Genomic DNA, 224,274 nt, shown 5'->3' on the forward strand with positions numbered 1-224,274 from the left:
GAAACACAAAAACAAAAACCTTCTCCCACAGATTTGAAAGTATCTTCTCCCCTTATTGGTCCTTTTGGTCAGGTGCCAACCAGGTTATCTGAGCTTCTTAACCCTTTACAAATAAAGGAGGGATTTTATGATACCCTTAGCTGTATGTTTATGACAGCAGCTAAAACAGTTATATAACAAATAGAAGAAAGGGAAGTTGATAGTAATGTAAATCAGAAGCTAGGGATTGTAGAAAACTGATAAGGAAAGTCAAGGGGCACAAGGAGAAATCTATGGCTAGCAGAATTAAGAACAATAAGAAGGAGTTTTATTAAGTATGTTAGGAACAAAAATAATTCTATCAACAGTAATGGTCCACTACTAGATGGAAATGGTAGACGTGTCAATAATAATTAAGAAAAGGCAGAAGTGTTCAATAAATATTTCTGTTCTCTAATAGGGAAAAAACAGATGATGTATTCATCATATGATGATGATAACACTCTAACATCCTCAAGAGATACTAGTGGAATGGAAAAATAGCAGCTACTAACGTCAGACATTTTTAAATCACCAGGTCCAGACAACTTGCATCCAAGAGTTTTAAAAGAGCTGGCTGAAGAGCTCACAGGACCATTGATATTGATTTTCATTTAGTCTTGGAACACTGGGGAAGTTCCAGAAGACTGGGGAAAAAAAGCTAATGTTGTGCCCACATTTTAAAAGGGCCAGCGGGATGACCTGGGTAATTATATTCCTGTCAGTCTGACATCAATCCCAGGCAAGATAATGGAGCGGCTGATATGGGACTTGATTAGTAAAGAATTAAAGGAGGGTAATACACTTAATGCCAATCAACATGAGTTAATGGAAAATAGACCCTGTCAAACTAAATGATTCTTTTTTATTCTATTACAAGTTTGGTTGATAAAGGTAATAATGTTGATGTAATATACTAGGCTTCTGTAAGGCACTGGACTTGGTATTGCACAACATTGTGATTAAAACCTAAGAATGATACAAAATTAATATGACACATTAAATAGACAAAAAGCTGGCTCAAAACTTAACTGTAAATGGAGAAGCATCGAGTAGGTATGTTTATAGTGGAGTCCCACACAGATCTGTTCTTGGTCCTACGCCATTAAACATTTCATCAATGACCTTGAAGAAAACATAAAATCACCTCAGATAACGTTTGCAGATGACACAAAAAGAGTGAGCGGTAAATAATGAAGAGGACAGGTCAGTAATACAGAGCCATCTCAAACGGTTGGTAAACTGTCACATCTCTACTCAAGTAGCAATAGAGAGGTTCTTTTATCTCTGTATTTGGCACAGGTGCAACCACTGCTGGACTCCAACGTCCAGTTCTGGTGTCCCTTATTCAAGAAGGATGTTGATAAATTGGAGAGGGATCAGAAAAGAGCCACAAGAATGATGGAAGGATTAGAAAACCTGCCTTACAGTGAGAGACTCACGGAGCTCAATCTATTTAGCCTAAGACAGAGGTTAAGGGGGGACTTGATCACAGTCTATCAGTACCTACATGGGAAACAAATATTTAATAATGGGCTCTTCAGTCTAGCAGAGAAAGGTCTAACACAATCCAATGGCTGGGAGTTGAAGTTAGACAAATTTGGATTAGACATGAGGCATACATTTTTAACATTGAGGGTAATTAACCATTGGAACGATTTACCAAGGTTATGGTGGATTCTCCATCACTGGCCATTTTAAAATCCAGATTGGATCTTTTTTCTAAAAGATCTGCCCTAGGTATTATTTAGGGGAAGATCTCTGGCCTGTGTTATACAGGTCAGTCGAGGAGATCACAGCGGTCCCGTCTGGCCTTGGAATCTATGAAAAGCGTTATCTTCATTGCCGGTCAGGGATCTAGCTTCCCTGACTGTCTCTTTGCCTTTTGAACAGCCTGGCAAAGAACCCTAAACAAGAGAAATATCCAGCACCTGTGCTCCGTGCTGGATCATTGAGCTAAAAATACTAACATGGAGCTAGTAGTTCTAATAACAGGGCCTCCCCATTTCTACAGTCTCTTTCATCCTACAGAATCACAAAGGTTTTGCAAGCTGTGTGGACAGAGATCACTGAAATGCAGCCACCCTGGCCGTGGGTAACTGTTTATCCCGGATTCCTGCACCCACCACTAATATGCAGCACCTTCTGGGGTGGGGCACAGCAACTGTTTATACAGGGATCCTTCGCCCAATGCTGAGGTGTAGCTGTCTCTGGACTGGGGGAGGGGGCGCACACAGGGGCTGTTTATACAGGGATCCCTCGCCGAGCGCAAAGATGCAGGCACCTTGTGGGTGGGGCTGGCTATCTGTTTAACAGCTCAGAACAACACTGTTCAAAATGTCTGATAAAAAAACCAACCCAAACGGAAACAGTTCTGGGATGTTATCCATACCCAGCAAATACTGAGGCACGTGGCTGGCCAACCTGTGCCCAGGCTACCAGTGAGGAGGGGGCCTGTGCGCCAGGCCAGTTCAGGACCCCACAATTAGGTAATTCTGAGGTAGTTACTCTATTAAAACCTTCTCTCTCCCCAAATACATGCTCTGTCCATCCATCCCTTCACACACCCACTACCCATCCATCCCCATATACACCCTCCCATCCTCACACACCCCTCTATCCCCCTACACACCCCACTATCCAGCCATCCATTTATCCCATACACCCCCCTCCATCCAAACGCATACACACCCCACTATTTATCCATCCATCCCTCCATCAATCCCCATATGCACCCCTCTCTCCTTCCACCTATCTCCATACACATCTTCCAGCCCCATACTCACCCGCCCATCCACCCAAACCCATACACACCCCACTAGTCATCCCTCCATTCCCATATGCACACCTCCCCGATACTCATCGCTCCATCCACCCATCCTATACACATGCATCCCTCTATCCATCCCCATATGTACCCCTCCATGCACCCCCCATACACACTCATCTATCTGTGGATTTTTGCTAGTGCCTATCACCTTGGGCACCTATGAACACAGATGTCCTTGCTATCTTACCATCCTGTGGCTGGCATCATTTACAAAACAGACAGGCTATCCGACCTCACCCACCCTTGGAGTCTGTTGTGCCATAAGATGTCAATTACACAAGCTCCTGAGCCCATGAGGCGAGGTTGCCACACAAACGGATTTTATTTTGCAATCCAAACGGCTTCGCTGGCAACCAGGCCAGAGAAAGATGGCAGAGGGAAAAGGCAGGGCATCCCAGAGAGATAAGAAAGGGAGGAAAAGAAAGAGGGAAGTAGCTGGCGTATCTGGAAGGCTGGGCCAGCCAGGTGGTTGGACTCACTGAGTTTCTCATTATTACAAATCCCAAGCGCCTGGTCTCTCCCCTTACCCAGAGCACCTCGCAGGAGAGAATTCGAGATAAGCAGCAGCTGTCGTGTTCTGAGCTGGTGGGACCTTAACTTCCCCACGGGACTGCCCATGCCGACGCCGTGCCGCTGGTCTCAGTTCAGAGGCCGGGAGCTAGGCTGGGTGGGCAATCACTGAGCCAAATCCTAGGTCGCTTCTGCAAGGGGCTTTTGGCAACTCAGCAGTGTGCGTCTCTCGAGTCAGGGCTGAGCCCCCGGCTCCATCGGGTGCCGCATTACAGGAGGGGTCTTAGGTCTTGCCAGGTTGTGGCCATTAAAGACCCCCCAGCCTTTTTCACAGGACTGGAGGTGGCAATGCCAGAGTCCTGCCCGGGGCAGAGCCAGGCTTTGCACCAGGCAGGGCGATGGGTCATTGGCAGGAAAGCAAGTCCACCCAGCACCCACCTAGCAGCGGCGGCTTCTGTCCTGTGGGACTGGGCCCGGTTCCCCATTCCGGGTGTTGAGACCTGGCATTCTTCCTTTTCTCAATCAGATAATATGTTTGAAAAGGTGCCACATGTACACCAAAATGCTGCCGGGGGGTAGAGGTAGGGGAGGGGTTGTGACCCCTTGGTACAGCTAGCAGAGGGCACAGGCATGCATAGGATTACAGGGATCCCGTGGGTCTGATATCTACATTATAACGCGCCAGAGGGTGGCATGTGAGGTCTCTACCCACAGCCAGCAATGCACGGGGACGGCATGACGAAGGCAAAACGTACATACAGATTATATTTAAGGAGCTATGTCTCTATACTGAACATTATGGTCTTAGCCCTGGTCTACACTAGGACTTTAGGTCGCCGATGTAAACCTGCACCCGTCCACACGATGAAGCCTTTTATTTCGACTTAAAGGGCTCTTAAAATCGATTTCCTTACTCCATCTCTGACAAGTGGATTGGCGCTTAAATCGGCCTTGCCGGGTCGAATTTGGGGTACTGTGGACACAATTCAACGGTATTGGCCTCCGGGAGCTATCCCAGAGTGTTCCATTGTGACCGCTCTGGACAGCACTCTCAACTCAGATGCACTGGCCAGGTAGACAGGAAAAGAACCGCGAACTTTTGAATCTCATTTCCTGTTTGGCAAGCTGCAGGTGACCATGCAGAGCTCATCAGCAGAGGTGACCATGCAGAGCTCATCAGCAGAGGTGACCATGATGGAATCTCAGAATCACAAAAGAGCTCCAGCATGGACTGAACGGGAGGTACGGGATCTGATTGCTGTATGGGGAGAGGAATCCGTGCTATCAGAACTCCGTTCCAGTTTTCGAAATGCCAAAACCTTTGTCAAAATCTCCCAGGGCATGAAGGACAAAGGCCATAACAGGGACCCGAAGCAGTACCGCGTGAAACTTAAGGAGCTGAGGCAAGCCTACCAGAAAACCAGAGAGGCGAACGGCCACTCCGGGTCAGAGCCCCAAACATGCCGCTTCTGTGATGAGCTGCATGCCATTTTAGGGGGTTCAGCCACACCTACCCCAGCCATGTTGTTTGACTCCTTCAATGGAGAGGGAGGCAACACGGAAGCAGGTTTTGGGGACGAAGAAGATGATGATGATGAGGAGGAGGTTGTAGATAGCTCATAGCAAGCAAGCGGAGAAACTGGTTTTCCTGACAGCCAGGAATGGTTTCTCACCCTGGACCTGGAGCCACTACCCCCCGAACCCACCCAAGGCTGCCTCCTGGACCCGGCAGGTGGAGAAGGGACCTCCAGTGAGTGTACCTTTTAAAATACTATACATGGTTTAAAAGCAAGCATGTGAAAGGATTAATTTGCCCTGGCATTTGCGGCTCTCCTGGATGTACTCCCAAAGCCTTTGCAAAAGGTTTCTGGGGAGGGCAGCCTTATTGCGTCCTCCATGGTAGGACACTTTACCACTCCAGGCCAGTAACACGTACTCGGGAATCATTGTATAACAAAGCATTGCAGTGTATGTTTGCTGGCGTTCAAACAACATCCATTCTTTATCTCTCTGTGTTATCCTCAGGAGACTGAGATATCATTCATGGTCACCTGATTGAAATAGGGTGCTTTTCTTCAGGGGACACTCAGAGGTGCCCGTTCCTGCTGGGCTGTTTGCCTGTGGCTGAACAGAAATGTTCCCCGCTGTTAGCCACGGGGAGGGGGGAGGGTTGAGGGGGTAGCAACGCGGTGTGGGGTGGCAAAATGCGACCTTGGAACCAAAGCACATATGCTACGTATGTAATGTTAACAGCAAGGTTTACCCTGAAAGAGTGTAGCCACTGTTTTATAAAATGTGTCTTTTTAAATACCACTGTCCCTTTTTTTTTCTCCACCAGCTGCATGTGTTTCAATGATCACAGGATCTTCTCCTTCCCAGAGGCTAGTGAAGATTAGAAAGAAAAAAAAATGCACTCGTGATGAAATGTTCTCTGAGCTCATGCTGTCCTCCCACACTGACAGAGCACAGATGAATGCATGGAGGCAAATAATGTCAGAGTGCAGGAAAGCACAAAATGACCGGGAGGAGAGGTGGCGGGCTGAAGAGAGTAAGTGGCGGGCTGAAGACAGGGCTGAAGCTCAAATGTGGTGGCAGCGTGATGAGAGGAGCCAGGATTCAATGCTGAGGCTGCTGGAGGATCAAACCAGTATGCTCCAGTGTATGGCTGAGCTGCAGCAAAGGCAGCTGGAGCACAGACCCCCGCTACAGCCCCTGTGTAACCAACCACCCTCCTCCCCAAGTTCCATAGCCTCCACACCCAGATGCCCAAGAACGCGGTGGGGGGGCTCCAGCCAACCAGCCACTCCACCATAGAGGATTGCCCAAAAAACAGAAGGCTGGCATTCAATAAAATTTAAAGTTGTAAACTTTTAAAGTGCTGTGTGGCATTTTCCTTCCCTCCTCCACCACCCCTCCTGGGCTACCTTGGTAGTCATCCCCCTATTTGTGTGATGAATGAATAAAGAATGCATGAATGTGAAGCAACAATGACTTTATTGCCTCTGCAAGCGGTGATCGAAGGGAGGAGGGGAGAGTGGTTAGCTTACAGGGAAGTAGAGTGAACCAAGGGTTTCAAGGAGTTTCATCAAGGAGAAACAAACAGAACTTTCACACCGTAGCCTGGCCAGTCATGAAACTGGTTTTCAAAGCTTCTCTGATGCGCACCGAGCCCTCCTGTGCTCTTCTAACTGCCCTGGTGTCTGGATGCGCGTAACCAGCAGTCAGGTGATTTGCCTCAACCTCCCACCCCGCCATAAACGTCTCCCCCTTACTCTCACAGATATTGTGGAGCACACAGCAAGCAGTAATAACAATGGGAATATTGGTTTCGCTGAGGTCTAAGCGAGTCAGTAAACTGCGCCAGCGCGCCTTTAAACATCCAAATGCACATTCTTCCACCATTCTGCATTTGCTCAGCCTGTAGTTGAACAACTCCTGACTACTGTCCAGGCTGCCTGTGTATGGCTTCATGAGCCATGGCATTAAGGGGTAGGCTGGGTCCCCAAGGATAACTATAGGCATTTCAACATCCCCAACAGTTATTTTCTGGTCTGGGAATAAAGTCCCTTCCTGCAGCTTTTGAAACAGACCAGAGTTCCTGAAGATGCGAGCGTCATGTACCTTTCCCGGCCATCCCATGCTGACGTTGGTGAAATGTCCCTTGTTATCCACCAGAGCTTGCAGCACTATTGAAAAGTACCCCTTGCGATTTATGTACTCGCCGGCTTCGTGCTCCGGTGCCAAGATAGGGATATGGGTTCCGTCTATGGCCCCACCACAGTTAGGGAATCCCATTGCAGCAAAGCCATCCACTATGACCTGCACATTTCCTAGGATCACTACCCTTGATATCAGCAGATCTTTGATTGCGTGGGCTACTTGCATCGCAACTGACCGGTAGCTTTCTGGCGTTGCAAGCTTCCACAGGGCTGTCACCACTCGCTTCTCAACTGTGAGGGCTGCTCTCATCTTGGTATTCATGCGCTTCAGGGCAGGGGAAAGCGAGTCACAAAGTTCCATGAAAGTGCCCTTACGCATGCGAAAGTTTCGCAGCCACTGGGAATCGTCCCAGACCTGCAACACTATGCGGTCCCACCAGTCTGTGCTTGTTTCCCGAGCCCAGAATCGGCGTTCCAGAGCATGAACCTGCCCTATTAGCACCATGATGCATGCATTGGCAGGGTCCATGCTTTCAGAGAAATCTGTGTCCATGTCCTGATCACTCACGTGACCGCGCTGACGTCGCTTCCTCGCCCGGTATCGCTCTGCCAGGTTCTGGTGCTGCATATACTGCTGGATAATGTGTGTGGTGTTTAATGTGCTCCTAATTGCCAAAGTGAGCTGAGCGGCCTCCATGCTTGCCTTGGTATGGCGTCCACACAGAAAAAAGGTGCGGAACGCTTGTCTGCCGTTGCTCTGACGGAGGGAGGGGCGACTGACGACATGGCTTACAGGGTTGGCTTACAGGGAATTAAAATCAACAAAGGGGGTGGCTTTACATCAATGAGTATTTCAGGCAGAACTTCACGGAGGGTTCCAATAAGAAATGGTGCACCTAAGTAATTGTTCTTATTGGAACAAGCAGGTTGGTCTGGCCTCTGATTGATACATGGCTAGATTTACCTTGCTGCACCTTGTCTGTGAGTGACTGCAGTGTGACCTAGAGGAATGAGTCCCCTAGACGGGGGACGGGGGGAAGCAAATGAGTACAAAACAAATCTGGTCTATTTCTTGTTTTGATCCACTCCATCTATCTTTTACATCTTTGGCTGGCAGCAGACGGTGCAGAAGGACTGCAAGCCATCCACATCTCATGGCTGCTCGGCAGAAGACGGTGCAGTAGGACTGCTAGCCATCCTCATCTCTTGCCTGCCTGGCAGAAGATAGTACAGTAGGACTGCTAGCAATCTGTATCGCCTGCCTGCTCACCATAAGATGGTTCAATAGGACTGACTGCAGGACTAAAGAGAATGACCTGGTCAAGTCACTCCGAATTTAGTCCCTGCGCCCATGTCTGCCCAGGCGCTCCTGGCCTGACGATGACGGCTACCAGTCGTACTGTACCGTCTGCTGCCACAAGGCAATGGGTTGATGCTGCTTGTAGCAATGCAGTACCACGTCTGCCAGCACCCAGGAGATATACGGTGACAGTTACCTGAGCGGGCTCCATGCTTGCCATGGTATGGCGTCTGCACAGGTAACTCAGGAAAAAAGGCGCGAAACGATTGTCTGCCCTTGCTTTCATGGAGGGAGGGAGGGAAGGGGGGCCTGACGATATGTACCCAGAACCACTCACGACAATGTTTTAGCCCCATCAGGCATTGGGATCTCAACCCAGAATTCCAATGGGCAGTGGAGACTGCAGGAACTGTGGGATAGCTACCCACAGTGCAACACTCCAGAAGTCGACTCTAGCCTCGGTACTGTGGAAGCACTCCGCCGAGTTAATGCACTTAATGCACTTAGAGCATTTTCTGTGGGGACACACACACTCGAATATATAAAACCGATTTCTAAAAAAACGACTTCTATAAATTCAACCTAATTTCGTACTGTAGACATACCCTTAAGGTCTGTGAGGTAAAGCAGGTCCCCAGGCAGAAGGGAACAGACACTTATCCCTGTCTGTCTGGGCTGGGCACATGTATATTGCATGCCCCAGGGCTAACTCAGTCAGCATATAAAACAACGGACACCCACAAGACAAGCTACCTTTGCTGTCCGGGCCAGGGGCGGGCTGGAGGATTTGCAAAGACAGAAGACCCCACAATGAGTCTCTGAAGGGGGGGCCTCTTGGGGGAAGGGATCTTATTCCATAGCTACATAACAGAAGAGGAGAGGGGATGAGGTTTGATCTTTCATTTAGGAACTAGGCTGCCAGCTCAGGGGTACCTATCGCTAACCTGTGGAGGGACAGTGGTTGAGAGGGGCTCTCAGCCCCACCTATAGCTAGTGGAGTTGGGGAGCCAAGCCCTGGCAGCCACAGATGCAGGCTTCCTCAAGCTAAGGGCAGGTGGTAGCGAGGGGCCTTGCAACCCTGGGTACCCCCGGGAGGTTTACCCCCACGCTTCCCTATCAGCTCTGCCACTGGTCCCCACCAAATCCCAGTGGCCGTGATCTCCTTTTCACTCACTTGGTTTTTATACCGTTCCCATCTGATACCCTCTACTGGTACCAGAGTGCTTGGGGGATTCTTTGGAGGAGGAACGTTGCGGGACACTGACCAGCTGAGGTGTTCCACTCCAGAGGGGGCTTTGGCGTGTGACATGGTCCCTATATACGTGTACTAAGGCAAAGAAACCTAAATTAAGATGCAATTAAGATGAAGAGTCCAGATCAGTAACCGAAGGGTAAAAACAGGACAGGGATATTGTACACCAGGACTTTCATAGTGAAAGTGACACTTAAAAGACATCCAATCATGTTAAGGCTGGAAACCAACAGTTAAGGCACCCAAACAACCTTAACTCTGCCCATGCAATGACCAAAACTTTATCCATAGAGATTAAGGAGAGAAGGGACCACTATGAGTCTGACCTAATTGCGCAGGCCATCACGCTTCACCCAGTTACCCTGCACTGAGCCCAAGTGACTCGTGTTTGCCTAAAGCCGCTTCCAGAACAGGCCTCATGTGTGGACGGGAAGCCATCAAGTTCTGCGGATTCCATCCCTGCCCCTGGCCGTTTGTCCCATGGGCAAGCAGCCTGATTTAAACATTGGTGCCTCATTTCTCATTTGGGTTCAGCTTCCAGCCATTGTTGTTTGTTCTGCCTGTCTCTGCTAGAATGAAGAGCCAGGATTTTCTCCCTGAGATGCTGCTGAAACAGCCACCTCATCACCTCACTAGCTTTCGGCTAAGCTCAACAGCTCCAGCTCTTTCAGCCTCACAGTCAGGCGTTTCCTCCAGCCTGGGGGTCCTTTTTGTGGCTCTCTAGGTGGGCTCTGGTCCTGGCCCCAGACTCCCCAGTTGTGACTTAACAATTCTGACCAAGGCACCTCAGGCTGTGCTCTGCGCAGAGTTTTCATGCAGTATAATTATTGCTAGACCTGTGACTTTGTACAGAGACAGTTCTACCTGTACAACGCCTGGTGTGAATGCACTTATATCAGCATACAGGTGCCTTATGGGACACCTCTCCCCTCCCAGAGCTGAGACTAGAACCCAGGAATCCTGCCTCCCAGTCCCCTCTAAACCTGCTCTAACTACTGGACCCTGCTACCAGTAGCCAGACGGGTCAGTTTTACCTCCTGGGACGGGAGTTGCAGGGGCTGGATTTTAAAGAGGGTGTGCCTTTAGTTTGTCGCTTTTACTGTGCAAGAGAGTTATAACCCATGAAAACACATGCCCTGAACATCCTGTTCTACAGGCAGAGTAAGGTGTTTCTGTTGAGACTCCAACTCAGCCCATACTTGGTTTGGGCTCAGGACAGGAATGATGGTGCAGGGGAGGGGGACAGTATCCAGGGAGAGGAGTGGCTAGTGGTCTGAGCAGACGCTCATGCGATGAACTCCGGGCCTCTCGTCCTTGGGAAGGAGTGGGGGCTAGCAGTCAGAGCAGGGGAAGGGAAATGGGAGTCAGGATATGGTTTTATTCCCAGTTGTGGCGGTGAGAGCAGAGGGGCAAAGCTAGGAATCAGGACTCCTGGCTTCAATTCCCAGCTCTAGGAGGGGACTAGGAGTCAGGTTCTACTCCCAGCTCTGAAAAGAGCCTGGGGGATAAGCAGGAATGGAGGACTCCTGGCTCTAGTCCCAGCCCTGGGAGAGGTCTACCTGTTCTGCCACTGACCTGTATATTTTATGTAGCTCCAGGAGAACAGAACATCCTCTATCGGCTGGTCCTGCTTTGCCACTAAAGCTCAAAGCCTCTTTCCGGGTAGCCAGCAAGTGTTACTGTCCATCCCTCTCGCTGGGGTTGCACTAAGGAAGTTACAGTGAATCCAGACCACCTGCCCCAGCTCCACACCCTGGTAGCAACCCAAAAGCAAGCACCTCCCAGGCTGTAATTAGTCCATTATCCCCCTTTAACAGATGGGAACCTGAAGCCCAGATCCTCAAAGGTATTTAGGCTCCTAACTTCCACTGAAATCAATGGAATGAGGGGAAGGGAAGTGAATCAAGAGAATGAATTCAGTGAGTCCTGATACCCTGTTCCTATCACTAGACCCCACTCCCCTCCCAAACCTGGAAATAGAACTCAGGAGTCCTGGGTCCCAGTACCCCTGCTCTAACGCTATACACGATTCCCTTCCCAGAGTCGTGGATTGAACCCAGTAGTGCTGGCTCCCTGCTCCACCCTTCTCTAATCCATTAGGCTCCTCTCTCCCCACAGTGCTGGGCATAGAACCCAGGAGTCCGGATTTCCAGCCCCCTGCTCTAATCTGTAGCCTCCCCTCCTAGAAAAGAGCTTGCACGCCCCCTGTTTTAAATCTAGTTACCAGAGAATCTGGAAATACAGGAGGGCAACTCCTAGAGCCAAAGAAACTGCAAGTGTGTAGGATGGGGACTCCTTGGCAGGTGGGACCTAATTACCAGGGTGTCAATTAATGCCCTGACTTTTAGGACAATACCGCAGCATCCGTGCTGACCACCAGGAGGCAGGGCCTCACTTCTCAAATACTGTATACCTTTTGCCGTTTACAGTCTCTTCCATTCATTCAGAGCTTCAGGGGGCTGCTCTTGAGATTCTCCTTGAAACCTTTTATCAGCTGGAAGGTGCCCAGCTGAGCCAGGGGAACTGTCCACTCGCTCCTCCACAGCGACCCCTCTCCTGCCCCCAGGATCCTGGAGAACAAAACATCACAGACCAACTGTCAATCGCAGTTGACTTCCCAGGCCCACCTGGGGGCTGATGGCTGTGTCTGGGCTGAGTGATTAGGGATCAAGCAAGGGGAGCCCTCAGCATCTTGCACCCAACTCACAAATCCAGGGAGGAGGCAAAATAAGCAGCTGGCATCTCAAATGAGTTTGGATGCCGTGCAGATGAGCTCTTGAGATCCAGAGTCCTCTGCTGGGGTCAGCTGCTCCACTAACGAGGAACGGAAAGGCTCATTAGATCCTGCACCCAGATTCCTGTCCCCTTGCAGTCTATTCTTGCCTGTTCCTAGCTTTAAGTGTCCTCTGAGTGATGGGGCTCCTACCGTTCTTTGGGGAGACTCCCCCCACACCCATCACTGCAGGGTTTAGGGGCAGTCTCCGCAGTCAGCCACTGTCAGCCCCCACAGGATCTCGCAGAGGACACACTGTTTGGGTTCATCTCTGGCAGCGCTGTAGATATGTCTTCATTGAGATATCAAGCGCTCTGTGACATGACTGAAGGGTTTTTTTTAGGGGTCTGTAAGGTTTAGGGCAGGTATTCCCAACCTTTCTGGGACCATTTCCACACACCCCTCCTGCTCAATATGGGAAGGGCAAGGTGGTCACAGCATCTCCACAGCCCCTGTCATGACCCCCAGCTGGAGAACCCCAGACTTAGGGGAAAGGCATTCAGAGCCTTTCACGTCTACGCTGCCACTTCAGATCCAGCCCAGTAGCGATCAGAACCCATTCCCATCTGATGCCCCCACCATGTGATACGAGTTTGCTGGGGCTCAGCCAAATTGCTAGTGGGACAGGTGCCCACAACACCCAAAAAGGCAGTCTATTTAGCACAAACCTGCTCCCAGTTTAGCAGTGTTGGCAGAGGGCATGGCGACCAAGTGAGCTCTCTTCCCTCTGAGATAGGGCAGCGGCACCTTGGTAGGGGGCACTGAATCGTGCCCTGCCAATGGCTGGGCTGCACCTGGTTTGTGGCTAAGAGGATTCACTTTCTATTGCTGGAACTCATTAGCTAGCTTTGCCCATAAGCAAACAAGCTGTGTTTAGCCAGCAGGAGGAAGTTGTAATTACAACTACCAGGAGGCCCCAGGTGGATTAAAAGTCCATGGAGCCTACATTGCATTGCTGCATGCTGCCCAGCTGTGGTTTCCATCTGTCACGGTGCGGTGGGGGGTGTCTGGCACACCCCCTGCCTGGTATTTAACAAACAGATTTTCTTTCCATGATGATCCAACACCCACCATTGTCCTGACAATTTCTAGGGCTACCCATAGAGAGGAACTGCTGTTCATCTTTGTGTCTGGGTTGCCGTTTTAGGTGATTTTATCACAAGTCTCATGATCTTTGGGGTTTGTCTTAAAGCGCCAGCTCCCAGAGTCGTGGGTTTACAGGAGAACTGCAGCTTTCGTTGAAAGAGAGTTTCTTGACCTTGTAGTTGTGGAGAAAAGCTTGAAAATGTGACCTGTATGCGGCCGAAAGGCTCAGACATGAGAAGGCAAAGGAAAAGAACCCAAAATGTATTATTTTTTTAAAAAAAAAATATTTTTAAGCCAATCTCATGATTTTCGAGGCCTGACTCGTGATTTTTGGATGCTTGGAGTTGACAAAGCTGTGTTCCCCCTGCTGGCACACGTGAATAAGCAGCCCTCCGTTTTCAGGAGCACCTGATGTTTCGCACGCTTGGTGCACACACAGGGCCGCCGGAATGCAGCCACCTCTGGGCTGGAGAGCACCAGGCCGAGTTGCACAGCAGAAAGGGGAGGAGTCTCAGTCCAGATGCATGGTCACGTCCACCCATGGCAGCTGTGCTGTAATATCCTGAGGCAACAACCAGGGCGAATAGCCTGTGCCCATCGCCATGGTAACCAGGTGCCTTGGCATGGAACTTGGGCCCATCACCATGGCAATAGAGGGCGGCCTCACAGCATGGCCTCGTGGCGCCTCAGAAGGTGGGATACGCATGTTGTCATGGTAACCAAGCGCCTCATGCCATCCTCACAGGTGGGATGGGCCCATCGCCACGGTAACCAAATGCCGCCCCATGCCCCCACCTGATGTCACAGCCACCCAGGTGGGTGGGATGGGCCTGTTGCTGTGGTAGCCAAGCCCCTCATGACATCATCCTCAGGCCCTGTCATGTCTGGGGAGGCCCCAGTGACCCCCTGAATGCAGCCACCTGCACAAGCCTGCCCTGTCTTCCCCCTCCAGGCCCCACACCCACCCCACAGCTGGGGATGAGGCCTCATGGGAGAGGTGCTGCCACACTCAAGATGGCACCTCCTCCCACGTTCAGGGGTGGCGGCCGCGGGGCTTTAGCAGTCGCCCTTGTATGCCACACTCAAGATGGCAGACACTAGGCGGCCCTCCCGATGTTGCCCTTATTGCCACACTCAACATGGCGTCCGCCCGCTCGTCGATCGGTTCGTGCCACGCCCAAGATGACGCCCGCGTTGGGCCGCTCCTCGTGTGCCACACGAAAAATGGCGGCCACCGGGCGGTAATGAGAAAAATTCCATACCCCCGGAAGTGGGGGGTGGTTTTCGAGACCACTTCCGGGGCGAGAGGTCACCCGGTGTTTTGCTCGCCCCGCCCCCTCCGGCAGGCATGTCCCCCGCCATGGCGACGGACGGGCCCGCGCTGGCCGAGCTGCTGCTGCAGCGGCTGGAGCGGGCCGGGGGCAGCGGCCTGGGCAGTCTGGAGGCGGCCGCGGCGCTGGGCCTGGAGCACCAGCAGCTGGTGGGGGCGGTGAAGAGCCTGCAGGCGCTGGGGGAGGTAGGGCCGGGGGTGGGGCAGTGGGAGGTGGGGGCTCCCGGGGGAGGGGCAGTGGGGAGTGGGGGCCAGCAGGGGGAGGGGCAGTGGGGGATGGGGGTTCCCGGGGGATGGGCGTGGGGCAGTGGGGGCCAGCAGCGGCATGGGTGTGGGGCAGTGGGAGGTGCAGGCTCCCGGGGGAGGGGCAGTGGGGAGTGGGGGCCAGCAGGGGGATGGGCGTGGGGAGGTGGGGGCTCCCGGGGGAGGGGTGTGGGGGATGGGCGTGGGGCAGTGGGAGGTGGGGGTTCCCAGGGGAGGGGGCCTGCCGGGGGGGACGGGGGGACTGTTGAGCCTGAGGAGAGGTGAACAGATGGGCTGGAGGGAGCAGGGGGGAGGGGAGGCTCCTAGGGAAAAGGGAGTGGGGGTGTTGAGGGCCATGTTGAGGTGTCCTTCACGATAGCAGCTTCTCTCCCCCCCCCTTACAAAAGGACCCCTTCTGTATCTCTCTTTACCCCGATACCCCTTCCACGCACCCACTGCTTCTGAAATCCCTCCTTGATCCTGTCTCCCCAAACTATTCTCCTTGTCCCCTGTCCCACCCCTTTGTGCCCCCAGTCTTTCCCAGTATCTCTTTGATCCTTGCAGAAGCTCCCTGTGCTTCTCACCCTGCCCTTCTGGAGCAGCCATGGAATTGTGCCAGTCCCGGCCGGCCTGGAGTAGGCTGAGCTGTGGCAGTTGAAGTATCCATGGTATCCCTAAAATCACTCACTGTCTTTTTAATCTTGCTCTGTTGGTCTCAACGATGTCCGGTGGCAGCAAGTCCCACAGACTTTTCACTTGGTACATACATACATAACCTGTGGAACTCCCTGCTACAGGATGTTGAGATTGATGAGATTACTGGTTCTGTGGAAGAAGGTAAAGCAGTGGATGTATTGTATCTTGACTTTAGCAAAGCGTTTGACACGGTCTCCCACAGTATTCTTGTCAGCAAGTTAAAGAAGTATGGGCTGGATGAATGCACTATACGGTGGGTAGAAAGTTGGCTAGATTGTCGGGCTCAACGGGTAGTGATCAATGGCTCCATGTCTAGTTGGCAGCCGGTGTCAAGTGGAGTGCCCCAGGGGTCGGTCCTGGGGCCGGTTTTGTTCAATATCTTCATAAACGATCTGGAGGATGGTGTGGATTGCACTCTCAGCAAATTTGCGGATGATACTAAACTGGGAGGAGTGGTAGATACGCCGGAGGGCAGGGATAGGATACAGAGGGACCTAGACAAATTGGAGGATTGGGCCAAAAGAAATCTGATGAGGTTCAACAAGGATAAGTGCAGGGTCCTGCACTTAGGACGGAAGAACCCAATGCACCGCTACAGACTAGGGACCGAATGGCTAGGCAGCAGTTCTGCGGAAAAGGACCTAGGGGTGACAGTGGACGAGAAGCTGGATATGAGTCAGCAGTGTGCCTTTGTTGCCAAGAAGGCCAACGGCGTTTTGGGATGTATAAGTAGGGGCATAGCGAGCAGATCGAGGGACATGATCGTCCCCCTCTATTCGACATTGGTGAGGCCTCATCTGGAGTACTGTGTCCAGTTTTGGGCCCCACACTACAAGAAAGATGTGGATAAATTGGAAAGAGTCCAGCGAAGGGCAACAAAAATGATTAGGGGTCTGGAACACATGACTTATGAGGAGAGGTTGAGGGAACTGGGATTGTTTAGTCTGCGGAAGAGAAGAATGAGGGGGGATTTGATAGCTGCTTTCAACTACCTGAGAGGTGGTTTCAGAGAGGATGGTTCTCGACTATTCTCAGTGGTGGAAGAGGACAGGACAAGGAGTAATGGTCTCAAGTTGCAGTGGGGGAGGTTTAGGTTGGATATTAGGAAAAACTTTTTCACTAGGAGGGTGGTGAAACACTGGAATGCGTTGCCTAGAGAGGTGGTGGAATCTCCTTCCTTAGAAGTTTTTAAGATCAGGCTTGACAAAGCCCTGGCTGGGATGATTTAATTGGGGAAGGGTCCTGCTTTTGAGCAGGGGGTTGGACTAGATGACCTACTGAGGTCCCTTCCAACCCTGATATTCTATGATTCTATGTTGCTGTGTTCAAGAGCTCATCAAGATTCAAAGCGGAATAGCAGAAATATCCTGAATGGTGATTGCTGATGCTAAAATAAGAGTCCCAGAAGGGATAAAAACACTTCATTCTGCCCAATCAATCTATGAGGGAATAGGAGGAGACCTTCATGAGGGAAAATTATTCCTCCCTGCCTGCGGTGTGGCTTTCATGCCTTCCTCTGAAGCACTTGGTACTGATCACTGTCAGAGACAGGATACTGCACTTAAATGGGCCTTGGGTCTGATCCAGTGTGATGGTCCCTGTATTTCACAGCCCCCCTGTGTGTTCCCCTCAGGTCATCGAGGCTGAACAGCGATCCTCTAAACGCTGGGAGCTGACGTCCGAGGGGAAGGAGATCATCCAGGAGGGAAGCCATGAGGCGCGTGTCTTTGACAGCATCCCTGCTGAAGGGCTGCCCCAGAGCAAGCTGATGGTGAGGCTGGCTTCCCATCCCTCACATCTTCAGTGTCTCATCTCCTGCCAGAACTTCGCTGTTCTTCTACATTCTGCAGCCTGGGAGTCAGGACTCCTGGGTTCACTTCCTGACTCTGGGAGGGGAGTGGGGCTGGGAGTCAGGAAGCCAGGGTCCCGTTGTAAAATTGGGATAACTCTGGCCTTCCCCATGAGGGTGGTTGTGTTGCTTGACCAAGTGCCTGTAAACATTTCTGAGCCCTGGGAGGGAGGGCAGAATATCCTGCTTGTCCCCCTTTCCCCTGCGGGTGTTTCTTTTCTTTTTTGCTCCGCCTGGATCTGAAATCTCCCTTGTCTCTTGTTGCAGAATCTGCCGAGTGGGAAAGTGGGGTTCAGCAAGGCCATGTCCAACAAGTGGGTGCGGCTGGACAAGAACGCGGATGGGGGTCCGCGCATCTTCCGGGCTGTGAGTGTTTTGTGGCGGGGCTTTCGTCAGAAGGGAGATTTCCAAGCTGGGCCCTCCTGGCCCCCGAATCCCCCTTTGAATCTCGCTGGGCCGAGCAGAGACCCTTTAGCTCTCGCAGGTCAGTCGGTGAGCACCGAGCGGGTGGTTGGACCCCTGAGGTGAAAGGCACTACGGAAATGAACAAGCTTATTCCACCCTCCACCATTAGGAATGGCACAGTGCTGTCACAGGTCGAGCTTACTGAGTCCCTGGCTTACTCTGGGCGAAGCTGCCTGGGGCACCTCAGGGGTGGGGGAATGCTCCCACACCCAGGGGGGTGCTCACTGCTGGTCTCCTGTCCCCCAGGTGGAGAGCGTGCAGGACTCTGTGCGGGAGAAGCTGCAGCTGGTGCAGCAGGGAGAGGCTGAGAGCCTGGAGGAAAAAGACAGGAACGAACTGAAGAAACGGAAACTCCTGACGGAAGTGTGAGTTGAGTGCCCCCCATCCCCTCCACCGGCTTGAATCCCTCTGCTGCTGCAGCACGGTCAGGAGTTAGGGATTCTCCCCAGCAGTAATGTGGGGTGCTGGGGCTCCCCTGTGCTCAGGAAGCAGGCATGGGTCTGATTGTACCTTTGGGGTGCACATTTTCCTCTCCCCACTAGAGGGCAGCAGCTGGTGGGTCCATTTCCCTGCTGCATCTGTGCAGTGTCCCCTGCTTCTGATCTTTCCTTTGGTGGTGGGGAAGCTCCCATGTCTAACAGCCTGCGCGTGCGTGCACACCCACCCCCACACCCCTACCTCCCTGCCCCTCCAGGCTGTACTGCTTAGCCAGCCTGGCTGCCGGGCACCCAGCCGGGCCGTCCAGTCCCGCTGAGGGTCGTCGGTGTCCTGGCTCGTGGACTGGTGCAGCCGGCTCAGACTACAGCTCCCAGCATGCATGGCTTGGGTGAAGACAGACTGGGCCATGCTGGGATTTGTCGTCTAGATGAGCTGTGCCGCCACTGTAAAGGCCAGTAGAAGTCCCAAGGGCCCGATGTGGTTTGTTAGGCAAATGGGCTGCCTGGTTCTGCTGTGCCCTTCTCCCAGTCCCAAGCCATGATCTTTGGCACTAGGCTTCCCACTGGGGTCACCTCTCTGCCTCCCTTCTTGTGTACAGGGTCATCAAGACCTACTGGATCCGGAAAGGCAGCGCCTTCTCCACCACGGTCACCAAGCAGGAGACGGACCTCACGCCAGAGATGATCGCCAGGTGAGGCGCATGCTGCCTCCGGCAGAGTCTGCGTCCTTGCTCTCCGCCCTGCGCTAGGACCATGGGGGAGCCGCAGCCGCGCACATGTAAATGTGGCTCTTCGGAATCCCTCTGCAAACGGCCAAGGCCTGCCTGCCTGTGGACGCCCCTGCCCCCTGTCAGGGCTCTGTGGTTTCTGCGATGGCAGATGGGGGCACCCCCAGCGTGCGCGTATGCTATTTAAAAGGCCACGAACGAGGCTGTAAGAACATCGTGAGCTGTGGTTTTGTTGCAGAAACTTGGGCCGGTGGGGGGTTATGGCTTCCGCACATGTGAGTGGTGTGGCCCCGCGTGCCAGGTTTGGCCCAGCCTCCCCTTCAGGCCAGATTTGAGTGGCATTTTGTCCTGGCATGTGGGGTCACTACACCACTCAAAAAAATGCTTTTCTATGGTTTTGGGTGGGGGGGGTTAAACGTGGGGTTTTATGGTGCTGGAACCGACCTCACCAAAACTGCAACGTTAACAACCACGACCACAACTTTTGAACTAAAACCTCTCGGCTTCCTTACAGCCTTCGCTCTTACCCAATGTCTAGACCCTAGAGTCGCTCCTGGGTGGACAGGGGGCTGGAGGTGAGGGGATACTAGTGTCCTCTGAGCAGCTTGGAGTGCCGGTACTACAGGGCCCATGGGGCGGGTATCCCAATGAATAGGCAGCCATGGGTCAGCTGAGCAGGTGGGTGTGGGGGGTACAGAATGTGTGGGCATCTTCCCCAGTGCCTCAGGCAGAGCTTGTTTCCCCACTTGACGAGGTGGGTGGGGCTGGGGGCTGTTGGCTCAGGAAGCAGCTGGAGTTGCTCTGTGCTTGCTGACTGGTCATGAAGGGGTTGGGAGTGTGAAACGGATGACACCCGATTCTCCAGGCATCAGCTGGGACGGTAGGCCTCCTTCCTGCCTCGGCAGCTCCCACTTTACCTGCTTCCAGCTATGGCTGAAATGTCGACCCAGCCCCGATCTCTGGGCTCCAAGTGCCAGGTTTTCCTCCACGTTCACTGTGGGTTCATATCCCCCCTGGGGTCCCCTCCCCCCACCGGTAGATGTGTAAAGCCCATGTGGCTCAGCCTCGTGGGTCTTTCAGACGAGCCCTGCCCACTCTGCAGGGACAGTGACAGGCTTGTGGCCTGGGTCCTCTTGTCCCCACTGTTACGTACTGGCTGGCTGTTGCCCTCCACCCCAGAGGTGGCTGCATTTCAGTGGCACCATGGACTATAGGTGGGTGGAAGGTGCTGTACAAAGCCTGTTACTCGCTCAGTCAGTTCCACAGGGCTCGCCCCCTGTGACCTTTCCCCACCCTTCGTCCACAGCGGCTCGTGGCGTGACCTGAAGTTCAAGGCGTACAACTTCGAGGCGCTGGGGATCATGCCTGAGAGCGGGCACCTCCACCCGCTGCTCAAGGTCCGCACCCAGTTCAGACAGATCTTCCTCGAGATGGGGTGAGTAGCCACATGTGCCCCTGCAGTCTCTACCCTGGCGGTTGGCGGGGGCATCTGCCCGGGGGGCTGCGGTACAGAATGCAGACCATGTCCTGCAGTGGCGAGTACCGGCTGGGGTCTGCACAGCTGCTGCCAGCCCTCTTGTTTGGGAGGGGCAGGGAGACAGAGAGCACCCTAGGTTCCAGCCAGCCCGGCCCAAGGTTCTGGGATGGGACTGTTCCCTTCAGCATGATCTCCAGTGTTGGGAGCCAGGACTCCTGGGTTCTCTCCATGGTTCAGGGAGGGGAGGAGATGTAGGGGCTAGAGTGGGGGAGTTGGGAGTCCTGGCTCAGCTGTTCCTTTGCTGTGTAGCTTTGGGCAAGTCACTCCCCTCTCTGTGCCCAGTGGGGCTACCCGGTGCCGTCCCCCAGGGGGATGGGTGTGTGTGGAAGCTGCTCTGGGCTCCTCTTGTGACCTCTCCTCTCACCATCCAGAGGCCTTGTGCCCCTGCCCATGTGGATGGCAGTGCCCGCACAGTGCCAGGATTGCCCTGCGCTCTCTGGAACGGGGGTGCTCACTGGTCCCGTGTCTCGCTCAGTTTCACAGAAATGCCCACCAATAACTTCATCGAGAGCTCCTTCTGGAACTTCGATGCCCTCTTCCAGCCACAGCAGCACCCGGCCCGCGATCAGCACGACACCTTCTTCCTGCAGGGTCAGTCATCCGCCAGCCCCTGCTGCCAGCAGGCCTATCTGCTGCTGTGGGGAGCACAGCAAAGAGTGGGCCTTTCCCCTCTAGGGGGCGCCGCCTGCGCCCCAGGGCTGGCTCAGGGCGCGGGAATGGCTTCTGTGTGAGCTTGCAGGGTGTCCACCAGTCCCTACCTGGCCAGGTCTCCTTATCTCAATGGTGCTGGCAGAGGTGCTGTGGGGAGTGACCAGAGTCCCAACCCCCCGCTGGGCTGGGGCGCAGTGAGGGGTGGGTTGCTCACCCAGGCCTGTGGCTAAATGGGGGGCATCAGGCTGGGGGGGTGCAGCATCTTCTATGCACATTAGCCCCACTTGTCACCCCTGCTGCCCCTCTGGCTCCCCGCTGCTCCTTGGGCCCCCTCCCAGACCATTTAGCATCCCCGGGTTCCTGGTGGGTCAGGGGGAGTCACTCCAGCCCCCTTTGCACCCCCTGGATTCCCCCAGATCCTGCCAAAGCCACGGATTTCCCCATGGACTATCTGAAGAGAGTGAAGAAGATCCACTCGCAAGGAGGCTATGGTTCCCAGGGGTGAGTGTCCCCAGCTGTCGAGCTGGGCTTGGAGCCCAGAGGAACAGGCTGATCTCGGGGTGGGGGTGGGAAATAGGACATGGGGCCTTTCCCCACTTGGGGGCGCTAGCTCTGATCTGGACCGGGGGCTGGCTGGTTCAGGGTGGTGGGGAATGGGGACACGGGGCCTTTCCCCTGTAGAGGGCACTGGCTCCAAACCGGCCCCAGGGGTGTGGGGGACTGGCTGGCTCAGAGTGGCGGGGAAGGGGACACGAGGCCTTTCTTCCCTAGGGGACGCTGGCTCTGATCCAGCCCAGGCTGGGAGGGCTGCCTGGCTTGTGGGGGGGCAGGGAATGGGATTTGGGGCCCCTCCACTCTAGGCTGCTCCTTTGGTCTGGGGCAGCTCCCGTCCCCCATTGCTGCTTGGGGAACCTGCCTGTTCCGGGGGCACCGCTTAACCCTTTGGCGCCTGGACTGGGGGGGACTTTGGGGGGTGTGGGGGGGATGTTGCACGCTCCCCTTCCCCCAGCGATTTGCCCGCAGCAGCCTGGTGCCATGGGGAGCTCTCCCCGCCCATCCGGGGATTGCTCTGCTGCGCTCCTGCCCCACCCCCATGCCCAGCGTGTGTCGGATCTCACACCTCCGTACCCCCCCCCGCCCTCCCCGCCAGGTACAAATACGACTGGACGCTGGAGGAGGCGCGGAAGAACATCCTGCGGACGCACACCACGGCTGTCAGCGCCCGCATGCTCTACCGGCTGGCCCAGCAGGTAGGAGGTGCCACGCCCCCCCCCAAGCTGTGCTCCCCCCCCCCCCCCCCCCACAACTCTGAGCCCTGGCTGCAGCTGCCCCTCAGCCAGACCCAGGGCCCCACCCTGACTGTGTGTGTGTGGGGAAGGGGAATGGGAGATGCCGGGGCGCAGGAGGAGCTGGGGGGCAGGGCTCTGCTGCCCCCAGTGGCTGGGGCTCAAGGGGCTGGGGGTGAATCTGGCCTGGGGCTGGGATCCCATGCTGCAGTGGCCTGGTGGGTGGAGTCCAGGGGATGGGCTGGGGCTATGATTGACACCTCTCTTCCCTGCCCCCCCCCCAGGAGAAGTTCACCCCAGCCAAGTATTTCTCCATTGACCGGGTCTTCCGGAACGAGACACTGGACGCCACCCACCTGGCCGAGTTCCACCAGATCGAGGGGGTGGTGGCCGACTACGGGCTGACGCTGGGGGACCTCATGGGCACCCTCAGGGAGTTCTTCACCAAGCTGGGTACGTGCCAGCTGCCCGCCGACAGGGACAGACAGCGCCATGTGCGGAAGAGCGGGAAAGCCGACCTCTGCGAGGAGCTGGCAGGATGGGGGAAGCCGGGATGGAGGTCCCTGATAGGGGAGGATTTGGGGCGCTCAGCGGTATCTGCTGCCAGCGAACACCCTGGACAAAGCCCAATCCAGGGCTGAGCTTCTGCCACCAGCAGGCTCCAGAGGAGGGTCCTAGCAGGAAGGGGCGGGGGCCAGGCAGGGTGGGGGTGCAGGAGAGGACACAGGGTCTGGCAGGCTATGGGGTGGGTTCAGGATGGAGGGCCAGGCAGGGTGTGGGGTGCAGGAGGGGACATGGGTCTGGTAGGATGTGCAGGGAGGAGGGGGCCTGGCGGTCCATGGGGTGGCTGCAGGGGGCCTAGCAGGGCCGCATGCTCTCACTGGCCTGTGTCTCGGCAGGGATCAGCCAGCTGCGTTTCAAGCCGGCCTACAACCCCTACACGGAGCCCAGCATGGAGGTGTTCAGCTACCACCAAGGTGAGGGGGCGCCAGCCCCTCGCAGCCAGATCAGCCCCTTCTCCCCTGAGCAGCACACGCTGGGCCTGCCGGCTGCGGGGGGGCAGGGCAGGGCAGCTTCAGGGTCTCGGATGAGGGAGTTGCAGGTTGGGGTGGCATGTGCCCCCCAGCCAGGATTAGCTGTGGTGCCCGCTGCAGCGTCTCCCAGCCCCCCGGAAATCAAGGTGCTCCCTGATCCTGAGCCAGCACTGGGCGGCGAAAGACCTGAAGTCAGGCCCTGGGGTCAGTAGAGGGGGTCCCCTTCCCCCTGGCAGGCTGGCACTGCGGGGCTCCTGCTCTCCAGTCATGCCCTGCACATCCATGCCTGGCCGAGCAGCAGCAGCCAGGCCAGGGACCTGCTGGGTCCAGCCCAGGGATCCCCAAGCTCACAACGCCCCCATCCAATCCCACAGGGACAAAGGGGTCAGGGTTTGGGGTGGGGGCTGGCCCGGCAGTCCTGGCCCCATGGCAGGGCCTTGGATCCCACTCAGAACAGAACCGTCTGCTCCAGTCGCTTCTCTAGATGCCCGGAAGCGTCTCTCCCCCGGCTCCCTAGCCCTGCTTAGGGGTGCCCGACCGAGACTAACCGAGCTGCCATCTCCCTTCCCGTTGCAGGGCTCCAGAAGTGGGTGGAGGTGGGTAATTCGGGGATCTTCCGCCCAGAGATGCTGCTGCCGATGGGCCTGCCGGAGGGCGTGTCGGTCATCGCCTGGGGCCTCTCTCTGGAGCGGTGAGGAGGATGCTGTGGGAGGGGGTGGGCACACAGGCTCACAGGGGGTGGGCTCACAGGCGGCCTTGAGGGTGCCAGTGGAGGCAGTCAGGGCCCCTTACAGCTCCTGCTAATGTGGGGGGCCATAGGGCTGGCCATGCTGGGAAGGGGATGGAGACGCCCAGCGTGTGCCATGGCTGTAGGGCAGCTCCCAACTCCTCTTCCTGTGCCTGCCTGACACCCGGCACTGCCCGTAGATGGTAACGACTTGTGCTAATCCCCATGTAATCCTGCGCCTGTGGGAGGGGGTGTCTGCACAGCCCGGGCAGAGCTCTGGGGACCAGCACCCCTCTCAGCCGGGGTGACTCAGAGCCAGGGGGTTTCCAGCCAGCAACAGCCATGCTCTCTGGGTCTGGATTGAGGGGCACTGGCAGAGCTATGGGGCGGGAGCCCAGGGCTGGGCTAGCAGGGGGCTGCGGGTCGGGACTGAGGGGCACCGGCAGAGTTTGGGCAAGGGGTTGGCGACGTGGGGTTGGCGACGTGCTTGCCCTGTGCCCTCTGTTGCCCAGTGGAGGGTCCGTTACGGGTGGGTCAGCAGCAGGGCCGCACTCCCCTAACACCCGCCTTCTCCTCCAGCCCCACCATGATCAAATACGGCATCAACAACATCCGGGAGCTGGTTGGGCACAAGGTGAACCTGCAGATGGTGTACGACGGCCCGCTCTGCCGCCTCGACGCGTAGGGTCCTGCCGCTGGGCCAGCCCCGTATTTATTAGTGCCCTCTCCAGGGGGCTCCCCTCCCCCTCTGCAGCTGGGCTCGGGCTGCCCCGCTTCCTGGGCAGAGGGCTGGCAGGGCGCCCTTGGCCCCCTTCCGTCCAGCCCCCTGCTCTGCCCTCCCCGCTGGGGGACACGGCAGAGCTGCCCAGGCCAGTGCCGGCACCTGCAGCCTGTTGCGCCTCAATAAAGGGCTAGTGTCTGGGCTGGAGACTCTGCTCTGTTTGGAATGGGGAGGGGGTGGGGCGCACTCCTGGTGGGCTGTGGGCTTTGGGGGGGGGGGAGGACTCCTGGGTCCTGTTCCAGGCTTGGGGGCGTGGTGGGGGTGGGAGTCATGACTATAGGTTCTTCCCCCAGCTGTGGGTGGGCAGTGGGGTGTAAAGGCTAGTGCAGAGACCTGGGTTCTCTCCCTCCCAGCCCTGTTTGTATGTGGGGTGACTGCACCCCATATGATGGGGGCGGGGCCTGCACCACAGCTGCGAAGACAGGGGCAGCATGTTGGGGGGTGATTTCCTGACCCCCACCATCTGCTCGGGGTGTGTGCTGGGGGCTTTGTTCAAAGGGGGGTGGGGGCAGCACTGAGCCTGTGGCCCCAGGGCACAGAGCTGGGGGGAGCCTCATGGCCCCTTCCTCTGCAGGGCTGGATGGGGGGGAATGGGAGTGAAATCTCCACCTCAGCCCTGGGGCTGGGAGTGAGGGGGGCTGCGTGTTAGGAGTGAGGGGGGCTGATCTTGGGGCTCTTTCAAGAGCCCCCTCTGGCACGTGGGGCTCGGGGCTCTGTGAACCAACGACCGGAGCCAGGGGAATTTTCTGAGTCCATATTTTATTTAACAAACCGATCCCAGTCCCTTGTGCTGCCAGAGCCCTGGGGGGTCCCTCCTCCACAGGCACCTCGGGGCAGGGGCCGTGTCCAGAGCGAAGTGTTCCCTGTCCCTGTGGTGCAGCGGGGCTTCTGGCTGGGGCGGAGCACCCCTTCCAGCTGGGGGAAATGGCCCCCACTGTGACCCCCAGTCAGAGCAGCCCGTAGGCAGTAACTGCCCTTCCCTTCTCCAGGCCTCGGCTCGCTCAGCCCCCCAGCACAGACCCGCCCTCCTCGGTCCAGGCACTGTTGGCGCAGCCAGCCTCCTGGGGGGTTACAGCTGCAGGGCCAGGAGGAATCTCTGCTGGTGCGGGGGCTCGCTAGCCACTAGAGCTCCCCCCGTCACAGGGACCCCAGCCGGGATGCTGGCGTCGGGTGAAGGACGCGAAGTGACAGGGACGGGAGGGAACGGCAGTCCCCCCGATGTCTGCGGTGGGGGTCTTGCCTGCCCTCGGGCACCGTCCGTCCCGGCTGGGGCTCTGGGCTGTGCGGTGTGTTGGGCTGGTGGCCGGCACAGCCTGCTGGTGGTCTCTGGGTGCGCCCGCCGGCTCAGCCCCTCCTGTCCATGGCTGGGTGGGGCCTGCCCTACGTGGGCTGGGCCGCCCCCTGTAGCATGATGTGCACCTCGCCGGGGCTGTGGGGCTCGGCTATGGGGGGCTGCGCACGGTAGAACCCTGAGGGGGGTGCGGGTGCGGTGTCCGAGTCGTTCTCCTTGTTGGGCGCATCAGGCTGTGGCCCCAGCAGCCAATCTGGGGGGAGATGGGACAGCAGTGAGCGGGGGGACGTCGCCCTGACCCCCAGCTGCACCCCGTGTCATGACCCTCAACCATGCACTCTGAGCCTCTCAGGTGCTCTTGGTCTACATCTCTGTGGGGAAACTGAGGCACAGAAGCGACTGACCTGAGGTCACTCAAAGCTGGGAACAGAGGCGAGGAATTCTGACCCCACCCTGCTCCTATTTAGGACTCTTGGGTTCTAGCCTGGCTCTGGGAGGGGAGTGGGGTCTAGTGGTTAGAGCAGGGGCTTAGGTGCCCAGTTCTCCAAGTGTCTTCTCCTTCCCCTCTCTGGGGGCAGCTTGGATGGTTCTGAGCCTGTTGGGGGTTCCCCTGGGTCACAGCCAGGCAGGGTCCCCATCCCAGGGAGAAGGATTCTTCTCTCCCCAAGTGGGGGTAGAAATGGGGGGCTCCTAGCAGGAGGAGCGGGGGCTCATTCTCCATGGCCCAGTCATCCGCTGGCTTCGAGCTGCTGGCAATCAGCCCACCTGGCCACAGAAGGCTTTTTTTGGGGGGGGCCCACTGGAAACCTAAAAACCTTCAACCTTCCCTCCCCCCCCTCTTTTTTCAAGTTTCTAAAAACTCTTGAGTTTTAACGGCAGCTTTTGGAAACTCGGCTGGTGGTTTTTCCAGGTGTGAATAACGCCCCGCCCTGAGTGACGTCCGTGCCGTTGCCAGCGCTGTCCACGCCGGCACTTCTGTCCGTGTGAGAGCTCCAGTCGCTTGCGGCGGTGGGTTTATTAAGCCGACGGGAGAACTCTCTCCCATCGGCCAGCCTGCAGTGTGACCTTGGACAGGTCGCTGCCCTGCTCTGTGCCTCGGTTTGCCCTTCTGTGAAATGGGGCTAATGCTGCTGCTCTTGTAGTGCTTAGGGGCTGCCTGAGGAGAAGCACGGGATAAGAGCTGTTATGACCTACAGGAATCGCCCTGCTGCTGCGCAGCCACCTCTGGGGTGGAACGTGGCTGCTGTTTAACACCCCACAGCACCAGCATCGCAGGGAAGTCGCGGCTGCCCTAGTGCTCCAACCTGGCAGCAAGAGATGATGATTTACCGCTCGTGCCCCTCCGTCCATCTCTCCCACCCCGACTCACCTATGAGGTCATGGGCCAGGTCCTTGATGAGGTGCCCCACGATGGCGTAGGCCACGCCCACCACCACGAGGGCGGCCATGAGGAGGTAGAGCACGGCCTTGGGCAGGGGGATGAGGTCGCGGACGGGCGGCTTGTACTCGCTGTACAGGGGCTGCTCGTTGGCGGACGAGTGCGGGGACAGGAGCCCCACTGCTTCGGTGCGATTGAGGCTGGTCAAGTTCATGAGCTGCAGGGCGGACACGGCTTCCATGCCCTGGTGCGGGGGGCGGGGAGGCGCCCGGACGCCTGGGGCGGGAGCTTCAGGGTGGGTGGAGATGGCCTGCAGCATGGGGACAAAGGTCTCATCCCTGTTATGGATGGGGAAACTGAGGCAAGGGGCGGGGCTAGGCTCATGGGGTGAGTCAGTGATGGCTGGGAATTGAACCCTGGCATCCTACCTCCTACCCCCTCCTTTTGTCTGCTTCATTGCAAAACTTCCTGCTTCAGGGAGAAAAATCCAGTCTCTGCCCCACTTCTAACACTCCCTTCAAGGAATTAGGATGGGAACCCAGGAGTCCTGGCTCCCAGCCCTCTCCTGCCGCTCTAACCCACTAGCTCCCACTCCTCTCCCAGAGCTTGGGATGGAACCCAGGAGTCCTGGCTTCCTGTCCTCTGCTCTAACCACCTGACCCTACTCCCCTCCCCAAGCTGGCAACAGAGGGAAGGTGAGTCATGACTCCTGGGTCTAACTGCTTCATTCTACAACTTCCAGGCTAAGAACCCAGGAGTCCTGATGCTCCATGTCTAACTGCTAGACAACACTCCCTTCCCAGAGGTGGGGTAAGAACCTGACCCCCAGTCCATTTCCTGACCCCCAGTCCATTTCCCTCCTGCCCTGCTGGAGCTGGGGATAGGACCCAGGAGTCCTGGCTCCTACTTCCCTGCTCTGACAAGGTGGTCGAACCCATGTATCCCGCTTCCATATGCCTCGCTGTAACCAGGGGGCCTGCTCCCCTCACCCAGCCTGGGGGCAGACAGGCGGAGGGAGGGGGGCTGAAGCTTCGGCCCTCTGGGCTCTGGTGTGGAGCAGGCAGAGTTTAACCCTGCACTTGCTGGTCGGGCCCTTTGTCATTTTCCTTGCACTCTGGATCTTAGTCTCACTAGGCGGAGCTGGAAATCACTCCAGGTTCCTGAGCCCTCCGCCCTGGCAGGACCGTTCCCCACGGCACTCCCCATGCCTACTGCAGGCTTCCCCTGCTGCACCCTGCGGTGTGCCGGCCAGGTGTGCTCGGGTCCGGGCTCAGCAGCTGGGCTTAAGCCTGACCTGTCACCCCTTTGGCTGATTCCCCACTTGCTGCTGGTTAGCCACAGAGCGATGTGGGGCAGGGGCTGGGAGCTCCGGAGGGCGGGCGTGGCTCAGAGGGGAAGCTCACACTCCCGCAGTGTGGCGGGGTTTGCCCATTGGGAGCTGAAGGGGCTAATTTGGAGCAATACATATTTTGCATTCTAGTCGTGACTGGAGTCCTCAGCCAAGGTCAGACTCTGTTGTGCCAGGGGCTGCACAGACCCGATCCCAAGATTGGGGTCCCCATGATGCTGGGGGCCAGACAGACCCCCTGAGATCTGGGCCCCCACTGGGGGCCACAGAGAGCCCCCCCCCAAGATTGAGGGCCCCATTAGGCCAGGCGCTGCCCACATGCAGAGCGAGAGCTCATGAGCTAATCGGCCAAGGCAGAACCGTTATCCTCACTTTACTGACGGGGGAAACTGAGGCCCAGATTGACCAAATGGCTTGCCTGAGGTCAGCCAGGCTGCTTGTGGGACTCTCCTCCCTGAGGGCAGCACAATCCAGTCACCAAGGCAAAGCTGGGTTCTGCTGTCAGCTCTGCCCCCGTGGCCAAACCTTTCCTCCCCATCCCCTCGGCTGCAGGTTCCCCTCCCAGTGTCCCTGGAGACAGCGAGCTCTGGGGCAGGGGCTGGCTCTCGGTTGGTTAGAACAGAGGACAGGGAGCCAGAGCAAACGGGGCCCCTGATCAATCTGTGCCTCCAGTGTTTCTGGAACACAAGCAGCCCTAACTCAAACCAGTTGTGTCCTGGGGGGAGGGTGCCTGCTGGGGGGGGCCAGCCCAGGCCCGCTTTCTAGGAAAGTCCAGTGACGTCAAAGCAGCTAAACCCCCACCCAGGCAATTGATCACGCTGCTCTGCTGGGGTCAGCCCCCCCCATATCCCCCCTCTCCAGGAGCGTTACTGGGGTCTCAGGGCTTGTGTGGGGCCCTGGCCCTGTCCTGCTGGAAGAACCCAGCAGCTTTGTCCCTGGCACTAGGGTAATTTCACTTTTATTCCCTTTTGCTGCTCCAGGTCTCCCCTGGCTTCGGGGGGAGCCCCCACCCCAGTGGGTGGCCGCCAGGTCCCAGAACACCCCTCCCCTGTGCGGTTCTCCAGGCGATGCTTCTGCTAAAAGCAGCAGAACTACTCCCCCCTCACTAGCCATCCTGGGGGAACCAAGGGTTCAGCTCGGCCCCCTAGTGAGAGACCAGCCCTGCCCCTCAAAAACCTCCTTTACCAAACGTGGCTCCGATCCTGGCAGGACCCCTCCCCCATGAAGTGCACCCATCTGGCTCTGCCAGCCTCTGCCCTCTCTTGGGCTGTCTCAGGAGGGGTTTGCCTGCAGGTGCCAACCCCCAGGCTCAAAAATCATGAGCCCCCCAAATCTCGAGCCTGGGTCGCAAACCCTGAGCTCAGCCGACTACCGCACAGCGGGGGCTGGTTATCTGCCTCCGGGGGCATTTCGGGGTCGCAATGCCCAGCTTGTCTCCACAGCAGAGAGTTCACAGCTCCCTCTTTGTGCAGCACTCTTGCCCTACGGCAAATAGCCCAACCCGAACTCCAGCTATTGCCAGCATTACCACCCTGACAACGGCGGGCACCCACCCAGGGCTGACATGGGGCTGTAGGACCTCCTGCAGCCAGAGCTGTGTTAAGTCTCCGGGGGGGCTCAGGTCTCGGCCCACGCAGTCAGTAGCAGGAGCGGGCCCTGCATGGTTCAGTTCAGTGGTGGGCCTGGCTGCCATCACTCTCCTGCTCCAAGGGGTTTCATCGGGGTTCAGAACTGAGCCCTACATTTGCACACGCCCTGCAGGCGAGGCAGCCCCTGGTCTCTGTGCATCTGCAAAGCAGGGAGAACAGGCCCAGCTTCCTTTGGCCCAGCTGGCTTCAGGACTGTCTCTCACCACATAGAATCATAGAATATCAGGGGTGGAAGGGACCTCAGGAGGTCATCTAGTCCAACCCCCTGCTCAAAGCAGGACCAATCCCCCATTTTTGCCCCCGATCCCTAAATGGCCCCCTCAAGGATTGAACTCACAACCCTGGGTTGAACAGGCCAATGCTCAAACCACTGAGCTATCCCTCCCCTGCAGCACCTGGCACCATGGGCATCCCCTGACCTCAGCCAGGGGTCTGTGCAGCTCCTGGCATCATGGGGGGCCCTGATCTCAGCTGGGGGATCCATACAGCCCCTGGTACCATGAGGGTCCTCCCCACCCCCAGGATTTCAGCTGGAGCCTCGTTGTGCTGCCATAATACAAATAATAGAAGTGTCCTTACTCTGACTTTTTTGGTCAACTCCAGGGTCTTGGCTGGGGCGAGCAAGCCCTAAGCCCAGAAAACAAGCCATGGGTGTTCGAGCAGGTCTGGGCTATAAAGGCCGGATGGGAGCACTGTGCCCTCTAGCCTGTCCTGCTCAGCCCAGCCCAGGGCTCCCTCCCAGCCAGTCCTGCATCCAGGCCAGTAACTTCCCAGCTAGAAAGTCGCCGAGGCTCGATTTGGTGACTCCCCAGTGCCACAGACCCCACCCTGGAGAGTCAGTTCAAGGGTCAATTCCCTGCCCTGTTAATGGGCTCCTTCCTAGGAGGGGCCCCCAGAAGAGCCAGAGGCGTGGGGGTTCCCCACTGGGCAGCAGGCTAATTCCCTTTGCGCAACAGTCTGGGCTGGGAGCCAAGGGCTTTGCCGAACGCTGAGACTGGGCCCAAGCTTTCCAAGGAGTCACAGATTTATGAGGCTTAAAATAACTCCCCTGTCGCACAGGGCATGGAGCTAACACCAGGGGCAGCAGAGGGGAAGGGGCAACACAGCCGCTGGGCAAGGACGTCTGGAGAGCTCTCGATTCAACTGTTAACTGTCCATCTGCTGCGACCCCGCCTCCAGGAACAGGATGTAGGAGTCCTGACTCCCAGTCTCCCTTGAGCCCCTTGCAGCTCTGAGCCCACTCCTGGGACCAGAGAGAGAACCCAGGAATCCTGGCTCCCAGTGCTCTAACCAATAGACCCAGCTCCCCTCCCTGAGCCATGGTTAGAACCCAGGAGTCCTGGCTCCCAGTGATCTAACCATTAGACCCCACTCCCCTCCCAGAGCCAGGGATAGAACCCAGGAGTCCTGGCTCTCAGTGCTCTAACCACTCGACCCAACTCCCCTTTCTCACCTGGGCTGCGTGGATTCTGTCTGCTCTGTTGCTTGATGGTGCATCTGTTCCCACTTGGTGGCTTCACCCAGGCGGTGAATGGGACAGGCCCAGCCAGGAGCGCTGTCCGGGAGGTGGGGAGCTGGGCGTCCCTGGAGCGATGAGCCACAGTCGGACCCTCTGGAACGATCAGAGCAGACAGCTGGAGGTGAGCATTAAGGGAGAGGCTCCACCCACACAGTTATGTCATTACCAGGGCTGTGGGTGATTGGCTGTCTGGGACTGTTCAATAGGGGGCATTGCAAAGGGGAGACCTAGGCTGTGGGGTTTGTTGTGTGAAATTATGCTCTGGACACCTGGGTTCTATTTCTAGCTCTTGGAGGGGAGCGGAGACTAGTGGTTAAAGCAGGAGGGCTGGGAGTCAAGACTCCTGGGTTGTATTCTGGGCCTGGGGAGGGGAGTGAGGACTAGTGGTTAGAGTAGGAGGGGGGAGGAAGGCTGTGGGTCAGGACTTCTGGGTTCTATCACCAATTCACACAAGGTCCTAAGCTGGCAGTTCTTAACCAGGACACAGGACAGAGCACAGACAGACTCCAGTCTGGGAAATCGTTAAATCTTGCTTTCCTAAAGGCCCTTGGCAGCTTCTGTTCCATACCGCGTTCTTCCTCACGTCCAGTTCCAAACTGCAGGTCAGCCGCGATCACCTTCCACCCAAGGCACAGCTGTGTTAGATGAAGTGATGAAAATGAGGAGGGATCCCCCTCAAGGTGTGATGTAACTATAAGGTAAAATACATTACAGTGAAAGGGGATCCGTCCCTCAGGCCAAAGGATATCAGCATGCTTTGTGCTCTGAATCTGCTGTTCAAACGCTAACAAGTACAGGGATTATTTGCCCACCAGTGAAATGGAGCCACCTCTGGGGTGGACCGTGGCAGCTATTTATACGGGGGGATCGCTCACACAGCACTGAAATGCAGCCACTTCTGAGGTGTAGTGTGGCAGTTGTTTAACAGCACAGCAAGGCTGCAAAGCAGTTCAGGACAGGAGAATTTAGCTAGCTTGTGGTTTCTGGCTGTCTAGCCGCCATTCAAGGAAGCTAACCATGAGAGTCGTGGTCTGGGAGTTTTCTTTGCAACCCTAAGACCCTTCGTTATTTATTTTAATGAAAGCCTGACATCTGCAAAGCCCGCTAATGCAGCTCTTGTGTTGCTCGTTTGGGTGCAGCCCCGCACCTCCATTCCAGTGAAGGGGACAGGGGATAAGTAGGTCTAGAAAGAGGTAGCCTGGTTTATTGGCTAGGGCACTGCACAAGGACTCAGGACTCCTGGGTTCTATTTCCCATCCTGCTGTCTGACCTTGAGCAAATCCGTTCCTCAGTTTCCCCTCCCAGTCGGTGTCTACTGAGACGGTGTACACCCAGCACCGTGCGACCCTGGACTCGGAGTGGGGCCTGAGGAATACAGGAATACACATAAGATGTGACTACAGGTGCGTGGGGTAATTTTCAGACTTGTCTTCCTACGATGAGCTGAATCTGGGAGTCGCTGCATAGGCAGAACACAGTGTGGGCAGGTTTCTATCTCCCAGCCCTTCCCCGAAAGGGGTGAAGCCGGGATCACTAGCTCCAGCGCACAATTTCCAGCTGGGAGCAGTAAGGAGCCTCTGTCCTCTGCCCTGGGGACACAGACTGTGAAGGCAAGGATGGCAATCTCCCAGGGCAATCTGTGAGGCCAGGGCAGTTGTGGGCACAGGATGGGCCCCGCTGTTCTTCCTCACTTCACCATTCCTCCTGCTTCCCCCCTCCGGCTGCTCAGGAAGATGACGAGCTGGGAGTGCGAAGAGCAAAGGGGTGTTAACAAGATAGTGTCAACGCCGGGTGGAGTGCTGGTGTGAAGCACTGAGTGCAGTGTGTCGGGCCTCTCTCTGCAGGCCTGGTGGCATGGAGCTCTCCTGGCAGGAGACGTGGGAGCTGACGTGATCCAGCACAGAATGAAGCAGGGGCCTGATCCTGGAGCTCTAGCCGATGTAGGGATTCGACGGGGCAGGGCCCAGTGGGCTGTGGGAGGGTGTTTGCTGCCGATTCACTCGGGTGCATTCCAGCTACCAAGGTTCCACCCAACAGCGATTCCCACGGTGTCTAACTGTCCTGAGGAAAGTGGGAGGGAAGGAAACAGGGAAACCACAGGAGGTCTGATGATATGGAGGAGAAAGAGAGCCAGAGGGAACCACCGGGTTGGCTCTGTCCAGCAGCCTCTTTGAAGTGTAGACCAAGCTTTTGCCACCAGGGTGGCAGAATTCCCTGCAAATAAAGGAGTGGGGCATATGAGAGAGAGAGAGCCATCTCGGGTCAACCAGAAGGCAATGGACTAGCTGATCAGATGGATCTGATCTGATTGGAGTCCAGCAGCCTGAACTGCAAGGGAACCGACCCTCTTGTCAATGTGACCTGGTTCTGCAGTGCTGAGGGCGACCTGCTGCTAATGGTATTTAGGTGACAAGGTGAGAAGCTGAGACATCAGATGTTGGCACCTCCACTGCTATAAATATCACCCTGCTGCTCCCTGCACAGATGCCAGGCTCAGAAGAGAAGCTTCCGATCTGGATCCCCACACGTGGGACATTAGCCCTGGTACACTTGACATGAGGGAAATAAACACCTGCTGAACTTGACAAGTTCAAGAAAGGAGCTGATGGGAGGTGCCTCTAAACTTGAATCTTTCTCCTTCAGATTTGGGCCAAGAGCCTGTTGAGTGCCTGGACAAGCAAGGGGCTTGAGGTGCTGGAAAGCAGAGGGGGCAGAGAGAGCAAGACAGATCTTGATGTGGATACGGTCGTCCAGATGCAGAAGTGATGTGTAAAGTGGTGTGAGCCCCCCTTTCACTCAGACTCTAGCCATGTGTGAAAGGGTCTAATGCTGCTGCAATATACACACCTCGGGGCTGGAAGAAAGTTTACGTTAAACAAGGCCTTTTCCTACCTCAACTTACACCCTAGGGTTGGGCAGGACGGGGGCAGGAGAATTCCATGCAAAGCCAATGGCTCAAGAGGAGCTGATTACGACATTTCCCCTTCAATGCTGTGGGAAGTGACTAAGGCGGGTGCAGGGATCGGAATTGGCAGCAAGTTACTTCCCCATCCAGTCCTGCTGAGCAAGCCGATTGCACGGCCCTGTGAGACAAAGCAGGGCCTCAGTCTGGTCAGTCACTCATCATTCCTGCCTTGGTCGCTAAACCCATTTGCATGGAGCCCAGTTAGCCACAGCAGCATTGCTGTCAACTTTGAAACGGCATGTCTAAGAGAGAGGCTGATCCAAACACCCCACATCGTACACCGCGAAGCTCATCTCTGAACATGACTCCCCTCTCTGCCAACTCTTCGCTCAGATGCCCTGGCCTCCATCTCCAAGATTACCATGCTGCCATCCCACCCCGGTCTTTGTTGGGCCATTTGCTGCATTTCTCATGCTCTGCTCCTCCAGGGTCAATTTCAGCATATTCTTTCTGGCCCACGCATGCAGGCGGTGTGGATTTTTCATTCTTGAGTGGCACAGTTTCCAGATCTTAAATTCTCTCTGGGAAGGGGGAAAAAGCAACCAACCACCAAACCCTGTTTCATGAGGTGGAAGGTGCTGCTATTCCAGGCATCAATGGATTACAAGTGTAAAAATAACACGAGCTGGAAGAACTAGCCTGTGATGTCACCCAAATCCCAGATGGGAACCATTCACAAGTTCTCACAGAGCAGGGATCACACTGAACTTCTCAGTCCCAAACCTGTGAAATTCGATATTTGCCACAAAATGTTTGTTTACAAAATGTTCCTTTCTTGTCCAACAATCCCTGGAGTGAGATGAGCTGTCAGATAAGGTCGGGGGAAGTGTCTATTTTATGATCAGAAAGACAGTAAACGTTATTAGTCCTCTTGCTGCCATAGTTTCTTGTTGAGTCCCTAGAACTGTTAAAGCTGCCAGAATACCTGCTTCCTGTAAAACATCTGGACTTTTGTGGAGATTTTCGGAGGCTATTGACTACACTACAAGCACTACCGTGGCACTGGGATTTTTTTCTCATCAAAGTAGTTGGCTCACTATTCTGAGGTAGTAGCTAGATCAAGGGTGGTACATTGTGTCTACCCTGGAGGTTAGGTTGACCTAACTATGGCATCTTTGGGCGCAATTTTTTTCAGGGCCCTGAGCGACGTAACTAGGTCAATCTAATTTTTTTGTGTAGACCAGGCCTGAGTTGCCTTATTGGAAGAAGGCACTAGTCTCCTACTGAATTTCAGTGGGGTCTAAACACCTATTTGGAAATCCCAGCCTTCTTCAGTGGACTGTTTTTTAAATGGTTTCAGAGTAACAGCCGTGTTAGTCTGTATTCGCAAAAAGAAAAGGAGTACTTGTGGCACCTTAGAGACTAACCAATTTATTAGAGCATAAGCTTTCGTGAGCTACAGCTCACTTCCTCAGATGCATATCGTGGAAACTGCAGCAGGCTTTATATATACACAGAGAATATGAAACAATACCTACTCCCACCCCACTGTCCTGCTGGTAATAGCTTATCTAAAGTGATCATCAGGTGGGCCATTTCCAGCACAAATCCAGGTTTTCTCACCCTCCACCCCCCCACACAAATTCACTCTCCTGCTGGTGATAGCCCATCCAAAGTGACAACTCTTTACACAATGTGCATGACAATCAAGTTGGGCTATTTCCTGCACAAATCCAGGTTTTCTCACATCCCCCCCACCCCCATACACACACAAACTCACTCTCCTGCTGGTAATAGCTCATCCAAACTGACCACTCTTCAAGTTTAAATCCAAGTTAAACCAGAACATCTGGGGGGGGGGGGGTAGGAAAAAACAAGAGGAAACAGGCTACCTTGCATAATGACTTAGCCACTCCCAGTCTCTATTTAAGCCTAAATTAATAGTATCCAATTTGCAAATGAATTCCAATTCAGCAGTTTCTCGCTGGAGTCTGGATTTGAAGTTTTTTTGTTTTAAGATAGCGACCTTCATGTCTGTGATTGCGTGACCAGAGAGATTGAAGTGTTCTCCGACTGGTTTATGAATGTTATAATTCTTGACATCTGATTTGTGTCCATTTATTCTTTTACGTAGAGACTGTCCAGTTTGACCAATGTATATGGCAGAGGGGCATTGCTGGCACATGATGGCATATATCACATTGGTGGATGTGCAGGTGAACGAGCCTCTGATAGTGTGGCTGATGTTATTAGGCCCTGTGATGGTGTCCCCTGAATAGATATGTGGGCACAATTGGCAACGGGCTTTGTTGCAAGGATAAGTTCCTGGGTTAGTGGTTCTGTTGTGTGGTATGTGGTTGTTGGTGAGTATTTGCTTCAGGTTGCGGGGCTGTCTGTAGGCAAGGACTGGCCTGTCTCCCAAGATTTGTGAGAGTGTTGGGTCATCCTTTAGGATAGGTTGTAGATCCTTAATAATGCGTTGGAGGGGTTTTAGTTGGGGGCTGAAGGTGACGGCTAGCGGCGTTCTGTTATTTTCTTTGTTAGGCCTGTCCTGTAGTAGGTAACTTCTGGGAACTCTTCTGGCTCTATCAATCTGTTTCTTTACTTCTGCAGGTGGGTATTGTAGTTGTAAGAAAGCTTGACAGAGATCTTGTAGGTGTTTGTCTCTGTCTGAGGGGTTGGAGCAAATGCGGTTGTATCGCAGAGCTTGGCTGTAGACGATGGATCGTGTGGTGTGGTCAGGGTGAAAGCTGGAGGCATGCAGGTAGGAATAGCGGTCAGTAGGTTTCCGGTATAGGGTGGTGTTTATGTGACCATTGTTTATTAGCACTGTAGTGTCCAGGAAGTGGATCTCTTGTGTGGACTGGACCAGGCTGAGGTTGGTGGTGGGATGGAAATTCTTGAAATCATGGTGGAATTCCTCAAGGGCTTCTTTTCCATGGGTCCAGATGATGAAGATGTCATCAATATAGCGCAAGTAGAGTAGGGGCTTTAGGGGACGAGAGCTGAGGAAGCGTTGTTCTAAATCAGCCATAAAAATGTTGGCATACTGTGGGGCCATGCGGGTACCCATAGCAGTGCCGCTGATCTGAAGGTATACATTGTCCCCAAATGTGAAGTAGTTATGGGTAAGGACAAAGTCACAAAGTTCAGCTACCAGGTTAGCCGTGACAGTATCGGGGATAGTGTTCTTGACGGCTTGTAGTCCATCTTTGTGTGGAATGTTGGTGTAGAGGGCTTCTACATCCATAGTGGCCAGGATGGTGTTATCAGGAAGATCACCGATGGATTGAAGTTTCCTCAGGAAGTCAGTGGTGTCTCGAAGGTAGCTGGGAGTGCTGGTAGCGTAGGGCCTGAGGAGGGAGTCTACATAGCCAGACAATCCTGCTGTCAGGGTGCCAATGCCTGAGATGATGGGGCGCCCAGGATTTCCAGGTTTATGGATCTTGGGTAGTAGATAGAATATCCCAGGTCAAGTACTCCTTTTGTTTTTTAAATGATTCTTATTAGAAGTGAAGTCATCAGGCAAACAGAATGAAGGCAATGACACATACATGTGAGGCATCCCTTGTTCTTAAATACTGGATCTTTGATCAATCTGAAATGGTTATTCCTGGACAGGGACTTCCTGTGTGGAACTGAGGATGGACTACCCTTAACAAGAGAGGAGCCAGGAAGTGACACAAGCCTTTTGTTCAGATGTCCATTTGTGTGTAGATAGCATGACGCCCGCGTGGCCATTCAATGGGGTCGATTCTCAGTCACACTAATGGTAGCATAAAGGAGGCTTAAGGTGGGTCAAAATGGTTCCAGAATACAGGCCCAGTGGGGGCCACTGGCAGCAGAGTATAAACTAGAGCAACCTCAAAGACACTGTAATTTACAGGGACCTGCACAGCCTCAGAATATGGAAAAAGAAAAGGAGTACTTGTGGCACCTTAGAGACTAACAAATTTATTTGAGCTTAAGCTTTCGTGAGCTGTAGTCTCTAAGGTGCCACAAGTACTCCTTTTCTTTTTGCAAATACAGACGAACACGGCTGCTACTCTGAAACCTGTCAGAATATGGAGACAGTCAAATTGTCTTAAAGGACCCATCCTCACAAAGGAAATGAGAATTATATCCCAAGTTCTAACTTTGACTCTGCTGCACATCACTCCAATTCCTTGTGTGTTTCCCCAGCTCTAAAATGGGATAGCACTTTTAGATCCAAGGATTAAAAGAGAAATGCATGGATCCCTCTGAGCAGGAGGATTAATATAATTTTAACTAGCCTTTGAAATGCAAGCATTGAATAATGTGAATCGCCGTAAATAGGAGAAGTTACGTAGAACAAATCTACGAATTTTTATTAAGCAGTTCCAGACAGCGGTGGGGAGGGCTGGGAATGCAACTTTGCTTCCTTAATACAAGCAGGCATTCAAAACAAAGCCAAGATGGTTTAACCATCTCTTGCTGGTTTCCAGCTACTTCCCTTATACAAGATTGGATTGGGATAGGGGGAGAACCGGACTCTAAAAAGCAGCAGACAAATACATCTCTGAAGAAGTTGCATCCCCTGGTTGGACACAATCATGCAAATTTGTATTAAAGAGCCCTCTCGCCATGAAACCAAGAATGCCTCTGTCTGTAGTGTTTTCTTTAATAATTGTGTTTTCAACACCGCTGGCAACTACCAGTTTATTTTCATTTTTTACTGTTTGGAACCTGTTGCATTCACATAGGCATGAAGAACACCAGGGAGGTGCATACACAGTGAGATGAGGGGATGCTTTAGATCCTGCGCTTCTGAGCCACAGAAACCAAAATCTCCTAGGGGCTAAAGCAACAAGTGAGGGTAGATGATGTTCATGCTTCTCCAAATTGCTCTCCAGGTGCACCTGAAACCTGCCAGAAATCTGTGACTATCTAGGATTTCTTTGTCATTCCTGTCCTATGGCCACCTCGCATTGAATGGAGAAAATGGGGACGAGTGAGCAAAACCCTTCCACACCACGAGTAACCCATAGTTCTACAGCTATTTAGTCCTGGACTACCCATCCCCCAGAGCTCTGCTAATGTCCTTCAGTCTCAATCCCCACCTGCAACAGGAGTGTAAACAATGCTGGGGGGGGGGGCTAGCTTCTGTTCCAAACTCAGTGTTTCCTTTATTAATGCAAGCTCTAGATTTGGGGGGATGAAAATCCCCCCAACACTGCAGTGCTCTACACCCAGGCTCCCTGCTAGTCCAGCTGTCTTTTGTGCAACTAATTCTGCCAAACTATGTTGGATGTGCCGCCCCACCCCCCAGCCTGGACCCCTCAGCCCTGCCCCTTCCCCCAGCTTTGCCTCCCCCCCCCCCCCCAGCCCGGTCCCCCCAGCTCAGCCCCCCTCCCCCAACCTGGAGCCCTCAGCCCTGTCCCCTTCCCCCAGCCTGGTTCCCACCACCTCCGCCTTCCCCAGCCTGGACTCCCCCTCACTCCCCGCTTTCATGCCCCCTCGACTTCTCATTGGAGGAGCTGAGGGCGGGGAGGGCGCTGATTGGCTAGCAGGGCTGGCATTCTCCGGCCCAGGCCCGGCCCACCCCTCTTCTCAGCGGGGCCGTTAAGGGGCAGGGAAGTGGCGGGAAAAGCTGCGGGGAGGGGGGAGGGGCGCTGGGAGCCCCGATCCAGCCCAATCTCTGGGGTGAGCCGCCCCCCAGGCCCCACCGAGAGGCTTGCAATAACAGAGGGGCCACATATATAAGGGAGCCTTATACAGGCCTCCCCAGTTCTATATGGGCCCCCCTGGGAGCCCCAATACAGCCCCCCCAGTTCTGTAGGGTCCCCCTGAGAGCCCTAATATAGCCCCCCCCAGTTCTATATGAAATCCACCTGGTGAGCCCTGATATCGGGTCCTCATCCATCTACAGGCTGCTCACCCCCCTATGGGGTCTCCCGCACTGTGAGCCTGGGTACAGCTGTCCCATGTGGGGGTCCTTTCCCCTAGGGGCTCCTCACACCGGCCCATTGGGGATCCCCCCAGCCTTGCTATAGGGCACCACATGCTCCTATGGGGCAATACAGGAGCCCCTTCACCCTTAGGAGGGAACAAAACAAGCACCCCACCCTACAGAATTAAATCAAATTAGAGGGGTTTATATACACACACACACACACTGGTAGGATTCACCGATCTATTTATCTAGCAGGCAAAACACACACCCATCTAGCTATCCATCTCCTCTAATTTGATTGAATTGACTAATTTCAATGTATTTAACGCTTACCATCAGTATTCAGACACAGTGGGAATTCTTTTAGGCCCTTTTTGAGCATGAGAAAATCTTTGATCAATTGATTTTTTTTTAAAGCAAATATTAAGAGTCATAATACTGCCAACCCAAAAAAATCCAACCCCAAATTCTAAAAAAATCATGGCTTAAAAATAATCAATAGACAAATAAATTTGGGTTGTCAGATTACGATGACAGATTATTTGCTATCTTTAGGGGGTCATGATTTCAAGCATTTATTCTCATCCACAAAATTTAGGAATGACTTCTTTCATTTTTTGTTTTTAATGAAAACTGAGATGCTCACATGATCCCAGGAGCTGGGTCTTTAAGAAAAACAGCAATGTCTCAGAGGTGGGAATCCTGAAGTCAGATTTTTCCCAGTAAAATTTATCTAATTATATAAAAGAGGGAGGATGTGGAGTGGAATTGTAGTGATTGGTCAACAGCTAGCTTCCTGCAACATTTCAGTTTAGTAAATGATGTGAATTTAACAAACATTGTATGTACTTATCTCTCCTTTTCAAAATTAAATTCCTATAGAGTTTTGAAGATCTTGGTTGAGGTCAGACAAGGTTACACTTTCAAATCCAGGTAACCAGTGTAGGTTCTAGGTGTTTTATTATTAATTATTAATTATTATTATCATTATTTCTATTTTAGTAATTGCTAGAACCTCTTGACTGGGGATAGAAAAGGAGGACTTGTGGCACCTTAGAGACTAACCAATTTATTTGAACATAAGCTTTTGTGAGCTACAGCTCACTTCATCGGATGCACACTGTGGAAAATACAGAAGATGTTTTTATACACACAAACCATGAAAAAATGGGTGTTTATCACTACAAAAGGTTTTCTCTCCCTCCACCCCACTCTCCTGCTGGTAATAGCTTATCTAAAGTGATCATTCTCCTTACAATGTGTATGATCATCAAGGTGGGCCATTTCCAGCACAAATCCAGTGGGGACAGTGTTAGATGTGGTACATACACACATAACAAAAAGACAGTCCTTATCTCACAGAATTTACAATCTAGGTAAATACAATTGACTTATACAGCTAGAAAGCTAAAAATGTTTCTAGATCGATGCAATTTTGTAGTTCTCTAACAGAGGTTAGAGTTGCAGTGTCTTTATATTTATATATATATCCTCAGTGTTTTAACAGTTTTTCTTAGCAAATTTTGTTCTATAGTACATCTAATAAAATACAGACTATTTCAAACTCTCCAAGCAAAATCAAGTCAGACATAAAAATAGCGTATTTTGTCCAGCTCTCTAGGTAAATTGGGAGTAACTCCAGTGAAGTTATATCAGTGTAAAACTAGTGTAGAAGAGAAGCAGATTCAATATTAGAGCTGGTCAGGAAATGGATTTCCCATTCTATGACAAATTTTGAGAGTTTGACTTTTTTCCTGGTTCCAAATAGGGACGAAGAGCCAAAGTCTCAAAATTTTTCATAAACTGAAACACTGAAAAAAATGATTTGGGGTAAATTGAAATATTTCCTTTCCATTAATTCAATATGTTGTGTTTCAGTTTTGACCTTTTTTATTTTAAAAACATTTTAAAATATAAAATAACATAGATTTTTAAACAAAAAGTAGTTTTGAACTGAAAATTCCAAATGTTTAATTATGAAAATGTCAAAACTGGCTGTTTTGATATTTTTCAAAAAATTCTTTTTCAAAACAAAAAAATAATTGAAACTGACATGGTCCCATGGGAAGATTCAGTTAGGAGGAATCAGCATTTTCCAATCCCCCATAAATGTCATCAAAAGTTCCTATCAAGCTCTACTGGATATGAGTTTAAAACTCTCAGTTTGATTTGGTAGCTCATGTAGGTCAGTGATTATTCTGTTATTCTTATTAATTATATGTGTTACTATAGAGACTAGAGGCTGCAACAAGACCAGGGCCCCATTTTGCTAAGAGTTGTACAAATACTTTGTAAGAGACAGTCCCTGCCCTGGAGAGCTTCAACTCTAAATAGACAAGGTAGAAGGGAAGTGACTTGCTCAGGTCACACAGCAAATTAGTGGCAGAGCCAAAGGCTAGAATGAGTCCCAGTGGAGTGCCTGATCCATGCAGCCTCTGAAAAATCTCTCTAATTTTTAAAGGTTACAATGTCTAATCAGGAATGTGAAAGTCCAGAGCCAGAAGAGGAGCAGGCTAAACCGGACAGCCCGTTCTTTGATGATATAGAAAGACGTGAATTACATAGTGAGATCCTGTCCAGGTGAGGCGTTTTGCACAGACTTCTGTCTAATATTTGCTGAGAGCCAGAGAAAGGGGAGAAAATGCTTTGCCTTGTGCCAGGAATATGTCAACAGAAACTTCCCAAAGAAGAAATGTGTTTTTAATAAATATATAGTTGGGAATGCCTTGGTTGTTCATGTTAATTGTAGCAATTTCCCAGCCTGTATTCAGATTAGGTTTTCTAATTAATATAATTGGGTATGGACAATGTTTCTAATTGCATTCTTAAGTTAAAAAGTTAGTTTGGAGGCAGTATTTCCCAATGGATAGAGAACTGGAATGGCACTCAGGAGACCTAGGTTCAATTCCTGGCTCTGCCACTAGTTTGCTGGGTGACTTTGGGCAAGTAATGGCCCGTGCCTCAGTTTTCCCAGCTGTAAAATGAGGGTAATGATGCTGACCTCTTTTGTAAAGTGCTTTGAGATCTCCTGATGCAAAGTGCTGTCTAATTAATGACTCACACATTCTCTTGTGTTGAGCACAGGCAGAATTACTCATTTTAAGTCCTATAAAGTGGTTCCCAGGACATCTACTGCTTTTAAAGAGGTGGTGACAGTCAGTGCATTTACGCCTACTCTCAACATAGGCTTTGAACCAATGTAATTATTTCAGTTGGGGTATGATTAGATATTAGTTTAGTATAGTTACATTGGGATACCCCTAGTGTGTGAATACAATGACATATGCTACACTGAAAAAAAAAGACACTGTCCGACGAGACTAAGAGTTATAACCATATTGGTTTCATTTTCCCGAGACAAGACCTACATGTAGCTAACAGTACCCACACTAGAGGGTTGTACTGCTTTATACTGGTTCATAGGTGCTGGAACTAGGGGTGATGCCGCACCCACTGGCTTGGAGTGGATTCCACTATATACAGGGTTTACAGTTTGGTTCATAAGCTTTCGTGAGCTACAGCTCACTTCATCGGATACAAATGCATCCGATGAAGTGAGCTGTAGCTCACGAAAGCTTATGCTCAAATAAATTGGTTCGTTTCTAAGGTGCCACAAGTCCTCCTGTTCTTTTTGCGAATACAGACTAACACGGCTGTTACTCTGAAACCAGTTTGGTTCAATGACTCTCAGCACTTCCACTATACAAATTGTTCCAGCACCCCTGTACTGGTTTGAAACTGATACAAAAGCTGTGTGTAGACAACCCTTTGGATGGGAGCAGTTATGCTAGGCAGTTTGTCTTTCAGCTCCTCTCTATAGGACTTAAATGGCCCCCCAGCACCTGACACTTCTAGTGTATTTATTTAGAACCCAGATCTCCTGCCTCCCAGGGCAGTGGCCAATCCAGTGGGCCACACTGCCTCTCTTGTAGTAGCTGTGTACATACAGCGCACTGACTGTATACAAAGCCACCTGGCATGGGGGTTGTTAACTTGTATTTCTGTATAAGAGGACAGAGCTAATCAACAGCAGGTGTCTCTGGCTTTTAATTCCATCACTGAGCTGCTTCACCTTGGCAGATGGCTTGGTTTATTTAGACCCATTTCCTCCACGCCTCCTCAGGACCAAATGCCAACATAAGGCAACATAAGGCAAGGTTAAGAAACATTGATGTAGGCGTGCCAGCCAATAGCATCAGGAGTTGAGCGGGAATCCTGATCAGTACAGTATATAATGTGCTAATGCAATAATGTACCCAGAAGGCTGATCCTAAGCACACTGCCTTCCATAGGCAAGGGTACTGATTTAGAACCTGAGGCTGCTCATCATGTGTGTCATCCCCCCCCACCCCATCAAATGGAATTAGATGTCAATTTTGCTAGCATTGCAGAAATAGTTTCACAAACAAGTCTGCCAACAGGGACTCTGTATTTCCTTTATAAAATAGAATTAGCTAACACAGGAGCTGTCAAGTTTGTGATTAATGGATTCTGGTTAATAAGCTGCTTTAATTATTGGATACACAAATGTAAAGGACTAAAATTCCCACAAGAGAGAAATTAACAAAATAGCTGGGACCAGTTTTCTTTGGCATCTGATTTTGCTCGATAACTTTGGCTCTAGTCTTTGTAATTTTTCTTCATGTATTGAATTGTGATGGTAGTTTTGTATAGCTGCAGCCTTCTTACATGCATACAGGCACCAGTGACCAGGGGAGGATCTGACCTTCGCTGTTTGGTTTTAAAATGCTCCCTTACTTTAGGAGTGACAGCAAGGGAAAGGATGGGAAGTTTACCTTTTCCACAGAGCAGGTAAACTTCCCCCCTTGCTTCAGATATGTCAGTTACTCTTATCTGGAAACAAAGTGAATGCTTTCACAATGAGTCCTCAAACTCACCTAAGTTTTGGCCTTTGAGTGTAAGTTGGGGTACAGGTGAATACAACACACGTTCATTTATTTCAATTTAAATGCAGGAAGGAATCGCCCAGCACATCTCTGCTCTGCCCCACTGCAGATGTACCTGTAACAGCATTGGATGGCAAGTCATCCAATTATTTCGCAGCCCTGGATTCAAACATTGAAAATCTGCAGAAAAGAACGCAGCAGCTGATTGAGAAGATCAACGAGAACCGGAAGAAAGACCACACTGTCATGAGCAATTTCAGGGAGAGCCTCCTGCTGAAGGTGAAGTGGATAGTGAGATGGCTATATGCAAGGGCTCGAGGGTGGAAGCCAAAGGAAGGAAGAGAAGTTAGCTAGCTTGGTGAAGGAGGAGGGGTTTTAATGCTGAGCAAAGGAAAATGTGTGTGTGGGGAAGTGCTATATATCGGGGGGGTGGATTGTCCCCTTCCATGGTATAAACCCCATGTCATTCCAGCACAGAGGCAGGGTTTGCCCCAGGCTGGAACAGGCAGCAGGACCCACCATATATCCCAGGGGATTGGCCTGAGACCGGAGACATCTGCATGAAAGCCCTTTGCTTCTGATGCATCGCCCCCTCTCACACACACCCTGGAGTCTCCCTAGAAGGCCCTCCCAAGCAGGAGCTGCACTAGGGCCCCTCCTCAGAGGGATAGGTCACACAGCACGGGGTGGGAAAGGTAATACAGCCCAGAACTGTGTTCTCTTTTCCTTTTGAACTTCACTGGGTGCAGCGTTCTCCAACCCACACGCCTCCTCCAACAGTCATGCTCCTATGCTCCTCTCCCCCACCACCCCCCCCAGATCCCAAGACAACTGGGCCAAGGGGAGGGATGGCTGAGCCCTCCATTTTCATGGGAGTGGGAAAAGCCGTGTGAGGAAGGTCTTCTTCTCGCATGGGTCTTCTTCCCAGGGACCCATACTGGGTTATGGAATCATCTCCCCAAGGAAAGTTGGGGGAGTTTCACCGTATAGAGCATTTAAAAGTAGATCGGACAGAACAAAAGAGGGGAGCAGCAGCTAGACTCTACTTGAAAGGAGATGGACTAGAGGGGCCCTGTCAGTCTCCATGTTCTCCAATTCTCTGCTACGTTGCAGCGAATCAGTACAGAGCTTGTTTTTAATGTAAAACCACTTTACCTGCCAACATCAGTGAAATCCCAACATCACGCCTCACCCACTAACTTGAATCCCTGTGACATGCAGCAACCCCCATTGCCTCGCTAATCTCCTCTCCACTCTGACTGCACACACATTAAAGATCGTGCACTCACAGAATGTTTATTTAAATGTATTTTAATCATGTTAATCAGTCACAGATCACCCGCCTGAATGTCCTCCTTGCCTCCAAGGCATTAAATCAGATGCTTTGGAGCATACTTTTACATACATGTAAAGAAAAATAATGCAACAGTGGGGCGCTTTCCATTATAAAATCAGCTACAGACGCTAACTTGTAATATATAGAACGCCTGGCTCTTATCTAGCACTTTTCATTCATAGATCTCAAAGCACCTTACAAAAAGTCAGAATTGTTGTAAAATGGGGAAACCGAGGCACAGCAGGTCAATATGACTTGTCCAAGCTCACCCAGCAGGCCCGTGGAAGAACTGGGAATAGAACCCAGGTCTCCCAAGTGCTATACGAGAGTGAGATATTTATTAATTATTATTAAGAGAGGCAGTGTGGCTTATAGGATACAGTACTGGACTAGGACCCAGGAGACCAAGGTTCTATTCTTGGCTCTGCAACTGGCTTGCTGGGTGACCTTGGACAAATCACTTCACCTCTTTGTGCCTCAATTTCCCCAGGGGGATAATGGTACTGACCTCCTTTGTGAAGTACTTTGAGATCTACTGATAAAAACTAGGGATTATTATGCAAAAGGAATAACAAACCAAAGCTTCATTTTATGCCAGTGACTTCAAAGCATGGAACTAAGTTAAGAGGAAAGTCATTCGAATTCTTTACCACCTTCTGATCGCTGTGGTCTAATGCACTCCAACTTGCCATAAGGCTTCCACTTCCATCTCCAACAGATGCAGAAACCAACACGTCTCCCATTTCACACTCGCCCTCGCAAAACCTTCATCATGGCCTCTACCAGGAGCAGCTCAGCACATCTCCGGTCACACATTCCATGCACTTGGGAAGTTATTTCCGCCTTACCATTGCTGAGGCGGTCATTAAAGCTTTGGGCCAGATTTTCAAAAGTATTTAGGAGCCCTAAAAATGCAGGTTGGGGCTTTTGAAAATCATGCTAGCCACCTAACTCCTGGGAGAGCTGGAAATAGAACCCAGGTGTCCTGAATTGCAGTCCAGTGCCCTGATCTCTGGGGCACATGGCCGCTAGTAGGCTAGAATCCTCTTGTGTGCCATATTGCTGTTTCCCATGAAGATCCCACTCCTGCATTCAGATCCATGCAGGCAGATCCTCATGGAGTTGCACTGAAGTGCTGCATGGACCAGTTGTAGGGCTGGGGTCTGCATAGGAATAAGGAATTGCCAGCCTGGCCCAGGCTAGCAGTCCCTGGAGTCAGTATCCTGGCTCCCACATGGCCAGCCCCAGATGCTTTCAGAAGATGGTATAAGAAGCCTGCAGTAAGCATTTACATTTATGCAGAGATCAGTTTTGGTCTACTCTGTCTAAAACTCATGAAAAAAGTCACACTTAGGGCAAGACTCAGCCCCATCCCAACATGGCAGAGCACCCACTGAAATCAATGATAGTTGCATCCCGTTACTCTGGGAGTGGGGGGATAATGCAACCCTTAATATTCAAGCCATCAGCCTCTGATCCATTTTAATTCCTAAGGCCTGTCTTTCCTTGCACTGCAAAAGGTTTCGAGTTTGGCAGAGAAGCTGGAGGAAATGATGTTTCTCATTTACGATCGCCATAACAAGCAAATGCAGGATAAGCTCCAAGAGCTCTCGGAGATAATGGAGAGGATCAGCCAGATCCAAACGGAGCTCAGACAAGTCTGCCACACTGTGGAGGCAGCTTATAAAGACTTGTGCGTGCAGCCAGAGGTGTGAGAACACTGGGAAGAAGGGCCAGCTGGAATGAAAAGCCCAAAGGAACCACTCAAACCATCGTGTAGCTACTATTCTGATGCAAAAGGAAAAATAAGACTACAGGTCAGATAAGGGCCCCTTTTTCTATTCCTGTTGCAGTTTGTTTAATTGTTAAAGTTGTTTTAAAAACTCCTAAACTTTCAAGCTCTGATAGTGTCCTAAAGGGCATGAAGCCAGACAGGTTAAAAACCACAGCTGGCAAGAGTCAGTCTTCATAAAAGTGGGAATAAGTCTTATCTACGTGGGAGGGAATGTTGAGATGTCATTAAAGCCCACTGAAGATACGAAAGGATCATGCAATGGCCAGTGGCTGTTGTCAAACTTCTGCACCCTGCTGCCTTTGAAATGTCTTTCTTCCAGTGTGGCAGGGGGAGATTGTTGTCGCTAACTCTCTCCTAGCGCTGTTTATTGTAAAAGGCATTTTATAAAGATCACATGAATGTTACATTCCACTTTGTTGGTTTATCAATAGCTGTAAACATGTCTCCTTCAGTGACTTGCCTGTTCGTTATTTCCAACCGCTGTCTGTGCTGATATGAAAAACACAATGGGATTTAAAGCAAAAACATAAGATTCTGTCGCTCAGTTTCTTTACAGGAGAACAGAGTTTAAGCTGCTGTTCCTGATAAGCCCTTATTATTCTCAAACGCAGAGAACAAAAAGACCACTTACACATGCAGGGGCTGAAAACAGAACCTGTTCTGCTGCACATCAGACCTACAGGAAAGGAACAAAAAGTCCTAGCCAAGCGGGGGTGTGTGGGGAAAAGGGCAGGGAGCACTGCACTTTCTGTCCTAAGAAGCCACTTCCACCCATCAGTCACAGCCAGCAGATCAGAAAACCGGCAAGTTATTTTTATATACCGTTCCTGTTGCCCAATGCTGGACACGGCTATTTTATAATTCCTGGGGCAGCCCCAATTGTCTTAGCACATGTAGGTGGGCTGGGACTTTTTGCCACAGTCATGGAACCTGAAGCGGTGTGGAGGAGAAGGGTCGTTTCAGGTGGATCAATCCAGAGAAACCACCCTGGTTGTTAAAGAGTTTTCAAGCAAGGATGGCTCAGCTGTCTAATCCCCTTGATAAGGGCACATCTACTCTTGGTCTAATGTCCATTTCACATAACGAACAGTACAGACCAGATTGTCAAAGTTGGGTGTTGAGCACTTTGAAAAAAATCTGGAGCTACATGTAGTCATAGGCCATGGCAGTTGCCTGTATGAAACTTTGCTTTCTTGTAACCTATTTGCCAGAGATTAGGGGCTCAATCCACCTGCCTCAGCTAGGATTGAATTTAGCTCCAGCTGTTCAGCAAGTTGAACACTGCTGGCAGAGAGACTACAGTACAATTCTGGTATTGAACATACTGGTTCTTGTGCAGAGATGGACTGTGCACTGAAAACTCAACCGCCAGCACATCACTAGAGCTAGGGCAGCTATTCTGCGTAGGTTCTGATACCACCCCATCACTGTCATATCTGAGTGCTTGAGCGAAACACCTTGGAATAAAAGGCAGGCCCGAGGGCCAGAAGTTTCAAGAGAATTCAGCATCCACCATCGGACCTAGATCAAGGAAAGAGCTCAGGGCATCAGGCGTTGATATCTCTCGGAAATCTGGCTTCAATTGTGGGGGCCAAGCACTTGAAAAATCTGGCCCTGGTTTCTTTGGAAAACTTTTCCCTGAAGGAAGTCAAGTTGTGCACCCAGAGCTCCCATGACTGCATCTCACATACACAACCCAAGGGACACATTTCCAATCCTTCTGCCCTGATGATTGTGGGAGCATTACAGTGAGTTACTGAACATCTTGATCTGTGCTCAGCCACTCTTCAACTGCTCAGACTTCACCACTCACCCCCAAGCCCTACAATCCGAGAGGTCTCAACAACCTTCCCAAGTCAAGAAAGTTACCTTTGAGTGAAGGGATGTGAAATTTGAACACAGCCTATTGCTGGTCATTTTCTTCTGTTTTGCAATGGCCAGGGCAACCAGCCACCAAATGTTAACAGTTTACACAGTTCAGCGGCTCTGATTCTATCCAGCAGCGGGTTGCAAGGTACACAAACAACTAACCACCGCAAACCGAAAAAGCAAGATACCATATATTTTAAAATTTATTCATGTAAGTAACAGAAGGGATATGAGATCAGCTGGGTTCAACTGTGGGATACTGTGAAAGAGAAATTTGGTAACAGGAATGCTAAATGTGTCTTCTGTGGGTTTTACAGCTGGGGAAACTGAGGCATAGAGTTGCCTGCAGTAAGTCCGTGGCAGAACCAGGAATTTAACCCCATTCTGACCCCCAGCCCTGTACAGCATTGCTTCACCTTGGTAACAACGTTTAGCTCAGTAGCTACATTGTGCAGATGCCCGTTCGACACGTCCCATGACCTGGCTGTGTGTGAAGATTCAGGTTTTACGGCTTCAACACAGCTTTGTAAAGAGCAGAGAGTTCTCCCAGCATGCAATAGTGCCTCCATTCAGATAATTCTCAGAAGCAAGTTAGCTGAACTTGGACACCCAGTGGAAGGAGAGGTGAACCACTGATGATTGACAGTGCATTCCCGCCCTGTTGAAACAGGCGGGCTTTCCCACACAGCTCCTGAATTTACAATCAAGGAGAAAGCAAGCAAGCCAGCTCCATGCATCAAGCAGCCAATCCAACATCACAAATCCACTGACTTTTGTTACATGACAATCCACTTCACAGAAGTTTCGCTAATTGCACCCTCTCCCATACCCCCAAAATACAAATGCAATGCTGGCAAAGATGGTCCGCTACTGAGCCTCTCTCCTTGATCCTTTACGGCAAACAGAGCGGAAGATGACCTCCCAGATCCTTGAGCTTGAAAACCAACTAGCTGATTTGGGGGGGAATTGTATTGCAAAGTAAGAGAGAATCTAGGAGTCAGCCCGAAGAGCTACATTCAGATTCTGTATCACAGCAGCAGCCTCTGGCTTGTGACTTATTATCTTGAGAAAGAAAAATCAAAAATCTTTGTATACAAAACAATCATTCTTCTGATGTAGTGAATTTAAGGCAAAGGTGATATAGGCCTCCTCCATATTGGATTTATTTGCTGACGGTGAAGGATTGAAGTCCGGTGATTGCTCTGCCAAGGATGAGAGCATGGATATCATGCGTGCCTGTGGAGTGAAGAGAAACGGGAACAAAGATCTCACTGGGTGATGTTTAGGATAACCGGAAGTCACCAATTTGCATGCGGTATGTCTCAGTTCCATGGAACTGCCTCTCCGGAGCTAGCAAGGACAGATTTTGGCTGCTTTGTTGCAGAGAGGATGGTTTGCATCATAACAACCGTGGGAGAATATGGATCCCTTTGTAAGGAAACAAACCCCAAACCTTTCCCCCCAGCAGCATGGCTTTTGTAGCACGAAACCCAGGAGACTAGAAAAGGTAAAACTGAAATCCAGTGAAAGAGGAACGAATACAAGGTCTTGGCTACATACAGAAGTTTAACTAGACTGGCATGGCTAAAACGGTTCCAGTGGTACAACCATTATCTGTGTGGACACAGTTGTACTGGTGCTACATACCAGTGAAGTTCCTGACATATGGGAAGGGGAATATACCATATAAGGCACCTTTATTCCCCTTCTATCATGTCCACACCAGTGGTTGTAGTCATGTAACTATATTGGTAAATGAAAGTCACCCCCTGCCCCCCCAACAAACACCATTATCTGGGGGTAAAACCTGTGTATAGACCAGGCGTAAATCATCAGATGCTACAGGGATGAGCATGTTCCAAGATTATCCATCAAACAGTGGCAGGGGTTGCTTCCCCCGGAAGGTGAAAAAAGACTATATTAGCGACGAGCGAAGCAAATCACTAACATGCAGCCACCTCTGGGGTGGAACATGGCAGCTGTTTCAGCAGCATACAGCAAGAACATCATATTCAGTTGGAGCTCTAAGCCTCAACGTGACACAGGGAGATTAGATTGGAGGGGAGGATGCCTCCTACTGAGGCCCACCCTGCTCCCTGAAGCACAGCACCCCTGAGCATCCTGCTTTCTATCCCTTACCTCCACTGTCCCGAAGGAGCTGGGAAATCCTAGGAACCTTCATGACATTTGATACAGAGGTGTATGGAGTGGGGGGGGGGAGATTTACCTTCATAGGTGTTCACAGCCTCCAGGTTCATGACATGTCGGATGACATGATATTCGTCGGCGATGCCGTTGCCCCCCAGCATGTCCCTGGCCTGGCGGGCAATATCCAGGGCTTTGCCGCAGGAGTTCCGCTTCAGCATGGAGATCATCTCGGGGGCAGCCCTGCAGCAACAGCAGCAATCAAGGGGACTAGGGTGGAAGGACGAGCTCCCCGGTAGAGCCAGGGTTTGTGCCATGTTGGCACCAGGCTTAGACCCAGCAGCCTCGTTTCATACTGGGGAGACCTAGCGGCTTGGTCAAAGGGGAACAGCCTGTTTTTCTCTAATCACGTGGTCTGGATCAGAACCAACGCTCCTAGAGGGGAATAGGACCCCCTTCCCCACCTGCATGAGCCAGGCAGTCCCCAAATTTGGGGCTGGATTGGAGCCATTGCCCCTTAGAAGGAAAAGGCCCTGTATGTCACACATACAAATTGGGGAATGACTGCCTAGGAAAGAGTACTGCGGAAAGGGATCTGGGGGTCACAGTGGATCATAAGCTAAATATGAGTCAACAGTGTAATCCTGTTGCAAAAAAAGCAAACAATTCTGGGCTGTATTAGCAGGAGTGTTGTAAGCAAGACACAAGAAGTAATTCTTCCACTCTACTCCGCACTGATTAGGCCTCAACTGGAGTATTGTGTCCAGTTCTGGGCGCCACATGTCAGGAAAGATGTGGACAAACTGGAGAGAGTCCAGAGAACAGCAACAAAAAATGATTAAAGGTCTAGAAAACATGACCTATGAGGGAAGATTGAAAAAAAAAATTGGGTTTGTTTAGTCTGGAGAAGAGAAGACTGAGAGGGGACATGAGAACAGTCTTCAAGTACATAAAAGGTTGTTACAAGGAGGCGGGAGAAGAATTGTTCTTCTTAATCTCTGTGGACAGGACAAGAAGCAATGGGCTTAAATTGCAGCAAGGGCGGTTTAGGTTGGACATTAGGAAAAACTTCCTAACTGTTAGGGCAGTTAAGCACTGGAATAAATTGCCTCGGGAGGTTGTGGAATCTCCATCATTGGGGATTTTTAAGAGCAGGTTGGACAAAACACCTGTCAGGGATGGTATAGATCAGGGACAACCAACCCGCGCCTGAGAAGGAGCCAGAATTGACCTATGTACGTTGCTGAAGAGCCACAGTAATACGTCAGCAGTCCCCCCGCCTGCCAGCAGCCCTGCTGATCAGTGCCTCCCCCTCCTTCCCCATGCCTCCTGCAGCATGCAGGAGGCTCTGGGAGGAGGGGGAGAAGTGAGGGCATGGCAGGCTCAGGGAAGGAGGCAGGAAGGAGAGGGGCCTTGGGTGAAGTAGGGGCAGGGCCTGTGGCAGAGCCAGGGGTTAAGCAGCGAGCACCCTCCCCCCCGGCACATTGGAAAGTCGGTGCTTGTAGCTTCAGCCCCAGAGCCGGTGTCTAGACAAGGAGCCGCATATTAACTTCTGAAGAGCCACATGAGGCTCCGGAGCCCCAGGTTGGCCACCCCTGGTCTAGAGAATACTGAGTCCTGCCTTGAGTGCAGGGGACTTCCAATTTTATGATTCTATGTCATTCCACAATGCCTTACGCCACCAGTCCCACCGCCCAGCCTGGGGCTGGATCAGAGCCTGTGTTCCCTGGAAGGATAAGACCCTGGATCCCATTCCCCACCCCTGAGCCAGCCAAACCCCTTCTAGCTTTGCAGTCTAACCCACAGAATAATATTTTTTAGTTAAGAAAGGCAGGTACATACTTGTCTTCATCCTTTAGCCTCCCCAGCTGCAGGCAAGCCTGTAAGCCAATGGTGATCTCGGTGAGCATATCAGCCAGCTTCTTCTGGACCAGCTGGTTCCTAGCCAGCGGCACCCCAAACTGGATCCTAGGGGTGGACAACTTAGTTAGGAGACTGAGGAGCAAAAGTCACTTAAAACTCCTGGGGCAGATCCGCCTCTGGTGACTGACTTTAACTGGCATGGAGTATTATACTAGGTGTATTAGGTAGAGCCTAAAGGCCCCATCCAAAATCCACATTGTGCTGGGTGCTCTCCTGATAAGCTCACGTGGTGGGAGGGGAAAACCAAGGCCCAGAGATAGGAAGGGACAGCAGAATCAGGGACAGAACCTAGGTGTCCAAGTCACAGTTCAGTGTCTTATGCACTACACCGTCCTTGCTTCTCATTTGACCTGATCTCTGCTCAGCGACAAAGAGTTCCATTGGACGCTCTACAACGGACAGTTCTTCTGAGAGCTAGAACGCTTCATATATACTGCATGTAATCGGCTGGCAGCACAACTGGACTGGAAAGAGCTAGTGAGCCCCATGAAAGCCCTTCACTGTTGGACTCCACCGTGTTCTCCCACAGCTAACCGCTGGCATTCACCCTGGTGGGTTAGGGAAGGGGGCTGGGAGTCAGGACTCTTGGGTCCCATTCCCAGCTCTGCTACTGATCCACTCTGCGACCTTGGTCAAGTCCCTTCACCTCTCTCCCTCAGTTTCCCCTCCTGTCAAGGACTCTCCCATGAGGTCTGAATGAATCAGTGCCTTTAAGAAGAGGCAGGCAGGGATCCCCCAAACCTACGTGGGGCTTCCACCCACCCCAGGCACAAAGAATTCTTCCCCCCGACCCCACATGCAGTCATTACCTGTCCAAGGCATACTGCCTAGCTGTCTCCAAGCAGAATTCAGCAGCGCCGAGCGCTCCCCAGGCAATGCCATACCTGGCATTGTTCAGACAGCCAAACGGACCCTGGCAGGACACGAGACAGAGCCTTGATCATTAACCTCCAGGCAACGTTGCCAAGGAAGAGCACATGACCTCTGCTCCCGCCAGCCCCCTGCATTAACAGGGCAACAGGATCCTGGCTTCGTGCCATTGTCTCTCTCTGCCCAGAAGGATTTGGGGACCACATTTCTAAGCACAAGTTCATTGGCATTCATCAAAACTGACCACAGGAACGGCTCATCTCTCCAACGGAACGCCCCTGGACAGTGGGGGCTGTTTTATACAGCGATCACTCACCCCCTGAGGAAATGCAGTTGTCTCTGGAGTGGAGAACAGCAGCTACTTATCCAGGGATCACTTGGCCCTGTGCTGAAATGCAGCTGCTTCTGGGGTTGGGGCGGGGCACAGCAGCTGTTTTCATCAACCACACAGCAACCATACCCAAGACAGGAAGCAAAGAAGAATCCAGCAGTCGATTGCTTCCTATGGTTTGGGAAGCTGAAGGCAATTGCCAAGGTGAGGATCAGGCCAGGACACCTGGATTAACATCCCTTGGTTTAAAGGCCATTCCCCTGCAGCACAGTGCCCCCTAGCACCGCACTGGAATCAGCACTGGCTCTATGGGGAAAGCATCCGCTGCTGGCCCACCTCCCCACGGCAGCTGGAGTCTCTCCTCCTAGCAGTGTCCCCAGCCAACCCTGCTTAGGCTGTGAGATCATGGGGAACCGAAGAATCGGCTGGTGGGAAAGAGAGGCTGGACTTACCGCAAGCCCGGAGACATGTGGCAGCAGGTTCTCCTCCGGCACCTCCACATCCTCCATCAGGATCATGCCGGTGGTGGAGGCCCGCAGGGAGAACTTGCCCTCGATCCTGGGTGTCGACAGGCCCTTCATCCCCCTCTCCAGAAGGAAGCCCCGGATTCTCCCGTCCTCACACACAGCCCACACCACGCAGAGATCCGCCAGTGGGGAGTTGGTGATCCTGGGAGGAGGCGATGTGAGACCCCGCTCATTTCGGAGCCTCCCAGAGCTCCCTCCTCAAAGGAGGCAGGATGGTACCAACCAGACAGGGAAAACGAGCTAGAGGGGAGATGTGAAACGCTCCAGCAACTCAGTAACGGAGCCGGGGATAGAACCCAGGAGTCCTGGCTCCCTGCTCTAACCACTGGACCCCACTCCCACCCTAGAGCTTGGGATAGAACCCAGGAGTCCTGGAGAGGCCCAGGATTGGCTGAGCCATGGGGAGCAACAAGGCAGGGCCAAGGTTATCGGGGTACAGCAGTTGTCTGGGAAGAGGGGGCTTGCCCAGCTCTGGGGCCCCAGAGGATCTGGTCTCAGGACAGGGTTTCAGTGAGACCAAGGGCCTGGAGCGTGGGTGGCTGCTGAGAGCCGAGGGCAGGGCTAGCGGCCGGGCTGCCGGGGCCTGGCTCTGTCTCTGTCTCACCAGGTCTTGGAGCCGTTGAGCGTGTAGGTCTTGCTGGCCGGGTGGTAGCGAGCCCTTGTCTCCATGCCCCCGGGGTCGCTGCCGTGGTTGGGCTCAGTCAGCCCAAAGCAGCCCAGCAGCTCCCCTGTGGCTGAGGACAGGAAGCCAGTGGGCTTGGGCTTGAGCCGCTGCCCCAACCCTCCCCCCAGGTCCTGCCCCCCCCAAGGTCCTGCCGCCTCCCCCACCTCCCATCCCCGAGACACCCTCCCCCACGGCCCAGGTCCTGCACCGACCCCTCCCTCCACCAATTCCCACCTCTCTTGTGACCCTCCCACCAGGTTCCTGCACCGCCTCTCCCCCATCAATTCCCACCCCCCATCTCATCCCTGCCCCAGCTCCTGCACTGCCCCTCAACCACCAGGCAGTGCCCGTCCCCCCGCCCATCTGCTGCCCCCAAGCACTTTTCTCCCAGGTTCCCCCCAGCTCCCAAGCCCCTACTCACCCCAATGCCCTCCCCCTGCCCACCCCACTGAAGGCCCCTCTCCCTCCCCCAATTCTGCCCCCAACACCCTCCCCATGGGTCCTGCCCCTCCAACCTAGTTCCCACCCTCCAGACAATACCCAATCCCACAGTTGCCACCCCTCCCGCCATGGCTCTCACGTCACCCAGGCCCAATACCTGCCCTGCCCCCGACTTCTGCATCCTCCCTCCCCCGACATTCTCCTCATGGCTCCTTCGCCACCAGTGGCCACCCCCCACTCCCTGTATGCCTGCCCCCACAGACCTTCCCCACCCTGTGCTCCCTCCCAGCAGCCCGCCTCAGGGGGGCAGGGGGCAGTTCCTTCCCCCTCCCGCCAACCCCCACTCCTTCCAGGTTATCCCAGCAGAGAGCATTGTGGGAAAGAACCATCCCAGCATCCTCCCTGCTCTGCCAGCTGGCCAGACAGCCGGGGCCTGGCTACAGGGGACGTCTACCAGCTCCGGAGCCAGCAGCCTCCCGGGTGGATCCACGCTCCCCGCTCCTAGCCAGGGAGAGCCCCCACCCGCGCCTCTCGCTCACCCAGACGGGGCAGGTATTTCTGCTTCTGCTGCTCCGTGCCGTAGGCGTTGATGGGGTGCATCACCAGGGACGACTGGACGCTCAGGACTGAACGGTAGCTGCTGTCCACTCGCTCGATCTCCCGAGCCAGCAGCCCGTAGGCCACATACGTGGTTCCGGCACAGCCATAACCTGAGATGGGCAGAGAATGTGGACAGGACACACATCAGCAGCAGCACGGGTCCGAACCCCGCCCTGGGTCGGTCAAGACAAGAACCCCCTCCCCACCTGAGGACAGCTGGGGAACGGCTCCCCTCAGCACCTGCTACCTCATGTGCCAAGGACTGATGGGGGCCATTCAGGCAGAGTGGATGGAGGAGCTCAGAAGGGCTGAGACATGCCAGTAGGGGGCATCGTGTGCACTGGGGATAGTCCATGGGCACCTGCCGCCTTCCCAAACGGAGCCACAGGGCCTGCATCGCCCGGGCACAAAGCCACAGGGTTTGAGATGCCACAGCAGCCACTGGAAAATTGGTCCCTAGATACCGGGGGGCCCAATTCAGCACAGCCGTGTGACCCCTTTTTGCCACCCAGGCTGGTGTAAAAGGGCCTTGGGACTGGTGTAACCCCTCCCCCTCACAGGACAGGAGCTGTTGTACCCCCCTCAGCCACAGGGGGCATCCCAGGTGGGGCAGAGGTGGGCATGGCCAAGGCAGGAGGCGGCATGACTGGGGTGAACGTGAAGGCAAGGAGGGGCATGTCAAAGGGGGGCCGTGGCCATTACACGGTCCCAGGTGAGCACAGGTCAGATCAGCTCTCAGGACTGTCCATAGGGGTATCCAGCGTGCTTCAGGAGAGCTCTCAGGGGCTTCACCACCCATGGTGCCCATCCGTCAGCTGCTGCTGCTCTCGCCCACCATCCCTCTGCCCCGTGTCAGCTGGTGAGATCCCTCCCCGTGGCGTGCCAGCCCCTCCCTCCATGGGACGCACTGTCCTCGAACTGAGATCCACTCCACGTCCCGGCCAGTGACCCTCCCAGCCATGGCCGGAGGGGAATCCCTCCTGGATCCAGCTCACCTTTGATGGTGGAGCCCAGGATTCCCAGCTCCCCCAGCTCCGACACGATGTCCCGGTGAAAGACTGGAAAGAGGAGACACCAAAGTGTGTCTGTGAGTGCAAAAGGCAGAGTCACTGCCCTCTGCCTCCTCCCCCGGACACGGGGATCCCCAAACCAGATCAGGACTGGAGCTCCAGCCATGCAGCCCACTTGGCTCTCCCCGACAGCAATGCACGATCTCTGCAGCCCCACCAGCGGGTTTAATCTGCAGTTCCCTCCCCCAAATGCCTTTAATTCAGGCATCCACCAGGCCCTGAAGGAGGCTACAGACATACAGGCACGTTCCGATCTCAGTGAGCCCTGGGTAAATCTGGAGTCACTCCCTGACTACAATGGGGTCAGGGCCGGATTCTGATCTCGGAGCCCCTGGGGCCAATTCCAGAGTCACCCACTGAATTTAAAAGAGGAAGCTGGAAGAACAGCGGGCGGCATCTGGGTCTGTAAATCACCCCCAAGCACCTCTGGTTTGCATGCAGCCATGGCACGTGGATCTCTGGGACGGGCGGGTCTGGGCAACGCTGCCGCAGACTGGACGCAATCGGACAGCTCCCGGTGCTAGCGGCTGCAGTCAGCATCTAAACCCGAAAGAGCTACTGGGGGCTCCGGGGACAGAGACATGGGTTTTTGGAACAGTCACGGGTTCTATCCCTGGTGCTGGCTTCAGGCACCTTCATTCCGGTTGGCCATGACAATTCGTGGCATCAACTTCTCCTGGCAGTAGGTGCGGAAGGAATCCCGGATCATGAGCTCCTCCTGGGTTAGCTGCCTCTCCAGCTGCAGGGGATCTCGCCAGTCAAACTGGGCTCCCGGGGCTGGAGGAAGACAGTCAGAGCTAGATGCACACCTCACAGCTTCAGCGCCAACCCCTACCCCTACCCACGCAGGGAGAGGGGAAATGACAAGCCAGGTACCTCGTCTTCTCAACCCAACCTCCCTCGGGCTGGAGGCAGATCACAAAGGGGAACATTAATCCCAAAAGTAAAGCGTGAGGGTATTGGCTGCGGGGTGGGGGGCCCAGGGCTGGAATAGCAGGGGCGGCGGGTCAGAATTGAGGGGCATGGGATGGAAGCCATTCATTAAAGCCGATTCCTGCCCAGCCTTTACTGGAATCAAATTAGTAATTAATAATAGACCTAGTTCAGGCCAATGCTTTAAACCCCTGATTTACAGACACTGGGAACCCCTTGTTGTAAAAAACCCCAAGCGCTGCCTTCTGGCTGTTTCACTTTCTGCTACTGATGGATTCGTAGAGGCACTCCGACCCTGTTCTCTTCAGTTTCTCCAGCTGTCCAAGGGTCAAAAAGTCATTTCCAATGGGAGCTGGAGGGCGGGCAGTTACCTTTCCGGGGCTTCTCTTGGGCCTTCGTTTCTTTTTCTGGAAAAGCAGAGAAGAAGCCGGGCAGGTGGGTTATTTTATCCCTGCTCTGCTGAGGACGCAAAGCAGGAATCACTGGATCAGATCTCTACCCTGTGCCACGCTGAAGGGACCCCTTCTGGGCATCCCATTACCCGTGCCAGCTTCTTAGCCCTGCGGAGCTAAAAAGCCAGGGATACGGAGGTGGGGCTGTGACAGACTCAGACCCTCCGTGGTTGGGGGACTTGTGACACCAGTGGGTCCATGGTGATGGAGGCCTGTACTTCCCCCATAGCTCCAGCCCTCCACCCCCACCCCCCCCTTTAAAAAAAACCCCAACATTTAGGGGGGCTGGCTTGGGGGGTGTTGGGAGGGGCCGCACCTGCTCCTACTCACCCTTCTGTGCCGCTATGGTGCCCTGGAGCCGGCTGGCGCCTATCCCTGCCGCACAGCAGCGGCTCCGTTTTAGCAGCCTGGTCGTGGTGAGTCTCAGAGCCATCTGGGGTTGCTGCTCGTCGGGAAGGGGAACGAGAGAGAGGCTGCTTGGGGGCGACCGCCAGACTCACTGATAAATCACTCTCACGATGCAGGGCGTAGACAGGCCCCGCTGATCTTGTAAGCCTGTTTCCCCGATGTGTCCCCTGGATGTTGTTCTGTCTACATGACAAGGCAGGGCAGCGTTTTAATGACACTAGGGAAGCTGTATTGCAGCCGGGGCCCTCCCATGGGTTCTGCTGTGTAGACAAGACCCACAGCACCCTTTGTTGTTTGCAAAGGGGCAGGAATTGCCCAGACACACAGTCCACACTGGATCTCTGAGCCAAGCCCCACCTCTGGGTGGGGAGTGGGGTCTAGTAGTTAGAGCAGGGGGCTGGAAGCCAGGATTCCTGGGTTCTCTCCCGAGCTCCCGGTGGAGGGGGGAGGAAGGCAAGCGCAGCTGGGAGCCAGGACTCCTGGGTTCTATTCTTGGCTCTGAGTCTCCTCCCAGTGCAGCTCCCCACGGATTCGGGAGGGCTCTGCTAACGGACCCAACTCCAGGATCGGGGCCTTCGTTAGGTTACAAGCCCCGGTGGTTCAAAACCTTTATAAACCCGCCTTCCCGCGGCGGCACAAACCCCTGTGCATTAACCCCCTGGCTGCCAGCCCCCAGCCCCTTTGCTTTAGCTGCCGGGGGAGGGGAGAGGGCCAGGCATCGCCCAGCTGCGGGAGCCCGACCGAGCCCAAGGCACCACGGGGGCCTCTGCAACTGGGCCCCGGGAGCGGAGCTGAGCAACCCCCCCCCACGGAGAGCCCCCCCTAGGCCTGCCGCTCCCCCAAGCTACCCCGAGCAAAGAGACCGACCCCCACCCCCAGCACAGAGCGACTCACCTGGGGGAGGTTCTGAAACTGACCCGGGGGCAACACGGGAGACCCTGGGGTGACGTCAGCAGGAATGGGGGCGGGGCGGCATTTTGAGTGTGGCGGAAGAGAGAGAGATTAACTGCTTGCTGTCCCTCTGGCTCAGCAGCGAGGCCGCAGCGGGGGGGGGGGGGGGGGATGCCACATGCCGGTACCGCGGTGCGGGCACATATTGCCTGTAACAGACCGCATCATGCGAGCTTGCACGTGGCTGCACGGGACACGCCAGTGGACGCTGCATGCAACCCCTGTGTGGCGGCCACTTCACCTTGCAGCTACGCGTGGGTGAATCATCTGTCTGGGTGTGCAAACGCTGCAAGCATGCAACCTCACGGCGCATGCAACGCTCACGCGCGGCATTTGCAGACACGCAGGGGGAGAAATCATGCATGCCTGCAGCAGGCGCATGCCGGCCCCCTCCGCCTGCAGCAGCCGCGCACTTGTGAAAGCGGCGTGCAACCCCTGGGTGCCTGCAGCGTTTGCATGCAGAATCTGCAAACACGGGGAGGAGGAGATTGTGCATGCATGCAACAGGCGCTCGCCGGCCGCCCCTGCCAGCCGTAACCGCCTGCTTGCAAAGGCCGCTTGCCACTATAAGAGGCACACTGCGTTTGTTTGCAATATCTGCATGCATGCAGCATCTCCTGGCTGCTAACTGCTCCTGCAAACGCTGGATCCTTCTCTGCCTGCAGCTGGGCTGCCCCGGGGGTGAAGAGATTTGGGGGTTAAAAAAACCGGTGAGAGAAATTATCAAAGGGGAGGAGGGACGAGAAAGGGAGCGCACCCCGCCTTTCACCGGGGGGGGGGCGTGGTTGACAAGCCTCCGTCCGTGATTGGCCACCGAGAGGGGGCGTGCGAAGGATCTTGAGCAACGCAGCCGGGGGGGGGGGAGCCCGTGGTGCAGAAACAGCCCCGCCCCCGCTGTCAACGTGGGCCGCACACAGATAAAGTGCATGGGGGGGGATATCAATATTAAATGTCCCCCCAAACTCCGCCCCCCAGAGCAGGTGGGGGCTGTGATTGGGTGAATAAGCAGACCCCCCCCAACCCCTGCAGTCAGGGCGGGTTAAGACAGCTTCGGAAATGGGACCCCACTTCCCTCAGTGGGGGCGGGGGTGTGACATTGGTAAAGTGTGGGGGGGGAATGCCTGGCAACCCAAACCAGCCGGTCCCTTCCAGCCAGAGTGCCCCCCCCGCAGCTGGTCCCTTCCAACTAGAGCTCCCCCCCCCAGCCGGTCCCTTCCAGCCAGAGCGCCCCCCGCCCAGCCCCAGCTGCAGATTCTAGCCCGGGGCATCTGGCCCACTGGATCCCTGCATCAAATGGGTGGGGGCCCATTGATGCTTTTCTCTCTCTCTCTCTCTCTCTGATACACACTCACACAGAGCCTGCCCCCCCCCCCCCGGCGAGCCTGGACACCCCAGTCTGTGAAATGCAGTTGTCAGGACGCAGGCATGGGCTAGGTGCGGCCAGCAGAGGGCCCCACTGGCCATGGATTGTGGGCCCTCCCCCCAGCAAACACCTTGAGATCCCTGTGCTCCATGGGCCGGGGGTGGGAGCAAAATAGGAGAAAGGAGTCGGGAGGGGTTTGTGGTGCCCCTCACTCCCAAGCCGCAGCCCCCTGCTGTCCCAGCCCTGAGCTCCCCCCACCGCAGACAGCTGTGACAATGCACCTTGAGGAAGGGGCCTGGGAGTTAGCTCTCCCCCTGGGTTCTATTCCCAGTTCCAGGAGGGGAGAGGGGTCTAGTGATTACACCCCGGGGGCTGGGAGTCCTGGACTCCTGGGTTCTGCTACCACCTTTGCCACTGACTCACTGGGTGACCTTGGGCAAATGACTTTCCCCACTCTGTGCCTCAGTTTCCCCAGGGAGATGACACCAATCCCTCTCCTGGGAGCGCAGGGAAGGCATTTGGCAGTGGAAGCCCTGAGTGGGAGGGGAGCGGCCCTGGGTCTCCACCCCCGAGTGCAGAGGTAAGAAGGGGTTTCTCAGAAAAACCCTTGAGGTTGTAATGTGGAAAGAGCGCAACAGGCCCCACTTCCCCAAATTGCTGCAGGAGGATGGGCAGACGACGCAAACAGCTCGATAAGGGAGGTGAAAAGGTCCCTGTGACATGATGCCACCAGCCTGGGCGGTCACAGGCCGGGCAGGTCGTGCCCTAAACCACCCCAACTCTCTCCTTGTTTATTTACTATCTGTGAAATGGGCACATCTGCAACCAGCCCCATTGTACCAGGCTCTGCACAGACCGCAAGCAAGATTAGGGCCCCATTGTGCCAGATGCTGCCAGACCCTGACCGAGATCGGGGCCCCCTTGTGCCAGGCATTGCACAGACACAGAATGAGCCACAGTCCTTGCCCCAAAGAGCTTACAAACTAAATATACAGAAGGTGGGAGGGGAAACTGAGGCACCAATGAGGGAAAGGGCCTTGCTCAGAGTCAGGAAGCACATCGGGGGCAGAGCTGGGAATAGAACCCAGGGGTCCCAGTCTCGGCTGAAGCCCTAGTCACTAAGCCAAACTGCCACCCTGCCAATCTTCCCACCCACTTTTTAAAAGACCCTTTACCTCTTTCTTGCACAGAATTTCTAAACCCAGCAGAATCCAGTTCGCCTGCTCAGAGGCCCATGCGCAGGGTCGCTCCTTCCGTCAAAGAGGGGGGCTTAAAGAGGGGGGGCTTTAAGAGGGGGGTCCAGCTGAGCTCTAATGCAGAGAGGTACAGGGAGGCGGGAGCTGCATGCAGTGGAGAAGGCTCTTGATCCCAGAGGGCAGAGCTGCATTAATGTCCAGGGGCTCTAGACCTGTGTTGAGGGCCTAGCTCCCAGTGTCACCATGAGGCTCAGAGAGGGATGTGTAACTGACACAGAGATGCTGCCTGAGTCAGATAAGAGCCTAAGCCCATTGCTCCCAGCAGGGGGAGCTGCCCTGTAGCAACTCAGTGAGGTGTTGACTGAGCCCCACAGCTCTGGTGGCCCTGTGTGGGGCAGGAGGGGGAGAGCCAAGGGATCATCTCCCAAGCAGAGACAGCCTGGCTGCGTTGGGAAGTCTGGGGGACCCCACTGCTACCACCAATGTCTCTCTGGGAGTGGAGGTGGGGACAGTGGGGGTGAGGTCAGAGGGGAGCTGGGTCCTTATGGGGCATGGGGAGATCTGTCGGGGGGCTGTATGGGAGGAGCTCTCCCTGCCACACACCACCCTCACTCTGCGGGCATCCAGAAGGCAAAAGGCCACAGGCAGGGCCAGCCCCAAGGGCTGGGCACGGGCTGCCTGCCGCATGGTCTGTGCCTGGCAGGGATCATGCCCTGGGCGGGGGTGGGGCTGTCACATGGCTCATTGTGGCAGCAGGGACATGGGCCAGAGGAGCCACAACGGGCCGAATTTGGGGAACGAATCACTTCCCCTTTTCTACCCGCTTGACCTCTGGCAGGGCCTGTGTGTGCAGGGGGCACAGTTCTGCCAGTGCCCCTCACTCCCGACCCGCAGCCCCCTGCTATCCCACCCTGGGCTCCCCCCAGCTCTGCCAGTGGCCCTCAGTCCCAATATGCAGCCCCCTGCTCTGGGAGAGCAGGGGGACTGGGAGTCAGGACTCCTGGGTTCTATTCCTGGCTCTGCCCTGACTCGCTGGGAGAGTTCTGGTTCAGTTTCCCGCTCTGCCTCGTGGGGATAAGGATCTCGGCCCTTTCCCCAGCATGGGGTCGGGGAGGGGGGGTGTGAGGCTGGTCCTTGCGGGCCGCCTAGTGCTCAGAGAGCCTGGTAGGGCTCTGATCTCACAGCTCTGCCCCCTCTTCCCCAGCACTAATCAGGGCTCACACATGGCCTGGTGCAACAGGAGCTGCAGATTAGGGCCCAGCAGCCCCTAACTGCCATCAGCCGCAGAAGCTGGGGGAGCTGGTGGGGGGGTCGGAGCAGCTAATGTGGGGGACGGACACCTGATCCCAGCTCTCCACCTCTGTGCAGCCATCGCCCTGGGGCTGGGATCCCCCCCCACACACGGACCTTTTGGGAGGCTGCAGGCTCCGTGGCCTGGTCTTGGGGGCGGGGCTGAGGCCTGGCGAGCTCGTCTCACGCAGGGGTCAGGCCATGGCTGCTGGGCAGGGAGGGAGCGAGCGCCTGGGGGAAACACTCAGTGCCCCTCCCCCTGGCTCATCTGCCCCCCTTCTCTGTGCCCAGTGGGGCAGGGGGAGAGATGCAATGGCTTCTGGGATCAGGGGTGAGAGCGAGGCTGGGGGTAGGCAGAGGGGACCCCCAGGGGAGGCAGGGGAGGGGGCTCCCCACTGCACTGGCAATCGGGTATGTTGTTCCCGCAGCGCCTGGCAACCCCTGGGGCAGCCGGGTGGGTCAAAGCCCATCACCAAACTCCCAGAGGCCAAGGCGCCCCCAGACTCAGACCCAGGATTTGGGGACATGAAGCTGACCCAATCCCTCCCCCGCTCCACGTTATTCCCGTCCTGGGCCCCATCCCAGCTCTTTGGTGCCCCTCAATCCCGACCTGCAGCCCCGTTCTAGCCCAGCCTTCGCTCCCCTGCCCAACGGGGACTGCCTCCCCCATGTCTCAGCTGGAAAGGTCCCCGCTGCTGGAGCCGGGGTAGATCCTGGGGCTTAATCTCCAGCTCTGCCCCGGTATCAGGGCTGGGGCAGGTGGCCGAGCCGCTCTGGGGCAGTCCGATAAAGCTCAGGCGGATGGTGATCTACGTCCTCGTACTTCCCTGAGAGCAGCAGGCCGGGTATCTGGAAAGGGGGGTTGTCTCTGCAGGGAAGACCTGGCTCGAGGGGGTGGGGGGGGCAATGGGGAGACAGAGCCACCAGGGAACAGGAGAGAGTAAATAGCTGCTTCAGATAATCAGGATCAGAACCCAGGAGTCCTGGCTCCCAGCCCCCCCTACTCTAACCACTAGACTGTACTCCCTCCCTCGGCTGGGGTCAGGAGGGTGCGGTTCCCTGAATCTTGTTTTGTTTCTCAGGAAATTCTCAGCATTTCTGGTTCCTTGTTTCCTTTCATGAAATTCGAAAGGGGCCGAGGCCGGAAGAGAGAAAATAGTGCCATATAAAAATCCAGGACCAGCAGGGTTGGGGGGCAGAGAGTGAGAAATGGGACTCCCGGGTTCTCTCCCTAGCACGGGGTGGGCAGTGGGGTCTAGTGGTTAGAGCAGGGGGCTTGGGAGGCGGGACTCCTGGGTTCTCTCCCTAGCTCAGGGTGGGCAGTGGAGTCTAGTGGTTAGAGCAGGGGGCTTGTGAGCTGGGACTCCTGGGTTCTCTCCCTAGCTCGGGGTGGGCAGTGGGGTCTAGTGCTTAGAGCAGGGGGCTTGGTAGGCAGGACTCCTGGGTCTCTCCCTAGCTCTGCCCCCATTCACTGTGTGACCTGCTCTGGGCCTCGTTTCACCCACTAGAACCTGCTTGTGGGCAAGACAATGATTTGTATTTCGGTGGCACCTTCCGTCCCCCAGATCTCCTGTGATTCCTACAGCCTCCTTCCCACCTGGAGGCCCCGGCCTTGTGCTGTGGTAAGGGAGTTGCCTTGCCTCTGACCAGTCAACCTTGAACCTTCTATGCTGCTCTGGTCGCTGGGCCCGTATCAGTACCCCCCATTTCACAGGAAGTGAAACTGAGGCACAAAGGTGGGGGCGGGGAGTGAGACTTGGCCGAAGGCACCCAGCAGGTGAGTGGCCGGGGGAGGAATAGTATGTAGAACCTCTGACTCCCAGCCCCCCCTGCCCTAACGACTAGACCCCACTCCCCTCCCATAGCTGGGGGGAGTCCCGACTCCCTGACAGGGTCTATCTGCCCCCCCAGTGGGAGGGGGCTGCCAACTGGCATCAATCATCCCCCCCATGGGCAACAGTGGCAGCTACTGATGGGCCCGCGGGAGGCACCTGGGGGCTGAGTCTAGCAGGTGCCAAGCCCTAGGCCTCTGCCCCCCCATAAATCAGCCCCTGAGTGGGGCAGAAACTGCAGCTGCTTTGAGATCCCTGGGCGGGGCGGGGCGGGATCGTTTCCCAGCCCTAAGCCACCTGGGACCCCCCCATGCACTTAGAGTGAAATTATCCAAGTCCCCAGCTAGCCCTCCCTCCATACCTGATGGGCCACACCCCTCATTCTGATTGGCCTAGAGGCTCCCCTTATCACCTTAGTAAGCCAATGAGAGGGGAGCGGGAAAGAGGGAAATGTAGCGTTTGAAGGGAGGGGGGAAGCTCTGCTCAGAAAGTTGCTCGAGGGAGCCAACAGCTTGGGGGGGGGTGAAGGAGAGACGAGCACGTGAGGGGGGCTAGGTGTGTGGAGGGGAAGGAGTTGGAAGGTTGGTCCCCCCCCCGGCCCTTGGGCTCTGATCTTCCATCCTCCCCCACCCTGACCTGGCTCCGGATTGGGGCCCGGCTGGCCATGGCATTCGCCGATGCCGTCCTGCCCTCCATCAGCAGCCTGGCCGGCTTCTGCCACTTCCAGGAGAAGCAGTCGGAGATTCTCAAGGTAAGGGGGGGCTGGGGGGTGCCCTGGCTGCCTGCCTGCCGCAGCGTGTGTGGTGTCCCTCCTCTGTGGCGTGAAGGCGCAGCCCTGCGGCTCCCCAGAGGTGGCTGCATTTCCAGGCTCCGTGTTCTTGGGGGTAGGGAGGTTTGGGAGCTCGGTTGGCAGGGAATGGGTTGGGGGGGGGGAAGGACTGTACCCTGCCCCCCAACCCCGCCGCAGCTCTGCTGAATTGCATGGGCCCAGCAATGGAGGCAGAGTCCTGCTCTGAGCCCATGAGGGCCCTGGGGTAAGACAGACGGCAGGCAGGAGGCACCTGGTTGCTGGAGGAGGGGGTGGGGAGCCCCTTCCCTAGGGGGAGGCTTCACTGGGTGGGTGGGGTCCTGCTAAGCCATGGGGCTGTGGGGGCAGGATGCCTGGGTTCCATTCCTAGCTCGGGGGGGAGGAATCCCAGAGCTCGCCTTAAAGGCGCTTCCAGCTGACGGTGCCCCTCAATCCCTGCAGTGCCCCCCCACTATCCAACCCTGGGGGTCCCCGCAGCTCTGCCAGTGCCCCTCAATCCTGACCTGCAGCCCCCTGCTAGCCCAGCCCTATCTAGTCAGCTGAGCCTCTGATCTGGGGTTTTTGCTGAGCCTGGAGGGGGGCTGGGCTGAGAGCAGACAAACTCACTTCACTTGCGAGATGAATGTGCACCCGGAGGGGGCCCCCACCTCTCCTTTAACCTATCCTGCCTGTGAGCCCCATCCTGGGGCGCTCTCCCCTCCGGGCTCTGCCGGGCAGCCGGGATGGCCCCGTCCCTCTCCTCGGCCAGCAGCTGGTGCGGGGTCCTGATAACAGGTTCTCTTATCTCTGGGTCCCAGCGCGGCAGTGTTGGAGCCAGTCCCATGGGCCGTGCTCCCAGCCCCACAGGGTGATGGGGGCTGGGCTGGGGGGAGGTTTGTGGCCAGTTGGGGCTGGCTGCTCTCTGGAATTTCGCTCAGTAAAACAAAATTTAGCTGGAAAAGGGGGGTGCTTCATGTATATGTGAGCTGAGGTTAGAACCCAGGAGTCCTGGCTCCCATCCCCCTGCTCTAACCACTAGCCCCCACTCCCCTCCCAGAGCTAGGGATGGAACCAGGGGGTCCTGGCTCTAACCACTAGTCCGTTCTCCTAATGTCTCCTCTGGCCTGATGCTGCCTGTTGGTTTCCTCTCCAGTGGTGGAAGGTGGAAGATGACCCGGACCCCCCAGTGCCCAGCCCCATGGACCTGCCCAAGCCCCACGGCTCCCTGCAGCTCAAGCAAGAGGATGAGGAATCCTGCTGGGACCTAGACTTCCTGCTCAGCAATTTCCCCAGCACGGAGGCCGGTGGCCCCGGCCCAGGCAGGGGGTTCGAGGCAGGGCTTGGGCTGTGCCAGCCAGAGGGCTATGAGGGGCAGAGCCCAGGCGGGTACACATCGGGGGATGGGCTCCCGGGCCCCACCAGCCTGGTGGCTGAGCTCCTGTCGGGGGACGAGCCCCTGGGCTGCAGCTCGGTGCCTCCCGGCTATGCCCACGGGCAAGAAAAGGGGGGAGCGGGCACCTTTGTGGCCCATCTGCCGGCATACCCCTCCAGGCCGGACTGTGAGGCCCAGCCCCCTGGCGAATACAGGGATCCCCGGCCCGTGGCCCTGCGGCATGGCTACCAGCTGACGTACGGGGGCTATGCCCCGCTGGCCCCCACCCTGCTGGCCCGGGGCGCCCCCTACTGCCAGCTGCCCCCCTACAGTCTGGGGGGCAGCTGCCAGGCCTTCTGTCACAGCCAGTACCAAGCCCGGTTCCAGCTGTACCGGGGCAGCCCAGCTCTGCTGCCCTCCCCAGCCCCTGCGGGCTACCTCGGCCTCCTGGCGCCGCCCCACCCGCCGGCCAGGGAGCTCCAAGCCAAGCCCAAGAGGAGCCGCAAGGCCTGTGCCCACAAGCGCCCCACCAGCCACACCTGCAGCCACCCCAGCTGTGGCAAGACCTACACCAAGAGCTCCCACCTCAAGGCCCATCTCCGCACCCACACAGGTGAGGGGGTGAGTGCTGGGGGGGGCCCTCTGACTGCACAGCCTGCGCTGGCGGGGGGGGGGGAGGGCTCTGATCTTGTTGTTAGGGCATTAGGGGGTGGCTTGGTGGGAGGCTGTGGGGGCAATGCTGTGGGGAGTAGAGGTTTGGGGTGGTGCTGTGGGGAGGATTTGGGGGGGGGTCAGGAGGGGGGCAGTGCACTGTGGGGGAGTGTCGGGGGCACTGTGCTGCAGGGAGCAGGGGAAGCTCTGGGGGGGACACTGCATTGTGGGGGGCACCAGGCTGTGGGATGGGAGGGCCTCGTGATGCAGGAGGTGCTGGCTCTCTGAGACGTGAAAGGTCCCGTCCATTTTGGGTTGTGGAAAATGCCGGAGCACCGATGCCCTGGGCTCTGGTCCTTGCATCCCGACCAGGCCCTGAGCCTGGGGCTTTCGGTCAGCCTCCCTGCACTTCCCCCGCAGTAGGTACAAGTGCTGTCACTTCCTGTCCTAAATGTTTGATGGGGGTTACTGTGTGGCTGCTAAACAGCCCGTGCGTTCCACCCCAGAGGTGGCTGCATCTCTGTGCTGGATCCCTGTATAGCCAGCCGTCGGGCTCCACCCCAGAGGTGGCTGCATCTCTGTGCTGGATCCCTGTATAGCCAGCTGTCGGGCTCCACCCCAGAGGTGGCTGCATCTCCGTGCTGGATCCCTGTATAGCCAGCCGTCGGGCTCCACCCCAGAGGTGGCTGCGCGGGCTAGGGCGGGCCAGCTGGGCTGGGGTGACGTTCCCTCTGTCCCTGGCAGGCGAGAAGCCGTACCACTGCACCTGGGAGGGCTGCGGCTGGAAGTTCGCCCGCTCGGACGAGCTGACGCGCCACTACCGGAAGCACACAGGGCAGCGCCCATTCCAGTGCCGGCTGTGCCAACGAGCCTTCTCCCGCTCCGACCACCTGGCCCTGCACATGAAGAGACACGTGTAGGGGCTGCGGCCGCGCCGTGCCCCGCTCTGCCGGCGCCACGGACTGGTAGCGAGCCGTTTCAGCAGGTTCTGTTCTTGTCTTTCCCCCTCAGCAGCGACAAGCAGCAAGTGCCTCCTTGTTAAATGTCAGAAGGGGGAAGAGCTACTCTGGCGTTATAAACTGCAGGAGACGGGGTCCAGCATCTTTCCCCTCCAGGGGGTGCCGGCTTCGCTTTGCTGCTGGGGTGGGGAACGGGCTGGTTCAGGGGCTGGGGACTGGGACATGAGGCCTTTCCCCTCTAGAGGGTGCTGGCTCTGACTTCAATGATTAAAGAACCAGATGTAGTTTCCAGCTCCATGAAATGAGTTTGAGAGCTCCTGCCACCCTCTGGGTAGGGGTGGGGATTGGGCCAGGCCCATGGGAGAAGGGTGAGGAGAAGCAGGGGGTGGGGGCGGGAGACTTCTCTGAATGAACTGACTCCATTCAGAACAGCTGCTGGCCCTGGCCTCATCTCACAGCGGTAGCAACCAGACCTCACTGCTCAGCATACACAAGTTGTGGGACTCTTTGAAGGATTAAATTTACCCTGTGAGTAACTCTTTGCAGCTTTGGGGACCCAGTTCTTCTCTCTCCATCCATCAGTTCTGGTCGCAGGCATCAGAATTACAGATTCTCTTTGTTTTCAGTATGTTTCTCCCCCCGTGCAGTGTCTCATGCCCCATACTGTTATCAGTGAATGGGGATTCCTCTTGCTGTGTCTTCTATGCAGAATCTACACCCCACTGTGTTTGAACCTCTCTAAGCCAGGAGAGGATTGAAATGAAGTTATTCCTTCTCCCCTGGCTCTTTGAAAGTGTGTCCTGGTGGATTGAAAAGTAAGAGCTGCAAGGGACGACTCTGCGGAAGTATCACAGAAACGTTTACCCAGCTTGTGACCTCTGTCAGGCTGGGTGCTGCACAGTGAGGGCCAGCTCCTGCTCTACATTGCCTCAGTTTCCCCTTCACCTTGTGTCTCTGAATGTGAAAGGGACTTGCCCTAGCTCAGAGAGCGGGTCTGTGGCCGAGTCGGGAGGAGAACCTAGGAGTCCTGACTCCTGGTAGGGGGCCCTGGCCATTCAGCCAGGTTGCCTCCCCGAGCCTAGTGAATAAGAGTGGATTTTGTTTAATGACTGCAGGAGGGTCAGTGCCCAGCCCAAGGGGTCCTGCCCTGGGATTAGGGCCCCTGGCTGCTACTGTAATGCACCTAATAAATCATGTACAGTGCCCAGCATAAGGGGGTCCTGAGCACTACTGTAATGCACCTAATAAATTGTGTACAGTGCCCAGCACAACGCAGTCCTGATTTATGACTGGGGCTCCTGGGTGCTATGGTAGGTCCCTTTCCACAAGCGGCTTCTACCCTGAATTCCCAACCTGCCATTTTAACTGAAACATCATAACCTCCCTGCGACCTGTTCTCCTGCCAGCGGTCAGAGAGGCTCTCTGGCTATATATAAGCCCCGCCAGCGGAGAGGTAGGTTTCGGAGCCCCAGGGGAAGGCAGTGCCTACTGCCACGCTTGTCTCAGTTCAGGAAAAGACCCCACGTTTTCCCTGCTGTATTAATGAAAAACAACCCTACGGGCTACACCTGTCCCAGCCGTGAGTCTTTCCAGGCCTCGGCCCTGGTGGGTGGAGCCAGCCCTTCACTTGGTGCGTTTTGCCTTCACGTACTTTAAAAAAAAGAATTAAAAATAAATCTCGGAGCGCATTGAAAGGGATGGGGGTTCAGAGGGTGAGCAGGCTGTCATGCAGAGCCTTTGAACAGAGGGGGTTTAGTTCCCTCTGCCAGGAGATCTCGAAGTGGGACCTCAGGCTATCAAAAGACAGGGCTAGGGTTGGAGGATCTTTCTCTTCTCCCTGCCTTGTAATGCGAGCTCAGGAGCCAGTCAGGGGCAGGGAGCAGTAGCAAATTCAAATCCAATCCAAGGAATGATACCCACAGGGTTAGCCAATGGAACTCACTGCTACTGGATGGTGCTGAGACCAGGGCCTCAGGAAGAGGGCTGGGAGGGTGATCTGGACACTGAAACTAGCCCAAGGTAGCATGAATGCTGATGACAATTCAGGAAGGGGTATTAACCTCGTATGTCGATGTGCCAGGGCTGAAGGTGATCTTCAGCAGAGCGCACAGCGTGACCTATGGCTGCAGGGGGTCTTACATCTTCCCCTGTGGCAGCAGATGCTGGGCTAGATGGGCCTCGGGTCTGACCCCACCTAGCAGGCCCAGTTCCTCCTCTAATTGCGAATGAGTGTTTTCCAAACAGCGTGGCTGGGTTCTCTGGGGGGCCCAGCAGGGGGGCCCACAAGGGCCCCGATCCAGGGATCGAATCAATTACCTTTTTACCAGCAGAAACAGGCATCTGGGGGAGGACTGAGTAGGGTCGCTGCTCCCCCTGGTGGTGTGAAGGTGCAGCTGCAGCGTCACCCTTCAGCCTGCCTGGTTTAGGGGGTCATCTTGCAGGAAAGCACCCCAAATCCAGCCCTACCCCCAGCCGCTTCTGTGCCAAGCCGAGTTGGCCTGCGGATCTGGGAGCGTGTGGCCGACGCATCTGTGAAACACGAAGGGACACGCGCCCTTTCCAGCAGTGGAAGGGTCAGAGAAGAGCCATAGGATTTGATTAAAGGGGTAGGAGACAAACCTACAAACCTCAGGCTGCCCCCCGGGCTCCTGGTGGGGAGGTCAGTGCCTGGAGCCCGGACGGCTGCTGGGCTCCCAACGGGGAGCGGGGCTGGGAGCTGGGACCCCAGGGGCAGCAGGGCTCCCAGCAGGTAGCGGGGAGCTGGGGCAGCAGTTCAGCTAGAAGCAGGAGCCCAGGGGGCAGCCGGGCTCCAGCTGGAGGTTCCCACCCACCCCTGGGGTTCACCGCAGGGAACCTTCCACCAGCCTTTCTCCTCAATTTCAGGCCTGTAGCCCAGGAGCTGTGAAATTGACAAGAAGGGCAGCCAGCGGCCCCTGTAAGTAATGCAGGGTCCGCAGGGACACAGTCACCCTAACTGCACTGACATTAGCCCTACGCCTCTCCCGGAGGGGGAGTAATGATCTTGGGGCAGCCGGGCACCGGCATCGGCGGGAGCACGGCCGTAGTGTGGATGCTGACGTAGTAAGCTGCCCTACGTCAATCTAGCATTGGACTGGCCTTGTCTACACTTGCAAGTTAAAGCGCATTAAATCAGCCCCGGGCACGCAAATAGCTCCCTAGATTTTGGGTAACGCAGAGAAGGAGAAGGGTTGGCTCGGTCCCAGGCTGAACGTACTGCCATGGGGAACAACTCGGTAATCGTGGGGTCTTCAGGCGAGCAGAGGAAGGACGACCATGAACCAACGGCTGAAAGCTGAAGCGAGGCAAAATGAGGCTGGAAATAAGGTGTGAATGTTCAGGGTGTGAGAACTACCCACTGGGGCAGGTCACTGAGGGGCGTGGTGGATTCTCCGTCACTTTGACAGCTTGTCTAGCTGGCCAATTTTTCCAGGAGAACCGCACGAGTTCAGACAGGGATTAATTGGGGGACGGCTGATGGCCTGAGTCATGCAAGGGAATCGGCACATGGGGCCTTGAAGCAACGGGAGCGGGCGGGCCATCGAGCGCCCTGGGGAACGCCAGCTCTTCACGAGAGCTCAGCTCGGCCTCAGCTGCACCGAGGCAGCCCCTGCTCAGGGAAGAGTCTGAAGTCTCTCAAAGAGATTGAGAACCCTGGTGCCAGGCGCTGCTGAGACCCCGACGGAGATCAGGGTCCCCTTGTGCCAGGTGCTGCCCAGACCCTTCGCCTGAGATCAGGGCCCGCACTGGGCCAGGCGCTGCACAGACCCTGACTGTGGTGCAGTCCCTACCCCGAAGAGCTCACACGCTGAATAGACACAGGGTGTGGAGGGGAAACTGAGGCACAGCGCGGGGACGCAACATGCCCAAGGTCAGAGGTAGAGTTTGGGAACGGAGCCCGGGTGTCCAGACTCCCAGTTGAATGCTGAAGCCTTTGGGCCAGGCTGCCATGCTCAGACTAGGCAGGGGGGGAGAGCGCCCTCTGCTGTGCCCTCTGGGGACAGTCGCCCCAAGGCCAAGGGGTTGCCCTGCCCCTCCTCCCTCCGGTGGGGGCTGGTGAACTGGCTGCCACCCCAGTCTGGGGAAGGGGATGCCCAGTAGCCATGGTTACAGGGACCTCCCACACACACATTCCCGGCTCTCTCCCAGGCCTGGGGGGGGGTTATGGAGATACAGCCCCCCCCCGCCCAACCCTTGTGTTGTATCCCATGTGTTCCAGCTGGTTGCTAAGCAACATGTGGTATGGCGATGGCAACCGTAACCGGGCAATGTGGGGTGGTTACCGGCCCAGTCGGGGAGGAGGGGCTGTGTCACATCAGACCCCCCCCATAAGAGAAGGATGGATGCTGTGTGAGTGCAGCCTACTATGGGTCTGACTTCCAGTACTGCTGCCCCCTGTAGGGGGATTCCCCATCCGCTCAGGTGTCCTGTCCTGGCTGCTGCGTAGTGGGGGGGTGACCGGGGGAGGGGGAGCACTCAGCCGTGGCTTTTCTGGCTGTGTCAGGCATTGCTCCCCCCCCGCACCGCTGTGCCATAGACCAGCCAGGGCCTGTCCCTCCCCTTCACTCCCAGCCACTCCGCAGGCCCTCCTCTTTGGGGAGAGGGGGCTCCCCTCCGAGATCCACACCCCCCCGTCCATTCCCCTCAGCCCCCCCCCCGGGAGCCCTCCCCGGGCCTTATTCTGTATGGGGACCTCTGTAACGACGGGTGCGGGGGGCAGCATGTGGGGCTGAGCGGACCTAGGTGCCGGAGCGGCGGTGGGTGGGCGCGGGGGGCACCCCCTCGCGGGGGGGGGACTGGCTGGTGCCGGGGGGGCCCTGACACCCGCTGCGCTGCAGGAGCGTGGCGGAGGAGAACGCCCGGCTGCAGGAGCTCATTGCGGAGGAGCTGGCCCAGGCCGAGCGCTGGCAGGGGCACTATGAGGGGCTGCTGGGGCGCCAGGCCCGGCTCTGCGCCCTGCTGCAGGCCCAGAGGTGAGACCCCCCCCCACCAGGTGTAGGGGGGGCCAGGCAGGGAACCTTGGCGGAGGAGGTGCGTGGGGGTGGAGCCTGTGCTGTGGTCCCTGGGGGGCAGGGAGGGCCAGGCCCTGGGCGTGCCCCCCCCCGCCTGATGCCCCCTTGTCCCCGCAGCCTGGAGTCGCTGGAGCAGGCCACCCGGGTGCTGCGGGAGGAGCTGGAGGAGGCTCAGGGCGCCTTGCGGGAGTGGCAAGAGCAGAACCGCCAGCGCCACATCCCCCAGTGGGTGAGAGCGCCACGGCAACCGGCGCCACGGCAACCGGCGTCACGGCAACCGGCGCCACGGCACCATGGGGACCAGCGCCATAGCAACCACGGGCCGGATTGGATGCCCCACCCCCCCCCCCCGAGCCAGCCGGGCCCCTGCCCTGGGGCTGGATTGGCGCTGGTGCCCCCTGGGGGGCCAGGTCGCATGTGTCATTCCCGCGAGCCATCTGGTCTCCCTGGACAGGCCAGCAGCAGGGGGATGTGGCTTCAGACTGGCGAGCGGGGTAGTGGCTGGGCAGGGTTGGTGGGGGGGTCTGCATGGAGGCAAAGGCTGGGCTTGGCAGGAGGCTTAGCATGGGGCTAGGAGCCAGGTCCCCCCCCCCCCCCCCGCCCTGCTTTGCAACAGCAATTTCCCCTCATTGCCCAGCAGGAAAAAGAAAACCAGAGACTGGCTGAGACCATCCAAGAGCTGGAGGGAAAGGTGGGTCTGGGGGGTGGCGGCGGTCAGGACTGGGGTTCTATCCCCAGCTCTGTCACTGTCTGTGTGACCTTGGGCCTCAGTTTCCCCATATGGCCTTTGAGGTGCTCTGGGATCCACATCCGGATAGGGTCATTGTCCACAACTGGGGGCCTCCGTTCCTTGCGAGCGGGCGCCCTGCAGGTCCCACCCAGTCCTTCCCACTGCCATTATCCCCACCACCACCCGTGTGCTCACTGCCTGCCGCTCCCCACACAGGTCTCCAAGCAGAGAGAGTGGGAGAAGACCCACAAGCAGGCCCTGCAGCAGCTGTGGGTGCAGGAGGACGAGCTGCAGGTGAACTGGGGGGTGGAGGGGGAAGGTCTGAGGCTGGGGTGTGTCACTGAGTATGGGGGACAGCTGGGCAGAGACCGACTCCCCCGTGGACTCCTGGGGCAGGGAGGGGCAGGGAGAGCCCCTCCTCATACACACCAGCCCCCCACCCCATGATGCTCCCCCTGCACCCCAGAGTGAGGGCAGCTGGGGCACCAACAAAGAGACCCCCGCGCAGCTTGCCTCCTTCTCAGATCCCATCTAGGGAAACTGAGTCACAGAGGTGTGTTCCGTCCGGGTGGGACGATGGCTTCTGAACCATGGACGTCCACCCAGCCTAGGTCCACTGGGGAATCCAGACCCTACAGGAACTATTCCTGAAACACAAGGGAGTGTCTTGGGGGGTCTCTGACAACCCTTCTCCCCAGCCATGGGCAGCAGCTCCTGTTGTGGGCGAGGGGAGTGGGGAACCCAACTGTTGGACAGGGGCTAAGGGAAACCCTGTGTTTTTCCTCTCCCACCAGAGGCACCTGTGGGACATGGAGGCCAAACGTCGGGCCAAGGCTGACAGGATCCGGGAGGTAAGGCCAGGCCCCAGCTCCAGGTCTCAGCACAGGCCCCTCACTCCTGACCCACAGACCCCTGCTAGCCCAGCCCCTCTAGTCAGTTCATGCCTTCCCTGGAAGTCTCCTATTGCTTGGTTTGAGCAGGGGCATGACAGGCTCACAGTGTTTTCCAGATGGGATGGGACCAAAGAATTCCCTCACATCTTGGGCCAAGGGGCTGATCTCCTGGCCCTGCCCCCTCCTCCCTCCCCCAGCCCCAGTCAGCCCCCCTGCATCCTCCTCCCTCAACCTGTGCTCCCGTCACCTCCTCAGAATCACACACCCCAGCCTGTGCTCCCTAGAACCCCCTCCCAACCTTCCCCCTCTGCGCCCTGTTCCCCCCCCAGCCTGCGGTCTCCAGACCCATCCAGCTTTTCCCAGGGGCGCCCCTTTGTGGCGGTGGCTGGCTGGGGAGATCTGTGGGCTCAGACCCAGCCCGGGTGCCCCAGTGTTTTGTAGCTCTGAGGTGGCTGCCCCCACCCACAGCCTGGTCTGCACCCACCCCGCCCGGGTTGCCAGAGATCATCACAGCTCTCTGGTTGGTTTCACGGGCTGTAATTAACGAGCTGTGCCCTTCTGGGCCCAGAACCAAAGCCACATTCCTGTCTGGGGGTGGGGGTGGGTTTAGAAGCAGCGACACATGGAAGAGCTGAGTGGGACCATCCAGGGACTTTCTCGAAGAACCCAGGTACGTCCTGTCCTGTCCTGTCCTGTCCCACCCCCGGGTTTCAGGGAGCTTCATTTGGGTCAGAGCAATCCGCCTTATCCTGCAGGGCCCAGATCCTTCCTAGGCTCCTAACTTCCCCTGATTTTGGTGGAGGATCCTGAGCCTGGGAAAGCAGCTGGTTCCATGCTTGCAAAACCCAAATTCCTTCCTCTGCCAGAGAGAGTGGTCCTCCAGTGAGTGTGGGCTGGGCTGGGGACACTGGGGCCCTGTTCCCTGATGGGAGACCTTGGGCACAAGGGGGCCTTGATCTCAGTCGGGGTCTGGGCAGCGCCCGGCACAAGGGGGCCCTGATCTCAGTTGGGGTCTGGGCAGCACCGGGCACAAAGGGGCCCTGATCTCAGTCGGGATCTGGGCAGCGCCCGATTTCAGTGGGACCATCTCACCATAGAACCGTTAGCCTCTGGGTTGCCAGTGCGAATCCAGCGGGTGGTGGCTGGAAGCTGTTCCCATCTATGGTGTGGGATGAGCTCGCTGGGGCTCAGCCTAACACCGGAGCATCCTGTCACACGTACACACCAGCCCCATAGGCTGGGGACTGACTGGCCCACAGAGACCAAATTCCCCTCTGCCCGGGCTGGGGGTGGGGCTGTTGCAGCCAATCGGATTGTAACCAGGGTAGGGGCACGATCCTGTCCCTCCAAGGTCCTGCACAGGAATATCAGCTGCTGGGGTGATCTGGTGCTGGAGGCTCAGCAGGAGGCAGAGCTGTGAGTGATTGGCCACCCAAGGCTCCTTGTGACTGTACCAGCCTCTCCGGTGGGGGGGTGGGGGAGGGGGGCTGACAGGAAGCAATGGGCATCGCTTGCAGGGCCTGGGGCGGTTCTGGGGGCAGCCACTCGCGGGAGCTGTGAGATATTGTCAGCAAGTCGCAACCCCTCCTGCCTAGGATGGGGGTGGAGAGGGCTTGATTTTGGGGGGGGAGACCCTGATGTCATGGTCACCCCACCCCCAGGCCTCAGACACTGGTCACAGACGGTGGGGTAGCACCCTGGGGTGCCTGGGGTGGGGCTACGCTTGAGGAGGCAATGCCTGTAGCAACCCCCGCCCCCTGCTTCAGCCTGTGGCCCCCCGACCTCCAACACAGGCAGGGCCGAACAACAGAGGGACTGCCTGGACTAAGGGGACCCCAGGACTCAGACATGGCCCCTGGCTGGCGCTGGGTGGGGGGGCTCAGAAGGGGGGGCCCGGGGATCCCAACGGGGGGGTGATGCCTGGGGCTCATCCCCCCTGGGGGGGAGAAGCTGCATTGTCATACCCCATTCCTTCCAGAGTATGGGGGTGTCTTGGGGGCACTAATGTTGTATTCTGCCTCAGCTTCCAAAGGAAGGCGCTATACAGACTCCCTGGGACCCCAGCCAGCAACCTCCTGTGGGAGGAGAGATTGCGTGACCAGACGGTATGGGGGAGACGGGGGGCAGGATTGGAGGGCTGTGGGCTCAGCTGTACTGGGTGTGGGGGGGTGTCAGAAGGCTGGGAGGAGGTGGGGGTCAGGCTGCGGGGGGCAAGGGGGCTAGTAGGAGACAGGGGCCAGTCTACAGGGAGATGGGGGAGGGAGAGGGGAGTGGAGACAGGGGGCCGTCTATGGGGAGGTATGGTTGGGCAGCAGGGGGGTGAGTGTTTCCAGTGGGGGGGTTGGATGCAGACAGCCAGTCTCTGAAGTTTGGGGGGCATATAGGGGGGCCATTTGGGCAAGGAACCCCACCGGGATGGGGGTGCTGAATGGGGGTCCCCTCCCAGAAGCGCTTGCTGCCATTGGGCCCCTCACCCTGACTCCCTGTGAAGTGTGTGTGTGGGGGGGGGCTCCAACTCACTGGGTTTGCTGTTCCCCCCACAGGAGAAGCTGCTTTGTCAGGAGTCGGGGGCCTCAGGGCCAAGGGGGCGACTCCCCCTAAGGTGAGGAGCCCCAGCAACCATGGAGGGGCTGGGGGAGTTTGGGGGGGGGACCAGGGGGGATGTGGGGGACCAGGGCTCTGGAGCTGGGGGGCCAGGACCTGGGAGGGCCTCTGGGGGAAGGGGTCTTTGGGGAGCGGGGGGGAGGGGTCTCTGGGGGGAGAGGACATGGGGACAGGGCAAGGGCGGTGTCTGGAAGGGTATGGGTCCAGGGGGGCAGGCCAGAGGAAGGTCTGTGTGTCTGGGGGGTGCATGGGGGTTCCCCCCAGGCCCCCATCTTATGCTGCCCCCCGTCTCCCCAGGCTGCGGCTGGCCGGGCAGCTGTTCTGGGCCCTGGCCAAGGCCCTGTTCTTGGCCCTGCTGGGCCCCCTGGTGCTGGGTCCCCTCTGTGCCCTGCTGTCACACCAGCCCTGCCCCCCGCCCGCCAGACCCTGGCTCTACATGCGCCCCAAGGAGATGCAGCCCCCCTGAGCCATGCGGGGCTCAACGACAACTGCTAATAAACAAATAAACCACAGGAACTTGTCTCTGGGGTCATTTCCCCACCACCCAGCCCCCCAGATCAGACTCATGGGCCATCCATCCTGGGACCCCCCCGAGCTCCCAGATCAGACCCATGGACCAGCCTGGTCTCCCCCTCCTCCCTTGCTACCACCTCTGATGGGCCCATCTAGTCTGGTATCTGGTACCCTCTCCCACCCCAGCCAGTTCAGTGGCTCAACACCCTGCCAGCCCAAGGGGGCGGGGGGAAGTGGGTCAGGACATGGGGGCTGGTTCCCTGAATCCCAGGGAGCTGGGGTTCTTCTCTTGCCAAAGCGGCAGCTGCTGTTCAGAATCCCTCCCCCACAGGAGGCAGATAAGCTAGTGTCAGGCTCCACAGCCCAGCAGCGAGGAGTTCCACAGGGACCATGGGATGAATTAGCAGCGCCACCTAGTGGTGCTGAAGGGATCTGCCTTTTAGTGAGGGGCAGAGCTAGGGAATCACATTCCCTTGGAAGGAACAATTGGGCACTTGGGGCTGGAGTAATTAATAATTGGTAATTAATAACCCCTAATTCAGAAAACTGTCCCCCTGGTCTCCAAGCCCCTACCAGTGATGAACTAACTGGCCCTCACAGCCAGGCTGCATTCGTGAGGCCATTATCCACGTTGTGTGGATGGAGAAACTGAGGCACAGAGCACACACTGATTAGAGCCAGGACTAGAACCCAGGAGTCCTGACTCCCAGCAATGCCCCTCCCCAAACATGACCCCACTCCCACAGCTGAGAGTGGAACCCAGGAGTTCTGGTTCCCAACCTCACCCCCTAGCTCTAACCACTAGACCTCACTCCCCTCCCCTCCCAGAGCCAGGAATAGAACCCAGGAGTCCTGGCTCCCAGCCCCGCACTCCCTGTAATTAATAATCCCCACCGGGCCCACAGGACTCATTAAATCCTTAAAAGACAATTAAGTCGTTAACTGGCAGGAAACCCTCCCCTAAGCCATCTCTGGTGGGACCCACCGTGCGTGCCCCACAGACCGGCCCTGGGGGTGTGGGAGCTGGCTGGGAGCCGGGGGGGCGTGGCGGAGGAGGGGCCCCAGGGGTCACGTGCTGCTCAGCTGGGGAAGGGGAAGTGGGGCTGGCGCAGTGGGGCAGGCAAAGAGGGCAGGTCCGGGCGCTCCCGGGACGTGGCGCTCCCCCGTGTCAGGTAACCCCCGGCCCCGGCCCAGAACAAGCCCAACCGCAGCTGGGCTGGACCCCCTCCAGCTTCTAGCCCCGGCGAACGGCCCCACGCCCACCCCAGAGGCGGCTGCATCTCCGCGCCGGGCTCGGGGAGCCTGTATAAACAGCCCCCGTGCCCCACCCCAGCGGCAGCTGCATCTCCGCCCCGGGCCGGGTCCCAGGGCTCAGGCCACTGCAAGGTATCTGCTGGGTAGCCCCCAGGGACCCCAGAATCCAGCCCCCCCATCCAGCCCCACAGCGACAAAGGCTCTATGTGTTTGTGTGGGGTCAGCGCAAGGGGAAGGAGCCAGCTTGGCAGCCCCCAGAAACCGACTTTGTACAGCAGCAAGGAGAGACACCCCCCCCTCCGCAAAAACCCCGCCTGCTGTGGAAGGACCCCACTGTGGGGGGACAAAGCCCTGGAGCTGTGACCAGTTCAGCTCCACATCATTTTGGGGAAGAAGACCTTGGGGGCGGGGGGATGATCCAAGAATCGAATTGGGAGCCAGGACTCCTGGGTTCTGTCCCCAGCTCTGGGAGGGGAGTGGGGGCTAGTGGTTTGAGCAGAGGGGGGTGTCTGAGAGTCAGGACTCCTGGGTTCTGTCCCCAGCTCTGGGAGGGGTGTAGGGGCTAGTGGTTTGAGCAGGGGTGTCTGAGAGTCAGGACTCCTGGGTTCTGTCCCCAGCTCTGGGAGGGGAGTGGGGGCTAGTGGTTCGAGCAGAGGGGGGTGTCTGGGAGCTAGGACTCCTGGGTTCTGTCCCCAGCTCTGGGAGGGGAGTGGGGGCTAGTGGTTCGAGCAGGGGTGTCTGGGAGCTAGGACTCCTGGGTTCTGTCCCCAGCTCTGGGGTGGGGCACGGGTCCCCAAATAAACAGCCCCCCCTGCCCAGCGCTGAGATGCAACTGCCTCTGGGGCGGGGTACAGAATGGGATCACCCGCACTGGCTGAATGCCGGGCCCTGCCTGTGGCCTGCGTTGCTCTGTCCGGTCCCCTCCCCCCGAGCCGTTGGCACAGAAAGAGGAATTGGTCCGAGGAACTCGGGGTTGGGACTGGAGTGTGTGTGCTGGAACAGGGCCGTGCCTTCGGTTTGTGATACCGGCCCCTGGCGCGTCATCCCCGGAAGGACGTCGGCCCCACCGAGGGGCCCGGGGACAAGCCACACAAATGATTCAGGGCTGCAGGGGTGGGGGAGGGGGGGCAACGAGCCCCGGCCTGAGCTCCCCTCTGATTCTGGACACCTCCAGTTTGGAAGCCCCCTTCCCGGAGCCCAAGTCATGGACTAGCTGGGCACCCCTGGCTCACCCAGACATCAGTGGATGTGAGGAGCAGCTGGTGCATAGAACCCAGGAGTCCTGGCTCCCAGCCCTGCCCCTGGCTCTCACCCACCAGATCCCACTCCCCTCCCAGCCCCAGGAGTCCTGGGTCCCAGCTTCCCATCTAACCACTAGGCCCTCCCACCCCTCCAAGAGACCCCCCAGAGTCCTGGTTCCCAGCCTCTGCCTTGCTTTGACCCACCAGCCCCTCATCCCTGGCTGGGGATGCCCTGGTGGGAATTGGTTGTTTTTGTAGGGCAGGGGTGGGCAAACTACGACCCGGGGGCCACATCTGGCCCTTCAGAAGTTTTAATCTGGCCCTTGAGCTCCCGCCGGGGAGCACGGTCTGGTTTTTGCCCCGCTCTGAGCATGCTGTGGCTCTGCACGGCTCCCGGAAGCAGCGGCATGTCCCCTCGCTGGCCCCTATGTGTAGAGGCAGCCACGGGGCCCTATATGCTGCCCCGCCCCAAGCGCCGGCTCTGCAGCTTCCATTGGCCAGGAACTGCAGCCAATGGGAGCTGCAGAGGCATCACCTGTGGACGGGGCAGTGCGTAGAGCCGCCTGGCTGACCCTCCGCATAGGAGCCAGATGAGGGGAAACGCCGCTGTTTCTGGGAGCTGCTTGAGGTAAGCGCCACCCGGAGCCTGCACCCCTGACCCCCTCCTGCACCCCAACCCCCTGCCCTAGCCCTGATCCCCCTCCTGCCCTCTGAGCCTCTTCGTCCCAGCCCAGAGGACCCTCTTGCACCCCAACCTCTCATCCCCAGCCCCACCCCATCACCTGCACCTCCAGCTGGAGCTCTCACCCCCCTACACCCCAACCCCCTGCCCCAGTCCAGAGCCCCCTCCCACAACTTGAACTCCTCATTTCTGGCCCCACCTCAGAGCCCTCACCCTCTCACACCCCCCAATTTCATGAGCCTTCATGGCCCCCCCCATACAATTTCCATACCCAGATGTGGGCCTCAGGCCAAAAAATTTTCCCACCCCTGTTGTAGGGCCGACATGCATGTGTGACTCGTGTGCGCCTCACGGTGGTACCTGTGTGCATTGCAGGGGCTGTTCCCCTCAGATCCGGCTTGGTGTCTTCCCCCCTCCCCAGGATGCTGCCCCTCTTCCTCCTGGCCGTGGCCCTGCCCCATGTGGCTGGGGGCGGCATCTCCTGCTATGATGATGCCGGGCAGCCCGTGGACTGGTGAGTTCCCCCCTTCCCCTATGTCAGCCCCCCCCAGCCCGTGTGACTTGTTCACCCCATAAAGGGACAGCGTGTGCCCCTGGGGCCCCGGAGTGGGGCTTAAATGAGGCGGGGGTGTCCCTGGTTCTCATAGCACATCTTTCCCCACCCCCACCCCGAGCCACAGGCTGGGTGAGTGGGTATCGCAGTGAGCCATGGCATCCGTGCCAGGATACCCTTGCTCCTGGCATCAGGGGGAGGCACCGGGGCTCCCTGTGTATGGCTCCCCCACCCCCTAGGCAGGGTCTGGCCCCAAAGGGTTAAAAGGGTCTGGTTTCCCCCCAGGTTCCTGGCCTACAAGCTGCCCTGGCCCCGGCACAGCCCCCCGGCCGAAGGCATGCGTTACATGTACCAGGATGCCCGCTCCGGCGGCTGGGTGCCCGGCCGCACCCTCATGAACAGCACCCAGAGCGCCGTGGGCAGGACCCTGCTGCAGCTCTACCAGGGGGCAAACAGGAGGGTGAGTTGGCAGGAGGGGGACAACTGGAGCCGGGCTGCTGGGGGAGGGACAGTGCGGGGAGGGAGGAGCTGGGGATAAGCTGGGACAGACAAGGGGGCAGGGGAGGTGGAGCTGGGCAAAGGGGTGGGGAGGCTGTGTGGGGGGAGATGGGGCAGCCGGAGGGCAGAGCAGGGGCAGGGCAATGGGGGAGGCAGAAACTGGGGAGGGGGAAGTAGGTGAGAAGCTGGGGAAAGAAGGGGGCACTGAGGGTACGGGCAGGAGAGGGAGCAATGGCTGGGGGAGGGGCTGTGCTGTGGGAAGAGACAGTGGGGCAGGAGAGTGGGCAGTGGGGGGCACTGGGGCAGAGGGGCGGGGGAGGGGCAGTGGGGGGAACTGGGGCAGGGGAGTGGGCAAAGGGGTGGGGAAGGGGCAGTGGGGGGCACTGGGGCAGGGAAGTGGGGAGAGGGGTGGGGGGCCAGGGGGCAGCGGGGCAGGGCCTCCCAGAACTCAGCCCCCATTTCTGTTGCAGACGGAGGACACGGCCTATGTCCTGTACAACGACCAGCCCCCAAAGAACGTCCCCTCCTCCACCAGCCCTAGGGGGCACACCAAGGGTAACCCCCTCTGCCCCCCGCCACGACCAGCCTGAGCCCAGCCGCCCCCAGGGGGGCCCAGAGCAGCTCTGGGCAGCACCTCCCCATGCTGGGGAGGCAGCGAGTCTGCCCCAAGGGAGGGAGAGAGACAAGGGACTGCCCCAGACAGCGACCCTGGCTCCCAGAGGGGAGTGGGGGCTGGTGGTTAGAGCGGGGTGTGAGGGGGGTCTGGGAGCCAGGACTCCTGGGTTCTTTCCCCAGCTCCAGGAGGGGAGTGGGGTCTAGTGTTTAGAGCCGAGGGGGGTGGAGGGGGGAGGCTGGGAGCCAGGACTTCTGGGTTCTCTCCCTGGCCATCTGGACCCTGACTCTCCTCCCTTGTGTCCCCGTCTCCCAGGCGTGGTCCTGCTGGACAGAGCCCAGGGCTTCTGGCTGCTGCACAGCACCCCCCACTACCCGCCCCCTGTGACGGAGACCTACGCCTGGCCCCACAGCGGCCTGCACAACGGCCAGTCCTTCCTGTGCGTCACCTTCCCCTATGCCCAGTTCAAGGAGATCGGTAGGTGCTCCATCTGCCCGGACGCCTGGGTCCTCTCCCAGCCCGGGGTGGGGAGTGGGGTCTAGTGGTTAGAGCAGGGGCTGGGAGCCGGGACTCTTGGGTTCTATCCTGGATTTGAGCGGGAAGTAGGGGTCTAGTGGCTATAGCCGCAGGGGAGCGGGGAGCCAGGACTCCTGGGTTCTATCCCAGCTCTGTCAGGGGAGTGGGGTCTAGTAGTGGCTACAGCTGCGGGGGAGGGGGGAGCCAGGACTCCTGGGTTCTATCCCAGCTCTGTCAGGGGAGTGGGGTCTAGTAGTGGCTACAGCTGCGGGGGAGGGGGGAGCCAGGACTCCTGGGTTCTATCCCAGCTCTGTCAGGGGAGTGGGGTCTAATAGTGGCTACAGCTGCGGGGGAGGGGGGAGCCAGGACTCCTGGGTTCTATCCCAGCTCTGTCAGGGGAGTGGGGTCTAATAGTGGCTACAGCTGCGGGGGAGGGGAGAGCCAGGACTCCTGGGTTCTATCCCAGCTCTGTCAGGGGAGTGGGGTCTAGTAGTGGCTACAGCTGCGGGGGAGGGGAGAGCCAGGACTCCTGGGTTCTATCCCAGCTCTGTCAGGGGAGTGGGGTCTAATAGTGGCTACAGCTGCGGAGGAGGGGGGAGCCAGGACTCCTGGGTTCTATCCCAGCTCTGGGGACTGACTCTGTGTCTACCCTAGTGAGGGTGCAGCCTAGTCGTGGCAGAGTGACCCCCGCCCCTGTGTGCCCCCCCCACCCCCCATGACTCAGCGGGGCTCACTCTCCATGGCTTGTTGCTGGGGCAGAGTCTGTGATGGGGGCACCTGGGGCTGGGCTGAGCCCTGGCCAACCCGTTTCACCTGGGGAGGGGGGGCTGCAGGTCTTGTCCCGCTGCCCCCCAACACCCCCTCCCCCAACTCACTCTAGGCACCCAGCTGAGGTTCGACGACCCCGTGGTGTTCGATGCCCGGGTGCAGGGGGCCTTCGCCCAGGCCCTGCCCGACCTGCACCTGGCCTCCGAGATGCAGCATGTGCGGGAGCCCCCCTGGAACCGCAGCGTGGCCCTGACCTCGCTGGGGGGGCGTCGCTTCCTGAGCCTGGCCAAGTTCCGGCTCTTCCACGACGGTGAGAACAGGGGCGGGGGGAGCCGTGTTACGGGGCGGGGGGAGTATCTGGGGACTGGCAGGTCCCAGACCCACACTCATGCATGGGGGGGGATAAACCCCAACCCCCCCCATGGCCTTATAACCGCCCCAAGTGGTGCTACCCCCCCAACACCTTGGCTGCCCCAGATCTCTACTCCAGCTGGCTCCCCCTGGGGTCTTCTACCCCCCAACCTTCCATCTTCCCTCTGATGTGTTCCCCCCAGATCAGCCCCACAGTGCCTCTGACTCCCCGCCCCCGTTTCCCCTCCCTCCAGCTTGCTAACCCCTCCCCTGCTCTTTGCCCCCTAGATCTCTACTCCGGCTGGGTGGCCCAGGCACTCTCCAGTGACCTCTACGTCCAGTTCTGGCCCAACTCGCGGGGTGTCCTGCCCTCCAACTGCTCGGGGCCCTACCGGGTCTATAACATCGAGGAGCTGGGCTTCCCGGCCCCGGGGCCCGACTTCCCAGCCACTGTCGACCACTCCAAGTGGTGCGTGAGCACCGAGAGCACACCCGGCTGGGCCTGCGTGGGCGACATGAACCGCAACCTGGAGGAGGAGCAGCGGGGAGGTGGGACCCTGTGCCAGCAGGATCCGGCCGTCTGGAAATCCTATTATGCCCTGGTGCAGAAGTATAGCAAGTGCTAGGAGGGGAGCGGGGTCTAGTGGGTAGAGCCGGGATGGGGAGTCAGGAGTCCTGGGTTCTCTGCCCTGGTGACTCTCTGGGGGACCTTGAGCACTTCATTTGCTGGTTCAGTGCCTCAGTTTCCCCATCAGTGATGTAGGGACAATTGCACTTACCTACCTCTCTGGGGCTGTGGGGCAGAGTGGATTCAATGGTGTCTGCAAAGCTGGGGGGGGTCTCCATGCCCCTGTATAAATGCAGCCACTGCACTGGTTCTTTCAATAATAATCTCCTGATTTCTAAGTCAGTCTTGCAATTTTCTTGGCCCGACACCTGATGGTGGTGCTCTGGGGGCAGCCAGAACTGGGGCAGGGGGACATCCCTTCAATAACCTAGGGGTGCTAGAGGAGAGAGGTCAGTGCCAACCAGGGACAGAGGACATCTGGGTTCAACTCTCTGCGCTGCCTTCCTGCCTCAGTTTCCCCAAGGGAATAGCCCTTCCTTACAGCGGGGTGTGTGTGAGAATGGATGTTGTACAGGCCAGGAGCTGCCCAGACACTAGGGTGACTTGGATGTGATCAGTGAGTCCCCGGCCCAGCTAGGGGAGGAGTTTAGGGGGTCCCACTCTGCCCCAAGAGGCAATCAGGGCAGGGTCGGGGGGGAAGGAGGGTTCCCAGGGTCACCTGCAGGCTGCTGCTGTGGAAAGTTTCAGCACCAGTGAGGCTGGGGGGCCCAGTCATGGGCCCTGATACTAGCCAGGATCCGCTGGGGAGGGCAAATCTCTGCTTTGGTTAACAGTGAAGGTGGCGGGGGGGCTGTTGACATTGACCGGACCCCTGAGGTAGATTCCCATCCCCATACATCCCCCAGCTATCTGTCCATCCCCAGGCCCAACCCTGCAGTGCCTGGCGCTGGGTGCTTGCCTGTTGCTGGGCTGCGTGCCTCAGTTTCCCTCCCCTGGCTTCTCCATCCCAGTGCCCTGCCCTCAGTTAGTGTCTATTTAGTGTTAATGTTGTTCTCCCTGGGGAGGGGAGGTTGGAGCATCCCTCACCCCCCCCAGCCCCAGGTAAGCAGGGGGTCGGAGTGGAGCCTGGGGTGCGACAAGGGAGTGGGCCCAGGGCAGGTTATTCCATCAGTGCCCACGAGGGGGAGTGTTGAACCTTCCTCTGCAACCCCTCGTCCTCGCCACTGCGGGAGGTGGGATGCCAGGGTAGATGGGCCCATGGGTCTGATCTGGGGTGGATCTCTTCCGACCAGCCGGCTGGCCTGTCCCCAGTAGCCCCACCGGGAGTGGCCCAGGCTTGCAGGGCAGCCGAACGCTCCAGTCCCTATGGCCGGCGTTCGGGGTGGCTCTGGGCGTGTCTGTCAGTGGGGTGAGGGCGTGTATGGGGATTGTGGGGTGTGTTGCCTACAAGCTGTGTGTATCTGTGGCGGAGTGCATGGGACTCTGTGTTGGTGTTGCAGGGTGTGGGGGTTGCGGTGTGTGGGTTGGACTGTGCAGGCTGTGTGCAGGGTGTGTGTTTGGGGTGGGGTGAGGGGGGTCCCCAATGGAGTGTGTGTGTCTTGGGCTGTTTGGTGGGAGTGTTGTGGGGAGTGTGGGTGTTGTGTGTGTGTGGGGGGGGGGGGGGGCATCATGTCTTTACAATCTCTGCCAGCAGGGGGCGCCCTGTGCTCCGGTCTCTCCTCGCCCCCCCCCGCCCCCCCCCCGCCGCCGCCCCTTGCCCAAGCTGCTGCCTTGAGATCTGCTGTCGAAGGTCCCGTTTGGCTTCCCGTGTTTTGGTAGGGCCTACTCTTCCCCCAAGGCTCAACAGGGGTCCTTGGTGGGGGCGCAGCGGTGTCATCATCCCTGCCTAGTCCCTGTCAGGCTGAGCCCGCAGCCCCCCCCGACCTGTGTCTTCCCCCCCCTCCATCGGGCCATGGGGCGGATCCAGCCCCACCGGCCATGGGAGGGAATGGGAAACCAGGCTGGGCTGCCCACTGGGCCCTGCTAGTACCCCCAGAGGAGGGGTGTGATCTCACTGCTCCCCTGCTACAAGCCACTGACACCCCAACAAGAGTGGGGGGGCCCTGCCCACCTCCTGCAGCCTGGGACAGGGGGCAATCGCCGCCTGTCTGCCCCAGGCCTCAGTCAGAGGCTGGGCAAAGGGCCCCGGCCCCAACCTCTAGGGCAGGAAACAGCAGCACCAGAGGTTTTGGGGGTGGGGGTGGAGAACTCTGGGACCCCTGGGGAAGGGGGGCTGGGACAGACTCTGGCCTGTCAGAGGTGGCAGAGTCCAGATCCCGGCCGGGTCACGGGGCAGAAATGAGTTTGCTGGATGGTGCCCAAAGGTCCTAGGGGGCAGGTGCCCCCGTCACAGAACCGCCAGCTGGACCAAGACCCCCCGCCGCCCCCTGGCAGGGGGAAATGGGACTGTCTGTGTTACCTAAGAGCCCAGGGGGCTGCAGGTCAGGGTTGAGGGGCACCTGCAGAAGTGGGGGGGTGGGCAGCCCAGGGCTGGGTTAGCAGGGGGCTGCGGGTCAGGAATGAGGGGCACCGGCAGAGCTACAGCAGTTCGCGCCCCCCCACCCCCCATGGATGGGGAAGGTTCTGCCAGCGGCCCCCCAGGGCTGCTACCTCCCCCCATCCTTCAGAACCTTCCCCATCGTAGGCTGCAGCCAAGGGGGCACAGACTTCTGGCCCCGGCCCCCGGCTCCGGCCCCGCCTCTGGGGGTGGGAGCTTGGGCTGGGATTCTAGGAACTGGCCAGAGCCTCATGGGGAGGGAAGAGACGCCCTACCCCCGCCCCCCCACTTACTGCTAGACCTTCCCTCCCAGGGAAGGAACCCAGGAGTCCTGCCTCCCACCCCCTTCTCCACCCCCTCCCCTCCCAAGGAACCCAGGAGTTCTGCCTCCCAACCCCCTTCCCTGCCCAAGCTGCATACGCAGGTAATGGGGGGGGGGGCGGGCACTATAAATAGGCAGCCTGGGAACATGATGTCCCAGCTGGGAGCCGCATTACACAACTCGCCTGCCCTGACCCAGCTGGCGCCAGGGGGGTGGGGGTGGGGGTGCAACCCAGCTTCCTTCCCCTTCAGTCCCACCCCCTTTCTAACCACTAGGCCCCTTCCTCCAGATCCAGGGATAGAACTTCAGTCCAAGCCCCCCTGATATAACCACTAGCCCCCACTCCCCTGCTAGAGCTGGGAACAGAACCCAGGAGTCCTGGCTCCCAGCCACCCCCCCACCCCCGCTCTAACCACCAGCTCCACTCCCCAGGTCCCATGAGCGCTTCCCTGATGGGCACCTTCCCAAACCATCCCCTCCCTGGCCAAGCGCCGCCAGCCATGGTGGGTGGGGGCTGGGCTGGCTCCGATACTTCCCAGCTCAGCCCAGCCACTGGCCCATTGAGCCCCCTGGAAGAAAGCCCACCCCCACCCATCCTATGAGGAGCCAGCCCTCCCGACGTTTTAATCCGGCCCTCGAGCTCCAGCCAGGGAGCGGGGTTGGGGGTTTGCGCTGCACGGCTCCCGGAAGCAGCGGCATGTCCCCGCTCTGGCTCCCACGCATAGGGGCAGCCAGGGGGCTCCGCACGCTGCCCCTATCCCAAGCGTGGCCCCCACAGCTCCCATTGGCTGGGTTCATTAACATCTGGAGGAGAGATCCCCCCATCATGCCGTGTTTCCCTGCTTTTCTGGTCCCAGAGTTCCCTGTGGTTCTTGCCTTGGAAGCGCCGTTCTCCATTCTGGATGCTCATGGAGATGCCTCCTTGTCCCCTCCTCGATGCAAATGAGGCCAGGGGAGTTTCCTTAATCCCGTCCCCCTTATCCTAGGGGTTTAGGGGGGTCTCCCACGGCCTTGGCACTGCTTTTTGTCAGTCTTTCTTCTGATCGGTTTTGGTTCAAGCAGAGGCGGGGGGGGGGGTGAGGGGAAGGTCTTTTGTGAGTCAAGACGGGCTGAGTCCTGCGCCCTGGTTCCCCAAGAACACAGAGCTGCAAGGTAACAAGCCCCCCGCGCCCGCCAGGGGTCCTCCTGCGGCCTTGGCTGGTCCCGCCTGATTATGTAACTGGATCCAGGCCCCCAGGCTGAGCAGCTGGGCTGGGGCCAGGCCCTTACATAACAGTCTCCGGCTTGCGTAACCTCCTTCCCCGCCCCCTGGATCCCTTTCCTCCGGGCCTGGGTGTGGGGCCCGCTGGGAGGGAGGGGGCAGCATGTGTGCAGATCAGGCCCCTGGGGTCACCGCTCTGTGCCTCTCTCCCAGCCTGACCCCTTGATGTCACCTAGGGGGTGCATCTCCTCCCCTACCCCCCCATGGGGCTGCTGCCTGCCCCCAGATTGGAGCCAGTACCCCTTAGAGGAGAAAGACCCCATGTGCCATTCCCTGCCCCCTCAGCTAGCCAGTCCCTCCCCTCAAGTGTGTCCTGATGCCGGTTGTTGAGAGACCACAGTATAACACACACACACAGAGCAAAGATCGAGATATGGGACTCACAGACACACCCCTCCCAGACTCTCAAAATGGGGCAAAGGGCCAGGTGCCAAAATACAGTGTAGGACAAACACTCCCCCTCTACGCACTCACACACGCTCTGCCCACTCACCACTTGCCGCAGCTCGGGCAAAGGGCTTGTGCTAAATTCACGAGCTGCACAAAGCCACCCCTCGCACTGCACACAAACACCTGACTCCTGCACACCACCACCAACACACAAACACACACACACACACACACAATGGCTCACATGCCCCCCTGCACTCCCAATGCACAACACTCAGAATACCCTCAGACCTCGTAAACTGTGTCACTCCCACATACAAAGATACCCTCGGCAACAAACACACTGTACAGCCACTCCCTCCAACACCCACACCCTGTACACAGCTCGCACACACACACACTCACTCACACCCCCTCCCCTGTACGCTGTATACTTCCACATAAAGCCACACTTCCCTTACACACGCACACACAGCCCTCATACACCCTGGCCCACTCAATGGACACACATGCAGCCCATACGCACTGTGTGTCCACTTTGCAACACACACTCAGGCACACACGTGTGTGCATACACACACACACAGCATACACACGGTGGTTTGCTGAGACTGGTTCCTAGAAGGACAAAATGAAACGTAACCAGCAAAGATCCCAAGGGCGATGGACACGGGCCAGGAGGCAGCTTAGGGGAGGACGGATCGGGGGGGCAGAAGGTGGCTTGGCTGGGGGGGACAGGGTCATTCGGGGTCGCGGAGAGCAGGCCCTGGCCCCGCTCCCAAGGGGGCGGGTTTGAAATCACCTGCGTGTTTAAGCAAAGAGGCAGCCTGGGTTAGTGGCCAATGCACCCGGCTGGGCCTCAGGGCACCGGGATTCTCTGGGAGGGCAGTGGGGGCTACTAGCTGGAGGTTGGAGGATGGGAGTCAGGACTCCTGGGTTCTAGTCCCAGTTCTGCCACTGACCTTAGGCAAGTCCCTTTCCTTCCCTGTGCCTCAGTGTCCCCTCCCAACCTATGCAGATGGCGAGCTCTCTGGGGCAGGGTCTGCTGCTGCAGCACCCGCCATGGTGGGGCCCCGAGCTCAGCTGGGGGGCCTCTAGGCATTGCCATAATTCACCTAAGGAGCAGGACTCCATCAGGCCCCCTTGGTCGGGTCCCCCGGCTCCAGGCATCTGCCGGATCCTGCCCCAGTTATTCCGGGCCCTTTGACATCAGTGGGTTGCCATGGCAGCGTCTGGTTGCCACAAGCTCCGGCCCAGAGGAGAGGACTGTTACTATGGTGAGAAAACGGGGATGCCGGAGGTAGGGGCTGGGTGGGTGGCGAGCTAGGGATAGAAACCAGGAGTCCTGAATCCCAGCCGCCCCCCCACTCGCCCCCCTAGACCCCCCCCACTCCCCTCCCAGAGCTGGTGAGAGACCCAGGAGTCCTGAATCCCAGCCGCCCCCCCACTCGCCCCCCTAGACCCCCCCACTCCCCTCCCAGAGCTGGTGAGAGACCCAGGAGTCCTGACTCCCAGATCTGGGAGGGGAGTGGGGTCTGGGGGTTGTGTGTGTGTGTGTGTGGGGGGGGGGGGTTCTGGGAGCCAGGACTCCTGGGTTCTATCCTCAGTTCTGGAAGGGGAGTGGGGTCTGGGGGTTGTGTGTGTGTGTGTGTAGGGGGGGGTTCTGGGAGCCAGGACTCCTGGGTTCTATCCCCAGTTCTGGGAGGGGAGTGGGGGCTAGGGGTTAGAGCGGGGGGGCGGGCTGGGAGCCAGGACTATCCCCGGCTTGACTGGGAGGGGAGAGGGGTCTAATGGCTGGGGACCAGGACGCCTGGGTTCCACGTCGGGCTCTGGGAGGCGGGGGGGGGGCCCACTGGCTTGGAGCCAGGGGTCCTGGGGGTGCCCCTCAGTGGCTCTGCCACCCCCCTTCCTAGCCCGGCTCCCCCGGAGCATCCCAGCCCGTTGCCAGGGGGCTGTCCCTGTTGCCATGGCGCGCGGTTGCCAGGGGGACGGGAGGGGGGAGGGCGGCGGTGACGTCCCGGGGTTACCCGAGGTGAGGCTGGGACCCGGGCTGAACTTGGCACAAATAGGGGCCGGAGCGGGCGGGCGCGGCAGACGCGGAGGCAGCGGCGAAGGGGCGCCGGGCCCTACTGCAGCGTAGCGACCGCCGGGCGGGAGGACTCGGAGCAGCGCCCAGCCCCGGCGGGGGAGAGGGGGCTGCGGGCGCCACCGGGACGCCGGGGGGACACGGGCACCGTCCGCACCGACACCTGCGTGAGTGGGGAAGGGGCTGTGTGTGTGTGTCTGCGGGTGGGGGCTGGGGGGGCGTGCATGGCTCTGGGTGTGTGCAGAAGTGTGTGTGCAAACATGTCTGGCTCCGGGTGTGTGCAGAAGTGTGTGTGCAAACATGCCTGGCTCTGTGTGTGCATGTGTGTCACGGCTCTGGGGGTGTGTGTGTAGCTGTGTGTCTGTCTCTGTGTGTCCGGGCGTGGGGGTGTGTGTATGGCTCTGGGTGTGTGTGTGTGTGCAATTGTGTGTGTGCAAACATGCCTGGCTCCGTGTGTGTGCATGTGTGTCACGGCTCTGGGTGTGTGTGTGTAGCTGTGTGTCTGTCTCTGTGTGTCCGGGCGTGGGGGTGTGTGTATGGCTCTGTGTGTGTGTGTGTGTGCAATTGTGTGTGTGCAAACATGCCTGGCTCCGTGTGTGTGCATGTGTGTCACGGCTCTGGGGGTGTGTGTGTAGCTGTGTGTCTGTCTCTGTGTGTCCGGGCGTGGGGGTGTGTGTATGGCTCTGGGTGTGTGTGTGTGTGCAATTGTGTGTGTGCAAACATGCCTGGCTCCGTGTGTGTGCATGTGTGTCACGGCTCTGGGTGTGTGTGTGTAGCTGTGTGTCTGTCTCTGTGTGTCCGGGCGTGGGGGTGTGTGTATGGCTCTGTGTGTGTGTGTGTGTGCAATTGTGTGTGTGCAAACATGCCTGGCTCCGTGTGTGTGCATGTGTGTCACGGCTCTGGGGGTGTGTGTGTAGCTGTGTGTCTGTCTCTGTGTGTCCGGGCGTGGGGGTGTGTGTGTGTGCAATTGTGTGTGTGCAAACATGCCTGGCTCCGTGTGTGTGCATGTGTGTCACGGCTCTGGGTGTGTGTGTGTAGCTGTGTGTCTGTCTCTGTGTGTCCGGGCGTGTGTGTGTGTGTGTGCAATTGTGTGTGTGCAAACATGCCTGGCTCTGTGTGTGTGTCACGGCTCTGGGTGTGTGCCTAGCTCTGGGTGTGCTCGTAAGCCTGACTTTGTGTGTGTAGCTATGTCTGTGAGCGTGCGCACGGCTCTCTGTGTGTTTCTCTCTGTGTACGCAAAGCTCCGTGTGATTGTGTGTGCTGGTGTGGCTCTAGGTGTTACTATGCTTCCTTAACTTTGTGGGTGTTTTATTATTCGTTTGCATTTCTGGCTGCCTACGCGTGTCTATGTTCATGTGGTGGGGTGTGTTTGCAGGTCTGTGTGTGTAGAGGGATGTGGTATTTGTGAGGGCATGGTAACATGGCTTTGTGTGTATGACTACATGTTTAGCATGTGTGTATTTGTGGTCTCTATGTGTGTAGCTTTGTTCTTTGAATCCCTCTATACTTTGCATTTGGGCTTGTGTGTCTAGAGGGGTTGTGTATTTGTTGGGCTATTGTATGTGGGTTTCTTTGCAGGTGTAATGTATTGTGTGTGTGCAGATGGGGGTGTTGATGTGGCATGGATGGCGAGGTGTTTGTATAGGCATTTTGTGGCTGAGAGTGCAGCTTCCTAGCTCTGTGTGTGTAGATGTGGGTGTGTACACTTGTGTGTTAACCGTTTACATATACAGGTGTGTGTACATGTTTGTGCCAGTGTGTTTGTGCGTGGGGGTATATGTCCATATATGGGTGTGCAGAAATGGTGGTATATTTGTATACTTGTATGTGTGTTCACATAGATGTGTGTGTTTTGTGTTTGCATATGTGGCTGTGTGTATTTTGTGCTTGTGTGTACAGCTGGGTGCATTTATATGACTATTTCTTTGCATTCCTGTTTGTGTGCTTAGAAGGATTTGTGTATTTGTGCGTGAGACTGTGTGTAGTATATAAATAGTGGTGTGCATTTCTTTGCAGCTGTGTTTGTGTGACTGTGTGTGTTTGTAAGAGTGCATGCCTGTATGGATGTGTGTGTGTGTGTGTAAATGTGTATCGTTGTGTACATTTATTTCAATTTGTGTGGATATATATATGTGTAAACAAGTGTGATTGTGTGTGCTTGTGTGCTAGAGGTATGGGTGTGTGATTATGTGTACCTCTGTGTATGTGATTGTGTTTCTGGCTGGTTGTGTGCGATTGTGTGGCTGGCTCTGTGTGTGTGATTGTGATTGTGTGGCTGGCTGGCTGTGTTTCTGGCTGTGTGTGATTCTGGGTGCGATTGCTTCACTTTCTCTTTCCTAAATAAAATATCAACCACCCCCCCATCTCTGGTCCCCGGAAAATTAACCCCTTCATGGCTTGTGCAGTTTTGTGCAATGCCCCCCCCCACCCCCTGTAGCAGCCAAAAATAGCAGATGGTTCAGAGCAAGTTTGTTTATCCTGTTGGGGGGGGGGGGGAAGGGCAGCACGTCCTGTCCCAGGGCTGGAATGTTCCCAGTGAAGGGCGGGGGGGACGGGGGAGGTCACGGGGGGGGGTCTGAATTGCCTGGAGCAGGGACAGCAGGTCCGGGATGAGGGATTGGGCCCCCAGCCCAGGCTTTGGGGGAGGGGAGGATGTCAGGGCTTGATTCTGAGCTCAGCCCCCCACGGGGGTTTTACACAACTGTGAGTCCCCCGGCTGTGCGCTGCACAATACACAGCAGGCCAGAGCAGGGAGGAGTCCCAGAGTGAGGCCTGCCTGCGCCAGAGGGTGGGTGGGGTGAGGCCTGGCGGATCTATCCCTGTTCATGTAAGCATGTGTGTGCGGCGGTGGGGGGGGGTGCATCTGTTACGAGGGTTGTGTATGTCTGTGTGACCGTATGGGACAGTGTTAGAGTGTGACTATGTGTTGTGTTTGAGAGAGAGGTGAGGTGCTGTTGATCTGTGTGGGTTGTGTTAGGCTGATTTGTGTTTTGTGTGTGTGTGATTGTGATTGTGTGTGGGAGTATGTGCATGCACTTACCTGGGTGTGGAGCCCAAACCCTACTCCAAAGAGCTCCCAACCTGAGAGACAAGGGGGGAGGAGGCCAGGGGGGCAGGAGGAGCTGTGCAGTCCCATAAGTGACATTTATGCAAATTACATATGGACTTAATTTGGACATATAAAATAATTTACTGTGACAGGGTCGGGTCAGATGGCTATAGGAGAGTAATTTTTTTTTTTTTTTTTTTTTTGCGGCATTCCTCAGCTTGGCCGTTTTTCTGAACCCACAGTCCAGGTCGACTCCTCCTGTGTCTGACCAGGAGTTGGGAGGTTTGGGGGGAACCCGGGCCCGCCCTCTACTCCGGGTTCCAGCCCAGGGCCCTGGGGAATGCAGCTGTCTAGAGTGCCTCCTGGAACAGCTGTGCAACAGATACAACTCCCTGGGCTACTTCCCCATGGCCTCCTCCCAACACCTTCTTTATCCTCACCACAGGACCTTCCTCCTGGTGTCTGATAATGCTTGTACACCTCAGTCCTCCAACAGTCAGCGTTCTCACTCTCAGCTCCTAGCGCCTCAGAGAAGGCAGATATATTAGCCCCAGGCTAAGTAGGTCCCTTTTCCCCGGGGTAAGGTAACAGGGAAGGTTCCAGAATAATCAGGAACCTTCTGGAGACAATGAAGACAGACAGGCTGATTAGAACACCTGCAGCCAATCAAGAATCTGCTAGAATCAATTAAGGCAGGGTAATCAGGGTACCTGGGTTTTAAAAAGGAGCTCACTTCGGTTTGTGGTGTGCGTGTGAGGAGCTGGGAGCAAGAGGCACGAGGAGCTGAGAGTGAGAACGAGAACGCGGACTGTTGGAGGACTGAGGAGTACAAGCATGATCAGACACCAGGAGGAAGGTCCTGTGGTGAGGATAAAGAAGGCGTTGGGAGGAGGCCATGGGGAAGTAGCCCAGGGAGTTGTAGCTGTCACACAGCTGTTCCAGGAGGCACTCTAGACAGCTGCATCCCACAGGGCCCTGGGCTGGAACCCGGAGTAGAGGGCGGGCCCGGGTTCCCCCCAAACCTCCCAACTCCTGGTCAGACACAGAAGGAGTCGACCTGGACTGCGGGTTCAGAAAAACGGCCAAGCTGAGGGCTGCCGTGAAGCTCCAAGGCGAGCAAATCCGCCAAGAAGCGCAAGACCCACCAAGGGAGAGCAGGAACTTTGTCACATTACTTATGCCACAAACTTCAGCTTCCGGCCAAGTGTGCGCACGCACACACAACACACACACAACACACACACACACCGGCAGATACACCCCCACTAGTACAGCTACTCTCACTGTCGCCCACCCAGATACAGTCACAAGTGTGCGTTCACAAGCACAGAGACTGTCACACACACACACGTTGTCTCACACGCCAGTGCCTGCTCACCAACACTTGCACACGCCCTCTTGCACACCCACAGGGACGTCCGCCACGTTCCCCTCCCGTCAGCCTCCGGGCATCGCCTGCCACACGCTAACCCCCCGCCTTTCCCCCCCGCAGCCGGGCGCGGCCTGTCCCCTGGCACCATGAGCTCATCCCCAGAGGAGCCACCTCGCCCGCCCTCGCCAGGCCCAGCCAAGCTCTGCATCGCCGGGTCCTGCTTCGCCGAGGATCCCCCGTCCCTGCTGACGGGCAGCGGGCTGCTGGCGGGGGGGCCCAGGCCCCAGGACCCGGCCAGCGCCGCCCGGCGCAAGCGGGAGTTCACCCCGGAGGAGAAGAAGGACGACGGCTACTGGGACAAGCGCAAGAAGAACAACGAGGCGGCCAAGCGCTCGCGGGAGAAGCGGCGCGTCAACGACCTGGCGCTGGAGAGCCGGGTGCTGGCCCTGCTGGAGGAGAACGCCCGGCTCAAGGCCGAGCTCCTGGCCCTCAAGTTCCGCTTCAGCCTCGTCCGCGAGCCGGCCGAGCCCCCACGGCCGGCTGCAGCGCCCGCCCCCTACCTGTACCCGCTGGGCCCCGAGCCCCTGCCACCGCCACGCTGTGGCCGCCCCTTCCAGCCGGAGCTGGGCGCAGGGTACTCCGAGGACTCCGGGTTCTCCACGCCCGGCAGCTCCAGCATGGGCAGCCCCGTCTTCTTTGAGGAGCGGGACGGGTTCGAGGGGCACTGCCTGGTGCCCGAGGCCCCCGGGGAGGCGGGGGAGGCAGGCCGGGGGGGGCGCTACGACCCGGCGGGGGATGCCATCAAGAGCCTGCCCCACAAGCTGCGCTTCAAGATGGCTGGGGGGCCCGAGGAGATGGGGGGCGAGGCCCAGGCCCCCTATGCCCCGTCGCCACCCGCCGGCGACTGGCGGGGGGGCGCTGCCGGAGGGGAGGACCAAACGAATGGGGCATCAGGGGTGGGGGCTGCGTCGTTTGGGGGGTGCTACGGCACTGGGGGGTCGTCCCCCCTCCAACTCCAGGAGCCCGGGTACCAGATGGAGAACGGTGCCCTCCGGAGCCAGCTGGCATCACTGTCGGCTGAGGTGGCTCAGTTGAAGAAGTTCTTCTCCGAACAGATCCTGGTCAAGATGAACTGAGGGGTGCTGCGGGGGGGAGGGAAGGGGGTGGCTGGGAGCAGGTGTGGGTTATCATCTCCCCGCCCTAGGGCCCTTCCCCCCATGTTAATTTACCCCCTCCCCATGTATATTTGTACAGATTTCTGCCCCTTGGGGCGCGTGGGAGGTTTTTCTATCATGTATCCATTGCCGGAGACTTTTAAAATAATAAACATGTTTCTTGGGGGATGCACCCCTGTTTGTTTGGGTGGCTCCCCCAAGATCCTAAGGAGCACAGACAAGATCAGACCTGGGGGCCCATCTACCCCGGTCTCCCTCCTTCCTGGCCACCCTGGATCAGAGCCGTGGGCCCATCTACCCCGGTCTCCCTCCTTCCCCTCCTCCGCCATGTGCAGCTGGAAGTGATCTGACATCCCTCACAGATGCTTGCCCCTCCCACAGCCCCGGGTGCTGTGGCTGGATTTGAACCCTGATCCCACCTCCCTCCCCCTCTAACCCCGCATGGTAGCAGCATGGCACCAACGCCAAACACCGCCCTGCCACTGGGCTCGCACACCCTGAGATGCAGCCGCTGCTGGGGTGGGGCCCAGGGGCTGCTTAGACTAGGATCCCCCCCCCAGGGTCAGCTGATGGCCCAAGACGCTCCACCTCTCCGGCCCTGATCTCAGAGTCGCAGCATGCTGGGGCTTGGGTCCCCGCCTGCCCCGGCCCCCTGGCGTTTGTAACTGGGCCTTTGCCCTGCAAGGCAGGCTCAACACCATCCAGCCGGGCCATCTCCGACCCGTGCGCTGCAAACTTCTCTGCACACTGGGGCGCCGCCCCGTCCCTTGCTTCGTGCCCTGCCCTGGCACCAGGTGGCAGGACCTGTTGCCCCCTGAAGAGGGCAGGTTGCCCTAGTGGCCAGCCTGTACTCTGCCCTAGTCCCGCCGCCCTCCGGTGACCTCCTCTGGCGGCTTCTCCGTGGGCCCACGAGCGCAGGCGGGGGGTTGGCGCGGTTCACCCAGAATCCTGCCACCCTCTGTTTCTGCTGAGCACGTGGGGTGCCAGCCAGGCGGCAACCCCGTTTCCGGCTCATCAGGTGCCTCCCGCTGAGGTTCTGGCCGGACTCTTCCTCCATTGTGTTTGCAGGTCCCGTCTGCGACCCCCTCATGACCTAGCACTGCCCATGACAGCCAAGCCACCGGGCCAGGAGTGTGCAGCTGGGCAGGGGGTGCCCTGTGACTGTGGGGCCCGGACCCGGTCCCTTCGTGGATCCCAGCTCCGGACAGCATTCCTCTGGGCAGTGTCCAGGGTTCTCTGCTCGGGGTCCTCCGCTGAAGCTCTGCGACCTTCCCTCCCATCCCACCTCTCCCAGTTTTTGTCCCGCACATTCAGTTGTGGCCTGGACTTTGTGGTCCCTTCGTCTGGAGGGTGGGGGGCTGGGGGGACTTAAGTCTTAGGCTGGCCTCTGCCAGCCCATGCCAGTACCTGTAACCGGTCCCTGGGGAGGGGCTGGGCGGTCAGTCACTCTTCCAGATGCCACAGCTACAGGGGGGGAAGGAAGAGGGGGGCACCTGATAGGGAGCGTTGATGGGGGTCCCCAGGAGGCCAGGCCTCTGCAGTTCCAGCTCACATGGGGGAAGGGGGCCTACTTGAAGGGTGGGGGGGTCTGATGGGTGAGGAGCCTTTCGCTCAGGGGTGGGGGAAGAAGAACAAAACACAACAGGACCCCTCCTTTGAGGGGGGGCTAAGCTGACACCCCAGACTGCTCCCCTATGCAAACCAACGTAGCCAGGATGCGTTGGGCCGCCACAAACTACATTTTCCAGAAAAGAAAAGGAGGACTTGTGGCACCTTAGAGACTAGAATCATAGAATATCAGGGTTGGAAGGGACCTCAGGAGGTCATCTAGTCCAACTCCCCGCTCAAAGCAGGATCAATCCCCAATTTTTGTCCCAAATGGCCCCCTCCAGGATTGAACTCACAACCCTGGGTTTAACAGGCCAATGCTCAAACCACTGAACTAACCAATTTATTTGAGCATAAGCTTTCGTGAGCTACAGCTCACTTCACGATGAAGTGAGCTGTAGCTCATGAAAGCTTATGCTCAAATAAATTGGTTAGTCTCTAAGGTGCCACAAGTCCTCCTTTTCTTTTTGCGAATACCGACTAACACAGCTGTTACTCTGAAACCTGATTTCCCAGAATGCACGGAGGTCACAAAACTACACGTCCCAGGGTGCTGTGAGACTTATAAAAACTACACCCCCCAGGATGCCCTGGGACCTTAAAAACTACATTTCCCAGGATGCTCTTGGGAATGGAGCTGAATTTTCCAGGACTGTCTTTGGCCCTGTCATGCGGCCGCTTCTGGTGTGGGTTGTGGCAGTTGTTCGGGGCCAGAAGTGGCAGGGACTCCCAGACCCGCATGAAAGTTGCACTGGGAGTTAAGGATGCCGGGTGCAAACCTCCAGGCTGGCACTTGGCCAGGATTAGCTTGTTATTGCAGTGGGAACTGAGCGAAGATACCTGGCTTCTGTTCCTAGCAGTGGGGTGGGAATGGGGTCTAGTGGTTAGACTGTGTGTGGGGGTGCTGGAAACCAGGATGCCTCCATTCTATCCCAGCTTCCAGGGTGGGAGTGGGGTCTAGTGGTTAGAGAAGGGGGGGATGGGAAGATTGGAGCAGGGGGATGGGCGCCAGGACTCCTGGGTTCTATGGCTGACTCACTGATTCCGTGTGTGACCATGGGACACCCATGTCCCTCGCTTTCTCCCGGTATGACGAGGAGGGGCTGTGAGGCCAGTCAGAGCTGTAATGCCCCAGATACACAACTGGGCTGAAATCCTGCCCCATACTCTCCTGACCCCATGGCTGGCCTGAGCTGGCCAGCCCCCTTGGTCCAGGCTGCCCCATATCAATCCTGTTGGAGATGAACCTGCCTCTGAGGAGCAGCACTTCCTATAGGTCCTATGTAAACAACAGGGTGGTGAGTGGCCCAGGTGCCTGCTGATGGGGCAGGGAGTGCGGGAGGGCCCTCACCTCTTCGCGGGGGGAAGCCCCTTGGGGTGTTTGTGCTGGGGGCATGTCACTGGGGGGGCTGTGTGTGTGTTGGGGGGGGCTTGTCCCACCTAGGGAGACACAGAGACCCCCCGTCCCAGGAGACGGCCGAGACGGCCCACGCCCCGTCTCTGGGGACGGGGGGGTCTCTGATTTACAGATCCGCTGTAAATACCCCCATGACCTGCATTGTCACCGGTACCCTCCTTTAGTGGTAGGGTGGGGCTGGCTGTCACACGCAGCCCGGTCCACAGGCGGCCCTGCAGACGTGGTTATTGACCGTGACACAGATTCCGGGTCCTGGCACCTTGACGCATTGTCTCTCTCTCCCCCCATAGGCCTCCGCCCAATCTGTCTGAGCACCAAGGAGGGCGAGATCATATCTTTTATTGGACCAACTCCTCCCGGTGAGAGAGAGAGAGAGAGATGAGCATTCGAGCTTCTTCTCCAGGCCTGGGAAGGGTGCTCTGAGCATCACAGCCAAATGCAACGGGGGACGGATTGTTTAGCATAAGGAGGTTGCATGTTTTCTAAGGGACCCTTCAAGGGGAAGTGGCTTCTTAACACTCCTGCAGCCGTAGGCCAGAAAAGGGGGGTTAGTGGGCTACAGATGGTTGGAATCGCCCTAAATCCAGTGTCTTTATTAAGCCCATGATTTTTAGCGTTTTAGTAAAGTTATCCATTTAAGCTCCCCGGCTTGGCTTGTGAAGGGGTTGCGCGGGTTTCCTTTGAGGATGAGGATGGAGAGGTCAGATATGGAGTGACCACTTTGTGAAAAGTGCCCACCCGCAGGTGACAGGGTGGTTTTGTCTTTTGTCCTTGTCCCGTGCGAGTCCGTTCAAGGGTGCCACGATTGTCTGGTTTCACCCACATGGCTGCTCTTGGGGCACTGGCTGAAGGCCAGCGCACATTGCCATAGGCATGTGCTGGTCCCACGGGTCTTGAAAGGTGTGTTGTGTCGAGATATGTCTGCAGGTTTTGCATCTGTTGTTCTGGCAGGGTCTGACGTTGCTTTGAGTTGGTGGGTCCTGCTCTGTGGGGAACTGGCTTATGAGGATAAATTTGGCAAGATTGGAGGGTTATTTGAAGGCCAGAAGAGGGGGTTCAGGAAAGCTTTCTTTCAGGATGTAGTCCCCATCAAATCTGGGTTGTAATTGCTGAATGACACTCCGTTTGGGTACCAGTGTGGGGTAGTCAGTGACAACTAGGGGCGAGTGGGCAGAGGGGGTTTTATTTCCATATTAAAGCAGGTTCTCTCGGGGTATTTGGGTGGCCCGTTCCATGATGTGATCTACTTCCCTGGTGGAGTGTCCCTGTTTGGTGAAGGCGGTTTTACATGCGTCAAGGACTTTCTCCTCGGAGTATGTTCTGTGGTACCTGAGGGCCAGGCGGTAGGTAGGAGATTTCTGGGAGTGCCTGCGGTGGTTACTGGATCTGCGGAGGTAGGAGTGGTGATGAGCCGTGGGTTTCTTGCAGATAGTTGTTGGAGCTGATGGTGGTGTTCAGGAAGCTGATGCTGGTGAGGGTGTGTTCCAGAGAGAGTTTGATGGATGGGGCAGTGGTGGTGGAAGTTGGTGGAAATCTGTGAGGGAGTTGAGGTTGTCTCTCCAGAGGAGGAAAATATCCTCACTGTGTATCATGGGTTTCATGGTGCATTTGTCCAGCAATTCTTCCTCAAGGTGGCCCTTGAAGATGTTGGCTTATTGGGGAGCCATCCTCAAGCCCAGGGCTGTTCCCAAGGTTTGGACAAAGTGTTTGTTGTGGAATCTAAAAGGGTCTGTCTGTTTGACACCCCCTCAGCCCCCCCTCTCATTTTCTACCCCATTGGCTCTGGGAGGAAGCGCCAAGGGGCTGGTTTGAAATGTACCAGGTGGGCACTGGAGGCCGCCGTCAGAAACTGGAGTGGAGATGTCGATAGCCAGTGAGAGATGATTGGGCGGGGGAAGCCAGAAAGGGCTGTGATAACACATGTCCCAGATTCAGGGTAGCTGCACCCGTGTTCCCACTCTGCAGTCTACCGAGGGCACCCACATCCGGCCGTCACAGACCCGCGTCTCACTCCCTCCTGACCAGGGTTTTGAGGCTGCCCCGCTCCCTGCATTACACTCTAATACCCCCAGCAAGCCAGAGTGTAACCCCGGCTTCACCCCCACCTGGCCCTCTGGATATCCTTATATATGGCCCAGCCACCCCATCCCATGCCTGTCAGAACTGAGCCTGTACCTGGGGAGTAGCACTTCCTGTAGGCCCTACATAAACAACAGCGTATGCTTTGCTTTCTTTCCAGTGACTGTGGCCAGTGTGTTGCCTGCCCTTGTAAGCAGGCTCGACAGAATTCTAGGTTTATTTTTGTATAATTTCAATGGATAAAATCGATGTTTATTTTTAAGCCTTTTTGTCTCTTTGTATCTCTCTAAATGTTCACGGTTGTGGGAAATTGTGAGGGCATCAGACCATGGGATGGGGGAGCCCGACAATAATGATTTAATTACAGCAGCCACCGAAGAGGCAGAAAGTTAAAACTTTATAACCACTCAAACCACAGCTCATATGTCAAATCAAATCATCTGTCAAACTTTTAGCCTGAAAGCCAGCTCGAATACGTTCTCGAGCAGCGTTTTGCTTCCTTTGCCTGTCTATAAATGTCGATGATTATCAGTGGAAATAACTTTTCATCCATTTGCGTGTACTGCAAAATCGATGTTTCTCGACACTTACCGATCGAAATCTAATCCTTCCCAGCTTAGTTATAAATTACCACACAGCTGCTTCTAAGCAAGTCCATTTGCTAACGTTAAAACAATCGAAAAACCTACATGCATGCTAAGTAGCTTACCGGAGCTCACCCCCATCTCCAGTCTAGGGCTCTGGTAGATTTCAGTCCTTAAAATCCCACAACTGGGTTTTCCCCAGGGTTACAAGTTCATATAGCCACCATTTCATAATATGTCTCAGGCCTTTTATCTTGGCCTTCTATAGAAGTGATCACCAGACAAAGATCCCTCTCTCCAGAGCATAGCTTCCAAAGGCTGGGGTTTTGCATAACTGGATTTGGGGAATTTGTATTCACCTCCCCGGAGAGATTCCCTAGGAAATTCGCTTCTTGGTCCAAAAACGCCATGCTTGTCTGACACATTTTCAAGACAGTCTTCTGAGCTTCCAGGTCTCACATCTCTTTATACGATCCCGGCCTACAAGAATCCATAAATTCAATACAGGAAGGTCTTTGAAGGATATTGCGTGAAATTGGCATACCTGTTGCAGAAACAAGTTGGGGGAGGAAATATCTTGGACTAACTTCTGTAGGTGGAAAATACAGGCTTTCGAGCTTGTCTCTTTCACCCACAGATGTTGGCCCAATCCAGGATATTACCCCACAGACCTTGCGGTCTCTAATATCCTGGGACCAACAGCACCATTGCAAACGACATCTCCATCACAGGACGCAGTGGCAGGGTCGTTGTCACCGTGGTGCGCAGAGCTGCTTGGTATATTGGAGTTGTAGGTGGTGGTTGGAGAGGGGGAGACCCGTTTTGTTCCTTGCAATTGGCTTGGGGCACAGATGTGGCTGTTAAGTTTGGCTTCCTTTTCCTCCACGTGCTGATGTTTCCATCTGAGACGGCAACGTGCGATAGCAACAGCTGCTTCTGTTGGTGGTGCGAGAGAAGGGGGAGCCAGCGGAGGGCTGCACAGAGAGCCAGGGACATGGTCACCGCGACGGGCTGGAAGAACGTACAAGTCTGAACAAATCTTAAGAACATAAGAACGGATTTATTAGTCAGCTGGAACATGGCAGCGGAAAGTCCTTAAGTTAGCACAAGACAAAGTCCAGCTGGGCTCAAACCAGGCCTCCACCCGGCCATGCTGCTGTGGAAACCACCTTGGCTCTGGCTCGCACTGTCCTTGTCCATCCCGGCATGTGGCAAAAACCCAGCTCTTGTCTTGCCTCCTGTCACTTCTCGGTCCCTCGTCCTCCTCTGGCAGGATCCTGATGAGCTCCGGGCTCCTGCTTTGTTCCAGGAGCAGATGTGACCCTTCTGCAGCCCCCAGGGAATGGTCCCAGGGCAAGTCAGTCACTTCGTAGCAACACTATGGGAAATTCCCCCACTGCCACTCCTCCTTTGTAAAGTGCTTTGGGATCTGTGGAGCCTAAAAGCTTGAGAAAGGGCTCTGGCCCTCTGCCTCCTTTCCAGCACTTGTAACCCCCTTTGGGATAGATTTTCCCCAGCTTAAATGGGACTGTTTATATAGGGGTCCCTTGCCCGGTGCTGAAGTGCAGCCACCTCTGGGATGGAGTGTTTCATCTAGGGTCAGTTTAAGGCCTGGACTGGGGGGTCTGGTTCCATGGGCCCAGAGCACCCCCTGGCCTGGGCTTGGATGCGAGCAGATCTTTTCTCCGCTCCTCATCCCCCACCCCAGGTCTAATGCATCCCCAAGCCAGCGCCAGGTAACGATGGCGCCATCCCAAGTCAAATCCTGGTGGGTGGAGGAGGCAGGGAAGTGGCAGAGACAGAAGCGGGGTGTGGGGAGGGCAGACCAGAGGACCCCCTCCTGGCTCCTACTGGTCCGACTTCAACAGTCAGTCCCCATTTATGCCTGGGGTGGGGGTCAGCGGTGAGCTAGCAAGAGGCGGAAGAAGAAAGATCAGGGAAAGGGGAACTGGATCCGACAGGAACCCCCCATCTCTTCTGTGGGGGGGGGGTGTCCAGGCACCTCCCCCCACCGTGCCAGGGGGAGCATTTAGACAAACCCCACCCCAGCCCATCTCTTCTGGGGGGGGTGGTGTCCAGGCACCTCCCCGCACTGTGCCAGGGGGAACATTTAGACAAACCCCACCCCTAGCCCATCTCCTCGGGGGGGGGTCCAGGCACGTCCCCCCATCCCTGCCAGGGGGAGCATTTAGACAAACCCCACCCCTAGCCCATCTCTTTTGTGGGGGGTGGGGGTGTCCAGGTACCTCCCCCCACTGTGCCAGGGGGAGCATTTAGACAAACCCCACCCCTAGCCCATCTCCTGGGGAGGGTGTCCAGGCACCTCCCCCCTCCCTGCCCGGGGGAGCATTTAGACAAACCCCACCCCTAGCCCATCTCCTCTGTGGGGGGGATCCCGACAGGCCACCCCCCTCACGCCCCTCCCATCCCTGCCATGGGCGGAGCCGGGCAGACCGCACCTCCCCAGCAGCCAGCCCGGCCCCCGGTGGGGGGCGGGGCGCGCCCATCCCCGCTGCCCAGCCTCTGGGCTGGGCTCCGATCGCTGCTGGTGGTTTCGCCTTCTGGGTGGATTAAATATCCCCGCCCCCCCCCCCCCCGCCGCTCGTTGGCTCCCGGCCCAGCCCCCCCCGTTTTGTGTGTTGCGAAGCAGAACGTGACTGAGGCGCCAAGCGGCTGTTATGCAACCGGGTGACCCAGTAACACACATTCCGTGCGCCGGCTGCAGGGACCGGCCGCCACCGCCCGCAGGGACCGGCCCGGCTCGGCCCGGCCCGGCCCGGCCCGGCCCGAGAGGTACCGAGCCCTGCCCGCGGTGGGGGGCCGGGGGGTGTCGGGTACCGCGCGCGCGCATGGAGGGGGGCGCGTGTGTTTGCCGGGGTGTCGTGTGTGTGTGTGTGTGTGTGTGTGTGAGAAGTGTGTTGGGTGGCTAAGAGTGTTATGTTTTGTGTATTTCGGGTGTGCATTGTGTTTCTTCTGTGTGCAGTGTGTATTGTATTGCCTCGTGTGTGGGGGGAGTGTCGTGTGTGTGTTTAAGCTTGTTGTGATTGTATGATGTGTTTCGTATGGTTGGGGGGGGTTGTGTTGTGTTTTCCGTGTTATGTATTGTATTTTGTGTGTATTGCATGTTGTCTGTGTAATGTGTTGTCAGTCTAAGCATGTTGTGTTGGTATGATGCGTTGTGTATGTTTTTAGGGGGTGGGTATGATGTATGTATTCTGCTGTGTGTGTTGCAGGTTGTCTGTATATTGTGTATGTCCTGTGTTGTGTGTTCTGTGCATAAGCATGTTGTCTGTGTAGTGTGTGTGTGATGTGTTTTTTTGTGGTTGAAGGTGTGTACGTATTGTGGTTTGTGTTGTGGGTGTATGTATGATGTGTTGTGTATATTTGGGGGTGCATTGTGTATGTGTTGTGTGGTGTGTGTATATGGTGTGTATGTAGTGTATACATATCATGTTCTGTGTATATGTTTGTCTTGTGTGGTTATGTAACTGTGTTGTGGCTGTGTGTATTCCTGTTGTATTTCTTGTCATGTATATATGTTGCATGTATGTAAAGCAGTATACGTGCATTGTGTATATCTCGAGTGTGTTTCATGTGTGCTTGTAGGTATGATTCACTGGTGCTCTGTTGTGTGTGTATCTATTGTGTGTTGTGTCTGGATACACTGTGTGCACATGTTCTCTGTGTTCTGTGTGCGTGTAATTATGTGTGTGTGCATCTGTTTGTGGTGTATATGTGTGTTCCCTGGAGTATCCTTCCCACAACGCTCCCCGAACTCTCCTGTATCAGGGAATCGGCCCTGCTGGATCAAAGCCCTGACAACACACACACACACACACACACGCTCTCTGCCTGTTCATTCCCAGTCACTCCCCTCAATCCTGACCTACTTTTGCTGGGTGTGTGTAGCAGGCACAGCCAAGCCAAAAGGAGCCAGGGTGGGGTGGGTGTGTGAGGGAGGGAGAAGGTTTTGGCACTCTCTGCTGAGGGTGAATTTGGCCCTTTGGAGGACACCCATAAATTTGGGGTGCAGGGGTGTATTGTGAAGCAGCAAAGTTGGGGTCCCGGCATCTCAAACCAGGGGAACGCTGCCTGGGAAGTGTGGAGTGAAGTTTGTGCGTGAACACACACACACTTTCTGTGTACGCAGAACTCCCCCTTCTACACACACACACACACACACACACACACACACACACACACACATCCTCCAGTACACCCACTTCCTCACACCTCCATCTACGCACACATACAGACACCCCCCCCACACCCATTGTCTATGTACACACAGACATCCCCCAGTATCCTCACACCCCCATCTACACAGATATCCCCAGTACACCCACACCCTCACACCCCCATCTACACACACACAGACACCCCCTCCCTACACACACACTCTCCATATTGCACCCCTCTCCCCAGGTTTACATGGTGGTTTTCCCTCCCTGCTCCGATCCCAGCTAGCAGGGGCGGATGAGGTCGTGAGGGCCAGGTCTGTGGGGCAGATGGAGCTGGAGGCACTGTTGTGTTGGGGGTGGGCATAGGGACAGGGTCTGATGCAGCAGCAGAGGGAAATGGGGGGGGGGCGTGTGCCCATCTGGTACCAGCCTGAGATAGCTCAAATCTGCCCCCCAGTCCTGCTCTTTCCTCCTCTCCCCTCACAGAGTCAAACCAAAGAGCAGTGGGGCAGCGACCCACCTCGACTCTCCCCACCTGGCTGGGCTGAGCCCTTTGGGGCAGTCTCTGGATGAGGGGCCCCGATCCTGGCTAGTGTGCGATGACGTTACATTAGCTAGCTGGGCTCATACTCCACCAAGGTGACGGGCGAGCCCCAGGCTGCCACCAGGCTTTGTATGGGGGGTGGGGCACGGTCTACACACCCATGGCGGCCTCAGATTTATAGCCACAGGTCCCATGGGCCATGCAGGGATCCCAGCTTTATCTCGGGGGTTGTCTCTGAGCACCAAATGCTGCTGAGCGGGAGATGGGGTTGGGAAGAGTCTCCGGGTAGCTGGTTAGGGGAAGATTGACCAGTGGAACTCCCCACCACAGGATCAGCTCGGCTCAAAGGCCAGGGCTGGGGTTGACTTGAGTCCGATCTTCCTGTGATGCTAGGGAGAGCCTATCACCGTGGTATCTGGGCAGATGAAGGGGCAGGTAAATTGGATATCCTCTTCCTGAGGCCTTTAAGCAACCAATGCCCACCCCACTCTAACCACTTGACCCTACTGCCCTCCTGGAGCTGGGAACAGAAGCCAGGAGTCCTGACCCCCTTGTTCTCTCCTGCTTTAAGCAGTAGACCCCACTCCTGCCCCCCAAGCTGGAACAAAACCCTGGAGTCCTAACTCCCAGCCCCCGGCTCTAACCACTTGTCCCCATTCCCCTCCCCGAGCTGGGAACAGAACCCAGGAGTCCTGGCTCCCATGCAGCTAGCACTGAAAGCTTCCCCTCCCCATTGTCTCATGGGGTGACTGTCCCACCCCCATCCCCATGGAGTGAGGGTAGCTCAGCGCTGGGGGGGTGGCGGGATCCTGGCCGGCCGGGACGTGTGGCTCGCGCTCTGTGCTGTTCCCAGAGCAGGGGACAGGCTGGGTGTGGGGCTGATAACAGCACAGGGCGGGCGGGGCCAGGGCTGGGATCAAAGGGTTCAGAGCGTTTCATGGCTGGGAAGGTGGCCTAGGGCTGCTGGCTCTGGGAGGGCAGTGAGACTGGTGGTTCAAGCTGGGGCCTGGGACTCCTGGGTTCTCTCCCTGGCTGTGGGAGGAGTGGGGCCTGGTGGATTAGGGTGGGGGGCATACAGGGCTAGGTGGGCCCATGGGCCTGATCCTGATCCCAGGCACAGGGAGGGGTCAGGCAAATATAGGCTGTATGGGCCCGTTGCTTGGCTGGGTCCAGGTCCTGGCGAGGGGTGAGGAGCCAGGGCTGGCCCAGAGGCCTCACCAGCCAGGGGGATGGTGCCATGGGGAGCGATGGTGCCTCTCCAGCCCCGCCAGGGACAGAACATCCCTGCGTGGCAAGCGAGCGGGGCGCTCTATAAAGTTACATCGGGAGGCGCTGGAAGCCTGGGGGAAGGGGCTGTGCTCCTGGGGGCCGGTGCTGCGAGCCCTGGGCCCAGCCATGGGCTGGCAGGCAGGACTGACTCCCCGGGGGCAGGATGGATCCAGCCACAGCCTTGTCTCCTCAAGGGACTCACCCAGGGGCCCCAGAGTTTGGGGGGTGTACGGTCCTTCGGGGGGGGACACATGGACTGTGGAGAAGGATCCTGGCCAAGCTGGGATGCCCAGGGCTTCCCTGAGTCAAGAGGGTGGTGTGCGGCTGGGAATCCAGACTCCCCGATTCTATCCCTAGCTCAGGGAGGGGAGTGGGGTCTAGTGGTTAGAGCTGGGGGGCCAGGACACCTGGGTTCTGTTCCCAGCTTGGGAGGGGAGTGGGGTCTAGTGGTTAGAGCTGGGGGCCAGGACACTTGGGTTCTGTTCCCAGCTCGGGAGGGGAGTGGGGTCTAGTGGTTAGAGTAGGGGGGCTGGGAGCCAGGACGTCTGGGTTCTGTTCCCAGCTCTGGGAAGGGAGTGGGGTCTAGTGGTTAGAGTACAGGTGGCTTTGGGAACCAGGACTCCTGTGTCTCTACGTTGCATTATACCAGCTGAGGATCTGTCCCCTTGTACTAAAAAGCCCCTCCTTTGTTAGCAGCAGGCCGTGGAGGGGTGCACGGGGGATTCTGTGTGTGGGTTTGACACCCCCTAACACCTCCGCAATCTCTCTCACACACACCGCCACACGGCAGGGTCCCTGTAGGAGGCATTGGGTGTTGCTCAAGCTGTGGCAGCATAGGCTCCTAGCTCTGGAGAAGACTGGTGTGATCCTGGGAGGGCAGTTGCTGTGACAACACACTTCTCCCATCGCCTGGGATCTGATTCTCCTGTGGCTTGCCCCCATTGACCTTGGGAGAGTCACTCCAGAGTCACACCCGAGCTGGGGATAGTTCCTTCTCAAACCCAGCTGGGGCCTTGGCAAGCAGAGATCCGCCCCATTCCTGACCCACTCCCTCACCTTCTGCAGCTCGGGTGATGTAACCCCCGGCCCACGCTGGCTGCCATGGGAACGCCCCGGTTGGCCAAGGCAGATGCTGAGTTGGTTCCTTAGCTCTGGTTTCATGGGTTAGTAGGGCAGAGCCGCGAGGGCCGAGCCTGAGCAGAACGCAGCGGTGGGTGGGCGGACTGCATGCAGCTACCTCCTGAGAGGTACCTGGGGGCACGTATAGGCACCGAGAAGGAACGTGAGGGGGTAGGGAGACAGGCGGACCTGTCACCAGCTCACCCAAAATATGGTGTGTGTTTTTCTAACGCACCAGCTCCTGGAGTCATGTGACATAAGAGGACCTTAGTTTTTGTTTACCTTTTGGTAGACTGCTGTTTATTAGGTGTAATATAGTGAATGAGCATTTCATGTGCTGGGTGCTGCGCATTATGTATTAGGTGTATTACGGTAGCACCCCGGACCCCGTTGTGCTAGGGATGGATGGATGAATGTGTATGGGGATAGATGGATGGATGGAGGATGTGTATGGGGAGGGAGGGATAGGAGGGATAGATGGATGATGATGGGGTGTATGGGGAAAGAAGGGTGAATGGACAGACAGACTGACCAAAGTAGCCCAGACAGACTCCCTGGGAGCCGACTTTGCCGGAGGGGGCTGGTCTCTGCCTTTAGGTAACCCGGTAGCCCAGGGTGACGACACAGAGCTGGGAAGTAGGTCAGCAGTGCCCTTCATACCAGTGCAGCCAGGCGATGCCCAGACTTGCCCTCACCTGGAGTATGCACCCGGACCAGCCCACCAAGGGCTCCATGTGCCATGAGGACACGGGGCCAGTGCCTGGGGCGGATCCTCCCTGTTTGGGTGGAAATTCTCTTACAGCCTTGACCTAAAAAGAGAAGAAAACAGAGTAGGTGGTGGGAAGTGCAGGGAGAGACTCAGTGGAGAATGCCATGCTGCAGGCAGTTCAGTAGGGGGCGCTGTGGAGCAGGGAGCAGGATGGGGGCTTAGCAGGGGGGGCTTGTGGCTTGGGCACCGGACACCTGGGTTCTCTTCCCAGCTTTGTTACTGACCCGCTGTGTCACCTGGTGTCCCTGCCGCTCTCTCTGACTCAGTTTCCTCTGCTCCCCTGTGTCTACAACGTATATTGTAAACTCCGTGTGGCAGGGACTCTCTCTGATGCTCTTTGTGCAGCACCTAGCGCAGTGGGGCCCTGCTCCATGACTGGGGCACCTAGGTGCTACCGTAATACACCAAATAAATGACAAGTAAAGGAGGGAGGATTATCCCCCCGTTTACAGATGGGGAAACTGAGGCCCAGAGCGATTTAAGGGGCAGCAGGCTGGATGGTGGAACCTGGTGGCTTGGTGAGGGGCAGACGCTTTTGCAAACTGGGCCCTAAATAAGTTCTTAAAAATCTGGCCCCGGTCTTCCAAGGGCATGAGATACCTAACTCCCATTGGTCCCAAAGGTACCTAAACCCCTTTGGTGATCTTGGGCCTTGCCCCAGATCTCTCAGCACACCTGAGGATGGAGGCTGCATCTCCTGAATCTGCCGTCCACAGCTTCCACCTCCCGTTTTTCTCCCCTCCTGGCTCAGCTCCTGCTTAGATCATCTCTCCGGGCGGCATTGGACCCAGCAGCATGGAGCTAAGCCACCCAGGCCCCTTTGCTGCTTCCAATCCCCCCACTTCCTCCCCGCCCCATAGCCCCATTGTTCCTCTGACTTTCGCACAGAACTGCTTTCTAGGCTAGTAGGTTGCTGGCGACGTGCCCGGGCCTAAGCAGCGGCGTTGTGCAATATGCCAGCAGCGGACCTGTTTTGACTGCCGGGGCTGATAAATATTCAATGTTTACTGACCTATATTCCTAGTGCTCACATCTGCCGGCCTGGCTCGCGCGGGCGGGGGCGGACAGGCCGAGCGTGCTGCTCCACACACACACCCCGGCTCGGCCCAGGGGGTTGGAAATATTCCTCCCCGGGACTGGGTCAGTTGCACAACGGGCTCTTGTGACCCACTGGGCGTCCTGCCTTGTGCAACCCACCTCCCCGCTCCAGCCCCACTGGCCTCCTTCCGGGAAAGAGCCAGGCCAGGGGAGGAAGGAGAGTGGGAAGCCGCCTCGCTCTTTTCGTCTGGCTTTCAGGGCTCCCCTCTGCCCAGGGTGGACGCGCCCGGGCCGGCTGCCCTGCCACTGCTCGGACGTGCCACATTACAGCCGCCCTGGCAGTCAAAGCAGGGGCGCTGCAAGGTGGGGGTGTAGTGTGTGTGTGTGTGTGTGTGTGTGGCACTGTGTGATGTTGTGTGCATGGGGTACTGTGTGTGGCGGGTGCCTGGTGGGTAGGGGGTGTGGTGTGTAGTGTGGTGTTAGCTGTATGGTGTGTGTTGGGCGGTGTGTGATGTCTGTGTGGGGGGCAAGGTGTAATTGGATCCTTGTGCCGTGTGTGATGCGTACACGGTGTGCAATGTGTGTTGGGCCGTGTGTGTGTGTGGTGTCTCTGTGGGGTGTGTAATGGTAAGTGTGCAGTGTGGGGGGGGGTGCTGTGTGTAGTTGTGTAATGTGTGCCATGTGTATGGTACAGTGTGGGTGTTGGGCAGTGTTTGTGTCAGGTCTATGTGGGGTGCAGTGTGTAATTGTGTGGGGTGTGCGTGCGTGTGGCTGTGCAGTGTAGTGTCAGATGTGTGATGTACACCGTGTTCAGTGCGTGTTGTGTGTTGTGCAGTGTCTGTGTGGGGTGCAGTGTGTAATTGTGTGGGGTGCAGTGTGTGATCGGTGTGCGCTGTGTGTGTGCAGCGTGTGCGGGGTGCAGCATGTACAGTGCGCTGTGTGTGATGTGTTTGCGGTGTGTGGTGTGGCGTGCGTGTTGGATAGTTGTGTGGCAGGCATTATACAGTGTGCGTCTGTGGGCAGTGTGTGGCGTGCATGCGGTGTGTTCACCCAGTGGGCAGTGTGTGCGTGCCGGTGCACGTGTGGTGCGCAGTGTGTAGCTGGGCGCAGGGTGTGTGCATATGTAGTGTGTGTGCGTGCAGTGCGATGGGTGTAGCTGTGTGGTGTGCAGTTTGTACTGGTGCGGTGTGCAGTGTCTAGTGTGTGTGTGCAATGTGCACTGGGTGTGCACCATGTATAGTGTGTGTGTGTGCGGTGTGCAGCTGTGTGGTGTGCAGTGTCTGCACAGTGTGTAGTTGTGTGGTGTGTGTGTATGCCTGGTGTGTGGTGTGTCTGTGTGTGTGTGTGTGTGTGTGGTGTCTGTAGCTGTGTGGTGTGTGTGTATGCCTGGTGTGTGGTGTGTCTCTGTGTGTGTGTGTGTGTATGCCTGGTGTGTGGTGTGTCTCTGTGTGTGTGGTGTGTGTGTGTACGGTGTGTGTGTGTCTGTAGCTGTGTGGTGTGTGTATGCCTGGTGCGCGGTGTGTCTCTGTGTGTGTGTGTCTGTGTGTGTGTGGTGTCTGTAGCTGTGTGGTGCGCGGTGTGTGTGTGTCTGTGTGTCTCTGTGTGTGTGTGTGCCTGTAGCTGTGTGGTGTGTGTGTATGCCTGGTGTGTCTCTGTGTGTGTGTACGGTGTGTGTGTGTCTGTAGCTGTGTGGTGTGTGTGTATGCCTGATGCGCAGTGTGTATCTGTGTGTGTGTGTGTGTGTCTGTGTGTGTGTATGGTGTGTGTGTGTCTGTAGCTGTGTGGTGTGTGTGTATGCCTGATGCGCGGTGTGTATCTGTGTGTGTGTGTGTGTGTCTGTGTGTGTGTATGGTGTGTGTGTGTCTGTAGCTGTGTGGTGTGTGTGTATGCCTGGTGCGCGGTGTGTATCTGTGTGTGTGTGTGTGTGTCTGTGTGTGTGTACGGTGTGTGTGTGTCTGTAGCTGTGTGGTGTGTGTGTATGCCTGGTGCGCGGTGTGTATCTGTGTGTGTGTGTGTCTGTGTGTGTGTACGGTGTGTGTGTTTCTGTAGCTGTGTGGTGTGTGTGAATGTCTGGTGCGCGGTGTGTATCTGTGTGTGTGTGTACGGTGTGTGTGTGTCTGTAGCTGTGTGGTGTGTGTGAATGCCTGGTGTGTGGTGTGTCTCTGTGTGTGTGTGTGTGTGTCTGTGTGTGTGTACGGTGTGTGTGTGTCTGTAGCTGTGTGGTGTGTGTGTATGCCTGATGCGCAGTGTGTATCTGTGTGTGTGTGTGTGTCTGTGTGTGTGTATGGTGTGTGTGTGTCTGTAGCTGTGTGGTGTGTGTGTATGCCTGATGCGCAGTGTGTATCTGTGTGTGTGTGTGTGTGTCTGTGTGTGTGTATGGTGTGTGTGTGTCTGTAGCTGTGTGGTGTGTGTGTATGCCTGGTGCGCGGTGTGTATCTGTGTGTGTGTGTGTCTGTGTGTGTGTACGGTGTGTGTGTGTCTGTAGCTGTGTGGTGTGTGTGTATGCCTGGTGCGCGGTGTGTATCTGTGTGTGTGTGTGTCTGTGTGTGTGTACGGTGTGTGTGTTTCTGTAGCTGTGTGGTGTGTGTGAATGTCTGGTGCGCGGTGTGTATCTGTGTGTGTGTGTACGGTGTGTGTGTGTCTGTAGCTGTGTGGTGTGTGTGAATGCCTGGTGTGTGGTGTGTCTCTGTGTGTGTGTGTGTGTGTCTGTGTGTGTGTACGGTGTGTGTGTGTCTGTAGCTGTGTGGTGTGTGTGTATGCCTGATGCGCAGTGTGTATCTGTGTGTGTGTGTGTGTCTGTGTGTGTGTATGGTGTGTGTGTGTCTGTAGCTGTGTGGTGTGTGTGTATGCCTGATGCGCAGTGTGTATCTGTGTGTGTGTGTGTGTGTCTGTGTGTGTGTATGGTGTGTGTGTGTCTGTAGCTGTGTGGTGTGTGTGTATGCCTGGTGCGCGGTGTGTATCTGTGTGTCTGTGTGTGTGTCTGTGTGTGTGTACGGTGTGTGTGTGTCTGTAGCTGTGTGGTGTGTGTGTATGCCTGGTGCGCGGTGTGTATCTGTGTGTGTGTGTGTCTGTGTGTGTGTACGGTGTGTGTGTTTCTGTAGCTGTGTGGTGTGTGTGAATGTCTGGTGCGCGGTGTGTATCTGTGTGTGTGTGTACGGTGTGTGTGTGTCTGTAGCTGTGTGGTGTGTGTGAATGCCTGGTGTGTGGTGTGTCTCTGTGTGTGTGTGTGTGTGTGTGTGTGTACGGTGTGTGTATTTCTGTAGCTGTGTGGTGTGTGTGTGTATGCCTGGTGCGCGGTGTGTAGCTGGGGCAGCCCTGGCACCCGGCAGGCCATGGCACACGCGTCGCCGTAGCGGGGCGGAATGTGGGGCACGCTGCCCGCTGGGCCCAGAGGCCTCTCCCGCCCTGCCCAGACCTGCTCGCCTGTGGCTTATGTAAGCGGCGGAGAGGGGTGTGACGTGCTGGGCCATGCTCCAACCGCCCTCCGTGTCCTTCCTCCTAGGTGTTCCCTCCTCCTCCTCCTCCCGGACCTGACACAGCTCCCGCCCCCTGCCCGCCTCACATCCCACAACACCCGCAGCCCAGCCGCGTCTCCGCAGCCAGCCTCCCGGAGCAGGACGCGGGGGCCGGGGGCCAGCCCCTTCCCAGCGCGGCCAGCAGGCACTGAAGGGACCCAGCCGAGCCTGAACCGCCCCCAACAGCGGCTCCTCCAGGCACCCAGAAGATGGTCCACAGGTCCCCAATGTACCTGCTGGCACCCGAAGGTGCCCATCGTGGCTTGTCGGTCGCAGCTGGAGGGCCATTCACGGCAGCAGCTTGCCTGGCCACCGGGCTTGTTAACTGCTTGGGCTGAGGAGCTAGTGAGAATCGTCTGTTCCAGTGGCAGAGATCTGGAGCGCGTTTTCCCTGTGGCAGAGATTCAGGGTGCAGTGTCCTGGTGGCAGACGTCTGTGGACCTATATCCCCGTGGCAGAGATCTGGGACACGTTATCCCCGTGGCAGAGATCCAGGGCACAGTGTCCCGGTGACAGAGATCCAGGGCGCAGTGTCCTGGTGGCAGACGTCTGTGGACCCATATCCCAGTGGCAAAGAGATCCAGGGTGCAGTGTCCCTGTGGCAGACATCTGTGGACCTATATCCCCGTGGCAGAGATCTGGGGTGTGTTAACCCCGTGGCAGAGAGTGCAGTGTCCCAGTGGCAGACGTCTGTGGACCTATATCCCCGTGGCAGAGAACTGAGGCGTGTTATCCCCGTGGCAGAGATCCAGGGTGCAGTGTCCCAGTGGCAGACGTCTGTGGACCCATATCCCCGTGGCAGAGATCTGAGGCGTGTTATCCCCGTGGCAGAGATCCAGGGCACAGTGTCCCGGTGGCAGACGTCTGTGGACCCATATCCCCGTGGCAGAGATCTAGGGCGCAGTGTCCCAGTGGCAGATGTCTGTGGACCCATATCCCTGTGGCAGAGATCTGGGGTGTGTTAACCCCGTGGCAGAGATCCAGGGCGCAGTGTCCTGGTGACAGATGTCTGTGGACCTATATCCCGCTGGCGGAGACCCACGGGTGAGTTCTTGAGCCATCTCTAACCTCAGCGTCCCGACCCTTCGCCGGCGACCGTCCTGGGCTCTTTGAGGGCGCCAAAGGAGTGTCGAGGGTCAGAGCAGGGGTGCCCTGGGTTCTATTTCTGGCCCTGCGATGGAGGGTCTCCGCTCGCCTGCCCAGTGTGTGGCAGGGGGCGTCCCCCCGGAGGGCGCGACGCCCCGGGCTCGGGCACTGAAGGGCAAAGCCAGCGCCAGCTGCCGGCGCAAGCGGGAGTTCATCTCGGACGAGAAGAAGGACGCCAGCTACTGGGAGAAGCGCCGGAAGAACAACGAGGCGGCCAAGCGCTCGCGGGAGAAGCGGCGCTTCAACGACCTGGTGCTGGAGAGCCGGGTGCTGGCGCTCAACGAGGAGAACCTGCGCCTCAAGACGGAGCTGCTCCAGCTCAAGCTGCGCTTTGGGCTTCTCAGCACCGCCGCCTTCGTGGAGAAGAGCCAGCAGCTCAGCGCCGCCAGCCGGGAGCGCTGCGGGGGCAGCAGTGGCTACTCCAGCGCCTCCTCCCGGGCCCAGCACTCGGAGGACTCGTCCGAGACGGAGCAGCCCGGCCGGGACGCCGCCGGAGCCAAATACTCGCCGCGGGGCTCCCTCTCCGACATGTCCGACGGCTCCTCCCGGGACAGCCCGCTGCCGCGGACGCCGGGGGAGGCACAGGCCGTGAGCCGGGCCCGGGGGGATGATGGGGCGCTGCGCCCCCCCGACCCCCAGGCCCCGGCCTCCCGGGGCGTCATCCTCTTCAGCGCCAACGGCTTCACCGCGGTGGAGCCGCCCCGAGCCTGGGGGGTGCCGGAGCAGGGGGACGGGGCAGAGGAGGAAGAAGAGGAGAAGGCCCTGGGGAGCTATGCCCAGCAGATACCCGGGGGTCGCCATGGCGACTGTGAGGCCTATTGCCAGCAGGGGGAGCTGCAGGGCCCCCCCGAGCCGTATGGCTGCCCACGGGCTGAGGGCTATGGCGCCCCTGCCGGCTTCCTTGGGGAGGAGGCGGCGCGGGAGGCCAGGCCGGAGCCCACGGAGATGGTGGTCGAGCTGAGTTCCCCCTTCGCAGGTTACTCCAGCGAGGAGAGTGGGGAGGAGCCCGGCTGGGGGTGCCCGCCCGCCCCCTACCCGCCCGCCCCGGACGTCAAGCTGGCTGCTCTGCCCCACAAGCTGCGCCTCAAGTGCCGGGCCCACAGCAGCGGTGGCCAGGACCTGGGCCCTGAGCCTGGCGCCACCGGCTGCCAGCAGGAGGCGCCAGCCGACTGGGAGAGCGAGAGGCACGAGGAGATGGCGGCCCTGGTGCGGCAGGCACTGCTCCTCAACGGGCACCCCCCCGCCGCCGGCGCCCTGGACAGACTGCTCTACTGCAGCCCCCTGCCCCCCTCAAACAGGCTGGAGCCCGGGGACTTTGCCGGCGGGTGGAGGGGCAGTTGCCACAATGAGGGTGCCAGGCCCATATGACGGTGCCCTCTAGCGGGGCACAGCCCTTGAACAGCGACTGCCTGGGCAGGTGACGTGGACAAAGCCAACACTGACTGTCCTGCTGGGCCTGGAGATCTGCCCGGCTGGGATCCGGTGAGCAGAGAGATCCCTGTTCTGCTGGGCCCGGGGATCTGCCCGGCTGGGATCCAGTGAGCAGAGAGATCCCTGTTCTGCTGGGCCCGGGGATCTGCCCGGCTGGGATCCAGTGAGCAGAGAGATCCCTGTTCTGCTGGGCCCGGGGATCTGCCCGGCTGGGATCCGGTGAGAAGCAAAATCCCCGTCCTGCTAGGTCTGGGGATCTGGAGAGCAGCAGGTTCCACTTGGCTGAGCTCACAGATTTGGGAGCTGTCAGACGGTTCCCACCAAGCTGAGGTCTGAGCCCCATGTGCTGGGTGGGGCTGGCCTTGAAGGGGGAGGACCAAGCAGGATCTCCTCATCCCCCCCACCCCCTTGGCTTTGGAGCCCCCAGGATGGTGACAGTGGGGTGCAGCCAGGGCCTGGGACCAGCAGCCTCCCTCGTCCTGGGACTGTCTCACCAGCAACGCCGCCAGCCAGCTCTCTTGATGCCAGTGGGATTCACTGGGGGTGGGGGATTTTCTGAGTCGGGGAACATTTGATGAAAATAAAACTGTATCTTTTTAAAAAAAAAATCCAAATAAATGTCCCAAAAAGATTTTCCGAAGTGTTGTGGAGCCACTGTGGGGGGAGGGTGTGGAATGAGAGAAGGGAAGAAGGTTGAATGGATGGATGGATGTGTACGGAGGGAGGAAAATAGATAGACAGAGGGGGTGCGTGGGGATGGATGGATAGATAGAGGGGAGTGTGGCGATAGGCTGTACGGGATGGATAGATAGAGGGGTGTATGTGGATGGATGGATAGGTAGGTGTGTACGGCATTGGATAGATAGATAGATTGCAGGGGTGCATGGGGATCGACAGAGAGGAAAGTGTATGGGGATGGATGGATGGATGGGTATGTGGGGGCATGGATGGATGGTTACATAGGGGAGGAATGGTACAAGCTGCACCCCCTTGGCTGCTGGAGGGGTTGGGGTGGAGCCAGGAGGGGGCGCTGTGCTTGCAGGTGGTGGCTGGTCCATATGAGGTGCGTCTCGGACACCATGCCTCCCCGTATTTTCAGAAGAGGGGGTCTGGGTCTGGTTTTTGCTCCCCATCCCCTTTTGAGGCTTCAGATAAGGGGGCCCCATGTTAAGAATCGAGGGGCTCTGCGGCCTGAACCCCTGGTGATGGGGGGGTGTTAGAGCAACTGTACCTTGGGGTATACCCCAATACCCCCCCCCGTACCCAGGGGACAGCATGGAGCTGTGCCCTGGGACTCAGACACCCACCGCAGCGAGAAGGGTGTAACCAGGAGACATGGGAGGAAGCACAGCAGTGCTGCCTAATAGTCTGAGTGCAGCCCAAAGAGCCAGGACTCCTGGGTTCTATCCTTGGCTCAGGAAGTAGAACCCAGGAGTCCTGGCTCCCAGCTCCCCTTCTGCTCTAACCACTAGACCCCGCTCCCCTCCCAGAGCCAGGAGTCTCCCCATGGCAGCCTCAGCAGGCGGGGGAGGAGGGGTGCTGGCAGGGGCAATGTGTGGTGCGTGGGGGGGCAGGTACGGGGGCATCTCTCCCTGCCGCTGCTCCCCTGGTACTGTGGTTACTATTTGGGCCAGCACGGGGCCTGGCTGGCATCTCAGCATTAGTAGGTCAGGCAGCTAAAGTAGGGCAGCACCAGCACCCAGAGGGCACCCACATCAGCAGCCATAATTGACAGCGCGGGGGAGGGAGCGTCCGGTGCAAGCCACAGGGGTTGGGGTGGGGGGTGAGTGCCTGTGTGGGTCAAGGGAGCATCCCAGTTCTCCAGGGGAAGGAGGGGTGGTGAGGGCCTGGGGATAGATGGCGGGGTACGTTCCACACAACATACACAACATCTCCCACAGAAACACAAAATACAGATAACAAAACTCACAGATCCAACGATCCCCTACGCAAAACAGCACAGAGACAAAACACCGTGCACACACGCACAAAACAACACACAAAAGCACCAAACACCATGCTCACAAATACACAACACACACACACACACACACACAAAACGACACACTTTATGTAAAATACAGACACACACACCACAGACAAAATAAATCACTGCAAAAAACACACATGCTCATGAAAATAATACATGTAGACACACACACAAATTCAACCAAACACACAGCACAGACAAAAACAATACCCATGAAACACATTCATGTGAAAAAACACGCAGATGCACACACACACATGCATGCAGTGCGCACAATGTAACACAACCAACCTCCCACACATGACACACAGCACCCATACCCCCTCTCCAGCTCTTGGAGGAGGTGGGTGTGCTGGGGGTGGATACAGCCCTGGGGACCCCCCCCTTACAGGGACATTGCACCCCAAATCCTGCTCACTCCGGGAGGTCAGCTAGGAAGCTGGGGGGGGGGAACCCCAATCCCACTGGACTGGGTCTAAGGGAGAGGGCCAGGCCAGGGCCTAATCCAGCTTCCTGGCTAGGCCTGGGGCAGAGGCTGTGGCCCAGCCCCACACACATAAGAACTTGGGTGAGGGGCAGGGGGACAGCCCAAGGGATCCAGGAGATAAGTGCTCCCTTCCCAGAGCTGGGGATAGAACCCAGGAGTCCTGCTCCTAGACACCCCCCGCCCAACCCCAAGAACACAGACAGGCTCAGAGCTGCCTGTGTCCCCACATTGCTCCTGCCCTGGAAAAGCCGAGTCCCGTCCCCCCCACAGTCAGGGCAGGATAATCCCCGATTAACGTGGGCCGGAAGAAAGCACCAGAGAAAGTAGGTCATGAGCTCCCCCAAGCCCCGGCGGCTGGGCTCCAGCTTGGCACCACCAGTGCCCGTCCTGTTGCCATGGCAGTCCCTTCGCATCCTAGCCACTGGGAGGGAGGTTTCATGGTGGGGGGCTCATCGGTGCGGGGTGGAGAGACGGGTGGGGTGGGGATCAGTGATGGGGAGAGCCTGTGACAGCCCGGGGCAGGGGGCTGGGGAGGCTGGGAATGGGTGGGGGGAGCCCAAGCAATGCTACAGGGCTGGGACCGCTGGGGGGAGGGACCCGTAATGCTGCGGTGGGAGATGGGGCACCGGGGTCCCATAGGATGCAATAGTGGGATTGTGATTGTGGGGTGCAGAGCAGGGATCCCCTATGCCACTGTGGGGAGCTGGGGGCCCATGGGATGCTATAGCGGGCAGGGGCCCCCCTGTGATGCTGCAGGGTGGATGGGGGGGCGCTACCATAATCCCGCTCTGGTGCCCCAATGCACCCTGGGAGGGTCCCCTCGTGGCCTCCCCAGCTGCTGGGGCTGTTGGTTCTGAGCTCCTAGCCATTGATGGGGCAGGGGGGATGCATGCGGGGGAGGGGGCACTGGGCTCATGGGACCCCACTCCCCTCCACAAGCTGGGCTGGAACCCAGGAGTCCTGCCTCCCACCCCACCCCACCACTGTCTCTCTCCTCTAACGGCTAGTCTCCACTGCCTTCCCAGACCTGGGGATAGAACCCAGGAGTCCTGGCCCCGCTCTGTTTAACCTTGGCCCCTCAGGTCCTGGGCTCAGAGAAGGAGGGGGACAGCCCTGGGGGTGGGGGGAGTCCTCAGCACTAGGGTGGGAACAGAGATGCCACCTCTGGGCTGAGGCTGAAGAGGGGAATGTGCCCCCAACCGACCACCCCACAGATATTCTATGAGCTGGGAGAGGACAGGAGTGTCTAGTGGTTAGAGCGTATGTGTGTGGTGGGGGGGATAGGCTGGGAGTCAGGACTCCTGGTAGCTAGTCCAGGCTCTGGGAGGGGAGTGGGGGTTAGTGGTCAGAGTGGGGGTGGGGGATAGATTGGGGGAGCCCCCAGGACTCAGGGAGACAATGGCCTGGATGCCTGCCCCACTGCCCCCCCAGGCATTGGAGGGAGACACTGGTTCATGGGCCACACAAATGCCCAGTTCTGGCCCCTCTGCCCCATGGCAGGTTCATCCTGGGGCGGGCGGAGCCAGTGGAGGAGGCTGCAGGGTTTGTGCCAGAAGGCCCTCGCCAAGGGATAGGTGACACAGAGCTCGCCAGCCACCCCGGAGCAGCGCCCACCCTGACCTGGAAAGGGGCACAAGGTCTGGGGCAGCCCCACAGCGGAGCTGTTGGCGGGGGGGGGGGTTCCCACTGGTGCCAAGGAGGCTGGGGATCCTCTTTGGGCCATCTCAGCTGGGGGGTGGTGGTTCTCAGGAAGGGGAGTTTGGGGCAGCAAGGGAGTGTGTATGGGGGGGGTTTCAGTTGGGGGGGATTTGGGATGTTGGGATGACAGATGGTGTTGGGGGGGCCTACAGCTGGATCCAGACCCTCAGGCCTCAAATGGGCTGAACCAGAACCCCCATGCTGGGCTGGGTGGCGGATCAGAACCCCACGGCCGCTGCCCCATGGGTGGGTGGGGGTGACGCCGCCATGACACCTTTGGCCTGTTTCCTCCGGCCTGGCCCGTGTGAGCCCAGCCTCACGTGAATGCAGCTGGTCACACCAGCCCGTACAGAACTGGCAACGCCCGGCCCCGTGGGCAGCTGGATCGGGGCCAGGGCTGCGCAGGAGGCCTGGCGTGGGGCCGGAGCAGAACCAGGAGTCAATGGGGCATGCGATCCAGGTGGCACGTGGCGGCTGGGGGAGAGGGTCTGATCTGGGAGGCGAGGGGGGGCTCAGAACTTGCACCTGCAATAGTGATTAATGCTGTTTATGGGTGGGGGTGTCCCTCGATTTCACCCAGCCAGGCTGATGGGTTCCCCCGCCCGATCACCAAACCACGACACCCTCCCACTTTCCAAGTGCAGGGAGGAGCCGAATGCCCTGGGGGGTGAAGCACCTGAAAAACTGGAGGCCCGCACGTGGGGGGTGCAGTTGGGGGGTGGTGTCATCTCAAGTGGGGTGTGGCTGTAGGTGCTGACCCCCACCCCAATTCAATCTTCCAGTTAGTGCCCCCATTCTGTGTTATGGGGGGGCACAGGGCAAGCAGGCTGAGCCCCGTCCAGTCAGTGCAGCAGATGGTGGTGGGGGGCATGTTTGGGATGCCCCCCCCGATCATGCAGGGAGGAGGGTTGTGGGGGGGAACAGGATGCTGCTACAGGTGCGGGGGGAACAATCGACCCCAGATAATGCAGCAGGGGAGGGCTGACTATGTAGACAACCCCCCCCCCACAATGAGACACCACACCAGGGGAGTGATATGTGCTGTACAGTCTTTATTATTACATGAGCACACGGTTGCTTTAGGACCCACTTGAGGGCTGGACACAGTGTGTCCCTGTTCCCCTGCCCCCCCCCCGCCAACATCTCCTGGGCAGCCAATGCCCCCACCTGTGGGGCCCTCTCATATACATGGGGGGCTCTGGAGTAGGAGGGGGCGGGAATTCACCCCCCCATAGCCAGCGTGATTAGGGGTTATAGCACCTTTCTTTGGGGGGGGTTATAAGGGATAATTTCCCCCCCCCCCACCATCCCCCTCCTTGGTTATCACCTGGCCCAGCCTGCGGAGGCACCGTTGCTGGGGACCCCCCCAACTCTCATTCTCCTATCTGACCCCCAGGCTGGAGCGGGGCTTGGAGACCCCGTTCCGTGAGGAACCCCCCCATGGCCTGAGTGGGAGGGGGGGCTGTCTCCCACTGGGAAAGGCGCCCCCTGCTGGTCCCTCTGCGGCAGGGGGGGTGTGTGCACAGGCCATGGGGCAGGCGTGTGAATGTGTTTGAGCAGGGTGCCCACGGCATGCAGGGTCCATTAAGGCTTGGTTGGTGGGGAAATATTTGGGGTGGGGGGTGAGACAGCGATGCCCCCCCCGCCCCCTCCCCCATGGGCTGTGTGAGGCCCCCAACAGCTCGATTTGCTCTCAGGGCAGCACCGGGCATTTGCATAGCGAGAACCGTGCCCATGGGGGACGCCCCCACCAGGGCACATGACGGGGGGGGCACTGCCATGATGATGTCCAAGATCACCAACACCCAGTAGGGAGGCGCGGTGCCCAAGGGTGGAGCTTGATGACATCACCAGGGCACTAGGCACCTTGATGACATCACACAAGCACCTTGATGACATCACACAAGCAGCCACGGCTTGACAACATCATCATGCCAGCACGGGGAGGCCGGGGGTGGGGGTGGGGGGGTGTTGAGCTCCCCAGGCTGGACCATGCCCTTGCAGCACCATTGGCTGCCTGTTGATGACATCACCGGACACCTGATGATGCTACAAGGGCTGCTCAGTGACCTCAGCAAGCCAGGCCCCAGATTGGCTCAGGCCAGCTGGTTGCCATGGTGAAGTATAAACCAGGTGTGGCCGGGGGGGGGGGGTGACAGGCCAGGAACTGCCCCCCCCCAAATCCCTGGCAGGCTCCAGAGCAAGCTCCCCACCCCCAGGGAATCTGGGGTCCAGTTAACCCTTTCCTGACTGGGGCCATGGCAAGGAACCTGGTGGGGGGGGGGGAGGGGGAAATCACAGTATTAACCCTTCAGTGTACGTGGTATTCTTGCGCGTATATATTATATATATATATATGTATAGATACTTTACACAGGACATGCCATTCACTGGGGGGATTACAATGGGGCACTGCCTTCACTCCCCCATGAACTGGGGGGGGTTCCTCCTGGCTCGGTGCCCCTCACCCCACCGATGGAAGCAGCTATTACGGGGGGGGGGGGCTTTGTGTAACCCCCATACCCACCCACCGCCCCGCACAAAAACAGACGAGAGTCCTTTTGGGGGCACGGCCGAGGGGCCCCCGACCATGTCTCCCAAAATTCAGGGGTGTCCCCCTGTTTTCCTGCAGAGCGTGTACACTCCGGGGGGGGGGGCATCCTGCCCCCCCCACACCCATTCTTCTCAGTGTCCCGCCCCATTTTTCTCCACAGCGGCAGGGGGTGGGACTTGCGGGGCAGGGGCCGCTCCCGCCGGCAGCATCACTCCCAGCGTCTTTGCCTCAATCAGGCCCTTCCGGGGGGGGGCCAGCCCATTCTTGGAAGCCTCAGGGCAGGGGACTTTGGGGGAGGGGGGCTTGGCTCGGGGCCCCAGGGTGGTGTGCTCCTCCACCACCTCCAGGATCAACTTCTCCTTGGGGGAGCCAGCCTGGTTCTGGGGGCACTTGGGGGGCTGCCGGCCCTGGGGCCCCTCGGCCTTCCTCTCCCACAGCCCCTGCCCGGCGGCGCCCCCCTGGGGCTCCACCACCAGAGGCAGAGGCCCGCGCGGCACCCCCTCTGCCTCGCCCCTCCTGCCCAGCTCATGCTCCTGCACCGGGCTCAACGCTTTGGCCGGGGGCCGGGCGGGAGCGGCAAAGGCTTCTTCGGTCTGAACCCCCTGGTGTCTCCTGACGCCCCCCGCCGGGTCGCGGGGACTGCCGGCCACCTCGGCGCAGGCCAGGCCTTCCTTGGGGCACGTCTGGCCCCCGCCGGCCGTGCCTGCCGCCTCCCCGGCTCCGAAGCTGAGGGCCAACTCCTGCCGGCCCAGCCGCCGGGCGGCTACCTGCCTGCCGGCCCCGTCGCCGGCCCCCGGGCTCTCGCCGTCCGACTCGGCCAGGCTCTGCAGGCCGGCCTCGGGGTGGAAGTCCTTGCGGTAGTCAGCATGCGTCACCTCCAGGCTGTGTTTGCGCACGGCCCCCTTCTTCTCCGAGCCCAGGGGCGAGCCCAGCTTCTCGGCCGACTGCACCCGCTTGAGCAGGGGTGAGCGGGGCGGCTCGGCGCTCTTGGGCCGGGGCCGGCCCACGGGCGGGGAGGAGTGCAGCTTGGCGGGGAAGCTCTGGGTGGTGTGGGAGCTGCCCACCGTGTGGCCGGGCAGCGGGGGGGGCGAGGCCTGGGTGGGCGAGGGGGTGTGGGCCAGGGGCGAGAGCGGGATGTTGCCGGCCGACTTGCAGCGGGCCGACCGGTACTGGCGGTGCAGCTTGGGCGACAGGCCGTGCAGGGTGCTGGGCCGGATGTGGTGGGAGGAGGTGGCCGGGGAGTTGGGGGTGCTGGAGGCTGGGGAGCTGCTCTGGGACGAGGCGCCTGCAGAGAGAGGAGACCGGGATGGGGGGTGAGATCCCGGAGTGGGGCGGCTCGGACCCCTGGAGACCAGGACCTCTGAACGCCCTGGGGGGGCAGCCCGGGGGAGAACCCGTCACACAGCCCTCCCTCCCACAGCCTGATCCCCCCTACTTCCTGGGGGGGAAGTCCTGAAGGAGCCCCCCCATGGCATACAGGCTGTGTTTCAGCCTGCTCTGGATCAGCAGAAGTGGGGAGAGCCCTGCCCCCACCATCGCTGGATTGACAGATGAGTGGGATGGGGCTCCCCCCGAATGGATGGATGGTTGGATGGATGGACAGACAGACAAGTGGGATGGGGCTGCCCCCCCGATGGATGGATGGATGGATGGGCAGACAGACAAGTGAGATAGGGCTGCCCCCCGATGGATAGATGGATGGACAGATGAGTGGGATGGGGCTGCCCCCCCCCCATGGATGGACAGACGAGTGGGATAGGGCTGCCCCCCGAAGGATGGATGGACGGACAGACGAGTGGAATAGGGCTGGCCCCCGATGGATGGATGGACAGACAGACGAGTGGGATGGGGCTGCCCCCCCGATGGATGGATGGACAGACAGACGAGTGGGATGGGGCTGCCCCCCAGATGGATGGATGGACAGACAGACGAGTGGGATGGGGCTGCCCCCTGGATGGATGGATGGACAGACAGATGAGTGGGATGGGCCCCCCCAGTTCTCTTGGAGCACTCAGCTCACCCCATATCTCTAGTTGCTGGAGCTTTGGGCCTGGATCCCCCTTGCCCTTCTGCCCCCCTGCCCATGGGCACCGCCTGACGTGGGGGCACAGTGCCCGGGCAGGGGAGATGCCCCTTGACAGAGTCAGGGCGTGGAGCGGCTTGAACGGGGTTGGGGCACCACCTGGTGGAGGGAGAAGCCCGTGCAGCCCAAGGACGCCCCAGATGTTCCACCACCCCTAAATCCAGCCCCACACCTGCTCCCCCCACCCCCATGAGTGGGGCAGAACCTGGCTCACAGACGCAGGAAGGCGGCTCTGACGCCCCCCACCTCACCTGCACCATGCCTTTTGGCATGGGGGGCAGGGATGAGGCGGTAACAGAGATCCCGCCATGTCCCTGTCTCCCCCGCTCCCCCCTGGTGATCCCTTGCAGCTGTGCCCTCCCGCCGTGCCGCCAGCCCCCACCTGCTGTGCCCCCTCAGCCATGCTCCCTGCTCACCCCATAGTGCCGCCCCATGGTGCCCCACCCCCAGCCCACCCCAGGGTGTCCCCTGTCCCCCAGTGCCCCCCATGGTGCCCCACACCCAGTACCGAGGTAGGCAGAGTCGGGGGTGGCGCGCAGGCTCTGGGTGGGCGAGCGGGCACTCAGGCTGTGGGTGGGCGAGCCGGGCAGGCTGTCGCTGGAGGAGAGCGAGCGGCTGAGCGAGGAGAGGCTGCGGCTGGTGTGGAGCAGGTTGGCTTGTTTGGTGATTTTCCGGAAGAGCGAGCTGCGCTTCTTGCTGTGGGGAGAGGGTCAGTGCAGGGGGGGGATCCCCCGGCACCCCTCCTTCCCCCAGATCCCCCTCCTGTCCCCCCCGCACCCTTCTTCCCCTGCCTCGGCACCCCCTCCTGTCCCCCCCACCCCAGTACCCTTTCCTGCCCCCAACCCCAGGACCCCTCCCCCACACCCCGGCATCCCCTCCTGTCCCTCCCATCCCAGCACCCATCCTTCCCCCCTGCCCAGGCACCCGCCCCTTCCCCCTGCCCCAGCCCCCCCTCCTGTGCTCCCCCGGCACCCCTCCTTCGCCTGCCTCGGCACGGCCTCCTGTCCCCCCCACTGTGGCACCCCTTCCTGCCCTCTGCCGCCACGGCTCCCCCTTCTGTGCCCCCCCACCCCAGCACCTCTCCTTCCCCCGGCCCCGGTATGCCCTCCTATCCCCCCCCACCCCTGTACCCCTTTCTGCCCCCTGACACCCCAGCACCCCTTCCTGCCCCCAACCCCAGGACCTCTCCCCCCGGCCCCAGCACCCACTCCTGTCCCCCCTGCCAAGGCACCCCTTCCTGACCCCCACCCCAGCACCCTTCCCCCCCACTGCCCCAGCACACCCTCTTGTCCCCCCTAGCCCAGCACCCCTTTCTGTCCCTCCCACCCTGGCACCCACCTCTTGCCCTGGCCCCAGCACCCCTTCCTGTTCCGGGCCCTGCCCCCCCCATCCTCCCCACTGCCCCAGCACCCCCTCCTGTCCCCCCCCACCTCTCCTGCCCCTCCTTGCTGACACTCCTCTTGTTCCTCCGCGCCATCTTGGATTTGTAGCTGCTCTTGCGGGCCGGCCCGACGCGGATGGATGTGTTCTCGAAGGGCGTCGTGGTCACCATCACTTTGTTCCCGCTCTGCCATGAGAGACGGGCCACGTGAGTGGCGGGGGGGAGCAGGAAACAACCTCCCGCCCCATCCCCATTAGCCAAGGCCTGCCTCTGGCCCGGGGCCGTGTGGGCGGCACCTGGGGGCACAGTTGGGCTCCATGCGCAACGGTGGGGCAGGGGCTTGGCATCAGGCCCCTGTCCCAGCGTGCACTGATCCCCGGCGGGGCGCGAGGCCCCTGTCCCAGCATGCACTGCTTCCAGGAAGGTGTGTGAGGCCTCTTTCCCAGCATGCACCGCTCCCCAATGGGGCACAAGGCCCCTGTCCCAGCATGCACCGCTCCCCGACGGGGCGCAAGGCCCCTGTCCCAGCATGCACCGCTCCCCGACAGGGTGTGAGGCTCCTTTCCCAGCATGCACCGCTCCCCGACGGGGCGCAAGGCCCCTGTCCCAGCATGCACCGCTCCCCGACAGGGTGTGAGGCTCCTTTCCCAGCATGCACCGGTCCCCGACGGGGCACAAGGCTCCTGTCCCAGCATGCACCGCTCCCCAACAGGGTGTGAGGCTCCTTTCCCAGCATGCACCGGTCCCCGACGGGGCGCAAGGCTCCTGTCCCAGCATGCACCGCTCCCCAACAGGGTGTGAGGCTCCTTTCCCAGCATGCACCAGTCCCCGACGGGGCGCAAGGCCCCTGTCCCAGCATGCACCGCTCCCCAACAGGGTGTGAGGCTCCTTTCCCAGCATGCACCGGTCCCCGACGGGGCGCAAGGCCCCTGTCCCAGCATGCACCGGTCCCCGACACTTACCTTCAGGATGAGCTCTACCACCTCCGTGTGCACCAGCCCGTGCACCGGCTCCCCGTTGACGTGGGTGATGAGGTCCCCGGCGCAGAGACCTGCCTCGTGGGCGGGGCCCCCCTCCTCCACGTGCTGCCGGGCAGGGGGCAGGTGTCAGGGCTGGCCCGTGCTCCTTACCCACAATGCAACGCCCCAACCAAAGGCGCAGGGCCTCACCCAGAATGCAACGCTCCACCCAGCGCTGTAGAGCCTTTACCCACAATGCACCTCCCCGCCCAAGGATGGTGTGAGGACCGTACCCAGAATGCCCTGCCCCCAGCCTTTCCCAGCATGCACCGCACCCTCAGGAAAGTGTGAAGTCCTTTACCCAGCATGCCCTGCCCCCAAGTGGGCACAAGACCCCTCTCCCAGTATACCCTGCTCCCCTGTGGGGTGTAAGATCCCTTTCACAGCATGCACTGTCCCCCTTGGGGCACGGGGCCCCTCGCCCGGCCCGCACTGCCCCCCATGGGGCACGGGGCCCGTCGCCTGGCCCGCACTGCCCCCCATGGGTGCGGGGCCCCGTCGCCCAGCCCGCACTACCCCCCCCATGGGTGTGGGGCCCCTCGCCCGGCCCACACTACCCCCCCTCATGGGTGTGGGGCCCCTCGCCCGGCCCGCACTGCCCCCCATGGGTGCGGGGCCCCTCGCCCGGCCCGCACTGCCCCCCATGGGTGCGGGGCCCCTCGCCCGGCCCGCACTGCCCCACCCATGGGGCACAGGGCCCGTCGCCCAGCCCGCACTGCACCACCCATGGGTGCGGGGCCCCTCGCCCAGCCCGCACTGCCCCCCATGGGTGCGGGGCCCCTCGCCCGGCTGGGCCGTACCCAGACAATGTGGTGCACGCTGTAGACGTTGCTGTCGCCCATGTAGACGCGGATGGCACGCAGTGTGAAGCCGTACTTCTTGCCGGAGCGCTGGATGGTGATGGGCGAGCGCAGGATGGTGACGGCGGGCGAGTAGTCGCGGCTCGGCGAGGAGTCCCGCGAGGACGGGTTGGAGGAGAGGGAGCGGGGCGACATGGGGCTGGCCAGGGGGGAGCTGCCGTGCTGTTCCACTGCAGAGAGACGGGGTGAGTGAGACCAGCACGGCACCCCTGGGGCCCTGCCAAGAGAACCCAGGAGTCCGCTCTAACCAATAGGTCCCACTCCCATCCGAGAGCCGGGGATTGAACCCAGGAGTCCTGCTCTCCAGGGCGCAGGACCTCTGGGGATCATGACAGGCAGCTTGGTGGGGTTAGGAGATATCAGTGCGGGGTACCTGTGGGGATCATGGTGGACAGGGCGGGAGCCCAGGGATACCTGTGGGGATCATGACGGACAGGGCAGGGGGGGCTGGGGGGTACCTGTGGGGATCGCGACGGACAGGGCAGGGGGGGCTGGGGGGTACCTGTGGGGATCGCGATGGACAGGGCAGGGGGGGCTGGGGGGTACCTGTGGGGCTCGCGATGGACAGGGCAGGGGGGGCTGGGGGGTACCTGTGGGGCTCGCGATGGACAGGGCAGGGGGGTTAGGAGGTATCAGTGCGGGGGTACCTGTGGGGATCGTGACGGACAGGGCTGGGGGGTACCTGTGGGGATCATGACGGATAGGGCGGTGGCCGAGGCAGACTTGATGACCTTGCCTCCCGCCCGGGCGCTGCGCCTCTCGCCCGCCGACTCCCCGGACAGCTGCTGGTGCCGGGCGCGCCGCAGAACCAGGTCGCTGGTGGCCTTGGGGGTCTGGGGGTCCACGTCCTTCGGGGCCTGGGCTTCGCCCCCCTTCACTCTATCGCCTGCGGGGAGAGACACAGAAACAGGGTGGGGGGGCACTGGAGGGTCTCAGCCTCCTCCCTGACCCCCCTGCCACCTGGGGCGGGGCCATGGGGCAGGGCAGCCCATGGTTCCTTACCCAGAATGCACCTCTCCACCCCACACAATGGTGGCACCATTACCCAGCATGCACTGCTCCCTCAGCATGGACTTTAGGGCCCTTTCCCAGAATGCACCTCTCTCTGCCCCCCCATTACATAGAGCTGGTACCCACAATATACTGCCCCCCCAAAGCTTTCCAGCCTGTTACCCAGAATGCACCTCCCCCTGCTCTGCCTAGTGGGGCCAATGAACAGGGGCAATTACCCACGGCGAGGGGGAAGTTACCCCGGTTGGGGGGGGGGCGATGCCACATTTAACCCTTTGCCTGGCTCCCCTCCCTCCTTGCTGGGAGCCCCAGGTCCTACCCACCAGCCTCGGCGTCCCTGGGGGCAGCGGGGTCCCTGGCTCCCCCCGTGGTCCCGTCCTTGCCCTCGGCCTGGGGGGCAGCCGCGGGGCCCCCGTTCTCCCTGGCGGGGCCCCTGGCCCGGGGCTCGTCATCGTCCTCCAGCGGCGCGGCGAAGCGGCTGGTGTCCATGAGCGCGGAGAAGCGACGCCGGGCGCCCAGCGGGGGGCTCGACTCACTCTCCAGGCAGGTGTACTCCGAGGCCGAGAGACGCTTCCTACAGCACACGCATGGGGTGGGCGGGTGAGGCCCCAAGGCCCTCCCGGAGCCGGGAGAGAACCCAGGAGTCCTGGCTCCCAGCTCCCCCCCCCCCAACCACTAGACCCCCCCGCCTTCCCGGAGCCGGGAGAGAACCCAGGAGTCCCGGCTCCCAGCCCCCCGCTCTAACCATTAGACCCCACTCCCCTCCCAAAGCTGGGAATAGAACCCAGGAGTCCTGGCTCCCAGCCCCCCCTGCTCTAACCACTAGACCTCCCCCCCGCCCTCTCGGAACCAGCCTCTGCCAGAAGGTCTCTGGGACTGTCCCAGCAGGGGCGCTGCAGGCTGGGATGAACTGCGGTTTCTGGGGGAGAGCCTGCCCAGCCCCCTCCTGTCCCCCTTCACCTCTCTGGGGAGCCCCCCCCCACGCACAGCTCTGGGGAGCCCCCCCCCGACTCACAGCTCCGGGGAGCCGCTGCGCCAGCTCTTGTCCCGCAGGGTGAAGCTGCCCAGGCCTTCGCGCTTGCTGAGCTTCTCGTCCTTGTGCTTGTTGCTCTGGTCCCGCTTGGGGACGCCCGGGCCCTTGGGCTCGTGCTGGGAGAGGTGCTCCATGCTGCTGTACACCTGGGGGGGGCGAGGGTCAGGGCAGGCGTCGCCGGCCCCACTGATCGCACACGCTCCCCCAGCCCCCTGGATCGCACACGCTCCCCCGGCCCCACTGATCGCACACGCTCCCCCGGCCCCCTGGATCGCACACGCGCCGCCGGCCCCCTGGATCGCACACGCTCCCCCGGCCCCCTGGATCGCACACGCGCCGCCGGCCCCCTGGATCGCACACGCGCCGCCGGCCCCCTGGATCGCACACGCACCGCCGGCCCCACTGATCACACACGCACCGCCGGCCCCACTGATCGCACACGCATCGCCGGCCCCCTGGATCGCACATGCACCGCCGGCCCCACTGATCACACACGCACCGCCGGCCCCACTGATCGCACACGCGCCGCCGGCCCCCTGGATCGCACACGCTCCCCCGGCCCCCTGGATCGCACACGCGCCACCGGCCCCCTGGATCGCACACGCACCGCCGGCCCCACTGATCACACACGCAGCGCCGGCCCCCTGGATCGCACACGCATCGCCGGCCCCCTGGATCGCACACGCACCGCCGGACGCACTGATCACACACGCATCGCCGGCCCCCTGGATCGCACACGCACCGCCGGACGCACTGATCACACACGCACCGCCGGCCCCCTGGATCGCACACGCTCCCCCGGCCCCCTGGATCGCACACGCACCGCCGGCCCCCTGGATCGCACACGCATCGCCGGCCCCCTGGATCGCACACGCACCGCCGGACGCACTGATCACACACGCACCGCCGGCCCCCTGGATCGCACACGCTCCCCCGGCCCCCTGGATCGCACACGCGCCGCCGGCCGCACAGCTCGCACATGCTCCCCCAGCCCCCTGGATCGCACACGCACCGCCGGCCCCCTGGATCACACACGCGCCGCCGGCCGCACAGCTCGCACATGCTCCCCCAGCCCCCTGGATCGCACACGCACTGCCAGCCCCCTGGATCGCACACGCGCCGCCGGCCCCACTGATCACACACGCACCCCCAGCCCCCTGGATCGCACACGCGCCGCCGGCCCCCTGGATCGCACACGCTCCCCCAGCCCCCTGGATCGCACACGCACCGCCGGCCCCCTGGATCGCACACGCATCGCCGGCCCCACTGATCACACACGCACTGCCAGCCCCCTGGATCGCACACGCGCCGCCGGCCCCACTGATCACACACGCACCCCCAGCCCCCTGGATCGCACACGCGCCGCCGGCCCCACTGATCACACACGCACCCCCAGCCCCCTGGATCGCACACGCGCCGGCGGCCCCCTGGATCGCACACGCTCCCCCAGCCCCCTGGATCGCACACGCTCCCCCAGCCCCCTGGATCGCACACGCACCGCCGGCCCCCTGGATCGCACACGCATCGCCGGCCCCACTGATCACACACGCACCGCCAGCCCCCTGGATCGCACACGCACCGCCGGCCCCACTGATCACACACACCGCCAGCCCCACAGCTTGCACACATGCTCCCAGTCCCACAGATCTTCTATGTGCCCCCAGACCCATGGCTCGCACACACGCCTCTGGCCCCACAGATCACACACACGGCCCCACGGATCGCACATGTGCCACGGATCCCACCCACGGACCTGGCCCCACAGGTACAGCTCCCATGTCTCCAAGTCCAACAGCTCACACAGGTCCCATGCATCACACACACCACATAGGTCTCACACACACAAACTCCTCCTGCACAGCCACAGCCGCAGGGGCCCCGGACGGGGCAGCCCTTTGCCCTCGAAGTTACGGGGTCCCACCTTGCTGAACCTGGGGGAGCAGGACGAGAACTGCCGGATTTCCACCGGCTCATCCTCCGTTGTGTCGTCGTCGTCGTAGGAGTTGATGTGGTGATACTTGTCCGAACGAGCTGGAGGGGGAAGGGAGATATAAACAGCCCCTGCGCCCCACCCCAGAGGTGGCTGCATCTCAGTGTTGGACGAGGGGTGCCTGATCCTGCTTCATTCCCTGCTGCTGAAATGCCCCCCCCAGCACAATGAGTTTGCAGGCTCTCGGCACGGCTCCCAGCAGGCTGGGCGCCCATGGCACAGAACTCCTCTCCCCCGACTGACGTTAATGGGACCCCAGAGGGACTAGGGATTGAACAGGCCATGGAGACCGAGGTCCCTTCTGCCCCCGGCCAGACACGCTGCCCGTGGGCATGGAGCGTGGGCAGCTTGCCAAGCCACTGACTAGGCAGAGAACACCAGACCCAAAACCCCTTCAAAAGAAATGGGAATGTAGAGTGCCCTGGTGGCAGCATGGAGGATTGACAACCTCCCCGCCCTGCCAGAGCTGGGGATAGAACCCAGGAGTCCTGGCTCCCAGCCCCCCTGCTCTAACCACTAGACCCCACTCCCCTCCCAGAGCCAGGATAGAACCTGAGCCCCCAGGCCCATGGCTCTAGATACACGAGTCTCTTGAGTCCCCATTCCCTGAGCTCCGGACCCCAGGCTGGCTCATGCTTCGGACATGGCGGGCTGCCCGGGCAGTGCCCTTGGTGGGGGGGGGCAGGAGCGGGGGATATGGGGGGTGGCACTTGCTGTCGAAGTAGCTGGTGTCCTCCTCCGACTCCAGGTGGGGGATGAACTCGGCTTTCTGGCGCAGCAGCCCCGCCCAGTCGAGCTCCTTGAAGAAGTTGTGTTGCTTCACCTCAAAGGCGCCACCTGCAGAGACCGACCCCCGCCGGGGCGGGGTGTCAGGGGGGGAAGCCCTGGGGGCAGGGCCCTGGGCTGGGGGCAGGCAAGGGGGAGACCGGGGAGCAGGGCCCTTGGCTGGGGGCAGGCAGGGGGGAGCCTGGGGAGCAGGGCCCTTGGCTGGGGGCAGGCAATGGGGAGACCGGGGAGCAGGGCCCTTGGCTGGGGGCAGGCAATGGGGAGACCGGGGAGCAGGGCCCTTGGCTGGGGGCAGGCAAGGGGGAGCCCGGGGAGCAGGGCCCTTGGCTGGGGGCAGGCAGTGCTGCTCGGGCCCATGGCTGCTGGGCACCAGCCCGGCTATAGTGGCCAAAGCCTGCCATCAGCACGGGGTCACTGGGGTCGGGTGCGGGCACCTGGGGCGGAAGGGACTCTGGGGCATCAGAGATGCGGGGGGCACAAGGCTGGGGGGAAGGGGCTCTGGGGCATCAGAGAAGCGGGGAGCACAAGGCTGGGGGGTTACACCACGGCATTAGCTGAGCGGGACCCATGGCTGCAGCAGGTCCATGGTGCAATGGTCCTGGCCCCGGGCCCGAGAGCCCGTCCCCAGCTGGGCCCTGTGGGGGGAGCCAGGGGGGGCAGCGTCTTACCGGCCCCCAGGCGGACGAGCGGGTCGGTCTGCAGCAGGCAGGAGACGAGGTGTTGGACGTCCATGGGCAGGGCCTCCTCCCCGTCCGGCCACAGGATGTCGTCTGGGGGGGGGGGGGGGGGTTAGATGGGGGCAGGGTCAAAGCTGGACCCCAAACTCAGCCCCACCCCCGACCCTTCCCCCCCCAACTCAGCCCATCCCCAAACTCAGTCCCACCCCCAACCCTTCCCCCCCAAACTCAGCCCCCACCCCCAACCCTTCCCCCCAAACTCAGCCCCACCCCCAACTCTTCCCCCCCAATCTCAGCCCCATCCCCAACACTTCCCACCAAATTTACACTGTCCCCTCCATGAACCTGCCCTCACACTTTCCCCGAGCCTGAGGATGTCTATGTCCCCCGCGCCCCCACCTACCACTGATGACCTGCCCGAAGAGCTCCTCGGGGGTGTCCCCGAAGAAGGGCACACAGCCCACCAGGAACTCGTACAGGATGATGCCCATGGCCCACCAGTCCACCGGCTTCCCGTAGCCCTGCCGCAGGATCACCTCGGGTGCGATGTACTCGGGGGTCCCACACACCTGCCCGGGAGCGCCCGTCAGTCCTCGGCTAGTGCCCCCAGCCCCCCACTGAGCCCCCCACCCCGTCAGCCCTCAGCTAGTGCCCCCAGCTCCCCATATACACTAAGCCCCATCGGCCCTGGCCTAATGCCCATCCCCTGCCTGATCCCCCCCATCCCCCATCAGGGGCCCCTGTAGCTCCACCCCTATGGCCCCGCCCACTGCAGCCCATCCCCCATGGCCCCCCATCCCCTGCCCCATGGCCTCACCTGCTTGTCCAGGAACTCGCGGGCATCCTTCTCGATGTGGCCCTCGTATAGGTTGGTCGTGAGGCTCATCAGCCCCATCTTGGAGAGGCCGAAGTCCGTCAGCTTGATGTGCCCCATGGAGGTGATGAGTAGGCTGGTGGGACAGTGACAGGGAGCCCCTGAGAGTGGAAGCTGGGGAGGGGGGATTCTGGGGCCCCCACCCCGCTCCTGGGTCCCAGATCACCACATTGCATGGCCCACCCCATCCTTGGGAGGAGCTGGGGGGCCCCAGATGGGGCTGAGGGAGGGGGATGAAAGAGCAATGGAAGAAGCTGCCTCCTTTCGCGAATAGAACCCAGGAGTACTGCCTCCCAGCCTCCCGCTCTAGCCACTAGGCCCCACTCCCCTCCCAGAGCTGGGAATAGAACCCAGGCGTTCTGCTCCCCGCCCCACAGGCTCCGTACTTGTCGGGTTTGAGGTCACGGTGGACAATGCCATAGTTGTGCAGATACTCCAGGGCCAGCACGGTCTCAGCGAAGTACATCCGTGCCAGCTCCACGGGCAGGGCCCCAATGTTCTTCAGCAGCGTGGCGCAGTCCCCACCTGCCAGGGGAGCCAGGGAGACCCTGTTTATTCTGGGAGGAGGGTTCCCCTCGTACTCCTAGAGCAGGGAGCATTCTCGAGCCCTGTTGATGGTGGGGTGCATGGAGCCCCAGACCCTCTCCAGAAATCTCAGCTTCCAGCCCCAATGTACTTAGATACTCCTGGGGGAATTCTGCACCACTGCGCACTAACTTAATTCATGTGCCATGCATACTTTTATTGTTTTCCACAGAAAATAACTTCTGCTGGAAAGTTGCTGCAGTTCCACCTTTTGCCCACCAGAGGGCGCTGTGGTGCTAGAACAGAGCAGCTGCTCCCAGCCAGCCCCAGCTGCAGATGGGGAAGAGAAAGAGCCTGCAGTGCCTTCTTCACCACACCTGTCGGGCCAGGTCAGGAGACAGGGGATATGGGCAGACAGACAGTGTTGGGCACATGGGGCTGCTGGGAGGTCACAGTTAGGGAATCATAAGGACTAGTGGGGGAGGACCAGCTGGGGCAGGGGCTGAATGGGAGTGGAGGCACAGGGCCACAGGAGGAGGGGATGCAGGGCCACGTGGGGGAAGAGGGTTGGCTGAGTGGGGGCACGGAAACACATGGGGACAGGAGCGGTGCAGAGACATATGGGGATGGGGGGAAGGGGTATCCGAGTGTGGGGTGGAGGGTCACATGGGGACAGGGGCTGATGAGCTTGATGAATGGGAGAAGCTAGGGGTCAGCCAGGGTCTGCATGGGGGAAGCTCCCCAACAATCCCCCCCCCAAAAAACACCATTTCATACTTTTCCCACCCATATCCAACAACCCTCCAAGTTCACACCCAGGCTCCTTCCCAGTAATGACTTCCCTCTCCCTCAGCTTCTTCGTTACCCCTGACTCCTCCAAGCCTTTTGCACTGCTTCTAAGAGGTGTGGGAAATACGGTTCTGTACTGTAGTTAAAATGAATTATTACTCAGAGTTCTGTATTAATATGCCTAGTAAGGAATCTATTTGTCAAAAAACATTTCGTGACTCCTTTTTGTTGCCTGTATTGTTACAGACATACACGCTGAGAGGTATTTTGAAATAACTTACCAAAATAATTGAAACTGGTGTGATTATATTGTATTATTTTGACAAATGAAATATGCAGAATTTTGTAGAATTTTAAAATATTGTGTGCAGAATTTTATTTTTTTGGCGCAGAATTCCCCCAGAAGTAACTAAAATAGCCTCTCGGTGATGTTGGGTTCTCACCATGGGATGCCTGTGCCAAGAGGATGTGAGGCAACCCATGCACGTGCAGCTTGGCATGTCACAACTTCACCCCAGTAAAACGCAACACGGTGCTGTCACAACACACCACTGTCCTGTCCCAAGAGAATGGCAGGCACCCTGGCACGCCACAGTGCTGTCCCATCACAATACCACACAAATCCACCCCGTTGGGACACGACACTGCCCCATGATGCCACAATGCCACCCTGCCGCTCTAAACCACGGCGCCATTAGGACAGAACATGGCCCTGTCGTGACACAGCAATGCCATGTCCTGCCACGAGTGTTCCCTGGCCTGATAAGGTGCTGCCCTGTCATGATGCAACATCTCCCCATCACATCCCCTCATTACAATACAACTCCACCCCATCGAGATGCAACGCAGACCCTGCTCCGTCATGACCCAATGTCACCCTGTCCCAACACCCACCCTCCAGCCATGACATGGCATCACCCCGCTGAGCAGTCAGCACATCATGCCACGCCACTATGTCATGCTGCACCACCCTGCAGAGGCCGAATGGCCCAACACGCCACCACGTCACGACATGTCCCATCATGCAGAGACAGCCCAGCCCGACACACCACCACCATGTCGTGGCCACATCACTGCACAGAGAGGGCAGGTCACAAGATGACACCACCATGCTGGGACGCGTCACATTGCTATGCAGAAGGGGCACCTCACAACACAACGTCACTGTGTTGTGACACGACACGCTGCTAAGGAGCCCTACCACATCACAGCACACCACCACCATGTTGTGACACAACACACTGCTAGGCAGCCCCACCGTATCACAACGCAACGCCATCAGGTTGTGACACGACACGTGCTCGCCAGCCCCACCAACGTGCAACAGTGCTGGATGGGCAGCAGAGCCAGTTTCAGGGCTGCCGTTGGTGTCCCCTCCCCAGGTGGGCCGGGCCGTGGCCCCCCACCCCAGGCGTGCCCCCCCCCCGCCCTCCAGCCCGCCGTACCTTCCACGTACTCCATGACCATGCAGAGGTGGCGCTTGGTCTCAAAGGAGCAGAACATGCTGACCACGAAGGGGTTCTCGGCGAAGGTGAGGATGTCCCGCTCCACGAAGGCCTGCTGGATCTGGTTCCGCAGGATCAGGTTCTGCTTGTTGATCCTCTTCATGGCAAAGCGCTGCCGGGTCTCCTTGTGCCGCACCAAGTACACGGCCCTGAAACACAGAGCAGCGCTCGGCTCCGGCCCCAGCCACTGGTGCCAGGTGCGGACCCAGGAGTCCTGGCGCCAACCCCCCCCACTCCCCAACTCTAACTGCTCCCCTCCTGGGGCTGGCGCAAGAACCCAGGAGTCCTGGAGCCAACCCCCCACTCCCCAACTCTAACCGCTCCCCACCCAAGGCTGGCGCGAGAACCCAGGCTGACTCCCAGTCCTCCCCCACTCTAACCACTTAACCTCACTGCTGGCTCGGAGCTGGGATAGAACCCAGGAGTCCAGTGTTCTCCCTTCCCCGCTCCAAGTCTCTGTGAGGCTGGGGGCGGGTTTGGGGGTGCTGATCCCTTCCAGAGAGATCTCTCCTGCCTCCCCCACAACCCCCAAGGGGTGCAGGCCACTGCCGCAGGAGGGGCGTCAGGTCAGGGGTCAACCCCTCCCCCAACACTCTCTCACCCATAGGCTCCGTTGCTAATAAGTTTGATGGTTTCAAAGTCCCCTTCTCCGGGCGGTTTCTTGTGTTTCAGGGCAGCTCCCCGGCCCTGGAATAAATCACATGCATCACTGACGGTGGGGGTGGGAAAGGGGGAGCCCCCAACCCCCAGATCCACCCCCATGTCAGCCCTCAGGCCCCACCAGCTCCCAGCCCCCTGCTCTAACCACTAGACCCCAACCTCCCAGAGCACCAGGTACCTGGTGCTCCCATGCTGGGCTACCGCCAGTCGGGGCAGACTCGGCTTAGCGCCCGGGCACAGGGGGCTGGGGGTTGTGTTTGTGCGTGTAGCTGTGGGGCTGGGTGTCCCTGGTGGAGTGGGTCTGTGGGGTGTGTTGGGTTCTGGGTCTTTGTATCTGTGTGTGCGTGTCTGGGTCCAGAGTGTGTGTTGCTTCTGGGGTTGTGTATCTGTGTGTCTCTCTCTGGGTGGGTAGGTGTTTCTGGAGCTCTGTGTGTGTGTGTGTGTGTCTCTGGGGAGCGTGTGTGTTATTTCCAGGTTGTGCCCCTGTAGGGGGTGTGATTGTGGAGGGGGGATGGCTCTGTGGGGAGTGCTGTGTTTCAGGTGTGGTGTGTCTATGAGGGAGTGTGAGTGTCTGTATGTGTGTGTCTGGGGTGGGTTGTGTTGTTCCTGAGGTTGGGGGAAGTGTGCGTCTCTGTATGGGAGGATGTTGTTTCTCAGGCTGTGTCCTCCCGGGGTGTGTGACTGTCGGCAGCGTTAGGTGTTGTTTGTTTCTGGGGCTGTGACATGTGTGCTCATGGGGAGTGTGTTTCTGGAGTTGTGTGTCTCAGCAGGGGTGTTGTTTGGGGGGTCGTTTCTCTGGAGCTGTGTCTCTCCAGGATAGGTTGTGTGGGTTGATTCTGGGGTTGTGTCCCTCTAGGTTTGTGTGATTGTGCTGCATGCTGGTCTGTGTGTGTCTGGGGTGGACTGTGTTGTTTTGAGGGTTGGTTCTCAGACGGTGTGTGACAGGGAGGGATGTGTGTGTCTCCTGAGTGAGTTGTGTGTGTTGTTTCTGCGGTTGCCTGTGTGCGTGTTGTTTCTGGGGCTGTGTCCCTCTCGGTGTGTGTGATTGTGTTGCACACCAGTCTGTGTGTGTTTCTCTGTAAACATGTACAGGAGCGTGCGGGTGTCTGGGCATTGTGTGGCTGTGTGGGCGTGCAGTTGTGTTGCCTCTGTTGTGTGTCTGTATCTCTGGGTGGGCAAATGCATTTGTGTGTTAACAAAATGCCCCAGATGGGGCAGCGGGGACCTACCCCAAGCCCTTTGCCATACTGCCACCCAGTGGGACCCAGCGGGATTGCGCCCATTACAGCACCTCGGGCCAGGGCTCCCCCAGGGGACTGGGGCGGTTCTGACACACAGAAGGGCTGTTCCAATCCCCTCCAGTAGGCGGCAGCGGAATGGCGAGTCCCCCACATTATTATGGCCCCATCAGTAGAGATCCAGAGCTGTGGGGCACCAGACCCAGCCCTCAGACACCGCCCACCGCCCACAGCTCGGAGCCCTGATGGCCATGTGCTGTATGTATCCCGGGGTGGGGACTTACCTCCGTGAACTCATCTGTCTCGGGCGTGTTGGATCCACCACTGTCATGTTCCTCCAGATGCACCATGTCTGGGGGGGGACATCAGCTGAGGAGAGGGGCCACGGGAGCCAACGAAGGCAGGGCGACGCGGGCAGCCACACACACTCACTCACACACACACGCACACCCATGGACATACGCACGGGGATATACACGCACATTCAGTCCCAGGCGAGGCAGCTGCGTACACACGTGTGCATGCCAACATGAATGTAATCACGTATAGGCCCACACACAGACACATGCATGCAGTCATACAGGCACCCGCCCGCGGCTGCAAACGCACATGCCGTCATACATACACATATGCAGTCACACATATGCATGTAGACACATGCGCCGAGTTGCAAATGTTTTCAGACCCCCACGTGAATGCTAACACACACGCAGTCATAGAAATGCAAGTGCAGACGCATGCCTGCTAACGCACAGTCACACACCCACGTGCAATCACACACACACGTATGATAACACACATGTAGTCGCACACGTGCAATAACACACCCACGTGCACACTAACGCACAGAGTCACACACCCACATGCAATCACACACACACACGTATGATAACACACATGTAGTCACACACGTGCAACACACCCACATGCACGCTAATGCACAGAGTCACACACCCACGTGCAATCACACACACACATGTATGATAACACACATGTAGTCGCACACGTGCAATAACACACCCACGTGCACGCTAACACATGTGCAGTCACACACCCACGTGCAATCACACACACACGTATGATAACACACATGTAGTCGCACACCTGCAATAACACACCCACGTGCATGCTAACACACGTGCAGTCACACACCCACGTGCAATCACACACACACGTATGATAACACACATGTAGTCGCACACGTGCAATAACACACCCACGTGCACGCTAACACACGTGCAGTCACACACCCACGTGCAATCTTACACACTAAATGCTAACACGCACAGTCACACACGCACCCACAATCACGCACACATGCATGCTAAGACACACATGCCATCACTCACACTTGTGCAATGGCAACCCGCCCGCTCGCTAGCACAGGCCTGGCTGCAGTGGGCACCAGTCCCCATGCCCCCCTCCCCTGCTGGGGTTACCTGTGAAGGGGTCGCGGGTGAGGCCCAGCTGGCTGATGATGTAGCGGGGGATGTCCGTCTTCATCAGGTGTCCCTCCTTGGCGTGATCCTCAGCCGCCTCCAACAGGTGGTAAAACTCCTCGGGATTAAACTCCTGCAAGACACCGGCAGGGCCACCCAGCCCCGTCACTAATGGGCAGGCAGGGGGGCCACACCCCCAGATAGGGACCCTGCAGGCTGGGGAAACACCCCAGGGCTCCCCTTGTGTCCGAGAGCAGGCACTGGGGAGAGGTGCCCCAACTACGGATCTGCACACGAGGAGGGCGGTTACTAGGTCAGCGAGCAGGGTGGGGGTGGGAGCAGGGCACTGGGGCTCTGCCTACACACCTGTTCCTGCTGGCAGACCAGGGACTGCCAGCCGGGGGCACAGGGACCAGGGACTGCCAGCCAGGGGCACAGGGACCAGGGACTGCCAGCAGTCTGTATGGGCGTATCAGGGGTGGGTATGTGAGTGAGTGTGTGTCAGGCAGTTCTGTGCACGTGTGTAACAGGCGTTTGTGCCTTTGTGTGTTTCAGAGGTGTGGGTGTGTCAGGTCAGGCCTTGCAGGCATTTGTACACACTTGTGTTGGGGGGGGGTGTTGGCGTGGCTCTGTATCTGTTTCAGGTATTAGTGCGTGTCTGTTTCAGGTGTGTGTGTGGGGGGTGTATTTGTGTTTCAGGGATTTGGACGTGTGTTGGTGTGTGTCTGTTTCAGGTGTGTGTGTGGGGGTGTCACGTGTGCGTGGGGTGTACTTGTGTTTCAGGGGTGTATGTGTGTTGGGGTGTGTAGCATGACAAGGTGGGTGAGGAAATATCCTTTTTTGGACCAACTTCTCTTGGTGAGAAAGACAAGCTTTCGAGCTACACGGAGCTCTTCTTGTGTGTCTGATGTTGGGGGGGGGTGTGGTGGTGTTTCAGGTGTCTTTGTGCGGGGGTGTTAGTGGGTGTATTTTGGGTGTTTGTAAGGGGACTCTCTCTCACACACACACACGGCTGTGTCCTTTGTCACCGTCTCAGAAGCTGCCAGACCCTCCCCCTGGCTCTCCCCGCCCCACGTCCCCGGGTGAAGCGGGGGTCACACACTGACTGGCGAGGTAGACGGCTGGGGCTCTTGGGGTGCAGGGCAGAGGGGCTAGTTACATGCCCTCCCCCTATTCCCAGCATCAAAACCCCATGGCGGGGTGAGGGGGGGAAGATCCCCGTTGGAGGATGCCTCTGCCTGTCTCTGTTGCCATGACGGCCCTCTAGCAACTGGGCAGCGATGGCTGTTGCCACAGCAACAGGCCGCATCAGCAACCTGCCTTGGCCAATGCCACACCGCCCCCTGCTGCCAGCTTGCTCGCCATTGGGCCAAGGCAGCAGCCCAGTCACTGGCTAGCTCGTTGTTGTCAGGGTAACCGGCTGGGTGCCCTCGGATTGGCTGGCATGGGTGCCAGGTTTGGGGATGGCTATGGGGCAACATAGACAGGTAGGGGCAGGCATAGGGGTGTGAGTGGGGGAGCTGGGGGGCAGGCACAGAATGGAGTCAGAGGGGTGGGTAGAGTGGGGGTGGGACTGGGAAAAAGGACTCCTGGGTTCTCCCCTGGCTCTGGGGGACGAGCAGGGGGGTCTAGTGTTTAGAGCAGGGGCCTGGAGACCAGGACTCCTGGGTTCTCTCCCAGCTCCGGGAGGAGAGCGGGGGTTAGTAGGCAGAGTAGCGGAGCTGGGAGCCAGGACTCCTGGGTTCTCTCCCAGCTCCGGGAGGAGAGCGGGGGTTAGTAGGCAGAGTAGCGGGGCTGGGAGCCGGGACTCCTGGGTTCTCTCCCAGCTCCGGGAGGACAGCGGGGGCTAGCAGTTAGAGCTGGGGCTTGGCATAGGATTTAGGGTCAGAGCAGGGATGGTAGCAGCATGTCACTCTGACGGGCAGCAGGGCTGGGAGCTGGGTGTCCCAGAGCAGAGCCCCAGACCCTAGCGCTGGGGGCAGCAGAGTGGGGGGCAGCTGCCCCCCCACCATGCTCCCACCCCCCTCACCAGGCACTCCAGGAGCCGCGCCGGGCGAGAGATGATGATCAGAAGCTTCTTCACCAGCTGGGTCACGAAGGCGACTTCCAGGCTCTCCGAGCGCTCGTAGGCCTGGGGACGGGGGAGAGGGGAGGTGAGAGGCAGCCCATGCCGGCCCTATGTCCTCGGCCTGCCCCAGAGAGCCTGCCCTCCTGCCCCGCCCCCATCACCCTACAATGCCCCTAGCCACCACCCCCCACGCCACTCGCTTCACCCCCAGGGCCCTCATCATGTTCCCCAGCACCCTCCTGCTCCCATCGCATCCCTGTGACCCCCATCACAGCCCCACTGCCCCATCACCCCCCACCCCGCTCCTGTCACAGCCCCGCTGCCCCACCCCGGTCCCGTCACCCCCCATCACCCTGCTCCCCTCACCCCACTGCTCCACACCCCCTGGCAGCCCCCCACCCCCCGCTCACGTCCTGCAGCAGCTTCTCCATGTTCTCCTGCAGCTCGTAGAAGTAGATGCTGGAGATGAGTCCCTCGCGGGCCTTGGCCAGACAGTCCCGGGCCAGCTCGATCACCTGGTGGTGGATGAAGCTGAGGGCCCCGTCGGCCAGGGGCAGGACGCTGTCTGGCTCGAAGGCCGTGACGAAATCCTGCAGCTTCTCCTCCATCTGCGCCGTGGCCTGGCCGGGTGGGAGATGGGGAGATTCTACTGAGCCGGCACCGGGGGTCAGGGGGAGTTTACCCCAGAGACCAGGCTGCTCTGAATGGGAACCCCACTGCCCTCCCTGAACCAGAGCAGAACCCAGGAGTCCTGGCTCCCAGCCCCCTGCTCTAACCACTGGACCCCACTGCCCTCCCTAAGCCAGGGCAGAACCCAGGAGTCCTGGCCGCCAGTCCCCGGCTCTAACCACTACACTTCCCCCCCCACCCCCACCCCCAAGCCAAGATGGAACCCAAGAGTTGGGAAGGCGTCACCTGGCCTGTCGCAACCGAACCTTGGCTAGACCCCCCCAGACCTCTGTCCCTTGGTCCCAGGGGTGAACGAGACACTGAGGGGAATGTGGGGCAGGGTCCCCATGGAATCCCCGGAGGGAGCAGGCAGCGGTTGTGCAACATATCACCACTAGAGGGCTCCCTTCCCAAAGGAACCCCCAGAGGGTTCATCTGGACACCCCCACCTCCCCATGGGGACCCCAGGGTCCTGCTCAGCCCGTCCTGCCCGATCCCCCTCGCCCAGAGACTCACAGCTGGGAGCTTCACCCACAGGCACTGCAGGGACCTCGGAGGCCTCTCCCTGGCCAGGCCCTGTCAGCCCTTCGTTGGTGAATCCCACACCAGGGCACAGGGCTTCCCTGCTGTGCCCCTGGGCCCCCGCCCACTGGACTCTGCCAGGTCCCTGGGCCCCCACCCCTGCTCCCTGGGCCACCGCCCGCTGGACTCTGCCAGGCCCACAGACCCCACCCCTGCTGTACCACTGGGCCCCTGCCTGCTGGACTCTGCAAGGCCCCCGGGCTCCCACCCCTGCTGTGCCCCTGAGCCCTTGTCTCCTGCGCTGCCCTCAGGGCCTGTTCTCCCCCCACACACACACCCGGGCCATACCTTGGGGAACCGTTCCTTGTACACATGGTTCATCATCACTATCTCATTGTCGTGAGAGGAGGGGGAGCGGCCCGGGCTGCACGGCAGGGAAGAAGGGAGGAGTCACATGGTGTTACATCTCCGTGCCCCCTACTGTGTTCCCCCCAGAGCCTCCCACCTCCCAGAAACCACCCACCCAGCGCTGAGATGCAGCCACCTCTGGGGTGGAGACCTGGTAGCTGTTACACCAGAAAGGCTTTGCACAAGGGAGGGCGCCCCCTGCTAAGCCCTCGATCGCTCTCCCTATCACCCTACTGCGGCTCTGGGGTCAGCACTAGCTACGAAAGGAGAGCGCCCCCTACTGAGACCCCACTTCCCGCAGCACAGCACCCACTAGCATCACACTGGGGCCAGCACCGACTGCCGGGGGGAGGGCGCCCCGCTGCTGAGCCCCCTGCCCCTACAGCAGACAGATTTCCGTGGCAAGTCTCCTATGTGACCCCAGCCCAAGGGGCTCGGGGGAGGGGAACAGGGGCTGGGGAGATGGGGGCGTCCCCTCTGCTCCTGCAGTACCTGAGGCTCCGGGACCGGGGGCGCACGGCGGGGGAGCGCCGCCCTCCATCGTCGTCCGTGATGCTCTCGGTGCTGCCAAAGTGCTTGGAGAGGAAATGCAGCTCGTCCATGGTGGGCTGGTAGGGCAGCTGGTGCAGCCGCTCCTGGGACGAGCAGGACGACTAGGGAGGGAGAGAAAGAGGAGGGTTCGACAGGGACCCGTCACCGAGGTGCAGCCACCTCTGGGGTGGGGCGTGTCAGTAATTAACCGCCGCTTAGGAGAGGAAGTGAACGAGGCTCCAACGTCCTATTGTAACTGCAGCACAGCGCCCCCTAGTGCTGCACGCAAACCGGCCCTGACAGAGTGAGGAGAGCGCCCCCTGCTGACTCCCTGCCCCGTTCCCTGCCGCACAGGCCCCCAAGCACCTCACGGGGCCAGCACTGACCGCCAGGGGCCAGCATTGTCTGGACGCGCCGGCCGGCCCTACCCGCCCGTCTGGGGTCACGACACTCACCGACACGGTGGAGCTGGGGGTGTTGGTTCCATATCCGGACGAGGGAAGGGAAGCCAGAGACCAGCGGCGTCCGTCTGCCCTGAGGGGACCAAACAGGGGAGCGTGAGGGGATCCAGTCTAGGGGGATCCAGCCCTTCCGGGGGATCCAGTCTTCAGAGAGCAGCGAGGACCTCAGCCCCGTCCAGCCCGGCCACCCCCAGTGCCAGGGGCTTGGAGCTGCTGCCTGGCATGTGGGATGTGGGAGAACGGGGCTGAGCAGAGGTGGCAGGCAATGCCCCGTCGCAACAGCTACATGGGGACCCCTGAGGGCTCGGGGCTCACACAAGGGGCCACTGGGAAAGATAGAGGTGTTAATTAACCATTGGGAGATGGAGGATTAGCAGAGCCAGGTAGAGAAGGCAGGAGTCCCGGTTCCCAGACCCCAGCTCTAACCACTAGACCCCACTCCCCTCCCAGAGCTGGGCAGAGAACCCAGGAGTCCCAGCTCCCAGACCCCAGCTCTAACCACTAGACCCCACTCTCCTCCCAGAGCTGGGCACAGAACCCAGGAGTCCTGGCTCCCAGGCCCTGTCCTGCTCTCACTCCCTTCCTGGATTTGGCCCAAGCAGGCTCCACCAGTCCCTCGCCCCGTCCCAGTGCCAAGGCCATGCAGAGGGACAGACCTCGCACCCCATGGGCCAGAATGGGGAAGGGAACGGCACTTCCCACCAGTCAGTTCGTCCGAGGGACGCCAGGACCCCACAGCCAGGGACCCGCCAGCCGGGTGAGCCCAGCTGCTCCAGGAGGAGACAGTGCCATTTCTCCCGGGCTCTTGGCAGGGGCTGGTGTGGGCGGGCAGGGCTGTAATCAGAGCAGGGAGCAGATGGGGCGTAGGCTCCTACGTTCCCAACTGCTGCATGGGCCAGGGGATCGGATGGGAGTCAGGATTCCTGGGTTCTATCCCCAGCTCTGGGAGGGGCATGGGGTCTAGTGGTTAGAGCATGGAGGGGGGCTGGGAGCTAGGACTCCTGGGTTCTTTTACCAGCTATAGGAGGGGAGTAGGGTGTAATGGGTAGAGCAGGGGGGAGGGGATGGGAGTCAGGACTCCTGGGTTCTCTCCCCAGCTCTAGAGCCAGTTGAGGCCTCAGTCTCAGTGCTGAGGCTGCTGGCAAGGTGGGAGGGTGTCAGCTAGCTGTGGAGGGAGAGGGTTGTTTATGGTGAAGACTCCTGGGAACTGGGCTGAGGCCCGGTAAACTCATTCCACTCCCCAGAGACTGGCATCAAGGGGGCGGCGCAGCCCTTACCTGCGTGAGGAGGTGAAGGAGAAGTGGGCAGGTGCGTTGGGGGAGAAGTTCCTTGGGCTGTCCAGGGGGCTGCTGCCTGCGAGGGAGAGGGAGCAGGGGATGACAGATATAGAGTATGTTAGGATCCCCCAACAGATAGCATCCCACCTCTGCCACCAACACCACATGCTGCCCCCATGGAGCCACTCATCCTCCAAGACCCCTCCCAAGAGGGCAGAGCCACAGGGGGGTGGACTGGATTGCTACTGGCTGCTGTTCCCACTTCCTCCCAAGAGCAGCCAATGGATTGGGAGGCACTAATGCCAGGCAAAGGAGCCTGGATGTGTTGGCTGTTGGAGAAAGTGGTGATGGGGGCATGAGAAAGAGATGGATGGATGGAGACTCTGTCAATGGACAGACAGCTGTATTAGCAGATAGGTAAATGGATGGATGGACTGACAGAAGAATGGACAAATGGATAGACTGGTAGATAGATGGGCAGAAGGCTAGATGGAGAGATGGATGAATGGATGGACTCATGAATGGATGAATGATCTGAAAGACAGAAGAATGGATGGATGGACTGTAGCGAGGTGGACAGTGGATGGAAGAATGGAGAGTTGGATTGGTAAAAAGATGGATGAGTGGATGGACAAAAGGATGGCAACACTGCTTAAGATGGATGGATGGATGGAAAGAGACGGATTGAAAGAGATGGATGGATGGATTGAAAGAGATGGATGGATGGATGGATGGATGGATTGAAAGAGAAGGATGGATGGAGGGATGGTTGGATGGATGAATGGATTGAAAGAGATGGATGGATGGATGGATTGAAAGAGATGGATGGATGGATGGATGGATTGAAAGAGATGGATGGATGGATGGATGGATGGATGGATGGATGGATGGATGGATGGATTGAAAGAGAAGGATGGATGGAGGGATGGTTGGATGGATGAATGGATTGAAAGAGATGGTTGGATGGATGGATTGAAAGACATGATTGGATGGATGGACTCATGAGTGGATGGATGGATCGATGGATGGATTGAAAGAGATGGATGGATGGATGGATGGATGGATACACTGATGAATGGATCAATGGATGCTGTGATAAATGGATAGACAGGCAGCCAGACAGACGGATGGGAAGCCAGACACTAGGCTCCAGAGATGGAGCTAGACGAAGAGCTGAGCAGCCGTTGGGTGATGGGCGCAGCCCCAGGCCCAGCTGGGGCCTTGGCAGGGCTGGCTTAGTGCGGGAAGGGAGCTGCCCTTGGTGGGGGCAAGTTGTGATGCCTTGAACAAGAGCTCCCCCTGCTGGCTACGGAGCAGCATGGCTGGGGCGACGCTGGATGGATGGCGTCCCAGGCTGGGGGAACTCACCGATGTGACCCGGGATGGGGGAGTGGGGCCGCGGCAGCGTCGGGGACGTGCTGGTCAGGATCAGGCTCTTCCTGTTACTGGTTCGGCAGCTGCAGAGAAGGGAAGGAACAAGAGAAGGGGGGACCGGACTCAGTGGGCCAGCTCGGGGGCTAGGGGGAAATGGGGTCTGATCCCAGTCCCAAAGCCAGCATGGGATCAAGGGAGTTTCAAGAGACAGCTCCCCTTCAGGGTCTTCTCTACTCCCTCAGGCCCAGGACTAGAAACCCTGAGCTCTGCTTTGCTCCCAGCACCAGGGATAGAACCCAGGAGTCCTGGCTCCCAGCCCCCCGCTCCCACACTAAGCAGTAGGGCCCCTCCCAGCCGTTCCCATCTCGATTTCTTCTGGGCTCTGGAGTTTTTTCGTGTGCTATTTCCAGTGCGGGAATGGACAAAATGAATCGAGACCAGCTGGGGGTGGGGCAGTGATGGGGACGGACGCCACTCCCAATTCCCCCCACGCCGCACCAAGGCAAGTGCTGCTGGGCTCCCAGTCCCGCCCTGCGCTAACCACTAGACATCACTCTTCTCCCAGGGCCAGGCTCCCCATCGACTTACATCCTTCACTTCAGCTTCAGGAAGGGGGACTGCATCCGGTCCCAGCTCTGTGAGGGGAGGGGGGCCAGGACTTCTGGGTTCTATCTCCGGCTCTGTGAGTGGAGGGGGGTGTAGTGGGGGGAGGGGCTGGGTGCCAGGACTCCTGGGTTCTATCTCTGGCTCTGTGAGGGGAGTGGGGCCTACTGGGGGTGGGCAGGACTCCTGGGTTCTATTCCCTCACTCTTGTGCTGTGTTTTCATGCCCTGTCATGAACAGACTCCAGGACGTCTCTCACAAGCTGACCCCAGGGTCCTGCCTAAATTATCTGGCCCTGACATTCCCCCCTCCCCCAGCCCCATCACGCACATTCTACTGCTGGTCCTGCCTTGCTCTGGGCTCCTACCCAGCTGCCAGGCTCCACCCCAGAGCTGGCTCACGGCCGAGGTGACGAACGAGGTAACTCGCCCAAGATCACACAGGGAGTCAGTGACAGAGCTGGGAATGGAACCCAGGAGTCCTGACCTCCCCCTTCCCCCCCCCACAAAAAAACACCCCAGAGATAAATCAGGATTGAGGTGCAATAAACAGAGATGGAGAAAGGGAGTGCCAGGAATGAGGGGCATTGGCAGAGCTGGGGGGGCAGGGCTGGAATAGCAGGGGGCTGCGGGTCGGGAGCGAGGGGGACCGGCAGAGCTGGGGGGGCAGGGCTGGAACAGCAGGGGGCTGCGGGTCAGGAGCGAGGGGCACTGGCAGAGCTGGGGGGGCAGGGGGCTGCTATTCGGGAGCGAGGGGGACCGGCAGAGCTGGGGGGGCAGGGCTGGAATAGCAGGGGGCTGCGGGTCGGGAGCGAGGGGCACTGGCAGAGCTGGGGGGGCAGGGGGCTGCGGGTCTGGAGCAAGGTGCACCGGCAGAGCCATGGCCCTACCAGTCTCTCACTGACAGTTTGCTCGCCCACCATCAGCTCCGGCGGCTGTCGCTGCTTCGGCCCACGGGGCCCTGCAGAGTTCTAGCCGCTGCCTCTTCTGGGGTAATTCATCTGCCCCACTGAGGATCATTTATAGCGGCTGGGCTCTGATGCCCATTGGCTGGGCGGGCAGCAACCCCTGGCCCGTACACAGAGCTCAGAGCCTCTCTGATACCGCACTGGCAGGGACCTAGATCTGTCCCCGCTCCTTGCTGGGTGCTGAGAGGCAGCTGTCTCTGGGGTGGGGGCTGTTGAACGGCTCACAGCACGGGGACAGACTGGGGACAATAAAATAGACGTGTTCTCCTAAGCCAACCACCCACCCACATCCCTGAAGCAAGAGCATGCCCAGCTAATTGTGCCAGTCCCCCGACACTCACTCTCCTTTCTCCTCTGCTCTGTTCAGTCGTGAAACCCTTAACGGCGCTGACATGTAACTGGCTATCAGTAGTGTTCAGAGTCAACAATGCATGGAGGGGAAAAGGGGGCCGGGAGAGCCAGGGAGAGCAGGGGATTATGGGAATGCTGGCTGCTCCCCTCTGCTGTGATACAGCCAGGTTGGGATGAGCATCCTCAGTCATGTGTCATACACCCTACACTGCTCTTCGCAGAGGCGACCCCTCCCCCCAGCTCTGGACCGGGGAACCATGTCTAGGCCATGATGTGGCAACTGCCAAACCCTAGACTGTCCCATCCCCTAAGCACCCTGGCCTCAGCCCCCTTGGTTCCTGTGCCCTGCTCCTCCCTTGGCTCGTGACTTTGGTGCCAGCCTGGGACCAAGGGGGGCAGCCTGGACACAGAGCCCCCAGGACTGGGGCCTGCGCCGCCATCTTGAAACAACCATCAGCCATTGTTCTGTGGTCGGTTAGCAGCAGCCTGCTCGTTAACAACGGCATTAGTGTGAGCACTGGTAGGTCTGGGATTTGCCATCCTGGCCCCTGGGCTCCCCCACCCCCACCGGTGCCCCTCAATCCCGACCCACAGCCCCTGCTAGCCCAGCCCTGGGCTCCCCTCATCCGTAGCCCAGCCGGTGCCCTTCCGTCCCGACCCACAGCCCCCTCTCAGGGTCACATATTCCCGCTGTGTCTGCGTTGTGTGTGCGTGCTTGATGGAGTCTGAGTCTGCCTGGTGTCTCAGTGTGTTTGAGTGTGTAGGTGTCTGTGTTTGTCTGAAACCAGGGTGAGCAAGATCTGTTGGGTGTCAGAGCGTGTGTGGCTGTGTGTTTGCCTCCCCTCTGGTTGGCCGGGTGTGCGTGAGAAGATCTGTCTGGTGTGACGGGGTGCGAGGTGGGCGTCGGGGGGAGGGAGGGGGGAGCTCTTGCACCTGAGTGTGAGCGGCTGTGTGTGTTGTGTCCGGGTCAGGTCTGGCTGTGAGTGTGGCTAAGGATGTGTGTGTGTCTTTCTGTGAATGTATTGTGTCCTAGTGGATGTGTAGCTGGTGTCTGCCTGTCTCCATGCCCTGTCTCCCTGGAGATGCCCTGTCTGTCTGTCTCCTGTCTCCATGGTGATGCCCTGTCCATCTGTCTCCATGACGATGCAGTCAGTCAAGAAGCTCATTAAACCCAACAATGGGTGGAAGCTGGGGCGGTGGCTCTCAGTCAGAACAAGCCCTGCCGGCAAAGGCCATGTCGGTGCATGTGCAAGTGTGTCAGTGTGTGCACGTGTGTCAGTGTGTGTGCACAAACATGTCAGCACGCACACAAGTGTGTCAGTGTGTGCATTAGTGTGTGCACGCGTGTCGGTGCGTGTGAGTGTGTCGGTGAGTGTGTGCAAACGTGTCAGCGGGCACAAGTGTGTCAGTGTGCGCATTAGTGTGTGCACGCGTGTCGGTGTGCGCGTGTGTCAGTTTGTGTGTGCAAACGTGTCAGCACGTGCACAAGTGTGTCAGTGTGCGCATTAGTGTGTGCACATGTGTCGGCGTGTGTGAGTGTGTCAGTGTGTGTGCAAACGTGTCAGCTTGTGCACAAGTGTGTCAGTGTGTGCATTAGTGTGTGCACGCATGTCGGTGCGCGTGTGTCAGTGTGTGTGCAAATGTGTCGGCATGTGCTCAAGTGTGTCAGTGTGTGCATTAGTTTGTGCACGTGTGTCGGTGTGCATGAGTGTGTCAGTGTGTGTGTGCAAACGTTTCAGCGTGCGCACAAGTGTGTCAGTGTGTGCATTAGTGTGTGCACGCATGTCGGTGTGCATGAGTGTGTCAGTGTGTGTGTGCAAACGTGTCGGCGTGTGCTCAAGTGTGTCAGTGTGTGCATTAGTGTGTGCACACGTGTCGGTGTGCGTGACTGTGTCAGTATGTGTGCAAACATGTCAGCGCGTGCACAAGTGTGTCAGTGTATGCATGAGTGTGTGCACGCGTGTCAGTGTGCATGAGTGTGTCAGTGTGTGTGCGTGAACGGGGCAGGGTGTGCATCAGGGTGTGCACATGTGTCAGTGAATGCACAAGCATGTATCAGCCCTTCCCCCACCACACATACTATCACAAAAACACCAATTACACTGCACAACACCACATACCGGGGGTAACACACGCTCTCTCAAGGGACCAGTAGCTGTTCCTCTCGCACACGCGCGCACACAGTGTAACTCCCCCAAAGGTGCCCACCTCACCAACCAGAACCCAACTCGGCTCCACACCCGTCTCCCCCCATGCTCCCCAGACTGATCCCAAAGGGCCCTGCCCCCCACTCCCACCCCAGCCCCTCCAAGCAGCCAAGCAGCACGTGGCAGGTGAGGGAGGTGCCTGGGGGGTGGATGGAGACAGGGTGGCTGGGGGGCAGATGGCTGGGGCTGGGGGGCAGAAGACTAGAGCTGGCTGGGGAAGGCCGCTGTCTTTTGCTGTGATTCCAATGTATGTCTCCAGCCCCCTCCCCCCCATACACTATTCAGCCCCTAAGACAGGAGGCGCCATGGGGCAGGGGCTGGAAATATTGAACAACCCTCAGACCCCAGAGCTGGGTCGTCCCCCCCAGGCCTAGCGGGGTGCAGAGCTTGGAGGGCCAAGGAGATGGGTGGATCTGGGGTGTTACTGAGAAAGAGCAGAGTATGTGAGATAGATAGATAGATAGATAGATAGATAGATAGATAGATAGATAGATAGATAGATAGATAGATAGATAGATAGATAGATAGATAGAGGGGGTAGGAGGCATAGATAGATAGATACATAGATACATAGATACATAGATACATAGATAGATAGATAGTGTATGGGGAGGGAGGGAGGGTGTGTCATAGGATGGAGGGGGAGGGAGGGTTTGTATGGGGAGGGAGAAGTGTATCTGGGGAGGGAGGGGGAGGATGGATGTGTCAGGGGAGGGAGGGGGGAGGGAGGGGTGTGTCAAGGGACCCTCCCCCATCACCAGCATAACCCCAGCCTCCCCCCCGGCTCTGAATCCCCCCACTCCAAATCTGCCCCCCTCCAGCTTTGAACATGCCCCCCCAGCCAAAGACATTGCACCCACATCAGCTCTGAACGCATCATTGTCCCCCCCATCATTGTTGGTCACTGTGGGGGGGGCAAAATGAAGCTGGATCCTTGGCACCCCCCAACAAAAATATCCCCAAGACATCAGAGAAAGAGACGGAAAAGCCCGGCAGGGGAAGGCGAGTGGGATGGAGGGATGGGGCCAGGGGGCAGGATGGAGGGAAGGAGGTGCAGATGGAGGGATAGTGAGGAGGAGGAGGGCGGCGGAGGGATGAAGGATGGCGGGACAGAGGGGCTGGAGAGGGGGATGACAGGGATGGAGTGGTGAGAACGGAGGGGGATAGGGATGGAGGGATGATGGGGGAAAAGGATGAGGAGGGAGAGGATGGGGGAGGGGATGGGAATGGAAGGATCAGGACAGAGGGGATGGAGGGATGATGGGGGGATGGGGGATGAGGAGGGGAGATGGAGGGAGGGGGATGATGGGGGAGGGGATGGAGGAAGAGGAGAATGGGGAGGGGGGATGAGGAGGGGAAAGGAACAAGGATGGAAGGATCAGGACAGAGGGGATGGAGGGATGGTGGATGGGGGGGAAGGGGGATGAGGAGGGAGGGGGAAGGGAGGATGGAGGCGGATGCGGGAGGGGGAATGATGGGGGGATGGAGGATGACGGGGGGCTGAGGAAGCAGGAGGAGGAAGGAGGATGGGGGGCTGAGGAAGGAGGGGGGAGGAAGGGAGGGGAGGGGATGGAGTGGGGGCTGAGGAAGCAGGAGGATGGGGGGAGGAAGGGAGGGGCAGGGGGATGGGGGAGCAGGAGGGGGATGATGGGGGGATGGAGGACGATGGGGCGCTGAGAAAGCAGGAGGAGGGAGGGGCTGGGGGGCTGAGGAAGGGGGAAGGGAGGGGCAGGGGGATGGAGGACGATGGGGCGCTGAGGAAGCAGGAGGAGGGAGGGGCTGGGGGGCTGAGGAAGGGGGAAGGGAGGGGCAGGGGGATGGAGGACGATGGGGCGCTGAGGAAGCAGGAGGAGGGAGGGGCAGGGGGGCTGGGGGGCTGAGGAAGGGGGAAGGGAGGGGCAGGGGGATGGAGGAGGATGGGGGAGCGGGGACGGGGGCAGGTGTCTCGGACCCGGTACCTCTTGGTGCGGCGGAACATGCTGCCGTCCAGGCTCCGGGGCCGCGGGGGCTCGGCCGGGGCCGCTCGCGGGGGCTCAGACATCGCCCCCCGGGGCCGCCATGGGGCCGAGCCCAGCGCGCCGAGCGGCTGCCGAGAAGCCGGAGCGGGGAGCCGGGGGGCGGCGCTGTGAGCGGGGAGGGGCCGGGCTGGGGGTGTGTCGGGGGGGGGGCGGCGCTGGGAGCGGGGGGAGCTGCGGGTGTGTCTGGCGGGGGGGGCGCTGGAAGCGGGGGGGACTGGGGAGGTGTCGGGGGGCGCTGGGAGCGGAGGGGAGCTGCGGGTGTGTCTGGCGGGGGGGGCGCTGGAAGCGGGGGGGACTGGGGAGGTGTCGGGGGGCGCTGGGAGCGGGGGGAGCTGCGGGTGTGTCTGGCGGGGGGGGCGCTGGAAGCGGGGGGGACTGGGGAGGTGTCGGGGGGCGCTGGGAGCGGAGGGGGGCTGGGGGTGTGTCTGGCGGGGGGGGCGCTGGAAGCGGGGCGAGCGGGCCGGGGATGTGTCTGCCGTGGGGGGGGGGGGGCGGGCTCTGGTCCCGGGGCCGCTGCGATGATGCAGCTGGAAATGCTGTTTGGGGCAAAGGGACCATGGCGGGGGCAGGGGCGGGATCAGAGATAGATACACAGACGCACACACTCCAGCAACCCCCCCCCATATAACACAACACACACACACACACACACACAACCTCTCCAGAAACACACACACTCCAGCAACCCCCCCATATAACACACACATTCCAGTAACACACACACACACACAACCTCTCCAGAAACACACACACTCCAGTAACACACACACACACACACAACCTCTCCAGAAACACACACACTCCAGCAACCCCCCCATATAACACGCATGCACCCCATGGAATCCCCCCCAAACAGACACGCACACCGATAGACCCTAGGAACACACACACACGTGCACTCTCCGGGCTGTGACACACACATGACACCGGTACCCCACACACAGACAGACGCAGCCCCAGCTGCCTGGAGCGAGCTCCCAGCTGATCCCTGGCCCCTGCGGTGGGTGTAGGGAGACAGGGGGCTGCTGGGTGCAGGCGGCTGGCATGGATTTCAGAGCTGTGATCTCTGCGAGGACACATCTCTGTGCGGGGGGGGGTGTCTATTTGTGTGTGTGGTATATTACTGGCTGGAGAATGCCTGTGTGGGTGTTACTAGAGTGTATCTGTGTGTGTTTCTGTTTGGGTGGGGGCCACGGGGTGCGTGCGTGTGTTACACAGTCTGTGTTATAGGGTGAGTGTTACTGTGTGTTAATGGAGTGTGTGTGTATAGGCCCCTCTTCCCCAAATCACGGATAGTGTGTATCTGTAGTGTATGTATGTGCCGTGCGGTTGTGCACATTTTGTATGAGTGTATATTTGTGTATATAGGGTGTGTTTATGTGGCTGGGTGCATGATTGTCTATACGGGAAGTGGGTCTATATATGGGGCTCTATCTGTGGGGGAGGTGGGTATGTACACGGGGTGGTGTCTGTGATTGAGTTTGTAGGTGGTGTGTGGTTTCGCGTGGACTGTTTGGGTGCCTACCTGGTGTGGTTATGCGTGAAGTACACGTGGGACTCCGCGTAGCCTGGTGTGGATGCGGGTGTGTAGGGTGTGGTTGTACACACAGCATAGGTATGCGATTGCACGTGTGGGTGTCTCCGTGGCTGGTTGTGTGCACAGCCTGGCGTGCATTCCCAGACCTCACCCCCAAACCAACCCTCCGCCCGCCCGCACCCAAAACACAGGAGAGGAGGAAAGACCCTGAAGAGCCCAGCACAGGCCCTGGGATGTGCCAGGCTGGAATCCGGGCAAAGCCCCAAGGTGACCCAGGAGGGGCAGATTAACCCCTGCCCCACGGCCACGTCGCCGGGTCCTTGCCTGGGATTGATTCGTAGCTCCCCTCTGCCCCAGCCAGCCAGCGAGGGAATCGCCTGGATCAGTCCCGTGCGAAGTCTGTAGCGGGACACTGACCACTGGCTCACAAGGCGGGGAGTGAACCCCCCATCTCAGGCCTGCAAGGCTGCTGCAGGGAGGTCTGGGATGGGGGGTGACCACCCGAATCCCGGGACACACAAACACTGCAGCGGAAGGGGCTTACCTGCTGCTTTTCCGTGGCAAGGGCAGGTCCTTCTGCAAAACAAGACAGGGGACGGGAAGTTAGCCCCTGGGGGGGGAAGGGGGACAGAGGGGATTTTGCCCCCTGGATCATCGTCAGAAGGTGATGGAGTCCCAGGGCTGATCTCTTTTCTAGAATCCCTTTTGTCTGAACAGACTGGAACATTTTTACTGGGTTAGTGCAACACAAGGCACAATGGGGTCCTGGCCCATCCCCGGGGGATGCTAGATACCACCGCAGTACAAATAATTAATAGTAGTTCACACACACAGGGATCTCTCACCTGGCACTAACAGGCAGCCACCTCTGGGGTGGGGCACAGCAGCTGTTCATACAGGGATCCCTCGCCAGACGCTGATATGCAGCCACCTCTGGGGTGGGGCACGGCGGCTGTGTATACAGGGACCCTTGGCCTGCTACTGAGATGCAGTTGCCACTGGGGTGGGGCAAGGGGGCTGTTTATACAAAAAAAACCCTGTGTCCTCCTGTGTCAGCAGGGGGCAGGGTAGGGTACAAGCAAGCGTGAACCCAGTTAGAACCAATCCAGGACCTGGGTATCAAAACCCCGCCTCTCGCGAACAAGCCACTGACGATGGTCATGGAGGCGGGGCCTTGGGGTTACAGCGCATCTGAAAGGCAACAGCCTGGCGCTGGGGCATTGGGGTCAGCACTGCCAGGCAGGGGAGAGCGCCCCCTACTGAGTCCCCCCAGCCAGCTCCCTGCAGCTCAGCGCCCCCTAGTGCTGCACTGGGCAGACTGCGAGGGAAAGTGCCACGCGCTGACCCCCACATCGCGCTCCCTGTAGGGCACCCTTCCCTAGCACCACCCGGAGATCAGGACAGCGGGGAGAGCGCCCCCTGCTGAGCCTCCCGCCCTGCACCCTTGGACTCTCCCCTCCAAGCTCAGACTCCACTTGGCCAGCAGCAGCTGCAGCAGGCAGGGGGGCATTTGGCCGCTAAGGGCCTGATTGCATTAGCAAGCCGCAGCAACTCTCCCTGTCTGTCTGACTCTGTCTGCCCGTCTGTCTGAGTCCCCTCCTGGCTGCAGCCGGGGCCAGCGGGGCGGCAATCTGTCCTGGGAGCCCAGGTTGTCTGTAGGGCACTGTGCCCAGCAGCCGGCATGCCAGGGGCTCCGCAGACGACACATTCTGGGATGCTCCCATCCTGGAAGGAATCCGGGAATCTGTTCCCTGCTCCCCCCCCCCACTCCTAATGCAAAGTTCACTTGCCCCCCTCCCCAAACCCCCTAAGGCCCAGATCCTCGAAGATATGTCGGCACATTGGAGGATCTGGACCCAAGTGTCTCAAGCTCGGATCCAGGAGGAAAAAATTAATCAAATCTCTCAAAGAGCCTCGATTGAGGCCATCGGACACTTCGCTCAACAGACGTGCAAGGGGCTGATGCGGCCAACTGCACCAGATGCTGAACCCCTCCCTGCCCTAAGCACTACACCCCACTCCCCTCTCAGAGCTGGGGGTAGAACCCAGGAGTCCTGGCTCCTAGCCCCCCCCAACCACTAGGCCCTACTTCCCTCCCTGAGCCAAGACTTGAAAGAACAGCTCTCTCCCCACAACCACTCACCCACCCTGTGTAACTTCCAGCTGCGAGCCCTGGAATTGGTGCGGCTCTGGGAAGGGCAGTGCCAGGGCGTCTCTGCCTGCCGGCTGCAGGGCCCGGGGCCCAGGAGGGAATCTCAGCAGGAGACACACGGGGCAGGGCAGAGGGGATGGACTCACTCCAGGCCCCTTTCCTGTACTCTGCCCCCCAGGGAGACAGAAAATAGCTCTGTGTGCAGATGGCTGTGCACGTGTGTGTTTGCATATGTGCGTGTTTGTGCGTGCAGGTGTGGGTCTGTGCATGTGTGCATTTGCATGCGTGTGCATGTATGTGTGTACGTGTATCTGTTCAAGTGTGCATATGTGTGTGGTGTGCCTTTGTATGTGTGTGTTCGTGTGTATGTTTGTGTGTTGGTGGGCATGTGTGTGTAGGTGTGTGAGCATGTGTGCCTATGTGGGTGTGGGTGCCTTTATGAGTGTAATCGTGTGTGTGAGTGTGAAAACAAGGGTGGGTGAGCATTTGCCCATGTACGTGAGAGCGTGAGGATGTGAGAGTGGATGTGTGAGAATGAGGGTGTGAGAATGTGTACACACAAGTGGGTGTGCGAGAGCAGGTGTGTGGATGAGAGGGCGTGAGAAGAGGAAGCCGTCGTGTTAGTGTGTGTCCCCCCTGTGGGGTGGGCACATGAGTATGAAGTGTACAAAGTGCACATGGGAGAAGGTGGAAGTGGGAAATCCGTGTCACACCCCATGTGGGTCTGTCTATGGGGAACACTCCCTGGGGTGTGTCATGTGTACAATTCCCCAGTTACCTTCCTTCCTCATCTTCGGTGGGTCATATTTCTGACCGTGTGTGTGCAGCGTTTCCCTTTGTGTGTAACGTTTCCCTAGGCGCATCACACCCCAGGACCGCGGCTTGCGTGTATCCGGGTGTGCGTGGAAAAATGCCGTGTCCGGGTGCGTGAGATATTTCAGTGGATCTGTGTGGAGAACAATTCTGTGTGTCTGTGTGTAACATTTCTCTGTGTTTGCGCGTAGAACAAACCCCTCTGGGTGTACAACACCCCCAGACACGTGTGCCCCGCTCCCCCACCCCAGGGTGCTCCTTCCCACCAGCCCACTCCAGCTGGGAGAAGAAAGCCCCACCCACGTCTCTGACACACCCCCCCACTGATCCCCACAGCTGAGACCATTTTGGGGAGGGGGGCATCAGCCGCAGGACCCCAAGATAGCACCGCAGGGGTTAATTCGCTCCCTGGGGTCCAGGCCTCCAGGGAGCCGGGGCCAGCGGGGTGCGGGGAAGATGCTCAGCCCCCAGCAGGATCGGGCCCTGGCGCTGCTTCCTGGCTCCTCCAGTCGCATTGCAGCACCTGTGGGCTCCCCTCCCCCGCAGTGTGTGGACAGCACAGGCCTTAAAGGGACAGGCGCCCCCCACCCCCCACACAAGGATGGAGGGGGGGCGTTGCTGGGACCTGGTCATTATCCGAAATATGGGGCCCCCGCCCTAAATCCAGACCCCCACAGCACCCCCTGCTGGGAGAGACCAGGACTGGAGTAGCCAGGAGACACCCCCACCCCACAGCCAGAGCTCCTGCCCCACTCCCCACAGAGCCCCCTGCTGGGAGCCCGAGGACTTCCTCGGGATGGAGGCAGATTTCTCCCTCCCCCACCACTCCAGAGCAGGGGGGGCGGGGGGGGACTGGGCTTCCCTCCAGCACCAGCAGCTGCTGTGCCCGCAAGTTCCCAAAACCGCGCCCGCTGCCGGGAACTTGCCCCCCGCCATCTGATCCCTCCCCCCAGGGCGGGAGACACAGCTGGGCAGGGAGGGGGGTGTAGGGCTGCGCTGGCATCTGATTCCCCACCCTCCAGCAATGGGATAATACCTCCCCCAAATGTCCCTGCCCAGCGCCCCTAGACTTCTCGCACTGCACCCACAGACACTCTGAGTACTCCTCAGCCCTGCCCCACATCTCACATCGCCCCCTCACAACCTCCTCAAATGCCCCACAGCCCCCCACTCCCTGCACAGCCCCCCACAACCCCTTCAAATGCCCCATAGCCCCCCTGAAACCCTGAACAGCCCCCCACAACCTCCTCAAATGCCCCACAGCCCACTGCCATCCTGCACAGTCCCCCACACCTCCTCAAATGCCCCACAGTCTCCCCACACCCTGAAGAGCCCCCCACAACCCCCTCAAATGCCCCACAGCCCACCACCACCCCGCACATCCCCCCATGACCCCTCAAATTCCCCACAGCCCCCATGCTCTGCACTGTCCCCACCCCCTTAAATGACCCACAGCCCCCCATGACCCCCTCAACTGCCCCACAGTTCCCCAATGCCCCACACAGCCCCCCAGAACTGCATACAATCTGCTTGTGCCACCAACAGCCAGCAGCCTTGGGGCTCCCAGTCCACAAAGCCACTACTTATGGGTCTGCCGTTCCCCCCACCAGCCACCGGCAATGGGGCTCACACCTCCTGATGTCCCCTTGGACCCCCCCTCCCATGTCCTGCCACCCCCACCCCCACTCCAACTTCCCAGGCCTGTAACTGACCCCCCAGCGCTGCCTGTGGCCAGTGGGGTAGGTTTGGGCAAGCCCCACCCTGTGCCTCAGTTTCCCCATCTACTAAATGGGAATAATGACACAGCTGTCCTTTGTCGAACACGTTGTGATCCATGTATGCTAAGAGCGAAGTGTGACTCCTCAGGCTCTATATAGATACGCATCCCCAGGGATTGCTCATTCAGTGATGAGAGGCAGTTGCCTCTGGGGTGGGGCTGTTTATATAGGGAGCCCTCACCCAGCACCAAAATCCAGTCACCTCTGGAGTAAGAGTTGAGGTTTGGTTATACGGTGATCCCTTGCCCATACTGAGATGCAGCCTTTTCTGGGGTGGGGCACAGGGGTTGTTTATACTGGGATCCATCAGCCGGGGCTGAGAAGCAGACACTTTTGGGGTGGGGTGCAGGGGCTGTTTATACAGGGATCCCTCGCCCGGTGCTGAAATGCAGCCGCCTCTGGAGGCGAGGTGTGGCAGTTTTTTCACAGCCCCACGAGACAGGCGTTCAGCACAGGAAATGTATTAAAATCCTTCACACAACTGGGGGAATCGTGACTAGAATTTGCCCTGCTCCAATCTGGCCAGGACCCTGGAGCTGACACTTCCCCCTGCTCTCTTACAAAAAATGCCAAGGGACCTAAATCACCAAAACGTGTGTGTCACCCATCCACAAAACAAACAGGGCCAGGCCCAGCTTAGGCTGTGGCCCTGCAGACTCTCCCCCGCGCACAGGCCCACTGCTGCAAGCCCAGACCTGCTTGCCCTATGGGGCAGAGCAGTCTACAGCCAAGAGGGGCAGAACCCCTCCTCCCCCGCAGCTTAGCCCTGCAACGAAAGAGGCACCGAGCTAAAGATCCCTGTCACGCCAGATGAACAGCCGCACATTTCCGGTGCGGCTCATCTCCGGCCCCCAACCCGGCCCCTCCTGGCTCCGGCAGAAGGCAGGCAGCCATGGAAATTGAACCGTGCCAATGATGCATCTGGGATCTCTCCCGGCACCAGGAGCTCTGCCCCCAGAGATGGAACCCGGGTGCAACACTGAGAACCCTTTTCCCTGGGGGCTCCCTCGTCCGTCTGAATCCACCTGTTGTTCTTTGTCTTCTACTTTGCTGGGAAGCTCCCCAGGGCAGGGCCTGTCCGTCTGGTCTGTGTCTGTACAGCGCCAAGCACGATGGGGTTCTGAGCCACGACTGGGTTCCTAGGTGCTACCATAGTGCTCCTAATAAATAGCATACAGCGCCCAGCTCAGTGGGGTTCTGGGCCACGACTGGGCTCCCGGGCACTACCGTAATGCACCTAATAATAATAAAAACAACATGGATCCGAATTTCCAACATCCCACGTTTAGTCAGAGCAGCTCCACCTTGTGCTCTGAGACTCTGGAGACTGATCAAGATAATTTGGTGCTCAAGGCAAAGGGCTAAGAGTCCTTGGTTCAGTTCTCGGGACGGCCTTAGGCAAAGCACTTTGCCGCTCCATTCCTCGGTTTCCCCAGATTGTTAGGCCAAGCAAGGCAGGGCCCTGATCTCAAAAGGCAGAGCCCCTTTTAACTGCTCTCTTCCTGATCAAGTATTGTTGAACTGGAAAGAGGCCCAGAGAAAAGCAAAGTAAACTCATGAGGGGAGGGCGGGGGGAGGGAGGGAATGGGTTATGAAGGGAGACTTTTTTAAAAATCCAGCAGAGCCACCTGATTCCGCAGGAGCGAAGTAATCACCACTCACAGTAAGGGCAATTTTAGGAGGGCTGGTCACCATCATGCTTCAGGGCTTAAAGCCACCAGGGGTCAGGAGGCGAGGTCACGGGGGCAGATTACCCTGTGTGCTGCAGGGTTCTCACAAGCTCCTGCGGACCCTGCCCAGCAGCCCCCTGTAGCATTTGTCACTTGTTTGCCCTGCACTTGGCACCCTGGCCTGGGGTTCCTGGGCTCCGCTGTTACACCAATCCATCGTGAGCAGCCTCCCTACCCCTCTCCAGGGCTGGCTCCGGTTTGGGGAGAACCTAACACCCCAAACCAGGGGCCGCTTTTGGAAATTTCTGGGCCTGAATCTGCCGGGGAAGAAATGGCGGAAGCCTCCGTGTGAGGGGGGTGGGGGTTTCCCCCGCCAATGGCTGCACAAGTGGCCATGAGTTCCACAGGTCAGTTTCAGCCCAGAGGCATTCTGGGGATTGTCGTCCTGGAGGAGGAGGGGAAGAGGATGTCTTGGACCCCCTGCCATTAACTTCCCGGGGTCAGCTCAGTGCAGTTGGTGCCGTGGGTTCTGATCTCCAGAGGGTTCGGCGTTGTCCAGTGATGGGGGGAGGGGGCAGGGGGGTGATTCTGGGGATCCCAGAAGCAGGCCCCGCAGTGGGGGCAGGTGGGTGTTGTCCCCACTGCAGCCGTGTCACTCCCGCTCTCTCTAGGCCCAACTCTCCTTGATACTCTTCTAGGCCTCTCCGGCAGCCCAAAGGAGTCTGAAAGTCGGGGGAATGGCCCCCCAAGGATCATCCCTGAGCAGGGGGGCATCTCCAGCTGGCAGCCCTGCAGTCCAGCTGACTGCTCTGGCTGTTCGCAGCCCAGCAGCAAGGGGAAGATGTTAGAGTAGCCCCGAGGCTGCTCTGGATTGCACAAGGGGGTGGGACATGGCCCAGGACTATGGGGAATGCAAAGAGGGAGCCTAAAGTGGGGCATGGCGGGGGGCTTTTTTAACAGTTCTAGACAGAAAGTGAAGAATACGAGCTCTGAGTGCAACTCAGAGTGTGGGGTGGGGATTTGGGGGAGCTGGAGTGACTTCCCCCGCTCTGGAATTGGGCCAGAATCAGGCTCAAGACTCACACCCCCAACTGCAGAGGATCTTGACTGGGCCGGACTGGGCCAGCAGTTCTGATCCCCACTGTGTGTCACAGCCCAGCCCAGTGTGGGATCCACAGGCACTGAAATGAAACAAACATGTTTACCGCCTTGGCAGAGCTGCCGACAGGCCGGTCCCGAGGGCCCTGCGAGCCCCACGGCGGGAGGGAGGTTTCTATCCCAGGTGCTAGCAGGGTGGGGAGGATCGTGATGCTGCACACTGGGCCTGGGGACAGGGGGGTGGGCCTCTGGCCCCTCCCCCATTCCCCCCGCATATATAATAACAGATGGGGGCTGCGCTTGCCCCACCGAGATCAATGCACTTTACAGACATTACTCAGATCAGCTCCATGACTCTCACCCACCCCGGGGTGTTGGGGTCATTATCCCCCCTGTACAGAGGGGGAAACTGAGGCATGGAGGAGGGGAAAGATCTGGGAATAGAACTCAGGAGTCCTGACTCCCATCCCAGCCCTAGCTCTAACCACTAGGCCCCATTCCCCTCTCAGTGGCCAGACAGAGACCATTTGCGCATGTTGCCACCTAGCTGTCCTATGCCAACACCTCCCACACACACACTCCCAGCTGACCTGGCATCAGAACCCACCAGCCAAACACCAGAGTCAGAATGGACCGCATCGCCCGCTCATGGCAGGCAGGGAGCGCCTTGCCCCGTTCGGTGCCAGACCTCTCGACATCGCTCGACGCGGCCCACCCCGAACAGCCAGCTCCGCCCAGGCACCCCGAGGTGCAGTGGGGAGCTCAGAGCAGCTGTGCCCCCTCATTTCACCCTTTGCCACTCCCTCGCTTTCTGTCTCCACCAGCCTGCCATGCCCGACTCTGACAGTGCCCACCCCCCAGAGCCCCATTCACACACCCCACGCCCTGCAGCACCCGCCCCCTGCTCCACAGCCCCTGTGCACCCTAGAAAGTTCCCAGGGTGGGGGGGTTCATGGCCTTGGATGGGGGAGGGTCTCTCAAAGTGGGGGACACCTGGAAAACAGACTGGAGAGACCCCCGGATACCACAGCACCCCACCACAGGAGGGGATGCATGGGTGGGGTGACCCCAAACAGCACCCTCACCCCAAGGATGCCCACCAAACGTGGTCCCGGGGCCCAATGTCCCCATTTAAGCGTGGGGGGGGCAGGGAGGGGATCTATGGGAGGGCGGCACCCAGACAGACCCACACGGCTGTACTGCAGGGAGCATTAGCAGCGGGGGGAGGGGGTGGCACCCTGGATCCGTCAGGGCTCCTCCCCCGTCCGTGAGCCAGCAGGGGAGGGGGACCAGACACCCACAAAACCACAGCACCCCCTCCCATGCCAGGCGCGGGGTCCCAGCCCCCCTTACCTGGAGCCGTCGCCTGCGGATAATCCCCGAGTCGTCCATCTCCCCCCAGCCAGCAGGCCCCGGGCGCCCCCGAGCCAGCGATGGAGCCGAGGGAGGGGTGGTGGCTGCGGGGGGGGGGAAGCTGGCTGCGGGGGGGGGGAGCGAGGATCCTTCACTCGCGTCTCCTGCCACAAAACTTGGCAGCCACCAGGCCCCTGGCAGCGGCGGCGCCCGGCCCAGCTGCCCAGCGCGGGGGGGGGGGGCAGGGCGGGGCGGCTCAGGTGTGCCCCCCCACCATGCCTGGGGGTCTCAGCCCCCCCGAGGCTTCGCGAGACGCCGCGCAGCCCTCCGCGGGGATCAGCCCAGGTGCGCCCCCGGCTCCATCCTCGCCAGCCGCCGCCGCCTGCGCCCGACCGCCCGGCCCCGGCGAGCTCCCGCTTCCCGCTTAGCTGGGGGGTCCCGGGGCCCCGGGGCCTCCCGCCCCCCCCATGCTGCCCCCGCCTGCCCGGCTCCCGGGGATGCAGCCGCCTCTGCGCGTCGCCGGCTCCGCTCCTGCGCGGCGGCGAGGGGGGGCCGAGATCCCGGCTGGGCGGCCCGGCCTCGCCAGCCCATGGCCCCCGGGGACGGGGGGCTGCTCTGCCCGGCTCCCCGCTGCTGCGGCAACCGCGGGACACCCCCCCTCCCCGCCCGGGGCCGGGGGTTTAACCCTTCCAGCCCCGCAGCCCCCAGGGCCCAGCTCCGCTGAGCTCCGCTTCAGCCCCTGCCCCCACCCCATGTGCCTCCCACCACCTGCTGCCCCCGTTCCCCTGTCACCCCCCACCATCCACTGCCCCATCAACCCGCTCCCCCAATGTGCCCCCCTGCCCACACACCCATGAGCCCCCCTGCGGCTGCCCCCCAACCCCACACGCCCCCATCACATCCACTGCTCCCTGCCCGTGTGCCCCCCGTACCACCCACTGCCCCCCCTTCCCTCAGACCCTGTCCCTAGAGTCCCCTTAACTCTGGCCCTCTCTCCATGCAATTTTCACACACACCCCTCCCATGCTGGCAATCCTGCGGCCTCTCCCTCTGCACCAGCCTGTTTCCCTCCCTCTACACTGTTGCAAGCACGAGTGTAGACAGCAGTCTGGGGGGGTTAGCTCCTGGGTTAGCGAGGGCCCAGCAGGGCTCGACGACCCCGGGGTTATTGTTGTTTGTATTGCGGAGTTTCCAATCTATATGGGCCCCCTTGTGCCAGGCAATGCACAAACCCCGACTGGGATCAGGCCCTCATTGGGCCGGGCACGGCACAGACGCCCACCCGAGATCAGGGCCCCCTATGAGAGACAGTCCCTCTCCTGAACAGCTCAATAACCCATGCAGCCAAAGGAAGAATTATTATCCCTGCTGTACAGAAAGGGAAACTGAGGCACGGAGTGATTAAGTGGCTCACCCATGGAGTCGGTGGTGGTGCTGGGAATAGAACCCAGGAGTCCTGGGTTCCCAGCCCCTTCCTCCCCTGGTGCAGGATGGGTCCCCATAGGACCCCAGGAAGCTCCAGGGGGCTGGGGGTGGGGAGCCAGGTCCTCCCAAGGCTAATTGCTTTTGGATTAAGGGCAGGATTAATTGTTAACCCTTTCCCTCCAGGAGTCCACAGCATCTGGTGCCCTGAGCTGGGCTGGCTGCATCAGCTGACAGCGCAGGGAACCTGGGGGGGCAGAAAGACTGACAGGGAGTCAGTAACGCTAGCTCAGCTCTTCCCAGCCCCCCTCCCCTGGCAGCTTCCTCCCACCCCTTCCCCCCCGCCCTTCCTCTGCAGCCCTCCCCCCTCCGGCCTCCTCCCCCTGCCTCTAAGCCCTTCCCCGAGGGGGCCTCCCCTTCCCCCCTCCTGCAGCCACCCCCTCTTCCCCCACCTCTCTCTCCTCCCCTCCCCCCCGTGGCCTCGCTCCCGGTCTCCACTTGCCTCGACCCCCCCTCCCGCCTGCCCGTCTCTCCCCTCCCCCGCCAGCCCTGACATATGTTAAGAGCCGGATGCATTATTGATCAGGCAGTGTCTGGTCCCGGGGGGCCGGGGCGGGGGGGCTGTCATTGCTCTTAGAAGAGCTGCCAAGCTGTTGCTTCTGCCCCCCTCCCCCACAACGGGGGCTCGTCCAGGAATTTCCACCTGGCTGGGGAAGGGGCGAGGGGGCCTGGGGTAAGGGGCTGGGGTCCCCAGTATTGGGCAGTTCTGGGGCTGGGTTAAGGGGCTGGGGGTCTGCATCATTGAGTAGTTGGGGGGCAAGGATAAGGGGCAGGGGGTCCCCAGCATCGGGCAGTTGTGGGGCTGGAATAAGGGGCTGGGGTTCCCCAGCATTGGGCAGTTGGGGGGCTGCGATAAGGGTCTGGGGTCCCCAGCACTGGGCAGTTGGGGGCCTGAATAAGGGGCTGGGGTTCCCCAGCATTGGGCAGTTGGGGGGCAGGGATAAGGGGCAGGGGGTCCCCAGCACTGGGCAGTTGGGGGCCTGAATAAGGGGCTGGGAGTCGCCAGCATTGGGCAGTTGGGGGGCTGGGATAAGGGTCTGGGGTCCCCAGCACTGGGCATTTGGGGGCCTGAATAAGGGGCTGGTGGTCTCCAGCATTGGGCAGTTGGGGGGCTGGAATAAGAGGCTGGGGGGTGAGTCCTTGGTGCCTGGCAGTGGGGAATTTGGGCTCTGGCGATGCCCAGAGGGGTCAGTTTCTGTGGGGAGGGGGAGCATAACCCTCCTGCTCATCCCCATTCCCCCCTCCCTCCCCAAGGCCTAGAAAAATCCAGGCTCCAGAGCTCATGGAGCTGTGTCCCCGGCCACGTCAGGGAAATGAGCAGGGATGAAATATTCATGGGGGCGACGGAGCGGTGTGGTGGGGGCTGCTCCAGGGGAGGCCGCTGGGCGCATGGCCTGGGGTGGGCAGGGGGGTGCTCCTGGGGAGGGGGGCTCTGCTCAATGGCGGTCTGGCTCTGGTCTGCCCCCTTTCCCCCTGCCCCATGTTCTGAATTCACAAACCACACTGCAGAGGAGGTTGCTGCTTCAGGATGGGGCTCAGTAGGGGGCGCTCTCCCCGGGCAGTCAGGGCTGACCCCAGTTCGGCACTAGGGGGCGCTGGGCTGCAGGGAGCAGGGTGGGGGCTCAGCAGGGGGCGCTCTGCCCTGGCAGTCAGGGCTGACCCCAGTTCGGCACTAGGGGGCGCTGAGCTGCAGGGAGCAGGGTGGGGGCTCAGTAGGGGGCGCTCTCCCCGGGCAGTCAGGGCTGACCCCAGTGCGGCACTAGGGGGCGCTGGGCTGCAGGGAGTTGCTGCATTTCAGAGGAGCTGTAAAGCGGAGGGCCTGGCCCGTAACAATCCCCTGGTAGTTTTTGTAAGCCAGGGAGATTTGCAAAGGTGGGTCGCCTGCTGCCGGGGGGGTTGGAGACCATGGGACTCTCATCGTCAAGTAGATCCATCAACATGGGGCCTGGGTTCTGGGGAGACGCAAGCCCGGGGTGACTCTGGTCTCCGCGGCGATTGGCGCAGGCAGCTGTCGGGGGTGACGGGTGGCGTCTGGTCTCCAGGGCAGTTCGTGGCTTGGGCCAGCGCCCGGCCCCGTCCTGCACCAGCCTCAGCACGGACGGCCAGGCAGCATCGGGTCGATAGGCTGGGCCAGCGCCGTAACTGCACTTGATGGGCGGCCAGGGCGATCCACAGCCTAATGGGGCAGTTAAAGGAAATCAATAGCTAGGGCTGGGCCCAGCCGGCAGAGCAGGGCCTGGAGGCGGGTGTCTGTGTGTGGGTGTGGGGGGGTGTTGCCTGCAGGGGCAGGTGTCTGACTGGTGGCGGGGAGTGTGGGCGCGTGAAGCTGTGTTTGTGTGCACTGGTGTGTGACGAGGGAGTGGCCGTGGTGTGCGGTAACGGATGGTGTGCAGGGAGCCACAGAGAGGGAGAGAGAAACGGGGCCACTGATGCAGAAGGCCCAATCTCGGAGTCTTGGAGGCCATGGGCCTGCCCCCCGGAACCACGTGGGCCCAGTAACAGGGTCACTTCCAGAAGACCGGTTACCGGATGGGGCAGAGAGCAGACCTGGGCCAGGGTGCACGGCGAGCGTGCGAGCCTGGCGTGCGAGCCTGGGTGACGCGTGTTCCCACCCGGACGCGGGCAGTGGCAGGGTTAGCTTGGGAGGAGGCCGCCACAGCCCAGAACTCTGCCCGGGGTGATGGAGAGGGAGGGCCTGGGACAGGCAGAGGAGGGAGAGGCATGTAACACGCTCACACCCACACACACAGTTGCAGCCAGTCACAGCGGCGGGACATGCCCTGCTCTGGACCCTGCGCTGTCCATGGTGCTGGTGCTGAAGGACGGGGGCTGGGAGCGATACAAGGGCCGGACTCCTGGGTTCTCTCGCCTCCCCCGGGCTGCCGGGGTGGAAAGACCCCACCGCGCTGTGTTTCTGGGCCCGGGGGTGCGAACAGCGGAGCCGCTCAGAGGCCGGACCTCCCCCCACCCCCGCTGGGCCCCTTCCAGACACAGCACTTTAAGAATCATCCCTGGGGACACGTGAAATATTGGTGGGCCCCACAGAAATGCCGCGGGGCTCTGTCGCTCTCTAGTGGCCAGTCCCTGTACTACAGCCTGGGGGACCGGGGTTCTCTGACACTTCTGCTTCAAGAACTTCTGTTCAGTCCCCACGGCGAGCGCAAGGGACGGGGGACGGGGAGGGAGGCAGGACTCCTGGGTTCTATTTCTGGCTCTGGGAGGGGAGGGGGGTCCTAGTGGCTTAAAGCAAGGGCGGGGCTGGGCCGCGGGAGAAGGCAGCCCATGAACCCAGCTTTTGCCTGCTCGCTGACAATCCAGAACAGGTGAAGGCCCTTGCCTTGGGCCCACGCCCTCAGGTGCTGGCCCCAGCCAGATGGCAGAAGCTGGTCTAATTCCCCTACCCACAGCGGCCCCTAACCCCTACCTGCTAATCCCATCCGGCGCTTAGTGGAGGTCAATTCCCTGCCGGGAGCACTGAGGTCACAGCAGTGAAGACACCTGTCTGGAGCAAGCCAGGCAGAGCCCCGGTCCCCAGGGCATGGGCCAACCCTGCGGCCATGGAGGACAGAAGGAGCAATTTCCCCCAGCCTATGCCAAACAGCCGTTGGCAAAGCCCTGGTAATACCATGCAGTTTGCTAGCCCTGCCCAGCTATGGATCCCATTGGGGAAACTGAGGCATGGAGCAAGGGCATGAGACTCAGACTCACTGTGACTCAGCCCTGAAGCAGAACCTGGGAAACCTGGTTTTGTGTTCCTCTGTCCCTACCACTAGACTCCACTCCGCTCCCAGAGCTCAGCAGAGAACCCAGGAGTCCTGACTCCCAGCCTCCCCTGCTCTAACCACTAGACTCCACTCTCTTATCCGATCTCATAATTGAACCCAGGAGACTTGAGTCCCTCTCCCTGACTCAGAGCAGACCCCAGGAACCTGCCTCCCAGTCCCATGTGTTCTCGAGTCCCACTTTCACCCCCAACACAAGAGCCATTTAACCCACCCGTAACGTGGGGGGATGCGGCTCCTGCCCTATCTCAGGTGTAGTGGCCATGTCCCCAGAGCTGCCCTGGGGACCCCTGAAGTGCAGGCTGGGATTGTTCCGTCATGGCACATGTAGGACACAACTCCTGCCCCCGCCATGGGCACCCCAGAGCCTGGCACCCACCAGAGCACGCAGCCCACTAGGTGGCAGTAGTGATCCGCAGCCAGGGCCCCCCAGTGCCCGGCAGCTCCCAGAAAGGCCACTGGGCTCAAGGCCACACGGGGCTTTAGCCATGCCCCTGCCAGAGCTTGAGCAGGACACAGGAGTCCTGACTCTCATCCCAGCACCCCCATCCCACCCCACCCCACCCCACTCTAACCACTAGACCTCACGCCCCTCCCAGAGCCAGGAGTCCCCATGTGGTGGGGTGAGGGTTAGTGCATTGAACCAAAAGGCTCTTCCAAAACCATTGTGGCCCAGTGGCTCGGACTGGGGCAGTGTGACGAAGTGGGCCTGTTCTTAATGTGTTCTCCGAATATTGTGGGGGTGCCTCAGTTTCCCCTATGCAGTTCTTAAGTATCTAGGTGGTGGGGTAAGGGTGTATGATCATTGCAGAGCCCTAGAGGGCCGGTGTGTGCAGGGGGTCTGGACACAGAGAATGGCCGACACCCTGTTTCCTGGCAACTGATGGCCTGGGCCCTTCCCCCCCTGCAAGGTGAAAGCTGAAGGGTTGGAGAACAAAGGAATCAGGTGACCACCTGGCCCAGGAAAGGAACAAAGCCCAGGGGAGGAGGGGCTGGAGGGGGTTTTCAGTTTGGGGCTGGCTGGGACATGGAGTGAAGGGCAGACGTGGTTGTCTGGCTCACTGCCCCCAAAATGGACCCAGCTGAGGGGTCCCGTTCTCTGCACCTACAAGCTCTGTGTTAGACCATGTCCCTGTCGTCTAATAAACCTTCTGTTTTACTGGCTGGCTGAGAGTCACGTCTGACTGCGGAGTTGGGGTGCAGGACCCTCTGGCTTCCCCAGGAGCCCCGCCTGAGTGGACTCACTGGGGGAAGCGCACGGAGGGGCAGAGGATGCTGAATGCTCCGAGGTCAGACCCAGGAAGGTGGAAGCCGGGTGAGCTGTGTGTCCTGAAGACAGGCTGCTCCCAGAAAGGCGACTGCCCCAGAGTCCTGACTGGCTTCATGGGGAGCAGTTCCAGAGCATCGCCCAGGGACTCCGTGACAGGCAGGTTCTGGCTTTGTAAGTTACGCAGCTCGGGCTGCAAGGTCCCACCCTGGGGCTGGGGCTGTCCGTCCGTCTGTCTGTGCTGATCCCTGACTCGTCCCCCCTGGAGACTCCCTTGCAAATCAGACTCCATGGCTGGAAGGCAGCTCCTCGGGTGGGCCATGCAGCCCCCAGTGATCCCCGGGGGACCCGAAAAGACAAGGGGGAGTTAATCACCATTACAAGGGCAGAAGGAACCCAGAGATCACCTCATGTGGTGTGTGTGCGGGGAGTAAGATGGGGGTCTCAGGGTCCCCTACTTCCCTGGATGCACTGGTGGAGGGCATTCCCCTTCCGTCTGTGCCAGGGTGGCCCATGCCCCAGGCACATGGGGAAGGAGATTGTGGCAGTGAGAAAGCCCTGTGTGCCTGTCTCCAGGATGCCTCCCTAACCAGCACCCCCTGCTGGTTCAGTTGGATACAGGCTGGCATTTCACTGTTAAATAGCCGCCATGCCCCACCCCAGAGACAGCTGCATCACAGCACTGGCTGAGAAACCCCTGTATAAACGGGCCCCCGCACCCACCCCAGAGGTGGCTGCATCTCAGCGCCAGGCGAATAAGCTGCGTCCTGCCCGACCACCGGGGGGAGCGCAAGACATTGGCTTTAGGGGGCTCCCACGGAAAGAGTCGCTCGCCATTACCCGTGCAACGTTCCCAGCTGGAGGGATTCATGCTTCAAACACTGGCCCGAGCCCGGCCCCTCCCGCGCACGCTGGGTCACGTCCCCGCCTGGGGCAGTTTTTGGCCCTGGGGAAAAACCTGATGGAAGCTTCCCCCGGATTTGCCTTGTTAATTTACATCAGCTGACCACGTCCCTCCCTGGGCCCGGCCCAGAGCAGGCCCCAGACGATGTGATGTGGGAGGAAGGAGCGGGAGAGACAGAGCGCCCCCCACAGCCCCTCCCGGGCGTACACCAGTGTGACGCGGGCAACTCCGGATTCACCCCAGCGCCGCTCCGGCGGGCGAGCGGCTGCTGCAGGGATTTGCTTTGCAGCAGCCGGAGCAGGAGGAGGCGAGCTGAGGCGCCGCTCCCCTGCCCAGCGGCGGCAGTGGGGTGGAAGAAGGGGGGAGATCGCCCCCCCGGTCACCCAGGCAAGACCCCCCAATCCAGCAGCCAGCCCAGGTAGGCACAAGGGGTGGGGTGGGGAGGGTCGATTTCCCCCCTGGTTTATTATAGCAGGCGCGGGGGGCGGGGTCTGGTGGCCCAGTTCCACCCTCCTGCAGCCACTAGGGAAAAGGGGGTGCGGGGGTCCCCCATCCCCTGGCGGTAACACATCCACTCTGGGGCGCTGCAGACGCAGAGGAGCCCGACGCCCCCAATCCTGCGGGCTTGGTTCTGCCCCTGAGAGTCGCCCGTGGCCGGGGGGGCTGGGAAGTGGAGATGGGGGGCTCCACCCCCCATAGAAATCCCAGCGGCTGCTGTGCGGGTGGGGGGTTATCACATCAGAACATGGGGCTATAAGGGGGGCTCCTGGGTCACGGAGTTCAGCTCCTTGCTAGCGCAGGCCGCCCCTATAACTTGGGGGGGGCACGGCTTGGGTGGGGGAGGGAGAGAATCAGGCACACGGAGTGAGAACCGGACTCTGTCCCTCCCGTGGGTCGCAAGTTTGAAATCACCTGAAGAACTATTCACTCCACCCCCCGTCCTCGATTCACTCCGCCCCCCCCCATCTACCCCTCCCCCGGCAGCCGGGCTCCCTCCCCACCCGGGTCAAAGCCAGACGGGTCCAGAGCAGGAGAAGGAAAACCTCGCCCCGGCGGAAGAGCTGCCGGGTAAATCAAAGCAGCGGAGAGTTTGGGGTGAGTGGGGGGGGGCAGGGGAGAAGGTCCTGCCCCATCGAGGGGTGGTGGCTTTGATTTTATTGGGGGGAGAAAGCGTGATTTCAGGGCTATGGAAATCGTGACTTGGGGGGGAGGTTAAGGAGCTGGCTGGGGTGTCAGGACTCCTGGGTTCAGAGCCCTGTTCTAGCACAGGGTTCCCCTGGGAGCTGGGACCAGTCACTTTAATTTCTCCCTGCCTCAGTTTCCTTCCTCTATAACCCCCCCACCACCGCCACTCAGCTCCCCGGCAGTGCCCCAGTTCTCAGCCAGGGGTCCGGGGAGCCCTGCCAGGTTTATAACAGGGGACATGAAACTGGCCCAGTCAGTACACAGGACAATGCTTTGTTTCTACCGCTGGACAGACTAGCCACGGAAATGGAAGCAGGATATTTCTGTCCCAGTGGATTGATTTTACCACCATCTGGTTAAAAGGAGAAAGTCGGCAGTTGCTCAGTAATGGTCTGGCTGGGGCACTTGTATTCTGATGTCTGATTCTGTAAGCAAGTGGTTTTTAGGTGAGGTGAAACTTGGGGTACGTGAGGCCAATCAGGCTCCTGAAAGGGGGCGGGTGGTCTGGAAAGGCCGGGAGCGGCTGCCGTAGGGCACCTTGAGTGCTGAGAGGGCTGCAGAAAGCATTTGACACATGAGGAAAGGGGGGCACGGAGTAGGGAAATGACTCCCCAAAAGTCGTGCAGCACAGCTCGGCAGGGAACCCAGGCGTCCTGACTTCCAGTTCCCCCTGCTCTAACCCACCAGGTCCCACTCCCCACCCAGAACTGGAAATAGAACTGACTGCCAGCCCCACCCCCTTCAAATGCAACCAAGATGCCTGCAAAGTGCTTGGTTCACAATTGCACAGTGGGGACGAGCGGCCTAGGGGGTAGCAGGGCTGAACAGGGGCTGGTGTTACAGTGGGTCACAAACTGACTATGAGTCAACAGCCGGAAGTGGTTCCAGTTGCAAAGGTGGCGAGCACCCTCCGGGGTGCGTTAGCGAGACACGGGGGGGGGTCACTGTCTGGCTCTGCTCAGCCCCTGTGAGTCCTGGGCCCACTTCAGGGCGCCGCATTCTAGGAGTCCTGCTTGTTGGTCCTCTGCTCTAACCACTAGACCTCCCTCCCCTTGCAGAGCAGGGGATAGAATCCAGGCCTCCTGCTTCCACTCTTTGCACCCCGCTGCAGCCGGGGCACAATCAGCCGCTGGAGCCTGTCGAAAGGCTGCTCTAGATTGAGCGGTTTGATCTATGGTCCTTGGGGCCGTGTGAGCATGGTGCTGCCTGGGTGAGGGGGCTCCTCAGGGGGGCTCAGATGGGATTGCTGCCCCAGATCAGACCTGGGCCCATCCAGCCCCTTACCCTATCAATTGCAGGGCCCAAGTCCAGCTGCTTCATAGGAAGGTGCAAGAAATGCCCTAGTAGATGATCCGGGAGTAACCTGCCGGGGGCGGGGGGGGGGGGGGGGGGGGCGGGGAAATGGTCCCTCCAGCCCCAGGTGGAGAAATTGTCTCTACATAGTCACATGCAACTTGCCTGGCCCCCACTGGCTCCCAGCAGGACCTGGGGGGTGGGGGAGACAGGAAGGAGGGAGGCTGTTAGCTCTCAATAGCACCTGCTGGCTCTCCTCCTTTGCTCTCCTGGCCCCCAGCTCTAACCACTAAACCATTCCCCCTTCCCGAGCTGGGGATAGAACCCAGGAGTCCTGACTCACAGCCCTGCCCCTCCTCACTCTAACTACTAGACACCACTCCTCACTGGGACTAGCAGTCAGGAGTCCTGGCTCCTGGGGTCAATCCTTTGATTGCCTTGTGCCTCAGTTTCCCCCATCTGACTGGGGATAATGATCCTTCCTTGGTCTAGTTAGACTGAGATCAGCTTGGGGCAGGGACTGCCTCAGAGATGTCTGCAGCGCCCGGCACAATGGGGCCCTGATCGTGGGGGGGGGGGGTCTCCAGGTGCTATCGTAATGCTGCTAATGCTAAGGCCGCACACACCATAATGGGACCCTGACTTGGCTGAAATTGTATCAGTTTAAAAAAACAGAACAAAACCAAAAGTGCCACCCGAGGGGTGTGTCAATAATTCCCGTTCACCGGCGGTTCCGGGGGTCAGGACAGGAGCAGAGAGATGCTGACTCCGGCACGGTGTGCAGTACGGCTCGGAGCCTCGTCCTCTTCCTGCAAGCCCCAGCTCCTGGGGGGGCGGGGGGGCACTCTGCTCCTGTTTGTTTTCCTCAAAAGCCAGAATCCAGCCCTCACGCTGCCAACGAAAAGCAGGAAAATGCAACTCCCCAAAGACTCAACCTACCCCCCCAGGTCAAAAAATGACTCCCTGGTTTTTCTAAATTTCTCGTGGTTTTTTTGGAGGGGGGGCGACACATTGCTGGGGCTGGTAACATGGCACCCCTCCCCCACCCATGCAGGCATTTGTCCTTCTGGGAAGGAAAACCAGTCCTTTCTGATGTGACTCAGAGCCAGGACTCCTGGGTTCTTTCCCGAGCTCTGGGATGAGGGGAGCAGGGTCTAGTGGTTAGAGCAGGGGGAGCTGGGGAGCCAGGTCTCCTGGGTTCCGTTTCCTGCTCTGGAATGAGGGGAGCGGGGTCTAGTGGTTACAGCAGGGGCTGGAAGCCAGGTTGGGTTTGGTCCCTAGCTGCACTTTTACCAGCTGCCCTTGGGGAGAGCAGGGAGTTGGGTTTCTCCTAGGCAAGCAACACGGGGTGTGTGTGTGTGGGGGGGGGGAAATCTGATCTCCCAGTGGGGAGGATGCTGCCAGAGCCAGGTGCCCCCCCCCATACCTGTCTTGTCTAATTTCACCCCGTCGGCCTAATTCGCTGGGGAAGGCAGGATCTGGCTCTGTAAGTAGGAGTCACCTTGGGCCTTGGGGGCAGAAGCTGCCAAGTCCAACTTAGAGTCAGGTCTTTAATTCAAATCCAATTAGGGGGCATGGATCAGATGCACTGAGCCTCTCCCAAGGCACCTTCCCCAGCATGTGAGCCGCCCAGCTCCTTGCAGGGGATGAGGGTCTAACGTCACCCACAGGAATGAGCCCCTCTGCCAAGGAAGGATCTGAGGCTGGAACCCAGGAGTCCTGGCTCACAGCCTCCCCTGCTCCAACCCCTGATATAGTCTCCACTGGAAGTCAAGTAGACCCTGGAAAGATGCAGTTCATCCAGCATAGTGGGAATTACAGCAGAGATAGAGCCCAGGGGCTAGGGCAGCCAGTGAGAGCTTAGATGTGAGGACTGAGGCTGGTTGGATCCTTTCCTGGCCTAGGGGATGGTCTATGGTTACTGGGGAAATTCTGGTCAGTCACTGTGATGCTCCAGGGCACTGATCACTGCAGGGGTCAGGAAGGACTCTGTGCAGCTTCCCAGCCAGCCCAGTGCCAGAGGGCAAAGCGGCTGGGGGTCAACGACTGACTGTCCCTGCTGAGCGTCAGCAGCCCCCAGTCTCCAGCCCTGTGGGTGCTGAATAATGCCCAAAGGAGCCGTGCCAGAGGGGACTTGGGCTGTCAGAGAGAGACCCAGATGGGGCAGGGGGTGGGGAGGTAGAGAGAGACAGCACTGTACACTGCCTCCCCCCCTCCCTGGACTCAGTATTACCCCTGCCCTTCCCCAAGCCAAGCTGGTCCCAGAGTGGGGACCTCCCAACCCCCACAGCCAGCCTTACTGTCCCCCCCACCGTCCCCAACCCATCCCCCTCCTAACCCCACTCCCACCCCCCAGGGCAGGCCGGTCTGTCCGGTTCAGGGGCAGGCTACCGGGGGAGCCCCCAGTCTTTCCCTTCTGACCAACCCCCCCTGCTTTGATTCTGTTCCCAGGTGCCATGAGTGGTGGGGGCAGCGTGTGGGCACTGGCCATCGGCTGGGTGCTGGCCATGCTGTGCGGAGGCGCTGGGGGCCTGGACAGCCGCTGCCTGGCTGGAGGGAAGCACAAGGTGGCCCCTAGCCCCGAGGGGCAGCTGGGCGTTTGCCAGCTCTACGCTGCCAGTGAGTGATGGGCATGGGGTGGCCTGGGATGGGGTGGGGTGTGCAGCGGGTAGGCCACAAAATCCGAGGTTTGGGGAGGACGAAACTGGGTCAGAGCAGGTGGGTTCTCCAGTCCCAGCCCCCCTGCTCTAACCACTAGACCCCACTCCCCTCCCAGAGCTGGGGCTAGAAGACCTGACTCCACAGCCCACCCCTCGCTCTATCCACTAGACCCCAGTGAGCAGTAGCTTTGCCCCCGTGTTGCTGGGGATCCCTGTGCTTTGGAGAACGAGAAGGGCCCAGCACCCCTCACATGCCAGGCCCTGCCCTGGGGAGCCGGGTCAGTGGGGGGTCAGGGCCCTGGGTGAGGAGTCAAGGGTGGCGCTGATGGACGGTCTCTTCCCAGACGCCTGCTGCTCCCCCAAAGTGGCCCAGGAGATCTCCAGCGCCCCACTCGCCAAGGTCAATGACATCTCCTGGAATCGCTGCAGGAGCCTCAGCCCCAGGTAGGACTGCCTGACCCCGCCCTCTGCCTGCCTCGGCTGTGAGCTTCCCCGCAGCAGTGCCCTGCTAGCACCCAGCTATCCCCCAGCTGTGAGCTTCCCTGCAGCAGTGCCATGCCCATGTCTTGTTTCCCCTGACTCTGAGCTTCCCCGCAGCAGTGCCCTGGTGGTGGATGATGACACACACTCAGTTTGAAATTCTAGCCTAGAAGCCGAGGGTTACACAAAGACCTAAGTTATAGCCCAACCTAAACAGATGGGACCAGCAGGGCAGAGCGCCCCCTAGTGCCCCCGCCCCACTCCCTGCAGCACAGTGCCCCCTAGTGCCGCCCTGGGGCATTGGGGCCAGCGCTGCCTGCTTGGGGGATAGCGCCCCCTAGTGCCGCCCTGGGGCATTGGGGCCAGCGCTGTCTGCTTGGGGGATAGCGCCCCCTAGTGCCGCCCTGGGGCATTGGGGCCAGCGCTGTCTGCTTGGGGGATAGCGCCCCCTAGTGCCGCCCTGGGGCATTGGGGCCAGCGCTGCCTGCTTGGGGGATAGCGCCCCCTGCTGAGCCCCTGCCCCACTCCCTGCAGCATCCTGCCAGTGCGCGGCTCAAGGTGCAACCACTGTGGGCCTCCCCACTCTAATGCCCCCTCTCCCCGCTCTCCCTCCCCAGGTGCAAGCGCTACCTCCAGAGGGTTGAATGCTTCTACCGCTGCTCCCCCAGCGCCGCCCGCTGGCCCCACCCCCAGCGCCCCACAGCTGTCCTGGAGGTGCCCCTCTGCCTGAGCTTCTGTGAGGCGTGGTAAGTCAATGCACCTTCCTGGCCGGGTTAGAGCAGAGGGGGCTGGGAACTGGGACTCCTGGGTTCTATCCCTGGCTCTGGGAGGGGAGTGGGGCCCAGCGGTTAGAAGGGAGGGGGAGCCAGGACCCCTGGGTCTATCCCTGGCTCTGGGAGGGAAGCAGGGTCTAGTGGTTGGTAGGGGGAGGGGCTGGGAGCCAGGCTATTCCTAGGGAGGGTGTGAATTCACCTGTGACTCCAGGCAGCAATGGCCAAGGGGAAAAGAGAATCCAGGCCCCATGACAAGCTCCAGGATGGGCTGGTCGGAAGGTCTCTCCCACCTGTGGGGAACTGCCCCTTTAATGCAGCCCAATGGACTGGTGGAACTCCCTGCTGCAAGGAGCTGGAGTGCAGCAGCAAAGCTGGGCTACTGGGCTGGATGGACCCTGGGGTCTGATGTGGGGCAATACAGGGATAGATTGGCCCTGGAACACCCCAGCTGAACAGCCCCGTAGTCTGTCTCAATTCTCCTGTTCCCCCTTCTCACCCCTCCCCCCCCACCAGGTATGAAGCCTGCAAGGATGACCTGACTTGTGCCCGCAACTGGGTGAGTGACTGGCAGTGGGGTCCCCAGGGAAACAACTGCAGCCGGGACTGTGTGCCCTACAGCCAGGTGAGGGGGCTCTGCTGCTGGGGGAGGGGGTTGGCTCAGCCCTGCTGGGGGAAGGCCGGGGGGGGGGAAGTGGGGGACTGGGACTCCGTGGCTGAGCTGCCCTGCTCAGGCTGCTGGGTTGGCACCAACTGGGCAGGGCGGATTCTGTAGCACAGACACCTCAGAGCTGGGCTGAGACCCGTCCAACTCCTGGCATGCAATGGGACACGGGGCCTCTCCCCTCTAGAGGGCGCCGGCGCCGATCCAGCCCCAGGGCGGGGTGCTGCCTGGCTCAGAGGGACAAACCCGCAGGGTGCTGTCCTACTTGGGATGGATAGAGGGGGCTGGGTGAATTGGGCGGGGGGATAGAGATCCCCACTCCTGATCCCCATGTGCCCACAGCCTGGGCAGCAGCTCAGGGGGCTGGGGGGGGAGCTGCCAGCAGCTGGCACCACCCCAGCCATCGCCAGGAGATCTCCCCGCGCCCAGCCCAACAGGCTGCTGCCTTGGCCCACATGCGGCTCCCAGACACTGAGCCAGCTAGTGCCTGCCGGGGGCAGCAAAGCTGCAAACGCTGGCAGGGCCCCCTGCCTGGCAGCCCCCACCACAAAGGGGGTGCCCATCAGGCCCAGCACCTGTACTTGGGGACGGAGAATGAGCGTCCCTGCCCTCTCTGTGCTCCGAGACTGGCAGAGGGATTTGGTCTGAGACTCAACCTGTCCTCCCCCTGCCCTGGATCCGAGTGGCACCCCCTAGAGGGGAAAGGCCCCATGCCCCATTCCCCACCCCCCTGAGCCAGCCAGTTCCCCTGCCCTGGGGCTGGATTGGAGCCAGCGCCCCCTAGAGGGGAAAGGCCCCAGGTCTCACCCCCTAACCTCTCCCCTCTCTCTGCCCCCCAGATGTACCGGGATGGCAGGGAGCTCTGCGAGAACATCTGGGGCGACTCCTTCGTGGCCGCCCAGGAGCCCTGCCCCTGCCTGAGCCTGACAGGCTCCGACACCGACCCGTTGCCCGAGGACGGGGACAGCTCGGAGGAGCCTGACTCCACCAAAGCCGGCAGCCCCCGGGGGCCCTGCCCGGCCAGCGGCCTCCTCCGGCACGGCCTGCGCAAGCGCTCAGTCTTCATGGAGGACGTGGAGGGGAGCGGGAGCGGCTCTAGAGCCGCTGGCCCCTCCCACCCCAGCTCCCCCACTCCCTAGGAGAGCTCCTCCCACACCAGGTGTTGGGGGGGGGGGCGGGAAATGCTTGTAATCTATGCAAACCCCTGACTGTCCCCCCCACGCAAACTGTGACTGCTTCTCTAGCTCCTCTTGCACCCCATCCAGCCACCTACAGGAGGGGGGGACCCACATAGCCCTCCTCCCACCGCAGCCATAGGGCCTAGCTCAAAGGGGTGTTAGCTTCCGACTCCCCAAGCACCCAACTTCCCAGAGAGGGCATCCCTGCTCGCCACCAGCTCCCCCCATGCCCCAGTCACATAGGGATGCAGCTGTATTATCCTCTTGCTATACTACAGGGGGGAAACTGAGGCACAGAGTGGGGACACCTGAGAGTAACTCAGTGTAGTGGCTCGGCTCTCTCGTGCAGGCCAGGACCTGGAGTGGCTGCTGGCCAAAGGCTCAGGGGCAAGGGAGGATGGTGCGCAGGTTCCAGGTTGACACCCCCCACCAACGGGGATCAACCCCTTGACACGGAGGAGCTGATGATAAGCCAGGTCCATTTGCTTCATGCTGGGCCGACTCCTTAACTGCTCTACGAGAGTCAGACAGCAGGGGGTGACAAAGAGCCCACTGACACCATGGGGGCAGCAGAGGGCGCTCTCCCCACTAGTCACTGCTGACCCCAATGCCAGGCTCGGGGACACTCTGTAGGGGCCCCCCTCTGTCGATTCCACTCAGCCCAAGCAACAGCGTTTGCACCTAGCCTGCACGCTAAAGCTTGTTGCAACCCCTCACACGCTAGTGTAGACAGAACCTGCCATGTCTTTGCTGCGGCTAGCGGGCGGGAATTTAGCTGGGCAGGGTGACCGCATGCCCACCCAGGACAGCGCTAGGGGACGCTGGGCTGCGAGGTGGGGGCTCTCTCCCCGAGCAGTCTGTGCTGACCTCAGGGCCCCAGCACAGCAGTAGGGGGCGCTGTGCAGACAGATTGGTGGGGCAAACCATGGACACTCATTCCACACTGCAAGAGCCCAGGGAGCCAGAGGCTTCTGTCTCAAAGCAAGGATCTGCCCCCCCTGCAGGGGGAGAAGGGGAATCGGCGGTGTAGGGGGAAGATCGTGCCAGTGTTTTAAGCCAGCCCCCCCTCAAAGCAGCCCCAAACCTTCTGAAATATACCCCACCCCTGGACTCAACCCCCTTGCTCTGAGCATCAGTTCCCACGGGGCCACCCCTGCCCCTTACTTGTCCATTTGCTCCCCAGACCTGGGATTACAAGGGAAAAATGCTGTTTGAAAAGCAGATGAAACTGTGGAAAGAAATAAACTAAAATAAAAACCTTTCAAATTTGGTCCATGGGATTTTTTTGGCCCCTCCCCTTTTTTCTAGTCAACTCCACCGCAGAGGTGGCTGCAGGGCTCAGGGACACAGCGGGACACACCGCATTGGGGGCGGAGGGGAGAAACACACCTATTACAAACTCCAGAGATGTTTCAAAATGTTTTATTAACTAAAATGAATTGGGGGGGGGGATTCACTGTGGGTGGAAAATCCACAGCAAGGAGGCGCCGGCGAGACTGGGGCAGCTGGTTCCTAAAAGCCCCTTTTATGGCTGGGCTCCTCCCAGCCCCTGGAGAGGGGGGCTCAGATCAGCTGGCACCACGATTAAATACAACCCCAGACACTGTGAGTCGAAAGTTCTCGCTCTATGTCAAGCTGGGCCGACTTGAGGGGGCCATGGGGCTGAGGGGGGGCATGGGGCCAGTCCTCCGCCCCCGGTGCCCACTACAGCCCAGTCACTGTGTCCAGTTTGCGCTCGTGGAAGAAGCGGTGGGGCTGGTGCTTGGAGGACTCTTTGCGGGCAAAGAAGGACAGGACGGAGCGGGTGCCCTTCTGAGCAGGGTCGTCCTCACTGTCGTCCCTGGGGAGGGAATAAGAAGTTAACGGGGCCCTGGCACCCCCCGTTAACGCTCAGCTCTCTCCAACACACACACACAGGGTGCCAGGGCGGAGGTAGGCGCCAGATCAAGCGGAAAGAGGTGGGATGGGTAGAGCCAGCAGGTGTGCTGGGCTCAGCTGGTGTCTACTCCGGACGGATGTATCTAGGGACCCCTTGCCTGGCGCCGAGATGTGACCACCTCTGGGGTGGGGCGCAGGGGCTGTTTATACAGGGATCCCTCACCCAGGGCTGAGATGCAGCCACCTCTGGGGTGGGATGTGGGGGCTGTGACCCGGCACAGGAAGATAATGAAACAGCATGAGGCAGGGCCCCTCTGAGCCCCTCTACGCCCACGGTGGACCCCCCGCGTCTGAGGGGGTGCAGAGTCCCATAACCCCCCCATCTCCTCTGCCCTCTCTCCCCTCGGGATGGATCCACACCCAGCTGCCAAGGTCATACCTGGGAAGGGGAGGGGCCAGGCCTGGGAGGCACTGAACCATGCTGCTCTCAGTACAGCCCCCTGGGCTCCCCAATCCCACACACGGGTGCAGGATGAGCCAGTGGGTGGCGAGGGGACCCCAGAGGGGGAGAGGAGCTGCGCCCAGCACCCTCCACGCATGCCGGGGGGAGGTCAGCAGAAGGGCCCCGTTAGCAGCATGCGGTGCTGCCCTTCCCCCCAGCAGGGCCCTGGTGGCAGCCGGGGCATAATCGGGGGTGGCAGGGCTGTCGCTTGGCATCAGAGCCGGCTCTTCTGAGCTGCTATGGACGGCGCCCGCGGGAGCTTGTTCGGGCCCATCAATGCCAAGTGGGGGTCAGACTGAGGTCAGGCCCCTTGCAGGGATCTAACAGATTGGTACCCTCAGTCCTGTCCCGGCCCCCCCTCACCTACCAGCGCACGGGCACTGCCTTGCTCTCCAGGATGGTCTGGGCCGTGCTCCAGCTGAAGCGCACGAACTGGGGGTACCCGAACACAGGGTCCAGGCACTGCGCCAGCCACTCCTTGGTCTTGGGATCTGGGGGCCAGGGAGTGGGGGGAGGGGTGGGGGAGAGATGAGAGTCAGGGAGGGGGCTAAATGCACCAGCCCCACCTCCCTGACTGCAAACGGGGGTACCTGCCAGCTTTCAAACCAGTCAGGACTCCTGGGTTCTATCCCTGGCTCTGGGAGGGTGGGGGAGTCTAGTGGTTAGAGCAGGGGGGCTGGGAGCCTGGACTCCTGGCTTCTATCCCCAGTTCCACCACTGCCATCCCCCATGCCCTCAGCACGTCACTTAGCTTCCGTCTCGGTCTCTGGAAGGCAGATCAGAAATCCAGCCTGATGCAGCTGAGGGGGTTAAAGGAAGCCCAAGGGGCTGGGAGGGGGCTCGAAGCCTGGCACCACAGCCCGCACCCCTAGGCAATGCAAGAGCCAGGGCGGGAGGATCCAGTGAAAGACGGGAGCAGATCCCAGGTCACATGCGCCCTCTGGTGCGTGAAACCAAACACAGCTGGCCAGTAGGAGCTGGGTGAGAGACGGAGTCGGTGCAATCTAGGAACCGGGTGGAAGGCAGGATACCGGGCTAGATGGGCCCATGGGGCAGCCTCGGTTTATCTTCAGCTCCTATATATGCAAATAGCTCCACGTTGTGGTCAGACCTATCACTGCCCCTGAGAATTACACAGGGGGGAAGGGGGGTCCATTTACCATTGGGGTACCCAGACCCATACTCCACGCTCACGTCCCCCAGATCCTCCAGGAACGTCCAGTTCTTCACAGCACGATCCCGCGCCACCTGCCAACACATCAGGAGTTGGCTTGGGGCGGCGCCTCTAGGAACATGGTCTCCTAGCGCTGGGCTGTTTTGACAGGGATCTGTCGCCCGGGGCTGAGATGCAGCCGCCTCTGGGGAGGGGCGCAAGAGCTGTCGAACTGCCGTGCAGCATTTGGGATAGGAAGTGAGGATGAATCTGCTAGTGTGGAGCCGATTGAGGGACACCCAATGGAACCCCCTTATTAATTCACCCAGGAGATCCCAATAACAGGACGGTAAGTGAAGCTGGGGTGTCTCCATATTCCACAAACCCGCCCTGGTCCATTGCTCCAGGGAGCCTGGTGACTCCTAAGCACACAGTAAGATCCAGCCCGTCCCCCACCAGGCCCCCTGAAGAGGGGGGACCCCAGAGGCTCACCTTGGCACAGATGCTGGCTGCGCTGACGATGGGGAAGAGGGAATCGGCCTTCGGCCTCACAGTCACCTCGAGCTCCGGAAAATGCCGTTTTAGCTTCTCCTGGTACTTCTCCGCTGGCCCCACCGTGTCCACGAAGACCTGCCAGGGTTGGGGGGACCCCGCAAGAGGTGTGGGGGGGTGGTGTCAGATCCCCTCCCACCCTCCCCCGCTACACCTTGTGCTGGGATCAGGGCACCACATGGGGAGGCAGCTGCCCTGTTGCCGTATAGAGAAACTGAGGCACGGGGAGGCTGGCTGGAAGTGGGGGGAGCAAGGGTGCCTGTTAGCACTATGCCCACAGTGGTCCCCTTTGCCAACCCTGGCTGAGTCTGTGATCGGGGCACCCCGTGGACAGAAATCTGCCCCACAGAGAAACTGAGATGCGGGGGAAAACTGCAGCCGGCTCACCTCTGCCACATGCACTCCCGCGTCCAGCACGTGCTGTATCAGCCCGATGGCTGTGTCGTGGGACAGGGCATTGAGGTTGTATTTCGCCCTGGCCGGGAGAGGAGAGGGGTTAGTATTTACCAGCCAGAGACCTGGGCCCCACTGTGCCAGGCGTTGCACAGACACAGAGCAACCCCCTAGAAACTCTCCAGCTGCCTCACCCACCCAGCGATCTGGCTCCTAGGGTTAACAGGAGCGGGGAAGGGGGACACATAGCCTTTCCCCTCTAGGGAGCGCTGGCTGATTCGGCCCCAGGCTGGGGGGCTGGCTGGCTCAGGGGGGAAATGGGACACAGGGCCTTTCCCCACTAGGGGGTACCTGTGACCCCCGTGCGAATCGAGTTCCCTGGGGCTCTCACCGCTGCTGCATGCTGGTGGAGATGAGGTTGGGAGAGAGGATGTGCAGGGCCCAGCCGACGAAGTCCCTGGCCCCGTCCAGTGTCCCAAACAGCTGCTCCCGCTCGGCCTCCGTCAGTGTCTTCGAGTCTGGGGGGCGGACGGGGGGGGATGACACTAGGGTTGGCCACCAGAGGAAGCCTCGGTCTTCCTCGAGATCTTGGGGGGGGCCCCCTCATGATCCAGCATTCCCTCTGTGGGGCCCTTCCCCACTGCTGTCCCTATCCCCTGTCCCCACTTTGCTCCCCCCACGGAGATCCATATCCCCCCTGCCTCCCCCATTCCCCAAGCCTCAGTTCTCCTGACCCCCCCCCATCTCTCTGCAGTTGCTCTGTCAGTCCCAGAACTCTGGAATTCCACCCCCTGACCCCCCTCACTGAGATCCCTGGGCCCCTTCTCTGGCGGGGGGGAAATCACAGGAGGCCCGGGTGGAAGTTGAGCCCCCCACCCCCACGATGCCCTTGTCCTTACCGGCCATCTTCAGAGCTCCCAGCTCCTCCTGCTTTGCCAGCGGGCAGTAGCAAACACCATAGACCATGGGACCTGGACGGGGAGACAGAGGCACATATGGCGGGGGGCAAGGGCACAGATGGGGGGGCAGCCGAGCCCGATCCAGCTGGTGCAAGAGCCTCCTACTCCGCAACTCCCACCCACAGCACCGGGGGGTGGGGAAATCAGCCCTGCCCGCACTATGTGGAGAGGGGTAACTGGGCAGGGCCTGTCTAACCCCCCTGCCAGCTACAGGGCTCCAAGCTCTTCTCCCCCAGGGCGGGTGGACCCACCTCCCTGGCAGGGAGTTGGGGGGGGATCCTGTGAGATGCCTTGTGCTCCCCCACCCATCACCCCCTCCTCACTGTACCAGGGGCTCCCCCTTCAGGAGCACAGACAGGGAGGGCCCTACCCCTATCATTCAGTATGGGGGGCCTCCTATCCCCACCCCTAAGCAACGCTGGGGGGGTCCCTACTCTGTGCAATGCTGGGGGGTCTCCCCTTGCAATGCGGGGGGTCCCCCCCCGTACCCAGCACGGGCCCCCGGCCGGCCTCATCGATGCCCAGGCAGCAGGGCCCGGCCCGGCACAGCTCGGGCACGGGGGAGCCCAGGCGGCAGCTGCCCGCGTTATCCCGCTCGAACTCCCCCAGCTCCATGTTCCGCGCGCGGGCGAGCGCGAGGCCCCGAGCCCGGCCCAGGGGGCGGGGCCGGCCTCGCACAGACACCTGGGAGTTGTAGTTCTAGGGGAGGGGCAGCCCCATGCTTGAGCTCTGGGGTTGGGGGGGGTCAGAGGTGAGGTCTCCTGGGTTCTATCCCAGCTCTAGGAGGGGAATGGGGTCCAGTGGTTAGAGCAGGAAGAGGTTGGTGGGTGGGGGGCAAGACTCCTGGGTTCTGCCCCTGCCTTGTGTGTGTGTCAGGACTCCTGGGTCCATTTACACCAGATTCATTGCATTAGCTTGGAATTAGTCATTCATCGCCACTTTCTAAGAGCAGCCACTGATTGTGGGGCCCAACTTGGGACCCCTCCCCGAGCTCCACAGATCCCATTAGGAGTCTCTAAGAGCCAGGCTCTGAAGTCCCTGGGATTGGATCAGAGCTCATGTCCCTTGGAGGGGAAAGGCCCTATCCATGTCCCTCTGCTTCCCACATCCCCAACCTGTGGTTGTGCGTGGCACGGGGTAGCATTTAGGAGTGAAGGGGGGGGGGCTGTATGTGGTGGTAACTTAGGGGGGGATCATGTGTTTGGTGGGGGTTCTGTGGGCTCAGGGGCATGTACGTGGGTAAAATCCTGTGCATCACAAGGCCATTCATAAAGCCATAAACAAACCCTAGGGGACAGTCCTAACAATTATGCTCTAATTCCCCAGCTCCGCCGACCCTCTGGAAGTCTCAAAGGCTTGGGATCATTGCACCAGTGGGGAAACTGAGGCACAGGGGCTGGGGTGAAATTCCCCATAAACAAACGGACTCAGCAGAGTCATGAGTGATAAATAAATAAACCCAGCTCGGTCCAAAGCTTGGCCCCAGACCCCTAGGGAGCCTCCCCCTCCTGGGCTGTGGGGTTCCTCCAGGGCAGCATTGCAACCCCACCTGGCCTGCACTGTAACGGGGAGCACGGGAGGGTTAGCCCCACCCCCCCATGTGCAATGCTGGGGGGGCCCATAGCCCCGCCCCCGTCTGCAACGCAGGGGTCCCCATACATGGCCCTGTCCCCCCTCTGTGCAAGGCAGAGAGAGCCCATAACCCCGCTCACCTCTGTGCAATGCTAGGGGGCCCCCCCGAACCTCGCCCTCCACGTGCAATGCGGGGAGTCCCCTTGGAGGTCTAAGCCCTGCCCCACCCCTGGCTTTATCTCTCTCGTCTTCACCTCCCCCCTCTCTCTGCTCCAAATGGAGCAGCCCAGCCCGGACGGGGGCGTGGAGGGGGCGGCTATAAGACCCGGCTGCAGGCGGGCCGCGAGCTGTGCACGCGCCGCGGAGGTCGAGGGTGTCTTTGCTGTGGTAGGGCGCAGCGACGAGGTGGGTGCTTTTGTGTTGCACGCTCCTGGTTGTGCATTGCAGGCCGGGTTTGCTTTTGTGGGCCCTGGAGCGGGGGGGCATTTCCAGCCCCCGGGCCTGGAGCAGCCACATGCAGGAGGGAGCGTCTCTTTTGCAAAGTGGCTGCTCGGAGTGGGGAAGGTGACTGGGCCCCCCCTGGAATCGCTGCCTTCAGCGGTAGATGTCGGCTCTGGGTTCCTGTAGCCCTCGTGCAAATCCCGCAGGAGGAGCCAGGCGGGGTATTGTTTCCAGCCAGGGCCTGGCAATGCTAAAGGGGCCTTTCGTCCTCCTCATCCCCCCCCCCCCCCCCCCGGTCTCTGCTCCTATGTTTGGAGGGCCCTGACCTAGGCTGCAGCCTCCATGTTTCACTGTCTCGCGTGCCCTGGCGGCTCCCTGCTTCGTGGCTTCGAAAGCAACTGCGGGGGGGGGGCGTGGATCCTGAATCGCCCTGGGCCCCTCTCTGGCCCTCACTTACGTACCAGCTCCTCACTTCTTCCAGCAGGTGCCAACCGCTGTAAGGGTGCATCAGGGTTTTCCTGGGTGGTGCCGGTGGGCTGACACCGGAGAGCTGGGGAATGTGCAACTTTCTCAAGTGGCTGCATAGGGAAGAAACTATGGCAGAGTGTCTCTGTTCCCCCCCCCGGAAACAATTGGGGGGGCTGGAAGAGGGGCTGATCCATCAGTGGGGCCCTAGCTGGGTGAATTCTAGGCTGCTAATTCCCCGCTGCCTCCCCTCCCTGCGGTGGGAGCATTTCGCCTTCGCTTTGTGCCGTTAAGGACTCTCCAGATGGGAGCACAGAGGTGACTTGGCTTGTGGGTCTTAATTCATGCTTGGGTTTTGTCCAGTGAGTTTCCCCTGTGTCCTGCTTCTGGACGGTTAGGCGAAGCTTCTAAGGGGGCAGGGAACCGAGCGACTTCAGGTGGCTAGTGAAAATGGCAGCTGGAGGCCTGTTATTTTTATATGCCCCTTTGCTGGGAGGTGGCCCCCGCTTCTTCTGCTAAGGTGGCTTTAAGAGCCTGTTGTGTCCGGTGCGCCACAGACACCGAGTGAGAAGTGGTCCCTGCCCTGAGGAGATTACAGGACAAAGGGCAGGAGGGGAAACCAAGGCATGAAGCTGAAAGTGACTTGCCCAAGGTAACTCACCAGGCCAGCCGGGGACAGAACCCAGGTCTTTAGACCATAACCTGCCTTCAGCTCTAAAGACTCTTGTGCTGACCGCGAGCTTGCCCCATGATGGCAAATCCCGGATGCCGTGCCAGCTACCTTGCAGTGGGGCTGCCTCTGGGGTGGCGGCTCACAATGCAGGGGGAGAGAGTGCTTTTTGCCCTAGTGTCACTGGGGGAACTCCCTATTGCTTGGTATCCTTTGGGGCCATTCTGCCCACCCCGAGTAGGGTGGTTCTTATCTGAAGGAACCCCCCCCCCAGCAGAGTTGCATGTCCTGCAACGGCTCCGCACTCTTGCTTGTGGTATCTGTTGGTCTGTCATGGTAGCGAGCGGGGGCCCCCCAGGCTTGGTGAGGTACAGCCACAGAAGAAAACCCCAATAAAATTCTTGCTAGCCCATATCTCTTCCCCGCCGGCTTAGCCGGCCTCATCCCGCAGCAAAGCCATATGTTTTTCAGGTCTCTGAGCCGAAATGAGACAAGGTCTGCTCCAAATAATGGGAGCTTTGGGGGTCCTTTCCTTGCACTTTCAGATAGAATAGATTGAGAGCAGGACTGTTACTTTTAATGCTGTCGGTGTGGGGTGCTGGGAGGCAGGACTCCTAGGTTCTGTCCCCAGCTGTGGGAAGGGAGAGGGGTCTAGTGCTTAGGGGGCTAGGAGTCGGAACTCTTGGGTTCCCTATCCCCAGCTTTGCACTGACCCAGTTTGTGGAATCACCGATTAGTGGTGTTGGTTTGCACGATTTTGGGAATGAAAAGTGCTTTGTGTGTGCAAAATAGCCTCCTGTATGCAAGCTGTAAGAGGGGTGAGCTGGTTAATTGTGATTGATTGGTGGGTTCACACTAGCACAGCTGTGCCTGGCTGCACATGGGGAGGAGATGCCACCAGCCTTTTGCCCTCCCCCAAAGATCTCTCTAGCCTGCATTAGCTTGGCAGTCCCTGGGTTGTACCTGTGCCGGGGAGTGGGGTGCCCGCTGGGTCTAGCATTCCCAGTGCCAACCCAGAATAGCTAGTGTGCTCTGAGCTGTGAGATGTGAGTGATGCTTCTGTGACTGGGGGCTCGGAGCTGGGATTGTCTGCTCATGCAGACCAGCGCTGGGAAGATGATTGGGGTGGGCTGGAAGGGGGAGTTGAGATTGGGACTGGTCTGGAAGCTGGTATCGTCTCAGAAATCCAGGCACTGGTGCAGTGAGACCTCCTGGAAGTCAGGGCCCCCCTGCCAGCTCATCTGGTCCATCTCCAAGCTGCCCCTGTGCAGTGTTGCTTCCTGCAGAGAACGGGAGAAACTCCTCACAGTTGCTGGCCAGACCCGCTAACTAGTGCCACCTGTCCTGAGCCCCAGCTTCTCTTGCAGGACATGGCTTCTGGTAACGCTCACATCGGCAAGCCAGCCCCAGGCTTCCACGCCATGGCCGTGGTGGACGGAGCCTTCAAAGAGATCAAACTTTCCGACTACAGAGGTGAGAGGAACCTGCTGACGGCTCTGCACTGAGCCTGTGCTAATAGGGAGGTCTTTACAGCTTCCCCAGACACTGGGAGTGGGGCTGCTGGGAGCTCCCCCCATAGCCAGTGCTCCTGCCCTGCTCCCCGCAGCGCCCCCTGCTGGTACTGGATTAGCTGGATGTTCTGCGCATGAGCGAATGCTGGGAATACTGGGGGCACTCTACAGGGGCGTCTGCCTGCATGGGGAACAGGGTCACCACCTCTAGGGCAGGGGTGGGCAAACCTGGCCCAGGGGCCACATCCAGTGCTTCAGACATTTTAATCCAGCCCTTGAGCTCCCGTTGGGGAGCAGGGTCCGGGGCTTGCCCCACTCTGCGTGTGCTGTGGCTGCATGTGATTCCTGGAAGCATCAGCATATTCCCCCCCCCAGCTCCTACAGCCAGGGGGCTCCATATGCTGCCCCTGCCCCAAGCGCCAGCTCTGCAGCTCCCATTGGCCAGGAACTGCAGTCAATAGGAGCTGTAGAGGCGGTGCCTGCGGACGGGGCAGCCTGCAGAGCTGCCTGCCGCGCCTCCGCATAGGAGCCACAGCGGGGACACGCCACAGCTTCCAGGAGCCACTTGAGGTAAGCGCCACCTGGAGCCTGCTCCCCTGACCCCCTCCTGCACCCCAACCCCTGCCCTAGCCCTGATCCCCCTCTGAGCACCTCAGTCCCAGCCCAGAGCACCCTCCTGCACCCCAACCCCTCACCCTGTGCCCCAGCCTGGAGCCTCCTTCCCACACCCTGAACTCCTCATTTCTGGCCCCACCCCAGAGCCCGCACTCCCCTCCCACACCCCAACCCCAATTTTCTGAGCCTTCATGGCCTGCCATACAATTTCCATACCCAGATGTGGCCCTTAGACCAAAAAGTTTGCCCACCCCTGCCCTAAAGGAAGTGTGGGGGGGGTCCCTTGTGGGGCAGGATTAAGGTCCTGTGGAGAGAGGGGGACCTTGCAGTTTTACCATCCTGCCTCTGGGCAGGCAAGTGTGCAGTGCTGTCTCTTTAAAAGATAAATGGGGACCCTGTGTATAATCCAATCGGCTGGCTTGCGATTGGCTGAGCCTGGGCTTGAGGGGGACATTCCCAGTGCCTCCTGGGGGAGACGCTGTAACCAGATCAGCTGGCTGGCAAGCAAGGCCTCCAGCCATGCAACTGGGTCTGGGGGGGACTTGGGTCTCTGCCCATGGCTCCACCTCTTGACACCCCATCCTATGGCAGCTCCCCCTGCTGACTGGTTCTCTCCCCCTCCCATCCCCCAGGCAAGTACGTGGTGCTGTTCTTCTACCCACTGGACTTCACCTTCGTCTGCCCCACCGAGATCATCGCCTTCAGCGAGCACGCCGAGGCTTTCCGCAAGCTGCGCTGTGAAGTCCTGGGGGCCTCTGTGGACTCGCACTTCACCCACCTGGCCTGGTGCGGGGGGGGCAGGGGGCAGGAGGGGGACATGGGTGAGGTCTCGCCGCCCTCTAGGGGGTGCCAGCTCCGATCCAGCCCTGGGCTGTGGGGACTGGCAGGGTTGGGGGGCCCATCTCTGATCTGGCCCTAGGGGTGGGGTGGGGAGAAGCTGGCTCAGGGGGGCAGGGAATGAGACATTGCTATGATTGCAACCCAAGCTAATGCATCAGGAACCATGGTTTCCACCTGGAAGGAGACTGAGACCCACAGCATGTGACAATGTCTCAGGCCAGTGACCAAAATGCCCTCTAGACACCCCTCTGCTCTCCACTTGTGATGGGTGTGAGGTCAGGATCTTGCCAGCCCTACACAAGAGGCCTGGCGCTGCTGGCTTGCTCTGCCCCAGATGCCCCAATGCAATCGGTACATGAGATCTGGAGCAAAACCTGGGGGGGCGGGGGGGGCTGGGAAGCCTGCCTGTCTAGTCCCTTAACCCATCTGGACCTGGTACCAGGCCTCTAGGGAGGGGAGGGGTCAGAGCCCCTGGGTGCCAGGGGTTGGAATCTCCCCACAGACCAGTTCCAATGCCTCACAAGCTATCAAAAAGCCCCATGCTCCCTGGTTAGATAGGGGGCAGGGGTGGGGCCCATCCCTCCCTTGCTGTGGGGAAGACACTGGGCTAGAATCCAGCAGACATTACCAGCTGTCCCAGAGGGGTGGGGCAGGGTGGGCCCCTACTGGCTTTATCTGGGCACACTCTGAGAGAAGCCTTATCACCCCTAGCCACGGGGGGTGGGGAGTGGATGGCTAAACTGGCATGATCTTCTAGGGTGGGGGTGTTCTTCTCTCCCCCTTCCAGAATAGGGCTCTCATCAGCATGCCCCCCCAGTCTGAGCACTGTATCAGATCCTCTGATTTAGTGTCTAACCTGGGTGTCTGTCTTCTGGTGGTTTGTGGGAGGAGGGGAAATTCCCCCCCCTCACTAGCAGCTCTGTGGGAGTCTGGCTGGACCAGCTGCCCCCCAGCCCCCGATGCTGCAAGCCAGGATGAGAGCCATGCTGCTGCAGGCTGGGGTCTGCCCCATGGGCCCCCTGAGTGGGAGACAGGGCCTGATGCACTAGGGCCAGGTGGCCTCATTCCCTGGGTGGGAGGTGGTGCCGGGGGGACAGATCTAGATGTGGGGTCCCTGTGGCTGGGATTAGGGGCATACCACAGCATGAGACTAACCCTCTTGTCTCCCTGTAGGGTCAACACCCCGCGGAAGGAGGGGGGGCTGGGCACCATAAAGATCCCTCTGCTGTCAGATCTCACCCGCAGCATGGCCATGGACTATGGGGTGCTGAAGGAGGATGAGGGAATCGCCTACAGGTGTGGGGGTTGACTGACTGCCCTTGTGTGTGAGCTTCTGGGGTCTGCTCTGGCTGGGGGTGGGGGTGGGGGGAATGGTGGTCACTTGTGCTGAGGTCCCCACTCCAGTCTCCCTGTGGCAGTTTTGGGGCCCCATTGGAGTTCTGCCCCTTAACTTCACAGCAGTGCCAGCTAATGTCGAACGACACCCCCACCCCCATGGCTGGTGAAGGGTGGGTGCATCTGGCGAACGGGACGCTGACTGGGGAGCTGGGGCAGTGTGTGGGGAACACCAGGGTGGGTATATGGGGGGGGTGGAAGGAGCCCCATGGGATGCCAGGCTGAGGGTGTCACTCTGGTATCCCCACAGCCAGTCTTGCCCTGACTGAGGCTAGAGATTTCCAATCTATGGAGCTGATGTACTCCCCACCCCACTGAATCTCTGGGTGTCTCCACTAAGCAACAGCTGGCTCTGAGCATCCAGGTGTCGGGTGGGGGTGCCCCACATCCCATGGGGGGAAGGCTGCAGGCTCCATGATCCCCTGGGATCCCCACCGTGACAGATCTGGGCTGGGGGGGTGCACCCCCCCATTGGTTCCCACTGGGGTGTGATCCCTCTCCCTCCTCCCCCCGCAGGGGCCTGTTTATCATCGACAGCAAGGGTGTCCTGCGCCAGATCACAGCCAACGACCTGCCGGTGGGGCGCTCGGTGCAGGAGGTGCTGCGCCTGGTGCAGGCATTCCAGTACACGGACACGCATGGGGAAGGTGAGGCTGGGCCCAGCTCACGGGGGGAGCTCTTGGGGGGGGGGGGCAGGGTAAAGGCCAACCCCAGGTTAGGGGGAAGGCAGGGCCCAAGTGCAGCAGTGTATCTAGACGGGGTGGGACAGCAGGTCTGAGTTTGTTCCTGGGGGGCAAAGTGGTGGGGGGGCTCTCAATCCCAGCTGTTTCCAGCTGGCTGCAGACTCTGCTTGTACTAGGAGGTTTCTCTTGAAGGGTTAGAGACGCATGCACACGCCCACCCCCATGCCAGGCAGGAGAGGTGGGGTAGAGCCCCATGCATGGACCTACAGTGCTTGCTCCATCCAGCCTTGGGCAGACCTCCAAGCTGGAGGGGAAGGGTTGCCTAGTGGTTACAGCACCAGCCTAGGACTTGGCATCAAACCCAGGTTTTCTGTACTCTGCCTCAGTTTCCCCATCTGCAAAGGGCAGGGGGCGGGGGGGAATACAAAGCTCCTGCCTCTGGTCTCCTAACCCCCCCCACCCCCACTTTCTCCAGTGTGCCCAGCAGGCTGGCAACCTGGGAGCGACACCATCAAGCCCACAGTGAAGGACAGCAAGGACTACTTTGCCAAGCAGCACTGAGCCGGGGGGGGGGGGCAGCAGCAGCAGCTGACCGAGAATCAGGTCTACTGTGAAGGAGCCCCTCCCTCTGCCCCACCCCACCCATTGGATGGGGATATTTTGGGGTAGGGGGAATCCGAGAAGATGCTTGTGACCTAAAGTAAAAGGGTTTGTTTGAAAAGGAGCTGGCTTGTCTCTGATCCTGAATGGGGGGGGGGGGGTCGGGGCAACCCTGCTGGGGGTGGGGGGGGTGTCCTATCCAAGCCCTGGGGATCCAGTCAACCTCTGATCGACCCCAGATGTCTCTTGGTGCCAGTGGGTGCTGTAGCACTTTGCACCACTAGGTGGTGCTGTTGGCTGCATCTAGCTAGCTCCCTGGTGTGCATCCAGCTCTGGGGAGGCGAATCCAGGTCTCCTAGAACATCAACTGGCTCCCCATTAGGGCAGCTGACTCTGAAGGGCCTGGGGTTCTCTGCTGGGGGACACCCCTTGTGGGCTCTTGGCTTCTCTCCCTCCCCCACTCACAGCACAGCTGCCCCCAGGCTGGAAGGAGCAGGGATTCCTGGTCCCAGAGGGTCCTGGCTCAGGGTTGCCAGATTCTGAGGGGGCTGGGATCCCAGGGGGCGGGGGGGGGTAGCTGGATGGGGCATTGAGGAGTGTCGGACTTAGAGGGGGTGGGGGCAGGGCCCAGCTCCTGCTATGAGCAGTGTGCTCATCTCCCTTCCCTTAAAGCCAGCCCCCTGCTGCTTGGGGAGGAGGGGGCTCTCCAGGCATGTCCAGCTTCTGCCACTCCCCCACCATGCCCAGTCATCATTCAGGCTGGTGCTGTGCCAGCAGGGGGTGCTACCTGCCCCCCAACAGCCTGGCTTGCAGCTACTGCCCCAGAGAGCTCTAACTACGCCGGGGGGACACACCCAGGAGTCCTGACACCCTCTTCCTCTGACAGTTGGTGCTGGGGGCTCCAGCCTGCCCTGGTACATAATGGGGGGGGCACCTTGCCCTGGTCAGCCCCAGACACTGTGTGCCAGGAGCGGTGCATGAGCCAGACATGTCCCTTCCCCTCCCACACCAGCCAGCGCTGGGCCTGGAGGAGGCGAGCTGGGATCTGCCTGTGACTTCATCAGCCCCTGGGAGTGTGGCCTGGCAGCTTCCCTGAGGCCAGAGGGGAGCCAGGGCCCCTTGCAGGGGAAAGGCCCCTTTTCCTGCACCCTGAGCTGGCCTCCCTGGGGGCTATTCCTAAGGGCTGAGCTGTCTGTGTAGAGGGGCCAGGGAGATGGGGACATTGTGGCTCAGAGTAGAGTCAGGGGGTGTAGGGGCAATGGCTGGGTAGGTCACTGCTGGCCTTAATGGGGAGGGAGGGAATGGGGGTGGGTGCTGCAGGGGTTAGGCTGACCTGGGTGTGCTTTCCTGGCTGGGACATCATGTTCCCCAGCTGCTCCCAGACGCTAGCCAAGCTCCCTGTGCTCCTGCTTCCCTCCCGCAGGCTGGGCCCAGCCCTCCTGGCCCCTGCTCTGTTCCCCGGCTGGGCTTGGCTGGTTCCAGTCTTGGCCTGAGGACGAGGGCTGGGCTCCCCCTGGGGCCAGAGGGCTGGGAGGCGGCCTGGCAGCCTGCATGCCCGGACAGGGCTGTGCAGAATTACCACACACAGCTGTGTCCACAGCCACCCCATGCAGGCATGCACGCAGCCCTGGGTGCACCCAGGTGCCGCTGCACCTCTCCGCCCATGGCCCTGGGCTTAAGCACTGGCCTTTGCACCCAGCCCCTCTTGTGCCCTGCACCCCCCCCGCAGCTGCACACTCTTCCCCTCCCCCCCATCCACACACCTGATTGCACCCACAGCCACCCTGTGCACATGGCCACACCCTTCTCTTGGGGGCTGTTGGGGTCCATCCCTTGGCCAGGTCTGGTCTGGCACCATCAGCCTGGCATGCAGGGGGGAGGGGGAGCCTGCCTGCCCTGCCTCCCCTTCTTTTCTCTTTCCTCCCCCCCTCCCCCAGGGAATTCTGCCCTGCTTGAGTTGCTCAGCTGGGGGGGGGGCTGCAACTCAGACATAAAATGAGTCAAAGCAAGGGGGGGCAGGGGAGGGTACCCTGTGGGCATCAGTCTGCAGAGGGGGTGCTGGGAGAGAAGCATGCGGTGGGGGGGTGTATGGGAAATGGGTTTGTATGGGAAGTGTGCACAGGGGGGTGCTGCAGTGTGTGTACAGAAGGGGTGTATGGGGGGGGATGCAATGTGCTCACAGGAGCGGTGTGGGGGGAGGGGTGTTGCAGTTGTACCGGGCAGTGCATGCAGGGGGGAAAATGGTGCATGGAATTGGTGTATGGGGGAAGGTGGATGCTGGGGTGTGTGTACAGGACAGGTGGATGCAGGAGGGTGTGCAGTGGGGTGGATGGGGGAGAGTGGCTGCGGGGGGGGGTGGATGGAGGTGGATGGGGGGAGAGTGGCTGCGGGGGGGGTGTTTAGGGGGGAGGGGTGTGTACAGGGTGGAGGGGTGGCAGGGGGATGGGGGAGAGTGTGGGGGGGAAGGGGGGATGGGGGGAGAGTGGCTGCAGGGGGGGTGTTTGGAGGGGGTGGGGTGTGTACAGGGCAGAGGGGTGGCAGTGGGAGGGTGTATGGGGGGACGGGGGGTGGATGGGGGGAGAGTGGCTGCAGGGGGGTGTTTGGAGGGGGAGGGGTGTGTACAGGGCGGAGGGGTGGCGGGGGATGGGGGAGAGTGTGGGGGGGACGGGGGGTGGATGGGGGGAGAGTGGCTGCAGGGGGGTGTTTGGAGGGGGAGGGGTGTGTACAGGGCGGAGGGGTGGCAGGGGGATGGGGGAGAGTGTGGGGGGGACGGGGGGTGGATGGGGGGAGAGTGGCTGCAGGGGGGGTGTTTGGAGGGGGTGGGGTGTGTACAGGGCGGAGGGGTGGCAGGAGGAGGGTGGAGGGGGGAGAGTGGCTGCAGGGGGGGCGTTTGAGGGGGGAGGGATGTGTACAGGGTGGAGGGGTGGCAGTGGGAGGGTGTATGGGGAGACGGGGGGTGGATGGGGGGAGAGTGGCTGCAGGGGGGGTGTTTGGAGGGGGAGGGGTGTGTACAGGGCGGAGGGGTGGCAGGAGGAGGGTGGAGGGGGGAGAGTGGCTGCAGGGGGGGTGTTTGGAGGGGGAGGGGTGTGTACAGGGCGGAGGGGTGGCAGGGGGATGGGGGAGAGTGTGGGGGGGACGGGGGGTGGATGGGGGGAGAGTGGCTGCAGGGGGGGTGTTTGGAGGGGGAGGGGTGTGTACAGGGCGGAGGGGTGGCAGGAGGAGGGTGGAGGGGGGAGAGTGGCTGCAGGGGGGCGTTTGAGGGGGGAGGGATGTGTACGGGGTGGCAGGGGGATGGGGGAGAGTGTGGGGGGACGGGGGGTGGATGGGGGGAGAGTGGCTGCAGGGGGGGTGTTTGGAGGGGGAGGGGTGTGTACAGGGCGGAGGGGTGGCAGGAGGAGGGGGGAGGGGGGAGAGTGGCTGCAGGGGGGCGTTTGAGGGGGGAGGGATGTGTACGGGGTGGCAGGGGGATGGGGGAGAGTGTGGGGGGGACGGGGGGTGGATGGGGGGAGAGTGGCTGCAGGGGGGGTGTTTGGAGGGGGAGGGGTGTGTACAGGGCGGAGGGGTGGCAGGAGGAGGGTGGAGGGGGGGAGAGTGGCTGCAGGGGGGTGTTTGAGGGGGGAGGGATGTGTACAGGGTGGAGGGGTGGCAGTGGGAGGGTGTATGGGGAGACGGGGGGTAGATGGGGGAGAGTGGCTGCAGGGGGGTGTTTGGAGGGGGAGGGATGTGTACGGGGTGGCAGGGGGATGGGGGAGAGTGTGGGGGGGACGGGGGGTGGATGGGGGGAGAGTGGCTGCAGGGGGGGTGTTTGGAGGGGGAGGGGTGTGTACAGGGCGGAGGGGTGGCAGGAGGAGGGTGGAGGGGGGGAGAGTGGCTGCAGGGGGGCGTTTGGAGGGGGAGGGGTGTGTACAGGGCGGAGGGGTGGCAGGGGGATGGGGGAGAGTGTGGGGGGGACGGGGGGTGGATGGGGGGAGAGTGGCTGCAGGGGGGGTGTTTGGAGGGGGAGGGGTGTGTACAGGGCGGAGGGGTGGCAGGAGGAGGGTGGAGGGGGGAGAGTGGCTGCAGGGGGGCGTTTGACGGGGGAGGGATGTGTACGGGGCGGATGTGGGGGGGTGCCGGGGGGGATGCGGGGGAGGGGCGCGTGCAGCTGCCGCCCGTGTGTTCCTGCTCACGTCCCTGGGCGCTGCTCCCACCCCCGCGCTGGCCGGAGCTCCCGGCACAGGCTGTTCCCGGCCCCGGCACGCCCAGCGCGTCTGCAGGCAGCCGGGGCTGGGTTAGTGGCGGTGACTCAGGGGCATCAGCTGGGGGGAGCCCAGGGCTGACACAGCAGAGGGGGCTGCGGGTCTGGAGTGGGGGGCAGCGGCGGGGCTGCGGGTCTGGAGTGGGGGGCAGCGGCAGCGCTGGGGGGCTGCGGGTCGGGAGTGGGGGGCAGCGGCGGGGCTGCGGGTCGGGAGTGAGGGGGACGGTAGAGCTGGGGGGGCTGCGGGTCTGGAGTGGGGGCAGCGGCAGAGCGTGGGGGGCTGGGGGTCGGGAGTGGGGGGCAGCGACAGCGCTGGGGGGGCTGCGGGTCGGGAGTGGGGGGCAGCGGCAGCGCTGGGGGGGTTGTGGGTCGGGAGTGGGGGGCAGCGGCAGAGCTGGGGGGGCTGCGGGTCGGGAGTGGGCGGCAGCGCTGGGGGGCTGCGGGTCGGGAGTGGGGGGCAGAGCTGGGTGGGTTGTGGGTCGGGAGTGGGCGGCAGCGCGGGGGGGGCTGCGGGTCGGGAGTGGGGGGCAGCGGCAGCGCTGGGGGGGTTGTGGGTCGGGAGTGGGGGGCAGCGGCAGAGCTGGGGGGGCTGCGGGTCGGGAGTGGGCGGCAGCGCTGGGGGGCTGCGGGTCGGGAGTGGGGGGCAGAGCTGGGTGGGTTGTGGGTCGGGAGTGGGCGGCAGCGCTGGGGGGCTGCGGGTCGGGAGTGAGTTTTGCTGTGTGGGGGAAGCTGGCGCAGCAGCTGCCTGTGTCATCCGTGACTCACGCCAGCCCCACTGATCTCCCTCGCGTCCCCCCAGGAGCTCGCCCGCCGCACGCTCCGTGGGCCCCGGGGACCAGCGGCTGCCAAGGAACCGCTTTGAAGCTGCCTCGCGCCCTCACGCAGCAGGGGGCTACTCTGAGAACACCCCAAGCTGGGAAATAAAGGGTGACCGTCCCCCAGGCCTGCCCCACCCCAGAGCTGGAGAGGCAGGGACCCCCCCCCCAATCTGCCCCAAAGCACCTGCCAGGCCTCTACCTTGATTCCTCCTCACACCCATGCGTTTAGCCTGCTAGGTCAGCTGGCAGCCCCCACTCAAACACACCCCAACCCACACCCCTTGGTGTATTCTCGGTGCCCCCCTTTGCCGTCACATCCTGCCAGCCCCCTGTGGGTGTGGGGTTTCTAAGAGGCTGGTGGCACATGGCAGGGCCAGGCTTGGTCAGGGGGTCCCCAAGTGCTCCCTTAAGGCCACTGGGGGCCCACCTCTAGGCCCACCTCTAGGCATTCGCCTGGAAAGGGGCTTGCGCAGCTGATGAGCATCTGCTCACCCCCAGGATGAACAGACTGCCCCCCACAAGTGCTCAGCCAGGGCCCAGGCCTATGGGAGCTCACTGGGATTCAGCAGGGCATCACTCGGGTCTCTTGGGTCCAACTCTCAGCTTTGCCACCATGTCCCTGAATGACCTTGGTTCAGTCATTTCACCATCTCGTGCCTCAGTTCCCCACTCTGTGGAATGGGAGGTGAGAATCCCTTCCTACATCTGTCTTGTCTGTTATCTGTGGGGCAGGGGCTGCCTCTCACTCCCCTGCTGTCCCGTTTCCAACAGGGGAGCAGGAGCTGCTTTGGAGAGAGGTGTAAGAACCCTGCAGCAGACAGATGTAGGGGAAACAGCCCCCCCCCCCCGAAGATTGCCTCATTCCTGCTAGACAGGGGCCTGGCCCCTGCCCTAGACTTTACCTCCCAGCACTAATTGTCACCTCTGGGGTCCAGAGGCTCATCCTCTCCCTCTTTGACTCTTGCTCAGTTCTTGGCCCCAACAACGTCCTGTGGCAGGGAGTTCCACAGGCTGGTGCCACAGCACCTGGAACCGTTTTTCCTCAGATCCCGTGCAGCGTTCTGGTGGGACCCCACTCTCACACGGGGGTGCTACCATTATACACCTAATATCCCGCCCCCAAGCAGGGTGCTACAGTAAGGCACCTACTAGATCCCCATCTCAAAAGGTGGGTGCTTCTATCGGCTCCCTTGACCCCCGGACCAACACCTCCAACTTCCAGCGTGAGGAAAACATTCTCTTTGCCTTTGATCTGAGCGGTGGGAACGTGGCAGGGTCTTTCCGGCCTCCGCTGAGAGAAACGTCCAATGCCCCCGTGGGCTCGTCCTGCCCCCTCCCCCCGAAGGGGGGGGGATTTTGCAGATGCCCCGGCCTGGAAATGAACGGGCTGGTTTCGAGCCAGCGGCCTCCAACTCCGCTCCCCCGCGGCCCCTGGGAAAAACCCCTCCCTGGTGCCTGCCGCCCTGGCTGGAAATGAAGCCAGGCCAAGCCCCCTCTGCCCGGCAGCCGGCGTGGGCGGGGGTTCCCGGAACGGGGCCGGGCACGTCACTAGCCAGCCCGGGCCCATATATGGGCATCTTCCCCTGCGTCACTGGGAAAACCCTTCCCCTCGCCTGCCGCCCGCCCCCTTCCCGTGCGCCGGAGCCGGGCGGGGGAAGCAGCGCCGCGCCGCGCAGGGGGAATTTTTAACCCTGGCCTGGGGCGAAAAACAGCCGCGCAGGGCCTCCAGGGCGTTGCGGTCTGCCATCAGAGCTAGGGGGAGGGGGGAGAAACACAGATCTCTTCCCCCCCCCCGCCCCCGAAAAGAAGTCAGACCCCCTGGGAAAGAGCCAGGCCGTAGGGGTTGCAGGAGGGGACAAGCTAGAGAGAGATTCCGAGCTGTAGAAGCCCCAAGGCCCCGTGTGATGAGCCCGGCTGAGCTCTTAGCTACCACAGGCCCTGGAGCCAGACTGGGAGGAAAAACACAGATCAGCTGAGAGCCATCAAATCCACTCCGGCTGGGGGGGGGGGGAAGTCGCCAGAAACGCCTCCTCCAAGCTGGGGCAGGAGGTAAAGATTTTGTACAGCACCCTAAGGTCCCAGCCCCTGACACAGGCCCAAAAGCTGCCACCCCAGAAACAAAAGGGGTGATGAAGAATCAGGGATCCGTTAACAATATATTCAGAGGGAGTCCTGTAGAAAGAGGTGAAGGAAACGGACAGCAAAAATTTCTAGTTTAGACCTTTCAACTGTAAAAGTCTCACCTAAAAAATACAGAACAGATCCTGTTTTATGACCAGACACAGTCCCCTCCCCCCCACCTGAAATAATGTCCGGGCCAAAAAGGATTTGAAACCAAGCCAAACCTCAGACAGGAGATCAGAGAACTTTTTTTTTTTAAAACTTAAATAAAGGTCAATATAAAGTCAAAAACACAAATACAATCAACTTTTTAAAAACACAACAAATTCAAGGACTTTTGTTTTTAAAAAAACAAAACTAAAACACCACAAAAAAAGTAAAGTAAATAAGCCATATTTCCTTTCATGGGCAAGGCAATTCTATGGTGTGGCACTCAGTTTCTCTTATCAGATTTTTTTGTTTGTTCGGTTTTAAGTTAAGGAAAGTCCTGGCCCCTTAATTCAGACACACAGTTCCCTTATTACATGGTTTCCTTGCCAAAGTACCTCTTGCCGCACTGTCCAGCTATGCAACAAGTTTGTTGGTTTGTTCCATTTTTAAATACACTCACACAACATACACAAATTTTAGGCAATATGCACATATTCTGAATCCAGCAGAGAGCAAAATACAACCCCCTCCCATCCAAAAAAATAAAATAAAAATACAACCATCAGCAAACAGGAGGAGGCCAAGAATCATCTTCAAAGTCGCATGCAGAGGTTGGTCCGACTCATGAGAACGCTACAGAAGTCCAGCTAAAGTTCATGTAAACTTTCCAACAGGGAGTCCAGTTACACACAAGTCTCTTAAATAAGATGGGGCTCAGGGGGGTTTCAGAAGGATTGCATTTTAACAGTCAAAAGCAACTGGCAACCATTGTTCACGTGATTCATGACTTTCTGCTTGAGTTGGGCCACCTGATCTCTCAGGACACTAGCCGTGTTGGACAGTCCCGCATTCTCAGTCTTCAGCGTCTTGACTTTGTCCTCCAGCCGGGCTATCCTTTCCAGCTTCCTCTTCCGGCACTTGGTAGCCGCCAGCCGGTTCCTCAGCCGCTTCCTTTCCACCTTGATCCTCTCCTGATCTTCCATGTTGATGGGGGACACAGGGGGCGACTGGACATCTGGCACAGTCTGAGGCTCTTCCTTGAACACCTGCACCCTGGACGGGAGGGAGGTGGCCAAGGAGTGACCCCCATAGGCATGGGTCTGGGGCAGGTAGCTGAGGTTGGCGGTGGGGTAGCTGGAGGAGGTGGTCATGGTGCCGGGGTTGTAGCTGGTCAGGTTGGTGTAGACGGGGGGCGGCTCTTGATGGAGGGAGGCCCCGTAGACACTGCTGGCCACTGAGGCAGCTGCGCCGATGGAAACGTTGGGCGGGGTCATGTGGTTCATTTTGTGCAAGTCGTCCAGGGCCTTCACAAAGCCGTCAGCAAAGCCCTCCTGCTCCTCCGTGGCCCCCCGGGGGTAGAAATAGGGGCCTGGGGTGGGCGTGGTGGTGATCACCCCATTGCTGTTCTGGATGATGAGCCGCTCCAGCTCCGGCGAGGCCAGCTTAAGCGAAGAGTTGGCCCCCGCCTCAGCAAGGCCGGCGGGGGCGTAGAACGCGCCTCCTTCCTCGGCCGCCTGGCCCCGGAGGTGCAGCTGTGCCTTGAGGCCCCGGTAGGGCTCGGAGAGGTTGACAGCCATGTTCTGCTTCAGCGCCTTGTAGTCCGGGGGCCCGCTCAGCTCTGCACGCCCGTAGCCGGAAAGAAAGGAGTCGTCATGATAGAACGGCTGTTCCATTTTGGTACACATCAGCCACGCGACCCCAGATCAGCACACGGCGCCCCGGCCTAGACAGATAGAGGGGGCACCAGGGAGAGGGGGGTGCAGATCCCAGAGGCAGGAAAGCTGGTTTCACTGGGCAGGGCAGGAGGGTGAGGGGGGGTTAAGGCAGATCCAACGCACACCCCTCCCAGGACGCCCGGAGACCAGTCCACGGCTCGGTTTCACTTCCAGAAACGCTCCCGCTTCCTCGCCCCCTCGCTCCTCTTCCTCCTGGCTGTGTAGCGGGGGGTCCCCGGCCGGGCTCTTCTCCCCGAGCGCAGCCCCCACGCGTGGCGGGCGATCGGCCCGGCTCCCTGCTCTCTAGCCCCGTGGGAAGCGACAGGCGGCGGGTACCGTACCGTACCGGGCGGGGGCTCCGCGGCTGGGCTGGGCTAGGCTCGGCGCTACGGGGATGGGCGCAGCAGGCGGCTCCGATCACGCTCCGGCTCTGTCCCCTTCTGAGTCAGCTGCTGGCGGCGCCGCGCGAGCCTTTATAGGGCCCGGCGGGCGGAAACGCGCCGCCATTGGGCCGCGCCGGAGCCCCACGCGCGGGGCGTGGCCGCGGCGCCGCCTGCCGGGCAGCCCCGTGTCTGCTGGGAAGGGCCCGCGCGGCGCGGGGCCGGGCTGCGCGTCACCGGGGGCGGGGCCAGAGAGACTGACGGAGACAGACAGACACACGCCCACACACAGCGACACAACAACACACCCGAACCTCCTGACACAACCACACACACCGATGGGCACGTCCATAGAGACACACGCACAGAGAGAGACACACGACAACACACCCAAATGTACAGACACACAACCACACTCAGAGAGACGACAACACACCCAAATGGACGGTCGCACAACCACACATAGAGGTGGGCATGCAGCCCCAGACAGTCACAGAAACACGGTCATAGAGCCAGACCGACACACAGGGACACACAACCACAGACAGAGACAGACACACAACAACACACCCAACCATATGGACCCACAACCACACAGAGACACACAGCCCGCGAGACAGCCGCACACAGCGGCACACACAAACACACACACAGACACACACATGCGGCCATAGAGACAGCCACACACAGACAGACACACAGCCACACACAGACAGACACACAGCCACACAGCAGCAGCACACAAACATACAGAGACACACAGCTGCTCACAGAGACAGACACAGAGCAACACAGAGACACGCAACCACACACAATAAGAGACACACACAAACATACAGACACAGCAACACACAACCACACAACCAGGCACACAGCAATGCAGACATGTCGAAACACAGAGACGCACAAACTGCCATACTCAGAGACACGCCACACACACATCAGGCCCCCGCGTGTGTGCACAGACATGAACTCACTGACAAAACACACTTGTGAACGTTTGCATGCCTGAAGACCTCCATCCGCACACACTCACCCAAGACCTCCCCGCCAGCCCCGGGGCCCCCTATCTGCCGGCAGACACCCCTAAAAAGGGCTGGGCCATGGGGGGGGGTGGCTCTCAACAATGCCCCCCTGCTAGCCCAGACAGCTACCCCTTGTGGTCCCCACCCTGCTCCCTGTGCCCCCCCCACATGTGAATTCAGCCATGATCATGTGGGGGGAGGGGATACAGAACCTGGAGTGGGACCTGGGGATGGGCTGGGGGGATGGGGATCAGGGCCCTAGGGGGGGCCCTTGGGGAGGGGGATCAAGGCCCTATGGGCTGGGGGGCAGCTGGAGCTATAGGGAAGGTGGCTAGACTGGACCCCACCCTTCACATGAACTGATCCCTCCAGCTGGAGAGGGGCGGGGGAGCTGCTCCATCTCTCCAGCCCAGGAAGAGCCCATCCCGAGCTGGCAAGCCTTTAACCACCGCCTGTTTGCCCAGCTCACTCCAGACGGGGCAGGGTGCCGGGGTGAAGGTAGGGTGGGGTGGGGACCACACCCTCTGTGGGTCAGGGACCTGGCTTGTGTGATGGGAGAGGCCTTAGGTCATGGGCGATCCTGCAGCAGCCTGTCAGTGCAGCACCCTGGGACTCCTCCTACAGCACCGGGCCCCTGGCCCCTGAGGACTGCAGGGGCCCCTTACTCTCGGCTGGGCCGGCTGGCAGATTAAATGCTGCAGTGTCTGATCAGTAAATACCCCACTCACCAGCAGGCCGGGGGACAGAACTATGCAGCGTGTGGAGAACAGACAGCAGCTGCTGAGCAGTGTCTCTGCAGTACTCGGCAGTGTGTGCGGAGAGACGGCAGCGGCTGGGCAGTGTGCACTGCAGTACTCGGCAGTGTGCGGAGCGACGGCAGCGGCTGGGCAGTGTGCACTGCAGTACTCGGCAGTGTGCGAAGCGACGGCAGCTGCTGAGCGGGGTGCTCAGCAGTACTCGGCAGTGTGCGGAGCGACGGCAGCTGCTGAGCGGGGTGCTCTGCAGTACTCGGCAGTGTGCGGAGCGACGGCAGCTGCTGAGCGGGGTGCTCTGCAGTACTCGGCAGTGTGCGGAGAGACGGCAGCTGCTGAGCGGGGTGCACTGCAGTACTCGGCAGTGTGCGGAGAGATGGCGGCTGCTGAGCGGGGTGCACTGCAGTACTCGGCAGTGTGCGGAGAGACGGCAGCGGATGGGCAGTGTGCACTGCAGTACTCGGCAGTGTGCGGAGCGACGGCAGCCGCTGAGCGGGGTGCACTGCAGTACTCGGCAGTGTGTGGAGCGACGGCAGCTGCTGAGCGGGGTGCTCTGCAGTACTCGGCAGTGTGCGGAGAGACGGCAGCTGCTGAGCGGGGTGCACTGCAGTACTCGGCAGTGTGTGGAGCGACGGCAGCTGCTGAGCGGGGTGCTCTGCAGTACTCGGCAGTGTGCGGAGAGACGGCAGCTGCTGAGCGGGGTGCTCTGCAGTACTCGGCAGTGTGCGGAGAGACGGCAGCTGCTGAGCGGGGTGCTCTGCAGTACTCGGCAGTGTGCGGAGAGACGGCAGCTGCTGAGCGGGGTGCTCTGCAGTACTCGGCAGTGTGCGGAGAGACGGCAGCTGCTGAGCGGGGTGCACTGCAGAACTCTGCCAGCTCTGGTACAGCACCCAGCAGCAGGCTGAGAACGTACTACAGGACCTGATACTTTCCTGTGCACCAATATTCTTCAATATATACCGCAGCACCGTACAATATTCTAATCAAGCCCTCTGCAGTTTGTTACGCTCATCTCCGCTATACGCTGGAGTGCCCTGCAGGGCTCTCACAACGGGCTGGGGCCCTGCTGATCATACACACTCCAGTGTGTTTACCCCAATGCTACAGTATGGGAGTGTGTATGTCCAGCATTTTAATAAAGTACCATCCTGTTGTACTCGACAGCTCAGACTGTGCTGCAGGACCTGACAGGATGTAATGCTGGTGGGCAGGATCCTGGCTTCCGATCCCAGTTTTGGGAAGAGAGTGGGGTCTAGGGGTTAGAGCATGGGAGCCAGGACTCCTGGGTTCTATTCCTGTCCCTGAGGGGGACGAGGTCTAGTGGTTAGAGCAGGGAGGACTGGGAACCAGAACTCCTGGGTTCGATCCCCAGCTCTGGGAGGCAGGTGATGGGGTCTCGGGGGTTAGAGCACGGGGGTGGGGCTGGGAGCCAGGACTCCTGGATTCTATTCCTGGCCCTGCCACTGACTCACAGTGTGAAGTGAGGTGAGTCACTTCTCCACGCTGTGCCTCAGCTTCCCCATGTGGGAAAGGGCCTTTGCTGCCTTCGTTTGGGAAGTGCTCTGGGCTCGCGGGTGACAGGAACAGCCCTGACAGCGCCGGGTCCCCCAGGGGCTGGTCAACCTTCTCCTTAAAACCTGCTCACTCCCACGCTCCTCCCTGCTCCAAGTGATGTACCATTTGTATCACAGACACTGAAAGGCAGCCACCTCTGGGGTGGGGTGCAGGGGCTGTTTGTACAGGGATCCCTCATCTGGAGCTGGGATGCAGCCACCTCTGGGGTGGGGCTTGTGTAGCTCTTCAGGCCCTTCCCTAGGGTTAAGGCTAGGGAAATCTGCTCTGCAGGAGACCACACAGTACGCGCTATCTCAGAGTGGGCCCAGCTCTGCTCGGGGATCTACTCTGGCTTCTCCCACAGGGCTCACAGGACCGAGGATCCACTTTGGTGCCCATCATGCAGGGGATCCACTTGCCTGGGCGGTGCCCTCTAGGGGCGGGCCGTGCCCAGAGGAGGCCTCGCTGCTGGGATTGTTTGGACAGGAAATAAACAGCCCAGGCAGGTTTGGTTTGCAAACAGCCCCAAGTGGCAGGATGGGCTGGGCCGTTATCAGGGAGTGGCAATGGCAGAGCCAGGCACAGAGCAAGGAGCAGAGTCTGAGAGCCATGCCCACGCCCAGCTGGGAGCTCTGCCAGGACGTGGCCCTGACCCAGAGCACGGGCAGGCCGGAGCTGGGGCGAGGAATGGGTGACACAGCGGGGGGCTCCTGTCCAAGTCGCAGGCTGGTTCCAGTTCAGCCCAAATTGGTTCCCCCCTCCAGCCTGCATGTATTATTATCCCCATGTTACAGAGGGGAAACTGAGGCAGGAGAGGCCGAGCTGGGGATAGAACCCAGGAGTCCTGACTCCCAGCCAGCCTCCCAGAGCCAGTGACAGAGCCCTGGATTTATTTGCTGCTTCTGGTGTCAGACATAGCCTGATTTCCCCCTGCAGAGTGCCCCAAACTCCCCCCAGGGACTCCCTCCTCTGGGCCTGTCAGGAGGGTCTGCAGGGAAGGGGCCAGGGCAGGTGGGTTTGGGGTCACAGGGCAGGAGTGATATTGAAGCCACTAGGAGGAGCTTTACAATCGGATGCTTCCTGTCTCCACTTGTCCCCGGGCAGGGCCGGGCCGCCCCTCCTGCCCCTGCCTGGGCTCCTGTACACCTCTGAAGGAAGGGGGAGGGGCTGCCCCCCAAGGCGAAAGGGGTTAACCTGCAGCCACATGTATGGAAATGCACAGATACACACGTGTGCCCGTGATCACCTTCACGCACGCACTTACACGCCCCATGCACACGCGTGTGCACACCAGCACACACTCCTATGTACATCCACACGCACCGGTGCACGCTTGGGACACACCCACGCCCACATGGAGCCGCTCACCTGTGCTGTGCCCAGCCGTCCACAGAGACACTCGTGTACTCACGCACCCGCCCCTCCGTGGCCTCTTGCACACCCACCCCGCTTGCACGAGGATGCTCATCCCGGAGCTGCTCCATGGGTGACTCAGGCCCATATAAGGCAGCGGAAGGAGCCGGTGTGCCCCCCGCCCCACCTCCCCCACACGCCGGGGCACGTCTCTGCCTGCTGCAGCTGGGCACCAAGCCCAGGCTCCCAGACACACCCCAGCTCATGGGGTCCCCCATCCCCTCCCCCGCCCGCCAGGCCAGGGCACGTCCCAGTGCTGGGGACAGATGGTGGGGGAGGGCAGGGGGCATGAGGAACAGTGGGGGGGGGACTCAGGGGTCATGGCCCCACAGGTCCCCGATTGACCCCACATTGGAACCAGGCACCAATGAAATGAATTTCCCCTCCCCCTACTGAGTCGCCTTCCCCCCCTCCCCTGTTGCTCAACCCCCCTTCTACCCCTCCCCCCATCGACCCCTCTCCCAAGCCCCCCTAAACACCATCCCCACACTGAGCCCCCCCACCAAACCCATTGCCCTCTACAGCCCCCCGGTATGTCCCCACTTCTGCCCCCCCCCACTAATATTCCTTCCCCTCCCTCCCTGCAGGGCAGCATCAGGGCCTGGCGTCTGAGCCCAGTGGCTCTGTCTCCCCATGCTAATGAGGGGATGAGTCGGCAGCACCTGGCCCAGTCCCTGGGGATCGGTGGGGGGGAGGCGGGGACGGGACAGGGGTGGGGGATGGGACTTTCCCGGCACAGGAGCAGCTGGGTGGGGAGGCCCAGGCGTTCTCGCTCGGGGTCAGGGACAGCCCCGTAGAGCGGGGCTGGGGTCGCAGGGGGCTGCGGGTCGGGAGTGAGGGGCACCGGCAGAGCTGGGGGAGGGGGGAGCCCAGGGCTGGGGTCGCAGGGGGCTGCGGGTCGGGAGTGAGGGGCACCGGCAGAGCTGGGGGAGGGGGGAGCCCAGGGCTGGGGTCGCAGGGGGCTGCGGGTCGGGAGTGAGGGGCACCGGCAGAGCTGGGGGAGGGGGGAGCCCAGGGCTGGGGTCGCAGGGGGCTGCGGGTCGGGAGTGAGGGGCACCGGCAGAGCTGGGGGAGGGGGGAGCCCAGGGCTGGGGTCGCAGGGGGCTGCGGGTCGGGAGTGAGGGGGGCGAGGGCTCTTGCTGTCTCAGCGGCTCCTGCGGGAAGCAGCGCCAGGCGTGGCCGGCGAAAGGGTCGAGCTCTTCCCCCTGCATCCCGCGTGGCACCAGCCCAGCCAGTTCGGGGGCCCCTTGCCCGGCCTGGCAGCTGGCAACGCCAGGTTGGCACCACGCTGGGCCCAGCCCGGCCAGGCAGCACCCCAGCCTGGGCCCTCTGCACGGGCAGGTTCTCGCCAGGGCTGGGCCGGGCACCCAGCGGGAAAGATCCCGTGTCCTGGTGCCGCTGGGAAACCAGACAGATGTCTGCGGCCCCCTCCCTGCCTCCCCAGCTCTGCCGGTGCCCCTCACTCCCGACCCGCAGCCCCCTCCTCGCCCAGCCCTGGGCTCCCCCCTCCCCCAGCTCTGCCGGTGCCCCTCACTCCCGACCCGCAGCCCCCTCCTCACCCAGCCCTGGGCTCCCCCCTCCCCCAGCTCTGCCGGTGCCCCTCACTCCCGACCCGCAGCCCCCCGCTACCCCAGCCCTGGGCTCCCCCCAACCCCAGCCCTGCCGGTGCTCCTCACTCCCGACCCGCAGCCCCCTCCTCGCCCAGCCCTGGGCTCCCCCCAACCCCAGCCCTGCCGGTGCCCCTCACTCCCGACCCGCAGCCCCCCACTACCCCAGCCCTGGGCTCCCCCCTCCCCCAGCCCTGCCGGTGCCCCTCACTCCCAACCCGCCGCCCCCTCTTCGCCCAGCCCTGGGCTCCCTCCTCCCCCAGCTCTGCTGGTGCCCCTCACTCCCGACCCGCAGCCCCCTCCTCACCCAACCCTGGGCTCCCCCCGTCCCCAGCCCTGCCGGTGCCCCTCACTCTCAACCCCCTCTGCTAGCCCAGTCCTGGGCTCCCCCCACCCGCCAATCCCCGCAAGCTGTGCTTGTGCTGATGGGATCTCACAACTATCCAGGTGTCCCCTCCCCCAGGAGGCATAGGACGTGGGGGGGAGGGGGAATGTGGCACCCACCCTGCTCCATCCTGGGCTCCCTGCAGCTAGCCCTGGGCTAGGATGAGGGGAGGGAGGGGGTTTACAGCTGCCCATGGCTATGGAGCTTCAGCCCCCCCATCCCATTCCCTGCTCCCCAACCTCCACTCTGGATTCTAGGGGCTTTTGGGCCATGTGTTTTTCCCTCCCGCCTGACTTCTCCTTCCCTATAAATATCCCGTGAGTCAGTGCCAGGAGCCAGGATCTCAGCCTTGCGGTGGTGGGGGTGGGGGGAAGGTTGGGGGCAGGGAGGGGCTCCTGGCTGGCAGTGACCCTGGGGGGCCCAGGGAGAGGGTTTTGCCTTGGGCTAATGTCATTTCAAAGAGGGGCTCCGGGTGCCGATAAGGGGAGTTGGGTTTGTTATAACTGGGGGAAACTGAGGCAGGGAGCTGGGACAAGACTTACCTGCCTCCTGTTTGCAACAGAGTGAGCCAGGGGCGGGGCTGGAGATAGAACCCAGGAGTCCTGGCTCCCAGCCCCCCACCACCACGCCAGACTCTAACCACTAGACACCGCTCCCCTCCCAGAGCTGGGGATAGAACCCAGGTGTCCTGAGACACCATAACTGATAGCAAGGGGGCTGGGGAGCCCTGCCAGATTTGCACCCAGTGCTGCTCCCGTCTGGCCAAACGTCTGGCCAAACCCCCAGGCCCCTGGAAGAGCCCTGGCCATGGGGAGCCTGCTGACTTCTGAGCTGGGTGGCAGCCAGAGCCCCTCCCTCATGGGGTTCATGACCACTCCCCCCATCCCTGCTGGGCCAATGGGCTGGGGAGTCCGGGCGAGGGGCCTTCGAGGCATCAGGGTTTATGGGGTGTCGCCCCCCACCATGAGGCGGGAGGGTCAAAGCCCAGACAGATATCTCCAGCCTGGGTGGTAGGGCAGGATATCCTGGACTGAGGCAGGGGAGGAACTGGGAATTGGGGGACCCATCCTGTGTGCCCCCCTGTGGGACTGGTTCCGCCTGCTGCTTTTCCATGGGGTGCCCAGGGTCCCCCACCCCCACCCCAGAGCTGGCCAGAAGCACTTCTGCCTTTCTCCCTGAGGTCTTTACTCCTCCCATCCCCAGCGATGCCAACTAATTCCCCCCCGCCCCCGCCATCCCCAGCTCTGCCCCTACTATGGGGCCAGACATCACTACGTTCAATTGCCCATCCCTTCAGCCTCATCCTGGGGCTAGGGAAACTGAGGCACTGAGCAGGGGAGGGACATAAATGAAGTCACACAGGGAGTCAGAGTCAGAGCTGGGGATAGAACCCAGGAGTCCTGGTTCCCAGCTCCCGCTTTAACCACTAGCCTGCACTCCCCTCACATACAGCAGCCTGTGTGGTGAAATGAGTTACTAGGTCTCAGCCCAGTCCAGCCCATCAGGCAGCCCCAGTGGAAGGGCCAGAGGCTGACTGGAGTGTGGGGACACCCCTTCGTCCCTAGGGGGAAGCAGGTGGGGCAGGCAGCTCCCACTCTGGGGGTGCCCAGGGGAGTTGGGATCCCAGGGCTGCTGCCCCTGCCCGCTCCAGGAGGCAACAAAGGTGGATGCAGAATCCCCGGTGTGGAGCCCCCCGGCCTCCTCCACCAGCATGTGTCGCTGTTTGTCTCTGGCAAGGGAGCGGGGTCTTTCCGTTAGAGTGGGAAGGGGGCTGGGAGCCAGGATTCCTGGGTTCTCTCCCCAGCCCTGGGTGGGAAGTGGGGTTTTGTGGTTGTGGGGAGGGGCAGGGAAGGGAGTCAGGATTCCTGGGTTCTCTCCCCAGTCCTGGGAGGGGGGTGGAGTCCTGTGGTAGGATGTGGGGGGCAGGGGAGTGGGATCTAGTGGTTAGAGTGGCGGGGGAGGGGGAAGCATCAGGACTCCGGGGTTCTCTCCCTGACTCAGCCAGCTGCCCTGGCATGCTGCCCCCTTGCTGTCTCTCCCCCCACGCCCCCTTCCCTGCCAGCCCGTGCCCAGGAAGCACTGGGGGTGGGTGACGGAGTCATTTCCCGTGAAGCGCCCAGGCTGGCGGGCAGGGGCAGAGGCAGCTGGTTCAGAGCCAGCGGGCGGGGAAGGGGGGTTGGTCTCCCCCGCTGCCCTGGCCCAGCTTCCCCCCACCCCGGCAGATGAGGAACGACCCCCCCTCCCTTGCACCGGAGTCAAATACTGACTGGAACCAAGAGGAAGTTGGGGGTGGGAACGTCGCCTCATGGCTCAGACTCAAGGTCAGGGCCCATCAACCCCCAGTTCAGCCGGTGCCCCTCACTCCTGACCCACAGCCCCCTGCTAGCCCAGGCCTGGCTCCCCACCCCCACAGCTCAGCCGGTGCCCCTCACTCTGACCCGCAGCCCCCTGCTAGCCCAGGCCTGGCTCCCCACCCCACAGCTCAGCCGGTGCCCCTCACTCCTGACCCGCAGCCCCCTGCTAGCCCAGGCCTGGCTCCCCCTAAATCTGAATGGATTGATCCGATCACATCACTTCTTCTCTTAACCCCTCCCGCTCCACCGGGTCCCCCCCACTAGGTCCCTGCCCCACCTGGAGCCCAGCTACTGAGACATGAGGCCGGGTTACTGTCCAGCCCCTCCCCTCACAGGATGCCCCCCAGACATCCTTCCCGCACCCCTGGGGACCCCAGATCCTCCCAGAGTAGACCTGGAACCGCTTCTTGGATGCAGTGTTGGGGCCAGGCTGGGGAGGACACCTGGGTCCCACCCGGCCACTGCTCTGACCATTAGACCCCACTCCCACCCCAGAGCCAGGATGGAACCCAGGAGTCCGAGCCCCCATGAGCTTCAGCCCTGGCGTGATGGGCTCAGATCCCCTGGTGGTCCCAGATCAAAGGGCCTTGGCGAATCCCTGCTGGGGGGCTGTGCCCTCCCACTGCCCCATAAGGGCCAGAGGCAGGGGTCTCCCCAAGGCCAGGACCCACACTCCAGACTGGCTGCCCCCTGCCCCATCCCCCATCCTCTGGGGATCCCCGGCCCCAATGTCCCAGGCTCGGCCCCAGCCGGCTCAGAACTTGGAATGAAGTTCCGGGGCCAGGGGGCAGGGACTGGCCAACGGGTTCAGCCTCATTCCTGGGGCTCTGCTCACATCCGCGGGGGGCGGGAGAGCTAGGGGCGGATCCCAGGACTCCCCGTGCTGGGAGCCAGCCTGGGTGAACCCGCTGCCCTCTGCAGGGAAAGGAGTCCCGGGGCAGGTCGCGGGGTGCATGGCAGGGAGACTCACTGAGGTGCTGAATCAGCAGCAGGGAACTGCTGGGCGGGGGTGGGGTGACGCTCAGTGCAGGAGATGGGGCAGTGGAGGATGCTCAGTGCAGGGAGATGAGGCAGTGGGGGGTGCTCAGTGCAGGGAGAAGTGGCAGTGGGGGGTGCTCAGTGCAGGGAGATGGGGCAGTGGGGGGGCACTCAGTGCAGGGAGATGGGGCAGTGGGGGGGTGCTCAGTGCAGGGAGATGGGGCAGTGGAGGATGCTCAGTGCAGGGAGATGGGGCAGTGGGGTGCTCAGTGCAGTGAGATGAGGCAGTGGGGGGGTGCTCAGTGCAGGGAGAAGGGACAGTGGGGGGTGCTCAGTGCAGGGAGATGGGGCAGTGGGGGCACTCAGTGCAGGGGGATGGGGCAGTGGGGGGTGCTCAGTGCAGGGAGATGGGGCAGTGGAGGATGCTCAGTGCAGGGAGAAGGGGCAGTGGGGGGTGCTCAGTGCAGGGAGAAGGGACAGTGGGGGGTGCTCAGTGCAGGGAGATGGGGCAGTGGGGGTGCTCAGTGCAGTGAGAAGGGACAGTGGGGGGTGCTCAGTGCAGGGAGATGGGGCAGTGGGGGCACTCAGTGCAGGGGATGGGGCAGTGGGGGGGTGCTCAGTGCAGGGAGATGGGGCAGTGGAGGATGCTCAGTGCAGGGAGATGGGGCAGTGGGGGGTGCTCAGTGCGGGGAGATGGGGCAGTGCGGGGTGCTCAGTGCAGGGAGAAGGGGCAGTGAGGGGTGCTCAGTGCAGGGAGAAGGGGCAGTGGGGGGTGCTCAGTGCGGGGAGATGGGGCAGTGGGGGGTGCTCAGTGCAGGGAGAAGGGGCAGTGGGGTGCTCAGTGCAGGGAGATGGGGCAGGGGATGCTCAGTGCAGGGAGAAGGGGCAGGGGGGTGCTCAGTGCGGGGAGATGGGGCAGTGGGGGTGCTCAGTGCAGGGAGATGGGGCAGGGGGGTGCTCAGTGCAGGGAGATGGGGCAGTGGGGGGTGCTCAGTGCAGGGAGAAGGGGCAGGGGGGGTGCTCAGTGCGGGAGATGGGGCAGTGGGGGGTGCTCAGTGCAGGGAGATGGGGCAGTGGGGGGTGCTCAGTGCAGGGAGAAGGGGCAGTGGGGGGCGCTCAGTGCGGGGAGAAGGGGCAGTGGGGGGTGCTCAGTGCAGGGAGAAGGGGCAGTGGGGATGCTCAGTGCGGGGAGATGGGCAGGGGGGTGCTCAGTGAAGGAGAAGGGGCAGTGGGGGGTGCTCAGTGCAGGGAGAAGGGGCAGTGGGGGGTGCTCAGTGCGGGGAGATGGGCAGGGGGGTGCTCAGTGCAGGGAGAAGGGGCAGTGGGGGGTGCTCAGTGCGGGGAGATGGGGCAGGGGGGTGCTCAGTGCGGGGAGAAGGGCAGTGGGGGGTGCTCAGTGCGGGGAGATGGGGCAGGGGGGTGCTCAGTGCGGGAGAAGGGGCAGTGGGGGGTGCTCAGTGAGGGGAGATGGGCAGGGGGGTGCTCAGTGCGGGGAGAAGGGGCAGTGGGGGGTGCTCAGTGCGGGAGATGGGGCAGGGGGGGCGCTCAGTGCGGGAGAAGGGGCAGTGGGGGGTGCTCAGTGCGGGGAGATGGGGCAGGGGGGGCGCTCAGTGCGGGGAGAAGGGGCAGTGGGGGGGTGCTCAGTGCGGGGAGATGGGCGGGGGGGGCGCTCAGTGCGGGGAGATGGGGCAGTGGGGGGTGCTCAGTGCGGGGGAGATGGGGCGGGGGGGGTGCTCAGTGCGGGGAGAAGGGGCAGGGGGGGTGCTCAGTGCGGGGAGATGGGGCGGGGGGGGGTGCTCAGTGCGGGGAGAAGGGGCAGTGGGGGGTGCTCAGTGCGGGGAGATGGGGCAGTGGGGGGTGCTCAGTGCGGGGAGATGGGGCAGGGGGGTGCTCAGTGCGGGAGATGGGGCAGTGGGGGGTGCTCAGTGCAGGGAGAAGGGGCAGGGGGGTGCTCAGTGCAGGGAGAAGGGGCAGTGGGGGGTGCTCAGTGCGGGGAGATGGGGCGGGGGGGGTGCTCAGTGCAGGGAGATGGGGCAGTGGGGGGTGCTCAGTGCGGGGAGATGGGGCGGGGGGGGCGCTCAGTGCGGGGAGATGGGGCGGGGGGGGTGCTCAGTGCGGGGAGAAGGGGCAGGGGGGGTGCTCAGTGCGGGGAGATGGGGCAGGGGGGTGCTCAGTGCGGGAGAAGGGGCAGGGGGGGTGCTCAGTGCGGGGAGATGGGGCAGGGGGTGCTCAGTGCGGGGAGATGGGGCAGTGGGGGGTGCTCAGTGCGGGGAGATGGGGCAGGGGGGTGCTCAGTGCGGGGAGATGGGGCGGGGGGGTGCTCAGTGCAGGGAGATGGGGCAGTGGGGGGTGCTCAGTGCGGGGAGATGGGGCGGGGGGGGCGCTCAGTGCGGGGAGATGGGGCGGGGGGGGTGCTCAGTGCAGGGAGATGGGGCAGTGGGGGGTGCTCAGTGCGGGGAGATGGGGCGGGGGGGGCGCTCAGTGCGGGGAGATGGGGCAGGGGGGGCGCTCAGTGCGGGGAGATGGGGCGGGGGGTGCTCAGTGCAGGGAGATGGGGCAGTGGGGGGTGCTCAGTGCGGGGAGATGGGGCGGGGGGGCGCTCAGTGCGGGGAGATGGGGCGGGGGGGTGCTCAGTGCAGGGAGATGGGGCCGTGGGGGGTGCTCAGTGCGGGGAGATGGGGCGGGGGGGGTGCTCAGTGCAGGGAGAAGGGGGCAGTGGGGGGCGCTCAGTGCGGGGAGAAGGGGCAGTGGGGGGTGCTCAGTGCAGGGAGAAGGGGCAGTGGGGATGCTCAGTGCGGGGAGATGGGGCAGGGGGGTGCTCAGTGAAGGGAGAAGGGGCAGTGGGGGGTGCTCAGTGCAGGGAGAAGGGGCAGTGGGGGGTGCTCAGTGCAGGAGAAGGGCAGGGGGGTGCTCAGTGCAGGGAGAAGGGGCAGTGGGGGGTGCTCAGTGCGGGAGATGGGCGGGGGGGGGTGCTCAGTGCAGGGAGAAGGGGCAGTGGGGGGCGCTCAGTGCGGGGAGAAGGGGCAGTGGGGGGTGCTCAGTGCAGGGAGAAGGGGCAGTGGGGATGCTCAGTGCGGGGAGATGGGCAGGGGGGTGCTCAGTGAAGGGAGAAGGGGCAGTGGGGGGTGCTCAGTGCAGGGAGAAGGGGCAGTGGGGGGTGCTCAGTGCAGGGAGAAGGGGCAGGGGGGTGCTCAGTGCAGGGAGAAGGGCAGTGGGGGGTGCTCAGTGCGGGGAGATGGGGCGGGGGGTGCTCAGTGCAGGGAGATGGGGCAGTGGGGGGTGCTCAGTGCGGGGAGATGGGGCGGGGGGGGCGCTCAGTGCGGGGAGATGGGGCGGGGGGGGCATTCAGTGCAGTGACATTGGATTCCACAGAGCTGCTCCTGTGTCCTCCGCCCCGAGTCCACCCACCCCGTCACCCCAGAAGTGCTGGTTCCAGGGCTCTCTTTCTTTCACTCATCCGTCGCTTTTGGGGGTAACCCTCAGCCCCCCATGGGAATCTTTTTGCTCCCAACCCTCCTCTCGCTCTTGACCACAAGCGAGCCCCGAGCGGACTTCGCCGGGGCCGGGCTGAGTCATCAGGGGAATGGGGAACAGGGCCCGCCAGCCGCAGCCCCCCTGCGCCTCTCGCTTCGTGTCACCCGCGGCGGGCGAGAAAACGGATTTAACCGTTTGGGCGCCACCCGGGCTTTCGGTGCACGAACTTCCGGCCTCTGGTGACATGTGGGGATGGAGGTGGGGGGGGTCCCAGAGACAGGGAGGAGAGTCAGAGGACTGCAGCCCTCGGGGAGCATGGGGGAGCCCTGCCAGAGAGGATTGGGTGTGCCCTGCACGTCTGCTGTTCATATGTGCATTGCATGTCCGCTGAATGTATGTGTGCTGCATGCATGCCCGTTGCCTGCCCTCTGTGTGCTGCATCCATGTGCATTGCATGTGTTCCATGTACGCTGTGTGATCGTCTGTTACGTGCCCTGCATGTGGACTGCATGCATGTGCATTGCATGTTGCAGGGGTCTGTACCAGAGGCTCTGTGCTTCGTGGCGTGGCTGAATTGTGTGCCAGGCACAGCATGTGTGTTGCACAGCTCTCTAGTTCTCTTCGGGCGTGGCGAAGCGTGTGTCAAAATGATCTGCCTTGCACACGTGTTGCGTGAATCTTCGGCACGCCACCCACATGCATGCAACATGCATGTTCCTTGCAATACATCCCTGTCTCCATGTTTCACCGCCGGCACGCTTCCCCGGGGCATGCTCTGCGTGTGCATTGCGTGTCACACACATGTGTACTGTCATCCCTCCGTGTGCGTCCTGCGGATGGGTACTGTGGGTGCAGGATCGTCTAACGGGGGTCAGCCTTTGCCCCTCACCCTCCCAGGAATTCAGGGCCTCCGCCGCCTCCCCACACACCGGGAAGTGTCGCTGCCAGGCAGGGCTCTGATCTGTGTCCCAGCCTCACCCCTCACCCCACTGCTCCCAGCTGAGTCACGCACCCGGCCAGCTCCCACGACAGGAGGTGGCCGGCCTGGGGCGAACCTGGCTCTCCTGCCTGCCAGACAAGCCTCCTGGGAATCCTGCAGCGGCACCTCCTGCTGGGCAGAGCTGGGAGCAGCCCAGGCTTCTGGAACAGGGCAGGGATGGGAGCAGGGGAAGTAACTCAGAAGTGGTGCATTGTGGGAATATCTCCCACAGGAAGGAAAGAGGGGCGAAGGGGGAAAAGGAGCAAAACAGGACGGACACCCCCCCCCCAAATATAGCTGCCTCCCCTGTGTTTGGGGGCACAGAGAGCCCTCAGTTGCTCACCCTGCAACATAGTACCCCACCAGCAGTGGGCCCGAGCCCCCCCCCGCCAAACCCCCTCCCCCCACT

General features: G+C 59.8%; 14 protein-coding genes and 1 long non-coding RNA gene across 30 annotated transcripts; 10 read left to right on the forward strand and 5 right to left on the reverse strand.

Annotated features, from left to right (window-relative positions):
* The first annotated feature begins 14,730 nt into the window (after positions 1-14,730).
* FARSA (phenylalanyl-tRNA synthetase subunit alpha) lies at positions 14,731-25,334 on the forward strand. 2 transcript variants are annotated; one of them, XM_073318676.2, is made up of 13 exons: positions 14,731-14,908; positions 17,331-17,468; positions 17,814-17,912; positions 18,258-18,376; positions 19,048-19,140; positions 20,483-20,611; positions 21,189-21,304; positions 21,781-21,865; positions 22,515-22,614; positions 22,935-23,103; positions 23,550-23,627; positions 24,261-24,375; positions 24,991-25,334. In XM_073318676.2, the coding sequence occupies exons 1-13, from the start codon at positions 14,777-14,779 to the stop codon at positions 25,094-25,096; spliced, it is 1,479 nt and encodes a 492-aa protein (XP_073174777.1). In that variant the 5' UTR covers positions 14,731-14,776; the 3' UTR covers positions 25,097-25,334. The 2 variants fall into 2 exon arrangements, with proteins under 2 accessions (XP_073174777.1, XP_073174776.1); XM_073318675.2 differs by having other exon boundaries at positions 14,732-14,944.
* A 614-nt stretch (positions 25,335-25,948) lies between these two features.
* Positions 25,949-32,480, reverse strand: LOC144929584 (uncharacterized). The gene is made up of 3 exons (XM_078849561.1): positions 32,312-32,480; positions 27,853-28,171; positions 25,949-26,736 (listed from the first exon to the last, which is right to left on the reverse strand). The coding sequence occupies exons 2-3, from the start codon at positions 28,100-28,102 to the stop codon at positions 26,573-26,575; spliced, it is 414 nt and encodes a 137-aa protein (XP_078705687.1). The 5' UTR covers positions 28,103-28,171; positions 32,312-32,480; the 3' UTR covers positions 25,949-26,572.
* Positions 27,766-32,508, forward strand: LOC140901026 (uncharacterized). Its single transcript, XR_012155765.2, has 3 exons — positions 27,766-27,937; positions 28,604-28,666; positions 32,383-32,508. It is a non-coding gene; the product is annotated as an uncharacterized LOC140901026 (long non-coding RNA).
* Positions 32,509-42,051: 9,543 nt separating this feature from the next.
* SYCE2 (synaptonemal complex central element protein 2) lies at positions 42,052-49,707 on the forward strand. The gene is made up of 4 exons (XM_073319193.1): positions 42,052-42,129; positions 43,658-43,776; positions 46,172-46,382; positions 48,960-49,707. The coding sequence occupies exons 2-4, from the start codon at positions 43,664-43,666 to the stop codon at positions 49,152-49,154; spliced, it is 519 nt and encodes a 172-aa protein (XP_073175294.1). The 5' UTR covers positions 42,052-42,129; positions 43,658-43,663; the 3' UTR covers positions 49,155-49,707.
* Positions 49,708-51,293: 1,586 nt separating this feature from the next.
* Positions 51,294-65,314, reverse strand: GCDH (glutaryl-CoA dehydrogenase). 2 transcript variants are annotated; one of them, XM_073319178.2, is made up of 12 exons: positions 64,957-65,314; positions 61,390-61,650; positions 60,979-61,014; positions 60,308-60,451; positions 59,600-59,662; positions 58,544-58,714; positions 57,504-57,633; positions 56,825-57,041; positions 55,981-56,084; positions 55,091-55,216; positions 53,331-53,491; positions 51,294-52,339 (listed from the first exon to the last, which is right to left on the reverse strand). In XM_073319178.2, the coding sequence occupies exons 2-12, from the start codon at positions 61,490-61,492 to the stop codon at positions 52,266-52,268; spliced, it is 1,329 nt and encodes a 442-aa protein (XP_073175279.2). In that variant the 5' UTR covers positions 61,493-61,650; positions 64,957-65,314; the 3' UTR covers positions 51,294-52,265. The 2 variants fall into 2 exon arrangements, with proteins under 2 accessions (XP_073175279.2, XP_073175277.2); XM_073319176.2 differs by lacking the exon at positions 64,957-65,314 and adding an exon at positions 62,362-62,495.
* A 3,214-nt stretch (positions 65,315-68,528) lies between these two features.
* On the forward strand, positions 68,529-73,139 carry KLF1 (KLF transcription factor 1). 2 transcript variants are annotated; one of them, XM_073319181.2, is made up of 3 exons: positions 68,529-68,850; positions 70,040-70,879; positions 71,654-71,805. In XM_073319181.2, exons 1-3 carry the CDS (start codon positions 68,764-68,766, stop codon positions 71,717-71,719), a joined length of 993 nt encoding a protein of 330 aa, XP_073175282.1. In that variant the 5' UTR covers positions 68,529-68,763; the 3' UTR covers positions 71,720-71,805. The 2 variants fall into 2 exon arrangements, with proteins under 2 accessions (XP_073175282.1, XP_073175281.1); XM_073319180.2 differs by having other exon boundaries at positions 68,552-68,850; positions 70,040-70,871; positions 71,654-73,139.
* An 82-nt stretch (positions 73,140-73,221) lies between these two features.
* On the forward strand, positions 73,222-81,637 carry LOC140901024 (uncharacterized). Of its 8 annotated transcripts, none has more exons than XM_073319182.1 (9): positions 76,872-77,127; positions 77,536-77,589; positions 77,845-77,922; positions 78,423-78,479; positions 79,132-79,191; positions 79,873-79,937; positions 80,545-80,626; positions 81,065-81,123; positions 81,423-81,637. In XM_073319182.1, the coding sequence occupies exons 1-9, from the start codon at positions 76,996-76,998 to the stop codon at positions 81,589-81,591; spliced, it is 756 nt and encodes a 251-aa protein (XP_073175283.1). In that variant the 5' UTR covers positions 76,872-76,995; the 3' UTR covers positions 81,592-81,637. The 8 variants fall into 8 exon arrangements, with proteins under 8 accessions (XP_073175290.1, XP_073175291.1, XP_073175293.1 ...); XM_073319185.1 differs by having other exon boundaries at positions 77,539-77,589; XM_073319189.2 differs by lacking the exons at positions 79,132-79,191; positions 79,873-79,937 and adding an exon at positions 73,222-76,859 and having other exon boundaries at positions 77,016-77,127.
* Positions 81,638-82,723: 1,086 nt separating this feature from the next.
* On the forward strand, positions 82,724-89,020 carry DNASE2 (deoxyribonuclease 2, lysosomal). Of its 3 annotated transcripts, none has more exons than XM_073318828.1 (7): positions 82,724-82,810; positions 85,133-85,329; positions 85,654-85,828; positions 86,337-86,421; positions 86,795-86,956; positions 87,876-88,073; positions 88,403-89,020. In XM_073318828.1, exons 2-7 carry the CDS (start codon positions 85,238-85,240, stop codon positions 88,738-88,740), a joined length of 1,050 nt encoding a protein of 349 aa, XP_073174929.1. In that variant the 5' UTR covers positions 82,724-82,810; positions 85,133-85,237; the 3' UTR covers positions 88,741-89,020. The 3 variants fall into 3 exon arrangements, with proteins under 3 accessions (XP_073174929.1, XP_073174928.1, XP_073174930.1); XM_073318827.1 differs by having other exon boundaries at positions 85,191-85,329; XM_073318829.2 differs by lacking the exon at positions 82,724-82,810 and adding an exon at positions 82,837-83,024 and having other exon boundaries at positions 85,191-85,329.
* Positions 89,021-95,240: 6,220 nt separating this feature from the next.
* Positions 95,241-101,094, forward strand: LOC140900782 (uncharacterized). Its single transcript, XM_073318601.2, has 2 exons — positions 95,241-95,444; positions 99,819-101,094. The coding sequence occupies exon 2, from the start codon at positions 99,845-99,847 to the stop codon at positions 100,832-100,834; it is 990 nt and encodes a 329-aa protein (XP_073174702.2). The 5' UTR covers positions 95,241-95,444; positions 99,819-99,844; the 3' UTR covers positions 100,835-101,094.
* An 8,156-nt stretch (positions 101,095-109,250) lies between these two features.
* Positions 109,251-122,204, forward strand: LOC140900926 (uncharacterized). 2 transcript variants are annotated; one of them, XM_078849658.1, is made up of 2 exons: positions 109,251-109,354; positions 118,984-122,204. In XM_078849658.1, exon 2 carries the CDS (start codon positions 120,173-120,175, stop codon positions 121,508-121,510), a length of 1,338 nt encoding a protein of 445 aa, XP_078705784.1. In that variant the 5' UTR covers positions 109,251-109,354; positions 118,984-120,172; the 3' UTR covers positions 121,511-122,204. The 2 variants fall into 2 exon arrangements, with proteins under 2 accessions (XP_078705784.1, XP_073175029.1); XM_073318928.2 differs by lacking the exon at positions 109,251-109,354 and adding an exon at positions 114,635-115,844.
* Positions 122,205-126,780: 4,576 nt separating this feature from the next.
* On the reverse strand, positions 126,781-170,475 carry MAST1 (microtubule associated serine/threonine kinase 1). Of its 2 annotated transcripts, XM_073318462.2 has the most exons (27): positions 170,030-170,475; positions 161,710-161,741; positions 153,477-153,565; positions 152,109-152,184; positions 150,826-150,904; positions 150,332-150,492; positions 149,780-149,855; positions 148,651-148,860; positions 148,202-148,303; positions 146,173-146,305; positions 145,018-145,085; positions 143,437-143,522; positions 142,776-142,984; positions 140,403-140,541; positions 139,960-140,092; positions 139,546-139,711; positions 139,134-139,235; positions 138,394-138,516; positions 137,611-137,720; positions 135,672-135,835; positions 134,980-135,230; positions 134,328-134,531; positions 133,586-133,815; positions 132,729-132,851; positions 131,816-131,952; positions 130,894-131,081; positions 126,781-129,587 (listed from the first exon to the last, which is right to left on the reverse strand). In XM_073318462.2, the coding sequence occupies exons 1-27, from the start codon at positions 170,066-170,068 to the stop codon at positions 128,434-128,436; spliced, it is 4,584 nt and encodes a 1,527-aa protein (XP_073174563.1). In that variant the 5' UTR covers positions 170,069-170,475; the 3' UTR covers positions 126,781-128,433. The 2 variants fall into 2 exon arrangements, with proteins under 2 accessions (XP_073174563.1, XP_073174562.1); XM_073318461.2 differs by lacking the exons at positions 161,710-161,741; positions 170,030-170,475 and adding an exon at positions 159,569-159,714.
* Positions 170,476-178,461: 7,986 nt separating this feature from the next.
* On the forward strand, positions 178,462-186,960 carry RTBDN (retbindin). The gene is made up of 6 exons (XM_073318539.1): positions 178,462-178,559; positions 182,394-182,561; positions 182,947-183,046; positions 183,700-183,828; positions 184,369-184,477; positions 185,356-186,960. Exons 2-6 carry the CDS (start codon positions 182,399-182,401, stop codon positions 185,653-185,655), a joined length of 801 nt encoding a protein of 266 aa, XP_073174640.1. The 5' UTR covers positions 178,462-178,559; positions 182,394-182,398; the 3' UTR covers positions 185,656-186,960.
* A 146-nt stretch (positions 186,961-187,106) lies between these two features.
* Positions 187,107-191,793, reverse strand: RNASEH2A (ribonuclease H2 subunit A). Of its 2 annotated transcripts, XM_073318809.1 has the most exons (8): positions 191,620-191,793; positions 191,072-191,143; positions 190,564-190,690; positions 190,167-190,254; positions 189,720-189,857; positions 189,235-189,322; positions 188,442-188,565; positions 187,107-187,534 (listed from the first exon to the last, which is right to left on the reverse strand). In XM_073318809.1, exons 1-8 carry the CDS (start codon positions 191,744-191,746, stop codon positions 187,399-187,401), a joined length of 900 nt encoding a protein of 299 aa, XP_073174910.1. In that variant the 5' UTR covers positions 191,747-191,793; the 3' UTR covers positions 187,107-187,398. The 2 variants fall into 2 exon arrangements, with proteins under 2 accessions (XP_073174910.1, XP_073174911.1); XM_073318810.1 differs by lacking the exon at positions 189,720-189,857.
* Positions 191,794-192,999: 1,206 nt separating this feature from the next.
* PRDX2 (peroxiredoxin 2) lies at positions 193,000-200,047 on the forward strand. The gene is made up of 6 exons (XM_073318610.1): positions 193,000-193,108; positions 195,647-195,752; positions 197,038-197,191; positions 198,419-198,541; positions 199,157-199,287; positions 199,799-200,047. Exons 2-6 carry the CDS (start codon positions 195,650-195,652, stop codon positions 199,882-199,884), a joined length of 597 nt encoding a protein of 198 aa, XP_073174711.1. The 5' UTR covers positions 193,000-193,108; positions 195,647-195,649; the 3' UTR covers positions 199,885-200,047.
* Positions 200,048-207,327: 7,280 nt separating this feature from the next.
* Positions 207,328-209,431, reverse strand: JUNB (JunB proto-oncogene, AP-1 transcription factor subunit). The gene has a single exon (XM_073318633.2). The coding sequence runs from the start codon at positions 208,932-208,934 to the stop codon at positions 207,975-207,977; it is 960 nt and encodes a 319-aa protein (XP_073174734.1). The 5' UTR covers positions 208,935-209,431; the 3' UTR covers positions 207,328-207,974.
* Positions 209,432-224,274: the final 14,843 nt, after the last annotated feature.

The sequence above is a fragment of the Lepidochelys kempii genome, chromosome 20, assembly GCF_965140285.1.
Source record: "Lepidochelys kempii isolate rLepKem1 chromosome 20, rLepKem1.hap1, whole genome shotgun sequence".
Lineage (NCBI taxonomy): Eukaryota > Metazoa > Chordata > Testudines > Cheloniidae > Lepidochelys > Lepidochelys kempii.

Excerpts from the sequence above, each read along its gene's own strand:
- FARSA (XM_073318675.2), top strand. The coding sequence starts at position 14,777 with ATGTCCCCCGCCATGGCGACGGACGGGCCCGCGCTGGCCGAGCTGCTG. Across the intron at positions 14,945-17,330 it reads GCCTGCAGGCGCTGGGGGAG|GTCATCGAGGCTGAACAGCG; the intron begins GTAGGGCCGGGG and ends TGTTCCCCTCAG. Across the intron at positions 17,469-17,813 it reads TGCCCCAGAGCAAGCTGATG|AATCTGCCGAGTGGGAAAGT; the intron begins GTGAGGCTGGCT and ends CTCTTGTTGCAG.
- LOC144929584 (XM_078849561.1), bottom strand. The coding sequence starts at position 28,102 with ATGGAAGCCGTGTCCGCCCTGCAGCTCATGAACTTGACCAGCCTCAAT. Across the intron at positions 26,737-27,852 it reads CCTGGCCCATGACCTCATAG|ATTGGCTGCTGGGGCCACAG; the intron begins GTGAGTCGGGGT and ends ATCTCCCCCCAG.
- SYCE2 (XM_073319193.1), top strand. The coding sequence starts at position 43,664 with ATGTCTAATCAGGAATGTGAAAGTCCAGAGCCAGAAGAGGAGCAGGCT. Across the intron at positions 43,777-46,171 it reads CATAGTGAGATCCTGTCCAG|GAAGGAATCGCCCAGCACAT; the intron begins GTGAGGCGTTTT and ends ATTTAAATGCAG. Across the intron at positions 46,383-48,959 it reads GGGAGAGCCTCCTGCTGAAG|GTTTCGAGTTTGGCAGAGAA; the intron begins GTGAAGTGGATA and ends GCACTGCAAAAG.
- GCDH (XM_073319178.2), bottom strand. The coding sequence starts at position 61,492 with ATGGCTCTGAGACTCACCACGACCAGGCTGCTAAAACGGAGCCGCTGC. Across the intron at positions 58,715-59,599 it reads CCTGGGCTCCACCATCAAAG|GTTATGGCTGTGCCGGAACC; the intron begins GTGAGCTGGATC and ends TGCCCATCTCAG. Across the intron at positions 52,340-53,330 it reads GGCTGTGAACACCTATGAAG|GCACGCATGATATCCATGCT; the intron begins GTAAATCTCCCC and ends TTCACTCCACAG.
- KLF1 (XM_073319180.2), top strand. The coding sequence starts at position 68,764 with ATGGCATTCGCCGATGCCGTCCTGCCCTCCATCAGCAGCCTGGCCGGC. Across the intron at positions 68,851-70,039 it reads AGCAGTCGGAGATTCTCAAG|TGGTGGAAGGTGGAAGATGA; the intron begins GTAAGGGGGGGC and ends TTTCCTCTCCAG. Across the intron at positions 70,872-71,653 it reads CCATCTCCGCACCCACACAG|GCGAGAAGCCGTACCACTGC; the intron begins GTGAGGGGGTGA and ends TGTCCCTGGCAG.
- LOC140901024 (XM_073319182.1), top strand. The coding sequence starts at position 76,996 with ATGCCCCCTTGTCCCCGCAGCCTGGAGTCGCTGGAGCAGGCCACCCGG. Across the intron at positions 77,923-78,422 it reads TGCAGGAGGACGAGCTGCAG|AGGCACCTGTGGGACATGGA; the intron begins GTGAACTGGGGG and ends CTCTCCCACCAG. Across the intron at positions 79,938-80,544 it reads GCTCAGCAGGAGGCAGAGCT|CTTCCAAAGGAAGGCGCTAT; the intron begins GTGAGTGATTGG and ends ATTCTGCCTCAG.
- DNASE2 (XM_073318828.1), top strand. The coding sequence starts at position 85,238 with ATGCTGCCCCTCTTCCTCCTGGCCGTGGCCCTGCCCCATGTGGCTGGG. Across the intron at positions 85,330-85,653 it reads GCCGGGCAGCCCGTGGACTG|GTTCCTGGCCTACAAGCTGC; the intron begins GTGAGTTCCCCC and ends GTTTCCCCCCAG. Across the intron at positions 85,829-86,336 it reads ACCAGGGGGCAAACAGGAGG|ACGGAGGACACGGCCTATGT; the intron begins GTGAGTTGGCAG and ends TTTCTGTTGCAG.
- LOC140900782 (XM_073318601.2), top strand. The coding sequence starts at position 99,845 with ATGAGCTCATCCCCAGAGGAGCCACCTCGCCCGCCCTCGCCAGGCCCA.
- LOC140900926 (XM_078849658.1), top strand. The coding sequence starts at position 120,173 with ATGGAGGGTCTCCGCTCGCCTGCCCAGTGTGTGGCAGGGGGCGTCCCC.
- MAST1 (XM_073318461.2), bottom strand. The coding sequence starts at position 159,651 with ATGTCTGAGCCCCCGCGAGCGGCCCCGGCCGAGCCCCCGCGGCCCCGG. Across the intron at positions 140,093-140,402 it reads CGTGACCTCAAACCCGACAA|CCTACTCATCACCTCCATGG; the intron begins GTACGGAGCCTG and ends CTGTCCCACCAG. Across the intron at positions 135,836-137,610 it reads GCTCCCCCAGGTTCAGCAAG|GTGTACAGCAGCATGGAGCA; the intron begins GTGGGACCCCGT and ends CGCCCCCCCCAG.
- RTBDN (XM_073318539.1), top strand. The coding sequence starts at position 182,399 with ATGAGTGGTGGGGGCAGCGTGTGGGCACTGGCCATCGGCTGGGTGCTG. Across the intron at positions 182,562-182,946 it reads TTGCCAGCTCTACGCTGCCA|ACGCCTGCTGCTCCCCCAAA; the intron begins GTGAGTGATGGG and ends GTCTCTTCCCAG. Across the intron at positions 184,478-185,355 it reads ACTGTGTGCCCTACAGCCAG|ATGTACCGGGATGGCAGGGA; the intron begins GTGAGGGGGCTC and ends TCTGCCCCCCAG.
- RNASEH2A (XM_073318809.1), bottom strand. The coding sequence starts at position 191,746 with ATGGAGCTGGGGGAGTTCGAGCGGGATAACGCGGGCAGCTGCCGCCTG. Across the intron at positions 189,323-189,719 it reads CAGCCAGCATCTGTGCCAAG|GTGGCGCGGGATCGTGCTGT; the intron begins GTGAGCCTCTGG and ends ATGTGTTGGCAG. Across the intron at positions 187,535-188,441 it reads AAGGCAGTGCCCGTGCGCTG|GGACGACAGTGAGGACGACC; the intron begins GTAGGTGAGGGG and ends TTCCCTCCCCAG.
- PRDX2 (XM_073318610.1), top strand. The coding sequence starts at position 195,650 with ATGGCTTCTGGTAACGCTCACATCGGCAAGCCAGCCCCAGGCTTCCAC. Across the intron at positions 195,753-197,037 it reads CAAACTTTCCGACTACAGAG|GCAAGTACGTGGTGCTGTTC; the intron begins GTGAGAGGAACC and ends CCCATCCCCCAG. Across the intron at positions 197,192-198,418 it reads CACTTCACCCACCTGGCCTG|GGTCAACACCCCGCGGAAGG; the intron begins GTGCGGGGGGGG and ends GTCTCCCTGTAG.
- JUNB (XM_073318633.2), bottom strand. The coding sequence starts at position 208,934 with ATGTGTACCAAAATGGAACAGCCGTTCTATCATGACGACTCCTTTCTT.